General features: G+C 32.3%; 64 protein-coding genes, 4 long non-coding RNA genes and 1 other non-coding gene across 81 annotated transcripts in view; 30 read left to right on the top strand and 39 right to left on the bottom strand.

Moving 5' to 3' along the window:
- The window catches only part of LOC128396469 (mannose-1-phosphate guanyltransferase beta-like), a 1904-nt gene extending 1368 nt beyond the window's left edge, over positions 1-536 (top strand). The window contains 1 exon segment of the mRNA XM_053357062.1: positions 50-536. Within this exon segment, the coding sequence (XP_053213037.1) occupies positions 50-181 (132 nt within the window). The 3' untranslated portion in view covers positions 182-536.
- A 13108-nt stretch (positions 537-13644) lies between these two features.
- On the top strand, positions 13645-15745 carry LOC128396466 (SOX domain-containing protein dichaete-like). Its single transcript, XM_053357058.1, has one exon. It carries the CDS (start codon positions 13869-13871, stop codon positions 15234-15236), a length of 1368 nt encoding a protein of 455 aa, XP_053213033.1. The 5' UTR covers positions 13645-13868; the 3' UTR covers positions 15237-15745.
- Positions 15746-15774: 29 nt separating this feature from the next.
- Positions 15775-18841, bottom strand: LOC128396472 (clotting factor G beta subunit-like). Of its 2 annotated transcripts, none has more exons than XM_053357065.1 (5): positions 17714-18841; positions 17471-17600; positions 17312-17408; positions 16348-16760; positions 15775-16263 (listed from the first exon to the last, which is right to left on the bottom strand). In XM_053357065.1, exons 2-5 carry the CDS (start codon positions 17541-17543, stop codon positions 15932-15934), a joined length of 915 nt encoding a protein of 304 aa, XP_053213040.1. In that variant the 5' UTR covers positions 17544-17600; positions 17714-18841; the 3' UTR covers positions 15775-15931. The 2 variants fall into 2 exon arrangements, with proteins under 2 accessions (XP_053213040.1, XP_053213041.1); XM_053357066.1 differs by having other exon boundaries at positions 18570-18841.
- A 29924-nt stretch (positions 18842-48765) lies between these two features.
- Positions 48766-49624, bottom strand: LOC128396500 (uncharacterized). The gene is made up of 2 exons (XR_008326799.1): positions 49184-49624; positions 48766-49131 (listed from the first exon to the last, which is right to left on the bottom strand). It is a non-coding gene; the product is annotated as an uncharacterized LOC128396500 (long non-coding RNA).
- Positions 49625-49679: 55 nt separating this feature from the next.
- LOC128396459 (armadillo repeat-containing protein 8-like) lies at positions 49680-52420 on the top strand. Its single transcript, XM_053357051.1, has 5 exons — positions 49680-49836; positions 49962-50035; positions 50129-51485; positions 51545-51787; positions 51866-52420. The coding sequence occupies exons 1-5, from the start codon at positions 49801-49803 to the stop codon at positions 52262-52264; spliced, it is 2109 nt and encodes a 702-aa protein (XP_053213026.1). The 5' UTR covers positions 49680-49800; the 3' UTR covers positions 52265-52420.
- A 12676-nt stretch (positions 52421-65096) lies between these two features.
- Positions 65097-67684, bottom strand: LOC128396468 (neuropeptide Y receptor type 1-like). Its single transcript, XM_053357061.1, has 2 exons — positions 67249-67684; positions 65097-66653 (listed from the first exon to the last, which is right to left on the bottom strand). Exon 2 carries the CDS (start codon positions 66560-66562, stop codon positions 65396-65398), a length of 1167 nt encoding a protein of 388 aa, XP_053213036.1. The 5' UTR covers positions 66563-66653; positions 67249-67684; the 3' UTR covers positions 65097-65395.
- A 2753-nt stretch (positions 67685-70437) lies between these two features.
- On the top strand, positions 70438-71389 carry LOC128396483 (uncharacterized). The gene is made up of 2 exons (XM_053357078.1): positions 70438-70588; positions 70656-71389. Exons 1-2 carry the CDS (start codon positions 70549-70551, stop codon positions 71300-71302), a joined length of 687 nt encoding a protein of 228 aa, XP_053213053.1. The 5' UTR covers positions 70438-70548; the 3' UTR covers positions 71303-71389.
- Positions 71390-72207: 818 nt separating this feature from the next.
- On the top strand, positions 72208-73179 carry LOC128396481 (uncharacterized). Its single transcript, XM_053357075.1, has 2 exons — positions 72208-72365; positions 72435-73179. The coding sequence occupies exons 1-2, from the start codon at positions 72326-72328 to the stop codon at positions 73109-73111; spliced, it is 717 nt and encodes a 238-aa protein (XP_053213050.1). The 5' UTR covers positions 72208-72325; the 3' UTR covers positions 73112-73179.
- A 493-nt stretch (positions 73180-73672) lies between these two features.
- LOC128396495 (uncharacterized) lies at positions 73673-74287 on the bottom strand. Its single transcript, XM_053357088.1, has 2 exons — positions 74136-74287; positions 73673-74073 (listed from the first exon to the last, which is right to left on the bottom strand). The coding sequence occupies exons 1-2, from the start codon at positions 74173-74175 to the stop codon at positions 73691-73693; spliced, it is 423 nt and encodes a 140-aa protein (XP_053213063.1). The 5' UTR covers positions 74176-74287; the 3' UTR covers positions 73673-73690.
- A 315-nt stretch (positions 74288-74602) lies between these two features.
- LOC128396478 (uncharacterized) lies at positions 74603-75568 on the top strand. Its single transcript, XM_053357072.1, has 2 exons — positions 74603-74733; positions 74800-75568. The coding sequence occupies exons 1-2, from the start codon at positions 74694-74696 to the stop codon at positions 75504-75506; spliced, it is 747 nt and encodes a 248-aa protein (XP_053213047.1). The 5' UTR covers positions 74603-74693; the 3' UTR covers positions 75507-75568.
- A 268-nt stretch (positions 75569-75836) lies between these two features.
- Positions 75837-78113, bottom strand: LOC128396465 (carbohydrate sulfotransferase 1-like). The gene is made up of 2 exons (XM_053357057.1): positions 77468-78113; positions 75837-77352 (listed from the first exon to the last, which is right to left on the bottom strand). Exon 2 carries the CDS (start codon positions 77344-77346, stop codon positions 75907-75909), a length of 1440 nt encoding a protein of 479 aa, XP_053213032.1. The 5' UTR covers positions 77347-77352; positions 77468-78113; the 3' UTR covers positions 75837-75906.
- Positions 78098-79371, top strand: LOC128396563 (uncharacterized). Its single transcript, XM_053357165.1, has 2 exons — positions 78098-78769; positions 78851-79371. The coding sequence occupies exons 1-2, from the start codon at positions 78112-78114 to the stop codon at positions 79369-79371; spliced, it is 1179 nt and encodes a 392-aa protein (XP_053213140.1). The 5' UTR covers positions 78098-78111.
- Positions 79372-79473: 102 nt separating this feature from the next.
- LOC128396460 (signal peptide peptidase-like 2A) lies at positions 79474-84049 on the bottom strand. Its single transcript, XM_053357052.1, is given in 3 exon segments — positions 79474-81223; positions 81225-81585; positions 83324-84049. Coding segments are annotated over 3 exon segments (1980 nt in total). The 5' UTR covers positions 83856-84049; the 3' UTR covers positions 79474-80136.
- LOC128396494 (uncharacterized) lies at positions 81883-82823 on the top strand. The gene is made up of 2 exons (XM_053357087.1): positions 81883-82145; positions 82302-82823. Exons 1-2 carry the CDS (start codon positions 81886-81888, stop codon positions 82549-82551), a joined length of 510 nt encoding a protein of 169 aa, XP_053213062.1. The 5' UTR covers positions 81883-81885; the 3' UTR covers positions 82552-82823.
- Positions 84050-84415: 366 nt separating the features above from the next.
- Positions 84416-85392, bottom strand: LOC128396479 (uncharacterized). The gene is made up of 3 exons (XM_053357073.1): positions 85042-85392; positions 84696-84980; positions 84416-84639 (listed from the first exon to the last, which is right to left on the bottom strand). The coding sequence occupies exons 1-3, from the start codon at positions 85327-85329 to the stop codon at positions 84493-84495; spliced, it is 720 nt and encodes a 239-aa protein (XP_053213048.1). The 5' UTR covers positions 85330-85392; the 3' UTR covers positions 84416-84492.
- Positions 85393-85505: 113 nt separating this feature from the next.
- LOC128396461 (uncharacterized protein KIAA2013 homolog) lies at positions 85506-88807 on the bottom strand. Its single transcript, XM_053357054.1, has 6 exons — positions 88481-88807; positions 88259-88359; positions 87887-88159; positions 87663-87817; positions 86676-87594; positions 85506-86285 (listed from the first exon to the last, which is right to left on the bottom strand). The coding sequence occupies exons 1-6, from the start codon at positions 88543-88545 to the stop codon at positions 85882-85884; spliced, it is 1917 nt and encodes a 638-aa protein (XP_053213029.1). The 5' UTR covers positions 88546-88807; the 3' UTR covers positions 85506-85881.
- A 269-nt stretch (positions 88808-89076) lies between these two features.
- LOC128396491 (RNA-binding protein lark-like) lies at positions 89077-90746 on the bottom strand. Its single transcript, XM_053357085.1, has 4 exons — positions 90531-90746; positions 90300-90416; positions 89992-90203; positions 89077-89591 (listed from the first exon to the last, which is right to left on the bottom strand). The coding sequence occupies exons 1-4, from the start codon at positions 90546-90548 to the stop codon at positions 89315-89317; spliced, it is 624 nt and encodes a 207-aa protein (XP_053213060.1). The 5' UTR covers positions 90549-90746; the 3' UTR covers positions 89077-89314.
- A 742-nt stretch (positions 90747-91488) lies between these two features.
- LOC128396499 (uncharacterized) lies at positions 91489-92508 on the top strand. The gene is made up of 2 exons (XR_008326798.1): positions 91489-91700; positions 91778-92508. It is a non-coding gene; the product is annotated as an uncharacterized LOC128396499 (long non-coding RNA).
- A 21157-nt stretch (positions 92509-113665) lies between these two features.
- On the top strand, positions 113666-114646 carry LOC128396480 (uncharacterized). Its single transcript, XM_053357074.1, has 2 exons — positions 113666-113825; positions 113898-114646. Exons 1-2 carry the CDS (start codon positions 113786-113788, stop codon positions 114572-114574), a joined length of 717 nt encoding a protein of 238 aa, XP_053213049.1. The 5' UTR covers positions 113666-113785; the 3' UTR covers positions 114575-114646.
- A 444-nt stretch (positions 114647-115090) lies between these two features.
- Positions 115091-115756, bottom strand: LOC128396496 (uncharacterized). Its single transcript, XM_053357090.1, has 2 exons — positions 115607-115756; positions 115091-115544 (listed from the first exon to the last, which is right to left on the bottom strand). The coding sequence occupies exons 1-2, from the start codon at positions 115644-115646 to the stop codon at positions 115162-115164; spliced, it is 423 nt and encodes a 140-aa protein (XP_053213065.1). The 5' UTR covers positions 115647-115756; the 3' UTR covers positions 115091-115161.
- Positions 115757-116032: 276 nt separating this feature from the next.
- Positions 116033-117044, top strand: LOC128396477 (uncharacterized). The gene is made up of 2 exons (XM_053357070.1): positions 116033-116185; positions 116256-117044. The coding sequence occupies exons 1-2, from the start codon at positions 116146-116148 to the stop codon at positions 116984-116986; spliced, it is 771 nt and encodes a 256-aa protein (XP_053213045.1). The 5' UTR covers positions 116033-116145; the 3' UTR covers positions 116987-117044.
- Positions 117045-117185: 141 nt separating this feature from the next.
- LOC128396473 (store-operated calcium entry-associated regulatory factor-like) lies at positions 117186-118793 on the bottom strand. Its single transcript, XM_053357067.1, has 2 exons — positions 118621-118793; positions 117186-118423 (listed from the first exon to the last, which is right to left on the bottom strand). The coding sequence occupies exon 2, from the start codon at positions 118398-118400 to the stop codon at positions 117534-117536; it is 867 nt and encodes a 288-aa protein (XP_053213042.1). The 5' UTR covers positions 118401-118423; positions 118621-118793; the 3' UTR covers positions 117186-117533.
- A 616-nt stretch (positions 118794-119409) lies between these two features.
- On the top strand, positions 119410-121483 carry LOC128396462 (GPI mannosyltransferase 4-like). The gene is made up of 2 exons (XM_053357055.1): positions 119410-120278; positions 120352-121483. Exons 1-2 carry the CDS (start codon positions 119547-119549, stop codon positions 121273-121275), a joined length of 1656 nt encoding a protein of 551 aa, XP_053213030.1. The 5' UTR covers positions 119410-119546; the 3' UTR covers positions 121276-121483.
- An 81-nt stretch (positions 121484-121564) lies between these two features.
- On the top strand, positions 121565-124012 carry LOC128396467 (phosphatidylinositol glycan anchor biosynthesis class U protein-like). Its single transcript, XM_053357060.1, has 8 exons — positions 121565-121765; positions 121856-121991; positions 122083-122602; positions 122668-122814; positions 122913-123056; positions 123123-123247; positions 123311-123453; positions 123533-124012. The coding sequence occupies exons 1-8, from the start codon at positions 121748-121750 to the stop codon at positions 123647-123649; spliced, it is 1350 nt and encodes a 449-aa protein (XP_053213035.1). The 5' UTR covers positions 121565-121747; the 3' UTR covers positions 123650-124012.
- Positions 124013-126074: 2062 nt separating this feature from the next.
- Positions 126075-134103, bottom strand: LOC128396562 (uncharacterized). The gene is made up of 7 exons (XM_053357164.1): positions 133876-134103; positions 132940-133740; positions 131931-132172; positions 131324-131397; positions 130561-131194; positions 129261-129986; positions 126075-128803 (listed from the first exon to the last, which is right to left on the bottom strand). Exons 1-7 carry the CDS (start codon positions 133891-133893, stop codon positions 126982-126984), a joined length of 4317 nt encoding a protein of 1438 aa, XP_053213139.1. The 5' UTR covers positions 133894-134103; the 3' UTR covers positions 126075-126981.
- A 939-nt stretch (positions 134104-135042) lies between these two features.
- Positions 135043-135679, top strand: LOC128396497 (uncharacterized). Its single transcript, XM_053357091.1, has 2 exons — positions 135043-135169; positions 135232-135679. The coding sequence occupies exons 1-2, from the start codon at positions 135130-135132 to the stop codon at positions 135612-135614; spliced, it is 423 nt and encodes a 140-aa protein (XP_053213066.1). The 5' UTR covers positions 135043-135129; the 3' UTR covers positions 135615-135679.
- A 416-nt stretch (positions 135680-136095) lies between these two features.
- Positions 136096-137402, bottom strand: LOC128396485 (uncharacterized). The gene is made up of 2 exons (XM_053357079.1): positions 137096-137402; positions 136096-136993 (listed from the first exon to the last, which is right to left on the bottom strand). The coding sequence occupies exons 1-2, from the start codon at positions 137111-137113 to the stop codon at positions 136337-136339; spliced, it is 675 nt and encodes a 224-aa protein (XP_053213054.1). The 5' UTR covers positions 137114-137402; the 3' UTR covers positions 136096-136336.
- A 501-nt stretch (positions 137403-137903) lies between these two features.
- Positions 137904-141970, top strand: LOC128396458 (histone-lysine N-methyltransferase KMT5B-B-like). The gene is made up of 4 exons (XM_053357050.1): positions 137904-138127; positions 138228-138607; positions 138941-139168; positions 139252-141970. Exons 2-4 carry the CDS (start codon positions 138231-138233, stop codon positions 141101-141103), a joined length of 2457 nt encoding a protein of 818 aa, XP_053213025.1. The 5' UTR covers positions 137904-138127; positions 138228-138230; the 3' UTR covers positions 141104-141970.
- Positions 141971-142117: 147 nt separating this feature from the next.
- LOC128396455 (endosome/lysosome-associated apoptosis and autophagy regulator family member 2-like) lies at positions 142118-146342 on the top strand. The gene is given in 7 exon segments (XM_053357045.1): positions 142118-142359; positions 142425-142551; positions 142626-142706; positions 142780-142872; positions 143129-144925; positions 144928-145251; positions 145331-146342. Coding segments are annotated over 7 exon segments (3231 nt in total). The 5' UTR covers positions 142118-142248; the 3' UTR covers positions 146029-146342.
- A 96-nt stretch (positions 146343-146438) lies between these two features.
- Positions 146439-146979, bottom strand: LOC128396501 (uncharacterized). Its single transcript, XR_008326800.1, has 3 exons — positions 146843-146979; positions 146655-146742; positions 146439-146563 (listed from the first exon to the last, which is right to left on the bottom strand). It is a non-coding gene; the product is annotated as an uncharacterized LOC128396501 (long non-coding RNA).
- A 346-nt stretch (positions 146980-147325) lies between these two features.
- LOC128396453 (breakpoint cluster region protein-like) lies at positions 147326-163740 on the top strand. The gene is given in 21 exon segments (XM_053357044.1): positions 147326-147907; positions 148092-148368; positions 148371-149732; positions 149905-149966; positions 150122-150262; positions 150360-150713; positions 150867-150912; positions 150987-151159; positions 151320-151453; positions 151578-151645; positions 151733-151830; positions 152420-152476; positions 152576-152714; positions 153098-153162; positions 153228-153342; positions 153602-153861; positions 154177-154286; positions 161717-161856; positions 162433-162567; positions 162629-162734; positions 162990-163740. Coding segments are annotated over 21 exon segments (4404 nt in total). The 5' UTR covers positions 147326-147556; the 3' UTR covers positions 163201-163740.
- Positions 156403-160431, bottom strand: LOC128396456 (putative uncharacterized protein DDB_G0287457). 2 transcript variants are annotated; one of them, XM_053357047.1, is made up of 2 exons: positions 159414-160431; positions 156403-159260 (listed from the first exon to the last, which is right to left on the bottom strand). In XM_053357047.1, exons 1-2 carry the CDS (start codon positions 159778-159780, stop codon positions 156592-156594), a joined length of 3036 nt encoding a protein of 1011 aa, XP_053213022.1. In that variant the 5' UTR covers positions 159781-160431; the 3' UTR covers positions 156403-156591. The 2 variants fall into 2 exon arrangements, with proteins under 2 accessions (XP_053213022.1, XP_053213021.1); XM_053357046.1 differs by having other exon boundaries at positions 156403-160429.
- Positions 163741-163755: 15 nt separating the features above from the next.
- On the bottom strand, positions 163756-165502 carry LOC128396482 (post-GPI attachment to proteins factor 2-like). 2 transcript variants are annotated; one of them, XM_053357076.1, is made up of 3 exons: positions 165282-165502; positions 164395-165102; positions 163756-164243 (listed from the first exon to the last, which is right to left on the bottom strand). In XM_053357076.1, the coding sequence occupies exons 2-3, from the start codon at positions 164783-164785 to the stop codon at positions 163933-163935; spliced, it is 702 nt and encodes a 233-aa protein (XP_053213051.1). In that variant the 5' UTR covers positions 164786-165102; positions 165282-165502; the 3' UTR covers positions 163756-163932. The 2 variants fall into 2 exon arrangements, with proteins under 2 accessions (XP_053213051.1, XP_053213052.1); XM_053357077.1 differs by lacking the exon at positions 165282-165502 and having other exon boundaries at positions 164395-165251.
- A 1388-nt stretch (positions 165503-166890) lies between these two features.
- Positions 166891-168320, bottom strand: LOC128396498 (protein kinase C-like). Its single transcript, XM_053357092.1, has 4 exons — positions 168124-168320; positions 167707-167774; positions 167446-167587; positions 166891-167163 (listed from the first exon to the last, which is right to left on the bottom strand). Exons 1-4 carry the CDS (start codon positions 168248-168250, stop codon positions 167096-167098), a joined length of 405 nt encoding a protein of 134 aa, XP_053213067.1. The 5' UTR covers positions 168251-168320; the 3' UTR covers positions 166891-167095.
- A 228-nt stretch (positions 168321-168548) lies between these two features.
- LOC128396493 (uncharacterized) lies at positions 168549-169414 on the bottom strand. The gene is made up of 2 exons (XM_053357086.1): positions 169196-169414; positions 168549-169131 (listed from the first exon to the last, which is right to left on the bottom strand). The coding sequence occupies exons 1-2, from the start codon at positions 169284-169286 to the stop codon at positions 168650-168652; spliced, it is 573 nt and encodes a 190-aa protein (XP_053213061.1). The 5' UTR covers positions 169287-169414; the 3' UTR covers positions 168549-168649.
- A 269-nt stretch (positions 169415-169683) lies between these two features.
- On the bottom strand, positions 169684-170628 carry LOC128396490 (uncharacterized). Its single transcript, XM_053357084.1, has 2 exons — positions 170381-170628; positions 169684-170329 (listed from the first exon to the last, which is right to left on the bottom strand). Exons 1-2 carry the CDS (start codon positions 170517-170519, stop codon positions 169836-169838), a joined length of 633 nt encoding a protein of 210 aa, XP_053213059.1. The 5' UTR covers positions 170520-170628; the 3' UTR covers positions 169684-169835.
- On the bottom strand, positions 170381-171720 carry LOC128396489 (uncharacterized). The gene is made up of 2 exons (XM_053357083.1): positions 171389-171720; positions 170381-171291 (listed from the first exon to the last, which is right to left on the bottom strand). The coding sequence occupies exons 1-2, from the start codon at positions 171528-171530 to the stop codon at positions 170801-170803; spliced, it is 633 nt and encodes a 210-aa protein (XP_053213058.1). The 5' UTR covers positions 171531-171720; the 3' UTR covers positions 170381-170800.
- A 313-nt stretch (positions 171721-172033) lies between these two features.
- LOC128396487 (uncharacterized) lies at positions 172034-173084 on the bottom strand. Its single transcript, XM_053357081.1, has 2 exons — positions 172718-173084; positions 172034-172660 (listed from the first exon to the last, which is right to left on the bottom strand). Exons 1-2 carry the CDS (start codon positions 172875-172877, stop codon positions 172173-172175), a joined length of 648 nt encoding a protein of 215 aa, XP_053213056.1. The 5' UTR covers positions 172878-173084; the 3' UTR covers positions 172034-172172.
- Positions 173085-173235: 151 nt separating this feature from the next.
- LOC128396488 (uncharacterized) lies at positions 173236-174549 on the bottom strand. Its single transcript, XM_053357082.1, has 2 exons — positions 174092-174549; positions 173236-174031 (listed from the first exon to the last, which is right to left on the bottom strand). Exons 1-2 carry the CDS (start codon positions 174249-174251, stop codon positions 173547-173549), a joined length of 645 nt encoding a protein of 214 aa, XP_053213057.1. The 5' UTR covers positions 174252-174549; the 3' UTR covers positions 173236-173546.
- A 757-nt stretch (positions 174550-175306) lies between these two features.
- Positions 175307-176474, bottom strand: LOC128396450 (uncharacterized). Its single transcript, XM_053357039.1, has 2 exons — positions 176065-176474; positions 175307-176006 (listed from the first exon to the last, which is right to left on the bottom strand). The coding sequence occupies exons 1-2, from the start codon at positions 176222-176224 to the stop codon at positions 175510-175512; spliced, it is 657 nt and encodes a 218-aa protein (XP_053213014.1). The 5' UTR covers positions 176225-176474; the 3' UTR covers positions 175307-175509.
- Positions 176475-177010: 536 nt separating this feature from the next.
- LOC128396412 (guanine nucleotide-binding protein-like 1) lies at positions 177011-179706 on the top strand. Its single transcript, XM_053356989.1, has 3 exons — positions 177011-177278; positions 177356-178584; positions 178653-179706. Exons 2-3 carry the CDS (start codon positions 177504-177506, stop codon positions 179345-179347), a joined length of 1776 nt encoding a protein of 591 aa, XP_053212964.1. The 5' UTR covers positions 177011-177278; positions 177356-177503; the 3' UTR covers positions 179348-179706.
- A 1389-nt stretch (positions 179707-181095) lies between these two features.
- LOC128396411 (cationic amino acid transporter 4-like) lies at positions 181096-185865 on the top strand. Its single transcript, XM_053356988.1, is given in 5 exon segments — positions 181096-182266; positions 182346-183182; positions 183720-184035; positions 185136-185265; positions 185268-185865. Coding segments are annotated over 5 exon segments (1971 nt in total). The 5' UTR covers positions 181096-181838; the 3' UTR covers positions 185528-185865.
- An 82-nt stretch (positions 185866-185947) lies between these two features.
- Positions 185948-187128, bottom strand: LOC128396413 (elongation of very long chain fatty acids protein 6-like). Its single transcript, XM_053356990.1, has one exon. The coding sequence runs from the start codon at positions 186675-186677 to the stop codon at positions 186024-186026; it is 654 nt and encodes a 217-aa protein (XP_053212965.1). The 5' UTR covers positions 186678-187128; the 3' UTR covers positions 185948-186023.
- Positions 187129-188045: 917 nt separating this feature from the next.
- Positions 188046-191949, top strand: LOC128396554 (microsomal triglyceride transfer protein large subunit-like). 3 transcript variants are annotated; one of them, XM_053357154.1, is made up of 7 exons: positions 188046-188149; positions 188308-188341; positions 188479-189181; positions 189293-189516; positions 189592-190129; positions 190193-191544; positions 191612-191949. In XM_053357154.1, the coding sequence occupies exons 3-7, from the start codon at positions 188696-188698 to the stop codon at positions 191748-191750; spliced, it is 2739 nt and encodes a 912-aa protein (XP_053213129.1). In that variant the 5' UTR covers positions 188046-188149; positions 188308-188341; positions 188479-188695; the 3' UTR covers positions 191751-191949. The 3 variants fall into 3 exon arrangements, with proteins under 3 accessions (XP_053213129.1, XP_053213127.1, XP_053213128.1); XM_053357152.1 differs by having other exon boundaries at positions 188084-188341; XM_053357153.1 differs by having other exon boundaries at positions 188084-189181.
- A 547-nt stretch (positions 191950-192496) lies between these two features.
- Positions 192497-195679, top strand: LOC128396555 (guanine nucleotide-binding protein subunit alpha-13-like). Its single transcript, XM_053357155.1, is given in 3 exon segments — positions 192497-193236; positions 193350-194548; positions 194551-195679. Coding segments are annotated over 2 exon segments (1218 nt in total). The 5' UTR covers positions 192497-193236; positions 193350-193452; the 3' UTR covers positions 194673-195679.
- A 1351-nt stretch (positions 195680-197030) lies between these two features.
- LOC128396556 (uncharacterized) lies at positions 197031-199008 on the bottom strand. 2 transcript variants are annotated; one of them, XM_053357157.1, is made up of 3 exons: positions 198851-199008; positions 197867-198317; positions 197031-197511 (listed from the first exon to the last, which is right to left on the bottom strand). In XM_053357157.1, the coding sequence occupies exons 2-3, from the start codon at positions 198251-198253 to the stop codon at positions 197401-197403; spliced, it is 498 nt and encodes a 165-aa protein (XP_053213132.1). In that variant the 5' UTR covers positions 198254-198317; positions 198851-199008; the 3' UTR covers positions 197031-197400. The 2 variants fall into 2 exon arrangements, with proteins under 2 accessions (XP_053213132.1, XP_053213133.1); XM_053357158.1 differs by lacking the exon at positions 198851-199008 and adding an exon at positions 198476-198630.
- A 1861-nt stretch (positions 199009-200869) lies between these two features.
- Positions 200870-204948, top strand: LOC128396443 (protein white-like). 2 transcript variants are annotated; one of them, XM_053357032.1, is made up of 10 exons: positions 200870-201822; positions 201990-202157; positions 202345-202583; positions 202812-202880; positions 202936-203034; positions 203111-203452; positions 203534-203743; positions 203805-203936; positions 204012-204346; positions 204432-204948. In XM_053357032.1, the coding sequence occupies exons 1-10, from the start codon at positions 201555-201557 to the stop codon at positions 204787-204789; spliced, it is 2220 nt and encodes a 739-aa protein (XP_053213007.1). In that variant the 5' UTR covers positions 200870-201554; the 3' UTR covers positions 204790-204948. The 2 variants fall into 2 exon arrangements, with proteins under 2 accessions (XP_053213007.1, XP_053213008.1); XM_053357033.1 differs by having other exon boundaries at positions 200875-201777; positions 204432-204947.
- A 273-nt stretch (positions 204949-205221) lies between these two features.
- On the bottom strand, positions 205222-207894 carry LOC128396445 (uncharacterized). Its single transcript, XM_053357034.1, has 2 exons — positions 207278-207894; positions 205222-206446 (listed from the first exon to the last, which is right to left on the bottom strand). Exons 1-2 carry the CDS (start codon positions 207470-207472, stop codon positions 205475-205477), a joined length of 1167 nt encoding a protein of 388 aa, XP_053213009.1. The 5' UTR covers positions 207473-207894; the 3' UTR covers positions 205222-205474.
- A 1515-nt stretch (positions 207895-209409) lies between these two features.
- LOC128396545 (SH3 domain-binding protein 5 homolog) lies at positions 209410-211788 on the bottom strand. The gene is made up of 2 exons (XM_053357143.1): positions 210593-211788; positions 209410-209977 (listed from the first exon to the last, which is right to left on the bottom strand). Exons 1-2 carry the CDS (start codon positions 211261-211263, stop codon positions 209464-209466), a joined length of 1185 nt encoding a protein of 394 aa, XP_053213118.1. The 5' UTR covers positions 211264-211788; the 3' UTR covers positions 209410-209463.
- Positions 211789-211944: 156 nt separating this feature from the next.
- LOC128396549 (dynein light chain Tctex-type 1-like) lies at positions 211945-212750 on the top strand. The gene is made up of 2 exons (XM_053357148.1): positions 211945-212420; positions 212482-212750. Exons 1-2 carry the CDS (start codon positions 212249-212251, stop codon positions 212628-212630), a joined length of 321 nt encoding a protein of 106 aa, XP_053213123.1. The 5' UTR covers positions 211945-212248; the 3' UTR covers positions 212631-212750.
- Positions 212751-212907: 157 nt separating this feature from the next.
- On the bottom strand, positions 212908-213749 carry LOC128396547 (FAU ubiquitin-like and ribosomal protein S30). Its single transcript, XM_053357146.1, has 3 exons — positions 213536-213749; positions 213123-213459; positions 212908-213018 (listed from the first exon to the last, which is right to left on the bottom strand). Exons 1-2 carry the CDS (start codon positions 213599-213601, stop codon positions 213142-213144), a joined length of 384 nt encoding a protein of 127 aa, XP_053213121.1. The 5' UTR covers positions 213602-213749; the 3' UTR covers positions 212908-213018; positions 213123-213141.
- Positions 213750-213786: 37 nt separating this feature from the next.
- Positions 213787-214649, top strand: LOC128396548 (uncharacterized). The gene is made up of 3 exons (XM_053357147.1): positions 213787-213960; positions 214091-214202; positions 214303-214649. The coding sequence occupies exons 1-3, from the start codon at positions 213878-213880 to the stop codon at positions 214459-214461; spliced, it is 354 nt and encodes a 117-aa protein (XP_053213122.1). The 5' UTR covers positions 213787-213877; the 3' UTR covers positions 214462-214649.
- Positions 214650-215142: 493 nt separating this feature from the next.
- Positions 215143-219224, bottom strand: LOC128396541 (uncharacterized). 4 transcript variants are annotated; one of them, XR_008326807.1, is made up of 3 exons: positions 218079-218737; positions 216162-217976; positions 215143-215913 (listed from the first exon to the last, which is right to left on the bottom strand). XR_008326807.1 is itself a non-coding variant. In XM_053357137.1 (3 exons), exon 3 carries the CDS (start codon positions 217942-217944, stop codon positions 216652-216654), a length of 1293 nt encoding a protein of 430 aa, XP_053213112.1. In that variant the 5' UTR covers positions 217945-217976; positions 218079-218452; positions 218993-219222; the 3' UTR covers positions 215143-216651. The 4 variants fall into 4 exon arrangements, 3 of the variants coding, with proteins under 3 accessions (XP_053213112.1, XP_053213113.1, XP_053213111.1); XM_053357137.1 differs by adding an exon at positions 218993-219222 and having other exon boundaries at positions 215143-217976; positions 218079-218452; XM_053357138.1 differs by lacking the exon at positions 218079-218737 and adding an exon at positions 218993-219224 and having other exon boundaries at positions 215143-217976.
- A 914-nt stretch (positions 219225-220138) lies between these two features.
- LOC128396546 (ctenidin-3-like) lies at positions 220139-221657 on the bottom strand. Its single transcript, XM_053357145.1, has 3 exons — positions 221300-221657; positions 220656-221155; positions 220139-220586 (listed from the first exon to the last, which is right to left on the bottom strand). Exons 1-3 carry the CDS (start codon positions 221506-221508, stop codon positions 220561-220563), a joined length of 735 nt encoding a protein of 244 aa, XP_053213120.1. The 5' UTR covers positions 221509-221657; the 3' UTR covers positions 220139-220560.
- Positions 221658-225660: 4003 nt separating this feature from the next.
- LOC128396542 (uncharacterized) lies at positions 225661-229497 on the bottom strand. The gene is made up of 2 exons (XM_053357139.1): positions 226716-229497; positions 225661-226460 (listed from the first exon to the last, which is right to left on the bottom strand). The coding sequence occupies exon 1, from the start codon at positions 228578-228580 to the stop codon at positions 227291-227293; it is 1290 nt and encodes a 429-aa protein (XP_053213114.1). The 5' UTR covers positions 228581-229497; the 3' UTR covers positions 225661-226460; positions 226716-227290.
- Positions 229498-230368: 871 nt separating this feature from the next.
- Positions 230369-233988, bottom strand: LOC128396543 (glycine receptor subunit alpha-2-like). 3 transcript variants are annotated; one of them, XM_053357140.1, is made up of 6 exons: positions 233643-233988; positions 233471-233565; positions 232877-233180; positions 232083-232348; positions 231830-232018; positions 230369-231752 (listed from the first exon to the last, which is right to left on the bottom strand). In XM_053357140.1, exons 1-6 carry the CDS (start codon positions 233800-233802, stop codon positions 231495-231497), a joined length of 1272 nt encoding a protein of 423 aa, XP_053213115.1. In that variant the 5' UTR covers positions 233803-233988; the 3' UTR covers positions 230369-231494. The 3 variants fall into 3 exon arrangements, with proteins under 3 accessions (XP_053213115.1, XP_053213116.1, XP_053213117.1); XM_053357141.1 differs by having other exon boundaries at positions 230369-231731; positions 233643-233987; XM_053357142.1 differs by having other exon boundaries at positions 233498-233565; positions 233643-233986.
- An 841-nt stretch (positions 233989-234829) lies between these two features.
- LOC128396375 (uncharacterized) lies at positions 234830-237276 on the top strand. The gene is made up of 5 exons (XM_053356941.1): positions 234830-235257; positions 235315-235416; positions 235784-235988; positions 236057-236065; positions 236133-237276. Exons 1-5 carry the CDS (start codon positions 235149-235151, stop codon positions 236869-236871), a joined length of 1164 nt encoding a protein of 387 aa, XP_053212916.1. The 5' UTR covers positions 234830-235148; the 3' UTR covers positions 236872-237276.
- A 4195-nt stretch (positions 237277-241471) lies between these two features.
- LOC128396536 (N(6)-adenine-specific methyltransferase METTL4-like) lies at positions 241472-243118 on the top strand. Its single transcript, XM_053357130.1, has one exon. The coding sequence runs from the start codon at positions 241742-241744 to the stop codon at positions 242891-242893; it is 1152 nt and encodes a 383-aa protein (XP_053213105.1). The 5' UTR covers positions 241472-241741; the 3' UTR covers positions 242894-243118.
- A 105-nt stretch (positions 243119-243223) lies between these two features.
- LOC128396533 (lysosomal alpha-mannosidase-like) lies at positions 243224-250352 on the bottom strand. The gene is given in 8 exon segments (XM_053357128.1): positions 243224-243481; positions 243552-244781; positions 244860-244992; positions 245063-246156; positions 246159-246266; positions 246378-246527; positions 248117-248219; positions 248938-250352. Coding segments are annotated over 8 exon segments (3057 nt in total). The 5' UTR covers positions 249025-250352; the 3' UTR covers positions 243224-243329.
- A 150-nt stretch (positions 250353-250502) lies between these two features.
- Positions 250503-252167, bottom strand: LOC128396535 (DNA polymerase delta subunit 2-like). The gene has a single exon (XM_053357129.1). The coding sequence runs from the start codon at positions 252123-252125 to the stop codon at positions 250623-250625; it is 1503 nt and encodes a 500-aa protein (XP_053213104.1). The 5' UTR covers positions 252126-252167; the 3' UTR covers positions 250503-250622.
- A 903-nt stretch (positions 252168-253070) lies between these two features.
- LOC128396540 (protein TEX261-like) lies at positions 253071-256053 on the top strand. Its single transcript, XM_053357135.1, has 6 exons — positions 253071-253285; positions 253407-253486; positions 253588-253741; positions 255508-255575; positions 255641-255755; positions 255834-256053. The coding sequence occupies exons 1-6, from the start codon at positions 253216-253218 to the stop codon at positions 255950-255952; spliced, it is 606 nt and encodes a 201-aa protein (XP_053213110.1). The 5' UTR covers positions 253071-253215; the 3' UTR covers positions 255953-256053.
- Positions 254097-255482, bottom strand: LOC128396537 (BUD13 homolog). Its single transcript, XM_053357131.1, has one exon. It carries the CDS (start codon positions 255201-255203, stop codon positions 254154-254156), a length of 1050 nt encoding a protein of 349 aa, XP_053213106.1. The 5' UTR covers positions 255204-255482; the 3' UTR covers positions 254097-254153.
- Positions 256054-256166: 113 nt separating the features above from the next.
- LOC128396538 (uncharacterized) lies at positions 256167-257746 on the bottom strand. The gene has a single exon (XM_053357133.1). It carries the CDS (start codon positions 257618-257620, stop codon positions 256676-256678), a length of 945 nt encoding a protein of 314 aa, XP_053213108.1. The 5' UTR covers positions 257621-257746; the 3' UTR covers positions 256167-256675.
- A 483-nt stretch (positions 257747-258229) lies between these two features.
- On the bottom strand, positions 258230-260090 carry LOC128396539 (JNK1/MAPK8-associated membrane protein-like). Its single transcript, XM_053357134.1, has 4 exons — positions 259653-260090; positions 259306-259585; positions 258651-259227; positions 258230-258576 (listed from the first exon to the last, which is right to left on the bottom strand). The coding sequence occupies exons 2-4, from the start codon at positions 259375-259377 to the stop codon at positions 258284-258286; spliced, it is 942 nt and encodes a 313-aa protein (XP_053213109.1). The 5' UTR covers positions 259378-259585; positions 259653-260090; the 3' UTR covers positions 258230-258283.
- Positions 260091-260259: 169 nt separating this feature from the next.
- Trnam-cau (transfer RNA methionine (anticodon CAU)) lies at positions 260260-260331 on the bottom strand. The gene has a single exon. It is a non-coding gene; the product is annotated as a tRNA-Met (tRNA).
- A 703-nt stretch (positions 260332-261034) lies between these two features.
- LOC128396407 (uncharacterized) lies at positions 261035-263234 on the top strand. The gene is made up of 6 exons (XM_053356985.1): positions 261035-261505; positions 261592-261771; positions 261840-262112; positions 262192-262566; positions 262647-262799; positions 262860-263234. Exons 1-6 carry the CDS (start codon positions 261442-261444, stop codon positions 262991-262993), a joined length of 1179 nt encoding a protein of 392 aa, XP_053212960.1. The 5' UTR covers positions 261035-261441; the 3' UTR covers positions 262994-263234.
- Positions 263235-263366: 132 nt separating this feature from the next.
- On the top strand, positions 263367-265781 carry LOC128396405 (pseudouridylate synthase 7 homolog). Its single transcript, XM_053356982.1, has 2 exons — positions 263367-263516; positions 263616-265781. The coding sequence occupies exon 2, from the start codon at positions 263640-263642 to the stop codon at positions 265662-265664; it is 2025 nt and encodes a 674-aa protein (XP_053212957.1). The 5' UTR covers positions 263367-263516; positions 263616-263639; the 3' UTR covers positions 265665-265781.
- On the bottom strand, positions 265668-266694 carry LOC128396408 (uncharacterized). The gene is made up of 4 exons (XR_008326792.1): positions 266446-266694; positions 266279-266355; positions 266040-266100; positions 265668-265858 (listed from the first exon to the last, which is right to left on the bottom strand). It is a non-coding gene; the product is annotated as an uncharacterized LOC128396408 (long non-coding RNA).
- Positions 266695-266803: 109 nt separating this feature from the next.
- On the top strand, positions 266804-269962 carry LOC128396406 (rab proteins geranylgeranyltransferase component A-like). Its single transcript, XM_053356984.1, has 2 exons — positions 266804-267954; positions 268044-269962. Exons 1-2 carry the CDS (start codon positions 266906-266908, stop codon positions 268726-268728), a joined length of 1734 nt encoding a protein of 577 aa, XP_053212959.1. The 5' UTR covers positions 266804-266905; the 3' UTR covers positions 268729-269962.
- The last annotated feature ends 4686 nt before the right edge of the window (positions 269963-274648 follow it).

Here is a 274648-nt window from a genome sequence, read left to right as displayed (position 1 = left end):
TATTGATCGGTAGCATCAAAATTTATTAATTTTATATTAAATTTTACAGGTTCGAATGGAAAATACTTGTGTCCTCGGCGAGGATGTTCTTGTCAAAGATGAACTTTATCTGAATGGTGTTAAAGTTTTGCCAAACAAGTCAATCAATGAATCAGTTCCAGAACCAAATGTAATTCTATGATTTAACCATTTTGACATTCGATTACAATTAATCTAACAATTTATTTATAATAATTTCCTTTATATAACGTTTTTAATTGCAAATTATCAATAATATATAAAATTTTGTCTTAATTTTCACTTTTTTGGGAAATATTGTTACATATAATCTATTCTTGTATAAAATTGTTATTTAAATTACTAAACTTAATTGGAATTGCTTGTTTTATCAAACTGTTTGAAGTGACTTGATCGAGACATTGATTATCTAAAAAACTCAAAACTGATCGAAACTTTAAATTGTAATCAACTTTATTTAATATGATTCTTTTGGAAAAAGGGAATAAAATTGCTATTAATTAATTTCCTCACTTAAACCAGAACTTTGTTGGTTTTACTCTTGAGATGAAAACTTTGAATACGAATTTGGAATTGACTGTACAACGATCCACGAGATTGAACAGTCCGATTGACTTGACGATTCGGTAAATAAGAAGCAGAAATTAAAAATCTTTAAACTGTAAAGGTTAACGAAACAACTTAACCTTCTGAAAAGTAAAGGCTCTAATTGTTCAGTTCAATTGAAATGTTTCAGGTCGAGTTACTGTCGAAAATGTTGCAGATCAAATGCGTTAATTGTAACACTTTCTATTGTGTTGAATGTCCCTTTTGTCAACGAACCACTTGTCGAAAGGCCATCGGACCAATTTCGATCTTTTCTCGCCTTGTAACCCAAACTTTCAACCCATTATTCAGTTCCAATGATGAGCTATACAAATGACGAACACGAGGTGGAGACTCTTGTCTAATTTACTCGAGTTTAGGTTAATTAAACTGGAATTTGAAATTTCATCCAATCAATTTGAATCATGATTGGATTCGCTTCCGTTGTCGATGTTACTACATATGCGTACACCCTTTTGAAACAATAGTCAATTGTCATTAATGTTACGGTTCAATCGATGTCATGTTATCCTGTACAAGAGACGATTGACCTTGCACCGAATGACAATTAACCAAGTGAAACATTGAACGTGCCTTGTCAACAGCATGTTGATTAAGGATCATCTTTGATCAGTCTTGTGTGACTATTGATTAAGATTGAGGATTAAACATCTTGGAATCATCTGAATTTCAAAGAATCAACTGATGACAATTATTTAACTGTTGGAGCAATTAGCAAGTTGCTTCGCTTTTCCTTCCTCGAAACCATTTATTCAATTACTCAGCATGAGAACATGTAACATAGATATCAATGTATTCCAGTGTCATCGCTCTGGGAGACTCTTGCTAATTATTTTCTTTTAATCATTATTTTGGTGCTACTGTTATTTTCCTTTTTAATCAGGATGATTAAGATTACGACAAGATTACTATCATTATCTTTTTTCATTAATTTCCAGGCAACATTGTTGTTTATTGGGCGTTTTCATGAAAACACACTCATAATCTGTCTCTATATGTGGTTTATCCAATCAATTATCCTTTTTTATACTATTTATTTCATCAACTCTCTTACAGGATGGGTTGGGTTGGTCAATTTTATCAAGCAAATGTCATCATCATTATCATCACCACCATCATCATTAGTGCTCTATCATACTAATCAAGTCGCTTATACAACTTTCTTCCCTCTCGCTCTCCCATTTATCTGTGTGTCACTTTTTATCCTCTTATTTGACTTTTCTTCCTCCTCTTCTCTCTCTCTCTCTCTCTCTCTCTCTCTCTCTCTCTCTCTCTCTCTCTCTCTCTCTCTCTCTCTCTCTCTTCCATCGATTCCTTATGACCTGTAATTATGATCATTATCCCAACCACCACATCACCACCAATGATATCATGAATTATAAATTCATCTTGTTTTTTTTCTGTAACAATAAGTTGAAATGAACGATAAAGAGTTGAAACATTGAAATTGATTCATGAATTACCTGAATTTATAATCGGATGAGGTGTGGCCATCATTTGGAAATGATTGGAACTTTGTTCATTATTAATCAAGCATTTTATAGGTACCATCATGTTTCATGTCCTCGTTTATTTCATCTTCTTCTTGACTCTGACCTTAAGTTCACTGCAACTATTAGCACCAATAGAGTGATCGATAATTACAGGTATGATTGTTGTTGGATTAGTACTTTGATTGATCGATCGATAATAACTGATTCTAAATTTTCATTTTCTTTTTAATTTTGCAAATTGTTCTCTGTTTATCTAACATTACATGCAACATTTTCATTATCTTACGAAAGTTTTAATCCAATAATTTTTTTTCTTCTCTAATTGTTACGGAGATAACGATTAAGGTAATTAGATTATTTATTTACACCATTTAGTTATTGTTCTCTATCAAATGATATCAAATGGAATTAATAATAAATGGAGATGAGAAAGGAAAAGATTCACCAGAAGAAGATGTTGATCATGATGATATTTTATCCATGAAAAAATGTTATCAATTGAAGAGACATTTGAATGGGCTGTCAAGTGATGGTGACCTTGACCTGGAGCATGAATGGCCTTGTGAGGATATTTGACAGAAGAGAAATGGACGAAAAGTAAGATGAAAAAGACAGAATAAAGGGAATAGTGAAAGAAAGAAAGAAAAGAAAGTCAAAATGATGGCGAAACTTGTAATGAATAAGATGAAAGATGAAAATATTACACAAAAGATGAAAGAGAAGAAAAGAAAAACGGAAGAATGATGAGTGAAAGAAGACAATCGAATATGAAAAAGGATAAATATCCGAAGATAATAATGAACATGACGAAGGAAGAGAACAGTTAATTGTTTTATTCAATCCAATTAACTGATTTCTCTCGACTCTCCATCCAAATGATTAGTTAATTAATAGCAGTCGAAAATGAATCAACATAAAAACATTGGACTTCGATAAATCACTTTGACCATTAGAATCTGAATTTGTTCATCTTAATCAAAAATTTAATTGTACAGAATTAACCGTGAGAAAGGAAATGATATAAACCGGAAGCATAGAGATGGAGTGGGAGATTAAAAGAGAGAGAGAGACAGAGATTGAAAGGATCAAAAAAGGGGAACTGCTTCCTTTTCCTCTCTTCATATTTAATAGATATAAAAGTGGCATCGGGTGGATCGAAAGCTTGACTAATCCTGTGATCAGTAAACCACAAGAATCAAGTAGATTTTCATAGTCGCTTTATGGTCCAATGTTTTCACATCATCATTAGAACGAGAGAAGATGCAACTCGTGTAGAAATGCTCTAGTTGATGTAGAAGCGACGGAAATTCCGTTTTACATCAATTTCTTCCGATGAGCCGAATGTACATCATCGAGACCTGAGCATGAACCATTTCCCTTTTATCGTGTTTTTTATATATCATAGTTTTCCTTTGATTTTCCATTATGATCAATAGAAAAGTGTCTCAAGGATTTTACCTCAACGTGTGTCACAAAAAATAACATCTCTTGAAATACTCAATGGATTATAATTGATTCACTTGTGATGCTCCAATTGTTTAATACATTCAATTGAAATGCATCAATAATTTTATCTCATTGCAAAAGAAACTCTTCAAATCAAGTTGATTAACCTTTTCTTTGATTAATCATCATTCAACTTGCTGGCAAATTCTCATTTGTTTTCATCTTGTCTATCAACTGAATTTTGAATTTGCGCACAAATATCATGTCAGAACTCAGCCCACATTCAACGCTATTGGCTTCAGATTCCAATGGAATCAGAAGAAATGAAGAGACACCAAGAACAAGATGATTTTCTCTCTTCATCTTCTTTCATATGATCCAATAGAATTGATGGAATCTAATCTCTTTTCTCACTTTTGCTCCTTCATGTTCATCATCATTTTCATCATCAACACTAAATTCATCAAACTTTTATTTCTTTTCAATTAGAAATAAATATTGTTTCTCATTTAGCTGACAATTTAACTCTCAGCAGGTTTCGTTGATTGAGATTCATTTAAGAAAATCATTACCAATCAACATGTTCCAATCAATTTACTCTTGATCCATTTCATTATTCTTGTCATCAGCCAATATCAATCAAGATAAATGAAACTTTAATATCAAATTTTTCTAATTAAAGTTCACCTTTCCTGATAATCTCCCTCCCACTTTATCTTCTCACTAACTCACTTGTCTTTCTTTATGGTTGACATCTTCTTTTCTTTAGATAATAATTTTCTTTTTGTCTCTTTTTTCATTATCACAGATTCCATATCCCTGATGATCATGATGGAAATGATAATGTTGTTGATCCATCTCATCAACTTGCTAATGAGTCTTTCAGAATAATAATAATGATTAACTAATGCATAAGAGTAGCTCTGAATTTTTTATCAATCCCAGTGTGTTACCAGGTCAGAAAAGAGGCAAGTTAATAAGAAAGATGATAGAGAGATAATGATGATGATATTAATGAAGATTACGGAAGAGAAATGGTAAAGAAAAAAAAATTTTTTATCAACTTATCATGTTGTTCATCTTTTCATGACAATAAATGCAAACCAATTGATCAATTTTCATGTCTAACTTTACCTGTCAACTCTAACAAAGTAACAAGAATCACCCTGATAACCTTCTTTACAGGGTGATTCTAGTTAAATGGATAAGATGATAAAAAATCATCTTAAGAAATGATAGATTATCATTATCCGTTTTCATTCATTTGAATCTTTGTTATTTGTTTGATAATAAAAACTATTAGATTATCAGACTTGAGGCCTAATCGGTAATATTTTCACAATAATAATAATAATAATAATAATCTATTATAATAAATATCCAATCGATAATCATACTAATTAAAGATTAATTGAAATAATAATAATAATAATAATAATTTTAATATTTTCTTTATCAAGTCAAGATTCATGAATGACAATTGAACAAAAATGGAAAATTGTCTCCATTGATAAATATCATTTTCATCGTTGACTGAGTCACAATAACGATGATAATCTGAATGATTTGTAACATCAATTAGTAAATTAAAAGCATATTATGGTTACATTACTATGAGATTTTCACAATTTTCCTTATTCTTATTTGCAACTTACAGAAAGTGTCAAATAAAATGAGAAAGAAAAAGATGATAATGAAAATAATGGCGATGGTGTTGATTATGGAATTGATCATGAGGAGAAGAAGAAAAAGATTTTTTTTTCTTCTTCGAACTTTATTTCGCATCAAGTTGATGGTCTCTTTCTTTTCTTTCGAATTTCTTTCTTCTCTTTTGCAACTACTTTTTTCATCTCATTTCTTCATCTCAACTCTACTTCTCACTCAGATCAATGTTAATCTATAGTTTCCTTTTATAGGTTTTATTTCGAAATGTTCGATATAAAAAAAACAACTCGATCAGTTGAATGAGTGGAAAAATAAGGTTGACAAGAAGCGACAACAAAGAGATATGATAATTGGGCCAGAATTAAATTAATAAGTAAAAGATATGATTGTTAATAGTTATTAGTTTATTGATTGAATGGAATTAAGAAAAAAAAATCAACTTCTATTGGTGATCAACATGATAACAACAGTTAATTAACTTATTGTTTCATATCAGTTGTTAATCTGATTGGATTATGCCCAAAGTTGATAATCTGTTGATTATATAGCAAATTAAATTGTCTCTTAATAATAATAATAATAACAGTGTGACAATATCACGTTACAAGCAATTTAATTGACTAAATGCTGAATGATGATATTAATTTACCTCTTTAATAAACACTTGACTCTGATGCTCGAGCCATTGGCTTGGATTTCAGCTGTGACCACAATAAACATTATCTTCACATTGATTGACTTTCAATCAGTTTAGACTAAGATTATCATTTGATGACAATAAAATTGATAAACCATAATTGAATTTACATATCATATACTTGGTACAATATGTTACCTTATTTGAGCCGCAGATCTGTTGATATAAATACAAATTTAATAATGATTATGATGATAATGTTGTTATGGTTGAAAAGAGTGCAAAGTAGTGACAAGTTAAACTCAAATGAAATGGTCGTTTGATTGACAGTTAACATTCATCATGGAACAATCAAATTATTATGAAAATATTTGTTGTTGTAACAGAAAAACATTTGATTACCTGAAAATGTTGACACAACCAAACGAAATGAAATTATTATTATTTGCTGATGAGTCTCTCAATTGATTGGAATACCTATAGCACTAAAATTGTACCGAGTTATTCATTGATACTTTTTCTTGTTTTATCTTCATGTTCATCATCTTCTACTACAGGATTGAATTGGATGAAAAGTTCATCATGCAAGCCCATGGTCCATGGAATCAATTTAGGTTACTTCAATTCGGTTCAGTGAAAACACTGCTTTGGTTTTCTGTGCTCGCAGATAGGATGATGAACATGAAGATGATCATGAGGATGGAAATGAAGATTAAATGAAGATGGAGATGATAAAAGAAAAAAGATCAAGCAAAGGGAAAAGAAAATGAACTAAGATTACCCAAAGGAATTACATGGTGAATAAGCAGCATCTCCTTTTCATCTTTTCATCCTCTCATCTCATCATTTTTATCTTCATCATCTTGATAATCATGTTTTTCTTATAGGATTCAGATTCTTCAATGGCAATAATATCATGTTCGTTGGTATTTAGACTGAATAATCACATTTATTGATCAACTTCCTTTTCCATCATCACTCCATCTTACAGGGGGAAAATTTTCCATCGACTTTGATTATTTATTCGAGCCTCATGATGATCAGAATGAGACACTTACATTAATTTGTAATCCATGTCGGACAATCGAAAATCAATTTATTAAAACACCGAAAAGTAATTTGATCAACTAAATAAATTATAAACTAAAATAACCGATGCAATTGACGTGATGAAAACATTTCAACCGTCGAATAAGATAAATGAAATCGATTCCATTTAAATTCTACCATTAAATGAACACGCGTCCATTTGAAAGGCAATCACATTCAGTGTTCGAATGTTTTATTTCAAGTACATTGGGAATTGAGAAAATCCCAAAGAGATAAAAGATAAGATAAATTACTCATGAAAGTGATGAAATTGATAATTTGAATCAAGAACAGAGATTCAGTTGATAATATTTGAGGTAAATAATGAAATGCAAGACACGAAAATGACACCTTGAATCTGAATTTCGATCTGGAAACATCTGAAAATCGACTACAAAATTTTCACCCAAATTTTTCATTTCCATGTTGAGATTTACTTGTGTTATAACTTTTCTGTTTGTCGTTTATCCAGAAAAAAAAATCTATTCTTCTTCATCATGATCCGCATCACCTTTCCAAGGTCTATTCTTTCCTGTTCATTTTTATTCAGAGTTTCGGTGATGGAAATAGTTTTTGTCCTCAGAATAAAAAACTCTTTTCATAAACTCATCAACTTCCTTCCTGTTTACATTTGTCCTCAGTCACTTGGAAACCAAGTATTCATTTTCAACTGTAAATATACATTATAACTCTCATTACGAGCTAAATTCAGTCTCACACCGAATTCACCAAATTATTGGAAAAATTTCACCATTAGATTGTAATTTAATATGAAAATTAAGTAATTGAACAAAATTAGACAACAATGAGAACGAAAAAAAAACTGAATATCACTGATTCTTTTCCTGAGAAATGATGATCAACTTGAGAGCTTGAGAATCAACAGAAATGATGGATTTAATAATAAATTAACAATAAAAGTTACTATTGAGGAGCATAATTTTTTTTTGTTGTATTTCATTTCCTTTTCCTGTTCATTGGATTCATCCAAATATTAGATGTTATTAATAATTGAAACATAAATGAATGTTAACACAAGAGTAACATGGTAATGATGATAAACTGAAATAATTGATGTAAAAAATGATCCTTTTATTGATTTATCTTGTTTACAATTGGAAACTCAAGTTTATTTAGTTAACTTATTTTGTTAGCTAATAAAAAACGTGTCACCTTAATCATCTCAGTAAAATAAACACTCGAAGTTCAGTAAACAATTCATGATCTGGTTTCAAGTTTCAAGTACTACAGAAATGATTGTATTTACATGTTTCATCAACAACATATCAATTTAATAGAAACTAATCAATCCAATTATCATTTAGTTTAGTTACTTGTTTATCAAAATTTGATTCCTAAAAATGGTTCGTCCTCTTGATCAACAATATTTGTTCAATTTCAATCAATTCTGATGAGATGAAATGTTATTATCATCTGCCCAATGGAGACTCGTCCCTTATTCATTTATAGCAATCGATTATTTTGATGGTTGAACAATGATATTGATGCTCACCAATTACCTGATGATTAAGAAATAATGATAATCAAGGTATAATTTACTTTAAATTGTTGCTCATCATTGTGATCAACCCGAATCAGCGTCACTTTAATTTCGTTCAGTTTAGTTTGGGTTCAATAAATTTCAGATGAACCCATAATTTTGGGTGAAAAGCTTATTGTCAGTTAATCGCTTCAGTGGCTCAAATTACTTTATTCGCGTATCACTTGAAATGAGCTCGTCACTTGTGCTAACGTGCTCAAAGAAAAGGAGAAAATACTAAACGAACTAATTTTCCAGTTTTTTTCATCTTTTATATCGATAACAATGTAACTCTATTAGTTTTCCCCGTATTGTTATACAATATTCATTGTTGATTTTCAAATGATTACCATTAGTCTTTCAATTTGATTGGTTAACAGCTGATTACTAGAATGATCCATGTATTGTTGTGTATTTGTTGATATTACGAATACTTGTAATCAAGTGAATGCCGGATAACCGTTTCATCATATCAAATGAGTGAAATAAAAAAAAACTGGTGAAGTTGGTCAATCAATTCAACTCATCTGAAATTCTGGTGTAATTATAGGATGAAGACAAGAACGAAATGAATGAATGAATGAATATAGTTGAAGTTCAGTTGTTTAAACAATTCATTCATCAATCAAATGTTTGGGCGTTGAAGAGATGAACCGATGACAACAACAATCAATAAATGGAAAAATAAAGGAAAACTTTTTTAATTTGATTGTCCAGAATGAAAATATCAACATTCAGTTGTATTTACCAGGTCAGAAATACAAATCGTAACAATAATTATTAACCAACAGAAGCAAATTACAAGAGATGAAGTTTATTTAACTGTTTAATCATTGATACAATTTTATGTTCAATCTTTATTGTTGATCAGTATTTACATTATTATTAATATCAATATGGTTGATCATTTGCTGGACACGACAATTATATCATTATGATTAATTTTGATTGATTGTGTCCCAAAGTTTACCAGGAAATCCTCATGCATCTTGATGATATTCTTGAATGAATGGAGAGTAATTAAGAGAAAACACTTCCGACAGAAAAGAAGATCGGTAAATATCAACTAATTGTATCTAAATTCTCACTTGAGTTAATCGCCGATAACTCGAATCAATTTAAATTTAAACTTTTTAATTAATCATAAACCTTCCATGTTTATCTTTTTTCTCTTCATTCTTTTATCAATTCATCTTATCCTCCATTTTTTTTTCTTCTTCTTCTTCTTCTTCGTTTCAAGTTTTGCTTTTCAATTGAAACTAACATCACGCAGAGAAAATAAAGTTACCCATGGATGATGAGGATGATAATGATGATAGTAAAACCTAAACATCTTCTGGGATTGACAGTTGATTAGGATGAAGTGAAAGAGATTGACTGGGAGTGTGCCATTCTATTCTGAATAGCCTTCTCCATCACCTCATCTTCATCTTCATTATCATCTTCATCTCTCCCTCTCTTTTTCTCTCTCCTTATCTTCACATTTTCACTTAACCATCACAGATCATACACTCAATCAAAAGACATGGGACTCTATTAAAATATAACTGTTATTCTGATCCCATACAGTTTTTATTCATCCACATCCTCATCCTCATCCTCATCTTTATCTTTATCTTCATCTACTCATCTTATCCGCTCGAGAACATTATTTCATAATAAACTGACTTTTAATTAACTAATTAAAAATCAATATAAATAAATTTCTCTCTCTGTGTTTATACCACAATTGAAATTTACTTTAAGAAAACTTTTACCTTGATTATTGGTCAATCATTGATGAGCCAAAGGGACAGTAAGACAATTAGTTTGATAATTTAATTACAATTATTAATAAATGTAAATTGTCTCGTCAATCAATTTAAAATTGTAGAGTTAAGCTGAACAATCAATCAATGACAATTTGAAATAACAACAAGTCTCATTATAATCCAGTGATTCGCGATTCTTATGATAATTTCATCTATTTTGAATCTTAATTCTGTGACAATTTTATTCATTCATTGGTTGACACAAACACGATAACACACATTGACTTTATCAAATTTAATCCTAATCAATTTCATTAAAAGTTACTCTTAATCCCTTTTATCTTCTCTGCATTTTAATATGCTCCTTTCAATCGGATTATATTTACTTTAATCATCGACAGGGTGTCCAGTTAAGTAGCTTTATATTGAGCACCACAAAAGTTACTTTTTCACTTGGATGAGAAAAGTTAATTTATGTAACGAGAGAATCAATTTCCGATATTCTTATCATGGAATTTGATTCGAATGATTGAAATAATCATGTAATCGATCAGTTGTATTAGAAATTCATTAAACTCATACGAAGAGTCAAATAAGTTGATCGATATCATTTCTATCGGCTCAATTGTTAATTAGACAATTAATACATCGTTTTACTCAACAATTAAAATAAATAAGGATCATTGATATCAATTTAATATCAATTCATGTAAATGACAAATTATATTTAATAGATGACATCAAGCAACGGAAATTGAATCATTACCAAGGAGTAAATCACAATTAATTTTGTTTTTTATAATGATGATCATTAATGATGATATTCATTATTTCATTTCCGGGTTTCACTGAGACAGTTTTTTTTTCAGTTCTAAAAGTGATCTGATAAATTAACAAGATTCAAATTGATAATCATCATTGAGATAATACAGTTAATTGGCTGGTAATCATGATCAGGATTTTGATGAAGCAAATTATTGTCTTTGTATTAATACAAATAATGTTACAAATGATTAGGTTGTAATAAAAGGGCTTAATGACAATTCATTTGAATAAATTGCTCATTATTCAGTTAACGGTATTAAGAGTAACTAATAGATGATCTCAATGCAATTGTTACATTTTCATCTTCATTTGATTATGTTAATCAGCCCATTTAATGATGTCCTTCAATCAGTGGCTAATGTGATAATCAAATGATAATGTAAATAATTGTATCACTAAATTAACCTGTTAAAGTTACTCAAATCAATTTGGTATTGTTGTAAACAACTTTTTTAAATCAATTGTTGGAACTTTTTAATTCAATTAATCAAGTAACCATTTTGGTAACAAGTAGAAGATACAAAATAGAGATAAAAGTTTTTCAGTTTAATTTTATCCTCATCATCACGAAACATTTCAAAATTATCTGATAAAACCACAGAGACCAACGGAGAGAGAGAGAGAGAGCCATGAGCCATTTAGTGGGTGGGATAATAATGATGTTGAGAGTTTGAATCGCGTGTTCATTTAAATAGAAATCATGTTTAAAAAGATCAATTTAATGATAGATTATTAAATGTAACAAAACAAAATTATCATCATTTACAACTCAATTAGTAAATTAACAAATTTAATCAGTGATTAAACTGCTCAGAACAAAAATCTAATTACAACTGTTTCAATTTTCTGAAAATTGGTGATGAAAAACTTTGATATTTACTGATATTCTGTTGTTTTTGGGATATTTGGATAAGGATTAGAAGGATTAATCTGTATACAAGGATTAAGGGAAAGGAAGAAATAATTAATTGTAAATTAATTATACTCCTTGTTATTGGAATTTATTTAAATGTTGATCAATCAAAAGTGTTACTGGTAATTCAATAAATTAAAATCAGTTAACCGTTGAAAATTTCACTTGAAGGTTTTTAACGAAGGTTAATTGTGGAAAACTTGAAAAGTGATCAATAAAAGTAGATTATTAATAAATTGTATTCCGATTGATTTAAATTAATTTAACATGAGTTTTCAGACTCTCGTTGGTCCTTTTTGCTTAAGCTGCAATTTGTATTAATCACAAATCGCACACACGCAATCAAACAATTAACAGTCTGTAATTAATCAATCATTTTGCTTGATTATAATTCAGGTATTTCCATTGTTAATTTATAATAATGGTCACTGATGATCTATTTAAGGGCTTTGACAGATAATTGGAACAACAAAATCGATAAAAGGGGTTATGGTCATACCAATTATTCATCGATCATCTATCATAATAAATGACCAATACAACATATTCTCTCTATCAACTGATAGAGAATTTAAACTCTATCAACGGATACATAACAAATGAGAAGAAAAAGAAAATCTGATTATCGATTATAACACTTTTATCCCTTAACAATATCGAGCAAAAAAGTGAGCCAACTAATAAGAAAACGCCTTCGAGTGATTAACAACAAGATTCAATTCATTCGATGGTCAAACTGATCAAGTATTCGGATAAAATTAAAGTCTAACAGATCAACTTATTCCTCCCACTACTCTCCTTCTCCCTCCCTCTCTCTCTCTCCATCTCTCCTACGGGCTTATGATTGAAATGACCGTTATAATGAGACTCGGACCCTAAAGCTTTAAATGACTTAGCCGTTAACTAGATCGCAACTTTCCACTGTTGGACTGGTCAATTTGGTTCGAACGAGTTGAAACAAATCATTTTGTAACCTTGAAAATTTTTCTCTCTCCAAATAATTACATTGTTGTTTGCACGTTAAAAGTTATCACATTTGATTAAATGTCAGATAAATTGAGAACATGAGTTTGAATTAATTGCATGAAATGTCAATAAAAGTGAATTATTAACACCCAATAAAATGAAGATGGAAAGTTACACATCAATCTATCACAATTCAAGTTAAAGTCAACAATTTAAATCAAGTCAAGGCCAACAAATTACCTCAATTGTTGAAGCACAAACAGAATCATGTTAGACCAAAATGAGAGAGATGTGATTATATTTAATGATGAAGATTAAGAGGAAGCGCTAAAAAAGATTCAATAATCTATTGGCAAACCTTTCATTTGATTGTGTCAACAAATTGTGACCCTCATCATCAATCTAATCATCATCATCATGATCCACAAATGTAGACGCGTTCAGATTCACCATTTGCTCCCTTTAACTCCATCTAATCAATTGAATGTAATTCTGTTAATTTGCAAAATGATTTAGACGGAAATCGCTTTTAATTAACAAATTGTTCGTTAATTTTATCGAAACTTGAAAGTGTAACTTTGCCTCGCCTTCCAGGTGATTGTGCGCATGCGCGAGTCGCCAGACGCATGACCGAAAAGAAGTGAATGAGAAGCTCCTCCTCCGAATGGGAACAACAGTGATCACAATCAGATGAGCAAAACAATATCGAGCTAGAGTAACATCAACAACAAGACAAGTTAACGTTACAAAAGTAGTTACACAAAAAGATTGTTAATCAATTGAAAATCGTTAAATACGATTAGTTTTGTTTCTTTTCTCTTGTTTATTGTGTTTTTGTCTTTTAATTATCGAATAATTAATCACCATCAACGTGATCATTTACCTTTTTTTTTGTTAATCAACTATTGGATATGTGAATATGGCCGCTGTAGAAAGAGAGTACACTCCATTTACCTTGGCCGCCGTAGGGTCTTACAGTCCAATTGAACATGAATTGAAAGCGTTTTCCTCATCACACCATCACCACAGTGTTCATCCCTCTCACCACCCCGGTCATCATCATCCAAGCCTTGTATCACCTCATCATACCCACTATCATGCAATGGCCGTTGCAGCGCAACAACATCTCCAAGCAAATTCATCCTCATTGATGCCTCCAACACCAACATCAACACCTACTTCTCAAGGGTCCATTCACAATAGACCGAGTTCCGGTTCAGGGTCTCCGAATCCGACCAACGGTAGTAGTAATAGTTGTTCCAACGGTAGTGATAACAGTGTGAAAATGGAGTGTGGAAGTGGTAATAATAATAGTGGTAATGATAGAAACAGTGGAACCAATGGGTCGAATGGATCATCGGCAAATCACCACCACCATCATCATCATCATCCTCAACATCATCATTCGTCTAATAGTGACAACAATTCATCACATCATCAGAATTCCCTTCATCATCCTCTTCATCATTCCCACCAAACATCATTAGCGACTATTCATCATCATTCCTCGTCCAGTTCAACTTCATCTCACAATTCATCTAATATAATGAATACCAACTCTTCCTCAGCCGCTGCCGTTGTGTCCAATGCCGCTTCCCTTGCAGCTAAAAAAGAGTACGATAGAGTCAAGAGACCAATGAATGCTTTCATGGTTTGGTCAAGGGGTCAAAGGAGAAAAATGGCTCAAGAGAATCCGAAAATGCACAATTCAGAGATTTCAAAGAGACTCGGAGCTGAGTGGAAATTATTATCTGAAACAGATAAACGGCCTTTTATTGATGAAGCAAAGAGATTGAGAGCTGTTCACATGAAAGAACATCCCGATTATAAGTATCGTCCTCGGCGAAAAACTAAAACATTGATGAAAAAAGAGAAACCCTATGGACTCGGCCCTCTAACCCCCGACCCCTCTCGATCCTCAGCAAATGCCGCAACAGCAGCAGCATTAAGTGTACCTCGGGATGTTTACCAAATGAACGGAGTAATGCCCAACGGATATCCAACAATGTCCATGCATGATTATCAGCAACACGCGGCCGCTGTGGCAGGATACGCTTCGCCAGGAATGACAACACAAACTGGACTTTATGGTAGATATGATATACCACAAATTCATAATCAAATAACCTCAAATCCGATGAACATTTCATACATGAATGGCTCAGCGAGCTACTCACCGATGCCCATGACGCCTTACGCCTCAATGGGATCCTCAGCAAGTCCAATGTCCGCCAATGGACAAGGACTCAATCTAGAAAATTATTTAAGTGATCAAGCAAACAATTAACAGTTATAATAAATTGAACTATAATTATTATATATAAATATGTTTAATCTTTTTATTTCATCGAATCAACAATCGAAACATAAACATATTAATATTTCTTCCAACTATTTCTACTCGCATCTTCATCACTTTTCATCTCCATTCTCATTCTCATCATCATCCAAATCAACAACATCAAAATTTCATCACAAATGTTAATCACTGTAAACAATTTCCAAGCTTTCAACTGATTGTGACTTGAGAACATGAAATCATCACCATTATGAACATAATCCTAATCATTTTAAACATCCTCATCTTCATCTCATCCGCAACAATTTTTATGCTAATTTCTTGTGTTGTGTGTAAATTTAATTGACCCCTGACCCCGAAAACAATATTATAACATTTTCTTTCCTTTCTTTATTTCTCTTCCTCCTTTCATCCTTCCTTTTTTTCTGAATTTCTGGAGAAATTTAATCAACAAATCAATGTATTTCTCCCTTAAAATAAATTTGTTTATAAATTCATAGTGTTTATCTCAATCAATTCAAGTTTTATTTTCGCCAAAAGAATCGGACAATTTTCACCATTTCGTGACAAGATTTTCAGTCTTTGACACACTGGAAATCTCCATGGATGTGAATATAATCTGATGAAAGTTCAATTTCAATTAGAAAAGTAAATAATTTATTATTCTCTATTTATTTGGTCAATTAAATATCACAAAAAGTTGATTTCGGTGCAACTTTTTCAATAAAAGGTCGGAATTTGGCTATAGTTGTATAGAAACCTGGTGTTCTTGGGTCACCACATTCATCCATGGCACCAGAAACAATTCCCACAGCATAGTATCGTCCATCTTTACGATTTTGGTACATCAAAGGTCCACCAGAATCTCCTGAACAAGCATCGCCTCCGGTGAGTGTATCGACAGCACACAAATGACTTGAATGAACTTGCGGCATCTTGAACTTTTCTTGACGAGCTTCGATATCGGGGTTCATCCTTATAATAAAATCGCGCAACATTTGATTACAGGTTTTTCCTATTACAATTCAATCAAAAAATGGAAATGGATTAACAATTAACAACTAAAGTGACATTCGAAATGTTCATCGAGACCACTTACTGTCTATAAATTCAACATCGACTTTCATCAAGGATGTTGCTGGCTTACGATTGGGTCCGAGTCTCCCATAACCTGCCACTGTTAAAGTGAGAAAAGGTCGATTGAGTGACCCAGCTAAGCAAATCGGTGACACTTGATCTGTGAATGTGACCTTCTTAGTTAACCTCAGTATAGCGATGTCATTATAAAGTGAATCTTGATTGTAGTCATTTGGATAAAAATATTTGAATACTTTGTAAGGTTTATTGAGAGAAGTTAAATCTTTTACCCCAACGTAAACTTCAACACTGTCAATGGGCCGAAGGTTTTTGGAGGCATCATGAATACAATGAGCCGCTGTAACAATGTGCCGATCATCAATCAATGAACCACCACATAGTCCATATCGAGTGGTGTTTTTACCAATGAAAAATCTATTGGATTGTGAACAAACGAAAACAAATTAGAAATAAGAAACATGAACATTATCATGATGATCATTATTATTTTCATCATAATTTGGTCACTAATTTAAAATTACCAAAATAATGATAGTAAATAACAACAATACAAAAAAGATGAAAGAAAAAATAATGACGATAATAAGTCTGATGTAATGGAAATGCACAACAAAAGTTAACGAAGAGAGAGAGAGAGAGTGACCTGTATTGAAGTGACCATAAAACTGTAACCAAGATGATGAACAAATGAAGGAAAAAGCAAGCAAAAAGATAACTCCATTTTCTTGAGGATTATAAATGTTTGCGTGATGATAAACAAGGATCAAGGAAAATAGATTCAGTCTAAAGTCAGCGACCCACAGGTAACCAAAAATGTTTATGTTTACAAATGAATTTACACTCAATTCAAGGTTTCGACTATTGATAAATCCGATTGGTAAACACAGGATTGATTCTCACTTGTCATCATTTCATTTTCATCATTATTATTAAGCCACTTTCAATATGATAATAACTATTTTCACCTGAGATGAGCTATCCAAGGATATTCATCACTTTTAGCTTGAGTTCCTCCATAAACACGAGATATAATTGAATTCCAATCGGTTTCTGGATGACAATCTTCAAAAGATGATGAAAGACATGAAATTATAATCTTATTAAATCTAATCAGTAATATTTACCTGTCAAACTGGTTTTAATAATCAACCAGAATCCAATGATAGGAATTAAGTTTAGCCAAGGAAAGGTAACCATTGATCATTTAGATTTGTTAAGTTGATCCAGTGTTTCCTTCACACAATTAGTTTGATTCTAATGAAAATAGAAAATGAAATTACACAAATTAAGTTGATTAACTGATGAACATTTTACAATTTTAGATTTATCGATAATCAACAAGATCAATTATTGGAAACGAAATGTACCAAAACTTGAAACGAATCAAATGTTGACATGAGTAACCAGAAATCAAATGACATAAAACGTACAATCGATTTTGTCGAATTGTCAATCGTTGAAATGAAATGAACGACGAAAAAAATTAACTACTAAATCAATTGAACGATAACAAAACGATTCTTTTGATTGTTAGTGATTAAGTAATAATTAAGCAATTGTTAACTTGTGATACTTCATTATAGTTGATTAGATAAATTTAATTTTCCACTAAAATAAACATCAAGGTTGCAAAATCTTAACAACAATCAAGCAAATTTACTTTTTATTGTTAATTCTCAAAACTAACATGGTTCACAATTTAAATTACCTTTAATAACAATTAATTGATAATAAACTTGACCTGACCCAACACACAACATCTAATGACACGAAACTTGAATGAAACTTTTTTCTCGAAACTTTTTCTACTCTTTTTTTTCAATCGAGTTGATCTCGATTAGGTTGCATCATAATCTTGTATCATTTATCTCTTATTATCACAATATTTACTCTAACAATTGTATCATTAATTTAATGATAACATTAAATTGATTTAATGATAAACAATTAAATCATAATTTTATCAAACTTCCCGAATTCTTTTTTTTTTTCTTGTTCAATTATTTAATAATCATTGAGTTTAACAGTTTGAATTATTAATCGATAACTTGATCATGGTAACAATAATCAACGAAAAAAGGAAACGGAAAGTGTATTGAAAATTAGAAATGTTCATCAATCATATGGGATGATCAATAAAATGGGTTAATTTTTGGCAACGATTGAAAAGATGATTAATTTATAATTAAATGTTTTGATTGAGAGCAAACAAAATGAACTTACTGGACCAACGAACCGATGCCAAATCAGAATGAGTCTCAATTCAGTTTTCCTTCAAGTTTTTGGAAACAAAATATCATCATAATCATGTGTTGATCGAATGACCAAACCTCGAAAGGCGATTCTAAATGATAATATGACTTGGGAAAAGTTCATTTCTGGTTAAATTGAGAGAGGAACCTGAAAGTTTTCAAGATGTACATAAAAAGTACTCAAGTGACTGAGAACTGGTTTGACTATTTTCTTCAATGAGATAAATGAAAAAAAGGGAACAAGAAAATGAGTGAGACGATGGAGAGAGAGAGAGAGAGAGAGAGAGAGAGAGAGAGAGAAAAGAAGAGAAAAGAGTAGATTGTGAGTCTATAAAAAAATATAGATGAAGGAAGAGAGAAAGAGGATAAGATGTTCCAAGTTCCTTCATGTTGCCACTTTAAGATTGTGAACATTAAGAAGAAAAAGATGATGAGGATGATAGAGACTCGAATTGTCAAATCGATTGCGTATACATGCATTTGGAAGGTTTCGCTGAAGAGAATCGCTTAAAGGTCATAAGACCAAATTATTGTATCGAAACGAGTTTATTAGAGATCGAGAGGAGAAGTTTTTCTTTTCTTGAGCTTCAGTAGAATCCGATTTTTGATAAAACTCTATTGGAAAATTATAGAGATTTTCATATTCTTGTTTCATTGAAAACTCTGTATCCTCAAGTTCCCATGAAATAGGATGTAACCATAATTGATAGTCTCCGGTTATTTGTATTAGTGCAGACTCAATATGAGTTTTGTATTCTCACCTTATGAAAAAAGAAAGACACTGAATAGGAAATGATTGTTATGTCCATTATTTTTATTATCATGTCAATGATGATCATCATCTCAATTTATAACGAAATGATTATGAGTTTTATCTTCTCATCTTATTCACTTTACATTGTTCGTGGGCCAATAAAAAACTGAACAATATCGAGCTCAACTTTCCTCTGAGCTGCGAGTATTTTACATGGAAATGCGCTTCTAAGTGCCCACCATACACACATCGATATAGCTTCTTATTATCATCATTATCATCATTCCTACATTTATTATCGTCATTACTTTCAGTGAATCTATTTGCCAATCTTGTTCATTATCAAATGAAAATCTTTTCACCAATAATATTAAATCGATATGAAAATATAATGTAGATAATAATGATAAAACTAATGATGATAATAACAATTATTATATAGATGATAATGATTAGAAAGTGGTTAGACTAATCTATTGTGCTAATGATTAGGTTGTTATGGTTACGATTCATAGCGAGGCTTTAATGAAAGATGAGGATTGATTAAGTTCTGTAGCTAAATGCTTAAGGTGTTGTATTAATACCTCATCAAAAAAACATTTACGATTGTTATTAATTCAGCAATTTGTTTGATAAACTTTTTGCGTTTTAACAGTTTCTGCTTTTTAATTGAAGAAAAATAGTAATCATAATTAACTGAATGATTTACAAGTCAACATGGTCATTAATCTGGGTCAGACCTCAAATAGAATACAATTTATTTCTATATATCGTTTTAATTAATGTATTTTTTTTTATTATAAGATAGGAAAGAAACAGTTACTTCAATTAATCAAAATCAACGTTTTTATGATTATTTGATGAAACAATTTGTTAACTCGATTGATCTTCAATCAATTACACAATTATACTAATGGTAAACTTAAAATCAGTGAGTGTTATTTTCTGGTGGTAATTTGTAAGTGACAACAAGTATCAATATTGTAAATTCAATCAATATAATTAACCTGATTATTTTATTATGACAACTAAATGTAAACATAATTCAATTAATTCAATTAGTGGAACAGGTTACAGAGTCAATTCAATTATTTCAATATTAAACATCGACTCATATTTAACCATAATACTAACATTTTAACTGGTCCATTGACTTAAGGATGGGATAGGAACAGCATTAGAACAGTAATGAGGTAGAGTGGGAGGAAGAGAGAGAGAGAGAGAGAGAGAGAGAGAGAGAGAGAGAGAGAGAGAGAGAGAGAGAGAGAGAGAGAGAGAGAGAGAAGGAGGTAAAGTGGATAGAAAGAGAGAGAGAGAGAGAATGGAATGAGAAAGGAGGGTAATCATCATCATCATCATCATCGGTGATGCATGATGATCAAGTGAATAGAAAAGGAACCATTAGATGATGATAACCGTTCCTTTCTCCTTCCGGCTTATTTTTATTCAATATACGAACATGAAAATGAAAGAATGGTGATGAAAATGTAGATGAAGACGAAATAAAAAATATTATTTCATCAAGATTATCAATTGAATTGAAAGTAAATCATATTAAATTAACCGTTATAAGGAAACTTTCAGATGACCCCTGCTGTCAATAATATGCAACTTATTAGTCTTTGATCGGTGAAATGACAATTAGACCCATATAAATATTAATACCTCTTTATGTTGACCATCATTTCAATGATCATAAACATCATTAGATTTAACCAATAACTACAACATTTTCCTCATCTCTTTCTCTTGATTATTCTTGATTCAAGTTTTCTTTAATCTCGATCCACTTTCATCATCTTTTCCCTCTTCCTTCCTCATCACTCAGTCATCTCATCATCGCCATCATCTTCTTCCTCATTCTATCCTTATCTCAATTCAGATTTATTAACCACGAGAGAAAAGAACTGTTTTCATCTTCTTGTGAATATGAATTACCATACATGAGATGAACAGATGATCAGATTAGATGAGATAATGGAGATACAGTTGAAATTTATCTCAATTCAGCATCAGGTTCCCTCTTATTCCCATAGACTCATCTTTTCATGGCAAAGATAAGACACCGAGAGTCCAAAGCATTAATATGATTTGATTGTTTTCACGTGAAACCAATTTCACGTCGTCCACACCTTTAATCACACCTTTCTCATGATAATGGTTTCAGAATGACGATGATAATAAAACCGCAGATCATCAGGTCTAAACTGCCTGAGGCTATTTTTTAATCAACTTTTTTATTCTTATATAATTTTCTCAATCTTATCATGACTTTTTTTTTATACTTCACTACTGATTAATAATCATACTGATGCTACAAGGAAGGCGTGGAGATACATTTTTATTATCATCAACACTCTAATATAAATAATAATTAACCAATCATTTAATCAATTAATAACTTGCAATGTAATTTCAAAGCCAATCCCTTTGGTGGTTTGAGACCAATTAATAAACACTCACTTGACACTTATTGATAATGATGATTTTATATTCGTGTTGATTGATTTTCATCATGTAAATTAAATTAATGTTTAATGACTGTTTGCTTTCACTTGGATTTAATTATCTGTAATCAATTATTTACAGTAGACAAATAACTAATAGATTGATGGGATAAGAGTGATGATCCTTTAATCAAGTATCGATAATTATTTAAAATTGAAATGATAACTTGTCTAAACCAGTGGTGCATCAATTTTCACGTGATTTTCATGGTGATTTGCATAAGTGCCAACTCAGATCGGCATAATCATCAGGCAAGTTGAAAGCATTGAAGCAAAATGATGAAGGAAAAGTAAATGAAACATCATTTGGCAAGATAATAAGTTTTTCACCAAACAAAACAAAGAATTGGAACATTTTGTTCAGTTATTGAATCAATTGTAGCACGTAAGTGGGTGGAGATTGTTGTGGTTCTAAATTAGGCTTAAAACTCTACTTTTACTATCAAAATATTAATTATTTGAGAGAAATCAGTTAATATGTTTGATAATTTTGATGATTGCGTGTTGCTGATTGAATCCGTGCGATGTTATAATAACTCATGAAGATAATCAGCTTAACAAGTTGTACGCTAATTGAGGGATAATGATAGGGAAAAATTTGATAAACAATAAGAAAAATTGATCAACAATTTATATTATTTTGATTGACCATGAACATGGGCGTAGTTACCTTGTCATCAGGGAGATTGTGTTAAAATTAATAAATATATATATTGATGATAATGATACCTGAACATGTCGATCAAAAAAATGAAAATGATGATTGGTTGTGATGATTATCAATTGATGAGGTGAGAAAAGTGAGAAATGCAATCGATTAAATTACCAATGGACTCATGTTATTAATTAAACCAATTGCATGTTGATATCAACTCTTGGCTCATTTTCATGATAACTATTATTATCATCGTGATGATTTATCAAAGTACATGTAGCATCATTTTGGAGATGAAGCCGACACAATGAAGAGGTTCAGGTGAGAATTTGATTCCGATTCTGATGGATGAAAATGAGCAAAATATTAGATGAAAGATGAAGTGAAATTATAATTTTGCAAGAAAAAAAAGAGAGAGATTGAAATGAGAAAATTGTTAATCCGTAAAGATTAAGTTCTGTTGTCTTGAGTTACAAGATCAGAAATTTGATTCTTGTTTATAACCCTGAGTATTAGTAACTGAATACTCATCGTATTTCATTAATAAACTCAACAGAAACATTAACTTGACAATTGATGTGAATTTGATTGAATCAGTTGCTCATCATTTTAACACATGATCAGGAAATTGAATTGATACATTTTCCTTTATTTCAAATGATGAAAGTTTTGCATTTGATATTGAAAAGAAAACTTTTTTTACCAATGAATCTGCAACACGGATTATGAGTATTTAGAAATAATTCAATTAAAGCGTCGATATTATTAACTAATTAAGATTCGCTGGATGATATTAAAGTGTGAATATAAAAAGTCAATGAATGAAGAGAAAAAGGAAGCAGATGATGAGAGAGAAAGCAAAAGAAGATGAGAAAGAAGAGAAGAAGATAGAGAAAGAAGGAGGATGAAGGAAACGATATAAATGATGATTGATGTTTTTTGTAGGTGATTTTCAAATTAACTTTGAGGCTTTTGTTGGATCAGCAGGTTTAACCAAAATTAGGTGTTGGGCAAGTAATGATGATAATCATGTTCATCTTCACCACCACCACCATTACCATCATCATCATCATCGTCATTATCATCAACATAATCATCATCAAAGAATCAGAGATGTACAAACATGAAGAACCTTCAATTGCCTGGATCCTTTGTTTACTTTAATTTCTGTTTAACTTGTTCCTCTTACTCTTTGATACGTGAGAAAATTGAAGAAAAAAAAGTTTCTCAAATTAATTAGAAAGACTTAATTTCTTGTCTAAATTATACTAAATGGTTAATTGATTGGAATCACAATTTTACCAATACGATGAATCCAATTGATTCAGGTAACTTTTCCATCTTCCATTTAATCTGATGCATAAACAAACATCACAATGAACGAAAAGAGCCATTGAACTCTCTCTCTCTCTCTCTCTCTCTCTCTCTCTCTCTCTCTCTCTCTCTCTCTCTCTCTCTCTCTCTCTTTGTGAGAAGAAAAGAGAAGAGAATTTGTTTTCCTTTTTCTTTTTCATCTTGTGAAGAAAAAAAAACTAATCTTTGTTTCGTCAATGAAGTTTTCATAATAATTCAAGTCAAATTTGATTGATACAAAATTCTGTTCTGTTTGTAATATGCTCTCAAGGTTAATCAACACAAAAGATCAATTTGAAAGTGAAATTCAATTGATTAATTTGTTAATCAAATTAAAATTGTTACTTTTATATAGACTTGATTAGAGACTCATTAGGTGAGACAATGATAAATGGTCAAAACAAAGTAGATTATGTTTCAATAAAAATGTTAATTTATGGTAACAAGTTCACGGTCAGTTAATAATGATGATGATGATGATGATGATGATACATTGCAACAGAAATGAGAGCAGAATGAGAGAGTGAAAAGGTTAAAGGTTAAACTAATTGGATTTGAGAGGCTCAACTAACTGATTGTTGACAAGCGTATCAAAATCATCTCATTATTGGCGATCTGCATAATGTTACTCTTCTTGTTTCCTCCTTCATCTCATCATCATTTTCTTCATCTTCATCTTCATCTTCATCTTCCTCAGCATCACCATATTCTGATTCCTTTCCTCCATCTCCTCCTACAACATGATCATTATCATCATCCTTAAATGGACATCTACAGTATTGATCGATCCTCAGTATTTATTATTACCATCTAGATGTTCAATGTATGAATAAAGAGGAACAAGAACTTTTATCGATCGTGATGATCATCATGATCATGATTGAAATGAAGTAACAAGGCATCCGAAGGCCTATAACTAATAAATGAATATAAGAATTTCCCGAATTTGGATTATGCTTTTCATCACTTTATCAAAAGTATTTCAGTTCGATATCCTTTTCTCTCGGAATAAATTGAAAAATTATTAATATTCACATTTTAATCCTGCGAGTGTAAAAAATGAATCTTGGCCTTTCATTGAAAATCCATTAAATTTACGCTACTCATATGATGAGATGCACTTTAATGCATTTGCGTTGATTGATGAAAATTATTCACTCTACTTGATCGATGTAATTATCACCACTTTGATTGATAAAGCTCAATGAGCTCACCAAATTCTGTGCAAAGTAATTGCAAATAACTCGAAAGTAAACAATAATATTCATCAATTTGAGATATTGACAGAAAACGAAAGAGTTAATCTGGTCAATTTAGAGTGAAAAGAATGAGATAATTCAAGTTATTGACCTAAATGCGAAATAATTTCTTCTTCATTTCTGCAACAAAGAAAATCTGTACAAGATGAACAACAACAAAAGGTACTCATAATTGTCTACGTATTCACTAGATAAGAATCACAATGGACCATTGGAATCGTTGGAAACTTTTCTTTCTATTTACCTCGTTCGAATCATCTCACTCGTTCACTTGCTCACTCGCCTTCAGTTTACTCTTCTTTTTTACTTTTTTCTTCTTCTTCTTCCTTGACTGATTTTAGTGATTTCTGTTATTGAACAGGAAAAGAAAATGACTTCAGAAGATGAAGCAAGAGAGAGAGAGAGAGAGAGAGAGAGAGAGAGAGAGAGAGAGAGATCATTTTTCTTGAGGGTAATACTTGTCAAGGTTTTAGCGAACTTGGTAAGTTTGTTTACTCTGGAACGAATCGATGAATAACATCGATCACCGTAATGTGGATCATTGTAGCTCGTTGTCCGTTTCCTCGCCTTCTCACCAATGCATCTCAGCCGATTACCTGGCCTTGTTTCCACTTTCGAACTAGCCTACTAATCCCCTGGAGAGCATAAATATATTGATATGAATGCAAATTGATGATATTTTGCTTGGTGTGAAAAATAATATTGCTATTTTATTAATAAGACCATTTCTGGTCAACAATTGCTACTTGTAACATACTTATTATTGTTATTGTTTATTTCGTGTTGACAGCATCAACCTTTGACTCTTTACCTGTTCTCTGCTCCAATCGTTTAACCTTCAAGATTAACCTTTAGAAATAATCATTGACCAGCCCAACCTTAGATAGTTTAACATATTTTTATTTCGAGAAAAAATTTTCACGGTCAAAGAATTAACATTAAAGTTATAATGTCTTAGAGAAATTAGTGAATATCTCACTTAATCATTTCTTTTATTCGCTTATTTATCTCAAATTATTCTACCATTAAATTGCTTTTTCCATTGAGGGTGTGGATTAATGAACAGAATAATATGCAAAATGGATTTAATCATAATCGATAATGTAACAATGATCATCAATCGATGATGATGATAATGTTTACTCTTGGTATTAATCTTTGACAAAAGCAAACACAAAACTAACCCACAAATGTCAAACTCTCAGTGTTATCATTAAAGTGATGATGATGATGATCAGCATCATCATCATCATTACGATAGTTTCATCATGATTGTCATCATAAAGCTAGGAAATAGGAGTGAGATGGTTAGTGAGATAATGAGTGAACCTTTTCAATAGGGAGCTACATCAATTCCATTTTTTTTTTCTTCTTCCCACAATTTAATGTTCTCATTTTGGTTATCATTGGAATTCCTGGAATTGATAACATTCCATAGAACCTTCTATAAATATTAGTTCTAGATGAAATAGATTGAATCTTCAGTCCAATAGACCAACAGTTTGACTCATTCATGAGATTATTTCAATTATTTTGGAATCAACTTGAGCAGTAGATTAATCCACCCACAGAATCATCATCTCTGCATACCATTTGCTTATTCTACTGAGTCTTTAATAAAATATCTTCTATTAAAAAACATTTACCTTTACTATTTTTCACTTTTTCTTCATTATTATCAAGATGCAGATGATAATGATGTAGATTATGATGATCATTATTCATTAAAATTCAAATGTTAGTCTCAAGATAAGTAAAAGTGAGTAAGAAATATCCAAGAACCGATCATGGGTTTATGAACACATGGATAGCGTTTTTTTTCATTCATTTTCTCTGCCATTTCCCTTCATCGTATTACTATGTTAATAGTTTCATTGAGATTTAGACTCATTTTTTATTAGCATTTTTCGCAATCGAAACTCATTTTCATTGACAAACTTATAATGAATGAAAGTTTTGTATTAGCTTGCAACCCATGACAAATTATTACATAAGCTCAATTGAATAATAATAAGATATCTACATGTAAAGGTAAGAAAGTTGATCTGTAAATTAAGAGGCGTTGAAAGTTGATTAAAATAATTACTTGTATCATGGGCTTGGAGATTAAGATGAAGAAGGAGGAAGAAGCATAAATTCAGTTCTTTCAAATTATTTTCATCTCCTCCTATTAATGAATTTTGCTCTTCACAGATGATTATGATGATATATCCGTGATGCTGCGGTCAACCACAAAGAAGAAGATGATAACAAGTATGAGCATCAGTGAGTAGACTCATTTTCAGGTAAAATGTTTGCCTTACCGATCCCTTTTTGTCTTTGAGCAAACTCATGTTACGATCGATTCACAGTCATGATTTTCAACACTTACAACTAACCACGTGATATATGGTTCTTTTCCCGAGAGACTCATCAAAACAACAGGCAAGGTCGTTAATAGTTATTCCGAACTTTTTTTCCTATTACCTTTTCTTTAAGTTTTGCCCATAGGCATCAATATAAATGGTCTAAGGTGTGGTTGGTGCAATAAAAACTTTGCAAATGATCAACACTTAGAGTAAGAAAAGATTCATGTAACGTTGGAACATCTTATTATTTTCTCTCTCAATAAGATCCAATTGATTGACCCATATAAGAAACGATATAAAACAAATGCAAAGGATTCATCATCTTCTCTCGAAACCAATGATATCAATAATCTCATACAACTATGTATTCAACGTTTGAAGATAATTATTTTTCAAATGTTGAATGAAAAAAAGTATCAAAAATTTTCTGTAAAATAATATATCATTTCCTCTTCCAGCTAATTGTTACTATTGCCCATTTAATCAACTATATTATATACATTTTACCATTTCATTGAGTCTTAACTTTCAAGGTCTCTCCATTTTCATATTAAATATCAGATGAAAAGATAAGAGACAAATAATGAAGAGAGAGAGAGAGAGAGAGAGAGAGAGAGAGAGAGCAAGAGGATTAATGGTTTCTACTGTTATTTGTAAAGGTAGAGAGCAAAATGGGAGGGAAAAGGTATTTCTCTTAAAGTTTGTATGAAACGTGTTTCACGATCAAAACGTATCAACAAATTCACTCATCTTTTACTTTATTTCTGCAAGTTGTACACAAAAAGAACCAAGAAACTGTATGAATAATATTAACGTGATTATCATAAAGTAAAACATATTGTACATTGAAAGTTTTACACCCGCTATTGGCACCTCCTTGTTCATTTGGAAATGATTATAATCAAAAAACATTAGCATCGCCTTAACGATCATGTTGCATTCAACATGATATTTACAACTTTTCCAATGGAAAATAAAAGGTATATTAAAATTCATTGACAGTAATGATGTAGTCTGTAATTCTATCCGTATGAGATAAACGATTTTTTTTTTCTATTTTCATGAACATATTATTTGTCTCAATTTTCAATTGAATTGAAGGCACAAATTACAAGGTAATCATTTGCTTCGTTTCTTTCACATTAAACCAAAAGTAGAAAAAATCTCATCACTTCCTTATTCCAAGGCCAATGTTGTCCTGTGATTTTCATTCTTCCTTTTCCACCTTCGCTCTTCATTATCACCCATTCATGATATTAATACATTGCTTGCATACTTTGAATTTATCAAATTATCTGTTACCTTATCATGAAAATATCGATACATTATGAAAGAAGGCTAATTAACTTTGATGAACTAATGACCAGCATAAAGAGCTAATTCTGAATCAATTGTTTTTTATCATTGAATGCAAGTCGAAAATTTCAGAAATAAAATTCTGACGATCTCTTTTCGTTGACCTGAGGTTAATGTCAAGTGCATTTTGTTAACTTCAATCGGTTTGGTGACGATCTGTAAACAATTGGATTCGTTATTCATTTTTTAAGCTCAATTCAATTTGTTTTTTTTTAATGACGACAATCATGACATTATCGTTGTAACGATTGAGCCTTTTCAACACTTTTGGATTCATTATTTACATAACAATGAGTACAAATATTGAGCTTTTGTTTGTCACAATTGGATCACAATTGTAATCCAATTAATTTCAGCTGATCAACAATTTATTTTGTAGTTGCAGCTTTTGGCTCATTTTGAAAAGATGATGATTGATAAGCTACAACAAAAGACAATCTAAATTGCTCTGAGAAAACTATTTAAACATAAATCGATTAATTAAATGGAAAAAAACGAAACTAATTTATCAATAATATCAATCAACTTTTATTTATTTCAAGTTAATAGATTTAATTTATCAGACTGACCAATGAAGGACCAACAAGAAGATAGATTTTATTTTTTATTGCAAACAATGAACATTACGCTCATTAATCAATTGAAACTTTCAATTAAATCCATTTTTTTCCAATATTTTTCTAACTTTCTTTATTTTTCTCAGCCCCATGAAATTTATCATGGAAAATATTGTTTCTTTCTATCAACTTAATTCCCATTACCATGGTTACTATTCATTCATTTGAAATGATACTAGTCTATTGACCAGAACGATATACACTCAGCATAAGCTGAGAATATAAATAAAATGTATCCTTAGCATTGGAATATCATTTCTAGCGTGTGACCAATCGAGTTACAAGAATCTTTAAGATACAAAATCTAATATTTTAAATATAAGCTAGAATTCATTAAAATGTTCAATAAATCGATCCGTAATTGTGTTCTCGCTCCTGTTGATCAATTAGCTAACCAAATGAAAAATGAACTATAACAATTATCGATTCTTAAAGTCTCTCATGTGTGTGACATTTTCATCATCAACTTGATAAGTGATCGAGTTATATTTTATATAGAATAAGTGAAACTCGGACTTTCACCTTCATTTTTACTGAGAATTTGCTAGAAGATAATTTTTCACCGTTAATAGCTGAATAGTGGAAATACATCTTAGTTTCGTTATTTAAACAATTTTTGTAGAAAATGAAAATAGAACATTGAAAAGACGCTTTGGTCATAATGAGCTGGTGATGATTAATGGCGAATCTAATACAATGCTAATGATGCTAAAAGCGAGGTGAACATGAAAAACCAATCATAGTCAAGGTTGAATTGAATTGATCATGATGATGACACTACTTGGGAAAGGTTACAGGTAATGAGGATAAATGAATTACCCTGAGAAAATTGAATCTAAACAAAAGGTTATATTGTAACTGTTAAAACAACAAGAAAGACGATGATAAAGTTATGCTGGAATCTTTTCATTTTATCGTCATCATCATCATCATTAGAATTAGTCTTTTGTTGAATCATCTTGAGACCCAGTTGATTCATTCAATCATCTTTAGATATTAAATAGCCTTTGAGATTAGGAGAAATCATTTCAATTACCTGTTTCTCCCTGATGATGGACATTCACTCAATCAGTACTCATTTGGCAACCATGAGAATCAATTATTAGACTTGTGATTGTTTCTTTAACATCAATCTTTCAGAAGAAAATTTCATATTAATAATCTCAACTCTTCTTGTGTAGGATTAGTTTTTATTGTTAATGATGATGAAGAAAATTGAATATCATCTTCACATTGATCACTCTCTTTCTGAACAGAAAAAGTTATTCCGTGTGAATTGAGTGCCTGTTTAATAACATGTACACAATTTGATATGATAAATGATAGCAACCAATTGATTAAAGTTCATCATCCATCAAAATGATTATCTGAAAGGTGATGAGATACATTTCACTTGAGCATCAATTTTAATCACTCTAATCAACAGAAAACATTGAATCGCAAATTGATCAACATTTTTCACCAACAAATCTAATTACTCTTTTCAGCTCCTTATAAACATCAACCAGCACTTGAGTATTGGCGTAAAACTTGAAGCACCAAAGGCGATGGTTGACTTGATATGACGGAGGATCAACACAAATTGTGAGTCGACACCTTTGATAAATAAACAGATCAGCATCGAACCATGGAAAACATCAACAGATTCAGATGATGAATTTTCATCTTTTCCAGTTGGTTTTACCTTTTTCTTCATTCTTGCCAAGTTGCGCTTATTATGGCTCAGAATCTCAACACCAAACACATGCTTGGAAACACGCAAAATGAGCACAAGAGAAACTATAATTTGGAACAATTTCCAATAAAAGAATAGCAAAAAAAAACGACAACATTGAAAAGAAAATCTTTTGACAAGTAAAACTGTTTCTTTTCTGTTTGAAGTGAATAACATTCTAGGTGCCAAAAGGATCTGCAAACGGATGTAACAGAGTTTCATGCATATTGAACCTTCATGATAATCTCAGGTAAGTGGCACTTATATAAGATGAAATGGTGATGTTATAGAGTGAGAATCGATTTTATTGTAATATCTTCTTTCATTACTCGTTTTGTTGTACTTTCTGATCACCGCATCATTTTATTTTCTACATGAAACTGTTTTCCATTTCGTTGAGATTTTCAAGAGCTCATATTCTATGTGTATCTTGGCTTCACACTTAATCATAACAATGATATCATTACAACAATTGTGATACAAACTTATTGAAATTCAGGACAATACAACAACACTGAAGACCTTGATTAAGCTTCATCTTCAATTATCTTAACAGTTTAAACATAATCACAATTAGAGTGATGTAATAAGTAAACGATGACTTGATCAATGTAATAATAGCAAAAAATTACCATCAATTATCAAAATGTTTGGGTGACATTGAAGTGATAATTTGGCCAATTACTTAATTGTGTTGATCAATTTGATATTATATTGAATTATGTAAATGAGAAAATTGTAACATTAATTCATTCAATATGGAAAAGTTAATTGTAATCACTTATTTTGATTCTGATAAAGTTAATGTTATTTTATTTGATTTAACTGAGCAAATTGTAATCCAATTGAAAAGATATCATAAGATTCATTATTAATATAATAATAAGTCTATGGAAATATCTTATCAACGAATATCCTCTCAGCAGGAATAAAGTAAATACCTGTAATGGAAAAAAAAAGAATATTAGATTTTTCTCTCTCTCTCTTTCATCCCTTTATCATCTTGTTCAGAACTGAATGCATATAATATTATCCAATGAATAAGAAGATGAGGATGAGGATGAAAAGAATGAGAAGGAAGAGTAATAATAATACATCGAAGGAAACAGTTTGCTCTTTTTTGTTGATTATTGTTACAATTACTTTGATACTTGAGAATGGGCCCGAAATAGAATCGATATATCGATATGAAAATTTTCATCTTCTTTCGAGTTTCAGTTGATTTTCTAATGTCTATTCAATGTTTTACCTCCAAATGAAGGGGAATCATGATGATGATATTTATATCTACGCATACACATTGGATATTTGCTCTATACCCAAAACTCATCACCAACAGGATTCATGGTGAAATAATTCAGTGTATAGGGTCAATTCTGGTTTCCAATTTTTGCCTTTAATATGCTCACTCTTCATTGTCATCATTCAATGTTATTAAACTTTATTGATGAGATTTATCTGTATCTAATTAACTAGATAATATTAATGATAATGATCAATTTAAAATAGTATTGTCGCTAATTAGTAGCTCAACTCTTGTTATCCATTCTCTTATTTCTTAATCTTCATTCCAATGAGTATTTTTTATCAATGCGACAATTAAATTGTCATTTTCATGCTTCTTTTTTATTTTATAATCTAAACTATTTCCAACTCTTTCATTCACTTTATCTTCATCATTTCTTCTTCCTTCATCATCAGATTCTTTTCTCTCTCTTTCTCTCTTTCTATTCATCTCTTCTTTCCTTCCTGCTCTTCATCATCATCATCATCATCACATCATCATCACCATACCTCCTGCTAACTTTCTTCTGGTTTTTAACATCAGTTCTTTGTGTGATTTTCCTTTGCCTGAAGAAAAGATGAGGAGAAAAAAAAAGAGAAAAGAATATGATAAAAGAAAATGAAGAAAATATAAGTTACTTAGTGAGATTAAATAGTCCATCGGAATCACTTACTGAGTTGAGAAACTTAATTATATTGGTAATGATATGGTGGTAAAAAAGTGAATCAAGTTAATTTTGACAACCACAAATGATAAACACAAATTTGTTTCTATGATGAAAACGAAACATGAAACAGTTGGATTAATATGAACACGAGAAGAAAAAAAAACAGAAAACATGGAAAATACTGTTATGTATTTAGAGAGAGAGAGAGAGAGATAATTTCTTATTGATAATAATATGTTTCTCTATTGTGTGTCTAAGAAAAGACTCCCAGTTATCACCTAGAATACAATGAAAAGAGATAATCAAAATAGTTTTCTTTTTTTGTTCCAATCAAACAAAAGTTATTGTTGAACCGATATCCTGGTCACACGTTAATCGCAATAACAATCAATGTGTCTTGTTGTTATTTCGTGCAAACAATCACACTTTCAGTCAGGTGAATCTATTGGTAATTCAATCTGAAAACATTGTATGCAAATATCCAATCGTAAAGTTTAGATATATTTGTAATAAATTGCGTTTAATTTAACTTGCGATTGAAAGTGATTAAGTTAATGTTTCAATTTGACAAACAATTCATGTTCAAGTTGAATCGAGTAAACCAAAGGCAAAATGAGCTACTTTCAAATTGTGAACTTTTCTCGATTCTTGAGATAAATGTATTTGCGTGATAAGAATCATAATCACTATCGAGAGGTTTACTTTACTAGAATGGGATGGAAAAGGATCAACATGATGAACAGGGTGAAGAAAATGAAGTGAGTGGGAAGATGATGAGCATTAGAACCTCTCATTTCCTGTAACAACATAAAATTTGATTACGTCAACTCACCAAGTCTCTTGTAGTATTTTGTAACATTTCATTCATCTCCTAATTCTGTTTATCTAACCATTAGTAGTGATCTATTTAACTGTAACACTGAGGAGGGTATGATGATGTTGATTATGGTTAGAGGGCAAATTTAATGAACCAATAACAAGTCACATGAAGCAAAAACATGTTTACCCAAAATTAGGGTTGAGGTTCCTCATGTAACTGTAATTTCAACTCATAGAGCACATGAAATGTAATAATAATAATAATCATGATGCTAATGATGATTATTATTGAGTTTATTAAATTGAATAACAATCAAACTTTTTGACACTTTTCCTGTTGATTTACAATCACAATTATTGTTCTCATATTAACTGGATTAATATTCAATCGAAGCATTTGTCAAACTTGTTTTTATCTCGAATCTCAACTTGGCCACAAAAAAAAGTGTCGACATTTTTTTTATTACCCTTGGATAATCTGGATTCCCGATGGATTAGCATATTTGATTAGGGATTTAGTAAACAGCCACTCGAGATTTATTTTCAATTTATTATCAATCAATCAATTACCAGAGTATATAAAAGATGCGCTAAAATAAAAAAACTGCCTTCTAGTTATTACTCAATGATAACAACAATCGACTTTATTAACAAGGTTAAATAAGGTTGATAATTTGATTCTACTTTTGTTGATTGTTGACAAGTTAACTCAATTCGGCTTCGGAAATCTCGTTCATTGATTAGATTCAATTATTGACAATTGGCGATCAACTAACAACATCTTAACCAGAATAACAAGCGATTTGATTGTTACAATAATGTTGCGACAAAAAATAAGATATAAACTTTTTGTCCAAACCTAGAATTTAATTCTCGCTGTCAGTTTGTTTATTCAAGGAGTAGTAATTTTCATTTAGACAATTGAACATTACCTTTGTCTTTTCCGGTGGAAAATATCATGTCCAATAATAATAACAACAATTAACTTGGATACTTTTCCTTTCGTTAAATATTAGTAATATAATTTTAGTAAACAAAAAACCACAAACTCTTCATTATGTTACCTAAATAACTTTCATAACAATTTCTCGGGTCAAATTTTGGTTAGCCCGCCCTCTTCCTTTCTCTTGATAACTAAGTAGTTAAGGTAAGAAATATCATTTTATCATGAAAGGAACACACAAAGACAAGATGATGATGATGTTGGTAAAAAGAAAAAAAAAAGAAAATAGAAAAACAGTAAAGGTAGAAAATGTTTTTGTAAAAGATTTGGATTTAAAATGAAACGACAGTAAAACGAGTCGAGAGAGAGAAGAGAAAAGAAGAATAAGATGAGAATCATGAGGGTTTTACATTAGTGACCTAGGAAGTCTCAGGTCACAACGGTAAAGAGAAAGAAAACCATCGAATGTCACATAGTAAAAGAGTAAGAGAAATAAAGGTAAAGAGAGAGAGAGAGAGAGCGAGAGAGGTGAAGAAAATGACAGAGTGAGATGATATCCAACAGTGAGACCATCAGTCGTGAATGTTGCGTTGCTCCTTCACATCCAGGTGAGAGAGAAAGAGAAAGGGAGAACATGGACCTAAAGCGATTGAAAAGACATGACAAAAGAGAGACAGAAGGAACAAAATGTGAATTGAATAGCGTTGGTGTCCTTTACCGAAGCAGAAGCTTGGCCTTAATGGATATAACGTACATTGTGATCATCGAACCATCACATCGATCGATGTGAGTTTCTCAATGGAAAAGAATAATAAGAAAAATGCCGCAATCTCAGTTTCTTTTATATTCTTGTAATGGTGATTATACTACATCAATTCTCTCTCTCTCTCTCTCTCTCTCATTTTCTCTCGTTCCTTTTCCGTTTTAAATGAAAGAGAAAATAATAATTCTATGATAATCTTACCTTTGTCTCTTCCTCTGCGACTAAAATGATTATCATAACTAACAACTGATCATCTCTGTTGTTTCAATTGAGCTTCCATTTTGGTTAATCAATATCATTTTTAATCAACTTGTCATTGGAGTTGATTCTTGTCAATATTTTAATTTACTCTATCAAGTTGAATATGCTTCCAATGATAAACGAGACTTGATCATCATTTCCATTTAATCACTTGGCACTGCAGTGATAAGAATGATAATACATTGGAGATGAATATTGTTGTTGGGTATTAGGCTTAAGAACGACTTGTGTTCATCATTTTTTATATTATTGCAAACACTTTATCGGATTAAAAGGGATTTACGCAAGGTTTCCGTTTAAATCCGACTTATTCTTGGGAGATGAGGACACAAAGTTGAACAAGAGGGAGGAGGCAGGGTGGAGCTCAGCATTCTCTATACTACTTATCGCTTCAGGAATTTAATATAAGTCAATATCTTTCATGCATAGTTTTCATTTCCTTCCTATTCTTTTACTTTGCTCCTCTCGTTTCTCATCTTCATCATATCTGTTCATCTATTTCATCATCTTTCTTACTCCTTCTGCTTATCCATGATGCAGAAAGATGCTCTCAACGATATCGAAAATTTTCCTTTCGCAAAGTAACATTTCGATATCATCTTTTAACATTCGATTATCATAATGCAAGGTCACCTCAACTTTCACTTATTCACATGATAATAATCATCATTGTTCATCCATTTATCTTCATTTCATTCACTCTCCTTGATGACTGCTTATCATTTAGATTTAATTAATTGATAATCAACATTTAAAGTACACAGGCTTGGTTAGTATTATGCAACTCATACACAATACAATATATAATTATGTTATCAAAAATTAATTGACTTGGAGTTTTAATTAACTGTTAATCTAAGTTGGAGCTGTAATTCAATCAAAAATAATTCCTGAATTAGTCTTTAACTTTAACCACCAACAATTAACTGTTTGCCAACATCACGTTTTCTGCCGTTATCGTTAACATGAAGTTGCAGAATTGTAATAATTTCAAGTTAATAGAAACATTTTCATCTAAAAAATGCTCATGAAAATTTAAGATAAATGGTCAATATGAATTGATTGTCCAGGTTAATGTCTCCTAAGAGAAAGAGACAGACTTGATTAGCCTTTAACTGGAAAATGCGGACTCTCTATGGGGACTGAAGAGATGACCTGAGCCACTCGAAGAGCCTTCAATCAATATCTTGTTGATATGAATAAAAGATAATCCATATTTTGGGTAAACTCCTTTTGACAATTTTCTGTAAATTGGAAAACTTGAAGGAAAAATTAACCTGAACAGGTTAATTTCGTGATCTCAACGAAGATCCGGCTCTTAATCCAACAAATACTCTTGTCCTATTTTCCCATCATCACAAGCACATCATCTTCATCATCATCATCATCATTGTTACCTGTTTCTCTTTCGTCCGGTTTGACAAGTTACCTTGGCGGTTGAAACCATTTTGTTAAATCTTGTTGGTGTTACTGTTGTTGTCTTTACAAAAGATGGAGTAAAACCATTTTGTAGTATTAACTGTAATTAACTTATCTTTCAATGTATTTTCCATGCCACTAAATCCTCCGTTCATGGGATTAACTCATTGAAAAAGATAACTTTTTCTTTTTCTTTTCTTTTTCTCATTTTCTTTTTCTTTTTTTCTTTTCTTCTTTTATTGTTGCCACTGAATTACACACACACAGAAATAAACCTTTCCAATCAATCTATTGATAATAATCTTTATTTTTCTCTTTTTTTTCCCTCCAACATTTTTCTTCGTCTTTTCTTTTCCCATTCATCTCAATCTGTACTCATTTCTTAGCTACTTTCAAATGTATTTCTTTTCATCTCCATCAACAACAAACTTCACAGGTAACAAGTGACCTTGTGCAATATCAGAGTAAACAAGTTTTTCGGATAACCTGTTATTCAATGATAATGTTTACCTTGTGTTCCAATTGTTTTCCAAATAGATTTGGGAAACAATTTCGAGATGAAATTGAAGATGATCATGATTAGAGTTTCAATCTCAATCTATTACAAGCTACTGATTAAAGGCTATGTTGAAATGTCGATAATATTGATTAGATGATATGTAAGTACCAATAAGCTATTGAAAAGCACCAGGGGATAATCATGAAGAGATGATGAGTCAAGCAGAGAGAATGATGAAAGTGTTGATTGTTTCAATGATGTTAATGATGATAAAAGTATAGGATAAAAAAGTTACTATATAAAAGACACAATCTAAAATGTTATCATTAATGATGAAAATATTAACTATCAGCTATCACAATTTACTAGTTTATTGGTGAGTAAATTATATTTCAACATGAGATTTTTACATGAAAAACATTGACTGATCTGTGATAGTTACGATCAAATTTATTATTATGTTAATGATAAAGATGAGGATGAGGATGAGGATGAGGATGAGGATGATGACCATGTTGGTGATGAAATGATGGTTGTTGTCGTTATGATCATCTAAATGATAATGTTGACAGTTATCTAAGTTTGATATAGTCAAAGCAGAAATGATATAAAAAGTGAGGCGAAAGATATTTCTATTTCTTTGGTGATGATAATGATGATGCTGATGATGATAATGATACTTGGAAGGAGAAAACCACAGAGAAAGAAGAAGAAGAATCCAAGCGAAGATAAAATGGAGCAACATAAATATCAGTAAATCTTTTCCTCTCCTTCTCATTTTCTACATTTATCTTTTTTCCTGCTTCTACTTTCTCTCAATCATCATCACCATCAACCTCCCGTTCTTCACCCTCATCCTCATCCTTCTCTCCATCATCATCATCAACAGTCTCTCTCTCTCTCTCTCTCTCTGTAACATCGATCATTACCATTATCACCATGAAAACCACATCACTTTTATCTCTCCCTTTCATCTTCATGAGACTATTTGTTTCAACACTTGTTTTTACACCTTGTAAACAATATCATCTTAATCATTACGATCTTGTTGTCGCTGCTGTTGACGACTAAAGAGTATAACAGATGAAAGGGGATGCGGAGCGCGGGAAATGATAGTTAAGGGGGATGAGTACGAGAAACGTTGTAAACAAAGTGAGAAACATTGAAAGTATATCCAATGGGTTAATCGGGATAAAATCACACAGAAAGTTATCATTTTTTCAATTTTTTCTCGTACAAACTTGAATGATGAATTTGCACTTTAATCAAGTTGAGGTTATGATGTTAAAAGAGTAACTGGCAAAGTGAAACTGATATAAAAATGTAAAGAGGAAACTTCTTTATATACACTGGTCTATTGAAAGAAAAAAAAAGAGAAAAGAAAGGAATGAATGAAAGGAAGAAGAAAGAAGAAGAGAATAAAAAGAAAGAGGAGAATGAAAAAGAGGCTTGAGAATAGATTTACAAGGAATAGTATTGGAATTGTATGTTGTATATAAATAAAATGGCTTAATTATCAGGCCTCTTTTCATCTTCTTTTATAATCACAACAAGAAAGTCGCTCATTCCCTTTTTTTTTCATCATTTTCATCATCTTTTTCTCTCTTTAATCTTTTCTCTTGGTGTATTGTCCCTTTCTTTTATCGTATCTCTCTCCCTCTCCCACCCTCTTTCATCCATTCTTGTAGCCTCCTCCTTCTCCTTCCTCCTCCTTCCGCCTCCTTATGAAAGTCTATGGATTTTGGTGGTTAAAAGTGTGTCATTGTCATCATCCACTCACTCGTTTTTCTTATATTCTCTTCATCATGAATATAATGTAATATCCATTCAACTAAATTTAAAGTCAACATTTACTCTTCCTTTTCATCTTGAGAATCAAATGAATGCAGAAAATATGATATTCAATTTCGATCCGCAAACTAACATTTCTCTTGTTTACTGTCTATCAAAATCTCAAAGGTGAATACGAATCTCAATTCTTAACATTTTCTCTCTCGTGTAAAAGGTGAGAGCGATTCGCATGTTTCATTCAATTGACTGTTTACTATTGACTTTGCTCTTCTCTCGATAGTATCAACTTTTTTTTTCTACTTCCTTTTGGCTTTTTCTTTATTCATTCAGACAAATCGCATCTTGAAATTCATCTGGATCATCTTGTTCTCATTGCACAGTTTTGACTCGAACTCTCGACATTTGTTTAAACCACCATTCGAATTTACTCTGCGATAATATCAATTATTCTATTTTCTATCAGATTATTATTAGTAATAATACTTTTCGCTCACCAATTTTACCAATGAGTTGAGATGAACAACTCGGCTCACATTGGAATCTCTTATTTTGGATCAGTTGTTTCACTTTTCATCCCAAGTCTCATTTCCTTTTCTTGCGTTTCTTTTCCTGATTATCCAGTAAGATATTCAATGTCAAAGAAAATGAGCCTGCATCACTTTCGCCATCACTGGTTTATTCTCTTACATTCTCTTTTCTTCTCTACTCTTCACTCACCATCATCATCATTCTTTCTCCATTATTTTCTAGCTCTTCTTTCACTGCATCAACTTGGTTTCCTTTAGTAACTTTTATCAAAGGAGAAAATCTGACGAGAGCTGAAAAAGCTTCAATTGATAAAAGAGATTGGAGCTGATTCAATCAAAATCACTTTGCTTTTCATTCTCATCAACTTGATTAAGTGACATCATCTTTTTCATTATCATCATCATCATCATCATCATCATCATCTTCCTCTTTCTTTGGCTAAGCTTCCATCTTTCCGAGTATCACCTTGTTTAGCATTTCATAAGCACGAAGAACCATGAAAAGCAACCATAGCAACTTTTCATTAAAATTATCTTGTTATTTTAAGGTTTCTCGGACATTCGTTTAGTGTTCATTTCGCCAAATTAAATCAATTCATTTTCTACAAAAGTGTATCAATAATTAAATCGAATCTCCTTATTACATCTGATTAGACTTTCGTTACATGAACATGAAGCCAGAATAGAGAGCAACAGTAGATTCGTTACAATGAGAAATGTTACTAATTAGTCTGATCAATGGGTAGAAATATTGGAAATTGTCTTACAAATTGTAATTGTTCAATTGTCGTTGAGCTAATTATTTTCTAGTTCTATAATAAAGTGTATTGATATAACAAGTTATCTAAATTTTATGATCCCATTAACATGAATACTTATTTCCTTAACATAAGTGATTATTGTTATAAGCTGAAAATAAGGAACTAATAAAGTTAATGATTATGACTCGATCATCATCATTTGATTACTTTTATCAATAAAATAGGTATTACATTGTGTTATATGCAAATTAACTGTTATTTAGTATCAAATAAACTCATCAATGTAATTACATCCTAAATGTAATATTAAAAGTAACCATTTAGATTGCTCGAAAGATCCTGTTCTACAATTGTTCTAATAACAATTAGCATGAGATTCAATCAGAACAATTTCACTTGTGTATAAGTAACAATCTAATGGAGGCGATTAATTTTTCATTGAAAAATGAATTTAGTATATGCGCATAGACAGAACGTTACCATGTCAACTGTTGATGGAAAATCTGGTTCAAGTTATCATTGGGATGACACCCAATGTTTCATGTTATCGATCTCATTTCTGTCAACATTTGATAACTAATAATAAAAGTTTCAGCTTGACGATGAGCTATTAGGAAGCATTCACCTAGTAACAAGTCGCTATAACCTAAATAATAATTATCAAGTAAACGAAATGGAAAAAAATGAAACGAAATTTGAACTGAGGTAAAGATGAATATGCAGATGAGAAAGGGAGAGAAATGTTAGAAAAGCCGAAGGAGCTTATTGTATAGTCCAGGTAAATGAAAAGGCTTGATAAGTGAAATGCATTCAGGTAAAGGTAATCCAAGCATATGTCCAATTTCAATTCACCTTTTTCTTACCTCATTTCCTCTTGCAAGTAAAAAATACTATTTCATTTCTCTTGAAGAAAGAAAAGATTAAAATAAATGTATTCAAAAGTTGAAAAGAAAAAAAAAGTCTAATGTTATTCGTTGAGTTTTCTAGGTAAACAAGGTCGCCTTGAGGGGATATTTAGTATTCTCTCTCATCATCATCATCATCTTCGCATCATCATTACTATCACCAACTTCTCACTCACCTAATATCATCGAACTCACTTCGAGCCATCTGTCCACTCTTAATCAATCCTATATGCACAGGGAGGAGATCTGACTTACTCGATGTATTAACCTTGTCTTTTAGTGTAATAAGTAAATGGTTTTGTCAGAGCAAGATCAATATGAGAGAGTGAGAGAGAGAGAGAGAGAGAGAGAAAGAGAAATAAAGGAGAATGATGATCGGAATAAGAAAAGAAAGGTATTCTATCCTAGGTCACCTTACCTCTTAACATTTCCCACAGAATATTTCACTCAATCTATATTTTCTGTGTGACAAACAAAATATATCATCAGAAGAGAAAAATAAAGTTACCAAAATGTTTTATCTATCGAAATTTTACTCTCTCTCTCTCTCTCTCAAACTCACCTATATGTTGTTCAGGTAAAAACAAAACCAAATATTTTATGAGAATAATTCACTTGTATTAATCCAATTGAAATTGCGCAAAATCTTCGCAAACAAAAACATGAGAGTTTTTTATGAGAAAATATTTGTCATACTTTTGGTATTAAAATTATTCTTCTATTTAGATTCTCATTCATCTTCACTTTTTCATCTTTCTTTATTCTCTTTCCAATTTATCTTCTCCACTTGCTCTCTCTCTCTCTTTCTCTCTTCTTTCAAAATAGTTCCCAATTTGAGTTAATATCTTCTCTCTCTATCTCTCTCTCTCTCTCTCTCTCTCTCTCTCTCTCTCTGATCGTGATTACAATTCTTAAATAAATCACACCGATGTTATCAATGAGACCTAATTGAATACATTTCTCGATTTCGTTAGTTTATCAGATCAATTAAAGGACTGATGGAAATATAAATGTAAGAATCAATCAATCAAGAATTTTGTTTGTTAAAAATTATGGATTATCATCAGTTAGCGTAAAGCGAAAAATTCTTGAGATTTTGTGGCCAAAAATGAGAATCTATGTGATGCTATTAGAGACACAGCGATAGATAATTACTGAAATTGGTTTTCATGCGATTGCAATTTAATATTAAATTGTTAGATTATGATGATTGCCAATTGAAGTAAAAGATATTGGTTAAACAATTTAACCTCGATTAAACCGACTTTTTTTCCTCCCTCTTCTTCCAGCATTACGCTTACTCTGATTCTCATCTTTATCATCTTCTTAATCCTCATCCTTCAACATGATCGACAATTGTTGGTATATTGTTGTTGTTTTTTTCTCACTTGAAGCAACACACACAAAGTATAATAATCCTGCCAACCTCAGGCTCTTGGATCCCCCGTTGAGGGTGGCAGCAAATGAAGAAGATGCTGAAAAGACTTAAAATTGTGGATAAGCGCTTAATTAGGTGCTTATCTAGTTAAAGTAGTACCAATTTAATCTTCATCTTTCTAATTGTAACAAAACTTTTTACTTTTGTCTTGATTGAAGAAAAACCATCAACAAGGATTGACAAACAAACAACAGAAAATGTATCAACTTTTCCTGTTATATTCATTCAACAAGATCACTTGTTATCCCGGTTGATCTAATTATCGGACGATAATAATTCAATTTTATTGAGAAATCAGAGAGAGAGAGAGAGAGAGAAAAGTTGATAAAATTTGATTGGCGAAATCAACTCAAGGCCCCAAATTTGTTTCATATTAATCTACGTGAAACTCAATATCCTGGATGGAATCGCGTTTATCTCAATATGTTATTAAATCAAATGAAATAAATAAATGGGCAACAATTGACTTAAATTGTTAGGAAATTCAAACTGCCAATTAGTTGTTTTCTTTATTAAAAAAAACACTTTTCTTCATTTAATTTGATTCAATCAATCAAATGATAAACTCAATAAAATATCAATTTGATGTAATCAACATGATGGAGGATTTGATTTGCTATGAAATAATAATGATAAACATAATTGCTGAACAAGTGACAACATGCTGATATCAACAATTTGTTTTGTAAATAATTTAATTGTTATCAAGTTGTATTGTTTGATTGAACAATAATTAACAGAAAAAGATGAAAAGATCTAATTTAATTAAGAAAAAATTAGATTGTCAGTGAATTTGATCGATTGATTGACCTTCGTTCAAACAACATCACTTTTAATAGATCAAGTTGTTTATTAGTTGATTAACCCTTGAGGTGTTCAATCTTTCCTTGATTGTGATTGATCGTTAATCTAACCAACGATCATTTAACAAAATTGAAGACAAGATTCAATTACCTCATTTCATTTAAATCACCAATCGAATTGACTTTTGATTGAAAACTTTCAGTTTCTATGAAAAATAATGATAATCAATCCTCCATGGTCTCCATCATGTCTTAATGGATAACTAATTAGAGAATTAATCAATCGATAGTTTCAATTAGTTTTCCTCGATTCATTTAGATGATAAATAAATTCTCTCATATTTTATTATTCGAAAGTTAACAAAATGATTATCAATTCTTTGATTAGTTCCTCATTATTATTAATCTTGATTCCATCATTTGCAATGGTGATTTCTTTAAGTTTGTCTTTATTGTTATTCTTTCCTTTAATGACAATCGGATACTGACAATTAAGTGTCACCTTAACTCAAACCACCAACATAATGATCAATTGGATATATCTGAATATGAATTATCTCTGCAATAAAATGAATAGATAAGTTTGTTACTATTCTTACGCCCTTCCGGGGCGATCCACGTACCTGGACCATAAAAAGGCAACAGGTTAACGGTTTTTGCTTCTAATAATCTACCTGGTTCAATATTGTAGTTTCCATTTGTGTCAAAGTGAGAAAAACAATCTTTGTCAAAATTTGAAGCGTTTTCGTTATGCTTGAACTGTTTTTAGCTGAGATTACGTTTGTCAGCCAGCGAAAGCTGAGTAAACAAAATTTTAAGCACTAATTACTGAAAATTATGGCTTAGACCTTCATTATCTTCCGTTTATCTTGTTCACTTATAATCCTCAATTGGATAACGTTTCATAGTCGCCATCTATGGACAATTTACTTGGAACATTTTCTCATTGTTACTTTTTGGTTGTTTGTCAGAGCAGATTACTCATTACACGTGCTATTGGGGGAGGGGAGGAGAGGAGAGGAAGTTGAGTGATTAAGATTGACCATCAATACCTTGAAAGTAATACAACCAGTTTCATAGCGATACAAATCAAGACAAGTTAATGTGATCATGATGATAATAGATATGAATTTGATTTCATTGATAATATCTTAGCATCAATATCACTGAGGTAGTTTGATGAACGAAATGATGAGAATGAGAATGATGATAGTGAATGTTGATTGAGACTCGCCCACACTTTTGACCGCAACTGGACAAAAGAAAAGGTAAATTTTGAATAATAATGATCATGATGGAAAAAGATTAACTCAACATCTCAATTAAAGAGGAGGACTAAACGGTTATAGGAAGAGTTCCCGTGATACTAATCATTATTTAACATCTTCAGGAACATGGACAAGTAAAGAATCTTTTTAGAAGTAAGAAAAAAGATGATGAAGAAAATGATAAGTGTTTGGTATATGATGATAATGACGATGATGATGGTGGTGGTTCTCAGAGGGGGTGGTTCAAGTATTTTCGAGACTCGCCCTGCTAATAACAGTATAGCTGATACATTATATTACAATGAGAACTGAAAGCCACTATTAACCAAAACTCATAATTGTTTCCGAGTTTATCTACTGCATATTCACTTGATCATCTTTAAGATCTTTTCCATCACAAAATGTCCTCTTCTTTCCCTCCTCCCCATCACCATCATCATCATCATTAAAACATAAGTGTGTGTAATATGCTTCATGTTGATTATTTTGAGAAATAAAGTAACAACAAGATTCATGGAAACGAATGGCAAATGGAATTGGAAAGCGAGTCTATATCTTGAGGTGAACAGAAATCAGCGCGCTCAAAGTGTTTCAATTTCCAGCTTTTACCTGGTCTCTTATCGCTTTTATTCAGTATCTTTTTTGGCTTCATGATTTCAGTTTACCTTTTATTTTACTCCATCTATAACTTTATGTTATTCATTTCATCATGTTCTGGTGTTATTGTTGTTTGCTGCTGTTTCATTGTGTTTTTCTTCATTGTTATTTTACTATCCTGCGATTCTTTCACTCTTTTGTTTATAAGCATTTTCGTTGCAACGAACGTTTTTTTTTTACGTCAGATGAAATGAGCCAACATTTGCTCACCCGAATCGTGATCTAAACTAATGGATGAATTAACTTGGACGACGCCCGTCCGCTTTATCACGCAGTAATGAACATGAAAAAAGATACTCATGATTATTATTATGATGGCGGTGATGAGGATATCAAAAGTGATGAGAAATGATATGAGGTGTTATCAAAATGTTCATTATGATTATAATGAGCTTCCAATGATTCTGTTTGAGCTTTCAAAGTCTATTAGTATCATCATCATGACAAACTCAATTTATCGAAATTAATTGAGAAAATAACAAAAAGTTAAAGGTCTAATATCAAATCGATATTTCTTTTCTTCAACTCTTCCGAAATGCTAACCATGAACAAGCCTTGCACGTTGAGCCTGAGAATGATGCTGACAAATAGCAGTTCTAATTAAAAAGAGAACAGAAAAAAATCAAATTAATATTAATTCATTCACTTTCACGATTATCAGCTGATCATCGAATTGAGTTTTAAATTGGAAAACAAGACGGAGAAACTTTAGTAAAGATAATTAGTACCTAGAGATTGGATTGATTAAGAACAATTGTTAATTTTCTCATACGAAAAAACGAATGGTTGAGAATAATTTAAATTAATGATAGTAAATATTACTAATGAAAATGAATAGAGAATAAACAGTTTTGAGAAGTAGATTTTTTCTCTGATAGAAAAAAATTGAATTTTCGAAATTTTTGAAACTTCAGACAAGTTATACACATACGAATAATTATTTGTGCATCAATTTTGACAACAATTAAGCTACAATCAATTAGTTAAATGATGCAAATCAAAAAGTTGATAAAAAGTTGCTTCTAATAAATCATCTGATACGATTTTACATTTTCTTTCGCAATAATTGTAATGTTTCAAAATGAATTTGAGAAAAACTAATTTCAAGAAAATATTAATCTAAAAAATAAAAGGTAACATGATTGAGTTATCTCATGATTTTGAAAGGTTGAAGATGAAGATGAAGATGAAGATGGAGATGAGGTGATGGTGATGAAAGGTACAAACGATTGATTTTAAGTATGAGGGAGTCAAGGAGAGCAAAATATGAGTTAACTCTCGATTAGTGTCAAAATTAATTGTGGCTTAGAACAGACAATATGGTGAAAAGAAACAGGTTACTCTCTATTCTGATGCAACATCATTTTGACAGGTAACTGGGGCTTATTATATAATCAACGAGCTTTCAACTATTATTATCATCTTATGTTTCTATTTCATGGTTGCCCATAGTTAACTATTCATCTATCAGTATTCATGATCTTCCCTTCAATCTTTATGGTACAATGATTATCGCAGGGAACCAAGTTGGTCAATGTTCTGATTCAAGTCTAACTAGTTTCAGGTATTAATGGTAATAGATGACCACGTTCCTGGGATGACCTTTATCCCCCTGAGCATTTCAACTCATCAATCAAGTAAATCATGGTAACGATGGTGAATAAAAATGGATAATTAAATTGATTCTAGATTGTTGGGGATGGGAAGCCCTGAGTAAATAAGTTCCATTGACATGAAAAGTATTTAAAATAACAGTAAATTACAGACAATTATGTTGATTGTTTCATTTATCTTAACTCAATCTTTTACTTTTCTTTTCATTCTGTCTTAATAAGATCAATAATCATAATGACAATCAAGTTAACGACTTTGAATTACTGAGAAAATAAACCAAAGGGCTTTTGTCATTTTGTCACTCATTCATTGAATCTCTTTTCTTCATCATCTTCACACTCCCACTTATTATCTATCATTGAATCGCATTTTTCACGCCACTCATTCACTTTTTTTCCATTGAGACGTTTCTTACCTTATTCTCTCCTTTATTTACTATCATTCTCTCTCTAACACCATATAGCTTCATTTTGTATTGGAATGGAAAATTATAATAAATTAACATTAAACGTTGACTTGACCTCAAGTCCACAGGACGTAAGATGAAACATTTAAATGGCAGGACAAAGATTTGACCCGTTGGACATCGATCAGTGGGATATGAGTCCAGGTCAAGATAATTTATCAAGAATCAGTTTGTGTTAAATATAACAAAGAGTGGGAGGGGATCAAAATGATTAGAATTGAATCGAACACGTAAAATTGTAACGTCAACTGTTGCAACAAAAATACTTCTCAAGAAAAGGGAAGATCATTTTGAGGCCAATTTATCACCGCACCTTCTTGTCCATCTATGAATCTATCAAGTAGCTGAGATTTTACAACGATGTGTCTTGTTAGAGAAAGAGAGAGAGAGAGAGAATTGAGGATGAGGGATGAAAGAGAAGAAGAAAGAAAAAGAGTGAGTAAATCTTAGTCCCTTCGCTACAGGTCGTCACACTCTGTGGTGTCACTGTCAACCTTAAACTTTGCCCCAACCCCTTCAGGCATTAGCGTCAATTGACAGAATAGGTAAGGAAAGTAGCAGCAATTGAAGGTGTGAAAGGAAAGTGAGAGGGCTGGAAGGAGGTGGGAAGGGGGTCGATCGAGGAGGAAAAACTATTCTATGAAAAGAAAAGAAATCATTGCCTCAAGTCAATAGCAATTGTGAGAAGAAAATATAATAATAAGTAGAGAGAGAGAGAAAAAGAGAAAAAGAGAATCAAGTTGATTGTTTAATAAACAATTTTCATTAGATACCTGCAAGTAATTCGGTTAATCATTTCATAATCAGAATAATAAGATTGTATCTGGAAAATAAACACATAAAAGAATTGGTCAGTTAACAATTTTGAAAGTGTTTTCGACGGCCTTACAACAATCCTTTAATTGGTAACCTAAATCTTGCAAACCCGGGAGATCAGATGAAAAGCTGATTCTCCTTCCGTGATTGTTTAATAAATCAACCAGGTAGTTGATTTCATTCACTTGATTACGATATTTAGACTTGATTATTACATCTTGTCTCCATCTCGTGTCAATCAGTTCACTGAGAGTACTTTCTTTCATATCTGTAGAAATGTTGATATTAGCAAGATGTCCTTTTAATTGCTTTTCAATTACCTTGTATTCATCCACAATTAGTTGAGTGAAATGAGAGTCAACAGCAGCCTCATTAAGTGACGTTTCAATCAACAACATTTCCTCGTTCAAAGCTTTGTTATTTTTCGCAGTCTCAAGAAAGACACTCACGATCGCCAAACCAACTAATTTAAGTTCAGCCGAGTCCATGGCCTTGTCCAGGGAAGAGCCAATTCCGCAAGTCAAAGATTGGCCGATTGTCGAAATCAATTCAATTAACTGCGACTTGTTTACCCTCGAATCATCTCGGAGCAAAGACAAACCCGTGATGACATCTTGACACAGTTCCATTGGCTATTGGACGAAGAAAACTAAATTCACCGAATAAATTGACAGATAAAAATAGATGGAGAAAAACACAAGCGAAATTAATTATTCTTTTTCAATAAAAACACCCAATCAGCTGTTCCTCGAGGCGATAACCATTTGTTTCTCTGTGGAGTTTGTGGTGACACCTGTTGGCTCATTCGAGAACTTTTTGGACAATTTGTTCAATTTTTTTTTCTTTGCTCTTTGTTGTCATCTTATTTCCTACTTCCTTTTAAATTTGTTTAAATAATCATTTGGCTTTTTTGATTCTTTAATTAAAAGTGAAAATAATGGACACTGTTGATTATTTGAAAGAACTCTGCTTTGTAAGTAGCTGAAAGAAGGACCGAAAAGTGTTACTATCAATGAGTCTCTTCTTGTGAAAATCTTTGTCATTTTTAATTGTTTATATTCATTTGTTATATTTTTTTTTCTTTGTATTTCCGAGCAGGTGAGTGGGAAGAATTGGAACATGATTGACTCTATTTATTCATCTGACCCAGGAAAATGTATCAAATCAGTAATGTGAGTATCGTTTGATATCATTCGACTTTTCTAGCGACTGTTATTGTACTCAATGGATGTTTTCTTTTTTTCTAAATTCTACTTTTTCTCTAGGTTTATAAAGAACAATGTCATTGGAAGCAATAAGAATAAAGAAAACATCATTGAAAGAGGAATCGTTCCAAGACTTTTAAAATTGATTTTAGATGAAACAGTCAAGGAGCAACTTTGCCATGAATCTATCGCTATTATTTGTAGTTTGGCCAAAGGTACTTCGGATCACCTGAGAGTGATAATTGATGTTGGAACGGTTCCCGTGTTGATGCAAAAAATTTCAGATCCAAAAAGTAGCTCATCACTAGTTGAGATCAGTTTAAGAGCATTAAGATCCATCTTCACTTCATCATATGCTCCTATTGATCTTATTTACGATTCAAAACCTTACGGGGTATCTTTTGTGACTTTCCTATTGAAATTGGCCTTGTCATCTCGTAACTGGGTTATTCAGGAATGTATCGCCAATATTTTGGCTAATTCATGCCAAACCGTTGAACATCAAGCTGCACTGTGCAACTACGGTGCTATCCAAACAGTTGCTAACCTTACCCTTTCGCCAGCTTACAAGGTTAAAATACCAGCTCTTGAACTGTTGGCAGCGATTTGTCACCAAAATGAGGCTGCCTCTGAAATTGCTGTTTCAACTTCAATCAATGGTAAAAGACTTCCACAAATATTGACTGAGCTTATGAACCAGGAAAACACGCCAACAATTCAATTCAACGCAGCGAAATGCTTGACTTACATGTACCGTGCTGGAGCAATTTTGTCCAAAGACAATGAAATTGTTTTCAAAACTCTCCCTACATTGGCTCGTATGTGTGAAAAGGATAAAGAGCCCTGTATAAGAGCGGCATCGGCTCATATTCTTGCCTATTTAACTGAAGTAGATTCTGAACTTCAAAAAACTGCAGCTATTTGTAATCATATTATACCAACATTAGCCGATTTTTTCAAATATCAACCTTCATGTCAAGGACTTTCAGAGAAGCAAAATGCTGTTCCTTTTGAAAAAAGTTCATCACCACAAGACGAACCTGCATCAATGACTGAGGCTGATTTTGTCGAAAAAGTAAAGCTAACCATCGGTCAGGAGATGAAAGAAGCTGCTCTCAAGGCGTTTGCTTCTTTAGCTGCTAACGAAGAAGATACAAGAAAGAAGATAATAGAAACAGATATGCTGATGGAAAATATTATCAATGGTTTATCAGATCCCAATTTAAAGATCAGATTGGCAGCATTACGATGTCTTCACTCATTATCGAGATCAGTTCAACAATTAAGGACAACCTTTCAAGACCATCATGTTTGGATTCCATTGAAGAGTCTTTTAAATAATGCAACTGATGATGTTTTGATTGTTGTATCGAGCACCTTATGTAATCTTCTTCTTGAATTCTCACCAAGCAAAGAAGTAAGTAATTATCGATAATCTATCTACTCAATTAATAACTTGGAATTTTTCATCAACAGCATTTCTTGGATCGTAATGCGGTAGAGAGACTTTGCTCTTTAACTGAACGTTCAGAAACCGCTTTAAGATTGAACGGCGTATGGGCTCTCATGAATATGGCATTTCAAGCAGATCAAAATACGAAAAACCAAATCCTCACTTGTCTTGGAACTGCTCAAATTTTAAAGCTAATTTCAGATCCAGAGTCAACAATTGTAATAAAAACTCTTGGTCTCATTCGTAACTTATTATCCACTAAATATGTAAGCCCTTGTTGATTAAGTTAATGTTACATTGGTTAATCTGTTATTTTATTTTCTTATTTACATTAATTATTTCAGCACATAGATTCAATCATGTCATCTCATGGAAAACAATTGATGCAAGCGGTCAACATGGCTCTTGATGATGAACATCCAGCCGATATTAAAGAGCAAGCACTTTGTATTCTAGCGAATATCGCTAGTGGCAATGCTGCCAAAGAATTCATCATGTCCAATGAGGAAGTTCTCAAGAAGCTCTTGAACTACATGATCCACAGTAATGTCAAATTACAAATAGCGTCGGTCTTTTGTGTATCTAATTTACTTTGGAAAGAGGAAGATGGGGCAGCTAAACGCCAAGCTAAATTGAAAGACATGGGAGTTAAAAGTGCTTTGAAACAGCTTCTCCACACTCAAGATACAGCGTTATTTGATCGAGCTAAAACGGCATTAGATCAATTTTCCAATTTTCATTAGAACCATTTGAGATTAATTTGAAAATGGTAATTTTATACATTCTATTTCTCTCACAATTTGTATAATTTGTGATACAAGTCACAAATCTGATGAGTTGTTGTCAACCTAAACAAATCACTCGGTTGAATAAACCATCATCTTAACGTCAAATCAAAATTGTCTATTATTGTTTCACGACAAACTAACAAGAAAACAGCTTAATTGATAAAAAAAAAGCCTAAATTACTATACAAAGTACGAAAAAACTAATTATCTTTCGGGTTTCTTGATCAATAGACAGATAACGACTATAAGTATAAGTCAATATGAGGACCATGAGGTTAAATGTTAATCATTTCGTGTCTAATTAGCAGAAGCGAAAATACCAATTACAATAATCACGTGTTTGGACTGCTTATCGTTACCGATGCCTCGAATACTAAACGTGTCTTTCTCGAGTTGATATTAATCTTTTTTCATCAACTTTGATTAGACTTTTGAATTTTCTGTGAACATAAAATTTGTGTCAGGGAAAATTTTTTTGTATCTCTGATGTGCCATTCGTTATGGAGACGTAAGTTGATGGCATGTGAATGGTGTGGAAAGGTTGACGCTAATAACTTTTAGGCCACTTTGGCGATTTGCGAATTGTTTATTCAAATTTCTAGAGAAAATTTTTTATTCTTGAGAAGTTTTATTCGACGTAATTTTGAAAATATCAAATCACCATTGACCTCAAAAGATCAGAAAAGTCAATTGAATTGGTTGACAAAGTTAAACGTCTTTTCAATTTCTTGGACCTTTCAGCTTGAACTTTAGCTCGAGTTGCAGTCTAGAGATCATTTAAGTTTATCAAAGATTTTCCATTTATTCTTATAAGTCCGATTGATCATGGATTATGATTTTGAAATGACATTTAGTAAATTTCGAAAAGGTCTTTTCCAAAAAGTTGTCTAAAAGTCGATTGAAGAAAAAATCGTTTGATGCAATCGATTGAATAATCGATCAATTAGGTGAAAAATGTTCGAGTTACAAATAATCGGTAAACTATTTAATCGATCTCATTTTCGATAAAATCTTTAAACAACTTTAAACTCGAACCATAAATGAGCAATAAATAATATTAATACCTGAAGGGTTAATTGTTGACTCTCTTAACAATTGAGTCATTTAATTTCATTTATCATCAAAAGATGATTAACAATTTTCTTTATTTTCTAGAAATTTCTCATTTAAAACCCAAAGGATTGCAATTAGTTAACCTTCCCTAGAAATGTTGCTTTCCCTCATTTTCTTTTCTTTTCCTCCATTTTTCTATTTTTTTTTATAAATTTCGAAATTTCTGTTTATTCCCAAAAGAATTAATTATGTTTAATTGTTGGACTAACAATTTAGCTTTTTCCATATCAACTAAATTCTTTAGTTGTTTCCTTTTCCTCTTAAGTTGCTATAAAAAGCCAACATTAATTTTGAAAGTGTTAAGTCTTAATAGTCAAGTGTTACAATAAAATACATTTTGTTTCTATTATTCTTCACCTAGTACTGTTGAAGCTTCAAGCTAACTTTAATAAGTGCTAATTCTGAATAGTTCTCACTGTGTTTGTGTTGAATTGAATTTGTGCTTAATTTAATGGTAAAGGTTCAAACCTCTGAACTCACCTTCTCCCATTGTCTTGATTCTAATTCTGAATAGTTCTCACTGTATTTGTGTTGAATTGAATTAGTATCTGTTTCTCCTGAGGTTAGTATCTCTGAAATCACCTCAATCTTGATTCTATCTCTGAATAGTTCTCACTGTGTTTGTGTTGAATTGAGCTAGTATCTGTAATCACATTTGATTCTAATTCTGAATAGTTCTCACTGTGTTTGGTTTGAATTGAATTAGTATCTGTTTTCCTAAAGGTAAAGGTTCGAACCTCTGCAATCACCTTTATTCTTGTTTCTAATTCTGAATAGTTCAATATTGTGATTTATTGAATTGAGTTAGATTTTAATCTTTTCGTTATTAAATATATAAATTGGAAATTGTGTAAGTGGTAAAGGTCACGGGTAATCCAGCATACGAATCTTTAGGTAATTGTAAGACCTGAGAAAATCCTGAATTGGTTCAAACCTTCAATTTAACATTACAAAATGGCGCAGTCGACAGGATTGTCCGCTTCTCTTTCCTTCTGACGCGTTTCCTACTTATGTGTTTATGGCCGATGAACAAAGTCCAAAGGAAGCCTCAAAAATTTCTGGTCTCTCTTTCGACGAACAATCAACTTTATTAAAATCATGGGGCCTGGAAGTTCCAAATGAGGAATTGGCTAAGATTTTATTAAAAGAAGCCGCTGTTACTCAACTAATGATTGTTAACATCGATGTTTCTATTTCTAATATTGGAAAAATGAGTTCAAACTCGCTGAATGGTATCAATACTCCTGAATGGATTCTCAGATTGAGGAAGGAAGGAGTTAATGAAACCGAAATAAGAGAAATCATCTCTCATTTAGGTGTTAAACAAACAATGATGACTTTGGCTACTGAAGAATTGGTTAACCAATTAGCTATCAGTAAACCTGTTAAAATGTTAATCTGGTCAATCATCAAAAAGTGGAAACTTGGTGATGATGATGATGACCAACCTCGAGCAAGTACAGCAAGAAAAATGGTACATGCTGATACTCAAATTAGACGTGCGTTATTAGACTCTACTGGTAATGATGATGAAGATGTTCTTCATCAAGGAAGACAACAACAAATTGGTAATGATAATTTCCCCAAGAGTTCCAACTCCAGTTTCTGTAATAAATGTTCCTGTTCAGGAAAATGTTCAAGTTCCTATTCCTGTTTATGGTAATCAGTCAGTGCAACATTTCCCTTACCCAATGTTTGATAAAGACCCAGTTCTACCTCCCTTTAAGCCATCAATGGATGCATGGCAATGGCTTAAGAATGTCAAACGACAACTAAAGTATGAACGATGTTCCGATGAAACCCGATTACGTGTTCTAAAGAAAGCTCTAGCTTATGAATTTTTGAATGCAGCCGATTCATTAGATGAACAAGATCTCACCTACGATGGTTATGTTGAAGCTTTAGAAAACTACCTTAAAGGTCCAGCCGCTTTAGCTACAGCACAAGCTGAATTAAGCTCATTAATTTATAACTTTGATGAACATCCATCAATCTTTGTGGAAAAACTCAAGGATAGAGTGACAAAGGTAAAAGGTAAAATTGAAAAACAAGGTTTTATCTATGAAGTTTTAGAACACCTACCGAAAAATATACGAGATCATTTGGTCGAAGTACGTGCAAACGTTGATTTAGATTCATTACTTGGAGTATTGATTCATAAATATTATAACAACTTGGAACAAAAGAAAATGAAAGAGAAATCTTATCAAGAAAAGATTAAGATTAGAAACAATCAACAATTAACTGGAACTCCAACAATTAAAGATAATCGTTACAACAACAACCAGAAGAACCGGTAAGAAAAGTTCTTAAGTGTTGGAAGTGTCTTGAAACTGGACATACAGCTAATCATTGTCCCGTTAAAACACAATTACCACAATCAAATCAGCCGAGACCAACCTCTCAATCTGATTCAAGTAATCAATCAACATCTTCCAAAAGTTCAACTACCATTTCATCTAATCTAATAAGTGCAACAACTTCTAATGAGAGTCCAAACTCTTATCGATTTTGTTTTATGTCAAATGTAAAACATCAAATGATTACTCAAATCGACAATGAAAATGTTCCAAAGGTAACAATGCATTTGTGTTTACCTGATCGAACCCAATTTATTTCTGGTGATGTCTTAATTGACACCGGTGCTAATACTGCCTGCATTGATCGACAATTAGCCCACAGATTAAAAGCTTATGTTATGCCTTCAGATATAATAATCAAAGGTGTAGTTGCTAACAACTTTTTAAGTGTTCATGGTGCTGCTTATGCTTTAATGATGCATCGAGAAATGAAAACAGTGAAAGCTTTACGTTTTCAAATTTGTGATAATCTAGAACCAGTGATGGTTGTTGGAAATAAATTCTGTGATATTTTCTTCACTACAATTACAAATATTGGAGGTGAATATAAAGTGTCTCTTCAAGAGTATTTGGATACAGAACCTTTAGATTCCGAAATCTTCTTCCGATTCTGTACACCACAAGAATCAATTGAATTGAGTAAACAATCTGCCTCAACTCAAATTTATGCTCCAAGGTATGATGATGAACCTGAACCATCATATCCAAGTGAAAAAGTTAATCCTCACAAAGAACAAGAAATTAATTGTTTCATCAAATCAGTTGAAGAATCGGGTGAGTTAGAAAAAATCTCTATTCCCGTTACCGAATCGATTGAAACCCCAAATTTGGAGGAACGTTTAATGAAGCGAATGGATTCAAATTTATCTGAAGATAAAAAGTTCGAACTACTGAATCTATTAATGCAATTCTCTGACGTATTTTCGAAGAACCGATCTGATCTTGGATTTGTCCCCTGGCAGAAATGGCCTATTCGAATAGATATTGGCGATAATCAAGTCCCATATCAAAAACCCTACCCTTGTACGATAACAATAAGAAAAGCTTATCAAGAAATAATTAAGGATCTTTTAGCTAACGATATTATTGAACATTCTGATGCTCCTGGTGGATCTCCTGCGTTATTAATAAGTAAAACTGATGGATCTTATCGTTTACTAAATGATCTTCGAGCGGTCAACCGCATGACAAAATTAATTTACCACCCAATGCCCCGAGTGGATGATTGCTTGGAAGCAGTGAGAAATGGTAAATACTTCAACATGTTTGATTTGTATCAAGGATACTTTCAAATTGAAATTCCGCCTGATGAACGTTGTAAAACAGTATTTGTAACCCCTGATGGGAAATATCAATATAAAAGGTTACCAATGGGTTTATCATGTGCCCCCTTTGAATTTCAACGACTTATGAATAAAGTTCTGGAAGGACTGAATTATTCTGAGTGCATTGGATATTTCGATGATGTGCCTGTTATCGGAAAGTCGTGGCCTGATTTATTGGAAAATACTAAAAATGTATTGAGCCGTCTACGGCAATGGAATTTAAAAATTAAAACCGATAAATGTCGATTTGGTTGTCAAGAATTGGTATTGTTGGGACATTTAGTCAATGGTAATGGAATCCGACCTGATCCAAAGAAAGTCGAAGCTTTAAAAAGATTACCACGTCCAACTTCAGTAAGACAATTACAATCAATTCTTGGATGTTATAACTATTTTTCACGTTATATCCCAAATTTTACTCAACTTGCAATTCCACTTTATCGATTAGTCTCAAAAGAACGAAAGTTCAAAATGATTAAACAAGATTATGAAGCTTTGGATAAGCTAAAAACGCTCTCATTGATACAACTTTACTCTCTCATTTTGATCCAAATCTAAGAAGAAAATTAACTTCAGATGCTAGTGACTTAGCAATTGGAGGCATTCTAATGCAAGAGGATCCTAATCAACCAATTCCAAAAGATTATTCATCTTTATCGGAAGTTCCAATTGAGAAAATTGTTCAATGGTTGCCTATTTCCTTTTATTCACAAAAACTTGCAAATCATCAACAAAATTATTCTGTGAGTGAAAAGGAATTACTTGGAGTTCTAATTGGTATCAACAAATTCAGACACTATCTCGAAGGTGATGAATTTTGATCGAAACCGATCACCATGCCTTGTGCCAATTACAAAAGTCAACTTTAAAAATCAAAGGCTCCAACGATGGAGTATCATGATGGATTCCTACAAATACAAAGTAATTTATAAAGAAGGTAAAATTCATCCTGGTGATTGTTTCAGTCGCTATCAATCCGAATGGGATCACAGGAAGATTGATCCAGAGAAAGATTATTTAGAAAATCTCTTACTAATTCAAGATGAAATGAATTTTCCATCTTTACCTTATTATAATTTACCTACAACCGATGAAGAAAATCAACTCAATCAAATCTTTCAATTTGATAAAGTGATTAAATCTAATGTTGTTTATTATCTAAAAGTCAATTCAAATTGGAAAGAAGAGATAATAACAAATCAATTAAAAAATCCTGAATATGCAAATATAATCAACGATTTAAAAACCAATCCTCAATCAACTTATAATAAACGATATTCATTACGAAATGAAATGTTATATCGAAAACCAGTTTATGGACATGAAAATCAACGAATTGCAATAACTAGTGAAATGTTAAATAAGTTATTTGCTGAAGAACATGAATCGCCAATTGGAGGTCATTTCGGTACAGAGAAAACGTATCTTCAAATCTCCCGTCGATTCTGGATGCCACTTTTGTATGATGAAATCAATCGACTATGTCAAAATTGTCATACCTGTCAAGTTGCTAAGCCAAGTAATGTTACATATGCTGACCCATCGTTAAAACCTATTCCTGATTCTGTTTTTGATCGACTTGAAATGGATGCCCAAGGGCCATTAACTTATAACAAAGGTAAATCCAAAGTTATCTTAGTTCTAGTTGACACATTAACTCGATTTGTGTATGCTAAAAGTTATCCTAATCAAACCTCATTAACAGTCAAAGCCTTTCTAAAGGAATTTTTCTCAATTTTCGGAATACCCAAAGTTATCCAAACAGATAGAGGTCGAAATTTCGTCTCTGTAGAAATTGAAATTTTCTTAACCAAGAAAAGTATTAAACATGATGTTTCGAACGCATATCATCCTCAATCTCAGGGTGTAGTTGAAAGAACAAACCGAACAATCGGTGACAGACTTCGAACTTATATTATCGAAAATGGGTTAAACGAAGGTTTAGAAAAAGTTCTTCAATATGCAGTTTATTCAATAAACTCATCCATTCACAAAATTCATAAATTTTCTCCCTATTTTCTAATCTTTGGAAAAAATCCAAATAAGCCTTTGGATAATCAATTAGAAATTTCCTCATTTACCAATCAATCAATTGATTCAGCGAGAAAATTAACAAAAGCTCGTTTGATCGCTCAACAATATTATTATCAATCGATAATAAGAAAAGCTTCAAAGCCTAATCCTTATTTAGTTGGTGACTTTTGTCTGATTAAAAATTCAGCTCCTTCATTAGGAACCACCAAAAAGTTAACACCTAAATTTCATGGTCCATTTCTTGTATTAGGAATTAGATTCGGAAGTGTTTTATTACTTAATCCAATTAACTTTGAACATTTTACTGTTAATTTGAGTCTAACTAAACCCTATTACGATGAATTGTCCGAACAATTAAAACATTTGAGAGAAACCTATTTCGATATAAATTCAGATAATTGGTTAATTGAATCTCCTGATAGTTTAGAGAATGAACTTATCGATAAATTCAAACTCAAAGTGAATAATAACATCGACAAACAAGTTAATACAAATCAAATATCAATAGATTCCCCCACTAACAATCAAACTTTAAGCTCACAATCAGTTGTTGACAACTTTACTATTGATAATTTGGATGTCTATTCATTCAAACAAAGTGAAATTAATATTCAAATGAATGATAAGAATGGAAATCTGATTAAATATAAAACAAAAGCTGATGCTGAAAATCTGAGATCTCAAGATCAAGAGAAAAAGAAACGAAAACAGTATCAAACTGCTACAAGAGACATTATCGAAAATAATCAAATAATTGATGATGGAAAACTCTACTCATTAAGACAAAGAAAAAGATTAGTCTTTTTAATTAATGAGATTTTGATTTCGAAATCAACAAATGATAAAAAGATTAAAATTGCCGCTAATCAACTTAATCCAGAGGCGCAACAATCGATGGTCAAGTCAAAGACAAAGAAAATTGAACCCGCCATTAATTGTATTATCTCTGAAGAGAACGAGTTAATTGTGTTGATCAAATTAATTAACCAATTAATTTACTATTTAAGACTAATTGTTGATTCGAATCAAATTTATTTTGTTAAATCTTTCAAAGTGAAATCAAATCAAATCTTCTAATTAACAATCAATTGTTTAAAAGTGTTAAAGTAATAACTTGTGACTCATCAATGGCTTCTAAAAGCCCAACACCTTCAATCAATTGTGATTCTGATGTTGAATCAATCAAATCTTCAACTGATTCCATTCAAGTGAATGATGAAAATCTCGTTGAGAACAATCAATTAAATGATGGTGAAAATTCTGATGATTCTGGTTGGGAATTTCCATCTCGAGATGCCCCTGAAAGTGAAGATTTTAGTGTTATGTATTCCCGTTTAAAGCTAAAAGACCCACTACCAGTTTCAACTGCTGACTCAATTAGAAAAATACCCAAAAATTTGGTCGATGATACTCCTTATCCTCCACCATCTCGACTCTATGTGAAACAAAAACTGTTCCCAAATATAAAAAGTGAATTCAAATTCGCTGACTACCAAGAACCTGAAAGTTTCCATGCAGCTCAACAAAATCTAGACCGAGACTTGTCTCTTTATACGGAACAAAAAGATTGGTACACCGAATTCATTAAAGAAAAGGTCAAGTTTAATCTTATTGAAGATATAAAAATTATCAATTTTGAAAATTTACCTAAAGGTTTATCAAGAGCAAAAGTTATTCATTCAGAATTAACTTCAATTATTAATCAAATTATTTGTGCTTTTTGTGAACAAATTTCAATCGTTCCCTTGAATTGTTCAGATTGTAAGAAAATCTATTGTTCACCTTGTGTCAAATGGTTACGAGATCTCATCACTCAATCGAATTTGGAACCAACAAAGAATTCAAATGAATTTCTTTGTATTGATGAAAACTGTTTGGTAAAAAGTTCAACTCAACAAATCTATCGACAAGCTACTCAAGTAGAAAAACAATCAATCATTTCTTTTTACAATGAAGCCAAATTCTTATGTATTCATGATTGGTGTAAAATCTCGTTGGCAAATCATGTTTATTCCTATCACATTAAAACCTGTCGCCGTGGACCTGTTGATTATTTCTTTGATAAAGATTTAACTTTAAATTTTGTCTCTGGTCCAGTTAAACAAGAATTGGTTGAAAAACCTCGAAAATTGGCTAATCTCTTGCCTCAACATTTAAAGGTAAAAGAAATGGATAAACCTCATCGTGTAAATTGGCAAGAAAAAGCGAAAGTTTGTGCTTATATTTTAAAAGAAGCTCAAGGTGACTCAAGTCTAACTTCTACTGCATTACGAGCTCAAACTAATTTGTCACTTAATTGGTGGAATAATAAAGCCCAATTAAAAGATCCAACTATTCCTCTTAGTGAAGGTGAAGAATGGGTGAGAAAAATTGGTTTTCCATCCGTCTCAGCTAAACCTGAACCCTCTGCCTGTAATTGGCCTTATTCAAAAATGAATAAGATTCCCTATTACCTGTTACAATCATCGGTAAATTGGCAAAGATTTAAAGTCAATTGTTATGGTGATGATGATAATGAATCAATTGCCTCATCAACATCATCAATGGTCTTATATTCAACAAATATCGAAGATCCTGAAACACCGTTTACCCGAATTAATCCATTCGATCTATTGGACTCAGAACAATCTGAAAAAGCCTTGGAATTTTTAAAACAATTTCCCTCATCAATTAACAAGGAAAGATTTTACTTGACTCCCAAGTTATCATCTAATGAAAAATCAAATGAACGACGTGAAAGTCGACGAGCTCAATTAGCTGAAGCCTGGTCAAGTCGCCCTAAAGCTATTCTTCCCACTCTAGCTAATGAACAGTTAGAAGCAATTCAATTAACCTCTGAAGGTATTGAAAATAAATCAACCATTTTTTGTATCAATTCTGTTTGTTTACGAATATGGGAAAATGGTAAAGAAAAACCCCGTCCATGTTGGATTACAATTATCGATGGAAACATGAAAGTAATTTATGAAACTTTCGTTAAATATGCTGAATGTCATTGTATGGATTCAAAGTTCCATGGACTCAGAAAATTTCATCTTAAAAATGCTCGAAATCTTCGCATTGTTCGTGATCAAATAATAACCTTTCTTTCATGTGCTTCAAGAATCGTTGGTTCTGGACTCATTAATCAATTCAATAATATTGGTTTTACTGATTACGAAATTAAACTTTTACTTCCTAAGTGTCGAGAAGTCAATCAATTCTTCTCACCTTACTATCATTCAGCCATGAGCTTACATGTAATCGCCTTCTTGTGGTTTACTGGATACACAATTACCTCCGAACCTCATTCACCTGTGGTCGAAGCCATTACAGCAATGCGATTATATCTTCTACAAAATCATCAAATCGAACATGAAGCTGAAGCTCTTGGTGGAATTCACAATCAAAATGCTGAAATTACCTGTGGAAATTCAATTACCTCTGCCCTCTTGTATTTCATTGATTACGAAATCAAACAGAAACGAATGCAATGGCCTGAAGAATGGAAATTAAATCCGAGAGTAAGATCAACACCAACATTCAATGATGATAATTGTGTTTATCCTGATCAAGAATTACTCAAAGCTTTATTCCAACAACGATATGAAGATCTCAAGGAAGAGAAAGATAAAGAAAAGATATAAGGAGATCATCCTCAATTTTCCGCCGAGATGAAAAAGACAATTGGGATAAAAATCGACCTGTTCTAAGTTATCTTCCCGCTTTACTTAGAACCAATTCTGATATTAATCTAAGCCCTCGACTAAAGATAAAGAAAGTTTCATGGGAAACTGAATCTGAGGATAAAGATAATCCGAATTTACAAGAAGCAAATCCCGAGGAAAGCCCTGATTCCAATGAAATTGAAAATGAACAATTGTCAGGAGAGTGTCTTAGTCATAAACCGGGGGATGTGAAGGGTTAATTGTTGACTCTCTTAACAATTGAGTCATTTAATTTCATTTATCATCAAAAGATGATTAACAATTTTCTTTATTTTCTAGAAATTTCTCATTTAAAACCCAAAGGATTGCAATTAGTTAACCTTCCCTAGAAATGTTGCTTTCCCTCATTTTCTTTTCTTTTCCTCCATTTTTCTATTTTTTTTTATAAATTTCGAAATTTCTGTTTATTCCCAAAAGAATTAATTATGTTTAATTGTTGGACTAACAATTTAGCTTTTTCCATATCAACTAAATTCTTTAGTTGTTTCCTTTTCCTCTTAAGTTGCTATAAAAAGCCAACATTAATTTTGAAAGTGTTAAGTCTTAATAGTCAAGTGTTACAATAAAATACATTTTGTTTCTATTATTCTTCACCTAGTACTGTTGAAGCTTCGAAGCTAATCTCTTTTAATAAGTGCTAATTCTGAATAGTTCTCACTGTGTTTGTGTTGAATTGAATTCTGTGCTTAATTTAATGGTAAAAGGTTCAAACCTCTGAACTCACCTTCTCCCATTGTCTTGATTCTAATTCTGAATAGTTCTCACTGTATTTGTGTTGAATTGAATTAGTATCTGTTTCTCCTGAGGTTAGTATCTCTGAAATCACCTCAATCTTGATTCTATCTCTGAATAGTTCTCACTGTGTTTGTGTTGAATTGAGCTAGTATCTGTAATCACATTTGATTCTAATTCTGAATAGTTCTCACTGTGTTTGGTTTGAATTGAATTAGTATCTGTTTTCCTAAAGGTAAAGGTTCGAACCTCTGCAATCACCTTTATTCTTGTTTCTAATTCTGAATAGTTCAATATTGTGATTTATTGAATTGAGTTAGATTTTAATCTTTTCGTTATTAAATATATAATTGGAAATGTAAGTGGTAAAGGTCACGGGTAATCCCATACGAATCTTTAGGTAATTGTAAGACCTGAGAAAATCCCTGAATTGGTTCAAACCTTCAATTAATATTAATACCAAATCTATTATTTTATCAGAAATAAATCATTTGAAAATTAATTCTAATCCTGAATTAATCCAGTTTAGTCTACCGAAGTACTTTCGATTTCCGAATTCGGTTTTAAGTTTCATTTTAGAAATTTCTGAGCCATATGAATTACGATTTCGAAACAAATTAATCCTCGTGACGACTCGTGTAGTTTATTATATCGAATTAACCATTGCTGATGATTGTTCTCGAAGTTTTCTAACTCTTCTTTCAATAATCCTGAGTCTAAATATTTAATGTACAGTAAAACCTTTCAAAATGACCCATCATGTTGACAACGATTTGTAGAGCGGGTCATTCGAAAGGGTTGAAATTAATCAATTATTTAGATTAAAAAAATACTAAACACAAATAATTATGAATTATAATCCTCGTAACAATCTGAACTTGAAGTGAAATTATTAATTTTCATTTTTTTAGACCAAATTGATAAGATTTAATCCTAATTAAAACTTAAAAATCTTCCAAATTTAATGTTACCATAACGATGGGTCATTTTGAGAGGGCGTCATTTTGAAAGGCATTACTGTAATTCGATTCACATTCGAACTATTAAAATGTTCAATCCATAGTCGTGAAATTGAATTCTAGCTTTATGAACAAAGTATTATTATGATCTCAATTCACTATGAATTAAACATTTTCCATGATAATTTTAACGAATTAAAGTTCAATCAGTACTAAAGTGAATTATGAATATTATGATTATTTCAATTACAATATTGTAATAATTTAATTCTGGTGAGATTTGATTTCAATCAATGTTAAACAGATTGAAACCAGACAAGATTAATGAGTTTCCATGATAATTTTGTTTATCAAATTTTCACCATTTTAATCAATTTGTTGATGACTAGATGAAAGATTGATTGTTACTTTATATTAATTCATTATTATCATGGTGTAAAAATGAGCTTAATGATGAAAATTTAATGAGTTGATTAAAATCTTTCTCTCTGTTATTCTGATTTATTGAGTGAAAATAATAATTAGAAAATAATATTTTTTAATCCGCAGAATTAATCTATTAGATTTACAATTTATTAAGAATTGGTTAAGAAGTAATTAACTTTCAATGTTTTTCCAACAATTAAGGTGAACAAAAATAAACAGAAAGCAACAGCTTATGTAATTAAAGTTGTGTAATAACTCATATGATGATGATTGTTATCCTTAATCACAATTAATTATTTGGTTCGATAAGTATGAATCAATTATCAAACTAATTAAGTGGTAATTTTGCTGTTTAACAGAAAGTGATTAACTTAAATAAGACTTTTGTTCAAAGATTTACTTTAGATAATCAGTTAAGTGTAATTGTTGATCAGTAGAAACACTTACGAGCCATTAGTTTATCAAACCACCTCGACAACTCTTTCTGTATGTTTGTATTTAGATATCCATAGATGAAGGCATTTGTTGTGGCTGAAGTGGTGGCGATTACATGAAATATTATCGTTTGAAGTGTAATATCACTCGCTGTTAGTGAGGAATGAAAAAAATCCATGTAAAAGTTGAACAGACAGAGGGGAAGCCAAGAGATAACATAGATGAGAATTCCCATGAAAAGTATTATGGTGACTTTGGTATTACATGTAATCTCCTTCTGGAGAAAGTCAAATTTACGTATTAGGATTGAAACTTGATTCTCATTCATCCCTGAACTTGATAACAAATAAGTCTGACGTCGTTTTTCAATGCCATTATAATTAAGATATGATCTTATCCGAATATATGAAATACCGAGAGTCAGTGTTGGGACAAAGATGAAAAATCCATAGACAATAGAGTGATAGATTAATCTGAGTTTAGGATGGAATGAGATCTCATGGCAAATATCCAAAGAGAAATCAGCTACCTGGAGAACTGTTTCAAGTCGTTGGAAATAGAGCAAAGGTGAGGAAAGTGCCATCGAAAATAACCAAATCGATATTGACATTCGAAGTCCATATGAAGGGTGGAAAAAGCTGATTCGATGGACACGATAAGAGTTACACATTATTCGATACTGTCGGTCGATCGCAATAGCGGTGACAGTCCCTGCTGTTACGAAGGCGGTATTGGTCTGAATGAATGGAACTGCTTTACACAAAACTGTCCCCAAGGGCCACGAACGGTGCAATATGGTGGCCAATGTAAAGGGCATTGACAATAGACTGTAAGTTACATCGGCAATGAATAGATTACATAAAAGTAAAGTGTTGGGTGACTGTAAATTTCGTGAAAACATTATCACAATGATTAATATTGAATTCGAAATGAGGCCTGTGGTGATGAAAAATATCCATATGAAGGTTAACGTTTTCTCGAGTAATGGGTCCAATTTTTGGTTCGATGAAAGGTAATTAATCAACATCAATCGAGTTGTTTCATTTTGATCGACAAATCGAGCCAATAAACTATCCTCACGAACGTCGGCACTTTTCAACGCACTTGTCTTGTTATCAAATATCTTTGGATAGATCAACGATGGATTTACCTGTAAATCCATTGGGAAACTTGTCCTTGTCTGGGAACTGGAAACGATCAAGTTGAACAAATTAAATATTAACCAATTTAATAGAATACCTATTGAAGATTATCTGAAATCAGAGATGAGAAAATGTGAAACGATTTACAAATGAAATTCGTAAATATCAAGTGATTTCAAAGAAAACGAAAACAAAAGACTCGAATGAAATTAATCAATTTATCGAACTTGAACTTTTCCAAGCTAACAAAAGTTCACGTGTTTTCTTTTCAATTTTATTTTCGTCTTGTAATTGATTAACTTTGTTATCAAGTTTCAATTCTAATCAATATATCATGTCTATAGCTTATCGAATTATCTTGTTACAATAGTGAAGTAGAATTGGTTTCAACGAATGGAACTGGTTGATTACTTTCTAGTTTTAGAACTCAAGTAATTAATACCCTTTAAATTGATTTTTTTCACTTTCATTTTTTATCTCGAAAGATGATATTCTGCTTCATGAGAACCATGAAGGGCTTTCGTCAATCAAACAATAGGAATCAATCAGAATAGAAGGTCATGTTATAAGAGTTCTTAACTACAGAAATCATATAATAACATTGAAGTAACATGTTGACAAACGTGAAATAAAAATTCATCAAGTTCATTGAAGAAACAAAAAGAGTTGATTCACAAAATGGTTTAAGATAATAATGAATACTTACCCTGAGTTGGTTGATAACCAGGGAGTATGTTAACAGAATCCTAATAGAGATGAATTCAGGTACAGAATTACAATTTTGAAATATAATTTACATTGAACTTTTTGATTTGGTGTAATGATGTTCAATGAAACTTGGATTTCCAATGATATTGGTGATATATGTTGTAGACTCAGGTAAAGAGTAACTTGTCATCTGATTGATAATCCATGATGATGATGATGATCAACTTTCAATTTTAATGTAGAAAATTAGATTCAGACGAAATAAAATCTTACTAATTAATGAGAAGAAAATTTTGTTGATATTTTCATTTGACGATAATCAATGATGACAATCAACTAAATTTCTGCTCAACTCAAAATGTTTCTCCTTTGAAACTTTTTCAATTATAGAAACTCACAACTTCATTTATCTCTCCTGCTCATCCACAATTTATGTCATCAATCTGACCTTCCCCTTCATGTGATCATCAAAATTCTGGATAAAGTTTCAACATATCAAGTTGAATCCATTGGCATAAATTAAGAGAATTTGAAAAATGTATTAATACATTTCCATTTCGAATCAATATTTATCTCGATAATTCTTGACGATTCCAGGGGAGTTTAAATCTTTTCTGTTCTATTTTTTGTCTCTCAAAGTTTTCAACTTTTCCAAACTTTTTACTCTTAATTAATGATCTCAATTGGGTCCATTAAGTTAACCCAATTAAACTTTCCAAAGATTTACCTTTTTTGCTCCTAATCCTCAACATTAAATGTCAACTTCGATCACCCATCATCTTAGTAATGATTATTATTTAATCAGCTAAAGAGTAAAAGCAGAAATTTAATTACTCTAAACAAAAAGAGTCCATTGAATGATTAATAATTCGTAACTTGATGTGTGGAATGAAAAGAAACAAGTTTCACCTTAAATTCATCTCAACGAATACCCATGAGCTATCATGAAATGTCAAGACGATCTTTGTTGTTCTTAATGAGAAAAGGCAGAAAATGTCGTTTCCTTTCATGAGCTTATTCATATTCCATTTGAATCAACAAGTTGAAACTATTCACGTTGACACATGGTTAATACAACTGACAGCATACACACAGTGTACCTGTGAAATATTCAGTCTCAGGTACGATTTTGTATATTTAATTCAGTTGGTCTTGGAATCATCAATTTGAAACTGTCTATCAGAGCTTTTGATGAAAACGGAAATGAAATATTATAACTGAAACCAAAGTAACTCAACTATTCAATTTAGATGATTATTTTAATTGGAATTAGATTACATTCATGTTATATAATAAACTAACATGTTGTACACTTTTCATGCTATAATTTCATGATATCTAAAGCATGAATGAACTGAGCATCATTACAATGAATTATCTTCTAATGATAGAACAAAAAAAAAGTATTTCTGTTCATAAATTGTTCAAGAATGATGATGAAGATGAATAAATTGATTCTTTTTGATTAAATTATTAAAATTATTCTTCCATTGTTGATGATCAGATGATATGAATCTACTTCTTCCAGCATCTCCCTGGTGATATTAATAGACTCTTAAAATGTTAATATCCAACAACTTTAATCTCAGTTTGTTTTTCTCATTCAGAATCATTATTGTATCTTCATTACCAAAGGTCCTTTGAATTGATTAATATTTCATTTATTTACATCAAACTACAACTAAAATGAGTTGATGAATTTGCTTAGCTGATGAATACTCAGTGTATGAAAACTCAATGATAGTTACGGAACTTGAAATTGCATAAAAAAGAAGAGAAGGAAAAAAATCTTTGTTAATTCTGAATAATCAATGAATTTCCATTCATGAGAAATGCTGAGATTGATTACTTTATGTCTACTAACACGCTTAAAGTTTCAATTCTCAATAGAATTTAAAAAGTTATAAAGTTCTGTTCATAAAATTGAATTCACTTCCGTAAGTAAATTTCTGATTAAAAATGGCAAGGGAAATGCTATTGAGAAGCATCAACTTAGCATAGGTAAGTTTATGAAATAGTTAATTAATCTGATTTAGTTGTACCAATTATCGACTATCAATTAAGTCAATGGATCCATTGGCTCTTGGATCAGTTTTTATTAGACTGATAAAAACAAATATCATCTACGCATTGATCAATTGAAAGACTTAACGATTCAAAGTAATTAAACAAATTAATATTAATATTTAACGAATTTGCATTTCAAGTCTCCTTCTAATCTAAATTGATTGGAAATCGAGACCTAATTTAACGTTGTTTCAAGTGGATAGAATTGAAAGTTGCCATTTTTATCACTAAAGTTGAGATTTCAAATGTTCTTATTAATTACTAATTAGAGTGGTGGTTAATTGTGTTTTGAGGAATCAAAGAGACACACGCACATTACAATTAATGGTGTTAAAAGAGATGTAAAAAGAGGGTATTCATTTTGTTGACTGTAAATACAGCAAAGATCAAAAGTATAGAAGCGGTTGAAATGAGATAATTAGACTAATTACTTTTTCTAAGAGATGAAACAAAATTTTTCATCATTTACAAGTTTTAGAGTCAATGGAAAACAACAAATGTTTGAACTTGAATTAACACAAGGTGAGCACGTTGGTCTGTTTATATTAATAATTTAATTTACGAGACCTAATTGTTACCTTGGTTAGAGCCTTTTCTAATCTAATTGACCATCACAAGTCTCAGTAACACCATCGCGTAGATCAGCAACTAGGTCTCAACCAAATGCTTCAAGTGAGTCCATCAGATTCATGAATTATTAATATAGTAAAATAATAATAGAAAGGTTATCAATTTAATTGATAAATAAAATAATATAATATTGAGATAATAGCAGAATTAAATAGCTGATTATTTAAGATGATGATATTTTAGTTGAGTTTTGAATGAAGAACATATTTATTTCTATCATAATTAATCACAGTTAAAAGCGAAATGTTTTTATCAATTGAATATAACTAATGTAGTCGAGTAATTGTCATTTCAAATGAAAGAATTGTTTCAAAATGATCAAACATTCAATGAGCTCAATCAAATTCAAATCACATTGAACATATTGTGATACGAATCCTTATGTTTCCAACCACAATGAATTGATTACATAAGAATTTGCAATTGGTATCTCAATATGATTCTGATATTAACTAAAGATTAGTCTTATCATTTGTGGAAAATATAAAAATAAATCGCTAATTAACTCATTTGATTGCTGTTCATTTTCTCGGTAACTTGAATTGATCATAAATTTACTTTGTATTTCCTTAGATCAGTTTCACTAAATCATTTTATCGAAATGGATCTAAAAGTTTTAATTGTCTCTCTTTTCTGCTTGGGTAAGTTTAAATTAATAATATGTGATGAATTGCTAGATAAAGTAATTTAATTAATTCTAATCAATAGGAATCAATGTGATTTACTGTACAAATCCGATCGAAGATTCTGTTTGGCTTGAAGCGGCTGCTGACAAATATAATCCAGCCTTGGTGAAATCCTTGATCCGAAAACGAATTGACCACAAGATTGGACAAATAGAACTGGTCAAATCTTCTGTTGGAATCAATAAAAAACAAGTTGAGCTTTGTGACAATACAATCAAAAGCTTAAAAAGCGTCAAAACTGGTCTCCAGTTTATGGACCAAACTGAAAGTATCTATGGGGGCGAAAGTAGCGACCAAATACTTAAAGGTTACATTAGCCAATTCGCTAAATTGACAGAAACTTTTAATAAAGAGTTGGACTCACTTCGAATTCCTGATCTAACGAAAGACACTCCGTCGGCGATAATTGATCTTCTAGCAACCTCTTGCAATAGCTGCCAGAATAAAGCTTTGAACTCGATTAATATTTACAGAACTGATATCGAATCGAAAAGTTCAACTGCCGAAAATGATCTTCTTCGGACTTATGGAAACGCTGCTAAACGGCAACTATCTTCTCTTTACGATGTTATTAAAGTCGGAAATTCTGATCTGAAAGCAGAAATGTACCACTTGAAAGAAATATTATTCTCTTTCTACCGACAATATGAAATTCTAATTGCACAATAAATGTCACGTTAAAATAACCACTGGTCAATATGCTTTGTCTTATCAAATAAAAAGTATTAATATTAAAAATAATTTCATAAAACTGGACCCGAATGTTTTGTTTTTTCATAATAAATCTGAAATAATTGATCCTGATCAATGATAATTGATGAAAAGTTATAAAAGATCGTACTTTGTACTTGATTGTTACTGTGATTACTAAATTCGAGGTGAATTCCATCACCGATTTTCCTCAAAAGGAAAACAATTAAAACTAATCTTGTTTGTTGTTTTAAAACTAATCACCCCAATTGATTTGTTTTTGTTTCAATTTCTGTAGTGTGGGAGTTTATTTTATCAATTACCAATCATTAGCTATTATTTGATCTAATGGTTCAATTGAAGATTTATCATAAAGTTAATGTTTCAACCTTAAAAGAAACTCAGCTTATGCAACGGTGATTGCAATTCAGAGGATCAACTTTTAATTAATTATTATGAACGGTAAAGTTTAGCTTTGATCTGATATGATCAATCTAATTTTTTGATCTGATATTTTTTCAAGAGTTTTATTATCAACTGTTAACTTTTTCAGAGATAACTCAAGGAAAGTGTTCCAAACTTAAAATATTCAAGATTGGGGATTGGTCAAGAAACTTTTTGCCCACATTTTAGTTTATGATAACAAAGGCTGAAGCTAATTAGTTGTTAATTTAATTGTTATGTTCAACACATTAGTATTAATACATTAGAAGGTTAACAGAAATTAGATTAGCAATGCTATCAGGAATTCTGGTTAAATCTCTGATTAGATTAACAGATTGGGTTTATCATATTTAATCTTTTGGTACTCCAGTCATTGGTTTTATAACAATAACAATTAGAGTGATAAAGTTTTAATCATCATTGATAATTAACTTTGTTGAACAATTGATTGATTGTTATAAAAACAAATGAATAAATGAATTTAAACCACAATCCAAATTAGAGTTAATTACACATTCAACCTTTGTTTCAATAGTTACTAATTACTAATTGATTGAAATGTTCAACAAATCGTTAATTGCTCTTTGTTTTGTTTTAGGTAAGTTCTTGATTTATATTTCGTAATTAAATGACCATCATACTAATAATGTAACATGATTACTTTCAGGCTGTACCTTGATCGGTTCAAGTGCTGTTGAAGACATTGAATTCTTGACCACCATCTCAACCAAATACAGTCCAACTTTGGTCAAGCAATTGTTGGTCAGTCGACTTGATCATAAATTAAAAGAAATTAATGAGTTGAATTCAACAGTCGGAATCAACCAAGAACAACAATTCCTTTGTTCAGTTATTTTCCGAGCTGTTGACACTCTTCGTTCCGATGTTATTTCCATGGACGAGCAACAAGTTATCTGTGGCGATGAAACTTACACCAAGAATATCAAGTCATTCATCTCACAATTCAGTTTATTGATCACAATTTTGGACACTGAATTCGAGGCCCTGAAGACTCCGAACATCGGTGCTAAGTCTCCTGAAGATCTCATTCGTGAATTGACCTCAACGGTGACAGATATTTCCACTGTAGTTTCTGGAAAAGCTGTAACATCACTTAATGCTTATATTACTGAAATCAAGAAGATTGTTGATAATGAAAAGACTTCTTCTGAAATTAAGGTCCTCGGTCACGCTATTTTACAAGAGCTGAACAATATGATTACCACCATTAACTCATGGAAAACTCAATCACCTTCATCCCCGAAAGCAACTTTGTTAGATTTACTTGCAAGGTTCGAGGAAGCAATTGACATTTTCTACAGACAAATTGAATTGTCTAAATAATATCGACGAGCTAAATTGTAACTAACCAATTTAATCTTTTCGAATAAAAATTTTACTTTTGCAAATCACATATCATATCATCAACTGTCAATCATTACTGTTTATTTTTCTTGATCTCTTGTATCAAGTTATTTTTTATAAGTAATTAGTGACTATATATTAATAATATATCGTCCAGTGATACATCTTGAGTATTCAAAGAATAGTTATTCGGGTGGATTTTAATTATTCCATCTTCATATTGTTAATATAAAGAGAGATGATCGCAAGGGAACTAGTTCTGTTTATTTCCGAGCAATTTGATCCTGAAGTTTATTTTCAAATCGAGATTACCTCAAGTTGGCTGATCCATGAGTTGAACGATTCGAGTTCGTGTTCGTGTTTTCTTCCGAGCGACCTTATGACAATTGCATCATTCTTATCCACTTAATATAATAATATAATTTATTTTTTTTATGTTAAATACGACATGCGAAAAGAAACCATTAAGAAAATAATTCGAGCTTAATTTTTTGTTGCTTTAAAATCCATTTTATTCTTATTAATCTGTCAATATAATAATCGAATATGAATAATCATTTAATAAGAGAGAAAGTACTTTGCACGTCCAATCAAAGGAACGTACAATGATTTAGACTCTCGATTGAAAATATCAATCAACAGTTTATATCGACCAGTAAAATATTTCGATTTCCTGGAAAACTCCGAGTTACCACAAAGAACTGGACATTTCTCCCATCGTTTGATATCTTCCAGAAGAACATCGAATGTCGAAAGTATAACCGAGCAAAGAGTATGATGTTGATCACTTATTTCGCTGGAAGAATTGATTCTTTTGATTTCGGAAGATCGAAGTTGAATTCGCTCAACAAGCATCTCAGCGACCAAGGATGGACTGTATTCTCTTGTCATCTCATTGATAAAATCAATTTCATCCACTTTACATTGAGTCAAAGTGAATCCTAGGAGATTAAAAGAAACAACGAAAATTAATCAACTGTTGACATTTTGGTATCGAACTCACCTAGAATTAAGAGAGTGGCAACAATCAATTTGTTAATCATGTTTATTGTTTTGTTTCAATGTTTCAACTGAAAAAATAGAAATTAACTCAGTATTATTAACTGATTCTCCTTCAGTATTATCCAATAGCTAATACTTTAATAATTAGAAATAATCAGAGTTTTATCTGGGTTACTGCCAGTAATTTTAATTGTATTGTTCGGGTATCATAATAAAAGCAGTAAAATCAAAACATGGTAATCTAATTGCTTTAATTATTGTAATATCGAATGGGTGTTTTTTCAGCTTTTTGTTAAATATATTGATTGCAGGTAACTTTATTTTTCCATAATAATTAGTAATATTATGTCATAGGTATTGTTTTGATGAAGATGCTTCTCTTGATAAGGTGAAACAAAAAAACATTCAATTGATAATTTCAACAAAGAGATAATCTAATCAAACGAATATAAATATCAACGCAACTTTGCGAATTAACTCATTAAACTCAGTAGAATACAGTTGCTTTAATCCACATTAGTGATTAGTTAAAATCTCAATCGGTTGACAAACATCAAAAATGGTCTCAAAAGTTTTAATTGTCACTTTACTTTATCTGGGTAAGTGTTTTCTATTACTTTATTTCTGTTTATTGAATTCTAACTTTTTTTAATTGATATGAAAAGGAAGCGCTCAAGTTAATTGTGCTACCAAAAGTTCTTTCCTCGAAGAAGTTGCGAGTAAATACAGTCCTGAGTTGGTCAAATCGCTTCTCTTGAATAGAATCGAACACGAAACTGGACAAATTAAAGTCGTAAGTGAATCAGTTGGAATCAATGAGAAACAAGAGAATCTTTGTAAAGTGATGACCAAAAGCTTCGAAGTTCTTAAGTCTGATATCGAGCTGATGGACGAAACCCAAGTTATCTGTGGTGACGATACTTATGAAAGAACAATCAAAAGTTTCATAAGCCAATTCGCCATTTTGTACGAAACATTCAATCATGAATACGATTACCTGAGAGTTCCTGACATCACCAATAACACTTCATCAGCGATCATTGAAGGTATAAACAGCTCCAAACTCCCACTAGTTAGTGTTGTCACAAAATTAACTGACGGGGTTGGGGCCTTCAGAGACGACATACAAAATTTCACGAAGTCCGAAAATGGACAGATCCGAGTTCTTGCGAATTCCGTTGATCATCAACTTGCCACAGTTCTTGTTGATATAAAGGCCGTCACTTATGAAGCACAAGCGACTCCGATCGTTGAAAGATACGGAGAAATAGTGTCAATGTTTTATAGACAATTACAAATTATCACAACTCCACCAGAAATTACCACTACTCCATTACCAGTTGATATTACAACTCAACTTTCTGTTGAATGAAATTTTCCATTCATTCATCTTCTAACTTTAGAATAAAAAATAAAATTTTGCATCAAAAATTATTCGACTTTCTCAAAATTCTTTCAGAAAACTTTATCTCTTATTAACTACTTAGGACTCGATGAAAATTATCTTTGCTCAATTTTAGCTGTAAGTAAACATGATGAGCTATTGTAAGTCAATTGAGAAATCATCTGATTTATGGTGATAATTTGTGAATCTCTGCAAATAACAGAGATCTATTAGTGAAAATACATTTAATAACTGCCATTCAGTTGAGAGAGTCTGAAAATTTCAGCATGGAAACGATTGATTCTTACAAAAATTCAATGAAGATTTTGAATTAGGCGCTTTATTTGGAATAGCGATTAGTTTTCACATTTAATTGAATTTAATTTAATCATAAATGATTTGGTTGTGGGTAAGACATTTCGAAAATTTCATTCAAATCAATATCAGAACTTTGATTTATCTCAGATAACACGACAGATTTGTATCCTAATTGCTGGAAAACGAATCCACATGAATCTTGTATCGCGTCAACGATTGTTTCATTTAGATTATCGATCCACTTGGTGATTATTTGTTTCGAGTTTCTCAATGTCGAATATGGACTATTATTATCGACGTTATTTTCATTGGTGTGATTGTAAATATAATCTATAGTCTCCGATGTGTAAGGAAGATTAACACGGTTATAAAGAGCTTCACCTTTTTCAAATGGTTCGAGAGCAATATCTTCAAATCTTACCATCGTTATTTTATCTCCATAGTTTTCAACTAATCGAGGGTAAACTTCAAGGTCTGAGGTCAAATCTTCGCATAATTTTTCATAGTCTATGCATGAACTGGTCTTGCACCATCGAAAATGTTTCCTTGATTGATAGATTGCTCTTGGGTCTCGAACCAGGAAAACTATCTTGATGTTGGTCGTTGGAGGTAAACGTTGTAAGAGCTTCTCAATTGATGACAACGAAATTCGAGTTTCCTTAATTATTCGAGTTTTTGTTCGAGAACAAACACCGTCAACATAATTTGTGTCACAGCAATCAGATGGATCCGATTCACATGATTTCCAAAGGTGTTGATTTCTAGCAAAGTTCCAACCACCGTGAGTTTTTCCTCTGAAACAGACCCAATCAGAATATTCTTCTTCATGATTGAGCAAACAATGTAAAATATTCTGAAGAATTCTGAGAGCCTCTTCTTCATCTTCCGCATCAACTTTGTGATTGAAATCAAAAAATTTGAGAGGTTCGTATGTGTAAAACGTTGAATCAGTTTGTTGAAGTAAATCTCCGACGAAAGATGAACCGGACCTAAAATAAGAAACTAAAAAGATGTAATTGATATTTTGATCGTTCGCATCTATTGGAGTCTGAGTATCTTCATGATGCTCTTCATGATGTTCTTCATGGTGATGTTCTTTATGTTCATGTTCCATCGAGTTACCATCCGAGTTTTCTCCTGATTTGTCATCTATTGATTCGGCCTCATCATCAATTGTATCTTCTTCGGAGTTCGAACCAGCTGAATGGTCTACAGTTTTTGCTGGTCCATTAATAGCTATTTTCATTTCAATACCATTAGGCATTGGATTTATTGGAGCATTTGGCTGGTTGGGTTGAACTTCATTCGGCAGATTACTCGAAGGATTCAGAGGCTCGTTAGTAAACTGGTTTGATTGCAAATTATTTCTCGAGTTTACTGGTTGATTAGACGACGAAGAATTGCTTGAACTAGTCGATTCACTCCAACTTCGATTGAATCCATTTTGTGCCACGAAAACAACACTGAGACCAATCAGCAAGACCATTAACACGCTGACGTATTTCTCCATTTTTAGCTACCAAAAAAACAGATCAAATTAAATAAGATTAAACGAACGATTTTCTTAATACCAACGACGAAAATTATTCAGTTATACTTGAGTTATTCAGTTAAATCGACGTAAAACTTACACGTAGTCAAATTTTCTCTTTTCGACAATGACAAATAACTTTTCTTCTCATCTACAATTAGACTGACAAAGAAAAATCAACAATTTAAAGTCAATCAATTGATCAGCTTCAAAGTTCTTTGTTTTAAATTAGATTTACTCATTTTACAAACAAAGATGATCAAATAAATTGTAGAATTTGATTACTGACAAATTTCCTTTGAATTTCCTTCGGTGCTTTGGTTTGACTTTAGTTAGTACGATCCATAGAACGACAACAAAAGGGACGAAATGGCTTGACGAAGATTCTGGTTAATTAACATAATTCATTCTAGAACGTGATTAACGTTCAGATTACGAATTGTCCATTTGCACATGTTTAGATTTATTGTGTTTTCTTGTGGTAAAGAAAATCAATAGTTTAGGTAATTAATTAGTCCAGCTGATATCTGGAACCCTGATAATTGTTTCAATTTGATTACCTTGAATCTTTTCAATATTAATTAGCCCGCAGATTAAGATTAGTCTCAGTATGAATCTTTTGTTAATCGTTCGGAGAGTGAACTTGATATAATTTAATCACTCCTTTGATAACGCAATTGATGCCAATTGTATTTTCATCTCTTTCATTCATTTCATTCATTTCGATTTTCGTCTTTTTTTATCATGTTAATTTTTAAATTTCGACCTTTTAACTTTTTGTTAATTGCTTTTGGATTTTATCAATTGTTAGTTGTGAATGGAGATCCACTAATTAATGTCAACGCACTAGTGCCTTGTTTCAGAACCGTGTGTTACCACGAGATCGGGTGTATCACTCCTTTCATATCAGCCATGATCATTTTGCTTCCACCGCTTATAATGTGTCCCGACTCACCGAGTGAGGTTAATGTGACCTATCATGTGATGACACCGAAAGTAAAAAAAAGTCAATTCGGTACATTAAAGGACTTGAAGCCTCAAACTAATCTTGCGTTTTACGCTCATGGTTGTTTCGCTTCTTATGCAGACAAATTAACTCTTGCCGTTGGATTGGCCTTGTTTCACAAATATAAACAAGTTGTAATGGTCGATTGGACTCGAGGGGCTAATCCTCGACAGTTCGGTAAAATATCAATCCCGTTGATTAACATTTTTCTTTGTGCCGCTAATTCTGAGGTTGTGGGTCGTCTCACAGCGAACGCAATGAATTATGCAATTAAAGAGAAAAGAATTGACCCAAGTCAAATTTTTTTCGGTGGACACAGTGCAGGTTCACATGCTACCGCTTTCGCAGGTCAATATCTTAAAGAACGATATGGATTCACAATGGGTGAGACTGTTGGTAAGTTAAAGTATTAGCACATTTGTATAATCGACACCTGAATAGAATATACTAATTCTCGGATATTTTACTCAAATTTAGCCTTAGATTCATCTACAGCTCCATTCGCATTATCTAATAAAATAATGCCCGGAAAAGGAGATGCTTTGGTTGTCACAAGAGTTTTATCAACATTCAATTTCCCGATTCCAGTTCTAAGTGATCTCAGAGCGATTGCATTTCAATTAGGTTATCCTTTTCCAACAGCTGATACTGATATCTTTCTTAATGTACCGTATTATTTTCAAGATCAACTGATCTGCAATGGATTCCCGATGTGTAGTCACTTCTTTGCGACTTTGGCATTAGTCGGTTCATTGAGAAATTGTCTTTTCGAGGCTCAACCTTGTATCAGTAATCCATTGGCTCCAGCAACCACGAGTTTCACGGGAATTAGAAGTTCGGTTTTTGGTAGACGAGGAGCGATTTGCCTTCGAACTCCGCTCAACCCACTTAAAGGATGTGAATGTTGCTCAACTAAATCTCGTCTTAATTACGACAATGATAATAAAACGTCAGCTTGTCCAGGCCACGATCCAGAGTTCGCTAAATATTACAGATAATGTATTGAATTATAATTAGAATTAAATTAATAATTTCCATAATTTTTTGGATTAACTGATCAAAGTGAGAATTTAATTAATCGAAAAAATTAATCTCTAGGATTCACAGATAATCAGCAACTGATTTAACTTTTAATGAGGAAAAATCAAATGCTATTTGGATAAAGTTTTATACAGCACATTGATGATAAAGATGAGAACATGAAGATTATCTATTCTAATTGATTTGGAAAAAAGGTTAATACTTTTGTATTAAAAATTTTTCATTCGGATTTTGGATTATCTATGTTACACCATTTGCTTGTTTCTTTTAATTTGATGTTTGAGAGGATGAACAGGCACTTGATCAACAGATTATCGTTCAAATGAATTTGCGATGATAGAGATGCAAAGAGATCCGAAATGAAGTATTGCAAAGGAGATTGCAAATAGCTTGTCAGTTGACAATTGTTTAGATTTTCAATTGTAAAAGGCACTTGATATTTAAACCAAATTAATCCACTTGCGATGAAAGTTTTGCTGAAATTATTAGATGGGTAGATCGCTTTAATCAATAATCTTATCGCTGGAATGATTATTTTTGAATTAAGAGTAAGAGTAGATTTTATCAAGCTCCAAGTTTTGGAAAAGCTTTTGCCTTGAAAATGTTTCAACTTTTATCTGTGAAAATTGGAGAGTTGAAACGCTTTTGATAGAGAAAATGTATAAATAGAATCACCGGGATGATTGGTTGGTTAACAAGTATTTTATACGAAATTGTTTGCTTTAAGAACGTTGAATATTTTGCTGATTCGATGTATCAGCTGATTGGTCATTGACAAGAGATTCTTTTGGATTATTTGGTTGTGAAGGTTCACTTGGGTCAGTTGATACACTGTTAAGAGCAGGTCTCGTTTCTCCGTCATTTCCCTGGGATTGTTGTTGTCTTTTGAGAGCCTCAATAGCAGCAGGTTCAGGTCCATACCAAAGGATATGTATTTCATTGCGGAACCAGGCGATCACCAGTGGAGGGATCAGTGTACAAGGTACAAGGTAGAGGAGAGCGGGTTGAGCTTGCTTCATCAAATGAAGAGCAACGAATGTGATAATAAGCCCAATTCCATAAAAGATACATTCAACTACAAAGTACAATCGATAAGGTGTTTTTTGGAATAAATCTAAGGCATGACAATAGGATACCAAGAAACCAGGAACTAAAACATCACCAAAACCCAATTTCGATGTCCAGAAGACTCGACCTTGGTAACATTTATCGGTGAGAAGAGATGATGTCATTGAACGAGGCCATTGAAATACAACAGGTAGAGATTCGCTAACTGTTTTCGATCCAAAAGAGTAAGATGGTTCAGAACTTGTTCCACCAGTGGCAACTTTAACCATGATGGATTCACCATCGCTCGTCAAGAAAGGGGTAAGGAAAACAAAGAAAATGTCATAGACAAAAAGAAGAGATAGTAAGAGGCTGGTAATTCGGAAATTAGGAAATCTAAGCATTTGCAAAACGTGAATACAAAATATCATGGCCAATGCGTTTTGTAAACTCCAAGCTTGATTTGTTTTACGGATGGAATACCAAACAACTGGAGCAATCAACGAAACCAAAGTAACACCAATACGCCAACCATATAAAGCCCATTTGCCAACCAAACGAGGAGCAACATAATTAACAGTTAGGCCAGTGATGAGCGAGTAGATTGAAATGGTGCAGAAAACGACGAAGAAGATAATCATCATGAAGACAAGGTACGAATAAAAGAAATACAGAATCAACAGGACTACACACATGTAGATTACGAAAAAGACAACAGTTGTCGGGGTAACATCTAAACTCGAATCATCTAGTTTAGCTTTTCTTTCTTTGCTCATCATCTTCGCCTTCTCCAATAGCTTGTGCCAATTCTAGTTCCCCATCATGCAATTGACGATTCAAAAATAGTCCATATCTGAGGATTCCAGATGAAAATCCACCAATAGCAACAGTAAAAACAGCAATAAACCAAATACCCATCAAACTGGAATCAAAGATTCCTCTATCATCGGCGATATCATCGGATGGCGCATAAACCATGGCTTTAATTTGATCTCCGTATCTTGATAAGATTTCAGCAGTCGAATCTTCCCCAATCGTAGCGATGATAAATTTCGGATCGGTGACATTTCTTTGGACATACAAATTGTAAACATTGACATCATTGGGCAGAGAGATAATCAAACCTAAATAATAATAAAAAAGTGAGAAAAAAACCAATTAATGATTGAAGATGAAATAAAAAATAATCAAAAAGTAATATCCGGATTAGTTGTTGACCTGAAAGGTAAACAATTCCTTCAATCTAATTAAAAACTTGATTGCTTCGAACAGAAAAAATCATCAAGCTGATAATTGGCACCCATTGATACGGTCGATTGTCACAATTGTTGACAAGTTTTCATCTGAATTAGAATTTGTGATGTATTATAACAGATATTATTCAATTAGCACAATGAAAGATATAAAAATTGTTACTAAGCTTCATGAAGTGTTCAAATAAGGAAATGTTTCCAAGCCGTTTAAATCTAAGTGTGATTTTACTGATGATTATTATTGAAATAATTTCATGTGCTAATATAAACAATGTCACATCATCAAGACAGAGTCCAATTAATGATGAGATTCACAGAAAATTTGATAATTTATCAATGACCAAACACCGATACAGTGACACTGACGACGATGACAAAAGAGACAACGACGTCACTTCAGCTGATCAATATAATAGGATAACCTTATTTCAGTGAGTAGAATTTGGATAATTGTAATTTTTTGGCTAATTTTAAAGCTATAAATAATTCATGATAGAATAATGGAAATGAAAAGCGTGATGTCAATTGAATTAGCATGTTTGATTTAGAATTTGATTAAGTCATGTTATTAATTGTTTTCTATTTAGGTTTATTCGATCACCAGAACCTGATGCATACGAATCTGGTTATCGTCGAGGAAATGAAGCTCATCTGATTGAAAGAAATGACAAAAAGGTTGGAAATCGAGGAGAAGTTAAAGTTCACTGGAATGATAAATACGGTGGTCAAGGTCGACAGACTTGGAAATTTGGACTTAGGCCAAGGGGCGATAAAGAGATGAAGAAAATGATAAACTTGGTAAAATCTTACACTAATTCATTTAGAGTGTCAACTTGATGTTTGTAAATCACTAGAGACTAAATTGTTGAAAGTTGATAATAGACCAGTCAGATTATTAGTAAATTAACTTGTAAGTGATTGATTTCACCAGAAAACGTAAATTTTGATTCACTCTGATGAAAATCAGTCTTCTAGTCACTGACCGTAAATTAAACTTTTTACGGTGAAATTTACTCGATTCGCTTCAAATTATAACTTGTACAGGTAACATGATGAATTATTGACCCAACCCTAATCTTCAAGTTCTAAAAGAAAATATTTTGTCAATTAAAATGATCAACTGAATGAAAGCATAAACTGTTAATTAAGAAGACAGAGCGAATCAATAGGGAACCTAAAACTTATTGAATTCGTCAATTATTTAATCGCTAATCAATGAAACAATAATTTACTTCCTAGTTTATTAGAGAGCTAATCATAAATATCCTCCTAATTGTTTTCATCACTAAATGAACGAGCTCTCAGCAAATCATTGAAAAGGTTAAATCTTGATAGTGTCAATAACTTGACAATCATATTTGATATTTGCTGTCACTAAATTCACACAATAAGAAAACATTGAACAAACGATAACCCTTGATTGTAATATCTGAGTATCAAGAGCAGATTCAATGATGATGAGTAAGATGGATGATTTCATGGCATTGATATTGAACTTGTTGTTATTGATGAGAATTATGTTCAGTCAATCACCAGTCGATTGTTTCTATTAAACAATTAATAGAATGGGAGAAATTTTCGTTAACAATTTTCCGACTAAACAACTAACCTTTGCTTCTGGGAAAAAATGATGCAACGTTGAATGCTTGTTCAGCTAAAGGGCACTTGGTATTGTAGTTGATTAATATGTATGAACCGGGGTCATCACGGACAAACGGAGGTTTACTGGCTGATGCTGAACAGAAATTGATATTGTCCACCCTGACGAGACTGTAAAAGTTATCTGGTTTACTAGAAATTGTCCAATAATTAAAATGAGCCATACAATATGAAATAGCTGATGAATTTGCTGTTGTAACAAATAATCCAAATGATACTGGTAAACGATCTTGAGAATTTGTTTGATTTGAATTAGAGGCTAAAGATGACGATGATGATGATGGTGATGAGGGTGATCTTGGAGATCTCTTAATGATTGGATATTTATGAGAGGATGTCCGGTTAAATGAGTCATCATTTGAAGACGACAATGAATCCGAGAATGGGCTCGGTAAACACAATGATTGAGTAGAGAATAAAGCTAAAAGTAATCCAACAATATGGAGACAATTAGTTGGTAGAAATAAATTAACCAATTTCATGATTTTTCTTTACAATAATCTATTGGATAAGCCTAAGGGTTTAAAGATGATTGTGATTCCGAATGAGATGATGAACAAATATTGAAAGAATATAATAACAAATACCAAGAGATAAACAACCAAAGGTTAATGAATCACCATTTTAAATAACTAAGAACTATTCTTGTTGATTGATTGTTTAACAATTAAATAAAATGTAATTAGAAAAAATGAAAACAATGACAGAGATTAAAAATGAATGAAAATAAGAAAAATTTTTCTGTTTTCAGATGTACAAGAAAAAGAAAACCGAAAGGTGTCGCCACCTGATCTCTTTTTCTCTTTTTTTGTTAATTGTTTCAATGTGGAGAGACAATTAGACAGAATATTATTTAAATTAGAATAATTAACGATGATTTGATTTATTGGGAAATCGATGACGATATTAAAATAACATTTGATTAGAGAGAATATTGAGAAAAAATCAATTACAGTAACAAAAAGAGATGATCAAATTTGTATAAATCGTCACAATTAGATTAACAATTAAATCATCACCTAAATGAAAAATAAGCACCGAATTGTTAACCTTTAACTTTATTGTTCACTTTAAGAAGAATAATGATAAATGTGATAAAGAGATTAATTGATTAATTGATTAAAGATTTGGAGGAGGACAATTGATTGGTAGATAAGGTTTATCTCTTCTTAATCCGATTAATCCACAAGCAATTGGTTTACCGACATTACCGGTGATATTTGATTCCTTTCGTCCGAGGCCAAGGTCATCTGGCCACTCATGAATCTATCAAAGAGACAATTAAAAGTCAATTGCCCTCGAAAAAGTGTTGATTAACTTACCACAATTGACCGTCCAAGGATCGTGTTATTTGCGGCCATTAAAGTTACTTGACCATTGAATTGATTGATAAAAGCGATGCCATTTTGTTCAACCTTCAAGTTACCCAAATCTCCAGCGTGTCGATACTTATCCGTTGGTCCAGCGTGGTTCCAACGGTAAAGAGTGAAATGTGGACCAGCAGCATCACAACCGCCGTTGGCTGTCAAACCATAATGATGAATGTGGAATCCATGGTTACCTGGACGAAGGCCACAAACGATCCCGTGAATTCCAACTCCGTTCCACTGTCGAAGAAAAACTTTCATCGTTAGTGTTTATCATTGAATTTGGTTTCGATTTAATTACCGAATTGATAAAGTAAATTAGACCTCGGACACCGGGTGCTCCTCGAATCAAGGCCTCGCCATAAATTTGACGAATTGGCAAAAATCGAGAAGGTTCAACGTTATTTGCCGATGGGTCTGAACTGTTATTCTCTGATTCATTAGGCAAGACTTGAGGGACTGGAGGAGGCGGTGGGGTGGGTTGAATGTCTCTTTCGAAACCCTCCTCATCTGAATAAATCACTTCATCAGTTGTTTGAGTTAAGATTTTGGTGATTAACAAAATTAACAAAGAAAAACTAATTTTCATGGTTGATTCAATTGTCAGAGACAAATTGACAGAAAATATTGTAAATCAGAGTCTGAATCTTTTTCTCGAGCTGAAGTTAAATTGTGGTTGAAAAAGGGAAAAAGTTACTCTAACTAGAAGTCACAATTAAGACAAAATTTGACCAATTGCCAAGTTAATGAATCGATTTAGGAAAATTTTCAATTTAAAATTGATGTTTATTACCAACTTTGATGGTGCATTGATTTGCCACATCAAGTAACAAAAGTGAAGAAAAAAATTAATTTATTGATGATTTGATGGTTGATTGTTTCTTGAGAAATTGGTTGAGGAGATCAGGGAGGAACTGGAAAATTACCATGTTAATGTATATAAACGATAGAGGATAAATAGCAAGTCACAAATTAATTAATTGGGCTGAGATTGTTGCTCTCGATTAAGATGATTAGATTGACAATGACAATGGTTGATGAAAGATATACCCATGAAGGATGATCGATTTGTTGGTGATTAGGTTAATTGAATTGAAATAATTTCATCAATTGTGAGAAGAAAAAAACCAAAATTTTCTGACTATACGGCATAACGGACTCTTTCATAAGTGTAACCCGAGGATGAGGATGATGAAGATGATGAAGATGAGCCGACACAATACTCATTGTAAATAAGTTTAGCAAGAAAGAGGTGAAATATCACAATTAAAAATACAATTGAAAGCCAAAATATTGCAGGAAGTCCGCCAAGTTTATGACCATGTCGATGAAGAGCAATAATGTTATGTTCATGAGCCGGTGCTTCAACTATCTCCTTAACGTGAATTGTGTGTTTCAGCTCTTGAATATGCTCCAAATCAGGAGTAATATAAAGAATTGCAGTCAAGGGTTGAGTTAATTTTACTGGAAATTGAATTGGAATCGAAGATAATTTTATTGGTGCATCCATACAGCCTCCGTCACAAGCATAAAATTTATGATCACCTAGAAAATTAAAACATGGAAACAATAAGAAAAACATAATTAGAGCTTTAAAACAACAAATTGCAACATAAATGTAAGTTAATCCATAAATTATGAAATGTGAGAATATTTTATGGCGCTTACTACACAATCAGATTAACACCATAAAAATTAAATTACTAATTGTTATGATAGATAAATTTGGTACATGGAAAAAAACCATTAATCTCAAATACAGAGATGATTGTGAAAATACATTTTCACCAAGCTGATTGATCATATTAATATAATGGATTTGAATTTTCTTGAGACTCTCTTATGAAATTTATCAATGTTTTTCAATTGATTGTTTATTTTTATAAACTAATCATTGAAAACATTTCATAAACTCATTTGGAAAAGTTTATTCACCTTCATTTTTATCAATGGCAACATAAATCGACGCTTTATTATCTTCTCCCAAAGCGACCGTAATGTTCAATGAAGTGTTGTTGCCATAATTAAGACGACGAATGTAATAATCACGATGTAACTCTTGAGGGTGAGTATTGAATTCAATGTGATTTTTGGTGAATTTAAGAGCACTTAAACTTAATATGTAGGCTTGGAGTGTCCCCATTGCACCGGATTCAATTAAATTATGACAACCATGTTTCTCTAAAGTCATCAACCAAAGTGATACAATCCGATTGATGTCACTTATTGAATCCATTGGTGACCATAATGCCGATGCTTGTAAAGTTGGATGACCATTGTAACAACTGTCTGGTTTGTTGAGTAAACTGGATGATCTCATGGATATGAGGGCACTGGGAAGATCTTTGAACATGTAATCAGCATCAAAGGCATTCTTATGACTTAATAAATAGTAAAGAGTAGCATTAATTGCATCTCCATTCAGAACGTTTTGAGCTTTTGAGAGACTTATTCCGAAACCACTTTTCCATAATTCTGACCAAGCATTACGATGGAAGCTGAACAAATTCAATGATGAAATTTCAGCCACTCTTTTTACGGTTTCACGCAGAGAAATCCTAAGATCGGGCTCATAACGTGATATCTGATTCTTCAAAATAGGCTTGGTGTAATTTAAAAAGGTTCGAAATTCAATGGTCTTTCTTCCCCCATGAGGCACTTCAATTGTATTTGGAATTTCAGGAGCAATAACAGAGAATCCGATACTTTTACGATTATCATCTTTCCAATCAATTTGACTTTGAATTTGAAAATAATTTAATTTATCCACAGCATTTATTGGAACTACTTGACTTTTCACTTTGGGATCCCCTTTCCAACCAAGTCTTTTAAAGCTAAATATGAAAGGCGCATCCTGGAATCAAATTAAATGAGAATATCAATTTCTCGTAATTGAAACAAATTTAGATTATGTTCACTTACGGTATGGTTAATTATATCAATCTCTTGGACGAGAAGATTGTTGATTAATCTGTGAGCATAGATCGTCTCTTTGATAGACACATCTTTGGCGAAATAAGTGTAACAAGTCACCTTTAAGACATGGCCTTGGACATAACGAACGGATGTAGACCCTTCTGTTGATTATGAAAGAGAAAGTAAATGAATTTAGAGATGAGATGATTAGAGGTCATTTGTATTCTTACGCTTGAATCCATTCCTATTGGCGATTTCAATCTCAATCAATGGATGAAATGGTAGAGGTAAATCCAAAGCTCTTTTACTCAGAATATAAAAAGGTTTGTCCGAATAATTGTCCAGCGGCAAACCGATTTTACCATTTCCTACATAAGGTAAATAATGGTCAGAAGATTCAGTTACTGGGTTTAAATTATTCCACCGGTGGGCTTCGAATCTCTCTTCTTCTTGTAAGATTTTTAGATAAGCACCAACAGATCTAAAGCATGGCTCAGTTAAATCTGTTAAAAGAAATTAAATGAAAGAAATTTAATCATTTCAAGTTGAATGTATTGACACAATGTCCACATTTGAAATAGAAAATTTAAAACAAAAATTACCTTGAAATTTGGGTTTCTTTTGCCAAAATTTGAAAAAGAAAGGTCCTATGTAGACTAATATAATACAAATGGCTAACAATGTGATAAGTAAACGTTTACGGCTGTCGTGTGGATAAATTAATTAATCAAAATAATGATGACAAAAAAAAAAGAAAGTTAAAAGACATTAATAAACAAATGAAATAATTTACTTTACGACATTAATTTAAATTGTTAACATACGATTGATGTGAGTCATAGCGCTTCCATTTCCTCAGGTATAAATCCAAATAATCAAGAATTGCCATAATTAACTTTAATTAAATAAACATAATCAACTTGTCAACATGATTAAATCAGTTCCACCTGATCTCAAATCATCTGTTGTCTCAACTGAAGACACACAATAACCGACAAGTCGACAATTTGAGTAACCGAGTTAATCGATAATCAACTGATTGCTTTCCATTGATAGTCGAGTAATTTTTCTCTTTAACAATTCAAATAATCAATGAAATTAATTTTGATTCTGAATAAAGTTGATCAATTAAAAAATGTCAATTTCTTAAATTAATCTGAAACATTTTCTTTCAACCACAAAAAAGAATTAGTATCGTGCGAATCCAATAGATGTCACTAGCTATTCAAGTTTAATTCGATTGCATAATAACAATAACCGAACTCTGGACGGGGGAAACGCGGGTCTTTTCAAATTAACAATTAATTTCTTGATTGAAATTGATTGTTGTTTTCATCATTAATCCAATTAACTGAATATAACCTATCCTACTGTGAAAATTATGAATAATTCTGAGATTAAGATGAGATTTTAATCAAACTACTTAAGGGTTATTCATTTTATTAATTACAAAAAAGAAGGTCAAACAAAAGAGTAACTGAAAATAAGTTTCCGTTTAGTTGATTAGCGATTCCGAGATGATAATGAATAAATAAAGAGAGAAAAAGAGAAAAATGATCTGAAATCGGCACGAACACGAGAATTTTGTTTCAAGAGCGATGTAAATATATCACCGAATTAGATGAGTAAATGTAAAAATGAAGATCTTGTTGATTCTTTTACCGATCTGTGTTCGAAGGTGACCTTCTGTAAGAATATTCTTCGAGATAAGGTCTTCTATAATAGATTTCTTCGCGTGGTGGTAAAGGTGGTGGCGGTGGCCTCCTATCATAAAGATCCGGATAGGGGCGAGAATAAGCACGATCATAACCTCGATTTTCAGCCGGATAATTACGAACTGGACCGTATCTTCCTCCGTACCAACCAGCGGGGCCTGAAGGAGGCATTTGCTGTGGAGGAGGAGGAGGTTGAGAATGAGTGGGAAGAGGAGCACGACTAAAAAGACCGGACCGGGAGAAAGGTAAGTGAAAGTTATAATGTTAGTGAAAAAGTCAATTTCGATATTTTTTTACCAATCAAGAATATAAAAAGAAAAATAAACGAGTTAAATTAATAATATCTACACAGAGAAAGGTTGATTGCAATCGACTTAGAAAATAATTGGAATAACAATTAAGGTGTAAGACTGATCACAATTGGTTAAACAAAAATGGAAAATAATTTTGTACGATATTGATTAGTGTTTTCTTTTTCTCTTAGAAGCTGAGCTTCCAATCGGGAAAATTAACTAACCAAAAATGAACTGAAAAACAAATTTCTTTGCAAACATCGTTGTAGCTGTTTGATAGAAGAGAAGATTTTTGCTTCACAAATTTGTACATAAAGCTTTACACACCCGTTGTGATTATGACGATCAGAAGTATTTCGCGGACACTCTTTCGACCAATGACCACTTTTACCGCAGCGGTAACATTGACCTTTACCCCCCATTCCTGGCTTTGGTCTGACTTTACTACGAGAAGCTTCAACTGTAATCTTTACTCCCATGAACTCGGATCCATTCAGTGCATCGATAGCAGATCTGGCTTCAGTTTCATCACCCATGTGCTGGATTAAAGAGAAACAGAGGATAAAGGTGAAAAAACTAACTGTCAATAATCGAGAGAAACAATTTAATCAAATAAACAATAAAAAAATACTCACGACAAAACCAAAATTCTTAATAACATCACATTCCTCTACGTTCCCATATTTTTCAAAAGCAGCTCTTAAATCCTCAGTACTACAAGAATCAGGAAGACCACCAATATATATTTTAGTCTATTAGCATAAAAAGAAAATAGGAGTGTGATAAAACACGTGAAAATTAAACAACAATTAGAACAAATCATTAACTCAAATGGGACAATTAAAAAAAAGAAGGTAAAAACTCACCTTAGTTGAAGGATTCATTTGAAGGTAAAAAGAGTAAAGAAAAACAATTTTCACAGTAATTAGAATGAAAAATGATCTGAACTCGAAGTTGTCGATCGAAAGGATGATAGAAGTTCAGTTCAGATTAACAACGTCATTAAAAAGAGTTAATTAGTTAATCCATCAATCAAACAGTTGAATTAACTTCGCTTTTAATTAAATGAATGATTATCAACACAAATCTTTCCAATCTAAGCCTAACCCTCTCACTTTCACTGAAAATGGCGCCACTTTTGAATTGCAGCCAATTCGAAACAAAAGAAAATCAAATTTATCATTTTCATCTAATTTTAAGAGAAAAATTAAATTTAAAAGATTGATTGGTTGATGCATTTGGATTGGAATCTTTTTTAATCTGAGCTAATCAAATGCAATTAAATTAAACTTAGCTTATTTCCGTTGTGATGTAAAATCGCAGGGATTGATAATTTTTAAATGGATAACTTTATACATCGGAAAGATTAAGTTGAATTTAAATGAGAGATTCATTTAAAAATTAATTTTATACAATAAAAAGTAAAATAAGAGGCAATAAGCCAGAATTTCTGTTGTATCAAACGAGTTAACTGTTGTTGTCAATTGTAATTAATGGAGGATTAAAATTAGTGAAGTTCCGATCCAGTTTATAAATCGATCGCTATCGATTTCTGATGCAGAAAAATTGATCGAGATCGAACTTTGGGAGATCGTTTTCTAGAGCCGTGTGACTTTAGGTTAGTTAGGTTTGAACATTTAAGAGGTTCAATTGCTTGAAAATCGAGAAAATTGGCATAAAAGTCCGAAGAAGATCATTTTCGGCAGTTGAACTTTTCGATTCAATATCAGTTCTGTAAATATTAATCGAGTTCAAAGCTAAATTCTGGCAATAAACATGTTTCCCACCACAATGAATTGATTACATAAGAATTTGCAATTGGTATCTCAATATGATTTTGATATTAACTAAAGATTAGTCTTATCATTTGTGGAAAATATAAAAATAAATCGCTAATTAACTCATTTGATTGCTGTTCATTTTCTCGGTAACTTGAATTGATCATAATTTTACTTTGTATTTCCTTGGATCAGATTCACTAAATCATTTTATCGAAATGGATCTAAAAGTTTTAACTGTCGCTCTTTTCTACTTGGGTAAGTTTAAATTAATAATATGTGATGAATTGCTAGATAAAGTAATTTAATTAATTCTAATCAATTCTAATCAATAGGAATCAATGTGATTTACTGTACAAACCCGATCGAAGATTCTGTTTGGCTTGAAGCGGCTGCTGACAAATATAATCCAGCTGGTGAAATCCTTGATCCGAAAACGAATTGACCACAAGATTGGACAAATAGAACTGGTCAAATCTTCTGTTGGAATCAATAAAAAACAAGTTGAGCTTTGTGACAATACAATCAAAGGCTTAAAAAGCGTCAAAACTGGTCTTCAGTTTATGGACCAAACTGAAAGTATCTATGGGGGCGAAAGTAGCGACCAAATACTCAAAGGTTACATTAAGCAATTCGCTAAATTGACAGAAACTTTTAATAAAGAATTGGAATCACTTCGAATTCTGATCTAACGAAAGACACTCCGTCGGCGATTATTGATCTTCTAGCAACCTCTTGCAATAGCTGCCAGAATAAAGCTTTGAGCTCGATTAATATTTACAGAACTGATATCGAATCGAAAAGTTTAACTGCCGAAAATGATCTTCTTCGGACTTATGGAAACGCTGCTAAACGGCAACTATCTTCTCTTTACGATGTTATTAAAGTCGGAAATTCTGATCTGAAAGCAGAAATGTACCACTTGAAAGAAATATTATTCTCTTTCTACCGACAATATGAAATTCTAATTGCACAATAAATGTCACGTTAAAATAACCACTGGTCAATATGCTTTGTCTTATCAAATAAAAAGTATTAATATTAAAAATAATTTCATAAAACTGGACTCGAATGTTTCATTTTTTCATAATGAATCTGAAATAATTGATCCTGATCAATGATAATCGATGAAAAGTTAAAAAAGATCGTACTTTGTACTTAATTGTTACTGTGATTACTAAATTCGAGGAGGATTCCTTCACACATTTTCCTCAAAAGGAAAACAATTAAAAGTAATCTTGTTTGTTAAACTAATCACCTCAATTGATTTGTTTTTGTTTCAATTTCTGTAGTGTGGGAGTTTATTTTATCAATTACCATTCATTAGCTATTATTTGATCTAATGGTTCAATTGAAGAATTATCATAAAGTTAATGTTTCAATCTCAAAAGAAACTCAGCTTATGCAATGGTGATTGCAACTCAGTGGATCAACTTACTAGGGTATGAACGGCAAAGTTTTGTTTTGATCTGATATTTTTTCAAGAGTTTTATTGTGAACTGGCAGATTTTTCAGAGATAACTCAAGGAAAGTGTTCCAAACTTAAAAATATTCAAGAATTAGATTGATCAATAAACTTTTTGCCCACATTTTAGTTTATGATAACAAAGGCTGAAGCTAAGTTGAATTAATTGTTATATTCAATACATTAGTACATTGGAAGGTTAACAGAAATTAGATTAACAGGTTGGGTTTATCATATTTAATCTTTTGGTGTATGTGATGATGAAAATTTCATCATCTTTACCTTTCTCTTTCTCTCTCTCTCACCCAAATTCCTTCTTCTCTCTCTGTCTACCTAAATCTCTTCTCTTTCTCTTCCTCCGCCCACATTCCTTTCCTCTTTCTTCTTCCTGTCTATTTTTTTTCCATTTTCTCTATTTCCTTTTCCTCATTCTCACCTCAACAACAACAACTATCACAACAAGTGTTTTATATTCAAAAATTGTTATTGTTTATTGATATTTTCAGTTTTCTTTGCTACAATTGGCTAATTTTATATATACAAAATATATATATAAGAAAAGGTAAAAATTAAAACTTTACATGTTTCTTTTCCTTCCTTTCCCTATTTCCTTACCACAACGGGTGTCCGTTGTGGTGGAATTCCTCCTTAAAATTAGATAAATTGAATTTTCAATGATTCGGGTGCTCGAATCATTGAAAGATGTTATATAAAATTTAGATCAATCAATTGATTATCAGAAAGATCAATTATGAATAGACAGTAATTAATTTAATAGTTAATCAGAAAATTGATTTAGGAAACAACAACAATTAAAGTTACACCATTAATTATCGGAAATCAGTAATAGTTAACTCAGTAAATTACAGGAAATCAAATCAATTAACCAATTTAATAGTAATCAGTTAGTTAAGATTCACAGAGTAATTAAATAAATCAATTAGTATAAAGTTCCCATGAGAATCAATCTCATCGATTAGATCAAGAAAATTCGACATCAGTATAAAATCAAAAGTAAATCAATTAGAATCCTCAGAGTTAAATTTTCATTTGACTACTCAAGTTCACCTTATTAATTAATTAATCTTCTTTTCTTTTAATTTGTGTTCAGTTGATTTTCATCAATTCTTTTCTTTTTAATTTGTGTTCAATTGATTTTCATCAATTCTTTTCTTTTTAATTTGTGTTCAATTGATTTTCATCAATTGTTTTCTTTCTAATTTGTGTTCATTGATTTTCATCAATTTCTTTCTATTAATCCGTATTCTTATATTTTCTTCTTCTTTATTATATCTTAATCTCTTTATTGTTCACCCTCAATTATAAATCAATTATTAACTTGTGTACCCTTCTAAACATTTTATAAAATTATTACCATTAAACTTTAATTTGCCATATTTAAAACCGTCACAAAATCAAACGTGACAATTGGTGGCAGCGGTGGGATCCGCTTAGTGAAGTTATGGCAAATTCAAATCAACTTATCGAGATGTCAACTTTCCACAATAAAACCAGTGAAAACGATTCAACCCCCACTTATCGAGGTGCAACCAAACAATTCCTTCGCTTCTTTTCGGGTAGCCCGAAAGATCGAGAAGAACTCGATAGTTGGTTAGTTGAATATGATCGAAAAGCAACTCAACTTAAGTGGGATGATGAAGATAAATTCGCCGCTTTTGGATCGTTTCTTACTTGTTCCGCAAAAATTTGGTATGATGGCTACATGGCCCCAGGAATCGAAGGAGCTCCATCAACTTGGTCTGATTTGAAGAAAAAGTTTAAAGATAAGTTTGCTCTCCCCAATTTTCATAATTATATTTGGTCACAGGTTATTCATATGAAACAAAATTCAGATGAATCAGCTGAGTCTTACATAACAAAGAAAGATGCTCTCTGTCGAAAAATTGCCCTTAAAAACGAAGATAAATTTATGCTGATCGTGGATGGTTTACTTCCGAATTTACAATCGTCAGTTAAAAATGTGCTCATTTCTCGACCTGCTACAAATATCGAAGAATTATGTAAGATTATTGAGCTTTGTGAAGAAAGTTTACGCTCTCCACCCGTTATAGCTCATCAAACTGTTACATTCAGTACATCAACTATCGAAACCCCAATACAACCAGATGTTTCGACAATTTAGGAAGAATTGAATAAACTTCGAGAAGAAATAGCTAAATTGAAAAATACTTCTAACCAACCATTCGAACGAAGATCAAGTTTCAATCGAAATAATAATCGTAATTTTAATGGCCAAGTTAATTATAATAATGATAATAGGGATCGTACCGTTGTTGGTTGTCGTTATTGTAAAGAAAACTATCATGTTATTCAAGATTGTCCTAAATTAGCAAGACAGAGAGAACGTCAACAGTATGAACAACAACAACAATATCATTATCAACAACAACCAAGTCAACAACGAAACCAAAATCAACAACAAGATTTTAATTATCACCAGAATCAATCTCAAAATCAAAATTTTATTAACGTAATCGGTTTGTGCCAAATCAACCGGGTAGCCCGATTGATCGACCACAACCGAAAACACCTCCAAGATCTGTTTCACCTAAACCATCTACATCAGCTGCATTTACTTCTAATTGTATTCATCACCCGTCTCAATCATCTACACCCTTGAGTTGGCAAGTTGGTAAATTAATTGAAACAACTGTTTTAATGAATGGAAAACCAATTAAATCTGTTATTGATCCTGGTGCAATGATAACAATAATTGATAAAGAAACATTTAATAAATTAGACACACCTCTACAACCTTACGAAGGTCCAATCGTTTCAGCCGCTTCTTGTAACATCATGAAACATCTTGGTCAATGTGAAGTCACTATCACTTTTGAATCTGGTAGAAAACAATCAACTGTTACTATCCTTACCATGGTCGTCGAATCACTAGCTGGATCAATTTCCGCTCTAATTGGTCAAAACGCTAACACACTTGCTAAGGTATTAGTTGATACTTATCGTGGAATTATCCTTTTAGATAATTGTCCAGATACTATTCATGCCGCTGAAGATACAGTTGTCCCTGCTCGATCTCGTTGTTTCATTGCTGTTGTCCCTGGACGAAAGAAACGAGTTAAAAATGGAAATTATCTCATTCAAACTCCAGTTTCTTGGGATCGAAAAGACAAAACAGTCTTGGCTAGTGCAATTGTTAATTACAAAAATCAACCATGTTTAACCGAAATATGTAACTTCACTGAGAATGATGTCGAAGTCAAATTTGGTTCAATTCTTGGGACGTTTGAAACTGTTGATAAAAGTCCAATAATCGACATTAATGATGATCATCAAGGTATCCTCTCCAAACAAATCTTTGAGAAAGATGATGATCTTACTAATGACATTGATGTCTTTGGTTCTGATTTCGATAAGATCAAAATTGGAAGTAACCTTGATGAAAATCAAATCTACAAACTAAAGAAGCTGTTGGTACATTATAAAAAAGTATTTGCCCTAACTGCTGATGATATTGGTTTAACCAATAAATTTGTCCATTCTATTGACACTGGAAATGAACCTCCAATATCGGTCTCTCCATACCGACAATCTTCAGAAAAGCGAGAAATAACTAATAAATTAGTTAATGAACTTCAAGAAATCAACATCATCTCTCCGTCATCATCACCATGGGCTTCACCAATTGTTCTGGTTAAAAAGAAAACAGGAGATTGGAGATTTTGCGTTGATTACAGAAAACTAAATTCAGTTACTAAACGAGATCATTATCCTCTTCCAAATATTATCGATGCTTTAGATTATTTACAGGGTGCTCGTTACTTTTCAAGTTTAGATCTTAAATCAGGTTATTATCAAATCGGATTAGATCCAAATGATAAAGAAAAAAGTGCTTTCGTTACCACTGATGGTCTCTATGAGTTCAATGTCATGCCTTTCGGTTTATCTAATGCTCCAGCTACTTTCCAACGTTGTATGGATGTCGTTCTTTCAGGACTTAAATATAATTCATGTTTAGTTTATTTAGATGATATTTTAGTCTTCAGCTCAAACTTTGAACAACATTTAGTTCGATTAGAATTGATTTTCCAACGTTTAATCCAAGCTAACCTCAAATTAAACATGTCAAAAAGTCTCTTTGCTTTACCTGAAGTTACTTATTTAGGGTTCAAGATTACTAAAGAAGGTCAATTTCCTGAACAGAAAAAGTTGGATGCAGTTAGAGATTTTCCAACACCAACAAAATTAAAGGATGTTAGAGCATTTATTGCCTTCTGTTCTTATTATAGAAAGATTCATAAGAAACTTTGCCACTTTAGCTAAACCCTTAACTAGGTTAACAAAAAACGATGTAGGTTTTCAGTGGGGATCAGAAGAACAGAGAGCTTTCGACACTTTAAAATCAGCATTAATTAACCCACCAGTTTTAGCTCATTATAATTCTAAATTAGAAATAGAAATTCGAACTGATGCTTCTGGTCAAGGATTAGGCGCAGTTATTGTTCAGAAATATTCTGAAGGGTGGAAACCAATTGCTTATGCTTCACGTCAGCTTTCTAAATGTGAGAGTAATTATTCGATTTCAGAATTAGAATGTTGTGCCATAGTTTTCGCTCTCGAAAAATTTAAACCTTATGTAGATCACCAACACTTCACCGTAGTAACTGATCATTGTTCTCTGTGTTTCTTGAAAAATAAACGTAAACTCCCTCCTCGCCTGATGAGATGGACTTTGTTCTTAGAAGAGTTCGACTTCAAGATTATTTACAAAAGTGGTAAATGTCACCAAGATGCCGATTGTCTAAGCCGATATCCCGTCGAAGAACCTGATGATTGTGAAGACAAAATAGAACAAAGGATTAATGTTTTATCAGTCGCTTTAAATACATACAATTTCCAAGAGAAACAACAAAAAGATCGATTTTGTTCTTCGATAATTAATCAATTAAACAATTTCCTCAAGTTGAGTAAAAATCGACAAAGAAGATTGAGTAAATATAAAATCGTGGGAAATGTTCTCTATCGAATGGTCTGGTCTCCAGAAGGTGATGTCGACTTAATCGTTGTACCAAACCCATTGAGAAATGCAGTTTGTACTCTACATCATGACTCAGTCTTCGCCGGTCATCCTGGTGTTTCAAAAACTTATAATCGAATTAAAACTCATTATTTTTGGCCTGGAATGAATAAAGAGATAACGAACTATGTCAACAGTTGTATCAAATGTCAAACTCGGAAATCACCATTTATCAAAACTCCTGGTCTGATCAGTCCATTGCCCCTAACTGAAAAACCTTTCGACAGAGTGGGGATCGATGTGTTAGGTCCTTTTCCAAGAGCTCACGGTAAAGAATATATAATAGTTGCAATTGATTATTATTCAAAGTGGGTTGAAGCTCAAGCCGTTAGTAGTTATACTGCTGAAATCACGGCCAAGTTTCTTATAACTAATATCTTCTGCCGTCATGGATCTCCAAAAACTTTACTATCAGATCAAGGAACTAATTTCACAAGTAAACTACTTGAACAAGTTAACTACATCCTGGCCATCAAACATAATTTTACTACCGCTTATCATCCTCAATGTAATGGACAAGTTGAACGAGTCAATTCAATCATCGCCACCATGTTATCAATGTACGTCAATAAATACCACTCTGATTGGGATGAATATTTACCTTTCGTTATTTTCGCTTATAATACTAATCAACAAGCCAGTACCAAATTTACACCATTCAAAATCTTATATGGACGTGACCCTTTGTTACCAACAGAAGTTGAATTACCTCTTCTTTATCGTTATGATCAAGATGAAATTGTTGAGTGTGTTTAGCCTAAAATTCAAGAAATGGTGAAACAAATTTACAAGAAGCTCAAAGTAAATACGCTCAAAATTATAATAACAATAGAGTACCAGTTGAATATTCTGAAGGTGACAAAGTGTTGGTCCGTTTTCCCCATACTCTACCTGGCTTAGCAAATAAACTCCTTCATAAATCTCATGGTCCTTTCATCATCATCAAGAGAAAAACTCCATTAACATATCAAGTTCAAGGAACTGGAACAGATCGAAGGAGAATGACCGTTAATATCGAAAGGTTGAAACCTTTTATTGAAAGAAACGAAATGATCAATGATATTACTCCTAGTGGTGTCGGTGGTGTTGATGATCCAATGACTTCAGACAATAATCATGACAATACAACAACTCCTGATATCGATGAAAATGCTTCAACAATTCCTGACATCGATGAAAATGCCTCAACAATTCCCGATATCGACGAAAATGCTTCAACAACTCTCGATACCGACAATAACAATTCGAAAATCCCTATTGTCATAAGAGATAAATCGAACTCTTCTAATTTTGACCACAAATCTTCATCAACTATAGACGGTATTTCTATGTATCCTGTCTTGAAGAAAGTTAGTTTTAAAGAAGGTGAAGATATTGTCCCAATTGATGACTCATCATGGATTACGATTGATGATAATACAGAAGCAAAATCTTCTAAGTTTGTTCCGGGTGGCCCGAAACAATCAAAGAAGAAACCAAAAGACATAAACATAGATTTCGAAAAGTTGATTCAAGATTGGGAAAATAATGGACCGAGACAAAGTAGTCCAATTAATCACAATCCTCCATCACCTTCTTTGTTACCCAATCAACACTAAATCAACAATTAACTCCAAAAGAACCAAAAAAAACCAACTGGTCTTCATTATACTTATCCAAAAAAAGTAGAAAAGACACCACCAAGAAAGAAGAGTTGAGAATTTGTGATCTAAAAGACAAGTCGAGCATTCGTTTCGAAAAGTTAAATCACCAAAGAAAATCCAACAACCAATTTAATATCTTCATTAATTGTCATCTCTTCATTGATAATTCAATCTCATGCTAATTTCAATTTAGTAAAACCGATAGTTTGGAGACCATCAAATCGAGACATCACGTCAATGGAAGGTGAAATTTTGACACGATTATATTTGAATAATACTTGTTCCATCATCGCAGATAAACTCAATCTAACCGAGTTGAATAGAGTATCGTTTACCAATTGGTGTGATAATAGCTTCGAACGGAACATCATGCAACCAATAAAAGAAAATTGTAGACATAAAAACTCAATGGAAAAGAGAAATTATTATTTTCGCTTATAATACTAATCAACAAGCCAGTACCAAATTTACACCATTCAAAATCTTATATGGACGTGACCCTTTGTTACCAACAGAAGTTGAATTACCTCTTTATCGTTATGATCAAGATGAAATTGTTGAGTGTTTAGCCTAAAATCAAGAAATGGTGAAAACAAATTTACAAGAAGCTCAAAGTAAATACGCTCAAAATTATAATAACAGAGTACCAGTTGAATATTCTGAAGGTGACAAAGTGTTGGTCCGTTTTCCCCATACTCACCTGGCTTAAAAATAAACTCTTCATAAATCTCATGGTCCTTTCATCATCATCAAGAGAAAAACTCCATTAACATATCAAGTTCAAGGAACTGGAACAGATCGAAGGAGAATGACCGTTAACATCGAAAGGTTGAAACCTTTATTGAAAGAAACGAAATGATCAATGATATTACCCAGGTGTTGTGTTGATGATCCAATGACTTCAGACAATAATCATGACATTACAACAATTCCTGACATCGATGAAAATGCCTCAACAATTCCCGATATCGATGAAAATGCCTCAACAATTCCCGATATCGATGAAAATGCTTCAACAATTCTCGATACCGACAATAACAATTTGAAAATCCCTATTGTTATAAGAGATAAATCGAACTCTTCTAATTTTGACCACAAATCTTCATCAACTATAGACGGTATTTCTATGTATCCTGTCTTGAAGAAAGTTAGTTTTAAAGAAGGTGAAGATATTGTCCCAATTGATGACTCATCATGGATTACGATTGATGATAATACAGAAGCAAAATCTTCTAAGTTTGTTCCGGGTGGCCCGAAACAATCAAAGAAGAAACCAAAAGACATAAACATAGATTTCGAAAAGTTGATTCAAGATTGGGAAAATAATGTTGGACCGAGACAAAGTAGTCCAATTAATCACAATCCTCCATCACCTTCTTTTGTTACTCCCCAATCAACACTAAATCAACAATTAACTCCAAAAGAACCAACAAAAAAACCAACTGGTCTTCATTATACTTATCCAAAAGCAGTAGAAAAGACACCACCAAGTGAAAGAAGAGTTGAAAGAATTTGTGATCTAAAAAGACAAGTCGAAGCCATTCGTTTCGAAAAAGTTAAATCACCAAAGAAAAATCCAACAACAACCAATTTAATATCTTCATTAATTGTCATCTCTTCATTGATAATTCAATCTCATGCTAATTTCAATTTAGTAAAACCGATAGTTTGGAGACCATCAAATCGAGACATCACGTCAATGGAAGGTGAAATTTTGACACGATTATATTTGAATAATACTTGTTCCATCATCGCAGATAAACTCAATCTAACCGAGTTGAATAGAGTATCGTTTACCAATTGGTGTGATAATAGCTTCGAACGGAACATCATGCAACCAATAAAAGAAAATTGTGGACATAAAAACTTAATGGAAAAGAGAAAGAAAAGAGAAATCTTTACAATTTTAGCTATTAATGCTGCTCTTTTTGCTGGTATCGGTGCTCTTGGTTTATCCATTCACAATACAATACAGGATGGTAACCATAAGGAAATTATGTCTAAATTAACTACAAACCAGAATAAGGCCCAAGAAGCGATAAATAAATTGGAAGAACGTGTTAATTCATTAATCGATAAAGTTCATAATCAAACTAATCATTTAAGTAAATTTGAACGGACCTCTCTTCTCGTTTCTCTGACAACTGCAGATTTAGCAGCCCAGTATAGTATAAATCAACTCCAATTAATCGATGTTTTCGAAAATTGGAAAGATAAAACAATTAGTGCTCAATTATTTAGTCTTTTCAATCTCACTCAACATGATATTCAACTCTATCCAAGACGCTTAATGACTCCAATTAAATGCATTCTCAACCCTTATGAAAATTACATTGACCTATTAATCCATGGTCATAAATTAAATCCTGATTACCTTATCATGGAAGCAGATCCATTCATCCTCAAAAAATCAACTAACGATTGTCTATTTTATAAAGGTCCAAAAACAGTGTTGTATAACTTAAAATCAAATCACATTTGTGATACATATAGTTATGCTTATTCTGGTCCATTACAATTACGACACGATTTTGAATGTAAACAAAAAATGGTCCCGGAAAAAGATAAAAGTTTTTGGAAAACTTCACAATGTCCAAATCTCAATAATGGAGAAAGTTTACTTCAAGTTAAAATCTCTGAAGAAAAGAGATTTGTTTATTGTTTTGGACACGATATCAAACTAAATAATATCTCTCACAAATGTCCTACATGGGTTTTCAGTCATTCACTTAATTTACCTTTACAAATCGATAATTATACATTTCCTTACTTCACCCTAAAATATGTCAAATCAAACATCATTGACCCAAAACATTATGATTGGATTGATCAACAAATTTTTGCTGGAATTGACCATTCAGAATTATTGCCTAAACTTGAAATAACTAAATTTAACCCACTTCAAGAAGATAGTCATTCTAAGTGGATGATTTTCTCATTAATTTTAATTTCATTTATTTTAATCTATCTCTTGATTCGTCTTTTCAAGACAATTCAATTTCGTTTGCTATACACAAGACCTAGATTAACTCAACCAGATTTAATCAATGAAGAAATCGAAATGGAAGAAAAAGATTCTGAATTCCCTAAAACTAATGAAAATATAAAAGGAATATTAATCCCAAATTAACATTTTAACCAAAATTTATTAATCATTTTTAACTAACTAAATGCATAACTAATTTACCTTCATTCTCATCTACACCTTTATCATCCTCATCATCATCACCATCATCAACTCTAGTTATTCACTTTAACTATATTTTAATCATGATTTTATTTTTTTTCATTTATTGTTTAGAGATGAATCCTAAAAAACGATATAATTTATTTAAATACAAAATATTAAAATCGATGCCACAGAACCCAACTACAATCATTGAACGAATTGATTCTGGTTCTGAATCTCCCCTTGAAAATGAAACACCAGATAACCCTGATATCCAACTTGATACTTTCAATACCGTCCCTCAGATAATACCTTCAACATCAAAAATAGAAGAACCTTCTGATCAACCCAAGAATCAGTATTTAAAATAGATATTTCCCCTCAGCTATCAGAAATTTGTCAAAATGGATAAGATGATTGATGAGAAACAATAACCAACGAGATCGCTGGAATCAAATACCGTCAGCATCCCATCAACTTGATTTACGAAAAGATATAATTTCGTTGTTTACATTTTCAAAAACAATCAAAGTACATTCTAACTCAGACTTTTGGATGAAAATCTTCAATGAACATGGTGTCATGAGGTATGGACAACGAGTGAAACACAGTTTTGTAAATTCCCGATTCGAAATCTATTTAGGAAGAAAATCCTTATTTACTATAATCATCCTCCTTTCTAATGACCAAGAAGAGTACAACCGAGGATGTGAATTCTTAAAAATGATGGCCACTAGATCAGGATTCTACCAAGAATTACCATGTGATTACTGTGGAATTTGTTTCTCAATCGGCCATAGTACCAGAAATTGCCATTGTTGTACTTATTGTCATGAACGTTCTCATTACGTTTCTAAATGTCCAAAATATCAACAACAAAATACATCAACTTTGGCCTCTACGGTAGTTACAGACAACTCTAGACCGTATAATCCATCAAAATATACAAACAAAGCAACGCCAGTTACGAAAAGATCTATCAAAAAGTTAACATCGGAGCAGCTTTTAGACATGGGTGAAATCATGGTTGCAGGTATTTAAATCCAGATAATGTTATCCTTAAAGAAATCGGTGAACCTCAATGCAAACCGTTGCTTTAGATTGCGAAGGTTGTACTCGATTTGATGGAGAAAAAGAGGTAAATGTGGTTATTTGTGTGTTGCCGGCTATTTGACTCTACTATCAAGGTCAATAACATTTACTATACTTGTGTTAAACATCACAACTTAAGCAGGTATAATTTATGTTATGGTGGTGTTCCTCCTGAACTCAACAATGGTGAACCGTTAGGAACTGTTCAAAATAAGTTATTAAGAATTCTCACTGGTAAACGACTAATTCTACATCACGGAGAAATTGACCTCGAACTTTGTGGGTTAAAACGGAAGATTTAGAACAAAATTACAAATGTAAAATTGTAATGTTAAGTGATCTATTCAAAGATGGTAATGGTCAACATTTCAGCTTAAACAAACTTTATTCTTTCTTTCTCCAAACGCTCAAATGTTACAGCAATTTGGTGCTATGCCTGGTGGTAATCATAATCCTGAGAAAGACGCAAGAGCTACTTTGAAGTGTTACCTCAAATGGATTAACTACCCTAATCGTGACCTCCTTTCTTCTCATGGAGATAAAATGAGACTTAATCAATTCTGGTAAAATATTAACGATTTCAACAATGTTCACAGATGAAATGGAGAAAAGAAAACCTTGGGATGGAAAATGGAATTGGGAAGAAAAATCTTCTGAACACTCGTGGAAATGGTAAAGACTGAGGACAGTCTTTTTTCAGAAGACCCGGCAATTGTGATGATGAAAATTTCATCATCTTTACCTTTCTCTCGCTCACCCAAATTCCTTCTTCTCTTTCGCTCTCTCTGTCTACCTAAATCTCTTTCTCTTCTTTCTCTTCCCTCCGCCCACATTCCTTTTCCTCTTTCTTCTTTTCCTGTCTATTTTTTTTCTCCATTTTCTCTCTATTTCCTTTTCCCTCATTCTCACCTCAACAACAACAACTATCACAACAAGTGTTTTATATTCAAAAATTGTTATTGTTTATTGATATTTTCAATAGTTTTCTTTGCTACAATTGGCTAATTTTATATATACAAAATATATATATAAGAAAAAGGTAAAAAAATTAAAACTTTACATGTTTCTTTTCCCTTCCTTTCCCTATCATTTCCTTACCACAACGGGTGTCCGTTGTGGTGGAATTCCTCTCCTCCTTAAAATTAGATAAATTGAATTTTCAATGATTCGGGTGCTCGAATCATTGAAAGATGTTATATAAAATTTAGATCAATCAATTGATTATCAGAAAGATCAATTAACAGCCGAATCTCCACTTTGAAGCCGAATCTCAGTTAAGCCGAATCTCAGTTAAGCCGAATCTCAGTTAAGCCGAATTTCAGTTAAGCTGAATCTCAGTGTTGAACAAATTAAATTAACTATTGTTGATAATCTTGATGATTAACTGATTGATTTTAATCAAGAACAATTTTCTTTTTATACATAAAGATTGAAATTAATATCAACCTTAAGGTTGATATATAAATCTTATCATCACGATTAATTAAAATCTTAAAATCCAATTAACCATATTGATCAAATCGACCATATTAATTAACCATAAGGGTTAATTAATATCATGTAACACGTTCCCCTCGCAGGAAAGACCGGACCTGCGGGCTTCATTTCGAACCATGCGAACGAAGTACGAAACATCATGAATATCTATTAATTCATTAGTTAATAGACTTATATCCAATAATTTAGATCGATTTTCTTGCACTTTGATCATACGAATAATTGAATTTCTAGTATTTATTGCATCCACCATATTATCAGCATATCGAATCACCATGTTAAAGAGAGTTATCAATTTACCATTTTCATTTCGTCTATAAGGAGGTTGATTTCTTATTTGACGTTGAACGACGTATCTTTTCAAACGAACTTCTCTAGATAGATGACAATAATGACGATGCAAATTTCGAAAATTAACTGGAATAAAATAAAACAATATTAATAAGGATTACATATTTTTTGATTAAATAGCACAGAATATGTGACACAGAATAATTAACCATATCAATACTAAAATTCAAAGTTGTTGGTATTCGAATAACAGCATTTGGACATTTTCTGGTGATGTCATAAATTGTTATTTTATGACCAGGACAATAAACATAAAACATTTCATTAACACTTTTGATTTCAGGTCTCATTGTTGTTAGATTCTCCTTAAAACAATCAGTAATTTTCCATTTAACATTATTGATATTGGTTAAACAATTTGGTCCATGGTGAAGGATAATATTATTCATTGTAATATCTCGTTCTGGAATTTCACATATTTGAACTTCCATTTTCAATCATGATAAATTTGGGTCCAAAATAGTTGACTTGACAAACAGTATTATTTTTAATTTGATAAAGTTGAAATGGATCGGCTTTATGAATCTGTTTATTTTTTTCATAAAGGTTAATGAAGAAACTAAGTTTCATAATTCGAGTTGAATTAATAGAATGTAAACCACATTGAACTTGTCTGATTGATTTGAAATCAGAAGAATCTGATAAATTTAGATGTACATTGAGGCGTTCAAAAAAATTATCAGGTGATTTTCCATCTTTGATCATCATTTTTAGTTCTTTTATCACTTCACCTTGTCGGACGATTTGTTGCATGAAATCTGATGTTGAATACATCATATCAGGTAAAATTAATTGTAATTTATCCAAACGAGCGGAGGTCTTTGATAACCGTTTTGCAACTTTTTTGATGTTTTCATTTTGTTGATTCAAAACTTTAACATACTCTTTGTTCATCTTTAATTGATTTCCAATATTTTCATTTTTATCGATTGAGAAGTACATTTTCGTACCAAGGGCCAAAATTCCGGTGGTAACCAAAGTTGTAAGAATTTCACGTTTAACTTTAATTTTAGTTAAACACGTACTTTCTAAAGGTTCGAAAAATTTTTCTTTAGCGTGAATTGAACAAAGTTTCTGGCTTTGGATTAAATAATCACTGATCGAGAGAAAATAATCACATTTTCCATCTTCCAAAGTACAATTAGGTTTATCTTTTTTTTGAATTGTTAATTCACAAGCGGAAGAGGTAGGTTCAATGTTCTTTTTCTTAAACCATTCGTCCATTTTCGAAATTGTCCAATTACAGAATTTGGTATTTCTCAAAATCTGAACCGAAAGATACTCACCCCCACTAGGTAGACCTGAGCACGGATCAGGTATTGCAATATTCAAATTCACCTTCATCATTCCTTTCATCAATTTGTGGTCAGTTTTTCTCCAAACTAAAGATGATCCATAGTCAAAACATGAAATCGTCGAAATTAAAATAAACACAATAATCATTGTAATTAAATTGATTTGAGATGAGTCACGTGAACGATAAGGTTTGATTTGTGAACCATGAACTTGTTTCTCGTTTCCTCTATCGTCAGTAATTATATATGTTGTGTTTCCAATTTTCCTTTTAATTTCATAAGGACCATCGAATTTACTTTCTAATTTATACGGATTTCGTTCTTCAATTAGAATTTTATCTCCAAGATTAAACTCTCTAGTTTTGTGTTTATCATCATGTCGTTCTTTTTGTTTTGTTTTTGATGATTCATCATTGACTTGTGCAATTTCACGAATTTGTGGCCATTCATCTTCAATAAACTTTGAGTACTCAGACAATGTACTTGAGCCAGTTTCTGGGATGATTTTAAGATCGATTGGTAACGTAGGTAAACGGCCATAAAGTAAATAAAATGGACTGGCTTTAGTACTTTGATTCATACTTATAAGCGAAAGTGATCAACGGAAGAGCATCAACCCAACGAGTTCGATTTTGCCGTTGACAATAATGTCTCAACATAATACAAAGTGTTTGATTAACTCTCTCAGTCAACCCATTAGTTTGTGGATGATATGGAGTTGAAAATTGCCATTTGGTTCTCATCAAATTAGCGATTTCTCGTACCACTCTACTAATGAAGTTTCGGCCTTGATCACTTAAAATAGAGATGGGAGCACCGTGTTTACACATTATATTTTCGATGAGAAATTTTGCAGTTACTTTTGAACTTTTATTTCGGGTGGGTCTTGTTTCAACCCATCGGGTGAAATAATCTGTAGCAACAATTATATATTGATTACCATGTGATGCTGGGAGAGGACCAACCAAATCGATTCCCAATTTTTCAAAGGGTTTACCAACAATAATTGGGTTAAGTGGTGCTTCAAGTTTTCGCACTCCATTTTTATTTGTTTGACAAGAGTCACAAGTTAAGACAAATCGAGTAATTTGTTTTAACATTTTTGGCCAATAATATTTTTGATTAATACGATGATAAGTTTGTTGAACTCCCACATGTCCAGAAATCGGGTCGTTGTGATAAGCATTCATCACTTCTGATCGTTGATTTATAGGTAAAACAATTAATTTTGAATTACCGAAAGGTGTAGATTGTATTCGGTTGAGAATTCCATTTATCAGTTCATAACGTTGACAAATTTTAGGATCGTGTTGTTCAAGTTTATTTAAAATGATCATGATGTCAGGATCTGATCGTTGATCATTTATCAGATTATGTTCATCTTCAATATTCAAAGCTACCAACATATTGAAAGGATCATCTGATTCTTCATCATCAATCTTACCTTCATTCAATTCGATTTCAACTGGATATCTACTCAAGCAATCAGCGTCTGCATGAAGTTTTCCTGATCGATAGATAATATTGAACTCATAACTTTGAAGCATTAAAGAGTAACGAAGTAAACGAGCGGGTAATTGTTTTTTTGATTTTAGCCAACAAAGAGCACAATGATCTGTCACAATTTCAAAAACTAACCCTTCGAGATATTGTTTAAATTTTTCAACAGCGAAAACAATTGCTAAACATTCTTTGTCTGAGATTGAGTAAGATTTTTCTGCTCCTCTCAAAGCACGACTAGCATAAGCAACTGGATGCCATTTCTCATCTCTTTTTTGTAGAATTATTGCTCCTAACCCTTGATCAGATGCATCAGTTCGTAATTGAATGGGTAAAGTTGGATCATAATGCATGAGGACAGGGAATTGAATCATTTTTGATTTCAAAGTTTCAAATGCTTCCTCTTGCATTTTATCCCAAACAAATATCACATCTTTTTTTGTTAATTCGGTCAAAGGTTTCGCTATATTCGAAAAGTTTTGGATAAATTTACGATAATAAGAACACAAAGCGACAAAAGATTTAACATCTCTAACATTCTGAGGAATCGCAAAATTTTTTATCGCAACTATTTTGTTTGGATCAGGTTCTTGGCCTTTTGGTGTTATTATGTGACCAAGATACAAAATTCGAGTTTTCAGCCATTCACACTTACTTGGTTTCAAAGTCAATCCAGCTTGAATGAGTGAGAACACGTTCAATTTTATCACAATGTTCTTCTTGTTTTGGAGAATATGATAACATCGTCAATATAAACTAGACAAGTGTTAAACAAGAGTCCAGCTAATACTATGGTCATCATTCGACTGAAAGTTGCTGGAGCATTACAGAGTCCAAAGGGCATTACCTTGAATTGCCAAAGACCATCCATAGTTATGAAGGCGGATTTCTCAGCATCAATTGGATCAAGAGCGATCTGATAGTAACCGCTACGTAAATCAAGAAGAGAGAAGAATTGTGATCCACTCAGAGCATCCAATGAACATTGAATATTAGGCATTGGATAAACATCTCGTTTAGTTATTGAATTTAATTTACGATAATTGACACAAAATCTTTTTTCACCAGTTTTCTTGGGTACAATAACAATTGGAGATGACCATGGAGAACGAGATTCTTCGATAACACCTTGAGCTAATAAACCATCAACCATCTTAGCGCTAATTCTCTTCCAAGCTGATTGTCGATAAGGTGTTTGTGAAATGAGAGTCTCCAGTGTCAATTTTGTGAACAAACAAATTTGTTTGACCTAATTCAGAATCATCAAAAGCAAAGCTTTTCTATTCTTTTCAAGAATTGATATTAATCGCATTTTTATCTTCACTTATCTCTTCATTGATATTCCATTTGGGTGGTTGAGGATTATCTTTTTATCGTCTGTGTATAAATTTTCATCATCACTCTGATCACCATTTGATTCTCTTCAATGTCTGAAATCATCAGAACTTGATGGATCTCCATTTAAAAGGTGACTGATTTCTAATTGTTTAGTTGCACAGTTAATTGAAAACTTACCTTCACATAGAATATCTTGTCCAATGAGAAGTTCAATTTTAATCGGTAACTCTTTCACCACCATTAATAACGACTCAATCGTCACTTGAGAAAATCCATCTTTAAACGTTAATTTCAAACAAATTTGACCAATTGGATTTAAAGGTGAATTACCAGCAGTATACGTTTTTGGACCATAATACTCAGTATAATGTAAATTTAACCTTCTGACGGCATCGATCGTGATTATCGATATCTCTGAACCAGTATCAATTAACCCTCTGAACCTCTTGGGTACAATAACAATTGGAGATGACCATGGAGAACGAGATTCTTCGATAACACCTTGAGCTAATAAACCATCAACCATCTTAGCGGCTAATTCTCTTTTCCAAGCTGATTGTCGATAAGGTGTTTGTGAAATGGGGAGAGAGTCTCCAGTGTCAATTTTGTGAACAAACAAATTTGTTTGACCTAATTCAGAATCATCAAAAGCAAAAGCTTTTCTATTCTTTTCAAGAATTGATATTAATCGCATTTTTTTATCTTCACTTATCTCTTCATTGATATTCCATTTGGGTGGTTGAGGATTATCAATTTTTATCGTCTGTGTATAAATTTTTCATCATCACTCTGATCACCATTTGATTCTCTTTCAATGTCTGAGAAATCATCAGAACTTGATGGATCTCCATTTAAAAGGTGACTGATTTCTAATTGTTTAGTTGCACAGTTAATTGAAAACTTACCTTCACATAGAATATCTTGTCCAATGAGAAGTTCAATTTTAATCGGTAACTCTTTCACCACCATTAATAACGACTCAATCGTCACTTGAGAAAATCCATCTTTAAACGTTAATTTCAAACAAATTTGACCAATTGGATTTAAAGGTGAATTACCAGCAGTATACGTTTTTGGACCATAATACTCAGTATAATGTAAATTTAACCTTCTGACGGCATCGATCGTGATTATCGATATCTCTGAACCAGTATCAATTAACCCTCTGAACCTCTGTCCGTTGGTCAATATATCCGTGAAGATCAGGTCCTTTTCATTGCCAGAGTTCGAGTGATTGCAAATCAGAGTTGAAGAAATGGTTTTATTCTCACCTTCTTGATCATCAATTATATTCGAATTTACGACTTTTGGTTTATTCCAGCCTTTACTACCAGATGTAGCTGCTTTACCATTTTTTTCGTCATTCGCTTTTTTCCAACAATCAACAGCTTTATGGCCTTTTTTATTGCAATAATTACAATTACCATTGAATTTTCTTTTTTGATCGTTTTGTTGACTTTCATTACCTCTAGAAGTTACCCTTTCAATCTTCTCATGTAATGAACTTAACAAACTCTCAACAGTTCTCATTTCTTCATTTGGTTTTAAATTTTTATTGCGATTGACCGATTTCTCAGCAATTGTTGCTTTTTTTAGGAAATCTTTCATATTCACTGGAGTCAAAGATCTAAAGCTTCAGCTATTCTAGGTAATAAACCAGCATGAATATAACCTGGTTATCAAATCTGTCATATTTGGATCGATTCTTCGACAAATATCTATCATTTCATAGATATAAACTACACTTTGGTTTTCTTTCTGTTTGTAATTTGCAAGTTTGTGTGTTAAATAACTACGATAATTAGTGGGACAAAGGCCTTCAATAAGAGCTGCTTTTAACTCTTTGTAAGTTTTGGGAGCATCAGGTAAACTACTTTTTGCACAATTAGTAAACCATCTTCTAGCTGTTCCTTTCAGAAAGGCTGGCAATTTATTCATCTTCATCACATCATCCCAACCGTGAGCTTCGGAAATAGTCTCATAACAATCTAACCAATCTAAAAGATCTTCATCATCATCACAAGTCAAAGGTTGAAGTGGGAACAAAAATTTTTCGGAAGTTCTAACATTGGTTGAAATGGAAATTGGATTGGAGGATTCAGAAGCGTCAGCATTATCGCTCATGGTGTTTTAAAACTTTATTAAGAGCGGAATAAGCAATCAAAGCGACTAACTAATGCGAAAAAATCTTTACCTGGATTGTATTCCATTATGACAGAAAAGATGAGACCAAAGTTTAAGCCAAAAAGAAATCGAAATCAAAATCAAGATATAAAATCAGAATCAGAATCAGAATTGAACCAGAAATAAATTTGGAACCAGAATCAGAATCAGTGATGATAATAATAATAAAGTCAATTGTAAATGTTGAATGATAATCGAAAAGTTGAAAAATAAATCACAATTAACAGAAAAATAATCAATGAAATAATAAAAATTATCATTTAGATCAATTTAACTGATCACAATTAACTAATCACAATTAACTAATCACAATTAACTAATTAACTTATTTTTTAATTGTTATCAATAAATTAACTGCATTAATTTATGACCTGGCGAAGACACCAAAATTTGTTGAACAAATTAAATTAACTATTGTTGATAATCTTGATGATTAACTGATTGATTTTAATCAAGAACAATTTTCTTTTTATACATAAAGATTGAAATTAATATCAACCTTAAGGTTGATAGATAAATCTTATCATCACGATTAATTAAAATCTTAAAATCCAATTAACCATATTGATCAAATCGACCATATTAATTAACCATAAGGGTTAATTAATATCATGTAACACTCAGTTAAGTCAAAATTAAGTTAAGTCGAATTGCCGTCAAACTAAATTTCAACTAAACTAAAGTTCAACATTAAAAATAAAGTTAAACACCAGAATCTCATCACCAGAATCTCATCACCAGAATCTCATCACCAGAATATCATCACCAGAATCTCATCACCAGAATCATATCACCAGAATCTTATTACCTTAATTTCATTACTATAATCTTATTATTCTAATAGATAAGCCGGGTTGCCCGACTAATCTCTTTCCCTTTCTTTTTGTTTTCTTTAACTTCTTTTTTTTTGTAAAAGGTTACTTAATTAATAAGGTTACAATTCTCAGGTTAGAAAATCAATTATGAATAGACAGTAATTAATTTAATAGTTAATCAGAAAATTGATTTAGGAAACAACAACAATTAAAGTTACACCATTAATTATCGGAAATCAGTAATAGTTAACTCAGTAAATTACAGGAAATCAAATCAATTAACCAATTTAATAGTAATCAGTTAGTTAAGATTCACAGAGTAATTAAATAAATCAATTAGTATAAAGTTCCCATGAGAATCAATCTCATCGATTAGATCAAGAAAATTCGACATCAGTATAAAATTTTAATTTGTGTCAGTTATTTTCATCAATTCTTTTTTTTAATTTGTTTTTTAATTTGTGTTCAGTTGATTTTCATCAATTCTTTTCTTTTAATTTGTGTTCAATTGATTTTCATCAATTTTTTCTTTCTAATTTGTGTCATTGATTTTCATCAATTTTCTATTAATCCGTATTCTTATATTTTCTTCTTCTTTATTATATCTTAATCTCTTTATTGTTCACCCTCAATTATAAATCAATTATTAACTTGTGTACCCTTCTAAACATTTTATAAAATTATTACCATTAAACTTTAATTTGCCATATTTAAAACCGTCACAAAATCAAACGTGACATGTACTCCAGTCATTGGTTTTATAACAATAACAATTAGAGTGATAAAGTTTTAATCATCACTGATAATTAACTCTGTTGAACAATTGATTGATTGTTATAAAAACAAATGAATAAATGAATTTAAACCAGAATCCAAATTAGAGTTAATTACACATTCAACCTTTGTTTCAATAGTTACTAATTGCTAATTGATTAAAAATGTTCAACAAATCGTTAATTGCTCTTTGTTTTGTTTTAGGTAAGTTTTTGATTTATATTTCGTAACTAAATGACCATCATACTAATAATAATGTAATATGATTACTTTTAGGCTGTACCTTGATTGGTTCAAGTGCTGTTGAAGACATTGAATTCTTGACCACCATCTCAACCAAATATAGTCCAACTTTGGTCAAGCAATTATTGGTCAGTCGACTTGATCATAAATTAAAAGAAATTAATGAGTTGAACACAACAGTCGGAATCAACCAAGAACAGCAATTCCTCTGTTCAGTTATTTTCCGAGCTGTTGACACTCTTCGTTCCGATGTTATTTCCATGGACGAGCAACAAGTTATCTGTGGCGATGAAACTTACACCAAGAATATCAAGTCATTCATCTCACAATTCAGTTTATTGATCACAATTTTAGACACTGAATTCGAGGCCCTGAAGACTCCGAACATCGGTGCTAAGTCTCCTGAAGATCTCATTCGTGAATTGACCTCAACCATGACAGATATTTCCACTGTAGTTTCTGGAAAAGCTGTAACATCACTTAATGCTTATATTACTGAAATCAAGAAGATTGTTGATAATGAAAAGACTTCTTCTGAAATTAAGGTCCTTGGTCACGCTATTTTACAAGAGCTGAACAATATGATTACCACCATTAACTCATGGAAAACTCAATCACCTTCATCCCCGAAAGCAACTTTGTTAGATTTATTAGCAAGGTTCGAGGAAGCAATTGACATTTTCTACAGACAAATTGAATTGTCTAAATAATATCGATGAGCTAAATTGTAACTAACCAATTTAATCTTTCGAATAAAAATTTTACTTTTGCAAACCACATAATCAACTGTCAATTATTATTCTTTATTTTCCTTGATCTCTTACCTGTATCAAGTTATTTCTTTTTTATAACTAACCAGTGTGAGTTTACAATATCGTCCTGTGAATTCATGGTATTGATACATCTTGAGTGTTCCAGGAATAGTTGTTCGGATGGATTTGAATTATTTCTTCTATTAAAAGAGAGATGCACACAAGTTACACTGATTTCGAATCAGTATTCCAGAGAACTAAGTTTCTTACAAATCGATTTGATCCTTAACTTTATTTGCGAGTTGAGATTATCTCAAGTGGAGTTAACAATGCTGAAGTGCGTTGAACGATTCGAGTTCATGTCCGTGTTTTCTTCTGAGCATTGAATCATTCTTATCCACTAAATTAACTTCATTTTTTTATGTTAAATACGACATGCGAAAAGAAATCATTAAGAAAATAATTCGAGCTCAATTTTTTGTTGCTTTAAAATCCATTTTATTTTTATTAATCTGTCAATATAATAATCGAATATGAATAATCATTTAATAAGAGAGAAAGTACTTTGCACGTCCAATCAAAGGAACGTACAATGATTTAGACTCTCGATTGAAAATATCAATCAACAGTTTATATCGACCAGTAAAATATTTCGATTTCCTGGAAAACTCAGAGTTACCACAAAGAACTGGACATTTCTCCCATCGTTTGATATCTTCTAGAAGAACATCGAATGTCGAAAGTATAACCGAGCAAAGAGTATGATGTTGATCACTTATTTCGCTGGAAGAATTGATTCTTTTGATTTCGGAAGATCGAAGTTGAATTCGCTCAACAAGCATCTCAGCGACCAAGGATGGACTGTATTCTCTTGTCATCTCATTGATAAAATCAATTTCATCCACTTTACATTGAGTCAAAGTGAATCCTAGGAGATTAAAAGAAACAACGAAAATTAATCAACTGTTGACAATTTGGTATCGAACTCACCTAGAATTAAGAGAGTGGCAACAATCAATTTGTTAATCATGTTTATTGTTTTGTTTCAATGTTTCAACTGAAAAAATAGAAATTAACTCAGTACTATTAACTGATTCTCTTCTAATTAAATTGTTACTTTGATGATTAACAATAATCAGATTTTTATCTGGGTTACTGCCAATAATTTTAATCGTATTGTTCGGGTATCATAATAAGAGCAGTAAAATCTAAACATGGTAATCTGATTGCTAAATCAATGTATTAATGGGTGTTTTTTCAGCTTATTTGTTAATTATATTGATTGCAGGTAATTTTATTTTTCCACAATAATTAGTAATATTATGTCATAGGTATTGTTTTGATGAAGATGCTTCTCTGATAAGGTGAAACAAAAAAACATTCAATTGATAATTAAAAGATAATCTAAATAATCAGATATAAATATCAAATGTACTTTGCCAATTAACTCATTAAATTGAGTAAAATACAATCACTTCAATTCACATTAGTGATTAGTTTGAATTTCGATTGGTTGACAAACATCAAAAATGGTCTCAAAAGTTTTAATTGTCACTTTACTTTGCCTGGGTAAGTGTTTTCGATTACTTTATTTCTGTTTATTGAATTTTAATTTTCTTTTTTTAATTGATATGAGAAGGAAGCGCTCTAGTTAATTGTGCTGCCAAAAGTTCAAATTATGAGGTTGAAGATGCTTCTTTCCTCGAAGAAGCTGCGAGTAAATACAGTCCTGAGTTGGTCAAATCGCTTCTCTTGAATCGAATCGAACACAAAATTGGACAAATCAAAGTCGTAAGTGAATCAGTTGGAATCAATGAGAAACAAGAGAATCTTTGTAAAGTGATGACCAAAAGCTTCGAAGTTCTTAAGTCTGATATCGAGTTGATGGACGAAACCCAAGTTATCTGTGGTGACGATACTTATGAAAGAACAATCAAAAGTTTCATAAGCCAGTTCGCCATTTTGACCGAAACATTCAATCATGAATACGATTACCTGAGAGTTCCTGACATCACCAACAACACTTCATCAGCGATCATTGAAGGTATAAAAAGCTCCAAACTCCCACTAGTTAGTGTTGTCTCAAAATTAACTGACGGTGTTGGGACCTTCAGAGACGACATAAAAAATTTCACGAAGTCCGAAAATGGACAGATCCGAATTCTTGCGAATTCCGTTGATCATCAACTTGCCACAGTTCTTGTTGATATAAAGGTCGTCACTTATGAAGCACAAGCGACTCCGATCGTTGAAAGATACGGAGAAATAGTGTCAATGTTTTATAGACAATTACAAATTATCACTACTCCACCAGAAATTCCCACTACTCCATTGCCAGTTGATATTACAACTCAACTTTCTGTTGAATGAAATTTTCCATTCATCTTCTAACTTTAGAATAAAAAATAAAATTTTGCATCAAAAATTATTCGACTTTCTCAAAATTCATTGAGAGAACTTTATTTTTAGATACTTTTGATTCTATGACCTGTTCTCTATTTAAAAATGATAATAACTGGTAATACTCGAGATTATTAATATATTCTTCGGTCCAACTTTTTCACTCGTATCGTCTCATCTAAATGATTTATTTTTAATGGGTAATTTTACAAATCGCAAAGATTAAATTGATTTTAAGTGAGAGATTCATTTAAAAATTAATATCATACAATTAAAAATAAAATAAGAGGCAATAAGCCAGAATTTCTGTTGTATCAAACGAGTTAACTGTTGTTGTCAATTGTAATTGTTGGAGGATTAAAATGATTAATGTGATTTCTCTCGAACTTAATAATCATTAGGCGATTTAAGATGAAATGAAATACAGCATTTTTCAGTAACTCGACTAAACCTCTTGGTAACTTGGCGAAAGTTATTGAGAAATGCTGTAAATGATTTTGAGATTTTGATCGAAAAATTAACGGCGTTTTGTTGTTGCATAACCAGTTTTAGTTTCTGTTCCCGTCTCAGGAGGTATGAATGGTTCAGATGAAGTTCTTGAATACCCTGAGTTATGACTCGTATGAGATGATGAGTAATCACGAGTGTAATTAGGACCACTTGAATTCCTACCAAATAAATAACCAAGAAAACCTCCAGTTAAAAATCCCGTTCCAAATCCTGGTCCCTCTTCTTGAGATCTCGCTGAACCTCCCGATCCACATGATGGTCCACTCGTATAATCGTTGTAACCACTTCCAGTGAAATAATCTGGTCTAAAGCCTGGAGGTGGAGGAGGTGCTGAAGGTTCGTGAGCATTTGGAGGACTTCGGAAAAGATAAATGATGAAAATAAGAACACCAAACACAATGACTATAAAAAAGATCGATTGTGACCCAAGTTCTGAAGCTTCCGATGCTGATTTTCCAGGATATGGAGGAGGTTTGAATACTCTTTCCTGATAAGCTCCATTGGCGATGTTGAGTGAAAATTCAAGACCACAAGAACCTGCAAGAATATAAGAATCATCGGGGTGATCATAACCTTCACATGTGACCTCCAATTGTCCAAATGAATATTTCTTATCCATGTCAGCTTTACATTCCCAATTAACTGTTACTCCATCCCAACCACGATTGTAACATTGAACAGTTTCAGGAATGAATGAACATCGAGCTGATCCTCCAACACAAGCTAATTGAGGAACTCGATGTGATCTTCGAGCTTCAGTATATTTACCTTTTCTCAGAGTTAACACTTGGACATCTTTCAGTTTAATTCTATCTGATTTACCAAAAACATTTCCAACAAAAAAGAAAATCAAAACAGAGATCACGATTTTCATCTCGATTCTTTTACAATTCCAATCTAAAAAAACAAGCAAAGGTAAGAAAAGAAAATAACAGCCGATAAATTGAAATTCTACGAAAGAAATTGGTTAATTGGGATAAAAAATCAACTAATCAAAATATTAGAATTAAGAAATAGGCAATAAGATAACTTGAAATAACAATAGAAATTAAGACACGTCAACATAAGACACAAAATCCAAAACAGTTAATTACCTCGAGAAGAAGATGAATTATTGTTGAAGAAGATTAAAGTTACCAAACAATCAATTAAAACGGAGAACGAAAAATAATCAAATTGAATTGAACTGAATTAAAGATAATCAAAAATAATCACGAAGACAAACTAATGAAGAAAATTAATTTTCTTCAACAAAAACATTTAACTAAACAGCTGAAGAATCACGTGACTCAAATGTCAATTTCTTTGTGTAATCATAATAACCTAATCAAGGGATCATTTTGAATTCTTGTTAATTAAACAATAAGAAAATTGATTGACAAAACAATTAATGTTATTGATGCCAACATGTTTGATTAGAATAAGGTAAATAATTAGTAGATAAAAATAATGAATATATGATAAACTGTGAACGAGAAAAACAAAATCGTCAAAATTTTACTTTCTTTTAAATTGTTTGATTAATCTAACGAAATAATTTAAACTTGATGGAAATCAGCGTAACTTAAATTCCAGAATTATTAATTGTATAATGCCAGAATAATTAACTTCTCGAAATTAATTCGAACTTTAATTTTCTATTAAAAATGATAACTTTTTATCTTTACAGCAACGGACCTTCACTGATCGATACTAACGATAACTCACCTTGATTTGATTTGGACAATTACGATTACATGAACTTAAATCTCACCAAATAGTTGGGATGTTAAACGAAATCAATTAACACAATCAATGAAATTCGCATAAAATTGTCACTTTGTCGAATTGAATTTCGACCTGACTAGTGACATCTATCGGGTTTCGTTCGTTTTCGCTGATCAGCTGTCAGATTTTCAGAATTTTTTTCATTTGAATCAATTGAATTTCGATTGTTGTTTACAATCAGAGTTAATGTTGAATGTCTTTCTAATCTACGATTCTGAATAGATTCTATTATCTATCATATCATTAGAATAATATGACTTCTAATTCACCGATTCGTAATTTAATTGGTATCTCATGGATTTTACGTTTAGCTTTGACTTTATTTCCTCAACATGGTTACATTCAACCGGATGAATTTTTCCAATTCACTGAGCCGATAATTGGTGAAGCTCTCGGAACAAAATGGTTGAAAACATGGGAATTTAAAGGTGACCAGCCAATTCGAAGTATTTTATTGCCTCTCCTTCTCAATTCGCCGTTTTTTCTTCTCAAACAAAGTTGGTTAAACAGCTATTTCATTATGGTCTTACCTCGACTCATTTTCACTGGACTTTCATTCATTGCCGATTATTGTTTGTATAAAATTTCAAAACTGACCCTTGGTTGGCAATGGTCATTTCCCTGTTTGATTTTCTCCACCTCATACTTAACGCTGACCCATTTGAACCACACTTTCACCAATTCTCTTGAGACTATTTTTGTTTCTTTGGTGCTTTACATTGTCATCAGCAGTTTAGTCACTAAAAAGACTCGACACAACCGATGGCTTGGAATCATTTTAGCCTTAGGATTATTTAATCGTCCAACATTCCCGATTTTCACTTTCATTCCATTGATTTTCTATCTATCAATCGGTAAACATAAATTTCCCAATAGACAATTGAAAAATGGTTTAACCGTCCTGCCGAGTTTCAGTTTAGCAAGTTTGTTCAACGTTCTAGTTGACTCAGGTTATTATCGACGAGAAAATCTAGACCATTTTATTGTGAGTATTTCTTATTCTTGTGTCTTTCTGTCACCAATAATAACCAGTTCATTTTTCATCTGTCATCTTACAGGAATTTCTCTCTGGAGATTTGAACTTATCACAATTTCTGGATAAAAGCTCGGTGATATTCACACCTTGGAATTTCTTGAATTACAACAGAGATACTTCTAATCTTAAGAATCATGGTCTTCATGATCCTTATCATCATATGCTAGTCAATGTCCCTCTTTCATTTGGGTTACTTGGGCTTTTAGCTTATTTCGAAATCATCAAAATTTCCACGCGACCATTTCGATACAAGATGATTCCAGCTCGAAAAATTATGCTTCTCACATTCTGGGTATCACTTATTACTCTTTCATTTATTCCTCACCAAGAGCCGAGATTCCTGTTACCATGTCTTCTTTTCCTCTCTTACCTTTACGCTGAAAAATTCCGAGTAAGAAAATCTCTATTCTTCTGTTGGATTTTGTTCAATCTTTTCTTCACCTACATCTATGGATTCGTTCACCAATCAGGAGTAACTCAAGCACTTTTCAAGTTAAATCGTGATATAAACCAAGACGAATCATCAAGATTCGACATAATTTTTTCTCGAACTTACCTTCCACCCCAAACACTACTCAACATACCTGTTGACAGTGAAAGGATCAAGTTTCATGATCTTTCAATTATGGATTTTCCTGAAGCAATAAACAATAAATTGAATGAAGTGGCACTAGATTCAGATCGCGACAAAGTCCTTCTAATTCAGCCCAGTTCTTTATCTTGGTATTTAGACAAGTTAACCAACAATTGGCAGAATGTGACATTTAACCTTCAACATCGATTCTTCCCTCATTTTACTCATGAAGATCTGGAAGCATCTTTTCAACACCTTCTAGTTAATTCTGAGCGTGAAGATCGTTACGATCTCATAAAAGAAGCCTTTAGTTTGGATATTTATTCAGTCAATTATCCAAAGGGCCAAACAATCAATCCAAATTTCCCATAAACTTGAAATAACTTTCCAATCATAAAATTGATCTCAAAGTAATCAAATGATTTGATTCAATTTAACCACTGCCAAGTAAACAACCTAAACACTTTCATCACAAAATGCAAACCTTTCCAAATCAACTTTTAGTCTTGTAATAGATTAATTTAAAATGATCAACTAAATAAATACTAAGAATTTCTATTAAAAATGAAAATCATTTCGATTAACGAGTTTCATTTTTCAAAAATTGCGCCAAGAAAATTTGTAACCTCAAATCATTTGAATCTTTATCACATGTTAACTCATCTTGAAAGTTTATCTTTAATCAGATTTGATTTAATTCTTGATTAATTGGCCAGTGGAAGTTGATTATTCATTTAAAATCTATTCAAAGCTTAATTGACAACCTCATTCTGGAATTGGGCTGGTTTCTAATACTCCGGAACATCATTCTTGAGTAATTATTTACTCTTTTGCCTAACAAACAATGGGCTCTGTTGCTAATGTGAGTTTTAATTATTGCTTTTTGGTTGATTGTCTAAATTGCTTTTCACTCATTGATTTAATTGATTACTTGTTGTTTATTTTTGCTCAGGTTTTCCATTTAACGAAAGCAGCTTTTTTGCTTGTTTTTGGGTTTACCGTTCGGATGCTTTTGATGTCCAGTTCATATCAGAAAATGATAGCTGATAGAGTGGAAATTTCAACCCCTGTCAATTCTTGGAAAAGAGGTATAAACTAATAAACTAATTTCAATGTTAATCATGTCAAACTGAATTCATTCACCGAGACATTTATTCAATTCTTGATCTGTCTTTTCAGTTGTCGAAGGTGTCACACTGATGAAACATAACATATCACCATATGAAGGCGATACTTTCCATGAAGTTCCTCTGTTCCTTCAATTTTACAACTTTTTAATAGTCAATTGTGATCAATGGATTCCAGTTATATTTACTTTGGTTGATTTAGTTACCGCCATCTTTTTGAGTCTATCCAGTTACCTCCAGTTAAAGACCATCAGAAAGTGGGAAAAGATCAAGTTAAAGAAACTAAAGAAAACTGATTCTGAGGCTTTAGAAATACCAGAGAAAATTATTGGCGACATAAGTTTCAGAATCTTCACAATCTACTTACTTCTTCCTTATTCAATCTTACCCTGTGTTGCTAAATCTACTTCAGTATTTACAAATTTTCTCATGAGTCTAATTATGTTGACCGTAAGTTTAGGCTTCAGAAGTGCCGCGTGTTTGTTAGTAGCTTTGGTCGCCTATCATTCACTTTACCCGATCCTGTTGGTTTTCCCTGTTCTTATGGCTCTTGAAAAGACCAATTCTAATGGGTAAGCAAGAAAATCGCAAAATTGTAATAAGAATCATACTAACTCGATGTGCTCTTTTTTTATAGAAAATCGTTCTCATATTCGTCGAAAGGAACCATTTTTTCTCTGGCAGCTTGTTTCATTTCGACTCTTTTACTCATTTCAATTTTCGTCATGGTCTCTGAATCAATCGCTGGATCGTTCGCTTATTTATCGTCGTCATATTTATTTCTGTAAGTATTTAATTACAGAACAATAGTTAATCACTAATCACTTAGTCTGACTGTTTGGCTTTACTTTATTTATAATTTTTCTTTTCTTTTCCTAAAAGATTATCTGTTCCAGACTTCACACCGAACATCGGTCTTTTTTGGTACTTTTTTACCGAAATGTTTGACCAATTTCGTGATTTCTTTTTGTGGACATTCCAAATAAACACTTTCGTCTATTCTATTCCTTTATCTTTAACTCTAAAGTAAGAACAAAACCAAAAGGAACCTTGAAATGTCTAAAACCTAATTTGTTCTCTTTCAACTTTCAGAGAAAATCCAAACTTCTTTTTCCTTGTCACATTGATTCTTCTATCTCTCTTCAAACCTTATCCATCGATAAGTGATCTATCAATCTATTTGGCTTTACTACCTCAATGGACTCACCTTTTCACCTGTAAGTTGATCTTAAAATCTTTCCCAGTGACCAGTTCATATCAATCACTTTCTCTTTTCTTAGATATGAAACAAGGACTACTTGTTGCCTGTGTCTTCATTTCTTGTACTGTTCTTGCTCCTCTTATGTGGCAAATGTGGATAATTTTAGGAACAGCAAATTCTAATTTTTATTTCGGAGTAACATTGGCTTATAACGTTGGTCAAGTGAGTAACAATCAACTCGGACAAATCTAAACATCTCTTTTATTACTTCTACTAATGTTTTCCTTTTACTTTCTACCAGATATTCTTAATCACTGACTTATTGTTTGCCTATTTGAAACGTGATTTTTATCTGTCAAACGGGATCAAACTTGACGAGCAAAAAAAACCATTGAAACTTGAATTGTCCGCTGAATGAATTAAATAATTTCTCTTTGTTCGTATCTCTGTACACTGGAAGACATTTTATCAACAACTTGCAGTTATTTTGAAATTGATGGGCTTATAGGGTGTATGATTATTTCACGTTGACCATGAACAGTGAACCGACATTTTCCATGCTTATCTTGAGATAAAATTCATAAGTTTTAAGCATTTGAATAATCATAACTGAAATTTATGTTTCCAAATGATCTCAAGTCCTGATTACTTCAATTTCAACACGATCAAGGCTCTTGTTTTATCTACTTTTCCAATCAAATGGATCAATATTTTCACGTTCTTCAAAATTTCATGAGTCTCATTGATAAAAGCGTAATAAAGGGCAGCAATTTCATTCTGATTAACAAAGTAATCATTTAATTATTATGATTCACGGTTTTTGATGAAAACTTAGCAGAATCTGAAGCGCTAAGATATCAAAAATACCACTAGACAGCTTTTCAAAATAGGCACCAACAAAAAGGCCAAAGGTTATGTTTTGAAATTTTCTCTTTTTCTTTTTCTTTCAACAGCCTTTTAATAGCCCACAACTACTTTTTCGTTGTCATCACAATTAGAAGGTCGTCACGACTTCATTTACAGACCAGTCTTTCCATCTTCTAGTTTACTGTACATTCAGTACACATTAAAAGAGATTTTCGAAAATTTTGAGAAAAAAACTTGATCAATGGTAATCAATACTTTGGATCGATGGTCTTTCAGCCGCTTTTTTGTGTTGAAAAATAGTTGATAATTTAATTACTTTGGCACAATAAACTAATAGAATCAAATATACTTTTAATATGATGAACTGGATAAGATATTTAATCTCAGAGAATACATAAATGTATGTTAACGGGATGTAAATTAATCGGCAGAAGGAGAAACAAGACCAAAACACTGTTTAACTATGCACGTTTCGTTATTAAATATTGGCAAAAAAGGTCCACAAATGACCGGGGCGATCAACGAACCCACACCAAAGCACATCTGATACACTTAAAGCCAATTGGCACATATCTCTTTCCATGTAGATACTAAGATGTATTCACTAGAATTTGACAAAAAGTTTGAGTCATTTTTTTTCTTCTCTCTGATTGTTTACAATTAATTAAATTATATCAAATGAAAGTTCAGCTATTCATCTACATTCATGAAAAATTTCAAAAAATTCTAATGAAAGGTTTTTGAACAATTAAATTTTGAAAAAAAAATCGCGAAAATCAGAATTTTCACCATATTTTTCGAATTAATGGCTTTTTAACGAGAACCAAAGGTCACATTTGATTTTTGAAAACACCAAAAGATGCTCAGAGGCAATGATAAAAAACCGTAAAGGTTAAAGGTTACCATGAAATCGCATATTAAAAATATGCTAATTTAAAAATTCTGACCAAACGCATTTCTTGCTCTCCTTGTTAATTTCTCATAGAGAAATGAAAAATTTTCGAAAATTTGGGAACTTTTTTTCAAAATTTAATTGTTCAAAAACCTTTCATTAGAATTTTTTGAAATTTTTCATGAATGTAGATGAATAGCTGAACTTTCATTTGATATAATTTAATCAATTGTAAACAATCAGAGAGAAGAAAAAAAATGACTCAAACTTTTTGTCAAATTCTAGTGAACACATCTTAGAACTGTATTATTTAACAACTACAAAGACAATCAGACCAATTATCGAATTGATTGACAATCAGCATCTTTAATTGTACTTATTAATATCAACAATTCCATCTGCAACTTCAGCGATGAATATAAATAAAGCAACTAGTTTAAAATCGTTAAAAATTGGCGCAGCTCCGATGAAAATGCCAGAGATCAAACTATTAGCAAATAAAATAAACGAATGGCTAAAGTAACGACATCTTAATTGTAATCTACTGTGTAACAATTAATCGAGCTGATCTAATCTTGTTTTCTTGCTTAAAAAACATAATCAGTTCAATACAATGAAATACTAATATCGAGAAACCGAGAATGAAAAGTTCGAGGAAACAAACGCATCGATTATCACGAATTGGATTCAATACATTTTGAGTACTGAAGAATGACCTGGGGTTTGCACTTTCCGTTTCCAGGTAACTCAATTGATCGCTAAACTTTTGCGATCAATTGTTTCGAAGATTAGAAAATTGAATTTAATCACAGTTTAAGGATTGAATAAGTAAAAAGGTGTAATTGGGATTAATTAAATGTAAAGTTGATGCAATTCATTGAAAACGATTGATTAAAATCAGCAAATGGATAATGAATTTTGTTACTTACTCATTGATTCAATTTGTTTGATAATTGATGTGATAATCAATTGTGCGTCTAATTGGTTCACCAATGGATATTTTTATATTTTAAAAGTTGATAGTTAATTAACTCAATTTTATCAGCAATTGTATTGAGCATGCAATTGAATGTAAAGGTGACAATTTATAATAATCGTGACTTGTTACAATTTATTATCATTTTGACGCATATTTACAATAAAATAAAAATGGAAACCAGAAAAGATTGAGAAAAGGGATAGAGATTAAATTGTTTTGTCAATTAAGTTTTGCTATAACATAACTACGAGCCATTAAGGGCCATAGGTTAATGATTTACGTTATATAATCATTTATATATACTATTAATACGATCATTTTATCTGAACGTTTGTAAACATTTGAATGGAGAAAGTGAAGAAATCGAGTGCATCCTTTGTAACTTTGTTTGTTTCTCTTTGCTTATTCTGTTGTTTTCAGTTGTAAATGAGAAAATAAGGAAATGTTGTTGATCGCTGTTCATGGTGAGAGTACAGACTCAATTCCAAATGATGAGATACGTATGAAACTGAGAGAAGGATCAATTTAGTTTCGATTATTGAATAAATGAGTCAACATCTTTTCGCATCTCTAATCAATCTTTCATTTCCATGCTTAATCACCAATCATTTAATCTTCTAAATACATAATTCAACTGAAAACAAGTCAACAACCATAACAACTGACAGAATCGGGAACAAATTTACAAAGGTGATTCTTAATCTTTTTCCAGGTTCTTTGTCTTTGAATAAGTGAGTTCACATGTTATAAGGTTGAGAGCATTTACACAAAAAAATCAATTGTTGAGATTATAACTTGATAAGATTCGATGATGAAAAAATGCCAATAACAGGTTTGTTCCAGTAAAACTGATTGTTAATCACAATTACAAATTAACTTCAGAGATGAGCAATTGACACTGGATGATTGACATTTTTGATGAAAACAAGAAACATCAACGTGATTAAGGAGAGTCAAGTTCATAACCGGGTGGTTTTTAGTTTTCATTCAAGATCCATGGAAAATAATAAGTTTACACAATATCAGAATTTTCTAATATTTTATCGGGGATTTCACAAACAGTTTCTGTTTCGATATCAAGTGTCTGTGCGACTTCTGGTTCATCACCATCTTTGGTCAAAATTGTCATCTCTTTACTGGTATCGACAATACCATCAATCAGAACATCTTCAGCGACCGCTATTTTAGAACCAATAATAACGTCTTTTTGATCGAGGTCATCATCTTGCACACTCATATTAACCAAATCTTTTGGATCTTCAGGATAGGAAATCTCTGAACCGATATTCACACCTTCATCATCTCCTCTGGCTCCTTCGACTTCTTGATCTACTGATTCGATTTCTTTGGTACTCATTGAGGTTATTTGTTCCTGCTCTTCAAAACTAAGAATTTCTTCTTTGATTTCTTCGACAGCTTGTAATTCTTCAGGTATCAATGTCGAATCATCGCTCATAACAGGTAATCCTGGAAGTGATACATTGGTTGATTTTTTGATAAGTAGCTTGTCTTCTCGTTTAATTTTCCCTCGAATGGATTCGGTTTTTTGTTTGACATTTCGACAACTGCTGAGGATCGGAGGAGTGGTTGAATCATGTTCCATAGATTGTTCGGTGGATGACACTGATGACGATGAAAGAGAACGATGTTTGTGAGGTGAGTTAGATGAAGTTGTTTTAGTTTTCTTATCTAAATCAGATGAGTTGGATCTTTGGCGATGATTATTCTCATTGAGATGTTCATTTTTTACTCTTTTCCGATGATATCCAGCACCAAGATCAGATGAAAGATGATCTTCTGTTGATCCATCGAAATCAACTTTTCTCTTTGCTTTTTCAATCTTTTTACGGTGCTGTACCTGATTCTCTGAGTTTGGTTGTGGTATTGGATTATCACAGTTTCCTTTTTCTTTATAATATTGACGTAATCTCACATGCCAGGCAATGGAAGCAACCGATGTTACCGTTCTGAACTGATGAATTATGTTACGAGGTAAAAAATAAATATCATTATCATAAAGATGGAGTCGAGCATACTTGATGCCTTCCCTGCGTAACTGGTTCAATTTGGCATCTTCAATCCATTGAATACATTGTGATACTGGTGGTTCGTGTAGATCAAGTTGTAGTTTTTCAACCAATTCATCAAAATAAGCAGCATCAAAGGCAATAACATCTTTCACTATGCGATTAGATGTATGTGGCTCAGCATAATGAACTGCTTTCATAACTCCAACAGCGGCCGTTGTGTGTCGGTCAAAACCTTGACCGACTTGATCGGCATGACATCGAGTACGATCTTCAAACATGATTTCTCTTGGGTCTGTAGCTCTTCTTAATGTTAAACTTTTCAGTTCATTAAGACGCCCTCCTCTTCCTTTATTTGGTGTTTTGGATCCGAGATCAGCAGTAGGTATGAGTTGTTCACCAGGTCTTATCCAAAGAATAGGACCATCATTGCTTTCTTCTGGTGAATTCATCCTCAAATTACTCAAATGGCCCCATGGCATGATTAGTTTAAGAAAAGGATTTTTTTTCAAGATCGAGAGAAACTTAGGAAAATAACCTCCGACCTCTTCGTGCGCTGTTCCAACAAGACTCAATTGATGAAGAGGTCCCGCTCTGAAAGTACCATTACAGTAGTTTTTATGGACAGCTTCTCGATAAGCTGACATTGTAGTTGTCTCAATATCAGATTCAGAATGGCCAATGATACCAGTCTTGACAACGAGGTTCGGGTGATTATCAGAAAAATAATCCAAAAAGTCTGGTAAATGACAAGCCCCATTATGGACCACAGTTATTACATATTTGGCGATTCCAATAGGCTCCTCTCTGAAATGATTCAGTCCAACAAAAGAGATGAAAGGTTAAAAAATATCCACTTAAAAACAAGAAATTCTATAGAGTTTTTTTTTCTCCCATCAACAGAAGATCCAACAAAGAAAACAATTATACTAATGGTACAATAGCTGTTGGGTGATGTTAATCACAATGTTAATTCATTGCTTTGCAACAGACACAAAATATTCTAATTTTTTCACAATCTAAACATCAATTAACCATTAAATTTAAACGAACTTAATGAAAATTGACTATCGAGTATCATGATATACATAATCTTCATCCAAGCTTGTTTTAATAAATTGTTAATCTATTATGGTCAAAGTTAATTGCTGCAAGAGTAGTCAACTGTTGATGAATTTGAAAAAAATTGTTTGCTAAGAAAAAAAATATAGATGAGATGAAAGAAGAGTGGAAAGTGAGCAAGAATAAAGAGATTTATATTTACCTGAACGATTCTTTAAGAAATTCAAGAGCCAATTCAGTCTTTTCATTTGGCGGTAGATTAATTATTTCATCCCAATACAATTTTAATATCTTGCCACCTCCATTAGGATGTTCTTCGAGTCTTATGTATTTACCATACTTCAAATGTGACAATTCGTATGCAGGCAATGGAAGCCTTGCCATTCTCAATGATAAGCTTAATTCCTTCTTCATAGATGAAATTTTGGAGGCGAGATACTGATCCATTTTACATTGAATTCTGACATTACAGACTTGTTTCTTTTTACATCGAGCACACATTGTGGAAACAGACGATGAAGAGGAAGTGGTGACAATTGTTGGAGTAGTAGAGATGCATGTTGACGCAATTGTGGAGGTTGAGGTTGAAGTTACTGAGGTTGAAGATGAGGTTGATACTGATAATGCAGAGGATTTGTTGATGGTTGTAACTGGATTGGAGGATTGCGAATGATATATTGATTTTGATGGTAATGGGACACTGTTGTTGATGACAATTGGTGATCCTATTGGTGATGTTGTTACCTCTGAAGGTACTGGGTTGACTGATATTGTATTTAAATTGGTATTTAATGTTACATTGTTGTGGTTATTTACATTGGTACCACTTTCACTTAATGGTTCTTTCCGAAAGATAACCGGAGACACCAAACAGGTATCAACAACTGTTGCTGACTTTTCCATCACATTAAGCCTTTTGTTATCATCTTATTAATTCAATAAACAAACAAAAAAGAAAGAAACACTTTAATTAAACAATAATTAAATAATTCTTATTAAATAATACAATAAACAACATCGATAATAAAGAAAAAACCAGAAATGAACCAGGGGACCGACTCCTTATTACCAATTGAAAAATTCTAAACGCGGAACAATTAAAATTACGAATTAATTTTTCGCACATTTTCTGCTCTACAATCGATTTAATTTAATTGTTATACAATTGATATGGAGAATAGTATAGTTTTCCTAAAGATTGATCAAGTTTCACGATGAGTGTAATTCTCTTTGACCTTAGGCACTTTGGTTTATTCTAAGATCATGAATTGTAAATTTAATCTCGATAATCTAATCATAACAACGATTTTTAAAATCACCTATGCAGTAGCTGATTAATCGTAGGAACTGATTATTTTACTTTTATTACATAAAGTTTAGTTAAACTTCCGTTCAATAGGATTTCTGGTCAAAAGTAAGTTATTTAATTTTCATGAATTCTTAATTGTTACAATTAGAATCGAAAAGATTTTTATGTTCATTGCTCGAGTTTTCCAAATAACTGTTGTTGTAAATAGTAATGATTAGATGATGAGTAATCTCGAGTGTAATTAGGACCACTTGAATTCCTACCAAATAAATAACCAAGAAAACCTCCAGTTAAAAATCCCGTTCCAAATCCTGGTCCCTCTTCTTGAGATCTCGCTGAACCTCCCGATCCACATGATGGTCCACTCGTATAATCGTTGTAACCACTTCCAGTGAAATAATCTGGTCTAAAGCCTGGAGGTGGAGGAGGTGCTGAAGGTTCGTGAGCATTTGGAGGACTTCGGAAAAGATAAATGATGAAAATAAGAACACCAAACACAATGAGTATAAAAAAGATCGATTGTGACCCAAGTTCTGAAGCTTCCGATGCTGATTTTCCAGGATAAGGAGGAGGTTTGAATACTCTTTCCTGATAAGCTCCATTGGCGATATTGAGTGAAAATTCAAGACCACAAGAACCTGCGAGAATATAAGAATCATCGGGGTGATCATAACCTTCACATGTGACCTCCAATTGTCCAAATGAATATTTCTTATCCATGTCAGCTTTACATTCCCAATTAACTGTTACTCCATCCCAACCACGATTGTAACATTGAACAGTTTCAGGAATGAATGAACATCGAGCTGATCCTCCCGATTCACATGCTGGTGTATAAAACGAAAGCTCAAAATATTATGAAGACTTTAATTTTTCGCTCACGACTTTGATTTGTCCAATTTTGTGTTCGATTCGATTCAAGAGAAGCGATTGGACCAGTTCAGGACTGTATTTACTTGCAGCTTCTTCGAGGAAAGAAGCATCTTCAACCTCATAATTTGAACTTTTGGCAGCACAATTAACTAGAGCGCTTACTTTTCATATCAATTAAAAAAAGAAAGTTAAAACTCAATCAACGGCAATAAAGTAATCGAAAACACTTACTCAGATAAATTAAAGTGACAATTGAAACTTTTGAGACCATTTTTAATGTTTGTCAATCGATTGAGATTTTAACTAATCACTAATGTGAATTTAAGTGATTGTATTCTCATATCGGGAATGTGATGTCAAAGAGATGTGACAACTCATTTTCGAATTTACAATTTGACAATTTTATTATATTTTTTTCTCAATCAAAAGATAATTTGAGATACTAACAATCAGTTTGTAAAGGGGAAATTAAGATGAACGAGATTAGTATAAAAAGCATGAAAATAAGAAGAAAACAATTACAGTGATTCTTTGATATATGAACACAGACAGAGAAATAAAATCAGAATAAACTACGACAGTAAAATAGAGAGATTTTTTTAGCGCTTCGATATCGAATCTATTCATTTACTCAAATATTCTGTTGACAGTTATCGAAATTATTGGAATCAACGAAAAGGAATAAAAAACTATCTGTAAATTCTCTCCCCCTTGAGTCTTTCTTCATTTCTCTTTCTGTGAATTTCTCTTACAAATTTTCCTTTCTCTCCTTTTCTTTCCCTTTTCTTTTCTTTCTTTTTTCTCTTTTTTATCTCTCTGTCTAATTTGGGTTTTCTCTCTTTCTTTTTATGAGTCCACGAAGAGGCCGTTTCGTATTCACTGTACAAAGTGTCCAATTTTTTCTTCCCATAGTCACCATTTTGACGGCAAATCTGAATAATGAAAAGACACAAAAGGAAAAGTTATTCGAGTTGTTTAGATTTAGTCAGTTGAAGATGAAAATTTCATTAGTTTGGTTAACAATCAGAACAATTAGATTAGAAAACAACTATTATTTTCAATATCAATTCTATTACATGTTTAAATATCAACTAATAATTTCCAATCAAACCCATTGAAACTCCAATCAAGAAAATTCAGTTTGTTAACACACAATTGTGAGATAATTATGCTTCAAGTTACAGTATTTTACTTTTTTATAAACAATTAACGTTAATCAAAGTTTCTGAACGATATCAATTAAGGTAAATCTAACAATGAAAGTTATTGCCCTAGATCTTGGGATCGGGAACAAGATTGCTAATCAAAAGATTTACAATAACAATTGATGAATGAGAGAAGGTGTGAAGATCAATGAAATGATTTGAATGAATATTAATCCAGTTAGAGTTAACATGTAAACGAGGAAATTACCGAGGAAATTGATATTGAGAATCGAGATTATATACAATCAAGTTGCAATAATAACAAGAGTTTATTGTTGTTATATTATTGCATTTTTGTCTTATCATCATCATCATGATATGATTGTGACGGAAAAATTATGATTGATAATATTAAGACTATCTTATATTGAGTAGAAAAATAATAACTAGTAACAATTAAATAGATTGTTACTAGTTAATAAGATTGTATTGATCAATGTCATCATTCATTGGATGGTTAGTTAATTTATAATGTAAAAAGATAATATATTAACCTTGGTATCCCGAAAGGTTGATTGTCGAGCTTCAATAGATTGTGAGTTCATGCAGTCCGTTAATTTATCTTGTAAACTTTTCAGTTCAGTAATATGATCATCGTCAAGGGTCACATTAGTTTTTGTATTTTCCCATTTGTCAGACCAATTAAAGTAATTACCAAGGCCCACAGAGACACCAGCGGTTATAGCAAAACAGAGCATGAGATTCAATCGTAACTTCATTAGAAACTCTGCATTCCGTCTGGGAGATCGTTTCACTTTACTGAGATCCAAGATTCCGTTTTCCAGGGGAACACCGTTTCCATCTTCTTTGAAATGGACGACACTCAATTCTTCCATGTCGTCGTCATCAAGCTCATCATCAATTTCTTCATCAATATCATTTTCATTATCACTATTTTCTTTGGAAATTTGGGAATCGCAAATTTCTCCGTCAATAACATCCGATGATAAATTAACGGGTTCAATATCAGATTCACTTGCTAAATCTTTAAATTGATTCTCATCAATCTGATGTTCCTCTAATCGTTGGTTCACCTCATCTTTTTCCTTTTCTTCCTCTTCTCTTTCATCATCTTCTTTTTGTTCAGTATTAACACCATTGTTTTCATCTTCGTCTTCATCAGAATGAGGTTTATCTATTTGGTTTGAGCTTGAAGGAGTATTAGCATCTTCAGGTTGAGTTAGATTATTTATTAAATCATCTTTCACCGAATGGTCTTCGTTTTCATCAATTTCCTCGATATCACTTTGGTCATAATAAAGAACAACGAAATCTGTCTCTTCGGAACATCGTAACTAAGACATTAGAAAAAAGCCAAACAATTGAATCATAAGGCAAGAAAATGAACTCATGGACAGAGAAGAACATGAAACAGTTGAATAAAAAAATGTTAAATCAGCAGAACAATTAAAAGGAAAAGGTTAACTTACCTTGGCTGTTGAATCCATAATAAGAATAAGGTATAGGTTTTGAAGGAAAAGATATTCTCAGGATTTGGTTAACATAAATGATCCTTGAGAATAAGATCACTCAGAGTGAAAGAAATTAATTAAAAATAAATGGTTCCATAGAATAAGTAATAAGGTAAAAGTAAATTAACGCGATTAAAAGACTTCCCACCTTTGGAAGAAAATGTTTACAAAGAGATTGTTTTTCTCTCTCAAAACAAAGATTCGAATTTCGAAACATAGAAATCGATTCAATCGAACATTTTTCTTTATTCACTTAAATCGATTAATACACTTACAGATAATCGATCTTATTGATAATCATTACGATAAAATTAAAACACAAATCATCTGTCGGCCTTTTTTAGTCAATGAGTAACAATTAATTAGTAACTTCTTTAATTGGAAAGATAGATTTCAACAATTCCATCTTTTCTTTGTCCAGGTTTTGATCTCTCATCAGAATTCAGTTAATTGATTGATTTTTTGTTATTCTTTACAAATAAAAGGCCGCGATTTTTGAATAGAAATTTTAAGTTCGATGCTTTTTAATTGCCCCGAAAACTATTCCATTCTTATTTTTAATTGCTGATTTATTTCCTAGAGTTATAAACTATTCATTTGAATTAACTTGACTTAATTGACTTGACTTTGAAATAAAATGATTCCTTAATTAAGTTTCTAAAAACTTATCAATCGTTTCAAAAAATTCTGTTTCTATTGTGTTAATATCTCTTATGATTCTCAGGTGATTTAACACCGAATTCATTGAGTTTAATCAGAGCAAATTGAATTGTCATTCGGCTCTAGGAAATTTCGCTCGCAACTATAAGTTTGTTTATGTAACTAGAAGTAATCAAATGATCCTTTTAGTATTTTCATCTATTATTTCACATAACTCGCTCAATTTTCAGGAAAAATTTGAAAAGATTAATGTGTCCCGATCAACTAAAATGAACCGTTTCGAAAATTTGATTTCACTTTAACGAAATGAATGAATTTGTTTTATTAAACCCCATTGGAGGTAATGCATGAAGCATTTAGCACCAAAAAAGTGGCCCTTCGGGCATTGAGCAAAGCACTCAGTTTGGTACAGTGATTGTGTTTAAATTTTCCTTCTTTTTCTCAACGTATTATTAAGATGTGATATATTCTTTCTGATTGTTTATAATTAATTTAATTATACCAAATGAAAGTTTAGCTTTTCAGTTGAAACATTGAAACAAAACAATAAACATGATTAACAAATTGATTGTTGCCACTCTCTTAATTCTAGGTGAGTTCGATACCGAAGTGTCAACAGTTGATTAATTTTCGTTGTTTCTTTTAATCTCCTAGGATTCACTTTGACTCAATGTAAAGTGGATGAAATTGATTTTATCAATGAGATGACAAGAGAATACAGTCCATCCTTGGTCGCTGAGATGCTTGTTGAGCGAATTCAACTTCGATCTTCCGAAATCAAAAGAATCAATTCTTCCAGCGAAATAAGTGATCAACATCATACTCTTTGCTCGGTTATACTTTCGACATTCGATGTTCTTCTAGAAGATATCAAACGATGGGAGAAATGTCCAGTTCTTTGTGGTAACTCGGAGTTTTCCAGGAAATCGAAATATTTTACTGGTCGATATAAACTGTTGATTGATATTTTCAATCGAGAGTCTAAATCATTGTACGTTCATTTGATTGAACATGAAAAGTACTTTCTCTCTTATTAAATGATTATTCATATTCGATTATTATATTGACAGATTAATAAAAATAAAATTGATTTTAAAGCGACAGGAAATTAAGCTCGAATTATTAGCTAATAATAATTACTTTCCATGTCCATGAGAAATTAGTTAATGAAGTAAATAAACAGAATCAGGATCAAATTGCTCGAAAAGAAGCTAACGCACGAAATCAAATCGCTCGACTATTCGCACTTTAATCAAACTGAGTTCCCTTGGGATCAACTCGATTTACCAAATTTTTCTTAGTTCATTAAAACACTGATTTTTAATCAGAGCAACTTGTGAGCATCTCTCTTTATATTAATGGGATAATTCAAATTCATTCCATAGTCTATTCACAGAATATACGATATGTATTATTACGATGAATTCACAAGATATTGTCAACTTGAACTCTTTATACATAAATAATAAGATAACTTGATACAAGCAAGAAAAATAAAGAGCAATTATTGACAGTTAATTATGTGATTTGCAACAGTAAGATTTTTATCCGAAAAGATTAAATTGGTTAGTTACAATTTAACTCGTCGTCCAACTTGTTAATCAAATTTGAGATGATGATGTTGATCAATGTGTTAACTGTTGTTGTCAATTGTAATTAATGGAGAATTGAAATGATTAATGTGATTTTTCTCCAGCTTAGTAATAAAAATTGAGATGATGAAATAAACGTCAATGATTTTGAGGTTTTGATTGGGCAATTAACGGCGTTTGGTGATTGCATAGCCAGTTTTGATTTCTGTTACAGTTCCTGGAGGTATGAATGGATCAGATGAAGTTCTTGAATACTCTGAGTTATAATTCTTACGAGATGATGAGTAACCACAGAAATCAGAAAGCATAAATCCCGTTCGAAATCCTGGCCCCTCTCCTTGAGTTCTCATTGTGTTTCTCAGTCCACATGATGGTCCACTCGTATAATCGTTGTAACCACTTCCAGTGAGATAATCTGATATAAAGCCTGGAGGTGGAAAAGGTGCTGAAGGTTCGTGAGCATTTGGAGGACTTCGGAAAAGATAAATGATGAAAATAAGAACACCAAACACAATGACTATAAAAAAGATCGATTGTGACCCAAGTTCTGAAGCTTCCGATGCTGATTTTCCAGGATAAGGAGGAGGTTTGAATACTCTTTCCTGATAAGCTCCATTGGCGATGTTAAGTGGGATTTCATGACCTTCATCAGAATGAAGTTCATCTATTTGGTTTGAGCTTGAAGGAGTATTAGCATCTTCAGGTTGAGTTAGATTATTTATTAAATCATCTTTCACCGAATGGTCTTCGTTTTCATCAATTTCCTCGATATCACTTTGGTCATAATAAAGAACAACGAAATCTGTCTCTTCAGAACATCTTAACTAGACAATAGAAGAATTCGAAAAAATTGAATCACAAGGCAAGAACATGAAACAGTTGAACAAAAATGTTGGATAAGCATTTAAAAGGAAAAGGTAAATCACCTTATCTGTGGAATCCATAATGAGAATAGAGTAAAGGTTAAGACGGAAAAGATATTCTTACAATTTGGTAAACAATAAATATTAATAGTTTCATGGAATAAGTGATAAGACTAGGCAATCATTTTGCTAACGAAATTGGAACAGGACAACGAGTAAGAAACATTTGACAACAGAAAAACCAAAGAGTAGAAACAGCAAAGCGTTTTGGTGTCGCGAGATGAAGCCTCTAGTTACAAAGAGATTTGTTTCTTTTAAAGATAAATTTGCTACAGAGACTTTGACATCAATTGATGGAGAAAAGTTGATTAGGCTAAATCAACTAAATCTAGTGGTCATTTTGTAGCAAAATTATCATTTCTTGTTTATCTCTTACCAATTGTATTCATTCAATGTTTAACTATTTGTGCTCTTCATTCAGACACCATTTAATTTGCGAGAATTAATTAAGTTAACTGAGATGGACTAAGATGAGCGTAAATGGTTGGATGTGGGCCTAAAGTTTTTTAAACAATAAAGGGTTAGGAATCGTATACTAAGTGTCCAAACTAAACCTAACCGAAATGATCTAACTCCGTTCAAAAGTGACTTAACTGAACCAAACCGAATTGTACCCGATTTGATTAAATTTTCCTTCTTTTTCTCAACGTTAGATGGAGCGAGTATGAGAATGGATTCTCTCCAAGTGGATCTCTACTCTATCTGTTCCTTTAGATTTCGCCTTCACCTCCATTAGAATTGGATCAATACAATAGGACTCGATCCAATTTCGGGCTTTTTTGGATTAACTCACAATGAATCCTAAGGTGAGTTTTGCCTTCTCTTTAATTTTCCTATTTCAATTATTTATTTTCTTCTAATTGTTGTGCAATTTTCACGTGTTTAAATTAATTTTTTATTTTTTTTCTTCGACGAAAGACTGAAATTTACATCGGTGGTCTTCCTGATTCTTGTAGTACTGAGGATTTAAGAGTTGCTTTTGAAAAATATGGGAACTTAGAGGGATGTGATGTTTTTAAGAATTTTGGTTTTGTCGTGAGTAGTTTTCTTTTATTATTTTCTTTCATTGAATTGTTTATCTTGATTATTGACAGTTAGTTTCTTCACTTTTCTCCTATGTTTTTCTTTTCTCCAGCATATGGGCGATAAAACTGAAGCCAGATCTGCTATCGATGCACTGAATGGATCAGAGTTGATGGGAGTAAAAATAACAGTTGAAGCTTCTCGTAGTAAAGCCAGACCAAAGCCAGGAATGGGGGGTAAAGGTCAATGTTACCGTTGCGGTAAAAGTTGTCATTGGTCCAAAGAGTGTCCACGAAATTCTAAGGCAGGAGACAAGGGACATGGAGTCAATTGCTCAAATTATCCAACTCACACTTCTAATGCCACACACAAAAATATTAATTACTCCTCCATTGGATTAACTGCCACCGAGCTTTGTGAATTTGATGATCTTGCCATAGCTTTGATTATCGATCCTTATCTTGGATTTTGTTCACACAAAATGAACACAAGGTTAGTACTAGATGAAAGTTTCGCCGAGTCTCTTTGTCTCATTGATTAAATTTCTTCGATTGAGATTCTTTTTGGTATTTAATCCACCAGGCCTCCAATACACACATACACACATTCTCTCTCTCTTTCTCTCTCTCTAACTCCCTCACGGGAGCCATTTCAGCTAAACAGGTTGCCTTGTTTTGGGTTTTTTTGTTTCTTCACAATAGATAAATCTAATATGATCTAATTTTCAATTCAAATGAGCAGAATTATTCATCTCTTAATCCATAATCTTCTTTTTGTTTAACTTTTGCTGTTAATCTCTTTGTTTCTTTTTCTTCATCTTCATAGGTTTAAACCTCCAGCAGTATCCAAAGATTTTCTCAAGCAATTGGTTCTTGGGTTCAAAAAACACCAAAATTATGAGGCAGCCTTTGATAAATTGGTCTCTGGTGATTGGGCCGGTGGTTTATATCATTCTCGTAATGAGCGTCACAAAAAATTATTTAGAGATCATGTTTTCAGATTTTTACGAATTTTTGATAAAAACTCAGGTTTTGATATCAAACCTTGTTACAGGTAAAGTATTTAGTTCCAGTCTTACAAAATGTTCAATTGAACGGCTTCTAATATTATTTTGATCTTTTTTTTTAATATTTTAGGTATTCAGCGGAAGGAAACGTTGGCGCGAAACTAGTAGCCACACAGAAATGGTTTAAAAACGAAAAGATTGAAATGCTTGTGGGCTGTATTGCTGAGTTGACCGAAAAAGAAGAGGAAGAAATGTTAAAACCGGGTATCAATGATTTCTCTGTGATGTATTCTTGCCGTAAAAACTGCGCTCAACTTTGGCTCGGCCCTGGAGCATTCATAAACCATGATTGTCGAGCAAACTGTAAATTTGTATCTACTGGACGTGATACTGCTTGTATTAAGGTTTTAAGGAACATAGACATTGGCGAAGAAATTACATGTTTTTACGGGGAGGACTTTTTCGGTGACAATAATTGTTACTGTGAGTGTGAAACCTGCGAAAGGAGGAAAACCGGAGCTTTTGCCCAAATAAAACCAGAAAATCAGGAAGATATTAATCCTCAATGTTCATCAAAGATTTACAGCTTTAGGGAGACTGATAATCGGCTGAATCGGATGAAACAACAGGCTAAGAAAAAGGAAAGTAAAGAAGGAACCAAAGGAAGAGGAGCTACGGGAGCACAAGGTGGAATCAAGGACAATTCTAACCGAACTTCGAGTAGCAAAACAAAACTCGGCAACAGAAATGGTCTCGTTAAAACAAACTCAGCTCCACAAAATAAATGTAAAACATCAATTGTTGACCAAATGGACGAAGAAAGTCTAGATGGTAAAACAATATTTACAACTAGAAGTGGCCGAGTGAAAAGACCAATGGCCACCGAATCACGACAAACTAAAGTCGACGCGGACATTGTAAAGTCCGTTGATCGCACTCATCAAACTGAGATTTTAAAAAATACTGAGCTTAAAATGGATAAAAAAGCTGCCACTAATAACGAACCGTCAAACGGAAAATTAGGTAAAAATAATCTTATAGATAATTTTTCCTCCGAATTAAAAGCTTGTGATAAACCCGGCGAACTTGAGTGTTTGAAAAGTGATTTAAATCAATTGCACTTGAACGATTTCAAGGATCCATGTGATGAAAAGTTGATTTTCCCAATCGATAAAAAGCCGCCTTTAAGACGATCAACTAGACTTTCAAGCAGCAATTCTAATCCCGAATCAAACGAATCTCACCAAACAATACAGCCATCACTTCCTCCTCCTCCTCCTCTCTACCATTCATTTTCCTCCGGGAAGCAAATCTCCTCGAAAGATGTTTACGAGTTAAGCCAAAGAAATGATTCTAAAGATGAATGTTTGGATCATGAAAGTTCCAAAGCAAATGGTAAAAGAAGAATAGAACTTAAAATAAGACTCCGTCGAAAGACAAACATTAATAATGGAGCCACTGGATCAGATGATCGATCTATATCAGGGAGCAGTGATACCACAATCAACAACAGTTGGGAGAAAGTACCTTACGAAGAGTTACCTGGACTGACCAGTGACTGCAGTAACTCTCTATCATCAATGAAAGGAGCTCGACTGTCCAGTAGACAACCAGAAGTCCGTAAAAAGACTCGGAAAAAGAAACGGAAAAAAAGTTCCCGATCATCAGATGTTGATCTCAATAGACTAGAAGATGAGGAAGTTGATAATGATCCAAATAATAACCTGAACAATGAGAAACTTTCACAATCTAGAAATAATGATAATCTATTTAATAATTACGACCATAACATCAATTCCTATTTATCTAGTGATGAGATTGCCAATCAAGGTATTGCCAGCAAAAGAAAAATGACCACTCGAAGTTGCCATGTTCCACCAGTAATTGTCGAAGATGTTACAGTGAAACGGTTGAAACTTCGTCTTCGTGATGAAATAAGATGTATAGAATTACTAAAAACATCATCGTCTAAAGTATCATAGTAATTAACAATTTCCCCTAAATTAATTGTGCATCTCGATTGTAAATATTGTCGATTATACCTGTATATTTATAAGTGGTCGGTGGTCAAATCCATTCACTACCGATCAATTATCTCTCTTAAACCCGCCTTCTAATTAACCTCTCTCTCTCTCTCTCTCTCTCTCTTTTCCACTGGCATGGTTTTTCAATCAATCATTATCTCAAATTGACGAAACAATCAATTGATTTTCTTTCGTCTGATCCTCTTATCCATTTTTTGTCTTTGAATACTACACCAAAACTTATACAATACCTTAATTGTCTCAATTGTTTCTATTAATATCTCATCATACGAAAGTATTGTATTGATAATTGTACAAAAAGTTTGGGTTCTCTTTAATCAACTCAAGTGTAAACCAATTAAATTAAAAATCAACCATCAAAATGAAAATCAGCCAATATGGATTGAAAGAGATAATCAACAGAGAGCAAATTTTTTCTAATTGTTCTATTTAAAACTAATTGTTTAGAATTTCGTCTTTGATTGACTCTCATATTCTCAATTCTACAATCAACTAGACCAATCTAATTGTTTCTTGCCCCTCTGTAACAATTGTTATCCAAACAAATCACAATTAACCGACTCAATATTTTAACAGTTAAATGACAGAAAATTTTTCTCTTTTTCTACTGATTGACAACAATTTAAATCATCTGTCAATCGACAAATGTATAATTAAACCTGAAATCAATTCTGTTATAATCCAAAGTGATTCTGATCAACCCTTTTGTTAAGCCAAAATGTACTCGAAAATACAAGTAATCATCTAAATAGTGAATTAAAAGGATCGGATGAATTTGAGTTGATTCGATTCACGCTGATTTAATATTCAAATGCCCATGATCAATATAAGAGAGAAAAGAAAGAGAATCTCGAGGATGAAAAGAAAGAGGAAAAAGAAGATGAAAAAATTAATCTTCATTCCCTGTTGATAAAATCTTCATATGTTACCAACTCCATGACTGATTGGAGTTAATTATTAACAATTTGAGCGTTTTTTTTGGGTCAAACTGATTGTTTTCTTTGGTTCTTTCCTCTAATCAACAATTAATGTCCCTTAGTTAAAATTAATTGGAAACAAAACAAAACCTTTGAACGCCTTCAATGTTGATTTATAAATTATCCTCCTCACAATCATTTCTAATCAGTGTTACCATATTTTTCATTAAATTAACTATAATTGTTTCAAGTGATAATCTGCCTACATGTCAACCGGTAAGACGATTAAAATAATTAGTATTTCGCTCATTAAATTGATCAACTAATTGTTCCTCTTCTAGTCTGACTTTCAATATGCTTTCACTGAATGTGACAAATACCAAGGTCGATATCGAGTCTCCATCCCTGTTTCACCGGGTCGATGTGTTGGTGGAGCTCCGAATGCTCCAGTACGAGTTGATTCGTGTTGTATGTTAATTAATATAAACTGCGCGTCAATTACCACCAATTAACATCCATTATTATCTTTATCACAATTTCAGATACTTCATGTGGACATGGAACCTTTTTCAACTCTACAAGCCTTTCATGTGAACCATGTAAAGCTGGTTACTATTCATTAGGTAAGAATTATATTGATATGGCTCATCTAATCAATAGAAATTAATTAGATTGAATTTTTCGTTTCTTAATTAGGTGGTGGTATCAAATTCACTTCCTTTAACCAAGCAACTTTAAATAATTCTGGTTTTACAATATCAACATCCAAAGAGTTGAAAAATTGTACAGGTAAATAGACTGAAGATTATAACTATGGTTAACACTTTGATGATTGGTGATTAATCAAATTGATTTACTGATTGTCTATCATTTCCTCAATTCAAGATATTGATTTCTTCAAGACTATTTGAGTGTATGGTCGATGGTCAATTCAATGGAATCCATCAAATGTTAGATTTACATGCAATCATTAGATTTCTTTGATTAATCGACTTTTTCCTTGTTCGATTTTCTTAACATACGAATTTCTTTTCTTTGTCCAAAGGTTGGCATTTGAATAATGGTGTCATCGAGACTAAACCCGATTCACCTTATACAACGTGCTCTTCGGTGTTGACCTATTCGGTGAACATTGTGAAGACGGGAAAGATAAGGTTCAAATATCAGTTTATCGAACCGGAAGATCCCAATTTATATATTTTCTTTACATTTCAACATTACAATTTGAAGGATCCTCGTGATAATTACTATCGATGGAGTGATAAAAATGGCCGTGAATTCAGTGCAACTAAAGACAAATCAAAATGGAAAACGATTTCATTGGATCTAATCGAACCTGGTTCGTACTCTTTCCATTGGCGAACTATATTTTATGGGACAGGACAAAGTCGATTTGGACCTAGCATGTTTTTTCAAAAACGTTCTAATGATTTGGATTCGCAAAAACATAAACGCACTGGGCCGCGTTCGATGAAAGGGTCAATCATTGATGGACAATCAGTTTTAACTAATGAGCTTGGAATGGTAAAGATTAGGTCGATTGAAGTTTACGGCGTTTCTTATACATCAGAATGCTCTCCATGTGAACCAGGAACTTTCAATGATGAAACCGCCTCAGCCCATTGTTCATTCTGTCCTAAGGATACTTATACCGATCAATATGGTTCAAGTAAATGTAAATCGTGTGACACAAAATCAGAATTTGCTTTCGTAGGATCATCAAAATGTCTCCCAAGACCAGGCTGCACCGCTCATGATTATTTCGAAACCGTGAGTTCATGTGATCTAAGGACAAGAAAACGTCTTAATGAATATCATTGGATCGAACCAAAAATTTGCTCAGAAGCGGCAATGCGTCTTCCAGAAACTCGAAAAGAGGACTGTGATCCTTTGAGAGAAGCAATTGAACAGATTGAATGCAGTCCAGGAATGGAATTGATAAACGGGACCTGCACTCCTTGTGCCGAAAATCATTACAATAACGGGACAATGGCTCGTTGTGAACCTTGTCCTTATACGACTTTACCGATTTACTCATTCGTTCTGAATGTTTGGAAGCATCCGTTAGGCTTGTCCGAAGCGGGGCCACTTAGTCTTGACTACATGTGTATACCCAAGAATATCAATGAACAAGAATGCGCCGATGAAGAACCAGCATTCAAATTCATTCCTGGAACACCGAGTTACATTAGATCTTCAACAACGGCTTCTTCGTCTTCCCTTTTAGTTTTATCGTTAAATTCAGTTGGTTTCCGCTCTTCGGAAGGAGGTAGACTAACTTTTCGATTCCAAATGTTCTGCAAAGAAGGAGATGACTGTGCATTCGCTTTATTATGTATCAGGGATATAATCGATGACCAAAGGTTCGTGATCAAACAATGGGACTCGAACACCACTGGAATTCAACAACACACTTTGACCTTGAATGAGAATGTCACATTTTCGCTCAAATGGGTTTTCTCTCGTGAATCAACGGGAAGTCATGTTCGAATTTATCAAATAACATTAACTAATTTACTATTTTCTGGAGCGATTGAATGTAAACCATGTCCATTAGATGTTCAAACAGATTGTATGCCTTGTCCAGTGGGTTATTATATCAATGCTACCAATGAATTAGTCGAAGATAGAAATGTTCAAAAATCTTCACTTGATAGAGATAAACGCACATTATTATCGACCACAGGTAAATATCATAGACAATCAACAGTAAAATCTAATAAAATTAGTAAGAGTGAAACAAGTGAGCGAAATGATTCAGGTGAATCAAAATGTGTCCAATGTCCAGAAAATACGATTATCAACAAGTCACTTCAATTTCCCGTTGGAATGGACCAATCATGTGTCCTTGTGGCCCTGGACTGGTCTCTTCAGATGATCGATCCTTTTGTTACATTAATTGTAACCTTACACTTGGTTCGGAAGTTTTTAACTTATCAACAATCAACTCGACTTTAACCATGAAAGGAGCCACTTTATTTTCTGGTGAAGGTGCTGGTTACTTTCACTTGTTCAATATCAGCATTTGTGGCCTCGAAAAAGCGACTTGTATTAACAACATCGCTCAGTCAGACGATTTCGATATCAAAAACATTGTAGTTCGTTCTCGAGTTTGTAGGTCAACCATTTCTCCGAGTCATAATCTATCAACTCAATCAGTTCCATTGGGTAATTATTAATTTTATCGAAACTTTTGATCTATTAATGAAAGAGAGCAATCATTTAATTCGATATTTTGTTCTTTTAGGTGATGAAATTATCGCAGTGACACATGAGACGACCCATGACTTTATTTCGGTCCATCCAGAGTTTAACAACACTCGAAGTGACATTCACATTTATTTGGTCACTCGAATGACAACGTCAACGTGTACCAAAGGCCGATCAACTGTAGTTACACTTCGATGTGAACCAAACCTGGAAAGTGAATCAATCTTAATGTCCCCTCGATCTTGTCCTGATGGTACTTGCGACGGGTGTAACTTTCATTTTATGGTCAAAACTCGTACTTCGGCTGCTTGTCGACTATGTAAAGACGATGATTACGATACTGTGGTCACCGAATGTGTTGATGGTCATCAAGAGGTACATTACATTAACCCTCGTGGGTGCATTTTAACACCAACTGGAAACGACCTGATTAAGCATCGAACCTGCTCAATGATTCCTAAATCATTGAAAATGGCGATCATGGTAATCACCGTGATCGGCATAATTCTGGTTTCATTGGTTTTCCACTTTTGGAAAATGAATCGTAAATTGGAATACAAATACTCAAAGTTAGTCGAAAACAAGAACACAGCTGAATGTTGTGCTATGGACGACGAAGACGACGAACCGGAAGAAGTTCGAGTTCGATCTCGAAATCGAAAAGACAAGCACAATTCGTCATCTGATTACGAAACTATTCAATTAACTAAACACTCTCAAGATGATGTTCTATAAATTTTATTGGTTATCGACAAAATTATCAACATAATTAATTTTTCTTCACGTTTTCTTTTCTATCCACCAATTAATCACCTCCATAGACCTAATTTTATTGATGAAATTATATTATCATCATAATTATTTGATTTATAAATAATTGTCTTTATTGGCTGAGCTCATTCAAGTGATGATCTCATTTAAATCATAATGATTTATATTTTTTGTCTTCTTCAAATGATTTAACATTAATTCACAGTGAAAAGTGGAAGCTTTTGTTTTGCTTTTAATTGATTCCAATTAACTCACAGATTATCATCAAATCATTTTAAAATTAAATTCAAACGTATTTTCAATTAATCGATCATCCAAATGACTCCAATCAATCATTGAATAAGTTCCAAGAGAAGATGATCCATATTCCCCTGAAGTGATCAGTCTGATGTTCCCTTTTGTTTTACAGGCTTCGAACGAAATCTGATGGTCCAGTAGGCCCATATTTTTTTGATTCTTTACCGCCTTAAACGGAACTAGTTCGAACTTTTCATTGTATCTTAAAAAAATAAGAAAAAAAATCAAGACTCGAAGTTAAAAGAGAAATGAAATAGAAAACAAAGAAGCCAAAATCCAAATTTTCTACTTACGCTTTTATGGCTCTTGAATCGCGTCTTCGGGTCACTTTAAAGTTCGTTACGCTCGTCAAACGATGACCTGATTTGAATCAAAGTTTGGCTTTACCATCAAAGGAAAAGAAATGTTAGGTTAGTCTCGAATTTTATCGAATTCAGATTGATTTTATTTGATTCGTGTTCGGCTTTGAAAATACTTTTACCTCTTCCTCCATCTTTTATCTTGTTTTCAGTTGTTTCGTTCCCAATATCACGAACATTTTGCATTGAAAAACTAAATTAAACTCGCAAACGAAGAGATCAAAGAGCCAATAAGCTAATTTGTTAAATTGAAAAATTCTCTCTGTGTAATTAAGACAAGTTCACTTAAAACGATCACAATTTAGACGATGCAATATCGAATTTCTGATTCAACTTAAGTGGCGTGACGATAATAGCAAAGTCATTTTTCTGAATAAATGTGACAAAAATTAATGTATAAAAAAAGCCAAATCAATATTTGTTTTTTACTTTTAATAAGAAAAGAAAACTATTAATATCTTTTCACGATTGTCAAATAATCAATGGAATAAGAAAATAAGATTAATGATTTGTTATGATTTTAATTTTAATCGATTTGAAACTAATCGATTTTTTTTCTAATTCGAAATCGATTTCGCTTAGAGTAGATTCTGTTTGGAAATTTATTATGTGTTCTTCTGTCTGTAAAAGGCAACAACAAATGAAATTGTGATAATTTTTTGCTTTTGTTTTTATAGTATCTCAATCAGTGTAATGAAAGTTAATCAGTATTGAAACAATGTATTTTTAATCGTGATTCTGTCTCATGCTCGTTATATTTTTGATTGAATTTATGTGAAAATAACAAACAGGGGAAATCAAAGTGAAACCACCAAACAAAGGGTGTAGTCATTAAGATGCCATTGATTAGTGAGGTGATTAAAGAGTTAATCAATAACACAACAACTAGTGATCAGTTGGAGTTTACTGATATCAGCAGATTGTACACAGATTCAGTGTTGATCGCATCAAACATTGACAGTGGAAAATCAGTTGATCAATTGGTTAAATTGGGTATTAAAACCAAAACTTGGTGTTGGGTTCTTCAAGGAATAATAAAGAGATGGACAGTGAGAGAAGAGGAAATAAAGCTTTTGACACCGCAAGTGGAAACAATTCTGCAAGTAATTAAAAGGTTAACCGAAACTTTTAAGCCCAGTACTCTGGTTCTCAGTGTTAATATCTCTAAACCGGACGCTTCAGGTTTGGTGAGTATCTTGTTGGTTTGCCTGATTGTCTTCCTTAATTTGGATCAATCGGCTTTAATAACCCAATCAATTTTAACTTTTATATGTTAACTTGATCATCATTTTTTTTGCGATCTCATTTTGGTGAGAGTTGATTGTAAACCCGTATACTGATTGTTTGTTTTCTCTTTCTTTTATGTTTCAGCTTGGTACTACATCTACTATCACTAGTGTTTCCGGGTCATCGATGAATGAAGAGCAAGTAATACGGGAGGAAATTTGTGAGATGTCTTCTAGCAATAATAATAATGCTTCTCTAAACAATAATAATGATTCTACAACAACAGACGAAAGTAAAGTATTGCGAAAGAAAAGGCCTCCAACTCCGCCAAAGAAGCCTAAAATTAACCGAAATGCTTTACCGGGATATCCATTCCAAAGTGGATTTAACTCAAATTTACCTACTGGCACATCGACATCATCACAAGAGCACCTTTACCATTACCTGGTAGTGGAGTTGAGTTGAGACAAGAACCTGGTAGATCAGGAATAATTGAAAGAGCTCATAAGTTACAACATCAAAGTCGCTCCACGGACTCTTATGGCTCCATTAACAAGCCCTCTCTCATTGAAAGTATGAATGACATGAGAGTTTCTTCAAGTGACAAAATAAGTGAACCACTTTCTGATAATATTAGTGTCCGAAGTTTCCCATTCTCAAGTCGTGATTCCCTCAATCGTGTCGGTCGTTCCAGTCAAAATCAAAGCCCAACAGCGACGTATTCTAGGGGATTCTTTGGAACGACTAACAACTCGATTACCTCGAATAACGTCAACAGTGGCAATATTAGTGAATATCATCATAATCAATGTATAATTTCCAAACCAGGCCAAATCGTCCATATAAGTGATAAAGCCAACAGAGGAAGTAGAGAAGAGAATCTTTCCTCTCTTGGAACAAGCAATGATTCATTAGAGCATCATGATAGTGGAAGTGTCTCTGATTCAGGAGCTAAAAGTGAAGTGTTCAGTGGTGTTATTAGCTCTCGTGAGAGCAATGATCATATGGTAACAAGGAATATAACCGTTGGTGATAATTATGATGACAAGCAGAGTGTCGACAATACCGATGACGATGGTGTTGGTGAAACGGAAGATGAAGAGCCTGAAGAAGAGGAAGATGAAGATGAAGATGAAAACGGTTTTAATGGAGAAAATCATAGAATTAAATCAATGATCTTTGCTCATCATCATCAAGAAGTTGATGAAGATCTTTATGATGAGCCGCCAAAGTCTGATGGAAAACCTGAAGATAATTTCGAACATGATGAGGGACCAGGAGAGGAAGAAAAAGAAAGAGTTGAAGAGATAGATGATGATGAAGACGAAGAAGCGATTTATGATACTGTTGCTCCTGATGAAGCTTCGATTGATGATAATCATTCAAATGATGATGATTATGAAACAGCCGAATGTCCAACTCGCCCAGGCTACCATTTAGGTCGAGATTCATCCATGACCAACTTGAATAACCTAAAATCTTACGGTGAAGTTAATTCATTTGCAAATTATGTGAATATTGATTATTTCTTGAGAAGAGAGGAAACTTCATCTAAGAATGATTCAGATGACAATGAAACTCAAATGTCACACTCAATGTCCAGTGATCATGATCTTGATATCGACGATTCTCTCCCAAGTGTACCAATTGTTGGTGTTAGTGGAATGAGCAGTAGTGTCGGTGGTTCCATTAGTGCTCTAGAAGTGGACAGAACCTCGACCATGAGATCCAGTCAAACAACTTACGATGAAGTGTTTGAACCAACAACAACCGACAGCGAACCAGGTAAATATTTTTCTTTCTTTTTCTGGTTTGGGATCAATTTTATCGCATCTCATTCATGCCAATAAGTTTTGTCTCTTTTTTTACGCTACAACAAACAATCAGCTAATGATAAATGACAAAAGTAAATGACTTATACTTTTTTTCTCTTTTACGGTTTCATTTTCTTGTTTAGAAAACTATTACGGTATCAGTGATACAGAGCATAACAATACATTGGATTCACAAGAATCAGAGGTAATTCACTTTTTGGAAACAATTTTGATTTGTTTATCTTTTTTTTCTCTCATATTGTTTATCTATTCAACCAGTTTCTGTTTGTTAATGTTAACACAATCGATCCTTTAATCTTTATTCATTTTCTATTTGCATTTATTATCACGATTAATTAGAGCGGCCAACAGGATAGTTTGGATTATGACGAAGAGGAAATCAAAGCTGAAGCTGAACGATCTTCTATGTATAAATGCATTCTATTCAGTATAGTTGATAGTGAGACAGTTTATGTTGATTGTCTCAATACATTAATTCAGGTAAAGAAAAACATTATCAGGGTGATTAGTAATCACCCTGATACTCATAATTTGTTGTTGTTCTAATCAATTTAAATCTCTTCAATTGTTGTTACAGTATAAAAAAGCACTTAAATCGACGACAGAAAGTGCTCATCCACTTCTTTCTTCAAACGATTTGGACGCAATATTTCATAAGATCAATGATTTATATACAATTCACAGTAATTTTCTAGACGGTGTTAAAAAATTAGCTTCTCAATTGAAACAACAATTACAACAAGGACAACAATCACTGCAATCTCAACAATCACTTTCCCTGAGCTCAAATTTACCCACACTTGGTGATCTTTTCAAAGTACTGGCTAGTCGATTAGGAGCGTATAGCGCGTACCTGAAAAACTATTCGATGGCTTTGGAAACAGTTCAACGATGTACATCAGCTAATAATCAATTCGCCGAAATTACTCGGGTAAATCAACAGTCTAGACAAAATTCTCTATTATCTCGTTCGCTTTATTCATTTTACTCAATTTTTCTTCTTTTTATGTTCTTCTTTCCAACTTTCTTTTGGTGATTTTCTCTCTCTCTTTTAATTTTATTCCTTTTCTCTTGCTTCTTATAGGCAATAAAACTCAGTTCAATGAAAGGTCAATCAACAACTCTTGAAGGTAAACCTGATGAATCCTTGATTTCTTCCTGTACTTAACCAGACTCACTTTCTTATCTTCATCTTTTCCCTTAGAACTTCTTCACAAACCTGTGGCGCGAGTTCAAAAAAATGCACTAATACTTCATGATCTTTTGAAATATACACCAGAGAATAGCCAAGAATACAAATCCCTGAAGACAGCATTGAAAATGACTCAATGTTTCCTAAATGAGCTTAATATTGCTGCAACTGAGCAAATGTTTCCGGTAAATATCATTGTAAACATTATCTTTAACTATTTGTCAATTATTTACTATTGATTTTCCATGGTAATCAATGGTCTCATTTTCACACTTTTCAATTAATCATTTTTTCATTTTTCATCCATTCATTCATTAATTCAATCAATTATAATTGTCAATGCAGATTCAAGATAAAACTCAACGTCGTCTGGTCAAGGAAAGTTTCATTATCGAAGCGCCTGAAGGCAGAAGGAAACTTCGTCATTTATTCCTATTTAATGATACAATTGTATGCGCTAAGTACAAACCATCCACAAGGTAATTATGGGAACATTAAGACAATTAGACAATTAACTTAATAATTAAATGAAGAGTTACTTTGCCAACTAATTTCATCCTCATCATCATTAATCTAAAATAAATTTCTCTTACATTCCTCTAGACAAAAATTCACCTTCGATGTTAAATGGTACGCACTTCTTTGTGATATTACACTTCCGGATGCTGAAGGTTCGTCTTTGTTTTAATTGTAAAATTTATTAATTAGCTGCTTTGTCGACAAATAATTTTTAATTGTTTCTCTCTTTAATCTTTCAGATATAAACACAATTGGAATTAAAGAGAAAGAACTTAGTGCCGAGATAAGAAATTTACGATCCAAAGTTAGCAGTATTCGTGATGCTATCATTAAAGAGGTAATCATCATATTGATTAACGAAAATACAATTAGCTCAATGGATTAGCTCTTCTATGGTTGTCGATTCCAAATTAATCTTAATTGAACTATTCCAAACTCGATTCTCCTTCTGATCTGATTATCTTCATTATTGGAAAAACTAAAAGCTATCAAGGGAATTTAATTCTACGCTTTTCATTTATCATTTAATTTGATTCTCGTTTAAAGAGCATCTTTTTGGTTGGTTAATTTTCTGACCAGAGCAATACCTTAAATCGCTTCCATGATAAGGAGAGGTTTCTTTCAGCCTACAAACAATGATGACTATTTAGTTAATTGATCATTGAATCAAAATATTCTCGTGCACGTAACCGCCTCCTCATAGATTATGATATATCTCCCAAAATTTTGGCTTATCTACAGTCACTCAAGCTTTTGTTTTCACTTTTACCCAATAACATAAATCTTTTTAAGATGATAAATGATGAAAAATGATGAATCTTTCATCGCTCTCTCTCTCTCCCTAACCTTCGATGACCAACAAAGATTATTCTAAGATAATATCTCATGAATTTTATCTGTTTATCTTTTGTTTTTCTCATATACAGAAAAGTAGAAACAACAGTAAACTATTGGAGAAACTGAAAAAGAAACAAGCTGAACACGTAAGTTTCTTTTGATTGACTTTATTTTTCAAGTGATCAACCAATTACTCCAATTAATTTGTCTCTTTCTATTCTTATTATTTGATCGGATCAATTCAGGAAGGACAATTGGTCTTAATATTACCTCAGCTTCCATTTTTGATTACCCATAAAAGTGGAAAGAATTATACTTTTTACTTATCATCGGAGTTCGAGCGAACTCAATGGATAGAGTCGATAAGAGTTTTACAACAATCAGGTTTGTATCTTGATTCGGTCAACCGAAAGTTTGGCTATTAGAGATACAGAAAAAAAAGAAGAGCTAATCAAAGAAAATGATTGTGATTAACTTTAATTGAATGAAAGGTTAAACTTCTCTTCGTGATCCGTAAAGCCCATTTTCTATCAAATTTGTTGTAGAAAGAGTTGTAATCAAGGTGATAATGATCAGGATAACATCATTTGGACGAGTCTTAATCTAATCAACAAATATTAATCAAATAAACTGTTACATGAGACATTTTTGTTTACATTTTTCGATTCATGATGTTGAGTCCCTCATCTTCCGGTCAGCTCTTCTTTTCTTATGTTTACTTAAATTCATCTAATTTTTTTTCTTTTATTTATCTTATCTCTTTCTAGCCGGATCATCTCATGATACAGTTAACTTTAGTGAGCTTCAAGCTTGGATTGAAACATGTCGCAAAGTATAATCGCTTAATCGTTTCTCAGCTTAATCAATACTAATGCTCTTGTTTTTTTCTCTTTTCAGGGACTAAATCCAAGCCTAGGCTCGTTCTTGATGCGTTCAAGTAAAGATGAAGATCTACTTCATGGTGATCTTTATCTGACGATCGGAATTCTGCAAGGAATCCTTCAGACAACAGGTTCGATATTAGGAAGCATCTTACGAAAATTTAGTCTTCATGGATTTTTTATTAATCATTTTGTGCAATATCAGTTATCATCAATCAGAAACCAATTTGCTAGTCCTGATAGTTTTATTTTAATTTAGTTCATGCCTTTATCAAGTTGATTGTCTTATCATCTTTTTTTCGATGCTGATAAATTTTAATTGATTATTACTAAATTCATGAAATTCTTTCTTTAATAATTACTGGTTTTATCTCTATTTTTGTTCTACAGAATTGTTCATTATCATTGAGATCGACAATTATGGGCACTTCTTCCAAAAAGCAAATACCAAAGTTCTCAGAGGTTCTCATGAATTACATTTCAATCAGGATTTTACTCTCGATCTTGATGGCTCATCGACACTTCGCTGTATTCTATATGAAGAAATTCCAAGCCAAACAAAGCCCTTACTTAGAGGAAAAGTGACCCTTGAATTGGGCAGATCTTGGTTGAAAGATAGATACATTACCAAGGAATTAATATTTTCTGATGTATGGAACCACTTTCATGATTTTTACTTGAGTGAAGATCAACAGATCAGTTAAAATCCAATTAGATCATCATTTCTTTTATGATATTCTCTTAAAAGCAGAAAATGAAGAAAAGAAATCATTTTGATCTTCAATTTAGTTGCAATTTGCAGTAACACTTAGTTTCACAGCTTAATTCAGCCAATCAATATCATATACGAATATCATTAGAAAAGCATGATTACATTTTCTTTCATCTTCATTCAACTATTCTCACAGTTTAGTCTTAAAAACGAAAAATTCCAGAATTTAATGTATTCGATTTTCTCATTTCAGTGTAAATTGTCCATAAACTTAAAGTTCATCTCCTCAGAAGTGAGCACCATGAGATTCCCTGCCGGTAAAGTTTACGGAGCATTTGGTGTACCCATAAGCCAAGTAACAAAGTAAGTTAATCTCTTCTGAATAATCAGATGAAACTCCAGTTAATTGAGTTAACCTTCAAAGTTACTGGAATTATCTCTTAATTTCTTCCATTATCTCGTTCGAAGGGAAAAAACGATTTCTTTAACATTTAACTCGATGAGAAAATGTAACATCTTCTCATAACAAGAATTGATAACGATTTGAAATCCTTACTTTTCACTGAACCATGAATGTGGAGATTATCAGATTGAGATAATCTTTTCATGGAAACTTTTTCAACTATCGATACAATTAATATGCTCATTTCATCTCAATCGTTCAAATGACTTTTCTTTTTGTGTGAAATTTGCGTTCGTTTTCATAGACTATTCGAGTTGTTCGAGCTGATGAGATAATCGTCATTGTTGTTTTCTGTTCTTATTTCTTTTAAACAATAGTCTGTCTTCATGTTCAAAATTAATATTTCTGTTCGTTGATTATTTTAATTTATTTCCTGTTATGAAGATGAATAGCCTGAGTTAATTGTTGAGCAAATTGTTTCGTATCAAATATCACAATTAACTCGTGTTTAAGCTACTCTATCTCTTGGTTTTCTGTGATCATTTGTCTTTTGCAAAGTTATCGTCTAAATGACATTACAAATGCATAGAGACAATGGGAAATATATTGATTGACCAATTTCAATATTCCAATTCCGTCATATTGTGAATTGATTTTCTTGGAAAAATTTATATTCACATAGAAATACAACTAGATTTCTTAATTTTTATATTGATTCTTAATTGAGTCCATTGATTAACAAATTACATGGAAAGTTCAATTTCTATCAATAATCAGACCTTTTTGTACTAATGAACTAAACGATAAGTAATTGATCTAAATTCATTTTACTAATGAGCCGGAAATTGAATCTTGGATCAAATCAAGATTGATTCTGTTAATTGATTGAGATGAAAGATTATGATTAATTGTTATCTATACTTTATCCATTAATGTTATTTATCCTTTCCTTTTTATTTAATCATTTAATTAGTTTATCTCATCCAATGGATTATATTTGGTCTTAGTTTCATCTCCACCTAATTAGTTACTTCGTTTTAATTGTGTTACTACTCAATCGTTGACTTGGAAACAATCAGAATTGTGATTCATTCTCAATTATGATTAACATTTATCGATATCATGATTTAGTTAAGGCTATTGATCTAATTTTTTTGATTTTTCTCTTTGATTTTTGAGCAATCAAATATTAATCAAGATCGATCATCATCCTCACAACTACACAATTAAAGCGTTTATCAAATCAAACCATAAATGATTTAAATTGATTTAGTTTTAATAATAGCATAAAATTTATCTAATATTAAATTTCAATTATGATAAAACAATAATCAAAAAGTTGGTGTAACTTTAATTTGTTTTAATATCTCGCATTCTGATCAATCACGGGCACGATTTAATTAGCTCACAATCAACTAATTGTTACTTTACTAGGAATGTTTATTGTTTGGATTAACTATAATTTTTTTCGTATTTGAATTTAATTAGTGCATTGTTTACTATTTTTGGTCTTGTTTAGTTTAGCAATCAGATTGAAAATCATCTCATATGTTTACAATCAACTCAAATCTCTGTCTATTAGTTGATTGTTATTGATAATAATTATTAACCATGTTAAATATTTATGCCACTCAGCGGTTGTTAGTTACAATTAATGATAATAATTATAATTTATTATCATGTTGTTTTAATATATTTCCTAGATAATCAGTGATCTCACCTAACAGTAGATAACTCTGATCAATTGACAGTTAATGTTTATCATTACCATTAAATTTACACAATTTGTGTTGATTGTGGTCTAATTTTCCTCCTTTCCAGCATTTATCTAATTTGTCCAGTAGTTAATTTATTGATGAAAAATCAATTGCATCCGTAATCCAGGTTGATTAGTCTTTTTTTTCAAAACAAATCACATTAATCCAATAAACCACATGATATCAAATCATTTGTAATTAAACATTTGATTGTCTTCTTTTACTAAATAATATTTTTCACTTTCCTTAAGACTGATTGATCAAACAAGATGATTTTTACACTCTGTGTGTAGTTAATTTAATTAGAATCGCAATCCTGTTGATACCAAATTCAATTGTTTTAATCATTGCAATAATCTTTATGGCTGTTTAATTTGATCAACATGATATTTGAATATAATGAGATGATTACAGGAAATGTGGATGATTTGATTAGGTGAGAAGTAAATTTGAATGATAATCGTTATAATAATTAGATAATTTTAATTGTATTGCATATAATTGGTTTCTAAAGATCTTCAAAGTGCTTAATTCGTTGGCTGAAATTCAACGACGACATCCGTTGATAGGCCTGAATTTTACTTTCGGCTCGAGTTGTTTTTCTAACATCGCGTAGGGTCAAACTTTTTAACCTTTCCAGCAATTGGCTTTCATCTTGTTGATCTACAATATCATCTCCCTCTCCTTTGGTCAGTAAATGATCCTGATGACCACTGAATCCATTGTTATTATCATGAATTTCACTGACAATCTTATGATTGTTATTATTGTTGTTCGATGTTGACCAGGCAGTGATTGGTTGAACATTTCTTTTCACCATAACAGTGACCACATTATTTTCGCGATCTTGGTCAATATCTTGCGGCAGTTGATACTCGTTAATTTCATCTTCATCCAATCGATTATTTAATTGCGTTACCGACCGTTTTAAGGTTCTGCTTTTAGCATCCAAGGTGAGGTCACTCACGGAACTCGATCCTCTCATGACAATGTCACTTTTAACCGATAGATTTGAAATCGATCCACTGCCAGTATAAAGTTTATCCTTTTTACTTGAAAAAATGGATCCTCTGAATATCCTTTTCGTTAGACTTTTCTTCTTTGGTTTTCTCAAGGGAAGTGTTGCTACTTCATGGGTCTCTCGATGATCGTAAATTGCTTCCGTAGTTTCCTCGTCAATTGTATGATATTGAATTGTAGGGCTGATCGTTGAATTGCCATTACTTTCATTACCATCATTGTCTTCATTGACTTTGTAACTGTTGACATTTGATTGAAAAGGTTTTTTAATTTGATCCTCTTTCCTCATTTTTATCATTTCCATAGTTAATTGTGACTCGCTATCATCATAATTATCGGTTTTATCATTATTATTATCAGTAGTTATACTTGAAGAGCCTTTAATTTCATTATTGCTTGTAGATTCTGGTGTTGATGTTGTCATTGTCGTGGAGGGAGTTGTTGTTGTTGTGATTGTTGTGGGAGATGAAGATGATTTTTTAGGTGAATTTTGTTTACTATTTGTCTTCGATTTTCTGTTATATATTAATGGCACTGAATGTTCAAGTGATCGAGCGATTGTTATTGAGTCTCTAGTAACATCAGTATTTGAAAGATAAATAACATTGGACTGATTAGATCTCGGCACTAGTCCAGCGCGCTCATACCATCCGTATTGCGCTTCAGGAAGAACCAAGAGATGCAAACGATTTCCCGAAGCTTCAATTCTACCAGTTACCTGAGCATGATTCTCAATATTGATATTAACACCATTAACTTCAATCACTCGATCCCATTGAAGTAGACCAGCGGCCTCAGCTGAACTTCCTTGATCAATATCGGCGATTAACTTGATTCGTCCCTTTTCATAAGTATTCAAAGTAAATCCAAATATACCCTCAGGATCTTTCGTTATTGAACATAATCTTGGTCTTGGTGCATCATCAGGAACCTTAATTATTGTTTTTCCTCGATTAAATCTATCCACATCACTCAATGATCCATAAGACCAATCACTAATTTGTGATGATCGAGATTCTTGTTGTTTTTGCTGTTGATCTAATCCACTTGATCCTCTTGTGTCTGTTGACGTTGTAACTGTTGTTTCTATTGATTGTCTGGTTGTCACTTGATCATCACGCCCAATCGATTCATCATCAGACTTATTATTTGCATCAACACTATGGTGATTTCTTAATTCTATTGGAAGATGTTTGTCCTCATTCTTAGCATCAGATTCAATATCAACATCACTTGAGTTTCCAGCTGATCGATCATCTCCAATCGCTGACTGAGAAGATAATCCTCTTCTGTACAATTGGCTTCTTCTATTTTCCTCAACCATTGACACTGGTCTCTCGAAATTATATCCTGGCTCTCTTAATCCACGATGATCACAATAACGAATCAATGATCCACCTGTTCCATGGTGAATTCTGATATTTCGAGATTTAAACCATTTATATGCTTTATCATCAACAACTAATAGAGTAACTTCACAATCGGGTGATTTACGAATCATGGTAACTACAGTATCATGATCGGTGTATTCAACATTTACATTATTGACTTCAATGAGTCTATCATCTTGTTGAATACCACTCACACCAGCGGGACCAGTTGGTTCAATTGATCTTAGAAAATGACCACCACCCGACGGCAATGAATCCATTTTGAAACCATAATCCGATCTTTCAGAAGACTTTGAAATCTTGCAAAATCGAGCAAAAAATTCACCATCCAACAGAGTGATGGTTGTTATGTGATTATTATCATCTTTGTGTCCATTGTTATTGTTGTTTGTATTGTTATTATTGTCGTTGCTCGTATCACTGTTATTGTTGCAATTATTATCAGTCAAGTGAATATCGACTAAAACTTTTTCCTGATAACCCGAAATGGGTCTACTATTGTTACCATTTTCACTTCTTTTGTAAGTGGATTCGTCCTGATGATGAGAAAATATTGAAATTTCATTCTCATCTTGAACATTGGAATCTTCGTCTTCATCTTCTTGCTCCTCATCTACACGACTTGCCATCAACATTTCCAATGATTTATCTCTCCAATCAGCTATTTCCTTTTGTCTTTGTTCATCTAATGAACCAGCCAATTGTTCATCATCATTAGTTGATCTTCTCATGGTGATTGAATTTGTCCGTCCATTGGGTGATCTACCTGATGGTGCCCAATCAACAATATCATGATCAGACATTCCTGAAGGAATAGGTAATGAGTATCGATGGTAAACACTTGGTTCATCATCAGATTCATTTCGTTTACCAATAGTCAATCGATCGAGAGCACCGTTAATGAATGATCGCAATTTACCTTGATAAGGTGGAGTAATGTAGTGAACTAAATCGGGATGGGAACTAGTGATTGGCACTTGATTTCGTTTCCTCCATTTATCTGTTTCATTTGGTGCTAACAAAAGTTGAACTGATCCATTCTCTGATCCCTTGATTAACTTAATCACTTCAGCATGAGTAAACTTTTCAACATTTACACCGTTAACTTCAACTAACCAATCACCGGCTTCCAAATGAGTGGCCTCAGCAGGTCCGCCTTCATGTACCATTGAAATGTAATGACCTTCACCCGACTTTTTGGTCATCAAATCGAATCCGTAACCTTCAAAATGTGGTGACCATTTTGATAATATACATAATTTAGCTGGTCTATGAGTTAAATCCATTTCCAATTGATTTATTTTGCTGAAAACTGAAACAATAGACACAATTAACTTTTAATGTTGATAAATTGTTTTGCTTTTACCCAATTCCAATACTGATAATTGTCAATGTTACCACTTGAGTCGCAACTTTTAAATCATTAACTACAATGCAAACAACAATAATAAGTTAATTGGTTCGGAGACACTTTAATCAATGTAGGCTGATTATCGTTTCACAATCATTTGATTGGTGAAAATACTAATCACTTATTGAATATATGAAAATCTGTAAAAAAGGGTAATGGTTTTGGGGGAGTATTGATTTAGACAGAGGAAGGTGATGAAGATGAAGATCAGGATGGAATCAGGAATTATAATAGATTATGATTTAAATTATTTCTACAAGTTGATTAAATTGAAAAAACACAATTTCAAGATTATCGTTGGTTATCAGTTTGTTGTTGATCGTGTTCACAATAGTTAATTAGTAAATTGGTGTTAAATTAACAACGAAAATCAATTTTAATCTTTCTTCTGATCCGATCATCAATGTAACAACATCTAATTATCACGATTTGAAACCATCATCAATAGTTATACATTTCATATTTTCTGATAACTTTCCTGTTAGTCCATAATACTCACTTTACTCACTCACAAATCTACCTTGTGACTCCCTCTATTCACTTTAGTTTTGCTCACTTTTCTTATCTTCCTTCTCTATCTCTCTTACTGCCTCCCTCGATATTATAATCTCACTAATGTTATTTTATCGAAATGCTCTTTGTCACCATAAATATGAAACAATCATCATCATCCTAGTGAATGATGATCTGTATGAGATTTAATTAGAATCAAGGAATATGAGTAAAGCTTTTGCTCCTTCGTCGTTTAGTTTTTTGATTGTGTTTGATTTCTGATATTTAATTGTCATTTTATCAAATCACTTTGGTGGATTTTTCTATTCTTATTATAAAGATTACAATTTTTGAGTATTTTATATTATCAATCAACTTAATTACTATAATTAGCAATGTGGATCTTCTTAATCTACTGTGATCTTAATCACAATTAAGCCAAGGTTTTTATCAATATTTGCTCACAACTTCATCACTTGTCTTAATTTGTATCATGTTTTTAGTTTGTTGACTTGATTGTGTATTTTTTGATTAACCTTCGTAATTTTAAATTGATCTGATTTCCTTGATTATTATTATTGTGATCATGAAAATCAAATCCAATTTCAGTCTGACAATTTAGATTAAATTGATGGCAATTACTCATCTTGTTACACCAGTATGATTGATAATTGTTGATCTGTTGATTGTAACCACAATCAAATAAGTTATGCAAAATCTTTTCATCAAATTAATTCAAGTAATTAATTTTGTTTGTCTCAACTGGATTAAAAATTATTCTTGGATGTTGTATATGACTTGATTGTCTTATCTTCAATAATTTAGTTCATTAATCAAGAAATTTGCATAGATTTACTATCATTGAGTTGGTGATAATAATAATTGCTCATTCCTAGAATTGAAATGACAAAAATCAACAATAAACTATTATTTTCACCAAGTTACTGTGAGTTATCATTAACCATGGTAACTATTCACCATGATGACAACGCCTTTATTATTATTTCAATTATTACATCACAAAATTAAGTCTAATGATCAATTCAATCACTTCATGAATATTTACCTTGCAATCTAAAGACTTGTTGATCAAGTTTTACATATATGTATTAATAAACTACAAGTACGATCTGTAACAATCCTGATGATCATTAATCTCACATTAATTAGTGACGATTTATTCATTAAAAAGTTATAACAATAGCCGATCACCGAGTACAAATGTTTACATTCAAACTCGAAACTTCAGAAAAGACTCTGGAAACTTATGATTAACTCTACAGCTAATTAACAAATTGCAATCTATTTGATTTCCACAGGAAAGAAAAAAGCACAATTCCATTTTTAATCGTTGGCTGTGTAAAGGAAGTTGAAAGGCGAGGGGTCAAAGAGGTCGGAATATATCGAGTATCCGGTTTATCTTCGGACATTCAACGATTGAAACGAGCCTTTGAATCCAGTAAGTATTACGATGGTGCGATCGCCGAAATGATCATTTCATTATTAATTATATACTGCCAATGATTTCACCATGAAGATCATGAACAATTCATTAATTGAAACCTAAGAAATTCCCATTTGATTGAATCATTTCTCTCATTTGACTGATGAATCAAACGAAAGAGAAACAACTTTACCTGTAATGTTAATGATTTCAAGCACAGATCAAAAAGATGATCAACAGGTAACAATCAATTTAATTGTTATCGAAAAACTTTCGCTTTATTGTTACTCTCTCAAGTGATCGTTTTTTTCAGTCAAAAGTTTTTCCAGCTCATTATCATGACAAGAGTTTGATCTATCCTTGAATAGAAGATGAAGAAAATTGAGAGAACAAGAATTTTCTAATATTCAGTTAGAAGGTCACATAGTAAAAAAGTAAACATTTCATTGAGATGAAAAGATGAACACAATCAGATGATAATTGATTAGATTAATCTATCATTAAAAATATACTTGAAATAATCTTTTCATCTCTGAAAATCAAATTGTTCTAATTACATGAATTAACCTGAAATTCAATTTCTACCCACAGATCCATACGAAGCTGAACATTTACTGAAGGAAATTGATATAAACGCTATTACGGGTCTACTCAAAATGTACCTTCGAGAACTTCCAGAAGCTTTATTTACTAATAGTCTTTATAAGAAATTTTTCGACGCTTTCAGTAAGTAGTTATCGAGATGATTTATGAGCAATTAACTGATTTGATTGTTTTATTTCCACAGGTCTAACCAATAACGAAGAGAGGAGAAAACGTCTAACTGAACTTTTCATTCTATTACCTCCGGTCAATCAGAATACAATCAATTTCTTGATCGATCATTTTGTAAAGTATGTAAAGTGTTTAATCATTTAATTGACAATCACTTGGAAACCTCGTTTGATTATAACCATAATTTAGTTTCAATAGTAAACTTGTTGGCGTGAAAAGAAAACACCATTTTTGTTTAATTGCCAATTAGTTTTTTATGTTGTTATTAGCGGTTCATCTTGAATGTTATTAACACTTTTTTAATTGTAAACCAACACCCAAGATTTTATTTCTATCATGACAACTAATTGTATTGTTTCCTTGTTTCCATTTAGTGTCAACAAGTACGAAAATCTGAATAAGATGTCACTGCACAATTTAGCGACAGTTTTTGGACCGACATTAATCCGACCTGGATCAGCAACTCAAGGGACCAATAATACTGATACTTTCACCGCTGGGACGATTGATGTGATGGCTCAAGCGGGAATTTTATATTTCTTCCTGAAGAAACGAGTTACTGAATTTGATTCAGGAACATTGTAATTGTAGCCAAATAGTATTTAATCAACACAAACAAAGACAATTAGATTTGATTAGATTATCAAATCGTACTACAAATTCCTATTCTTAATATTAATAGACAAAAAAGACACAAACAATCACCTATTTTCACCTTTGCCATTGACAATTGATTCTTGTAACAATCATGTTTCTTCAATTGTTGTCATATTTTTAATTCAATCTTAATCACCTTAATTACGTTCCTTTGTTATCCTTTTCTTTACTTTTTCCATCATCATCATTGTCATCACTCCAAAGCTTTTTTGTGTCCATCGAACTCCTATTTTGTCAATCACTTTTTGTATTAGGATATTTTTGGATAAACGATCATAATTAAGGCATGACAATCGTTGCTCACGAAATTCATATCAAAATCTTTCAAAACTCATAAAAATTTTTGTCAATCCATTTGCGTACACAATCAATGGAAATCAAAGTCTAAATCATCATGAAATTGTAACCAGAATAAGTCAAGTGATTAAATTATATCAAATAAATGGAATAAATTTTTCTTTTTGCTAATCAGCGATTAATTATTTCTTCATTTAAATTATTAATTTATTATTGACTTTGTCTTTGGTAATATAAGATATATAAGTTTTGTTTACATCGAGATTAATTGCTTATTGTGTATAAATAGAAATTGATTCTTAATGAGACTCATAATAATTAGATTCTTGGTTTAAATATGTAAAATATTTGGTGTATAAAATATTAGGATTGAGCCAAAGATAATCGATTGACCAAAACGATGTCATAATCTTTGAAATCATAATAAGCCTGGAAATGGAAAACGATGTTCGTAATGACAACTATGTATTCGCTTAGAGCAAATAACGTGTACACACCGGGTTCACAGTACGAATTATGTTTGTAAAAGAAGAAGATTGCTAATCCGGTTGAGATCAGATTAATGTAAACCATGAGGGATTTAACTTTCTTTGAATTGAATGAAAAATCAGTGACCAGAGTCATTCCGATGAATCCAGTTATGATGAAAAGAGCGAAACTGGAAGCATGAAGAACTGTTTCAAGGGAAAATAAAAGTAAATTAGTTTGATTGGAATCAAATTATCCAGCCAATTGAAAGATTTCATTGAAAGTTCATCATTAACAATGAAAGTTCAGTGATAGTTTCGCATTTCTGAGCTTACAAAATGTTAACTTAAAGCTTACAGTTATTTTCAGTTGATGAAATGAATGTCAATCCAATTAGACTTGAAACTTCAACCAGATTAACAAGATAAATGATCAATGATCCATGTACGAGGTTATAATACATGTAAGCGATTAAATATCTTGGTGCTGAGTGTATCGCGATACAGAAACGCCAAACATATTTCTGAGGTGAATATGATCCAACCGCTGCACTAATTGATGGCAGATAATTGGAAACCTGACAATGGGTTGATGTCGATTCGTGAAAATTAAATATTAGAGACCAGAATACACAGAATAGGAAACCACCCAAAGGAAAAGCTGAAGTGAGAATGGCTAAATTGGTAAAACTACATAATAAATTGTTATCATGTTTGCGTAAAGGTTTATATCTCCTTGTTGCTTTCATCCAGATTAATCGATTGATGAAATAATCACCAAGAAAATTGGTTTGTCCAGTAGATTAACGAACTGATTATCCAAGTATCACAATGGACCAAGTTTTAGATTCATACATGTACATGAGATTCTTGAGAGATGGAAAAGGAAATGATTAACCAGTTACATTCTATTATGATAAACAAACACAGGTTCATGAATCACTAATGATTAAGTTCAATCACACAGGAAATAGATCATAGATTCAAAGTGAATGAAATTCAACTGGATGTGAGAGGAAAGTTTATCAACCGAGAATCAAATTGAACCAAATAAGGGAGGAAGAAACTACAAAAGAAAACAACAATTAATCACAAGATAAACATTTAGATTAGAATCCGAAGTCAGTTGAAGGAATATCAACAAAGACTTGATTGCCTTTCTAATCAACTAACCACTGCCTTCGGATTCTAGTTTAGATTTTTACTAAAAAGCAAAATAATTAATTTAACAGAAAAACAACAAACCTGAAGAGCACTTGATGTAATTTAAAAACGATGTGATGATTCAGGATAATATCATGAAGAAAACAGGTTACGTGTAATTAGGTTGATCTAAAACGAATCCAGCAATCAATGATAATAATATTGAATTCATTTCAAATGAATAATATAAACAGTAATTAGTGAGACAGATTGAGAATTAGATTGAGCTCATTCATGGAAACACAAAGTTTTCATCTCTCAATCAGCTGGAGGAATAAAAGTCAACAAACAATCGTCAGGTGGAGTTAGTGAGATGATTAGAAAAACTTTCTTTTCGATTTTGATTTATTTTTTGTTCTAACCTGAGAGGATTAATTAAGAGACTATTTGATGAAAACTTTATAGAATTAAAAGTATACTGAATTTTACCATTAAGTTTAAACTTCTGATAGTTAATATGTGTAACCCTTCACGAGAAAATGAACGATCATGATCATGATTTTCAAGAACTTGATGCAAGAGGTTAGAAACAAAAAGTCTCAAAATTTATCCCCACAGGTTAATTGTAATTGTTTGTTTCTAATTCAATTTTTACACAATATTAATATTATTTATTATATGTTAATGAAGATCAAAATAGTGGTGCCGAAAAAAAATCAGCTTAAAGTCACAGTGTTTGAGTTGACGGATATTTGTACCTGATTCACGAAAATTTTTCTTGAACCTTTTAATGTAAATTTGTTTATATTTCGATGAGACTTTTAAGAAAACGAATTGAATTTCTAATACCGATTTCTAATAAAATGTTTAAAAAATCGTTTTAATGACACAATAATTTTTCTTTCGTGCGTATTTTTATTTTTACTTTTGCAATTCAAGGTAAATCATATTTATGGAAATGATAAAATCGAACCTTTTAGATGAGCATTTCGTCAATAACCAATGAGTTTTTCACCTCGTTAACAAAATTTATCCCGCTATCTGAAAGTTAAAAGTAGGATATCAGTCAGTCATACATTTGCTCATATATCATAATACATCAATATATTTATATTGATGTAAATTATTGATCATGTGCTCAATTAATCATTTTTATCGAAACCCTTTTAATAAAACAGTAAGAATAAAAAAAGTTACTCTTTGTTTTAATGGAGATGATAAGACTAATGCTGAATAGAGCAATTGAAAAGCAATGCAATATCAATCAATCTATTAACCTTCAACCCGGATATAAACAGTGATAATTGGAATTATGATAAATTACCAATGACTAAAAAACAAAATTCAACTTATTTACCACTGAACTCATGATATTATTTGTTATTCTAAGATTATTTTCATAAATGTTTCATTCTATATTGATTTAACTCATAGTAATATGTAAACCAGATTTTTCAGAAAAATAATGAACTTTTAATTCAAGTTTATTCGAATGAAGATTCTGTGACTTTAAACATGAGATCTGGGAATTAAAATAAAATCAAAGCGTTCGAATGATTCCAAGTTTTTCTTTGATGACAATATTTACCTCGTCCGTCGTAGTAAATGATTAGTGGCTCGATATTTTGTCGGTATAGATCTCAAAAAGCCATCTTCGTAATGGTGTTTTCGTAAAAATACCATTACGAAAGTATCATGATACTTTCATAGCTTTCATGGTCTTTAATGTCTTTATTGACTGACAATTTTGAGTAACACATAATAAGCAGTTAATTGATCAAAAGAAACAAAGCAGAGTAGTTGAACAGTTAGAGAATTTTAAATTTTTAAGAATCAAAATCATTAATAATCAGCAAAAATCCGAGTAGATTTGGACTATTTTGGCAAATAATGACAATTGACATTCGTCGTTCTTTTTAAGATCGTTGATTACATCCATGGCTAATGAATTTGTCACACTTCTTGTGAACATTTATTCCGCAGTCTGAAAGTTAAAAAGAGAAAAAGAAAACAGTTAATCACATGAAATTAAACTTCATCCTTGAGAATTTACTGTTAAATGATGTTAATTTGGTGAGATTAACCTTAAGAATTAATTTTAATTTCTATTACGTAAAAGTTGCTAAGCAGTTATTTTCTATGAGAGTTTCATGTAAACAAAGGCTTGGCTCATGAAAGCTCCACCATTGAGCTTAGTGGCCCTGTTGCTCAACTGATTCCAATCAACTAGAAATTAGAGCAATTTGTTAAATGATATGATGATTACCTTTGCACTTTAATCCTTGATGAATTACTCCAGTCATCAAGGATCCACAATGATTACAAAAAGTAGGCTTGAAATAAGTGTGAGCCGCAAAGTTATGGGTCACTTGTCCATCTCGTTCATCGTTACTCTCAGAAGGTGAATCCTATTAGATAGTAAATATGAAAAAAAATATTAATCATTACCCAATTGATGAAAATATACCAGACAAACTAATAGAAAAATATAATAAAATAATAATAAATCTCCATCACCAGTATTTACCTTTTCCATTAGTTTGCATTGATTTTCGACCTCACTGTGACATCGCTTATGGACAACACGGTAAGATCCTAGTTAATGGTTGGAGGTGGAGCCAATGGTTATTCTACACACTTATCGATAGTGTCCGTCAGCTTAAATTGAAAAATTAAGTTGAATTTTAGGTTGCTTGTGTGCCCGTTTGATTGTCTCAGGCCCTCCGGGCCTTCCTATGTCGATTTTGACCCTTTTAATGAAGACCTAACCTAACCTAATTTAAACAAACAAAGGGATAAGTGTGACGAATAGCCGTTAGCTCCACCTCCAACCATTAACTAAGATCTTACCGACAACACAAATACATTCTGTTGATTAGAATCAAATAGAAATATCAATAGTTTAGATTGAGAAAGGAACCTGTTGACCCTACAAGAAATTCACCTTTACATTGGTAACCTTGTTTTCCAAATCCATAAATGAATCCATCACAATGGGAACAAAATGTCAGGCTGGTCAACAAAGTAGCTTGGAACTTGTGTCCAGCAACCAAATGAACTTTACAAGGCATAACAATACTTGATTTATATATTAACACTTGATCTTTAAAGATTCGTAACAATTTTAATAATGAATCAAGTTAATTAAACTTATCCTTTTATACTGATAACTAATTAAAAACCAGTTGTCATGGTTACTACCAGAAAGCCTTTCTTTTCATCCTCCAGGTTTCTCTCTCTACGAAATAGTTGTTTGCGACTCTTGATGAAATACAATTAGATTGATTAGTTTGTTTTGATCTTTGTTATCAAGCAATTAACATTTGCCACTCAATTAGACATCACAAGATTTTTCTACCGAATAGAGAATCGTAAATTAAATTAATTTAATGTTATCCGTTTACAAGAATTTAATAAAAGCTTATATTAGCTTTTGAATTCAATTCATTTCACTTTTTAAACTTTACAATTTAAGGAAAGATGATTGTTTGTAAACATAGAACTTCATAAGTTGGAGTTGTGAATTCTTTGCCCTCTTTAATTACTGATCCTTGTTTATCTCCTTTGATTATTTTACCTCCGAGAAAGTCTTTGGAATTTGCGTCTTTCCTGATTCTAATGATGTAGATTTTAACTCCATCACTTGTCACTCCGCCGATAACGGCACCGGTGGGAATGTTTCCTCTATTGGATTCAGCCCAGACGAGACGTTTTATTGGCCCAGAAAGATATTCGGTCGACATTGATGTGACGACTTGCCCCTTCCAAGTAGCTTGACAAAGGCCACTCGTAGCATTGACACTACCTGGAATTAGAGCTTCAGCAATCGCAATTCGACAAATAATTGGTTGATTTCGATCAAAATCACCGATATTAACTGCTGCAGTGTCCACTATTGGACCATTGCTTTCGATCCACTTTGGATAGTCAGTGTTTCGACGATTGTTTAGATCTATTTCAAGAAAATTCAGCAATTAGCTTATTATTATTCTCAAACTAATCAGTTGAACACTTACCGTCAACGATACTTGAATAGACACTTGTACTGACCAAAATTATCGACAATATTTGAAGTAATAAACTAACTGTGAATCTAAGTGAAGACATGATTTCACTTGAATTGGATTAATTTACACAAGAAAAAAAAGAACTACAATAATTACAACAAACAAACAGTCTAATTACCTGTACAATCAACTAATGTTTAAATTCAGTCATTGATCAATCAAACTGACTGATAATTCGGGGCGGATCATGGGTTGGATATTTACGATTGTTTTATTTAAATTATTTATTTGTAGGAGTTTAACGATTATCAGATCATCAACTAATTAAAAAAACCTTGAAAATATTAATAAAATAATTTGATGACACTTTTCGGGAGGATTTCAATTGTCGAATTAAATTTTAACAAAGTGAATCAGAAATTGATCACTTTAATCTTGATTTTGATTTTGATTTAGTAATTTGATTAGCTAATTTTGTGAGCCTCTTCACAAAGTAATCAAATTAAAACTCCAAGAGATTTATTGTTTATCACAGTTGAAAGACGCCCATTGTTTTAATTGAACTAAATAGTTATCATCATGTTGATAATGTGTCGAGATAATTATTTGGGTGTTTAATTGTTTTGATTAGATCGCAATTCACGTGTTATCACAATGAAATGTCCCGTAAACTCAGAATATGGTAATAAGGTTGAATAACTTGGGCTCCATCGAAAGTAGCATAAGCTTCGTGATCTCTTATTTGAACTCGACCGATCCAAGTTGTTCCTTTGTGATGCAATTTCGCAATTGGTACTTCATCATCTGTAACCGATATACCCGAAACAACTGAGCCAAGAGGTAATTCACCATTCGAGCATTGAATCCACATTAATGATGATTCATCTGCTACCGTTAGCACTTCAAATTTAGTATATTCGTAGGCACTTTGACCAGTAGAAATTGTACAAATTTTTCGTACTGGATCGAAAACGCCTGGAATAAGTTCAATATCAATCGAAAATACTTCGAATCCATGATTTGCTCGACAGATATAAATTGTCTCATTATCTGAATTGTTATCAGCTATGAAAGCATTTTTCATTTCTTCAGGGTTCTCATGATTAATCCATTTTGGAACCTTGAATTGGGATAAAATTTTCTCTGGAAATAAACATTAAACCTCATCTACTATTCTAAAGATTAATAACTCACCTTTTTCTATTAATGGTGAGGATTTTGAAGATGATTTTCCAAGTATCAGGACCAAAATGCAAAGAGAAAGTGATAATCCAACTAAAGAAAAAACACCGATTCCGATAGTCTTTTTAGACAATTTTCTTAAATCTATCATGTTAATCACTGATGGAATATGTAAAATGGACAATTAAGTTGATTCTCACATCAACAGGAATGAAAATATTCTATTCTCGAGTAAAACAGTAGCAATTAACGATCAATTGGATAAAGAAACACCTCAATCAACAAGACAATGTGATTTCTAGCAAGATTAAAGTTATCAACCCATTAGAAAAACTTTAATCAACTCAATGGTAAAAGATATTACATGTAATAAATATACAATAGAAAATCTCTAATTCTTGACTGAAAAACAGAAGAATTAAAATGAAATTTTTATATCGTAATCTCTTCCATGCAAAGTACATGGTAATAAGAACTTTCAGTTTCTGTTCCTTCGAAAGCAGCGAAAGCTAAACCATATCGATCATGAACGCTACCAATCAGTATTTGACCTTCTTTTTCAAATTTAGCTATTGGTAGTTCATCTTCTTTAGTTGTTTGACCTCCAATGACCACTCCTTCTGGTGCTATTCCATGAGATGTTTCCACCCAAATCAAAGATGACTGGTCTTCAGTAGTCAGCACTTGGAACTCTTTGTATTCGTAAGCAGAATAACCATAAGAAATGATACAAACGCCTTTCTTTGGATCAAAAAGTCCTGGAATTAGGTCAATATCTTCGTCGAACACATAAGAAGAATACACAGCTCGACAAATATAAATCGGCTGATGGTTTGCGTCAATATCAGCAACGAAAGCGTTTTCGATCGAAAAGGACGAAGTATAACGAGTCCATCTTGGAACAAAAAAATTCGAAAGTACTTCTAAAAACGAAGAGAGCAAATTATAATTAAAATCTAATTTTGGCTCAAGTTTCTTTTCAATGTTGATTTTCACGAGAGACTAAACGAGATTACGAACCTTTTTGTACGACTGAAATCGTTGGTGTTGATGGTGATTGTTGCAGATGAGGAACCAAAATAGAGATACAGATGACCAGTCCAACTAATAACGATGCAGCGATCAACATAATCGCTTTTCTCGATAAATCAATAAGAACCATTTTTGTCAATGAATATGAAATAAATACTCAACACAATTTAAGCTTTGTAAGAAATGGGTTAATTAGTCAATTAAGTAAAGTATTAAAATGCTACCGTTACACTAAGTAGTAATCAGTTAAATACCTTTATCAAGTAAAAAAAACCTCTTTGATTAATATTCTTATCCATGATTTTAATTGTTTTGAATCAACATTAGAAATTAGATCGTTGAGAAATTTCGATAAATATCTTTATTGATTAGTTTTTCTGGTTCCCGATAACGACATGTTATTTTAGTTTGATATCACGATCAGTAACCGTTTTGGGACATTAGGACCTAAAACCGGTGGCGAAATCAGATAAATTCTTATCGATTAAACGTAATCTACCCTTGTAATTATCTTAATAATAATAAAAATAGTCAACATGTAAATGGGAAAAATGAATTGGAAAAGTTTCAAACAATTAGATTACTTCGTGCTAATTAACGCCCTTGACTAAGAGCATCAACTTTGGTAAAGAGTAAAGTCTCATCTTTTAATCGTAAAATATTGAACCAGAAAAGTTTGACAACTAATGAAACTTAGATATTTGTTACAATAGTTATTAAGTATCAAAATCTAAATAAGTAAACATAATTTAAATTTTATTGAATAAGATTTTCAAAGAGCGAAATCCTTGAGACACAAAACATCATAATCGTGACTAGGATATTCGGTCTTTCCGTCTGGTACGTATGCTAATTTATATATATCATGAATTTTTCCAATCGAATAGTAAAAACCGTAAATGTCAACACGAGCGACCTTTAGCTCGTCTTTAGAATTAGCTAGACCCGCAGTAATCGCACCATTATAAACTTTTCCGTTTGAATTTTCCAACCAAATCAATGCACCCGAATCTTTGGTTGTTAATAGTTCAAATTCATCTTTTTCAATAGATTCTCCTCCATAAGTGAATTTGCACTTCTTGGTCTTAGGATAGTAAGTACCTGGTATAACTTCACTGATATAACCGTTATGAGTAGCTCTGCAAGCGTAAATTAAAGATGAATCTTCATCATTACCGCCGTCAAAAGCATTGGTCAAAGATACATTGTCGCTATTATATTTTACCCATTGAACCGCATGATCGATTTTCGCCAATTTTTCTGTAAAATTATCGAGTTACACTTAATCAAATCGAAAATAAAAAAATGTCAACTCACCTTTAAAGTGTTGAAATGACGGCGAAAGAGTTGAAGATGAACCACTACGACGAGTCACTAAAACTCCGACACAAATCGCAGTTGCTAATAAAAGAGTTACTCCAATTCCTATGAAATGAGTTTTTGTTAATCGTGAACATAAACTACTGATTCGATCCATGATACTTTCAATTAGTTTCGTTTCGAACAATTTACAATGAGCGAGCTTATTGTAACCCAAACGGTTTTGGTGTCACTCGAATACTAAACAAACAAAGATCAATCAAATTGTAGTGACTGATGAAAAGAACTGGTGGAGAGTAATTAAATTTGGTTAATTGTACAGAGTGTTGATCAATAGACACACAGAGACAAAACTATCTCTTCTGTAATCAAACAATTAAAAAGTATTCAAACTAGTGCGCAGAGAAAAACAACAAAATCCTAAGCGAGTGTTTTCCCTAACACCCTGTAAGATAAATGGATGATTAAATTTTCACACGGTTGATAATTTTTTTGATTGAGTCTAAATCCAGCAATTAATTTCTAATCGACCTTTTTATCAATTAAAACAATGAATCTTTTAATCGTAAAATATTGAAAGCGAATGTGCCGCTCATGAAGCTTAGATACTTGTTACAATAGTAATGATATCGATACACGGTGGTAAGAAAGCTCGTGTGAAAGTGTACAAGGGTATTAGATGTACGTTTAGTCGAATTTCGATTTTTGATTCGTTGAACGCATTTCAGCACCAGAATCTTTCAAACGAACTTTCTTATCACCCTGTACATATGTATCAAAATCTAAATAAGTAAACAAATCATTTACATTTTATCAAATAAGATTCTCAAAGAGCGAAATCCTTAAGACACAAGACATCATAATCGCGACTAGAATATTCGACCTTTCCATCTGGTACATATGCTAATTTATATATATCGTGAATTTTTCCAATTGAATAGTAAAAACCATTAATGTCAGCACGAGCGACGTAAAGCTCGTCTTTAGCACCGGTTAGACCCGCAGTAATGGCACCATTATGAACTTCACCGTTTGAATTTTCCAACCAAATTAACGCACTCGAATCTTTTGTAGTTAATAATTCGAATTCATCTCTCTCTATAGATTTTCCTCCATACGTAAATTTGCACGTCTTGGTCTTTGGATAATAAGTGCCCGGTAGAAGATCACTGATATATGGATCATTAGCTCTGCAAGCGTAAATTAAAGTTTGGTCACCATCTTTACCGCCGTCAAAAGCATTGGTCAAAGATACATTGTCGCTGTTATATTTTACCCATTGAACCGCATGATCGATTTTCGCCAATTTTTCTGTAAAATTATCGAGTTACACTTAATCAAATCGAAAATAAAAAAAAATTGTCAACTCACCTTTAAAGTGTTGAAATGACGGTGAAAGTGTTGAAGATGAATCACTACGACGAGTCACTAAAACTCCGACACAAATCGCAGTTGCTAGTAAAAGAGTTACTCCAATTCCTATGAAATGAGTTTTCGTTAATCGTGAACATAAACTACTGATTCGATCCATGGTACTTTCAATTAGATTCGCAGAAGTTTATTTCGGCACAAACGATTTATAATACAAATGAACCAACTTATTGTAATCCAAACTGTTTTGGCGTTGTTCGAATACTAAAATTGTATCGATCGATGAAAGGAATGGGTGGATAGTAATTAAATTGTGTTAACTACACAGAGTGTCGATTAATCAACACGCAGAACAAAACTATTACCTTTCTAATCAGAGAAAAACAACAAAATATCTAGTTGAGTACTTTCCTTAGCACCCTGTACGTTGAATCGGTGATTAAATGTTCACACGGTTGATAATTATCGTTGATTAAGTTCACACCACTCAATCCTTTTGTAATCATCTTTTTATCAATTAAAACAATTAAACACAATCAATAAGTAAAATGATTTATCTGGTGCAATTATTGTGATAATTAACGAGAGATACACTAGAACATCACAAGATATTTATGAATCTTAAGAACCTGAATAGATTTAAATTTCATTATTTCGCACGATTATTACTAATTAATTTCTAATTTTTAAACATCAACTTTTTATCAAACAATCGTTAAGGTTAATTCATTAATAGAGTCCATTGAAATTTAATAATCAAATGGCCTTTAGTGCTGAGAATTTTATATTTGGCATATGAATAGGCCATATTACCGAAAATAAATATACAAATTTCATAAATTTATCTCAACTCTCAAGAGAATTAGACCCAAAAGAAGATTCCTAAACTGAGCGAATGGGCTGTATTGATAAATTAATCTTAACGATTGTCTGATCAAGATCATTAAATGTTATTGATAAGCGCTAATTTTCACAAAGATCTTCTTATCGTTTAAATTGGTCTATTAATTAGTTTTTCTGGTTTTCAATAAAGACATGTTATTCTAATTTGATATTACGATCATTAACCGTTTTGGGACATTAGGACCTAAAACCGGTGGCGAAATCAGATAAATTCTGATCAATTAAAAGTAATCTACCCTTGCGATTATCTAAACAATAATAAAAATAGTCAACATGTAAATGGGAAAAACAAATTGGAAAAGTTTCAAACAATTAGATTACTTCGTGCTAATTAACGCCCTTGACTAAGAGCATCAACTTTGGTAAAGAGTGAGTAAAGTCTCATCTTTTAATCGTAAAATATTGAACCAGAAAAGTTTGACAACTAATGAAACTTAGATATTTGTTACAATAGTTATTAAGTATCAAAATCTAAATAAGTAAACAGATAATTTAAATTTTATTGAATAAGATTTTCAAAGAGCGAAATCCTTAAGACACAAAACATCATAATCGTGACTAGGATATTCGGTCTTTCCGTCTGGTACGTATGCTAATTTATATACATCGTGAATTTTTCCAATCGAATAGTAAAAACCGTAGATCTCAACGCGCGCGACAGTTAGCTCATCATGAGTAGTAGTTAGACCCGCAGTAATTGCACCATTATAAACTTCACCGTTTGAATTTTTCAACCAAATCAACGCACTCGAATCTTTGGTTGTTAATAATTCAAATTCATCTTTTTCTAAAGCTTTTCCTCCATAAGTGAATTTGCACTTCTGTGTCTTTGGATAATAAGTGCCCGGTATAACTTCACTTACAGTAGTGATAGAGCTCTTATGATGAGCTCTACAAGCGTAGATCAAAGACGAATCTTCATCGCTGCCGCCGTCAAAAGCATTGGTCAAAGTTACATTTTCGCTGTTATATTTTACCCATTGAACCGCATGATCGATTTTCGCCAATTTTTCTGTAAAATTATCGAGTTACACTTAATCGAATCGAAAATCAAAAAATTGTCAACTCACCTTTAAAGTGTTGAAATGACGGCGAAAGTGTTGAAGATGAACCACTACGACGAGTCACTAAAACTCCGACACAAATCGCAGTTGCTAATAAAAGAGTTACTCCAATTCCTATGAAATGAGTTTTCGTTAATCGTGAATATAAACTTGTGATTCGATCCATGGTACTTTCAATTAGTTTCGTTTCGAACAATTTACAATGAGCGAACTTATTGTAACCCAAACTGTTTTGGTGTCACTCGAATACTAAACAAACAAAGATCAATCAAATCGTAGCGATCGATGCAAAGAACTGGTGGAGAGTAATTAAATTCGGTTAATTGTACAGAGTGTTGATCAATAAACACACAGAGGGAAAACAATCTCTTTTGTAATCAGATAAGAACAACAAAATATTCAATTGAGTATCTTCCTTAGCACCCTGTACGTTGAATCGGTGATTAAATGTTCACACCACTCAATCCTTTTGTAATCATCTATTTTATCAATTAAAACAATTAAACACAATCAATAAGTAAAATGGTTTATCTGGTGTAATTATTGTGATAATTAACAAGAGATACACCTAAATATCACAAGATATTTAAGAATACGAACAGATTGAAATTTCATTATTTCTACTATTATTACTAATTAATTTCTAATTATCAACATTAACTTTTGATCATTCAATCAAATCTAATACTAATAAATTAATCTTAACTCTTAGCATTAACTTTTCTCTCGGGTTACCGCAAAAAAAAGATTCAAATGTCTGTTTAAAGTCATTAAAATCTTATTGATTAGCGTTAATTTTCACAACGATCTTCTAATGATTAAATTAATCAACAAATTGTTTCTCAGATCAAATTATCAAAAAAACTTTGAATTTCATTTGATTCACATTGTGAACATGAAGCGTCACTACTGTCCCTTTGTGTTGACATTTCTGTTTACATTTTTGTTTTATTTTCTTCTGCTTCTTGATTGATTTAATTAAAATATTTTCTTTAACGTGACAGTCATTTATTAATCTTATTAAAAGATTTTACAATTAATCTGTTTCCAATTTATTCCAATCAATTGATTGCAACAAAATCTCTTCAAATCAATCCCTTTATGGTTAAGACTTGATCTTTGTTTATCTTTGCATGTGTTTACTTTTTCCTCCTCCTTCATTCATTGAATTTAATTTTTATTCATCATATTAATTAAATGAGTGATTTAGTCTTTCGTTGGTAAGTAGATTAATTGAATCGACGTTTCATTAGTATATTGGAATAATATTTCTGTGATTTTGACTTGTATATTTTAGGCCTTTGTGATTGTATTGAATCAATTTGCTTCCTTTCATTTGTGGACCGGTTATTTGATTCTCTATTTGGAAAATATTTTATTCATAGAGAGTATATAAAAGAACCTGAATTTGCGGCCATTTTGTTGACCATCTCATTGATGACATCATGCCTCAAGTAGGACGGAAGAAGCCCTTTAGTGCCAAACAAAAGAAGCAACAATTAAAGGCTAAAAGGGAAAGGAAAAGACGTAAATCTGATTCAAGCGACAGTGATGATGAGACTTTTGCTAATCAAGGTGGAGATGAGAATTGTCAAGTTGAAGCTGGACAATTAAATTCTGAGGGGATCATGAGAATCAATTACCAGAAGAAAAGTAATCCATCTATTAATGCAAATCGATATGCTCTTACCTTTTATCGTGAAACTGATGCGGAAATAGAAGAGAGAAAGTCTCAATCAAGGTTACCCATCAAAATGGCCTCTCCCGACGAGCTTGAGATTGAAGAACAAGAAATTTTCTTATCCGATGATTTGGCCTTTCCCAAAAGGCCAGTTCGAGACTACAACCTGACCAAAGAAGAGTTGGACACAATTGAATTTGAATATTTTCGCAAATATTTGGAAAAACTGGAAACTCAATTTGGTTCCCTTTCCAAGTTGAGTTATTTCGAAATGAATTTGGAAACATGGAGACAATTGTGGCGAGTAATCGAGATGTCGGATGTCGTTCTAACCATTGCTGACATAAAACATCCAACTTATCATTTTCCACCTTCTCTGTACAATTATGTGGTTCATGAGCTGAACAAAGAGATGATTCTGGTTCTTAACAAGGTCGATCTGGTTGAAGCTCCTTTGGTTCTCGCTTGGTTACATTATTTTCAAGTCAAATTTCCAAAACTTCATGTTATTCCGTTCGCGTCTTATGCTGGAATGAAGGTGAAAGAACGGGGTAAACATAAAGGTCGTCGATATGGTAAATTCAAAATGGCCGCTGAAGGGTCAAGAAGATTACTTAAAGTTTTACAAGATATTGTTGGTGATAAAGTTGACCTGGCAAGTTGGTCAAACAAAATTGATGATGAGCTTCTAAGTGAAGAGAGACGAAACTCAGAACTGGATTCTGACGATGAAGCAGTCGAGGAAGAGTTGAGTGCTTTTCAAATCGCAACAAATGTCAATGTCGATCATTCAGATTATCGTTACTATGAATGGAAAAAATATGAATCTGGAGTACTAACCATCGGTATGTAGTCTGTCCTTGCACCGTTAAAATGGTTGTTTAATATTATCTTTCTGTTCAACTTGCAATAGGAATGGTTGGACATCCAAATGTCGGTAAAAGCTCCCTGATGAATGCAATTATGGGCAAAAAGGTGGTCAGTGTCTCACGAACTCCAGGACACACTAAACACTTTCAGACCATTTATCTTACCGATAATGTTAAACTGTGTGATTGTCCTGGTCTGGTTTTTCCAAGTCGAGCACCGAAACAAATGCAAGTGCTGATGGGGTGTTTTCCAGTATCACAATTGCGTGAACCTTATTCAGTCATTCAGTTTTTAGCTGCGAGAATCAATATCCCGATGATATTGAGATTGAAGAAAATTGACCCCGAATCGTCTGGTCAACACTGGACAGCCTTCGATATCTGTGAATCTTGGGCTGTACTTCGAGGCTATCAAACCGCTAAAACCGGTCGACCTGATGTCTATCGAGCTGCTAATCACTTGTTAAGATTAACCTTAGACGGTCGAACCTTGTGCCTGACCTTCTATCCACCCAATTATTTTAAAAATCGTGAAAATTTCGTTAAAGATGCCGACGTTAGTAGAATCCGGTTTATTCAATGTGAAACGAGTGGTGATGTTAATCAGAAAGGATCTGAAGGTGGAGATGAAAAAGGAACCAGTGATGAAGATTCTAGTGAAGAGACGGAAGATGGAGAAAGACGATCATCGCTCCTACGAACAACTAATCGATTCGCTCTTCTTAATGATGAAGATTGATAGTTAATTATACAATTTACTGAATGCAACGAACCAACGATTCATCAACCCAATGCATTTATCAAAATGCTTCTTCCAGTCTACATGTGTTCAAATTAGCCTTCGCTTAGCCATCGCTTAGCTTGTCTGGAATCTTTAAAACAACAATCATATGATAAAATTTATATTTAACCTTTGACCCAATTTCTAAACCAGTTAATTAATGAATCAACATGATAGTATTCAAATGAAATCTGAAGAGAAAAAGTCTAACATGTATAATGATCTCGTAAAAAGATTCACCTTTTGAGCCATGTAACCATTCATACGAATGTTAAACAAAGTATTTTATTGATAAAAATGTAACCTTTAAATCGTAACTTTTAAATTAGTTCAATCAAAATCACCCAATTTAAATTTTGTAACTTTTTCTGATATTCAAGTGATTTAAATTTCGTTTGGAAACCACTAGCAATTTAGTCGCAAGTCAATCGAAGGGCTCATTGTGTCAATAGATTATCAGATAATCATTCAATTAACTTTCTGTATTTTTTTATTAATTTTCTCATGCAAATATCATGATGAAAGTCAACAGATTCAGAGTGTTGAGTTTAATACTAAAGTTCAATTAGACTTACATGGTAAATGAAAAAATTTATATTCTAATTGCCTAAGAAATCAAATTTGATCCAAATCATGTGAAAGACAAAAGATTGAGACATTTTCGATTACATTAGAGAAGTTAGTTAACTGATTAGTTCGATGACTTCGATTGTTAAAAAGATTAAGCTATAATGAATCGAACTGAGATTTCGATCTGAAATTATTCTTAATGGACTGGTCATTCTGGTATATAAAAAATTGAAGAGATACTTGACCAACTATTTGGTGAACAGTCATGATTCCCATGAGGCAAAATTGAGATAATAAAAATATAAAAGTGAAATGTTACAATCAAGTTATAAGAGTTGATGAATGATAAATTTTGCCTCAGGGAATCAAATGAGTTGAGTGCTATTGTGATGCTGAATATAAAACAAACGCATGAGCAATTATCTGATTAAACTAAATGCAACACAAATACAATCAGATTGATCAATATCTATTATTTAATGACAGTAGATTTCATATTCATCAGAATTTTAGTATAACTGATTGATTGAATATCTACACATGACAATTTGAATCTGATTCATCTCTTACTTGGAGCTTTGGAAAATAAAATTAATAATAACTGGATGATATTAAAAAATTACGATAACTTATCAGTAGATTCAACAGATAATCTCTGAATAATGAGTTCAGAACCAGAATTTCATTGAGAAAAATTTGAACAATGTGAAACGATTCTCGCTAATGAACAGCAATAATCAAATTAGACTTTTAATTATGAAGAAATTACAACAATAAATCGTTAATTTCACAAGATATTTTCACAATTAATCTGCAGAACTAAAAGAATCTGAATAATAAAATGATTGGAATATTTGAACTTCTTAACATTGTTTCCATGGAATATTTTATCAACTAAAGACTCTAATATCTTGTGAATGATGCTCAACAGAATAAATTGAATGAAAAGAGAAAATATTTTCTTGTTCAACTCATGATAATAATCCTGGTAAAATATTGGAATTCATGGAGAAAGAAAGAAGAGATTATTCTGATGACTATACTCACCTTATTTCTAATTCATTTTATCAAGAATTTTCATTTTTCCATAAACCAAATCATTCAATATCTAATGTTAACCAGGCTACATTTTAGTTCAGTTTTTCTTACTCAGTTTATATCCATTAGTTTATCAGCATTTTCCCTGGTATTAAATACACTGAGCATGACGATTTAAGGACATGATATTGCTGAAACTAGTGCATGAGCGTGTACTGGATGAAGATGAAGATGATGATAGTGATAGTGGCTGAATAACAAGGAAAAAAACTCCAAATGAATTGGTTTCCATAGTGGTTGGTCTCATTTTCTTCTGCCTGTGTACACACATGACTATTATTGTTGTAACAATATAATGATGAAAAAATCAACAACATGATCACAATCAGAGGAGCAACAGCAACTCGAAATCAACTAGACAATCAAGTGAAGTATTAACGTGAAAATATAATTAGTTCTGGAACCCGATGAAATAAAGACAAATTAATCTACCATTTCAGTGATTATTGTTGTGATGATTGTGATCAAATCAACGGTATTGTTGGTTAATTAATCTTATAATCTGATTACATCATAATTAACCCAATAACTTATTTACATCCATTGTGCCGTATGGATGTTATCAATTTTCAATGAGTGATTTAGATTTGATCAGCATCATTTTTAATTAATTTACATGATAATCAGTGATTATATTATTTGAATAACATTTCATGAATTGTGATTATTCAGTGAGAATCAACAAATTAATAGGATACTAGTGATCTAGTGATGAGGTAAAAAAATCAACGAAGTCCGATATTACATCTCAATTAAAAGCTCGAATATTTTTGTCCTAATCATGGACGCAAGTGGATTAACTGGAATCACGATGAGCTCTAAAATTTGGTTTAAAGAAACTTGGTCCAAACTTCGTCGAACCAAACAAGTCAGTGGGTCATCAGATATGCTGGAGACTCAATTGAATCGATGTCTATCTACTTTTGATATAACCCTTCTGGGCATCGGTCATATGGTTGGTTCTGGTGTCTATGTACTAACTGCTCCAATAGCTAAAAAGGTCGTTGGACCAGCTATTGTTGTCGCTTATATTATCTCTGGATTTGCCTCTCTTCTTGCGGCTTTATGTTATGCTGAATTCAGTGTTCGTTTCCCAAGGGCCGGTTCAGCTTATTCTTACACTTATCTAGTCCTTGGTGAGTTCTGGGCATTTACAGTGGGCTGGAATATGGTCATGGAAAATTTGATCGGTGTTGCAGTTGTGAGTCGGTAAGAACAATTTTCAACCACTTTCGATTTACTCGATTCGCTATTTTCAATCAATTTTGTGATTTCTTTTCCTCCATAGAGCTTGTTCTGCATATATTGATTCCCTCCTCGGTGGAGTGATTCGTGAATATACACTATCCTTTATCTCTGGTACCATTGGTTTGAATTTGATCTCCCAACATATTGATCTGTTTGCGAGCGCAATCGTCACTGTGTTTGTTGTTTTTCTTACTTGCGGTGTGAGAGCCACTTCTTATATCAACAACCTCTTCTCGTTGATCAATATAATAATCATTTTGATCATAATCGTGGTTGGAAGTTATTTCGCTGATAGTACAAATTGGTCGATCCCTGATGCGGGTTTTATGCCTTTCGGATGGAAAGGTGTTTTCGCCGCTTCAGCTTCGTGTTTTTATGCTTTCATCGGTTTCGATTCGATCGCCACTTCAGGTGAAGAAGCTAAAGATCCCCAACGATCAATTCCAATCGCAACCATGATCTCAATGGCTTTTGCTACAATAGCATATGTTGGAGTTTCAGCTGTTCTCACATTAATGGTTCCCTTTTCTGAGATTAATGATGAATCTGGTTTACCTGATGCTCTTGGTAGAGTCGGTGCTGGTTGGGCCAAAACGCTGGTCATTATCGGTGCTTCTTGTGGTATGGTCACCGTTCTCATGGGGACCATGTATGCGCTCACACGAATCGTTTACTCGATGGCCGATGATGGACTATTGTTTTCATGGATGTCAAAGGTCAATGAAAAGACACAAATACCTTTGTATGCAATGTATTTCTTTGCATCAATCGGTGGACTTTTAGCTCTCTTTTTGGACATAAACACATTGGTCGAAATGATGTCCATTGGCACTTTACTGGCTTATCTTGTGGTCAGTGCATCGGTGATAATTGTCAGGTAATTACAAGTTAAAATGATCAAATTTTTGATGGAAGATTAATTAAGTGTAAACTACTTTAATGAATGCACATATAATTACTTAAACAATTAATACTTGATACGCAAATTTAATATCTTAATATAAGGAAAGGATTAAGATTATTAATGGTTCATTTATCTTAATTTAATTTGAATTAAGTTTAAAAAGTGATAAGTTAATTGAATCACATCAAGTTACCTAATGATAATTTAAATCAGTTGTGAACTTGATAATGAAGATTCTGACAATTAATTAGATTATTGACTTTTTATGATTATAATTAATGATTTTTTAAGTTATAACTTATCAAAGTTTATGTAATGATCAAGATGATTGATGATCGTCATTAATACTTTATAACTTCAATGTTACAATTTCTTTGTCTTTTCTCCCTCTGGATATTAACGATAATTGATAATATGAAAGGATTTTCCTTCAATAATGAACAAAAAAAAAGTTCTATTCTCTATTAATGATCGGATAAGATTAACGGAATTTCATTCCTTTCATGATAGATATCAGCCAATGGAACCAATTCATCAACAATTAACCTGTGATCTCGACGATCAACAAGAGCTCAATGAATTGTCCACTGAATCTCCTCGTCGATCAATCAATGATGATACCTTTTTGTCATCATCCATCTTCTCGAAAAGAGGTGATTCCATTAGTAGTTCAACAATCTCCTCTGGTTTACTTCAAATTATTCGAGGATATTTTTCACGACTTCGACTACTTCGATATGCTCCTCGATCGATGCCCACTATTTGTGTATTCATAATGGTCAAGGTTATATTTCTTCTTTGTGCTCTTGGTCCACTCCTGATAAAGGTGAGCAATCAATTAAATTAACTTTCTATTAGCAATAAGCAAATTTACAGACAAACAAATTCAAATAATAAAAGTAAACATGGTTAAGTTTCATTGGATGGAATTGATTAAGTAACAGAATCTTATTCCATTGGATCACTAGTGAAGTTTCATTCGATTGAATTGCTCAACGTAAATCAATCAATTGCTTTTCTATTCTAATCATTTATTAGATTAAATATTACATCATTTTCTTTTCTCTTTGATTATCATTCTAAATTCTAATGAAAATCAACCAGTTCATACTAATCATCTTCTTTTATTTTCCATTGAATTTCTTTATTCTTTCTGTAACCTTTTCCTTGTAATCGACACAATATAAAGAGATGAAAAGGAAGAGAGAAAAAATCGATCTTAGATCAATTCATCCCTGGAGAAAACTCACTTCTCATCATCTTCATCCTTTTTTACTCTGACATTTTCATCCAACTTGTTTGTTATTACATTAAATTTTCATGGTAAAAGAACAAAGAAAAAAAACTAATCTTGAACATTTTACATTAATGAAGATTCAATGTTCAGGGAAATATCGGTTTACATGTAAACTTGGTTTCCATGGCTTATGAACAACAGTAATCATAATGGCGAAATTAATTTTCGCAACATGAAATTTATTTCTGTTATTTTAGATTAGATATTTTCAATTTTTCTCATAATATTCATCTTATTGCTTACTGAAAAAATATTAATACGCAAGTAGATAAATTAGATTAAATTAGCCTGGGGAAAAATCTCATTCAACAAAGCTGAATTTAGATTTGTTTTGAATGTTTCAAATGAAATATCATTATATCAAAAATAATCTCTCGAGTGATAAAATTGGTGACAAGGTGATAGAAAAAAAAGTTCATCTTATTTGATTGAAATCAGATTATTTTCTATGAATTGATTTCAAAATTCTTGTTCAACTAAGTTATTATAATACCTTGGGATCTTATGAAGTTTGGAAGACTGTTGAAATCGATAATCTCAATTCGTAAATCGACTTGGACCTACGAAAATGTTAACACCAGAGTTTTGCAAATTCTGTAATAATTTTTCTTCTTATTCTCGACTGTTAGGCTTCCGAACACAATAAAATTTGGATTGGAGTTATCGCTTTATTGGCCATAATTTTGGCTCTTTCATTTGCTATAATCGCTCTCCATGAGCAGAACACTTCATCTCTTCGTTATAAAGTGCCCTTCGTTCCTTCGTGCCAACCCTTTCAATCGTCTTCAATGCGACCCTAATGACAAACCTTCAACCCTTAACTTGGCTTCGTTTAATTGTTTGGATGACCTTTGGTTTTATTATTTATTTTCTCTATGGGATTAAACACAGTTCCTTGGACCCAGAGTCAAATCGAGTTCATTCAAATGTAAGAAATTGGGGATCACTCGATGATCAGGACAATCTGACAGATAATCGAGCTCGAGGAGCCGATTCAATGTCGATTGGTTCAGCTTATTAATCTACTCAAATAATCAAATCATCAATTATGATCAATTATCCTCGAAATTTGGATTAACTTAAAAAACAAGACAAAAACAATTCATCAATCTAATCCATCCAATGACAAAAATGATTAATTTAAATGGAGAAATCAACACAAATCATAACAAAAAGATGGAGTTGAAATATTGAAATAAATAAAATCTTTGAATTTAAAAACATAAACCAATTTAATTCATGTGATTCGATCAGGATCAAAATCATGGCTCGACAGTTCCAATGATTTCTGATTCAGTTTGATTGATATAACACTGACATTTGGAAACTTTTACAATTAAATTAAAATTGTCAAATGAATGATTATGAATTCAGTTACTTTTTGATTTGAATAAAGTTGCTGAAAGTTAAATATTATAATTCAATTCGAATCACCTTAACCTTACAATCCGAATATTTTACATTTATTCCAATTATCAAGACATTTCCATTTCACCAGAGATAAAGTTACATGGGATTTACTCAATTTTCTCAGAGTTTGGCTTAGTTTTTTTGCTTTTTCTTAAATATTTAGATTGAAACATATGAATAAAAAGTATCGCATACGAAACATAAGTTAAAAAACAACCAATGTTATGAGGAGTTGAGCTGACGCACTGAATCCTCATAACCATGGTATAGATTACATAGGAACTTGTAACACAACCAATAATCATCTGAATTATCTGGGTCAATGTTATTATGATGGCAAAAGGTTTCGGTATTTTAACTCCATAGGCAGTAAGTGAAAAGTAAGTATACATTAAACTGTGGACAAAAAAGTTCATTGTGATGCACCAACGATTTATTGGTAAACCAGCGTGCCAAAAATAAAAGGCCACAAATGCCGTCAACGAATGATGATAAACATGAAGAAAAGTTAATGGTTTTTTGCGAAGTACAAGGAAAGCAGTGTCACCAAATTCTGCAAGTTTGGACCAAGTCCACAACCAGAACCAGAAATAAACCCAATTATTGGAAATATAACTATTGTTACAAACGGAATCGTAGAAACCTTTGGTCGATAAAACTTCTATCATCTCCGATCCAGTTACCCAAGTTCCAAGGATTGAAAAGAGAGCTAAACCAGCGTTCCAAAGAGCCAAAGGCTTTTCAGGTCGAAAGGTGAACATTTGGCCATGTGACTAGCGCCGATTCGCACAGACATAACGTAAATTATGACAGCTGTAACCGAGAGGATCCAATTCTTTTCATGCCATTCAGTCCAGAACTTTGGGTCCCATGGGATGAATGGACTTAGAATCGTGAAGACCATAATGTCACAACGATCAATTTCCTATCACAATTGAAAGTAGCACAAAACTGAATTTACAGCGAAGACGCAAAAACGATCAATGTAACAATTTCGTTTATCAAATCAAATTGACTTAAGCCTTTTCTAAATACAAGCTCACCAATAGTTTGAAAATTGAGAGATTGACAATTTAGTCCCTCAATTGATTTAACTAAGTTTTTCCTTGTTTGTTAAATGAGTTATTAAATTACCAACTATTGTGATTTAAAGAGGAAATAAATTATTTATTCCATTAGTTAATTTAAGCCAAGAGTATTTGATTCCTTGTGATGATAAGAAAGGAGGAAAAACCTCAAAATGTTCAGAAGCTCTGGTGATCTTGAATCATTGATCATTATTTTCAAATGAAAATTTCCGATAGCAAAACTGCCATCTAACGATTGGGATTCGTATTACAGAACTTTCATAGAGAAATTAGAAAATGAAGAATTGTGGTTAATAAGTTAATCAATTGCGAAATATAATTTTATGATGGTGAAGGAAAATATCGATGAATGAATGATTGTTATTGTCAATCGAATTTAGATTTTATTAGTTATAATATTAAATCAAAGATGATAATCTCTCTCTCTCTCTCTCTCTCTCTCTCTCTAAGTAAAAACCATTGAGAGATTTGAAAGAAGAGGAAATCAAGATAATTGATGTTGATTTAGTTTAGAAAATAAATTCTCTTCACTTGATAAGAAGAAGATGAAGAAAAAATGTCTTTGAACTTTGAAGAGAAAGAGAGAAGATGAAATTATCTCCAAAGTGAACAGGTCACTTTCTTTTTGCTAGAAGGTCAATGTCCGAATCTTAAATCCAAAGTAAATCATCATGTTCGCAATTGATTTCATTTCAAGTGACAATTATTGGGTCAATTCAATCAACCTTGAAAAAGATTCCAACGACTTGAACAACTCAATTCCATTGACAACATAATCTCAACAATAACATGAAAGGTAATCTTTTTTATTTTCTCTTCATTGTAACTTATCTTTGGCTTTCCTTCATCTTCTCTCTTTCTTACCTTTTTCTGCTTCTTCTCATCTTCTCTCAACTACTTTTTCACTTTCATTCTCTCCCCACCTTTAAACCTCTTCATCCATTTACCTGATCATCAGTTTTTTGCATCTTCACTCTTGTTGAACGACTTTGCTACGTACCTTGTCATCCCAGTCTCTCTCTCTCTCTCTCTCTACACCTTAGGCTTATTACTTTCTCTCTCTTTCTCATCATCTTCTCCATCATTTTTTCTTACTTCTTCTTCCTCATCATCTTTTTCACTTCTTGTTGGTTAACCTCTCAAATGTTAGTACCTCAAGTTATGGATACTTGGTGATTTCAATTTCTTTAATTGTTTCAACATTTTTTTAAATTATTCTTTCATTTTTGTATTTTTTTTTATTTATTCACATGTTTTAAATGAATCATTGCCAATTCTCACCTGTGCCAATACATCAATTCAGTGCAATTCAATTAAATTCATCTAATTGTATCAAAGTGAGTTAAAAGTTTCAACGACTTGATCAGATCAGCTAATCCTTTTTGTATCAAATAAAACCACCAAGTTTAAGGTTTTTCTTAACTGTTTGTGTTAATTAATTAATTTATACTTTTTTCTTAATCACCTATGAAAGGATTATCAAAGTTGCCATTGAAATCGACAAGCAATCATCACGAAATCACCAATCATCTTAATTTTTCCTCTCCGAAGTCAATTGATGCCAATTATTAGTTTTTATCCCAACAAAGGAAAGAACGATTTGTGACAATATAAAAATAATTTTCTACAATATTAAATTAACACCAAACAATTTAAACAGTCCAATTAATCGCAATCAAATCTAAATCAAAATGAATCACATAATAGTCATGATACTCAAAATCCTGTTGCTCAATTTGAGTTGTCTAATTAAATGTCATCCAGCTCCATCAATGGTTCTTTGCCATGGATTACAATTAAATGTCAAATACTCTTATGATTACTGGACAACGTTATTACTAAACAACGATGACCACACCGGCAAAGAGCCAGTGTCCTTTGGTTACAAGGGGTCATTTGTGGTTGAAAATATTTGGCAAGATAAAAGTAATTATGTGATTAAAGTTGATTTCTCTCCTGGATCAACTGGACATTACCTTGACCATGATGGTAAACCCGTTCGAGGGCCAGGATATGGATCAACTAATTATCAATCTTATCCATTAATTGCTCATATTGTTGATTCAAATGATAATCAGATTGTTAAATCTTTTTACCGCCATAACCAGGAATCAATTACAACTATTAACATAAAGAAAGCAATTGTTTTCTTACTACGAACCAAAAAATCAAATATTGTAGGTTTACAATTTAATTCTAGACTATTGATTCATTACAATTGTGGACCAATTTACTGATCGTTATTTTTCATTCATCTTTTTTTTTGTATCTTTGTGTCTTGCATCCAGAATGACAATGTTACGTTGGCAAAAAAGGGACAAGATATTGAGCTAAGTTACTCGTCTAAACACAATACAATTGAACCAATTATGACTCCACTGATTGTCGATGAATGGACAATATTAACTAATTTGGGTCGAGATCATACTTTGGTCACTGAATTGTCCGGTTGGCAAAATGTCTCATTAACTTCTCGCCTTTACAATACCGCTTACTCCAAATTACATTCAAGGTTTGTCATTCTACTAACTGCAAAATTAATTGTTCAAATTTAATTTCGATTGATTTTTCTCTTGTCTCTAATTAGATTCAATTTGAAACTAGACCATGAAGAGAAACAAGCAAAATCAAAACTGTCCACATCTCCAAATATCAACAGTGTTATTGATTCACTTGGTGATGGTTATGTTGAAGATCAACTATTATTTCAACGAGAACATCAAACTTGTCACAATTGTAAATCTCTTGCATCATTGGAAAAAGAGTACGAAGAGCATATGACCAACGAGGAAATGGCCTCGATTCCAGCGGCAATCGCTTACCTTAAACTGATGGATCGGGTGAGATCGGGTGGACCAGGGACAAGTAAACTCGATATCGTTAGATTGTTGAAAGAGAGACAAAACAAACGAGACATTTTATCATCTCTTTTGGACATCATGGCCGGAGCTCGAACTGACCAATCGATTGGAGCTTCACTCGAGTTTCTCGATTTATCTCAAAATGAAGATCTAGATGTTTGTGAACGATTCTTGTCCTCGCTTTCGGTTTCATGTCTCACTGCCGCTCAATCATCTAGTGATAATTCATTATCTAGTCTACAATTTATCATTAGTAATCTTAAAGTGAGTTAATTATCATTTTATGAAGAGAATCTCAACTTACCTAATTGTATTTTGATCTTTTAGGAAATCATTCATCTTGCAAATTGGAAATCACCCAAACTCAAATGGTCAACAATTATGACCCTTGGAACGGCTTTAAGAGCATATAACACACTTCAAATTAACTCTTATTTAGATAATAATAATCGTGATATAATTAAGCTGATGACAACAGAATTAAGTAATTGTGAAGATACTGATTGTCGGGTCTCTTTGTTACATGCTTTTGGGAACACAGGAAATTTACAATTATCTTTCAAAGTTCTGAGTGAATATGCCACCAACACGAAGGCCAAACGAGAATCAGTTTCTGCTCTCAAATCGTTAAAAGATTGTCTTGATTATCTTAAAGATAAATGTACAGTTAACGTAACTATTGATTCGTCAAAGTCATCGCATGATTTGTCTACTTGTATTCGAAAGCGTCTCAGTGACAGCGATTCACTGACGAAACTTCGAACATTAATCGCTCATATTATTTGGAATGAGAATCACGAGTCAACTGGTCGGATAATTGCCACTGAAATAGCCACGAATTATATTAAGGATGATGCCCTAGTCAATTTCATTCTGAAAGAAGTGGAAAATTTTGACAATTTTGAGATGACAACTTTAATGTGGACCAAGGCATTAAGAAGTCGCCGATCGGCTGATAATTGGGCACTTCACTCTCATCGCTTCAATGGTTCAAGTGCTTCTTTTCATCGGGTCATGGGTGGAACTGGAACAATGAACGCTTCCTATGGAATCACCATGGAACTACTGAATAAAGCTCGACTTTTAAAAGAAAGTGGGTTCACCTTTGAGCTTGAAAGTAATACAAGTAAACCTCAACACATTCTAACTGTTGGATTGATTGCTCGAGGTTTGGGCTCACTCGCTGGTGACGATAGTTCAACCGACGAAGAAGAATCAACATCGGCGGGTATGGCTCTTAAGATTCTCGGTGTTCAGCTGAGACCCTACACCTTTTTCACCGGAAAAGGTGAATTAATGGGCCACGTTTGGTCAGGAACGGCCAGTGAGCCAACTACTGCTTTCGATGGTAATTTATTGGTGTCTGATTATCAAAATGGACTTCGGTTAATCAACGGATTCACTTTGGAGCAACAAATGAGAGGAGTTCTGTCCCTTGAATTAACAGGAGAAATTCAAATATCTATATGGAATCGTAATTCACATTCCTTGGTAAAAGCTAAAGGCTCACTTCTTGTCCAAGGCTCACAATCAATTTTAACCAGCGATTTAACTACAATGATTTCACAGAAATTTGCTTTCGGAGGCTCATCGGCGATGGATCTTGTTACTGATGCTGAGTTTTACAAGTTACCTTTTAAACATTGTCTCCAAATGCATCAACCAGAACTGATATTCAGGTAAATTGTTACTAATCAGCATCTAATTGACACAATTAATGCTTACATTTCTTTATCAAATACACAGACACAATACTAGGAAATACGAACAGGTCGATTCGGACAAAGTTAACGCCAGAATACATCGTCGTAATTATTATATTCCTGCCAAATCATTTGCTTTCCATCAGGACAACAATCAAATGTGTGCCTTAATGAATAACTAATTGTTTAGGATGAAAACCAAATTATCACTTAATCATCACCACATTACGATCACAAATTTATTTTAATTGTTTCATAGTTTAAATTGTGAATTTTTTTTCCTTGTCTTTCAATAGCTGATTGGACAAACAATATAATCTTATTAATACTTCATCAAAACTAATATGATCTCCTCAATATATTAGATGATTTCAAATTTAATCACAATTAACCTTTTTTTCATTCAAACGAAACTCATTATATTATCTAATTGTTAATCTATCAGTCTAAGAGCTAATTAATTTTGCTGATGCATTTCATTTGGTAATCAAGTTTAATTGCTTGAATTGGTTTAAAACATACGTGTCTTAAACTAATTGGATTGATTAACTGTTGATCTTGATTAACTTACATTGATGAATAAGTATTAAAACAAGATTAGCACATAGAGACATTGATCAGTTGATTGTTGAGATTTTATTGATCTTGAACTTGTTTAACAATTTAAATGACATGCGTTGGACAATTAGCTCCATGAGAACAATTAATTTTATTCAATTGATACGATTAACACTCCTACTCATTTTTTTTTGTGAATTAAAAGTAAATATCAGCCAATTTGTCATGAAAGAGTCGAGTGATTAATGTTTAATACTTTTCGACTTCGGTTAATTATTGTAATTAGAAAGAAATATAATCAATTGAGACTCGTGGACTTGAAATGTATTCATTGGATGTAATCATGAAAACTTCAGAGCAGTTAAACCAAACTGAGTGTTGACACATTTCAAGTTGAATATCGATCAGAAAAAGTTAACAATTTCCAATAAATACTTAAATTGTGATTAAGCTGAACGATATGAAGATGCTAAGTATTGGATTGATTTAAGTTACAATCAATCAAAGTGATTAGATTTATGATTAACAAGGAGATGAAAGTAGCAACTGCTCAAGTCTCTGCTTTGGACAAGTGAAAAACCATCGCCAATGAGTTTTGTTTGTTAACAATAAGAATCTATTCTAAATGTGATTAATTGATTTCCATGATAACTGAACAACACTTTGAATACCTTTCGAAATATTCAAATTGTTTCGTCACAATTGTCACTCGATTTCATTTCTCCCTCTTTTCCTTCTTCTTTTCCCTCTTTTTCCCCTTTTTTCTTTTTTTCTCTTCCTTTCATTTCTCATAACAGCTGAGCCACTTTGGAGTTAATTGTTATCAAGAGCTTCTGTCACTTCTTTTAATTGTAAATTGTTAATAATTTAGTTCTTAATGTTCACAATTTGGAAAACATCAAAACTCAACATTTGAATCCACCACCGAGTCTTTTTTTGCCTTCACTTTGTTACATTGAACAAATTTGCTGGTCTATTGATACGCTAATCATTAATGGAGATGGTGATTGTCTTTGTTAACTAATCGCCATTTAATTTTAATTTAATTTAATTTATATGCTCTGATCACCAATGGCCAAGTTGTTTTCTATTTTAAATCCGAGAGAAAAGGTAATGTATTGAATAGATTCTAATGAAAACCCAACCCGGATTCTCAATGTTTACGTTTAGCTTAATTTCTCTCAATGATTCTAAATTTTCATTTTTTTCTTTTCTCATAATAGATTCTTTTTCTTTCTAATCTATAATTATGTTCTTACCTTAATGATGACTTTTATGATGTCATTAATTGATTCATTGATTGGTATAATCATTTGATTGTTGATAATGCCTGTTAAGTGGAGCCTTGATTGTTGCCGTTCAAAAAAAAGCTCAGAAGATGCTGAGGTAAATCAAAGGAGTAGAGAGATTGATAAGCAATTAGCCAAGGAAAAGGCAATCATGAGACGTGAAGTTAAATTGTTACTTCTTGGTGCTGGTGAAAGTGGTAAATCAACTTTCTTAAAGCAGATGAAAATTATTCATGGATTTGAATTTGATCGTAATCAATTGGAGGAATATCGGTCAATCATCTTCTCTAATGTTATCAAAGGAATGAAAGTGCTACTTGATGCCCGAATTAAGCTGCTTATCCCCTGGACATCAGAGATCAGTCAATCTTTAGCTGAATCTGTTTTCTTCATGGACGATAGCTTTTCTCTTGATCCTCAAAATTTTTGTTCAAATGCTCCATTGATCGAGAAACTTTGGTCCGAACCAGCCATTAAAACGGCATTTTCAAGACGATCCGAGTATCAGTTGAGCGATTCAGTGAGATATTTTTTTGATTGCCTACCGAAATTATCTAAACCTGATTACCTTCCATCAACCTTGGATATCCTTCATTGTCGTAGATCCACCAAAGGAATCGCTGAATACCGAGTAACAATTAACGATGTGCCCTTTAGATTTGTTGATGTTGGTGGTCAACGGTCACAGAGACAGAAATGGTTCCAATGTTTTGATTCTGTTACCTCAATTCTTTTCCTGATATCATCAAGTGAATATGATCAGGTACTTTTAGAGGATCGACAGACTAATAGAATCATAGAATCACTGATGATTTTTGGTACCATCGTTAATCACAAGGCCTTTTGGGATGTTTCTATTATCCTATTTCTCAACAAAACCGATTTACTCAAACAAAAATTGAATTCTCTTCAAGCAGCGATCAATGCCAATGAAAACAATTCAAGTAACAAAAGCTCATTGAAAGACTCAAAACACCAATTCCACCAAAATCATCATTCCAGTCAAAATAAAAGCCAATCTTCAATAAATCTGAAAACCTACAAAGATTATTTCCCTGATTTCGATGGAGATCCGTTTTCAAGTGAAAGTATCCAGAATCATATGTTAACCATGTTCAAAAATAAACGATTGGACATGAAAAGCCAATTTATCATCATTTCACCACAGCAATTGACACAGAAAATATAAAATATGTTTTTAATGACGTTAGGAATACGATATTACAGAAAAATATAACGGCTCTCATGTTAAATTAACTCAATTCTTCAGATTAAGAGGATTATCTAATTTACAATCAAGTGGAATTAACTGAAACTCAAAGTGAATTAACAGCAGTTGTTTTCGTTTATCGCCAATTAATCTGTTCACTGATTGTTATTATCGATACAATTTTCTTTAAAATTCAATTTAATTGATTCTACAATTTATTAATCACTCTTCCTACTGAGGATGTGGCCAATCAAGAAATTATAATCAAGGAAATTGGAATCTATTGATATAATTCTAAACCGATAATAGAATATTGACTTTCTTAACTACTTACGTTCCAGCAATCAAATTGTTACAATTTAATGATCTCTCCATTGACCTTTACAATTGCCAAACACCTTCAGCTATTCCTATAATAATCGTGATTAACTAATCAACACCAAGAGCCAAATCAAATAATTACAAAGATTTCATCTTGTTAATTAACCAATTGCCAAACTCTCCATCAAAATCAGATCATTTAATTGTTATTTTCTTCAATTACAATTTAAATTTACCATCGGTGCCCTGTTCTTAACCGATCGACACAAGTAAACACTCAAAACATGATGTTTTATTATTAATTACAATTAATGATTACAATTCCAAGCAATTTACCTTAAACCATTATCTTAATAATCCACAACTTTTGCAGTTATTTTATATTAACTCAATTAACTTTTGACATAATTGTTGGAAAAAATTTTCTACTTTCATTGAAAACCCTTTTAATTGTTAATCAAACAATCAAGTACAACAATTAACTCACAAAAATTCACAAACATTATAACCCTCACTTTGTAAATTATTGATTTTACCTTAAAGTTACATCCTTGATAATTTTACTTCCAAACAATCAACTAATCAATTATTATTTACATTCAAACTGTAATGTTGACTTACCTTTTTTGTTGTGTCGATTTTTTTTTCGCAAATCAAATTAACAAATTGCTCAAAATTATGAGAAACTATAAACATGACAAAAAAAAACTTGAAGTTCTAACAACAAATCAAATTAATTGAGTTTCGTTAATCAATCAAAAAAAAAACGCGTTAACCTAAATTGTCACAAAACAGCTTCATTAATAACTTGATTTAACAATCAAATGGAATCAATAACAATCAGAATCAAGTCGAACAATTGAATTAACTCAATTCAAGGTTAAACTGGACATTAACTCGATTCCCTGTTAAGAGCACTTGAACTTAAAGGGATAACTTGATATCAGATTGAAATGTAATCACAATTAAATAGCAATTTGGTTAATTGATAATCAATTTACGATAAAAAGAAACAATAAGAAACATTAATCGATTTTCCAATGAAAGATCAACAATTAACGATAATCATCAAGTGATTAACAATCAACTATTAATCTGAACCTTTAATATTAACCTTGAAAACAGAAAGACGAGTAAAAATTGATCAGATTTCAAATGTTGTAAATGAATTAATCGTCGTAATCATTTGAACAATAATGAATTAATATTAACAATCAACGTTTATCTAGGATTAGAAGGTCAAAGATTAATAATATTAATGGTTAACAATTTCATCATATTGTTTTTTCCGTTCTAATTTCATAATGGATTAGCCGTGATAAAGTCTCACTCAGAGAGAGATATAAACAGAGGGAGAGAGAGAGAGAGAAACAAAAACTCTGAACACGATTAAAATACATTATTAGAGTTACTCAGGCTCATGGTAATTATTTTTAGCATGAAAGGAAATCATGATAATATTTTATCATCATGGAAACCTATACATTGTATAAGATGGTTCATGTTCAGGTTTCAGAGAAAAAGTTTTCATCGATTAACATTCTTGTAATTCTGTTTACTTTCATGATAATTTCATATTTTCAACGAGATTTCAATGGTTCCGAGAACAGGATGAAGGATTGTTCGATTGGCCTTGTGAGTGTCAAGGCGGAAGATGAGGCTCATTTCATGTTGGTTCTCATCATCTTGACAATGAGGGTTCGAGCATTAATTTATTTTTCTCTTCTTTTGGTTCATCCTTTTATCCTTCACTGTATTTAAATGTCCTGCTGATTTGGAGACAATGAGATGATGATGTTTATCATGGAGATGTTGCTTTCTCTTTCAGGGTAATCTTTGGTTCTTTTTCAATAATATATCAAGTTCCATGTTTGTTTTAGCATAATTTGTTCGACTCAACTATTTGCATATTTGTTCTAAATTTGTGCAGTTAATGGACGTTTAGGTCACTTATAATTCACCTGAGCGTTTGATAAGTTTCTTGCTGAGAATTGGGTTATAAACTGATAGACGGACGGGATAGCGTTTTTATGGAAGGAGATTGGACGGAAAAGAGAATTGAAAGAAATGAAAAACATTGCAGGTTACAGAGCAAAAAGAAATTATAATGATAAATCAATAATGAACATAAGGGATTAGAAAAAGTTAGAGGATTCACATCATTACAGAAATTAACAGGAAGAGATTCAATGAGCTTTTCAGCAAACATCAAAAATTTTCAAGCTGAAAATTAATTAGCAAAAAGTTGCATCATTAAAGTAATGAGGATTTTGTTATTGAAACTAATCAGGAGGTAGATTAGATGGGAAGTGCTGATGAAAAAAAATGACAGGGGATAAAAACTTCATTTTTTGATAGAGGTGGGAGATGACAATAGATGATCGTGAAGGTTTTCAAAAATTTGTTGTTTGTTCATAATGATGGTAGTTGAGTTGTTCTTGATGATGTTGGAGTTTAACGACGACGAAGGCAACCAATGACGCAACTAGCGACGGAAATCACAGCCAAGATGATGGCGATAACTACGATGTAGTTAAGGTAGACAACAAACAGACATTTCGCACTCTGTGTGAAAAAATGGAGGCAGAAGAGTTAATTAGTAAGATTGTTGAGCAATAACAGTTGAGAAACAATTTAAATGTAAAAATGATAAGAAAACAAGAAGAGAAAACTTAAGATCAGGTTTTAACTAATGACTCTTGAGAGCTTTTGATTAACAAGACAAATATCTAGAATATTGAACAGTTTTTTTTGCATAATTCTGCTGACTAACAGGAGACTTTGTGATAAAATGAGTGATACATTTTCAAACAAAAGCAGCAAGAGATAATTAGTATTACTAATCACTCAACTTATCTTCTTTTCCTGTCAAATTGTAACAATAGAAATTCAATTAAAAAAGCTGCTTCTTTCAACTTACATAGTATTCATATTCTTCACATTTTGAATTGAGAACTTTGGCAACTGAACTGGCTCCAGAGGCAATCGCACTACTGATGTCTTTACCACATTTTCCTTCCGTTTTAGAATCCAAACAATGAGAGAATTCAGCAAAATAACAACAAGAGAACATTGTTTTGTCCACTTTATCCCCTGTTTGTTCACTGGCTTTATCAACCAAGTCAAGTCGATCTTGAAGTACTTGTTCACAAGTGCCCAAAGCTGAGGTGATCTTTTTGAAACATTCAACAGTTTGTGGAACATTAATACCAAAGATGCTTTGTTGAGATGATGTATTGATCAAGGAAGAGGCAACCAAGACAATGAAGAGAAAGCTGGAAGCTTCTAGGTTCATAAAGGACATCATGGTGATAACTCGGAGTATTTTTGATCAAATTTGTGAAAGTTTTGAAGATTTTGTTCGATCAATTCTATATAGATTAAAGGAAAAAAAGAGAACAATTTTGAGAAATTGAATTAACACAAGAGGAAAACAAAAGGTAAAATGAGTAAACAGATGAAAGAAGAGAAAATGAATTAAAAACGATAAGTGGTTATTCAATCAACCGAAGAATAGAAAGTTTTTTACATGTTTGAGAGAAAAATGAATCCAGGTAACAAAGAAAAAGAAAACAATGTAACACTTTCAGGTCACTATAACAGGTAAAAAGAGGTTTGAATAGAGAGAGAGAAAGAGAGTGAGTGAAACTGGCAGTAGAAATGGTGGAAAATGGAAGAGACAATGAAATAAATGACTAAGACGAACAGTTGAACAGGTCAAGATAATTAAAAAGAGAAAAATCTAAGGAGTGGCAAATTAGCTTTTAAAAGAAGCTCATGAAAATTAAGCTTTTTTACATAATAAAATGAAGGAGTTTATATGAGAAAAATTAATTGTGTCATTGAAATGAATAGAAAACCAGAGGTCGAGGCCCAACAAATAAATTAAGAATTAGATACTTACCTTAATTACTAATAACTTCAGTAAATTGTAAAGGTATCTTGATGGAGAGGAACAGAGAAAACAATTGAACTGAAACAGAAAAGAAAATGAAATGAAGGAAAAAGTGGTATTTCTGCAATACTGTTGTATCGATTTTCAACTTGGAATACTTATTGATACTTTTTTATTAGATACCAATAAAATCGAAAAAAATCTATTTTCAGATCGATTTTCTAAAAAAGATCGAACTTTTAATCGTTAAAATTGTGCGATAGCTCGGTAAAAATCGCGATTTTTGACGATGTTTTTGCATTAGTAATATTTTGATATTCTGTGTTACCATACTTTTTATATCGATAAATACTTTGGAGCAGCATTGCGAAACTCTAGGAAAAAGAGTAGTGATGGGCGATATTATCGATATCGAAATTTTGGCGTCGATTTTCATCGATACAAGAAAAAGAATATCGATTAATAGTTCTCTTACTTTTTCTTCTGTCTTTTTTTCTTTCGACCAAATATCAATCTCTCTTTTTTCCCTCTGTCTACTTGATCTTTTCTCTCTTGAATTTTTAGACGACTGGATTTCCGAAGTGCCTATCAACTGATGAAGTCAATGAAGAAAATAAAGAAATAACGAAAGAAAAAAACTTAAAACTTGGAAGGCGGGAGAAACGGAAATACAAATGAGATTATATGTACAAATAAGGCAGAACAGATTTGAATTACAATTCGATTGAATAAAATGTGACCGCTGGAGGAAAACACTTGAGGTTGCCCAGTCCCATTAACGACCGGAAAGGTCTTACGAATCAATAAAACTCTACTTTATCACCAAATCGACTCATCTAAGGTCCAACAACTCAAGTTTAATGTTTAAATCATCAAGTTTTCATTAAATTAACATGATTGTCTTCATTTCTGAAAATTTGAACTTTTAATTTCTACTCATACGAAAGCTATCATTAATAGATTACATTTTGATCAATTGCTAAACTTTATTGCACGCACTGTATCTTTGGTTCTATTTTTATTCAATTTTCACTGAGATTAAAACATGAAGTTTGTGGTAAAATAATCTCAAGGATACAGAAACTCAGTCAAGTCTTGATTGGAATTGAAAAACAATGAGAACAAAGTAACTTTATCATAACTTGTTGATTGCTGAAAATTTTGATTGATTGAAAGTTTAAATACAATTTATTGTGGTTTTGGCCGTTGGTGTTTTGGTTACAGTTTCATAGGAATTTTAATTTTGTTTTGTTTCATTTGAGGAAATTAAAAAGACGATTAATCTAAACTGTAAGTGATTACTGAGATCGATCCAATATATTATCAATGGTAATTGAAAACAATCAGAAATGATTTCAACTGATTAGCCAATAATTGGATTGTTTGGTGGGTCGCTTGATTGTGTTACTAAATTATTTGCATTTACAATGTGAAGTAGGACAGAAACCAGCGGCACAATTATCGGTACACCATTGATCCATTCCGGATAATTTTCGATAACGTCCATAAGAGACACACTGACAGCAGAGTAACAAGAAAAATAATAAACCGATCGATTATTTTTCTCAGGAAAATTATTAATAAAAAGTAAATCAATGATAATAATCTGTGAACTTTTAATTAAAAGTTTTTCTTTGAAAAACAAAATCAATATAAGACCAAGGTAAGAATCTGAATATGCCAGGAAAGCGGTAAAATAAAGCGATGATGATGATGGTCAATTTATTGACCATTAAAAGGGGATTTCAATTGTGGAAAACAAGAATTATATTAATAATAAATTGTTGATATTAATTTAATTGAACAATTACAGTTCTTTCACTGGAAATTGGTCAGTTTTTCACTCAGGTTATATTTATTTTCATTTCCTGAACTTTTGCATTCCATTGATCGGACTTTCGGCTCCGCCTCGAGTGTTGACCAGGAATATCCTAAATGAGATAACAAGATAATACTTATTAAGAAAACGAGTCCATCTTTCAACTAACTGGTTCTAAGACTTGATCTTCTCTCTCTCTCTCTTATCATCTTCATCTTCATCTTTCAGTGACAAGAGATGGAGAAAAGATCGTTCTAAAATATTGGTACCTGAGTACGATAACCTTGTTGCTCTCTCTCTCTCTCTCTCCCGTTATCATCTTCTCATCATCTTCATCCTTTTCTATTAAACTTCATTCCTTTTTCATTCTGAATCAATGTTGTATTAATATTATTTTTTTTCTCCTCATCTTATTCATAAAATCGTAATAGTGACCTCCATATATTTTTGTTGCTTCGTTATGCTTAAAATACAAATTGTTCAATTCCATTTGATTACAATAATCATTTTCATCTTCACCACGATCATGATTTCATTAAGAAAACATTGAATTTTCATCATCAATTTCGCCATTTTTATCATTATAATTTTCTGTTTACATCTAAACATAACAACAAGTCAGTCACCTAATTAAAGTGATTTACTGATAATTATACTAATTTACCATCGGATTGTGTGATAATTTAAACAATGTTAACTGTGATTGATTTGATTGAATTTGTGAAATCCAAAACCAGACACAATCAATAATCAATAATCTTCATTGAATTGGAATCAAGTTTTAACTTTTAAAATCTAACGGTAAAATCCTAATTCTTGAGTTAAGTGTTTTTATTAATGTCAATCAGCTAATTGTTGGAAAATTGTTAGTTAATTCATCGATAATTGATTAAGATGGGGAACAATAATGTTAAAAAGTCACCTGGACAATTCGTTAATCAACCTCATTCTGTGATGAGTGTTCGAACTGTTGATCGATATCCTCCCAAGGATCCGGAAATACTTTCTCGTTATTATCATTCAACAATACGACATCATGCTCACTATTTATCTTCACCATATCATCACCTTTATCAGTCATATCATCAGGATAGATTGTCCAACAATAAAGTACCAGGTAAAAATCAATCGCCTCATATCACTTTGTCAAGGTCACATTCAGGTACACTAATAGTCCGTCGAGCAACTGAAAAACGGGTTTAACCAGATTCATTAATATATCAGCAATTATATTGCATATTGATGATTGTTGGTATATTTAAACTTGATTGGTAACTTTTATTGCATTGATTGTCAATTAATTCACTCATTTGTTAATTATATAATTAGTTTTTCACCATGGATTCAACGGATTCAATGATAAACATCTAGAAAGTCAATCAACTTTTCAACCAGTTACGATTGAATGGCAAGAATTAAGTGTTTCGGTTCGACCAGGAAGAGGATTGTTCAAATCGACGGCATCGACCAATACATCAATTCCTATTATTAAAAATGGTAAGTTAATTGTCCTGGTCAACAATAGATTGATTCAGTTCGTGCTGATTTAGTTTGAAATTTAAAAAGTAAATTTGATTTGTAAGAGCACTGGGAAGAGAGAGAGAGACACTCAATATATTGGATTATAATAGAAGATTAAATTTGAATGAGTATTAATTGTTTGTTTTTCAATTCGATTGTAAAGTGACCGGTAGTGTGGAAAGTGGCCATCTCTTGGCGATCATGGGAGCCTCTGGAGCGGGTAAAACGACCTTTCTAAATGTTCTAACAGGTCGAAATCTACGAAATCTCGACGTGGGGGGTAAAGTACTTCTCAATGGTCAAATCGCGACTGCCGATAAAATGGCCGCTTGTTCGGCTTACGTTCAACAGGATGATATGTTTATCGGTGTGTTAACAGTCCGTGAACATCTCACATTCCAGGTAAACTATTGATTCTTTATTGAGAATCTTGAATCACCTTGATTAACACAATTAACTATATTCTACACATGATAACAAAAGAGAAGAGTAAAAAAAGATCACAATACAAACAACACTTTGAATCTTTCTAAAGATTCTTAATTGTTTGATTATCTCATGAAAAACTCAAGGATCTATCGTAACATGATGTCCTTTTCATGGTTCCATTCATTTCTTTTGATTTTTAAGGCTCATTTACGGACAAGCGATGGATCAGATCGAGAGATCAAAGCCAAGGTTGACAATGTTATTTTAGAGGTAAATTGAAGTGTTAATTATGACTCGAGATTAATTGTTGATTGTTAATTTAAAGCTCGGATTGAAAAAGATTGAAAATTTTCGTATCGGTTCACCGGGAATGGATAAGTCAATTTCTGGGGGAGAAATGAAAAGACTCGCATTCGCCTCGGAGGTGAGAATCACTTTCGCTATATCGAAGATGTGAAAACAAAAGTTTCGAGTTGATGTTGAACTTTTTTCTTTTTTAGATTCTAACTGATCCGTCGATACTTTTCTGTGATGAACCGACGTCTGGATTAGACTCTTTTATGGCTCAAAGTGTTGTCAGCGTTTTAAGGTCAATGGCAGCGACTCGACGAACCATATTAGCGACTATTCATCAACCTTCATCTCAAGTTTTTGAAATGTTCGATGAGATACTTTTACTTTCTCAGGGAAGAGTCGCTTTCATGGGAAGTTCAGCTGATGCTCTTATTTTTTTCTCTCGAATTGGACTTCGATGTCCATCCAATTATAATCCTGCCGATTTCTATGTCCAGCAACTCGCAATCATACCTGGAAAAGAAGATGAGTGCAAACGAAAAGTTTCCGTAAGTTAATATTTTCCAACCAAATGATAGAAATTTCATCTCTCGTTCAATCTTTCTGATATTATCAATTTGTCATCACAGAGAATTTGTTCTAAATTCTCGGAATCCGTTAGCATTTCACGCACGGCACAAGCGCAAAGACAAATAGACCAGAAAGGAGGCTACAAAAGACCGATTCGATTCTCGTACAAACGAGGCTTTTGTACGCAAATTAAATGGGTCGTTTGGAGATCATGGTTGACTAATCTTCGAGATCCTCTTTTAACCTTTTTCAGAGTGGCACAAACAATCGTAAGTCCCGATCAGGTCGAATAGAAAAGCGAATCGATAACTTTCTTTTCTCCTCTCATAGTTTGTTGCTCTTCTTCTCGGTGTCGTTTACTGGAAACAAGAATACAGCCAAGAAGGAATCATGAACATCAACGGAGCCTTGTTCATCTTATTAGCTAATGTCACATTTACGAATGTCTTTGCAGTCGTTAATGTAAGTTCACTTTGAACAGTTCGCTGTTTGTTTTTGTAAAAAGTTCGCAATTCATTTTCTCTAAAATTTTCTCAGACTTTCTGCTTGGAATTACCGATATTTATTCGTGAATATGGCAATGGACTTTATTCGATTGCCGTTTACTTTCTTTCGAAATTATTGGCCGAGTTACCGTATTTCGTTTTCTTACCCTTTGGTTTCGCTGCCATAACTTATTGGATGATCGGCTTGTACGACGAGATCCAAGTCTTTTATTTAACGGCCATGGTTTTGGTGCTAATTGCAAATGTCGCCTGTGGTTTTGGCTATTTCATCTCGTGCATCAGTAAAAGTGTCACCATGGGATTGTCGATAGCACCGCCGTTCATGATTCCACTCATGTTGTTTGGTGGACTTTTCTTGAATAATAAGTATGTTCATCCTGATTGGAATCGATTCTCGATTTCAAGTGTATTAATTGTTTCGGTTTCTTTTCCCGTTTATCCATTTCTTCAGGTCAATTCCCCATTATCTGGCATGGATTAAATATCTCAGCTGGTTTTACTATGGAAATGAGATTCTCGTAGTTAATCAATGGCGTAAAGTTACTAACATTTCCTGTGATATTCCAGATTCTGATCATTTAGGCTCGTTGGTCGGAGCTCTAGTGCCCAACATGACTGAAATTGAAGGTCTTCGAGACGCTTTGCCCCCAGGGCTTGGATGTATATTGGATGGGAAAGGAGTAATCGAAAGGCTACATTTCGACGAAAATAATGTCACATTTAATTTCATCGCTCTAGGAGTTCTTCTAGTCGCTTTTAGAGTTTTAGCTTTCATTGCAATTACAATCAGAGCTCAATTATTCAGATGATTAAACATGCAAATCATCAAACGAAAGGTTAAATTTTCATGTTCACACAATCAACTGCGGTCAATTTTGTTTCTCATTTCAATTTAAGTGTAAAAATGGTCAAGATACTTATTAAAAGTTAATCAAGCTACAAAAATCATCAAGTTTTCATTTAATTAACATGATTGTCTTCATTTCTGAAAATTTGAAGTTTTAATTTCTACTCATATTCTACTCATAGCTATCATCAATAGATTACATTTTGATCAATTGCTAAACTTTATTGCACGCACTGTATCTTTGGCTCTATTTTTATTCAATTTTCACTGAGATTAAAACATGAAGTTTGTGGTAAAATAATCTCAAGGATACAGAAACTCAGTCAAGTCTTGATTGAAATTGAAAAACAATGAGAACAAAGTAACTTTATCATAACTTGTTGATTGCTGAAAATTTTGATTGATTGAAAGTTTAAATACAATTTATTGTGGTTTTGGCCGTTGGTGTTTTGGTTACAGTTTCATAGGAATTTTAATTTTGTTTTGTTTCATTTGAGGAAATTAAAAAGACGATTAATCTAAACTGTAAGTGATTACTGAGATCGATCCAATATATTATCAATGGTAATTGAAAACAATCAGAAATGATTTCAACTGATTAGCCAATAATTGGATTGTTTGGTGGGTCGCTTGATTGTGTTACTAAATTATTTGCATTTACAATGTGAAGCAGGACAGAAACCAGCGGCACAATTATCGGTACACCATTGATCCATTCCGGATAATTTTCGATAACGTCCATAAGAGACACACTTCAATGTTTCTGATGATTGACTAGGTGATGGGGTTGTGGTTGTGGTTGTGGTGGTGGTTGTAGTGGTTGAAGGGGGCAATTTCCTAGTTGATCGAGGAGTGGTTGGTTCGGTTTCGCGGGTTGATGGCTTAGTTGAATAAACCCAAGGGAACGGTGTCCATGAAGCTCCCGTTCCTGGTCTGAGATCAACGAGCCACTTCCTTGTCGGTTCAACTGTTACCGACTCTCTTTCAATCTCATTTTTAGGATCGACCGTTGTGACTGAAGCTTTTGTAGTTGGTGTTTTTGTTGATTGTGCTTTAGGAGTGGATGAATCTAGATCGTTATCAGTCTCAGGTAGATCGATATCATCTGGTAGTTTATCATTTGGCTTAGAACCAGAACTGATACTGATATCTGCACAAGCTCTGAAAGTCTCCTGAGGACCACACCCGACAGCTGAAGTACCATTGTCACAAGGACCCCAATTGTTTCCTGCAGTGTAAGTCCATTGAAGTACACACCGTGAACAGGTCAGTCCATGAGGAAGAGCCAAAGATACTTCATAAACTCTTTGGGCATCATCCGGAACAGTGTATTGGTAACGTTGACCATCAACTGAATTTCGAACTTCAAGAATTTGATCGTCCAAACATTCCTGCGTCACCTCGACTCTCTCACCTGGTGCTGGACATAATCGAAATGTAAAGAAACCCCGATGATTCGCGGTCAATTGCACTGACGCCGTGATTGTTTCACTTTCAGAGTAATTGCCTGTGATAATCAAAGGTTTGGTATATTTTCCGTCAGGAAGTTCATTATATCTTACACCAGAATATGAATCACCACAGATACCACATTTACCGTTATTCAATTCCCATTGAACCTAAAAAACAGAAATCAAAGAAAACGGAAATGAGTCAGTTTTATGATGATCATAAAGACTTAAATTATTAATCCTTTATTTGGAAATATTAATAATCAGTATACCTGTGGTATAATAATAAAGGAAATACTTTATAGACAATTAGAATGATTAATTAACCTTGATACAAGTTAGATTATTCAATTCAAGCTGATGAACTATTTGATTTTATCATAAAAGCTCATAACCTTGTATTTCAATTGCAAACAACAATTAATTGAAATGATTCAATGATTTCATGATAATTATGATTAATACAATTGCCAAATAAACTGAGATCTGATTAGATTATTATTATAATTGATCTAGAGAACTTTTAATTTTACTATTGAAAACTCGTCGTCGGTTAAACTAACATGCTATTGAATAACATTCGACCTGAAATAACCTCTGAAATTGAGGGTGGGCCGAAATTGTGAAGAGAGAAAATATTATTTGAATTTAAAAGAAGAAAAGAAAATGAAAGTTTGGTAATTGTTCAGGTAATTTACCAACAATAATCAAGATTCATTGAACAATGAAATGATTAGAAAAAAGTTTTCTCATAATTGACAAAGTTCAATTTCGAGACAAAAATGGTTTATCATTCGAAACCATGTTAATCGTTTGATCGAAACTTTCTAAAAACTTCTAAGTGAAGGTATTTAAAACTTGAGAATTGAAAACGAAATTCGCAATTCAAAGTAGAAAATAATATATGCGATCGAGGAAATGATTAACATGATTTGGAGAAAAAAGTTCCATGATTAGACAAGAAAAGATAATTAATATTCGGGGAACAATTAAACTCACCGTAAATCCACCACAGAAAAGTTCATTATCATTATAATTAATTGTAGTTGGAAAACCGTATCGCCAAGCAGTTGATCGGCCAGGGGGACGAATTAATCTTCCATGAGATGAAACTTTGAATGTAAATTGAACCAGAAGTAAGATGATTATGGAAACACAATTAAATTGATTGTGATGAATCAAATGATTGAGCATATTGATGATGTTGCAATTTGTAAATGATTAAACAACGAGAGGAAAAGTAATCTTCTAACAATCAAGAAACAATGAAAATCTTTTGGTAATATTTTTTAAAGGTTGATTGTTGGCTAAAAAAGGATAAATTATGTGAATCAAATACAACAATTAAGATTTACAATTGAAGGGTCAAGGTTACAACACCAATGATTAAATAATTTCAGAGTAAATAACAGATTGAATTAAAAGTAAACTTGAATGCATATAAATTAGAAGAACAATTAAATTAAATTTGATTGTTTTCACAGGACAAACTTTCACAATTAACTGTAACCATTTGAAAACTTGAAGGTGCTTTTAATGTGCAAGTGGATATAAAGATGGCGAAGAGCTGAAATGATAAAATGAAATCCGGTCGCTGAGCAATCACTATAACAGAGCGGACAAAGTTAACACTGGGAGTTAAGGCCATTAGCTCACTCTCTTCCTCATCATCTCCCTCTCCCCTCTCTCTCTCTCTATCATTCCTTATCTTCCTGCTTTACTCACTCGATCTTTCAATTTTTGGGCTGAAACTCAAATAATAACAACTGAGATTAACATAATACGCTCATTGTGATTATCGTAATCATCAAGTTCACTAGCTTTTTGTTGAGTTTCCATCTTTCTTTTGTCATCTTTATCATCCTCATCATCCTCATCATCTCTTTGCATCCTTGTCATCCAACCTTTTTTCCTCTTTCATCCCAACCAATGAAATACCGTTAACCACAGATTAATATCTTGGAACAGGATTAGATTATGATAACCAAGAGTTTCAACTTAACAGTAACGCCAACGCTTCATGAGGATAAACTTTGATCATTTTCTTGGAACACATTTTGAGACAAGGAAAGAAAGTCAATGGTAAAGATGAAATTCCGATAATATCCTGAGCAACAGGGTAATAACATTCATGTGAAGTGAAAGAATTGAAAATAGTCTCAGATTTTCTTAGAAAAGTTCCAAGATCAATGATCTCTTTATTTGTAGTAATTTCAATTGACCTTAACATAGAAAAATTAATCTAATAATAATAGACGATAATTCTGATTACATGATAATTCAAGTTGATTGTAAAGGATTAACTTTGATCTAAAATTGTATTGATTTTCACAGAAGCAATCAATTCATTTCCTCATTAGCTAATTTATTAATCTCCGTTGATTGTTGACCATAAATATAAACAGTAAAGTTAAATGGTGTGTGTCTACTTGTTGTGGTCATCTTGAGGGTTCAAGTGATGAGGGAAGAAGCAAAATAACAAGAAAACTGACCAATAGATGAAAATAAAGATAAAGATGATAAGTAGCATACTAATTATCATCTGATCCGGAAAAATGGAGAAAAACTCTTGAACTTCATCTTCCTACGATAAACATTTGATATTAAGTCAAAAGGCCATTGACCGTGACCGTTAGGCGATTATCTCTGATCATGACTAACCCGATATGTTTATTTATAATCAGTTTGTTTACCATTCTCATCTTTGATTGATTGGTAAAATTCACTATTAATTCATCGTCAATTGTTTTCAATTTCAATAATGATTAACACGTTGGATTAACTGGATTAGCTCAGTTTTCTTATTGTAAATATTATCTTCTTATCGTCATTGACTTACATGAAGATCAGCATGAAGATGAGATTATTAGTGAAACGGGTTAACTGATTAACTATAATTGTTTGTAATGCTCTGTGTGTGTCAGTCAATCAATCAACCCACTGAACATTTCCAATCTAATCTTAATTGTGATTAGTTGTTCATGGTAACTTGTTTTCCTCTTTCTCTGAATTCATGAAATCGCAGGTCATTTCATCATCACATTGTACTTTTAACATTAATCCTCAAAGTGACTTTTTTCTTCACGATCATGTTACAATAGATTGAGAACTAGATTAATAATAGATTATGAATAAAATTCATTTATTGTCAATCGAATGGATAAATCGACGAGCCTAATTAGTCATTATTTAAGAACTAGATTGCAATAGATTGGACCGAAAGTGTCAGAATAATGGAGATGCCACTTTTGCGACACTTTCGCGAGGAAGTCGATATCTTGTTTTTCCATTGGAACTTTTTTCTCCATCGAGATGATAGAATTTGAATTTTTCTTTTTGAGATTATTACATGAACAGAAAAGATTCTTTTGACTAGTAACATCAATTCGAGATGTTGATGAATCTTTCAATCTTAAGGTGAGGTTTTTTTCTATTGAATCGCTTTGAGAATATTTAATATTTCGATTCTGAAGTTGTTGTTGATTCTCTTTATCGCTTTTATCCTCGGCTCCATCTCCTGGTTCTCGAGGTGAAGTTCGAGTCTGTCGAACTTCACCTCGAAATTTTCTCTTCATATGAATTTCCTCTGAGATTGATTCCAATTCCCTTAAGGTTGATGCATATCGTGATTTGGAACAATTAATTTGATTCACAGTTAATTCAATATCTTCTTTAATCAGTGCCAATTGGTGTTGGAATCTAAAGATAATTGTAAACAGAAAGAAATATGATCAACAATTAGTAAAATTTACGTCAATATTTGACTGGAGTTATTAATCATTTAGTAAACATGTTTATTTGATCAACATTGTGTTAATCATAATACACAAATTGACATTGAACTAACAATTAAAATCAGCAACTTAATAAAATAACAGTCGACTAATCAACAGTTTCAAGTTAATTGTTGAGGTAATTAACTATTGAGATTCTAGTAAAAGTAACTATTATTAAATTGAAAGTTCATTTGCTTTAGTGAATTAACATTTTGTGGGGAAAAAAATTACATAGAAATTGATTGGAAATCGGAAAAGTTTACACAATTAACTTAACACAGTCTGAACACAATTAGTTTTACATCAATAATTAACCTTCAACGATCAACAAATTCACTTGGTTGATTTTTAATAAACTAAAATTAATTTGATTGAGTTTTTGTTTTTGTTTTCAACTATTGATTGGAAATCAATTAAACGATAACTATGAGATATTAGTGATTCTTATAAAGTGAAAGGTGAAACAATCAGGAAATGATGATTAATAAAAAGAAAAACAATTAATCATCTGATCAGTTGTTCTATTGAATCAGCTTACCTTTTCTTTTCATCGAAATAGATTTTAGATCGTTGAAGGTTTCGTGCTAATTTACGTTCCAAATTGAGCACAATCATTTTCATCGATTGAAAATCTTTCATTGATTGCGAATGAACTTTTTCACTTTCCCTCTTCATTAATTCCGCTTCGATTAACTTGACATTAGCTTGATTGAGCTTCTCCTGCCAGGTAGTATCAAATTCACCATTGTAATCATGACAACAATGATTCTGATGATGATTATGATTATCGGGGTGACGAGGGCGATGATTTGAATTGTAATTGTTGTTATTTTGTTGATATTTAAATGAAAGGAACTTTTTTTCCGCTGATTTGATTCTCTCTTTGGCTTCCAAATATGATTCACATGCTTTTTCGTAGTTAATTGCTGCTCGTTGACACTTTGAGTGAATTTCAATCAGCTGATCGCGAGCTTCATAATAAGGACGAGATTTATTGATTGATTTACCTAATTTATTAGATAATTGTTTCAAACGATCAGTTGATTCACTTAGAATATTTCTAAATTGACCATTAGCTTGTTCGAAATGACCTTCCAATGTATTTATCTTTCCTGTCCATTTGTTGAGTTCTTCAAGTTTTATTTCAATTCGAGGATCTAAATAAGATTCATCGTCGTCGATATTTTCATTTGTACTTCTATCATTCATGTTTTCGAGAAGCAATTAAAAGTCACAAGAGGAAATCACAAGTTAATTGTTGAATTGAACATAAACACCGTTAATAGTGAAACGTCACTTTCATTGGGGAAATAAAATAAACTCATTGGATAATGAAAGTTAGCAACAATTAGTTAATCATGTTGACAGTTAGTAAGCAAGAAACTTGTTAAATGAATTGAAACTTATGTTGTTGTCTTAACATTTGATCAAACAATTGATTCTGGTTCAGGTTTCATCTCATCATCATCATTGTTAATTTTTCATTCACTAGAGGGACTCACATTATTTACTTAATTTACAACAATTAACTATTGTCTGTGATCATTAACAACAATTAATGAGAAAAATTAATAATTAACTTAAAGTTAATCTGGTTAAGTGTATTAAGAAAATTAAGATCAAGTTAAATGCGAAGTCCAAACTACTCCCTAAATGATTTAATCAATTTTAAGATTAGCATTTGATTTTTGATCTTCTCAACTTACAATTAAAATTAATCTTCCAAAAATAAAATCCAGTAATTAATAGATAATCAGATTTTAAAATTAGATTAAAAATTAATTTTAAAATTGACAAACAAGTAAATCTGTCAATCGGTTTCCTTGGTAACTAATAAAAACTCAGCTGATTGCCTGATGAGGCTCAATGAAAATTTGGTTCTGTCATTTTAATCTGATGTTTTAATCAAGTTTACTAATTGTGCTGATTAATTATATGAAATTAACTCTCAATCTTTATTGTATTTCTTCACAGTCATCATATGTGCTCAGAAGTAAACACATTTCATCCCAACAGTTTCATTTAAATCTCTTTTTATCAAGTTACTTTTTTACTCTTTTAACGTTTTCTTTTCTTAACTCTTCAATTGTTTAACCTTTCATTTTATCACTTTAAAGGTAATCCAATAATTAGTTTATTTCATTAATTTACTTGAAGGTCAAGCCAATCAAATTCTACTGATACAAACAACAAGATGGACAAAACATTTGATAAAAACTTGGTCAGTGAAATGACAAAAGACATAATTGAAAAGACCATTGGAAGTTCATCTTACCAACACAACAAAGTGGACCAATGGACCGCCGCCATTTGCGATGAGATCATTTCGAGTTTAGTTTCGCGTGAATGGCCATTCAAATTCATCGGTAAGGCTCAGTTTTAGAAAAGAATTGTAATTATTGATTCTCTTTTATTCTATTCTTTTAGCTTCATGTACAATTGTACAGAAAAATGGAGCTGGTTTTCAATCTTCAACGAGCTGCTATTGGGACCAAGCGAACGACGCCAATTGTACAGTTCGATGGGAAAATAAGTCCATGTTTTCGGTGACAAATATCTTTGCTGTTTCTCTTTAAATCAAATTTATTAATCATTTGGTCCGCGCTTTTCCAAACACCTGATGAACAATCTGATTGTTCGCAATTTGGGTTTGTAAATAAAGATCATTCAATGAAACGAAATGAAATGATTCTAAATTCACTGTCCATCTCTGTTTTCGAATTTTCATCAAATTCGGTGGAATCTGTTCATTTGGGTTAGATATTCTCTCATTTAATGTTATACCAGTAATAGTAGAGAAATAAATCGCGATCTGATTTCACGTGTAATCATTTGAATGAGACATTAAGTGGATTTTAGTGACAATTAAACGCTTTTATTTATACGTTCAATATAGAAATGAATAAGATTATATAACTTGTTGATGTTTTGTGTATGCGAATGCCAATGAACATGGAAGCCAATCTGTGAGTGCCAGTCAATAGTTCCAAAAATTGAAAAATTGAAAAAAACAAGTTAGTTTTTGAATTCACAAAGAAAGTCTTTGGAACAAATCAACTGATACGCACCTTAAACAATTAACAATCCTTATTGGTTGGCATTTGGTCCTCTCTTTTTACCAAATCCTTGTACAACATTTACGAATCTTTTATTGTACAACATTCGACGCTTGGCACGGCCAGTCTTTTTCTTCTTTTTCTCTTGTTTCTCTACTTTTGGTGTTTGACCTTTAACTTTACCAGCACGAGCAAGAGATCCATGTACTTTACCACCGAGAAGTCTACCAACAACTGTAATTTCATCACCATCAGCTACTTCACACCAATTGAAATCATCAATAATTCTACCATTACAATAGAGAATTTGATCCTCAATAGGTAAACCTTCAATCTCGGCAATGTGTTCCTAAAAGCGTAGAAAAGTAAGACAAGTGAAGAAAAATATAGAACATGTTTTCAAAAAGAGTAACCGGGCTGCTTACCTGTAAATCATCAATATTATTTCCTTCGAAGGCGAAGGTACTTTCTCCACGAATAAAGATTTGCATGGTCACCTAATTTCACTTTTAATTACAGTAAATTAAATTGATATAAACACAAAATCAAATTAAATTTAATTCAAATCAAGTTGAACGCAAAAAACTCAACATAAATTCAAGAGTAAAGGAAAAGGAAGTGAGTGAAATGAGGGATCGTTTCCTCAGTACGGCTCTGAGAACATCTGATGATCGACTCACTTTTCAACTCAATTTATTTGTTTTCATTTCTCTTTCTAAACAGATTAACATAAAGTAAATTGTTTAAACTTAATTAATCCGTTTAGAATGCGATTAACTGGCTCTTTATCTAAGTGGAAAGGAGCCTTTATTGGTTATATTCCGAAGTATCCTGGATCTTTGACCTCAGGGTAAGTGATTGTTGATAATTCGGAATTGAAATGATTCGTTTTATTTTCATATCTTTTCCTCTTGTTTTCCTTTTATGTTATTGAAAATTCAACACTAATTTAGTTTATTCTCGATTTAATTTATTCACAGGAAAACGCGATGGGTTCCGCCAGTTCGAACAGGTCATAAAGTTGATTTTTTCTATGAATTATCAGACACCCAAAGAGCAATGAATGTCTTAGCCAAACCTTACATAACAAAGGTAAGAATTGATTTCTATTTGAAATTCCAACATAAATGTTGTTATTAATACATTTGGTTTATTTGGTTCTAATTCCACCTTTTAAATTTTCTCTTCTTAGGACCAAGAAACGGCCTATTTGCAGCATGTCGGTAAAGCGAAACCTGATTATTGGGACGATTTCATGTGGAAAACACATGTAGTGCCACCGAAACATCGATATGCAGCTCATTTCATCGCTAGTTTGGATCGAACGGCTAAATTTGAAGATGAAGATTGATGATTAGAGTTAAATCAGTGAATCTGTTATTAGATAACAATCAACATCCCAGTGCGAGTTGATTATTATTATTGTTGTGATGAAAAAACTTCCGCTCATTCAAATTGTTTATTATTATTGATTTATATTAATGTTTAATTTATTAATTTAAATTGATTATCATAACAATTGATATTATCAAGTAACAATCAACAATATCATTCAATTTATTTATCTCTAAAGTTGATTATTAGTGATTTAGTTGATTAGTTTCACTTGATAGCCAAAATGTTTACAATTGATTAATCATTTTTCATCATTACCATCAAATCTACTTTTGCCCCAACTGATTAAGACAGAAAGGTAATCGATAATTTAAATTGTGACCTTGTCATTTATTGCCAAGGCTACCTTTAAAAATGTAAATTAAATCAATACAATCAACTGATTTTCTCATTGATTGTTTTTATTTCAATCCAATGACTTGAGTTAATGTTAAGATTCTCAATCTCAATTGATAAATTAGGATTGAAATGATTATATCGCTATAATCATCTCAATTTTGACGATCATATTTTAATCATGATCTTGATAACTTTGATGTCCTTTACTTGCCTATTGATTGTTTAATCAACAATCAAAATAATTTTTATCAATTGATTGTTGATAAACGTCCGATTGTTTTGAATAAATTGAATTGAATTTATTGCAATTTTTTTATATTTTATAAGTGTATTGGATTAGTGATTTTACTTGATAGTGTTTTCTAAGAGGATTATCCCGAAATATGTGGAGTACAGAAAAAGAGAGAATTGATTTACATAATTGTTTTAGTTTCTTGCTTATAAAAAACTGGACCAGAAAAAGCAAACACCAAAGGAGGAGAGCAAGAGATTAATTAATTCAAGTTATTGCTTAAATACACTAAAAAAGGTAAGAAAAATAATCAAAATAAGGTTTACACGTTCAGATGATTAATCCACAAGATTAATAAATATCCAAACTCTCACGGGCTTTAATTCAATTGACAAGACACAATGTAAATGTAATCGATTCATTTTCTCGTTTATTCCTTGCCAATTGAAACCATCATTTCTTTTCCATTGTTGCGACAAATTAATAAGGCGAATTGAGGTGATTTAAGGCAATTCTTTTTCGTTTCTTTGCTTTTCTTCGTTCATTTTCGTAAGGACACTTTTAAGGCCAATTATTGCTTTCGATGTTTTCACTTTGTTTCTTTGCTTTGCTTTGCTTTTCATTTTTCTCCTTTTTCTTTTTCTTTTTCTTTTTTTTCTTTGTTTTCTTTTTTCCATTTGATTACATTTGTTTCAAGCGTTCAATTGGTTTCATCAATTTCCACCTCCTTCTTTTACCTTCTCTCATTGTGATTATGATTCGTTGATATTATGAATCGATTGCGATGGAAATTACATTTCTCTCGATATTTTGTTTCTGCTGTTGTAATACTCGAAGCTGCAGTAGCAACGTGGTAGTGATGATAATGAGGATGATTAGGCAAATGATGAGGCAGATGATCAGGAATAAGCGTTGATTATAAAGTCGAGAAGAAGAGCAGAGAGAAAAGAGCGAGCGAGAGAGAGAGAAAAAGGAAAAAGAGTAGAATTGATGAAGATGAGGATAATAATGATGATGATGATGATGTTGGTGATGATGATGAGAGAAAAGGTCGAATTGGTGATGAAATGTAATTTATATCATACATGAAGAAATGAAGAAATGATGAAAAAAGTTCAATCTTCGTTTGAATAGTGAAAATGGTGACAATGTTTAGTATGAGATCTCCAATCAGGAATTAAGGCATTTCTTTTCTTCTTAATTGTGATGATGATGATTCAAGGTGGTTTTGCTTCGTCGTCTTTGTTTCATGAGTTAATTACTCATTTCAATTGTGTTTTTATAGTTTAGTTTAAATATTTATGAATATGTATAAAAAAGAGTAACTCTAATCAACCATTGGAAATAAAGTTAATTGAGTAAATCCGGAGAGATCATGAACATTACATGTATCTTGATTATTATATGTTTTTTTTGTAATATTAAATTAATTGGTTCATATTATTGTGACAATTTCCATGCGATGATCATTCAATCCGCCGCGATCCATCAATTGACTCGAGCTGTAGTAGCAAACCCATGGTGCTTATTTCCCTAATTCGAGATGAGACACAACATGTGCTTCAGATGCTAAAATTAACAAGATAATGGAGGAGGACCGGTGACAATTTTATTCTTCATTTTGTTTAAACAACGGCGTTTAATGCACCTCTGTTTCTTTATGAACGGCCCACCAAATTTGGGTCTATCCAAACAGTATATACATTTACCACAATCTTCCGCCATACAAGTTGCACATTTACCACAGGACCAAACCTTTTTACCGGTTAGTTTAACTTTCGGCGAAATTTGTTTTTCTGGTTTACGACCTTTGTGACCATTGCTGGACGAATTCGGGTTCATAATGTTGTTTTTCATCGTAATATTATCATTGGTAAGATCTTTATTCAAGACGGAGGAAGATAATTCTAATGACCCATTACCACGGGCGTTGTAAGTAATTATCATTGGCGCGTCTCCATTAGATGAATCGGCAGATCCTTCGGGCGTTGGTCCAGTGGACGCTGATTGTAGAGCGAGATCAGCCAGCGTTTCGGCTGTGAGGCTATGTGATCCATTTCCTGTTTCTTTTGGTCCTGGTTTACATCGAAACGGTCGAAACTCTTTTATGGTGAGTTGTTTCCGCAAGTCTATAGAAAAAACATCCAAACAAGCTTTAATCCAACACGCTCGACATCGGGTTCTTACATTGAGAGGACATTCACCCAAAGATGGACAAGAGTACTTTTTAGGCTTAACTGAAAATTCTCTAAAATATCTATAACATGTAACACAAGTGAGTTGGCCATATCGACGCTGGACACATGAATAGAAACGTGTGACACCACATACAGCACAATTAACATAACCACTCTTTCCTCCGACACCGTTGGGTGAACTCTCTCCATTGGTAGCTTCAAGACCTTCGGTCATAGTTACCAATGGTGAATAGGGATCATAATTATCTCCATCGTCGGGTGACAAACCTTCATCTCCCGAGTAGTTCTTGTAATATGGTCCGTTAACTTGTGGTACCAATGAATTGTGATGGTTGTGTCGACTGTTTTTACCATTTAAACTGTACTGGTTAATGTGATTGTGATTATGATTTAATCCACTTGTCGTGTTATTGTTGGCATCTTCTGTTTCCATAAACGATTCACAAGGTCTATCTGCGTCTCTTTCGTCGTCATCCATGTGAACTAAAGTATAATGTTGTCGAGCTTCGACCATAGTATCAGTGAGATAAAAGCAAATCATACATCGATAAACCATCTCAGCAATAATTATTCCGTTCGGATCGCATACCAATGATCTACAGTGATCGTCTTCCATTATCTTTGAAGATTTAATATCTTGTTTAGCACTTTTCGGTGTCATTGTCGGCATTTGAAATTTAGCTTTATCTATAAATCACCAATCTGTTCAAAGCAAATAAATAACAAGTATTAAAATGGATGAATAAAAAAACCTCATTGTTTCATGTTAGTTGGCGTAAAAGCAGATTAACGAAAAGTGATTACTTTAACATAGGGGTTTCCAAAAAGAATATGAATAAAAGTTCAAAAGGACGAAGTGATTTTACGATATAAGAAGCACTTGGAAAGGCACATGAGTTAATGTTGAGAAAATGAGATAACTTTATAACATTGAACGAGAGAAATCAAGTTAGGCCGATGACGATTGGATTAACACGTGAAGGCAACTCAGTAGCACGAACTATTAATATGTAGTTAACCAATAGGATTAATTAGAAAGTATTTCAATTGATTACATGCAAATGATGACACAAGGTAATTGAAAAGTGAAGAATAAAAAAACCCGATGATTTATGATGAAATTATCCAACTAAATGTAAGGGTCAAAAAAGAAAAGAAATGGACACTTGTTGCAGATTCTACGAGAAAATGAAACAAAAAAGGAAAAAAAAATAAGAGAATCAAGAAAGAAGACAAAGAAAAATCTGAGTAAACAGTCGATGAACAGATACTGTTGTTGATCAAGTGTATTAATTGTTATCGAAAGTTAATCGAGAACAACAATTAAGAGGAAAAAAATGAGAATCCAAATAGAGAATAAAATGAAGAATTAACTAGACTTTTAGTCGAGAAAATTACAGTGGATGTGAAGAGAAGGCAGAAAGCGAGAGATTGTAATAAGAGAGGAGAAGAAGAGGGAAATTGGAAAAGAGAAAAAGCAACACGAAAAAAAGAAAGACAAGAAAAGAAAGAGAAAGAAAGAGCAAGAGCAACGTGTGATTTTCCCAAGGTCTGAGAAGAGAAAAGGGAGAGCAAGAGAGAGAGAGAGAGAGATGAAGAGAATAGAAATTAATTGCAATAAATTAATAACTTAATCACAATGGAAATTAATTATATCAATTGGAAGAGGAAGTGGAGAGTAAATTGTTTGAAGAATAACAAATGGATCGGACACTTACTTTGGATTAGAAAACAAAGAAAAAGCGAAAATTGTCTAAAATATTTTCCAATGAAGTCGCAAGTTCACAGACCAACACGATCTCTTGAAAGTCCATTACAGAGGAACAACTCCCATCGGCTTCTCTTCGTGGGGTGGGTGGGAAAGAGAGAGAAAAGCGAGAGGAGGAAAAGTAAAACAAGTTGAGTGGTTTTTCTCGCAATTTTCTCTTACTTGTTTTTCGGTGGAAAAGAAGAAAAAAAAAAGTAAAACTTCAAATTCTCTTCCATCATGTCGACAAAGACGAAAGAAGAAAAAGAAAGAAAATCAAAGACTAAACATCATAGAACATTTTTCTCTCTCTCCAATTCGTCTCTGTTTTCACTTCTCTATTTCTTCTTGGATCAAGTTTTGATTCTTTCGCAATTGTTTTGGTCAATATTCGATATTTTCTTTCGCTTTCACTGGTCAGAATTTGTCCCGAGGGCTAATCGATCCTCTCCAACTGTGATTCCAATTGACATTAAATGTCGTCGACCTTTTAATTTTCATTGTTCACTATTAACCCTCATTACGATTGGATAATTAATCTAATCAAGACTAATCATCCCAATTAATATTAATCAACGAAAATACAATTGACACTCATTAAAATCAACTAAGTTCAAGATTTATTATACAATTAAATAAACATTTCCCTTAATCGCCTTAGATCAATGATATTTTTACAACGATTAAAACAATTTAAATAATAATCATTGTATTTGATTGTTGCCAGTTGATTAGTTTAAATTGTTTCGTCTATTTTAAGGCTTGAACCTTGGCCTTACCTTGATTGTTTGGATTGATTTTGATTGCAATCAATTAACATCGTGACTTTGTTGTTACTTTACAATTTGACAGTTAATCATCACTTGATTATAATCATTGAAAACTTTTGATTGTAGTAAATTGGTTTACTAAATTTTCACTAATTTGATTCTCACTATTAATCAACTAACATCCTGATTAATTATTATTATTGTTCAGGAAGTATTCAATTTATATTACAGGTGATTAAGTTAATTAGTTAGTAAACATATTCACCCATATTGAATTAAGTTTTTATCATTTAATTGTAAAATTAACTAATTGTTCACGATTTTCAATGAATGAAGCCAAGTAGCAATTAAGAAACATTGATTTTATTTAAAGACATGATTTGTTACTGAAGCTTAAACAATTAAAAAGTTAATTGGGATGATTTGAGCTTCGTTACAATTAGTTAATTGTGATTAACAGAAATTTGAGATTTCAGGTTTAATTTGTATCTGAATGGATGTTAATTGATTTGTAAATTATGATGACAATTATTAAGGGGAAACAATTAAGACGAAAGACACTAAGGGATGACAACAATTAAAAGGGAAAACAAAATTAGTTGATTGAGAATTTACATGAAAAAATGATGATCAATTGTGGAAAGGCAATCAGATTGTAATTAAATTTGATTACAATTTAGATTGATTGAAAAATGGCAGCATAAAAAAAGATGAAGTTAAATTGATTAACTGATCATCAACGAACCAGCGTTGTGATTAAATTTTACAATTAATCTCTTCCACCACCATATCCACCTAAATGAGTCGATAGAAAGATTAGATTGTGATTAGTTAATTTGACCGAAGTGGACATTTGATTCTTACCTGAACCCATTCCTCCTCCGTTCATTGATCCACCCCAACCACCTCCGGCTCCTGACCCACCGCCGTTATTACCTCCATAGCCTCCGGAACCACCGCCGTTTGAGGCTCCACCGTAGTTTCCACCTGAACCACCGGAATTACCTCCATATGAGTTTCCACCACCACCATAGGAAGAACCTCCACCCATTCCTCCTCCCATTCCACTCATTCCACCCCAACTGTCACCATCGTCCATCATCATTCCCATGTCGCCATACGAATCCATCATCGACATCATTTGCATCATCTCGTTCATGTTATTTCCTCCCCAACCTCCGCCGGAGCTCATTCCACCTCCCATTCCTCCCATGGACATACCACCGCCCATTCCGCCTCCCATTCCACCACCCATGTGGCCTCCACCACCTCCGCCACCTTTACCCATCATTCCCATCATCGAGTTCATCATCCCACTCATCATTGATTTTCCTCCAGCCTTTTTCATCAAATCAATCACAAGACTGTTAACAAAAGTAAACAATTAAAAGAAATCATGAGTTAATTAACTAATCAAATTTCACGATGGAAACAAAGAGATAAACTTTCACTTCACTAAGAAAACATGGTGATCATCGTCGAGACAAACAAGAACTTCAAATACTCACGGAATTGGAATTGGCAATGGAATCGGAAGTATTCCGAATTTAGGTTTTTTCGTCGATTTGAGAAGAAGGAGAAGAGCAGCTAATTTTTTTAATTTCTTTTTCTTTCCAGCGTCAACTTCTAACCCATAGAAAGTAACTAAGCACATTTGGATAACAATTAAGGAGAGAAAGAATAAGCTCAAAGTTTGAGCTCGACTTGCAAGACTCATGATGACGGAGACACAAAGTTAATCACTCGAAACAAGAATAGTCCAAAAAGTTTCCAATGGTAAATCGGTGAATCGATTGAGTAAACAATTGAATTGAGCAGAAATGAAGACACTCACAACGAAAGGATAAATTGTTATGTTGAAATTATCGCTCGATGGTCATCTTTATATATCAAGGCTTCTCTCTCACTGGAAGATAAGAATCGATTCAAGAGTGACCACTACTGAATCATAGTGACCAACAGGTAAAGTTATGCAATAGAAAGGAAGGTAAGAGAAAAAGAAAGAGAAGATACTTTCACTCTAAAGCCCATCTTCTCACCAAACTTCCCCTCCCACCTCCTCATCTTCACCCGCTCTCTGGCCTATTTTGAGACTGGTTATTAAGCCACAATATCTTCATCATCTTCATTCAGTTTCACTTTCATTCATCATCACCATCACCATCATCATCTTCATCTTCATCTCCATCTTCATCCTTTTTTAACTAATCACTTTCTATCCAAACTGATTATAAAATCAACGATTTAAAATCTTTTGTTTTGATGAATCGTTAATTAGGACACGATTTTTAATCAAACTTTTTCTTAATCATCTTTTTCCGTTTCTTTTTAATTATTATTAATGTTTGCACTTAAATGATTAAAACTATCAGATAATTAACATCTCAGCTAACTAATTAACCAATAATCATAATTATTTGATCTGATGGATTCATATTTAAGAGTAGTATCAGTATTAAGATCACTGATTAATCTAGCGATTATTATGTAATTAAAATACATTAGAGTTTATCACTTGTATTAGCAGATTAATTAACAATAAATTTTACTTGTAATTAGACACTAATGATTAACCTAAAAGTGTACTGAAATTGTACAATTGTAATTAATTAGGTGACCAGATTAATGCAAGTGAAAACTAACAAGTGACTTTTAAATTAATTGATTATCATTTACTATTTATTATTTAAGTGTTTTTCCTTCTGTTAAATTGTTTAATATTAATTGTAATGCTAATTAAGGTTGCAAATATTATACAACAATTAGTAAAACAGTTAATTCGGACATCGTATTGCCGGAGGGTCAGTTTATCCATAGATCGTGAGTTTCTGAGTGAAAAATATGGAAATAGAACGTCAAATGATCAAGATGATAATGAAGATGATGATGAGAGACTTTCTATCATTCGAGTGAGTTACTTGTGATGATGATGATGATGAAGAAAAGTTTCAACAGGTAGGAAAAGAAAGGTAGAAAATAGAAAGAAAAAAAAACAAAGAGTAAGAAAAGAAAGTGAGAATTAGTTAAGATGGACAGATAAGGAAGAGGAAGAAAAAAAAGTTCGTCTTATTATTACTTCGTAGTTCGGACATAATTAAGTTAATCGTGCAATCCAATGAAACATAAATTTCGTGATTAAATGAACCTACAATCAACTCCTTCCACCTCTTGACCATCACCACAACATTTTCCTCCGCCTCCACCACCACAATGACCACCTTCAATTGCCTTAACCATATATTTGGTTGTTTCCATTTAAAAATAAAGTTTCCTTTCTTCTTGGACTGACCAATCAACTGACCAATTCAATGAGGCACGTCGATGCTTAGATTTGTTCAAATTGAATAACAGCTTATCACTTCAATTGTATTAATTTAATTTAAACACGATGATGATGATTAAAGTTAAAAATCAGTGAATCTATTATTTAATAACAATCAACATCCCAGTGCGAGTTGATTATTATTATTGTTGTGATGAAAAAACTTCCGCTCATTCAAATTGTTTATTATTATTGATTTATATTAATGTTTAATTTATTAATTTAAATTGATTATCATAACAATTGATATTATCAAGTAACAATCAACAATATCATTCAATTTATTTATCCTTACAATTGATTGACCAATTGATGTTGTTGATTAGTTTCATTTGACAGTCAAAATGTTTACAATTGATTAATCATTTTTCATCATTATCATCAAATTTAACTCCTAATCTTATTGATTAACTGATTAAGACAGAAAGTTAATCGGTAATTTAAATTGTGACCTTGTCATTGATTGTCAATATCAATGTTGCATTTAACATTTTAATAGTGTCAATTTAATCAATACAATTAACTGATTTTCTCATTAATTGTTTTTATTTCAATCCAATGACTTGAGTTAATCTCAATCATCTAATCATCTTTCATCATATTTTAATTGTGATGTATTAATATTAATAATATCTTTATTATCCTTTTACTTGCCTATTAATTATTTGATCAACAATCAATTGATTAAAATAATTTGATTACCTTATGAAGTGATCAAAATGATTGAGACTTTACTTTAGAATCCGAATTAGTGCAATTTGAATCATTATCATTGATAATTTTGATTAATTTACTGATCATTATCACGATGAAAATGATGCAACAATCAATCAATTGTTAGCTATCCAAACAAATTGGATTAAAGTTAATGATATTGAGAAATATTAATTATTTTGTTGTCAAATTGCTTCCACAATAAGATTTTGGCTTAACTTTAATTATGATTTAATTGTTAAACAATTTTGTGAGAAACAGATTTAGATTGAAAGATAATTAAAGAAAATTACTTTAATTAAAATGAATCGAAAGTAAAATTTTAATCCAAATCACAATCACAATTACAATTAGTTGACCAACTCTCTGATTCTCACTTGGATCAAGCCTTAAATTGTTGCAATTTAATCTGATTAAGTTGATGAAAATTGAAACTGATCAAACTGATTAACCAATTTGACATTAATTCAATAAACTTTGATCTCTAATTGTAATGATTGTCAAAGTTAATGATTTAACAATCAATCTCTATGAAAAAGCAACTTAAACTACACAATTAAAACTGATCTGGTTGATTGTTTAAAATGAGATTATAATCAATGAATTAGTTGATTAATTTAATGTTAGATTTAAATTCAATCAACTCAATTGTCTTAATCAACGAATCACTTTTCAAATGATCCAAAAAAGTTTCAATTGGTTGTAGAAAGTTAAATAGTTGATTAACAATTAAACCCGATGAAAGTGAATTAAAAATTGTTCAAATGTTATATTTTCGGGCCTGGTTAAACATTAATAATATTTACCTAATCAACTATTCTAATTGTAATTGTTGCAGTTAAATTGATAATAATAATAAATGATTAAGTCAACAAAGGAATTAACTGATTGTGTAATGTTAATTGTTGTTTGTGTAGTGAATGAATTAAAATTTAAATATTATTATCTATTCTGTATTGTTACTTGATTTAGAAACCGGATTAAGTTTGAATTAATTTTTGCAAATTGATTAAGATTAAGAGTCTTCTTGATTATTAATGATAATCAATAACACTTACACTTTGATCACAATTAACATTGACTAAGATCAACTATCAGCGGGAAATAAATTGTTGTGATGATTATAATAACAATCAATTGCAACAATTGAGGTCAATTAAATAGTAAATTAGATTGATAAATAATACAAAACATAATCAATAAGATCTATTGGATTAATTTGTAAACAATTAGTACGAAAGGAAAAGTTTTAATTGTAAATTAAAATTGACATTAATCAACAACAATCAATTTCAAACGAAACCGCGTTGCCATTTCCATCTTCCAACTTAATTGTGATTAATTAAGACAATTAATCTACTATCAAGTTGCTATTATTATAATTGAAAAAATATATAAGGAACCATCAAGATTGTTGGTTAGTTAATTGTTGGGAGAAATATTGAAAATAAGAAACAATTTATTTCTGGTGCTTGTGGTTGATTGTTGTTTAATCAGTATGATTAGTAGTTTTAATCAATTTGATTGATGATCGTTATGATTACGATGTTGATCATGATTATGATTAATTGCCGATCAACTACAATTTGATTATTGATTTTTGATGGAAAAACATTAACTTTGAATTTCTCATTGCACTTTACGAAAAATGATCAGGAAGTTATTAGTTAATTTCTTTTCAAATTTTCATTCTTTCTATTAACTTAATTCTCGTTCGACACAATTAACTTCAATTGTTGATTGAGAAGAGATAATTAGTTTTAATTAGTCCATTTGGAAGAGACTCATTTTAATTGAGAGTTTGAATTAATGTGACAACTTTTTGGGCTCAAATTGTTGATAAACGTCCAATTTTGTTGATTAAATTGAATTTATTGCAATTTTTTTATATTTTATAAGTGTATTGGATTAGTGATTTTACTTGATAGTGTTTTCTAAGAGGATTATCCCGAAATATGTGGAGTACAGAAAAAGAGAGAATTGATTTACATAATTGTTTTAGTTTCTTGCTTATAAAAAACTGGACCAGAAAAAGCAAACACCAAAGGAGGAGAGCAAGAGATTAATTAATTCAAGTTATTGCTTAAATACACTAAAAAAGGTAAGAAAAATAATCAAAATAAGGTTTACACGTTCAGATGATTAATCCACAAGATTAATAAATATCCAAACTCTCACGGGCTTTAATTCAATTGACAAGACACAATGTAAATGTAATCGATTCATTTTCTCGTTAATTCCTTGCCAATTGAAACCATCATTTCTTTTCCATTGTTGCGACAAATTAATAAGGCGAATTGAGGTGATTTAAGGCAATTCTTTTTCGTTTCTTTGCTTTTCTTCGTTCATTTTCGTAAGGACACTTTTAAGGCCAATTATTGCTTTCGATGTTTTCACTTTGTTTCTTTGCTTTGCTTTGTTTTTCATTTTTCTCCTTTTTCTTTTTATTTTTTCTTTGTTTTCTTTTTTCCATTTGATTACATTTGTTCCAAGCGTTCAATTGGTTTCATCAATTTCCACCTCCTTCTTTTACCTTCTCTCATTGTGATTATGATTCGTTGATATTATGAATCGATTGCGATGGAAATTATATTTCTCTCGATATTTTGTTTCTGCTGTTGTAATACTCGAAGCTGCAGTAGCAACGTGGTAGTGAAGATAATGAGGATGATTAGGCAAATGATGAGGCAGATGATCAGGAATAAGCGTTGATTATAAAGTCGAGAAGAAGAGCAGAGAGGGAAGAGAGAGCGAGCGAGAGAGAGAGAGAGAGGAAAAAAGGAAAAAGAATAGAATTGATGAAGATGAGGATAATAATAATGATGATGATGATGATGATGATGATGAGAAAAGGTCGAATTGGTGATGAAATGTAATTTATATCATACATGAAGAAATGAAGAAATGAAGAAATGATGAAAAAAGTTCAATTTTCGTTTGAATAGTGAAAATGGTGACAATGTTTAGTATGAGATCTCCAATCAGGAATTAAGGCATTTCTTTTCTTCTTAATTGTGATGATGATGATTCAAGGTGGTTTTGCTTCGTCGTCTTTGTTTCATGAGTTAATTACTCATTTCAATTGTGTTTTTATAGTTTAGTTTAAATATTTATGTATAAAAAAAGAGTAACTCTAATCAACCATTGGAAATAAAGTTAATTGAGTAAATCCGGAGAGATCATGAACATTACATGTATCTTGATTATTATATGTTTTTTTTGTAATATTAAATTAATTGGTTCATATTATTGTGACAATTTCCATGCGATGATCATTCAATCCGCCGCGATCCATCAATTGACTCGAGTTTAGGTGAACTTAATTACAAATTGATTTTTATGTTTTGTGCTTATGATTATAGTTGATTTTCAATATGTTCATGCTTATATTCAGATGGTATTTCTAATACAATCCATGGATAAGAATCACAGTTTATTGATGTTAATTAATATGATTCAGCAATTAACATGTAACAGCATTACCATTGGCAATTTTATTCTTCACTTTGTTTAAACACCGGCGTTTAATGCACCTCTGTTTCTTTATGAACGGCCCACCAAATTTGGGTCTATCCAAACAGTATATACATTTACCACAATCTTCCGCCATACAAGTTGCACATTTACCACAGGACCAAACCTTTTTACCGGTAGTTAGTTTAACTTTGGGTGAGATTTGTTTTTCTGGTTTACGACCTCGGTGTCCATTAGTTGTGGTCGTGGTGGGGGTGTTATTGTTATTGTTCATTATGTTGTTTCCATTTCTGTTTAAAATGGAGGTGGAAAGATCCAATGATCCATCAACACTGGCGTTGTACGTGATTGACATTGTTGGTATCTCTCCACTGGATGATCCAGCGGATCCTTCGGGTGTTGGTCCAGTAGAAGCTGATCCCAAGTTGAGGTCAGCTAAAGCTTCGGCTGTTAGGGTCCCATTGGTTCCAGTTCCTTTGGTTCCTGGTTTAGCTCGGATTGGTCGAAACTCTTCAATCAAATGTTGTCTCCGCAAGTCTACAGAAAAAACATCGATACAGGCTTTAATCCAACAAGCTCGACATCGAGTTCTTACATTGAGAAGACATTCACCCAAAGATGGACAAGAGTACTTTTTAGGGTTAACTAAAAATGTTCTAAAATATCTATAACATGTAACACATGTAAATTGACCATATCGACGTTGGACACATGAATAGAAACGTGTGACACCACATACAGCACAATTAACATAACCACTCTTTCCTCCGACACCGTTGGGTGAACTCTCTCCATTGGTAGCTTCAAGACCTTCGGTCATAGTTACCAATGGTGAATAGGGATCATAATTATCTCCATCGTCGGGTGACAAACCTTCATCTCCCGAGTAGTTCTTGTAATATGGTCCGTTAACTTGTGGTACCAATGAATTGTGATGATTGTGTCGACTGTTTTTACCATTTAAACTGTACTGGTTAATGTGATTGTGATTATGATTTAATCCACTTGTCGTGTTATTGTTGGCATCTTCTGTTTCCACAAATGATTCTCCAGGTCTATCTGCGTCCCTCTCGTCGTCATCGTCCATGTGTTTCAATGTATAATGTTGTCGAGCCTCAATCATTGTATCAGATATATAAAAACAAACCATACAACGATAAACCATTTCAGCGACAATTATACCATTTGGATCGCAGACCAGTGATCTACACTGGTCATCCTCTCCGGTTTTTATAGTCGTCATAACCAAGTCCGAACCTTTATTCGTCATCGTCGGCATTATTTGTTTATGTTTAAACACAACCTTGTCAAAATAAATGGATTCCTTTTCTAGGTGTGTGAGTGTGTACAAAGCAATAGTGGTTTGTGTATATTAGCTTATGCGTATCTATTAGATTGTGCTAATAGATTACGAGAAAATGGTAATGTAATAGCTAAACCAGTAACAAAAATAAACATAAATTAGAGTTCAAAAGGTCAACGTTGTTGCACAAAATAAAGTTAATTTTAACGGGACACATGAGTTTACATCTAGTAGATGTATAAATTATCGTCTTTAAGGGTCAATCAATTGGTGGAAAAGGAAAAAGGCCAAAGACGAAGAAAATTGGGAATCCGAAAAGGCGAGTTTTTTACGCTTTTACATTAAGCAATTGCAGACTGACGACGAACTTGAAAATTGATCCAAGAATAAACCAGATGTTTGAATCACATAGAATTTGAATTAATTAAAGAAAACTGGAAGATTGACAATCAATGTAATTGGAAGAAAAATGGTGAATGTAAAGATGAGGGTATCAGAGAGAAAAAAAAGAGAAAATAAGCAAAAGAAAAATGGACACTTGTTGCTTGATGAACGAGAGAGAATAGGAAAAAAAAAGCAACACAGAGAAAATTAGAAAAGAAAAGCAAATGAATCACAAGAACAATTGAAAGAAAATGTCGTGATTGGTGATTAGTTTGCAATAAGAAAATTTCGCTGGAATTAAAAGAATTGCGATTATGAAGATCAAATCGCAAGAGTCGCAAAAATATAAACACAAGCAGAAAGAAGGGTAAAGTGATTGGTCGCACGAATGAAACTAAAATTACACTTGTATAACTACTGAGGCTCAGTGACTAAGGGGCAATGTAACCGAGAGAAGAAGAAGAGAGAAAGAGAGAGAGAGAAGATAAGGAGAGAAGAGAAAAGTAAGAGAGAGAGAGAGAGAGAAATCGGGGTGGGAAAAGAGAAAAAGAGAAAGAAGAGAAAGAGAAGCCGAGAGACTAATCATCTCTTGGAAAGAAAGAGAGAAGAAGAAGAAGAGATTTTCAATGGAAAGCGGGGCTTAAGTCGAAAGAGAGACGAAAGAGAAGAGAAAACCTTTGGAAATGTTGTTTCTCTTTCTCTAAATCAGGTTTTCTACTTGATTGTTGTTCTATCAAAAAAGGTAAATATAATGACGTTCAAATGAATTTGAGTCTTTGTTCAAAATATAAAATTACTTTGACTCTCTTTTCTGGTGATTCGGTTTCTGCCTCAGTTAAACAATTAACTTCTACTCGCGTTGTTACCTTTATATGTTCAGCTTACAAATTGAATAAACAATTAACTTTGGCCACAGTTAATCAACGAAAAACTAGCAACTAATTAAATCGTCAAGAAGAAATTTATTTTTTTTTGTTCATCAAGAGAAGAGGAAAAAAAGAAGGAGAAATTAAATGAGAAACATTTTAGAATTTGAACCAAAGAAATAACCAGATTTTTGGTCGAAATCAAGTTTATCCGATTGCAGAGAATTGGAGAGAGAAAAAAAGGTCGACGACATTTTCAAAGGTCGTCGCCATTTTGGATTGTTCGCTTTTCTCTTTTCTCTTCTCTTTCCACTTTCTCACAAAGAGATTATGTTCTAATCTAATCAAGGCCAATGAAGTTCAATTAAATGAAATAGTTATGGTGCTCAAATGATGAAAAGAAAAGAAATTCACTTAATTTGGAAAAACGAAAACCAGAAAATCCAAAGTTACCAGAAAATAACATTACGTTTGTTACGTTTCACTTGCTCTTCATCTTTGGCCACCTTATGGTTCATGGAAACCCAATGGAACCTCCCTAAAAGTGGCTCAGGTTGTTGCTTCACCTTTGGCCTTGGACATAATAACATAGAGAGAGCGAGAGAGGAACAATACTAATCCATTTTAATCGTGACAAGCTAATCTAATCTGTTATCCGAAAGAAACACCAACAAGACGAAAAGATAAACAAGTTGATCGCTAATCTTGAGATCATCTTGAACTTTAAATCAAGTAAATGATCACAATTAAGGATAATCTTTTCTTTCATCTCTCTTTTTCTCGTTTAAATTATTCGTTGATTGTTGATTGACAATTAACTAGTTTAATAATTTACTCGTTTTTTTGATAAGTAAATTGTTGTTAATGCCAATGACTTGAATAAACCAGAATTTTGCTTAATCATCATGCGATTCAGTGTTTATATCCGGAGATGATTATGAAACTTGATAGGAAGAGTAGATTTCTTTAATTAAAATCGAATTGGGATTTCTAATTGTTAACAATTAATCATGTAAACGTCATTGAACTCATATCAACTTTTTTTCCTTCTCCACATTAACTCATAATCCATAATCTTTACTCAGCTGATTCGTAGCAATTAAGCCTCGATTTAATGTTCATTTTTTCCACTTCTCTGATTTCGATTATCCGATTAATCTGATTATAAATATCTCTGATTGACTATTCAGTTAATTGTAAAGTTGAAGGTCTAATTGTATTTAAAATTCGAAAAAGCAACTAAACATAATTTAATGTTATTCTATTTTCAATTGGTCTCCCTTTTCTTTGTCATTAAATTGCTCGACTTTGAAGATGACTTGTGAAATTGTCAATGAAATAAACGACAGACAATTAACATTTAGTGATTGATTAAATGTCTCATCGTTTTATTGGCATTACCTGAATTTCAATCAATTGGAAACACATAATTGTCTAAATGTCCACTGATTTTAAATGAATCATCAGAATGATGGTGAGTTTAACTAAACGTGAGAATAAGAAAGAAAAATTTTACAATGAAAGTAATGAATCTGTGAACTTGCATGGGGAACATGAATTGAATTGTTGCTATTGGTTGAGTTCCATTGGAATGACAATGATGATGACGATTGTTTATGAACAGAGAAGAAGACAAATGATCACAGATACTTTGAAAACATCCAAGGAAACACGAATACTGATCCATAGACAATGAGGAAAAGTACGTATGCAAATGGGAAGATGATTCGAGCCGCGTAATCGACTTTATTACGATCCAATGGATTCTTATTCCAATCCACGTTACCATAGACTTTATTGAGAACAAGTTTAATTGCGTGGCTCATCTTATTCGAATCGGAAGTACATTGAAGACGATAAGTGGCTGATCGAAGGTACTGATTGACAGATGAAGAAAACTTTGATGAAATTAAGTTATGTCACCTCTTAGAATATTGGTTGATAAAAGAAATCGATCGATTATTGATCTACTTACCTCCTTTTTTTCTTCCACCAAGTGGACATAGACAATCGCGAAAACGTATTCGATTAGTGACATGAAGACGAAAAATATTTGTATCATCATCCAAATGTGAAGAGCGACGACGTAAGATACATTGATCTCCGCGTTTATTTGCATTTGCTGAGTGACCAAGGCCAAAAGTGGAGTTACACTGATTGCGACCTTAATTGTGAGACATAAGCAAAGGTCATTTCGAGCTCTATTAGTTTGATCAGAGAATACGAACCCTAGCAGGATATCCGACCGCTGGAATCCAAAATCCAACGAACGAAGTTAAGGTCAAGAGGAAACTTGGCCCATAGATTCGTAATATATAATAAGAGATTCGCCTGAAAAGTTCAAGTCGAACTCGTAAACATGGGAATTCAGGTCCTCGATAAAATGAACATTTCTCAATGAAATGATCAGTAATCTCGAACTTTGGAAAATCATCCATGTCGTCCATGGTAAATTTATTGAGGAAAAAGTTGACACTTCGATTGGACCAATCAACTAAAGTTCAAAAAGTGACCATAATTAATATCGAGATCGAAACGAAAGCGCGGGATGTATATAGAATTCAAAAGCTCGAACAATTCAAATTAATTCTGATATTTTGCATATTCCATTTCCGGTACTAAAATTACAATCAATCATCAAGTTAACCTTGATTAAAATAATCTAGAACGAATGATGATTTAGAATGGGTGTTAATCGTAACGATAATTTGCTGATTATGTAGCAAATGAGTAATGAGAATATGGAAAAGTTAATTGTCTTGTATTAATCAACTTTGATTTCGGAAAAGGTTTTCAAGTCATGGACACGATGAATTTAGGTGACCCTTTCAATTGACGTGCTAACTAGAATCAAATTTAATTTACTCAGCAATTGTAATAATATCCTTGAATCATCTGAAATGATGATGATTAAAAACAATTAAAACGATTTCTGCATAAACCTTGTTAACGGTTAATCATCAATTTTAGTTACACATCATCACACACAATTTAACTAATCAAGTAAACAATTTAATCTTACCACAAGCTAAATCGACATTGCAAATTTGTGTATCCTGAGGGAAATTAAATAGATCCATGTGACATGTTAACTTGACGATAACTCGAGTGGCCATTGAAAAATGGCTGCCGTTTGATAGTTCAATGAATAAAGGATTAGTAATCAAATCAACGGGTGTATTTGAAAGTGAATTAACAAAATGAAGATTCGGAATCCACAATTTGTTTTTCCATGATGAGTCCAATGTAATTGAATCAAAATCGTTTGGAAGTTTAATTCGTTGATCAATCCAACGTTGATAGAAAAATAAATCCATCGTAATCGACTGACACAATTGGGGCACAATTAGTTAATCATATTAATCAAATGAATATGAGAGGGAAAAAATAAACAGTACAAGAATTAATGATCAATATACAAAAAAAAGGGAATTAAAGTTTCTGAAAAATGCAAAGTTTAAAATTGAAATGCAATTATGCAAATGATTGTTGACATTAATTGTAAACAGAGTAATTAACATTACGATTGTTGATGAGCAGCAAAAATTAAGCTGTGAAAATAAGCATAATTTAATTGAGAGTAAATCACAATCAATTGGACTCATTTTTAACCAACCTTGATGAAATCATATTCAATGTTTACCTGTTCGGCTTCATTGGCAGCGATCAGCTGCTTTAGCACCAATGTGAGATTAACTTTAGCGGGTTCACCTGATGTTCAATTGATAGATTGTCACAATTAGGTTTTAATTGCTGTTGTGGTGGAACAATTTGATTACGATACTTACCATTGATTTTCGGGGGTCTCATGCGTTTGTAATTCTTAGGGATCAACTGATCGAATGACCAATCCTCTGAAACTGAAGAGATGATTTCCTCTGGTGAGATTAAGTTAATCAGGTTTATTATCGTGCAGATTATAAGATAACCATTTGAATTGATTAACATGATTTGTGAATCATTAGAGAGAAATGATTAAAGTTGATGCAGAAAAATGGATTTGGATTAACTTTTGTTGTGAAATATTAACATAAAGAACGAATTGAATTGAAGAAAACAATGAACGAAAGAAAAACTTTTCTCAATCGAATCGTTGATTCCAATGAATGAAAGTGATGATTTCTAATGAAATTGATTATTAGTATCGCTCTCACTTGATTCAATAGTTTCAATCATTTTAATTAGAACCTTCAATTCAGTGAATAGACTCAGTGCAAAGAATAATCATCATCATGTTGATCATGAAAGAGAAAAAGAAAGGAAAAATTAGATTGCTCAACATTAACCCGTTTCACTTTTCAACGAAAACAATTAACAATTTAATACAATTTTACACAATTTCAATTATGGACTAAATTTCATTGTAAATTGTTCATCACCAATCAATTAATTTCCAATTGCACAACAAATTTATCGATACCTTTGCATTGTAATGTATTTGTTAATTAGTGTTTATTGTTTACTAAAATTTTTCCAATTCTTTTCAGTAAATCACATTGACTGAACTAATTGGGAATTTAAAGTTTTATCAACTCTAATTCAGTACAATCAATTGAATCATGTGGAAACTCAATTGATTGAGACTTGAATATTAATCGTAATATTGGTTTGATTAATTTAATTTCGTTCTTTTCGTCAAATGTTCAAATTAATTTGGTTCAATGTCAAATTGTTGGTTCGAAAAGGTTGCAATTAATGAAGATCTTTTTTTCTGTTCTAATTAACTTTTACTCTTTTAATACTTGCGATGCAACGATTTAATTACAATTAAGGGCAAATTGCTGGCTAAGGAAGTGGTTAAGGTAAAATATAAGAGAAATCAATCTGCATAAAATGGTAAAATTAAAGTTAATTGTTGACGATCATCAGACCAACAACATCGCAAGATTTAGGATCATCCATGTAAAAGATGCTTCCTCTTATCGTCCTTTCTTATTAATCATAATTATTAATATAATAACTTGATTTCAATAGATTATAGAAACTGATTAAACAATCAAATTAGTTTAACGAAATTGTGTCAACTTATACTTTTCCTGATTTATCATCATTGTCATCATGTTTCCGTTCAATCGTTGGCAGAAAGTTCAGTCCAAGTTTAAGATTAATTTTGATCAGGCTTTCGATGGATTAACAATCTAATGGTTTCGATTTTATCAGTTTAATTTGTGTTAATTGTGATCAACTATCAACATCTAATCATCAGATTTGTGTTAAATCTGCTAATTTCTTTTAATTGTTTTATGTTCATCATGTTAAATTGTGTTAATTTAATTACTTCTGAATGATTTGAAATGATTGTTTCTCCAATTTTTATATTTCTTTTTGCTTTTTTCCCAATTGTATTTAACCCTTTGGATGCTAAGAAAAGCAAAGGTGGTAAACCAACAATCATCATGATTGGTAAGCAATTAGCTTAATTGTCAGGAGAATCTTAATTAAATCGTTTCTATTTCTCAGGTGGTGGCGGTGGTGGTGGCAAAGGTGAAGGTGGTGGAGGCGGATGGGGTCACCCACCGTCTGGAGGTGGTGGTGGTTGGGGTCCACCACCTTGTGGAGGAGGTGAGTTATTAATCCAGTTAATTGATTATTGACAATTGTTTAGTTAATTAATTAAAGTCTACTGATCATAATTAAATTGTCACAATGTTTGCTCTGCAACAATGGGCTCTTTTCTTATGTTTTGATCATTAACCTAATACTGATAAGCGACAAGATTATTATTGACCTGATATTTGATTTAACAATTAAATCGGAAATAGTGATTAGTCTGATCGTTTAGCTTAATTGTCTAGAATCTTAAATCATACAAACTTTTATTTAACTTTCACACTCTGTAACTTTCCAATTGTTATTATTTCGACGAAGTAAACATTTATGATATGATTAGTTTTAATTGTTTGATTTTGTACCTTGTCTGGGACAACAGGATGTGGGATGATGATGCCACCCAAGCCAACTTTTATTCCAGTTCCGGTTCCCTACATGGTACCTGATGAGGAGCCCAAACAAAAACAGGGAGGCCAAAAAAAGTGTTGTCCAGTTATGCAAGTTTATCGGAAGAAAGCACCAAAGATGATGATGATGCAATCACCTCCAGCATCGCCCCCACAAGTTCAAGTTATGATTCTTCCGTAAGTTTTACTAATTTTTGTTCGTTATTTCAATTGACTAATTAGATTTTCTTTTCTTTTTCTACCAGAGTTCCAAGGTAAGTTGAGTAATTAGCTATGGTTATTTTCTTAATTGATTCTGATTTCAATTATTTACTTCTGCAGTCCAACGCCCATTCATGTTCCTCATCCTTCACCCGTTCCTGTCCCGATGCCCATTCCGATTCCCTCCCCTCAGCCAATGCCCGCTCCTCATCCTATTCCAGTTCCCCAACCAATGCCAATGCCGATGCCAATTCCCATGCCAATGCTCCCACCGAGTTCATGGCCTGGCCCAGAACCCAAAAGCTGGTCAGCTCCAGCTCCAGCTCCAGCCCCAGCACCGGCTCCAGCTCCTGCGCCAAAACCCATGGTTTCAGGTTGGAGTTCACCCTCTCCGCCAGCTCCAATGTCAAGCTGGTCCCCTCCTCCTGCCCCTCCACCTCCACCTCCTCCCGCCCCTGCACCACCACCACCACAAATGGGATGGCCATCAGCTCCTGCTTCACCTCCAATAATGATGACAACCAGCTGGTCTCCTGCCCCCTCACCAGCACCAATGACTTCCAGTTGGACACAAATATCATCTCCAACTCCAATGATGGGATGGGTACAAACACCTTCACCACCTTCTTCAGTTGTAATCGAAGCGGGTTGGAATCCACCAGCACCTCCATCAGCTCCTTCATGGGGATCACCAAAACCAATGACCATTGCGATTCCAATGCCCCCAACATCCATTGGATGGGGAAGACCAGCCTCTCCACCTCCGCCTTCCGACGGGTGGGATACATCGGCGACCAACGCTTTGGCCTGGAAAGCAGCGAGTGTAGTTAGACCAATATTTCTCGACGAATGGTACTAAGTCCAATCCAATCATCGATTTTTAATCAAACAAAACTCCATCATAATATTTATCGCAATTCTAAAAACTGTACAAAAAATATTCCAATTCAAATGATCCAATCAAAGTAATCGTTTACAATATCTTGAAGATCACATGAATTTAATTGGAATTTTTCTCCTCGTTACTTGAAACTAATTAATCAAGTGAAATCGTTTTAATTGCTTGATAGTTGTAATCTTAATCACTAGTTAATCATATTTATCATTAGTCATTGCATATTGATTCAACTACGTTCAAGAGTATTTTTTTAATCTCAACATGATTACTTTGATATCGATATCAGAATCGTAGTTACAATTCAATATTTATTTACCAGGCTAATTGTGTAATCTTAATTTATAATTCAGATTAAATTGATTTTTGACCAAAAACAACAAAAACTTAATGTGAATCCGGTTGATGATTATGTTAATCATGAATAAATTAAGTCAAAAGCATTGATTGTAAACTTAATACCCTAACAATTTAGATTGATCTGAGCCTGAGGTGAATTAATGATTAGCAAATATAAATTATGATTTACTATTTAGATGAAGCAAAGTGACTGCTAATCAAATTAAATCCAAGCTGATAAATTGTAGATTGTGATTTATTTGATTGTAACATAACAATTTAGCCAAAGCTTAAACAGTGACAAAAACAATGACAATTGATTAAGTGTGATGATGATGAAGTTTAACAAGTCTCAATGTTACCTATTAATAAATTTGTTGATTACAAGTAATTAACGTAAACAACGTAAATTGTTGACAATCAAGGAAGGGAATAGGATCAAGACTCAGCTAAGATGTTGAACCGGTAAAGTGATTATGATGATGATGATAATCGCCCTTTTCTCACTTCTCTTCTTATTCTAAGGCCTCATCATCATCATCATCTTTCAATTGAACTTCTCTTTTCTCCTAATATTTACTTTGGAAAACGCCCTTTCCAATGTCCAGGAAACTGATAAATTGTCCTTCTAATATTTGTTTTATTGAAGGACGTTTCCGGTGTAACCAAGCGACCTGATGGAGTGATGATGATGATGATTATTGGTGTTTACTGTTGTTACTCGGGTCACCCTTTAGACTTGGCCAAGCTTCCTGGGAGTAATCGTTTCCATCATCATCATCATCATCATCATCATCATTCCTCTTTCAACAATAGTTCGACAAGCTTATCATTTGAATGATTAAAAGATGATGTTGATTAGAGACAGAGAGAAGGGCGAATGGAGGAAGATGACTAACATCTATTAATTAACAAGGATTCGATTATTAATTAATTGTGATGAGAAAATAAATCTAATGCGATTTGCTCATTTTAGAATTAAATTGTTGTTGATACTTTTTAAGACTTTCGGCAACTTGTTAAATAACAGTTTGCGAGAGCAATTAGTTAGATGGCAGATTTAGACTTTAATTGCTCTTTTCTCTTAATCTGTATTCTGGTTAATCTTTTTCTCTAATCAGCTCAAGGTGTGTTTTCATGTTCGCTTATCTGTAACAACCACCACCCTCTCTCTTTGGACATGAACACCCACCAATTTATTAACCAGAATTGGAAAAACATTTATCACCGAGAGAGAAGCTCAATGATGAAAGAAGCTTCATTCATGAAGATAATTTGTGAGAAAAGAAAATGAATTAATTTCTTTGTATTTGGACGTTGATTAGAAGATGAAACGATCTAAGCGATGACATGAATATTCATCAATTATTGGAAATAAATTTCGCAAGAAAAGAAGCATAAATTTCTCTTCGATATTCAAAGTAACACAAACAAAGACAATCTTTGAATGGAACCAATTAAACAGGCAAACGATTGATCTGTTGATTATCTTTCCATCATCTTGATTCCCATCAAGAAAATCTAACGATAAATTGATGGCCAGTAAAAGATAAAGTTCTGTGAGTGGCGTTAACAACAATTTAACTTAATTGTTAGACTTTCATGTCTTAGAATCCGAAAGAAGAAATTTTTTATTCTTCTATTTGCTTTTTTCTACTTCGTTGTTCATCTTCTTCGTTTATCTTGTTTCATGTTCCCTTTCAACTTGTTCTCTCTCTCTCTCTCTCTCTCTCACTCACTCATCTTCTTACTCAACTTCTTTCAATCGTCATCATCCTCATATTCGTGCAAAGAGAAAAAAGAACCAAAGAAGAAAAAACTTATCCATTGTTATAAAGGTTCTAACAAAATGTTGTAGAACTGGTTCTGATCAAAGGGAAGGTTGATGACACCACCGATTCGGTTTCATCACAATGATTTTCAGTCTCTCTTTTTATCTTCCATCCTCTTCTCTTTATCTTCATACTTTCTCTCTCTCTCTCTCTCTTTCTTTACTTCTCTCTTTCTCCACCTTCTCTTTATTCATCTTCTTCTCTTGAGACGAAAGTATTTCAAGTGAATCCCTTTGCAAGAACAACAAGAATCACCGTGAACTTGTCACCGTCCATTAATCTGACCAAGAATGAGAAAAGATCAAGTTTTAGTTTGAGAGAGAAAACGAATTGAAATGATGAGAAAAAAGGAATCGCCCTGAAAAGAGTTCAACTGAGTTTCACCATCGGCAGATTAGAATCAAATACGAAATCACGTGACTCATCATGAGTTTAGAGTCAATTTAATTCATTTGATGATCAAAAGAATGATGAAAATTCATTTCCATGATTCCATTTGCAATTTAAAAGAAAAATATTCGACCAACGATTCGTCTTCTTAATGTTCACTGTCATCATCTCATCTAATCTGATTTTCGTTGGTCTTCAAGATTAATCTATTAATCTATTAATCTACCAATAATTCATTCTTGAATTGATCCGAAAATCAGGTTATCTTTAAAAAGATTGTCAGGGTTAAGGTTTGAATGGCGAATCTCCTTTGGAGATTGGAATACATTTATCACCACAATTTATGATCTTTACTGTCGGTGGGTCAACAACTTGTTACCTTCCAAAAAATGACCGAATCAAAAGAGAAAGAGAATAATCTTCTTTTCGTTTTATTTTCTTCTCTTATCATCTTCTTCAAACGTTTTATCTTCTTTCGCCAGTCTCTCCACTTCCTCTCTTCCCTTTTCTTCACAATAAACATCCAATCGTCATCTAGTTTCGGGAAACCCCTGCTAACGTTTCCCTCCATGAGTACAGGTTATGCAAAATCGCTTTACCGGTCATCGACCGAGAGTCCGATTCGCCAGCAAGTTACCAAATTCATCTCTTGGCTCTAACTTGCCATTTTGATCATCATCATCATCTCTCTCTCTCTTCTTTTTCTTCTCATCTTCTTGGGAAGAAGTTCTTTTTTATCTTCTTTCTCTCTTTTTCCGTTCGATCAAAGATGAGAGGCTCTTCTTCATCTTCTCTCCTACAGCAAATGCCCTTTAGAAAACAAGATTTTCAAGGTCAAATAAATTCTCTTCTCTTTCCACCAATTTGAAGATTCATCTCGGTCTAAACAGGTTGACACATGATGGTTACATCGAAGTGCTTTTCTAAAATAAACATGAAGATGTTGATGACCTCCAAATTTATCATCAATCGTTTATCCCTCTACCAGAATCTAAATCATTATCATCATGTGAATATCTAGTTGATTATCTGGTTATCATCAAATGTTCATTTCGTTTTCAATTGATACCAAATTTTCTAGAATTGATCCAATCGATTCTGATGAAATTTCATCTCAAGTTTATCACAAGAAAAAAGTTTCAAAATATTTTCACTCTTCTCATTTTCTTACTAATGATGAAGAGACAAAATCTAAACTGATAACTTACACTTACGCATTTAGAAAAACTCATAACCATTACCATCGATCACTTGTTGATTATTACCTCATGTAAATTGTTGTTGTTGTTGTTGAAGCAATTGACTCGCAAAAATTGGGAAAAAACACTCGACATGTAAGATTATTAACCTAATCCAAAACCAGTGATCTGGCAAATGAATTCACAACGATTGTTGTTGTCATTGCGACTCTTTGGCACATTCATATACTTTGTCACCTTCTCAGGTAACTTGAACCAGAAATTTGACCCATCTCTTCAATAGTCACATTTTTCAGTTCATCTTTCCGATTGACTGAACAATCTTGATTAAAAGTGAAGGTAAAATCTTCAAATATCATCGACGAGCATAAGTTTACCTTTTCAAAGCGCAACTTTGCCTTCATCTTGATGGGATAAAGTTGTAAAAAACTGTCACAGGTTCAGTTTGATTGTAAAAACAATTAAATTCACAATCGTAACTTTTTTTACCTTCTTAAGTTGGCATATTGATCAACTTAATTGTTATGATCAAACGTGTCAATCATCATGTACTTTTTACCTTAAGATGGAAATGATTTTAAAGTTTCTAATGTTCAATAGTTAGACAATCAAAAGGATTGGTAATTAATTTTTTGTCTAAAATCTGATTAGATTTATATTAATTTGGTATTGTCATGATTATTTGCGATAACAATTTGAATTATTCATAAAAATTATTTTTTCCAATTATTGTATTGATGGAATTGAATTTTCCGCCAAATTGTTTTACTAATTTTTGTTTACATCTTCAATCAGCTGCTTCTTCAAATGTTTGCCAACAAAGAAACTTAATTGTTGACTTTTAATTTAATTTTATTCGTTTGAGTTAAATGACCATTAAAAGAGATGAAGTTATTAAGTAATTTAAATATCTGTTGGTCAACTAATTGAAATGTTTCTATGAAATATGTCAAGACAATTTTGTGTTTCTTGTTTATGGGTCAATTGATTTCTCGTTTTCTATGCTTTTAATTAATTGTAACTTTTTAAATTATCTTTGGGTTGATTTGTTTTTAGAAAAATCTCGCAGACAAAATGATTGTTTGGACTGTTGATTGGCGTTCAATTGGAATCAATGAAACTGGAACGGGACTCGCTGTCTTCTTGGATCATCGGACAGAATATTGGAAAGACTCAGGCCTCAAACTTGATCCGGTTCTGTTTCAAATCAATTTACCTTTTTATATGGAATCAGAACAATGGTGGAAATCACATGATAAAGATAACGACCTGTCGATTTCAAGTCGTCAGAGTTACGTTGCCAATCTATCGCTCAAGGAGAGAAATCTTTTCGCTTGGATCAGAAATCAAATCAATCCTCTAATAATCGAAACCAAAGAAGACAACTCGTTAGCGAAAAACAAAGCCAAGAAAATTCATCTTCGATCGTCTGGAATAAATAATTTAGCCGAAGAAAAGATTCTCTGTAATCTGGCAAATAATCCAATACTCGTGAACATCGCCTTCCAAGATTATCTAATCCCAAGACAAAGTTGTTTCGCCATTTGTGACGTTAATGCTGCTCTCAGCCTGTTTCTTAAAAATCTTATCAACATCAAAGGGATTATCACGGACGAAGAGAAATTTTTAATCATAATCGATCCTCCCTGGGAAAACAAATCAGTCAAAAGGAGGCGAAACTATGAAACTGCAGGATCGACGGAAATAATTCAAACCTTTCAACTTCTTAACAAAATCTGTTCGCTGTTAATAAATCGCCATCAACTGGACATTCGCATAGTTTTATGGACAACGGAGAAGCAAAAATCATTATGTCTCGAACAACTTTTGCCCATAATAGAAATGAAACTCGAAGCTTGTCTTCTCTGGCATAAGATCACAAATTCTTGGGAGAGCAGTAAAGTTCGTGGTGGTCGTGAATATCTACTGATCGCTTCACCCAATGGAGCCGAAAAGCCCCTCGATGGTGTTTTCGTCTCAAAGCCAAGTGCAATTCACTCACACAAACCACCGATCGGATTTGATTTTCCATGGTTACAACAATCTCAAAATAATTATCTCGAAGAACCCGAAAGATTAATAATCAATCGGCAACCGCTTTACGATGACAGATTCACTCAACTACGAGGAATTGAATTATACGCTCGATACTTGAGGCCAAATTTCCTTTCTATTGGCTTCGAATGTATTAAACTCCAAGCCTATGAATTATTTGCATTCGAATAGGCAAATCATCATCGGCTGAGTGACACTCATCTTCATCTGTGATCATATTTATTTAACAATTTTTCGTCAATTTTTAACAGCTTTTTTACTTAATCTCAATTTTATACTCGTATTTTGATTTTCATTGACAATTAAATTAAATGACTTTGTTTAAAATAACTGTTGATTTAATTGTAACTTGATTGTATTTTATTATCAATGGTAAATAAAAGTCTTGAAACAAGAACAAAGATAAATGATTGTGATGGTTGATGAATTGATTGAATTTTGTACATTGAGTTGAATACGAAATGATCATTGGCGATTAATTAAAGTCCCATAGTTGATTAAAATAATTAATTGGATTGATCTTTCATCTCTTTTATGTGGAAGGTATAAAATTAAATAAATTTACTCCAATCGATCAAGAGATTAAGACAATTTACACTGAGAGAGATTAACAATTAAAAGGATAATTTCTCGCTCTGTTCGAATAAGTTGAACCAAAACAAATTCTTTTCGCTTCAAAAGTAACTAAATAACTTTTTATATCCATTGGATAAAGAATCACCATCAACGATTCTTGTCCATCACCGTGATTACTTTGATCTGTGATTAGAATTTAAAATTAGGAAAGATAATTAGAAAAATGTTTGACAAATTGATACAATAAACTTACCGTTGGGATCAATTTGACTGAGCAAATTGGTGTAATTAAAGTAAGGGTCAAATCGCGATACGAATCGTAGTCTACGTTTTTCTGTCGCTCGTCGATCTTGGACAACGTTAAGTGCGACCTCTTGGGCCGATGTTATTCGTAAAGGTTCAAAAAGATCTCTCAGTGAGACTCGACGGGGTCGAGAGTATTTCATATCTTCATTAACTTCGAAAAAGTGTTCTAACCTAATGAGTAGCTTATTATCGTCCCATCTCTCAAAACTCAATAAGTGAATGTTGACTGGAAGTTTTCGGTGAAGTCCACTGAAGTCGAATCGTTCAGGTCGATCTAAATGGTTTATTCCTGGATCTGTGAGAGCTCTGAACATGGTCAGTGGAGGAAGAGCAAGTTGCTTGGACATTGTTCGCATTTTCTGAACGCTCGGACGAATATCAGATAATATAACATGATGTCGACCCTTGACAATCAAGCCTCGAGAATCACTTCCAGCTTCATCGAGAGCCTCTTCCATTCCGAATCCATCATCATAAAATAGCCTCCGATGAAGCATCAGCTCGAGTGAACCATCAATCAAACTCGATCCACCTTGTGGTCGATCAGGTAATACAGTTAATTGCAGATTACGCTCATAATCACGAATGAAAGTCCACGCAGAAATCGGATAATAATTGGCCGCTACATTTTCGCTTGTGACCAGATTCCATGTTGGTCGATGATCGCGTGTTCTTCTTATGGCTTCACGGCCATTAGAATCAGTCCACCAAGTACCGTTTGAGAGGAAGTCAGTTTCATATCGAGTAACAATCTCCTTCCCGAGGTCAGAATACCAATTGCCCTTTGGTATGGGTCCAATTATCCAGTCAAATTCAATTGAATCGCTATGTTGATGAAGCCGAATAGTTTGACTAATATATTCATTGAAAATTTGATGAACTTCTTGAACTAAATCTCCTTTAGTTACATGATAAGTGACCTGACTTGCTGCTGGGCTGGAGCCTTCTGGTGTTGGGTTGAAAGCATAAGCCCCGGAAGCTTTTTCACTATAACTTCCCGTTGAACCTCGATAAAGATGAAAATTCTGCTTGAAATCAAGTCGACGACCATCAGCAAGAATAATTTCCTTCAATAATCCTGTTGCCTGATTGAACTTTAAGGCCATTTTATTGTTTTCAATTGTAACTTCACCAGGATTCTCACTGGGTCCAGATAAACGTCTTGGAGGAGCAAGATCTAAACCAGGAAGAGAAATATAAACATAAATCAAATCGATTCAAAATAAACGTAACAATTTATCAATAATCAATTTACCAGGTCCATTTATTTTGCGAACCAGAAAAGTTGTATATCCAAGAGCGGGTAATGAAGCCCTGAAGATTAATTCGTACGGTGTATCGATAGACCGTAAAGGCAAAGCTCTTACGGCTTCAGGTAAATGAAGTAACTGTAAATGTGTAATAATCTGTTGGTTAATTCAAACGCAATTTAAACTTCTAGTCAGTTGATTGTTTTACCTGATAGTCAACATTAGTGCGATCGCTTGTGAAAACCTCATACGCTCCTTGATCAACAGGTAATTTGATATAATGTTTAACGGGACTGGCCAACGGGTTGAAAACGTGGACTAAAACATTATTAGCTGAAACACTGGACATCCTTTGAACGACCTCGCAATGTGAATGATTAAGTAAATGGCAGAAATGAATAGCCTCTGAATGGAGAGGACCTCGAGGGAAGAGAATTCGGTTCATTGAGGCCACAATTGATTCTTCAACGTGCTGAATTCCTTCATGTAATTGCTTAGCATAATCATCGGCAACCTTTTGTTTACAAGTTCCTGTAATAGCATCATGGTGGTGCAGAATTCCAAGAACTTTTTCCAATGGTGTGTGTAGTTTACTCTGTTCGGGTCCCAAAAGTGCGAGGACATTGAGTTGCTTCGCCGTGACCAACAATGACTCTGCATAGCGAATAAATTGTTTTAGCGTTGGCCTCGAACTGTAGTAACCCGTCCAGTAGGTGTTGTAAGCATCAGCATAAGGGAAGAAATCATCGGCTTTAACGGGCCAAGTAACCTGAGCATCGTAAAGAGATTTAAGGTAACAAGAAGGAGTCGAATAGAACATATTTACTCCCTCACGAACTCCAAGGGTATTTACTGCTTCGATAAGTTGGTCGAGGTTTGAGTACCAATTATAAGCATCACGGAAATAAAAGTCCATTCCCATCGTTATGATCGTATTGTTTGTTGCGTACATTTTGGCATAAGGTTTGACAACCTTATCAATGAATTCACGAGCTCGTCTCATTGCATTGTATTTCGTCACTGGTTCATCGTAACAATTATAATCGAAGCAAAAGTTTTTCGGAGGCCAATAGACATTAGGTAATATTCCTGTGAAAAGGTCAGACTTTTTACCAAGCGATGGACTTGATTTCCAAATGAATTCAAGGTTCCGATGAGAAGTTCGAACGTCTTTATCTTGATAATCAACTCGGCCCAAAAACAGTCCATCGAAGCCCATTTGTGATAAGATTGACGAAAACTCTCTTGAATGTCCAAACGGGTCAATTTGCCAACCGATTTTAGGTATACCACATTCACCAAAGTTTCGTTTAACCATTTATGACCTAAGGTCATTTGATTGATTATCCCTGAGTAAAGAGGACACGCTTCATCATTCATTGACCATCCGCCACTAATAAACTCCAATTGTCCTAAAAAAATAGTTAAATCATATTAGTAAACAACTGAAATTAAACAAATTAAGGTTGAAAGAAGCAAATAACAGTAAAATGGAATCACTATTAAAACAATCAGTTAATTACCGGAATCAACGAGCTTTCTGACATCTAATTTAGTCGATGGACCAAGTTCATTATACCAACGGGAAAAAAACGACGTTTCTACTGCGATGAATTTCCGATCTCGTGCCTTACGAAGTTCACTCAACACGGAATTATAAATCTCACGAACATCTAGAATTAGAATAAATTTAAATTATCTCAATTAAATTGACTAATGATAAAGGTCAGTTGGTCAAGGTTAATCGTACAAATAATGGGAAGATTCTTGATATTCACGATTAAAGAGTTTGGCAAACAATCACAATTAGCGTGACTAATGTAAATTGTTTAACTTAATTCCTCTTATGGTTTTAGTGTTAATTGTGACAATCAACGTTGTTTGATTTCATGTCGAGCCTTAAAATTATTACAACTTATTCTTAAGATGAATTCGTGATTAAATGATTGTAGCTTGTTAATTGTTTATTCACGTTGATTTTGGACATTATTGTCAACATTAAAAAGTTACTCCAAGTTGAACAATTTAAATTGATAAACTTGGTAAACTTAGCAATCAAAAAGAGTCATTTGATTTGATTGTGTAAACCTTATTACAACGGTAAATAAGTGCCAACGATGATTTATCAATAATAATTAAGGGAAAAGGTTTAATCATTCAAATTAAATTATTTCCTTGATTTAGTCATATGATTCAGTTGATTAAATTGAAGATGGGAAGAAAATAGGAAAAGGTAAGTTATTCAATTTACTTTCCCGCCTCATGATTATCGTCACAATTAAGAATCGACTCAATTTCAGCTTCTAGAGATTGACAATATTACCATAATCAGTTGATTTATTTTGGTATTTAATGTTCATCTTACTTGAGACAAGGCTGATCTTGATTGTAAACATGATTAACCAGGAAGAAGAGACAAACCTTGATTATAAATGATCATTAAATTATCTTGATTAAATAAGAATCAAGGATTCTCGGGATGAAATTGAATCTTTTAAGTATTCCCTTAATATCAACTAACATTAATTCATTGATTGTACATCACTATCATTATCCTTTGAACATAATCATAACTAGAGCAAGGCTAAAGAGGCTTTAATCACTTTAATCGTTCATTTAATTGACACACAATCAACGAAAATAATTGTTCATTAATTGAGTCAAACTATCAAATGGTTTCAATGGTCTACCTCATTTAAATCACTTCCATGTGCATTGATCACATATGTGGTTTTCCAGCCTCATGTTTAATTGTTAAATCTCCGAGATTCATTATCACCATGTTAATCATGATACATTAGTGACAATGAGCACTGATTGTTAGACTTATACAGTGATTAATTGTAGCTTTCTTTATATTATTATCACTAATTGTGTCAATTTCCTTTTTCCTTAATTGAAATTGTAAGTGTTGCTGGTTAACAATTGAATATTTAATTCCATCTAATTATAATCACTTTTTTACCACTTCAAAGTCAAGGTAATTTACTATAAGATTAATTGTTGCTATCAGATGAGAAACCTTTAATAATCTATACGTTTTTGATTCTCTTCTAATCATCAACGATTTAATTATGATTAGAAACCATTGCAATGCTATTAATAGTTTCGTCCAATTGTATTGAAACTTATCAGTTTGATTACCTTATATTGACTTAACCTTTTAGTTTATTTGATTGATTTAAAAATCGCAATTGATTATTTCGTTTACCAGGAGTAATTATTGGGAAAATCTAAACAATTAGTTGATTGTTGAACTTACATTTATGATAATATTCATCGAAAGTGATTACCCATCCAGTGTCCATATGACTATGACAGACAATATGAACGTTAATTGCTCCATCTTTAATTGGTGGACATGACTGATTAATGGAAGAATGGAAATTATTATTAGTTAATTGTTTAAATTTTCATTGTAAATTAATACAATGTAATTTGAAGAAAACTTAATTGTAAGTGAACCGATTAACAGACAATGTAATTTGCAAACTAGATTGAACTTCAATGGGGAAGTTTGAGTTTATTTATTTTCTCTATTAAATTGTTAACAATTAAAGATCATTTTTCAAATGATTGAATTTAACTTCCTATGTATTGAAAATACACATATGGTAAAGAAATAAGGAAAAGCTTCAAGTCTTTTTAATTGTCACAGTTACAATTGATTGTTGAACAACAGAATTACAATCAGTAAAGAGACAGCAATTTACTGTGAACGCAGAAGCTTTGATTTAATTGTTATAACAATACTTTCCTTTTCAATCAAATTGTGATTAAACTTTTACTATTACAACTAAATTAACGCCATAAACATCACTGGAAAGTATTCAATTCATTAAGGTACAATTAAGAAACCTAAATGATTTAAAACTGATCAGGAAACCACGAAGCTTACCAATTGAATTAATTGTTTGGATCTCGAATCAGAAATTGCAAATGCAATCAAAAAGTTATATCAATCAGTTTTTTTACTGATTCAGCAATCAGATAGAGCTAATCATAAACAATCAGTCGTTGAACAGACTGTAAAAGGGTTAAGGGTAATACGAGTCGTCAGTAACAATTAACTGATTAACTTACTTCGTATCCACAATTGGGTTGTTGATTTTGACCTGAAACTAAACAGATGAGCAAAGTTATGATCAAAGTTGTCCTTTGATAAGACATAATAATAGACGAGTTGATTAGTTGATTTGATTACGGTGAAATTGATTTAATTACGATGATTACAAAACTGATGAAGTAATGATTAGTTAATGATATTGATGAGGATGTTTACTTTTTTCGAGGAAAAAACTTTTTCTGATTGTGAGTAAAGTTAAATTGTTTATAATTCCTTTGATAATCAGGGACGATAATGTTACTGGTTCAATGATTGTTAACAATTAATAACTATTTAGATTTACAAACCAAGCGTTTCAATTCATTTTTTGTTATGATAAATTGCTATCAAATTAAAATGATTATTACCCAGAAGTAACCACAATTAGTTAATTGTGTTGCACATTTAAACGATGATGATGAAGTAATCAGATTAATTATTCTATCACCTAATTTCCATGTTGTCACTCTCGCTTTCACCGTAAAATTTAATTGTTTGCAATTAAAGATGACGAACAAACAAAATAGCAAATCAACTTATTGAAATTAACTATTGAATAATCAATTGCTTGAAGATGAAGTTAATTGTTGTTGTTTTGATGGTTTCTTTCAATGGAATTGTAAATAAACGTCACAAATGAAGAAATTTAATGAGACAATTAAAGTTGATGCTCGATCAATGTCATTGTGATAAAAGAAAGAGATGAAGAAACATGATATAAATAGGAAGCGAAAGATGATTAAGAAATAATCAAGATCTGATTAACTTTACCTTGTATTTGAACGAAGAAAAGAAAAGAAAAACTCTGCTGGACTAATGAGAGAAATGCATGAAAAATGAGCTTAGAACTTCAGAATTTTCAGTTTTCTCTCTCATGATGAATTCTCTCTCTCTCTCTCTCTCTCTCTCTCTCTCTCTCTCTCTCTTTCACCTCCTCCTCTTTCATCTTACATTTTGCTCTCCATCATCCTCATCATCCATCCAGTCTCATGGAGAGATACCAGCGCCACTGTTTCTTTATCTTCCAAGGGAGAATAGAAGATGATAAATGAGAGAGAAAAAGATTTAAAGTAGATCAGAAGTTTCTGTTATTCGTTATTATTAATAGTAATCCTTGTCATCTAATTGCGTGATTAACTATTTGGTTAAATTGTTATTTCGTTTATGCTTTCGGAAGATAAAAATATCTTCCATTTTTTCTTGACTTGTTTTCTCTGTCCATGGTTATCATGTTCCCGGAGGGTCTGGTCAGTAAACGGAAATGACCACAACTATTAACGTTCATGATGATTTTGAAGTTTAACAAAGTTATTGTAATTATAAGCTCGCTTTGGGCTAAATTGTTGACTAATTAGTTGTTTGTTGATGTTTTATAGGTGAGAGCAATTATGTTGATTGTTTCATTCAGCAGATAATTTTTAGTCTTCAAAGGTCCAACGAAGGTCAGTTTTGTACTTTTTTCACTTGTGATTCAATTTGTTTACGAATTTAATTGTTTACAATTGATCTTAGCCAAGAAAAGATGACCAATGACCAAAGGAAAGATGATTAATGCCGATGAATTTATTTGATAAATTGAATGTTTATATTCATTGAGAATAAGAATTTAAAATTTTCAAGTTAAAAGTAACAAATTTGAGATCTTTGATTAGAGAATTTTGTTTCAAGTAAAAGTGATTAGTTGACAGGAGAGATTTTTGAGATTCAATTGAACGGCAGAAAATGATTTTTCAAATTTAGGAACAGAAATAAAGCGAATTGGGTGATTTTCGTTGATCTTTTTGACTTTAGTAGAAAATTTCTCTTGATTTCCAGTGAAGTAAACATCAGGTAAATGAGTTAATACGAATGGATCATAATTCGGGTCCGAATAACCATGAAGTGTATCTGGAGCTGTCGGCGCCATGTGAGACCAATGAATAGTTTTCTCCATGATGTCAACTGAGTCTTTTAAATCACTGAATTGGCGAATATTGTCAATTGGTTGGCCAGAATTTCCAATAAAGAGACGAGAGTCAAATGAACCAACATAAGGATTGGTAACTGACCTTATTGCTGAAAGAACACTGCTTCGGGGCAAAATGGAAGGATGAATTGGCTGTTGGGGGAGAGATGAATTGGTAACATCAGTGTAACCAGGCATGATTTCAATTTCAATGCTTTTCCCTAATTCTACAAGATAATCATCAATTGTTGACATGATTTCCACAGTAAATGGTTTCGATTTTCTCAACCAAGGCTTTTTCAATGTCTCATCTTTGGCCTCTTCCTCAGCACGAACATTTTCTCCAATCAAATTACCAACAATAATAAGACGAATTATTCTAGCGGGCTTTCTATCATCTTCTTCAGGATCCAATAGACCAACCAAATAATCGGACAATAAATCAAGAGAAGATTTCAATTTGGAAGACAAATTACGACTGAAACCAAGCCCAGAAACAAGAAGAACGTATTTATCCTCGTTGGAATTGGGACATTTCGACCAAGGATCTGGTAACATAGGGTAACAATAATCTTCGACAGAGAATTCGTTGCCTTCATCGCTTGCGAATCCCATTAGTCCAATTACAACACCAGTTACATGAGAATCAACGGATAATTTTCCATGTAGTTTAACACATTCATTTTCGTCCTGAAGCATCAGGTAATCAGCATCGTCGATATAATTATCTTGTTGGGTCAAAGGTAAAGCGTCTTGGTTTTCCTCAGACGCGATTTCCTTCAAAATAGTTGGTTGCTTTGCCATATTCTTGAATAAGACTCCAGTTATGATCACCTTCTGATCAACGTGATCGACCAACTCGCTCATTTTAACGACCTTAACCCCATCGCCCCAAGTTGATTCAATAGACTTGAGAACCAAAGGTCTAATCGTCCTCAATCGGGCCAAATAGAATGGGAAATATTGAGACGAAAACTGTTTCACTTTAACTCTGAAAATATCACATAGATCCTGATACTCAACTCGACTTCTTTTCACATGAAGATCACTTTGATTCGAGTCATTAGTCATAATTATTAGAAAATAACACAATTCGATCACAAACAAAAACAACAACAATTGTGAAGAAGCAGATTTTTGTTTACCTTCATTTACCCGCTTTATGCTTTTGTACTTGAGGCGAACGAGAAAAGCATAAAGAGCACAAGCCAATGGGAACATTTCAAGCGAAAAGGCGTCTCATTTGTAAATTCAAATTCTACTGGTCAATGGACGAAATGATTTCGTGGTGGAGATTAAATTGAATTTTCTCGATTTTCACTGGATTTGCATGGAACACGAAGGAAAAAAAGGTAAGATGGAAAGTGATGTAAATTGTAAACATTTAAATTGATTAAAATGAGATTTCGTTTTTGTTTTTGCTTGGGTTTTGATTCTCGATTTTGTTCCCAGATTCGTCTCGATGATCTTATATGTTAGTAATCTCTTGACTAATTCATAGAAAATGTTAAATCGCAGTTAATGTTCAATTTCGCGATTCAAAGAATTGGCTCAGCCATTAGTCGTTAAAAGAACAGGTAAAAACAGGCTCAAATTAATTTTCCTCGTAATCTCTGGAGTAATTATTTGGATAACATTGGCCGGCGATGACACAATAGCCTTTCAATTCACCCAACAGGTATATGGATGGTCAGCATCTAAGTACACAAAGCTGTCGACCTTCCTGAACGCCATGCCCGCCGTGTTAACTGTAATCGCTCCTCAAATATTTAAAATGTTTAACCTTCACGATGCGACAATCGGGCTAATCGGTATACTCTCATTGCTCGTTAATTTTTATGGCGTTAATTTTTTCTGCCTTTGGATAATCAAACTAACCATCAGTCAATTAATCTAATTTGTAAATTTTTACTCTTTGATCTTCACCTAATTATTTTTAATCGAAACTTATTGTGATTTCCATTCCCTAATTCAAACTAAAAAATAATTACAACAGTTTAGAAGGTGAAAACTTCTAGATAATCTTGTCATGAAAATCTCTCAAAGTGCCCTCTCCTATGCGGTTTAATGTTCAATCATCGGCACTTAGGCGCACAAATGAATTTGGCTCAACATTTTTTCTATTCTAACGCCACCTAACGTGAATTAACTGCGAAGAGTAAAAGCTTCTTACTCTTTGGATTTGACCCACAATTTGTTGCGTTAATCAAGTTATGCTTTAGTCTAGAGATTACTGACAGTAATTTACTGTTATCATTTTCTTTTCAATGATATCTAATTAGTTGTAGGAAAATCTTAACCATAATTAGAAATGTGGTTCATGGCCATTCTCAGTTGGCTCGCCATAATTGTCCAAGTCTCTTTCATCATCATGTCTTTAGGTGAGTTGGAAGTTTTATTTTTTATCAACATTATAATTGTCATCGTGTGTGTTGATTGTTACCAATTGTCACTTGCTCATCGTTTAATTATCTTTTTATTCTAATTATGTCACTCTCTTAGCCGCTGGTCTTTACTATTTAACTGAACTGGTTGAGGAATATACTGTGATAGCCTCAAAGGTGATACGTGTTATAATATTTGTAAGTAATGACAACTCAGTCTTTTATTGTTGATTTAGAAATGTTTGATTGATTTGTCCATAGAATAATCTAATTAATCTTTTTATCTTTTCTGTCTTTAGATTACTATAGCTATTTATTTGTGCCTTATTATATTTGAAAACTTACCTTTGGGTTTACTTTTATCGGGGATCATCAGCCAACTAGTTCATCTTTGTATACTCAAAAATTTTCCTTTCTTCACCTTTACATCAGTTCCTTTCATCTCTGGAATTAGTAAGTAATTTAATTCTTTCTAATCTTCAATAATAATCGAATTGGCTGTTTGCCAAATTTAAATACAATGTCAATATCAAGTTCATCATATGTTCATGGGAAAATATTTTCACCTTTGAAAAAATTGCGCTACAATCAAAGTTTAAAACCCTAATCGTTTAATATCTGCAATTGTAAAGCTAAATTACTACAAATGAATGGGATGAAAATCAATCAACTGCATTTGAATATTCGTTAGAATTTTTTCGATATTTTATGATGAAATAGAAAATTATTGTACAGAGTTGATACTGATTCTATTATTGTTTTCAGGGCTCAAAATACTTCAAAACAAAATAAGAACTGCCGATGAGACTTGTGACAAAAGATGTTATATTTACGATGATTTTTTTACAATTTAAAAGGTCAATTTTTACATATCTTCGGTTGACCACCGATAGGCCTCTTCTTTTGTTGCTTCTTTTTCCGCTAAACGAGCGAAATATTTTTGTTCGTAACCATTACTACGATCGACACCATCCCAACGGTGTCCTGGCAGAATATTGAATCTATTTGGTGGAGCTTGAACGGATCCTCTCCATGGTATTTTCGCCTTTTTCTTATCGTCAGTTTCACTTTCTTTCTCTTTTGCTTTCTCTTTCTCTTTTTCATTCAAATAAGCTAACATTGGATCACCAGCAACACCTTGTTGAGCACAATATTCATCGAAATCAGCATCGTCTTCATATCGAGCCAATGGTTTTGCCATAACTTTTTCTTCTTCTTCTATTCTCTTTTTCTCTTCTTCCACTTGCTTTATACCAACGGTCATTTCTTTGAACTTTTGCCTCTCTTTTGCGGTCTTGGCTTCCAATTCTTCCTTTCTTGCTTTAGCATCGGCTTCTTCTTTCTCTAAATCTCGTATTCTTCCAGTTTTCTTATCACGATAAACAGATTTAGCTCCTTTACCAGAAATTTTCGGGTCCATAGATCTGAACATTTGAGCTTCTTGCTCTTTCAATTTTTTTCTCTCTTCTCTCATTTCAGCAGCTGATGTTATTCCATGTTTGACTTTATCTTTCTTCTTATCCTTTTTAGTAGATTTAGATGATCTCGAATCCTTAGTGAGTCTATTTTTATCCGTTGTCTCTTCATCATCAACAGATCCCACTGGTCTCCATTTCGACCCTTGTTTGTCTCGATTCTTAGCAGCTGTCGGTCTATCGTCAATTATATCTTGAATTACGGGTTTGTCTTCATCAACACCAAAGTAGATGTCCAAATCATCAGTTACCTTTTTACTTTTCACCTTTTGCATCTCAATATCATCATCATAGATTCTTAAATTAGTTCCTTTGCTAATTTCATCGATTCCTTTTTTTTTCTTTTTCTTCACCTTTCCACTTATATGATCACCATCACCATATTTAATCCGAAGATATTCTTTATGGTCAACTGGACGTATTAATGATTTAGAACTCATTTCAAAAACAACTATTCAATTCACATGAAAACACAATTAAAATCAATTAGAAGAAATAATTTAATAGACAAAAACAACCAAATTGTTTACAATTTCAGAAGGGACCACATACTAATAACAGACAATCTCAAGTTGAGGTTCTCAAATTTTTTAAATTATTTCAGTTAATTTTGATAATTAACGACAAGAATTGAAACAATTACGATAAAATTGACACAATAATCATGGATAAAAATGATTCTCTATTTTAAATGAAAATCTGATTATCCAAATTGAACAAATTTTCTTTTTTTTCTCTTTACAGTTTTACTATTTGTTAATCACTATTTAGCATTTACTTTCTTTGCCGATGGGATTTATCCATTATCACAGGTAATAAATGTCAAAAAGAATTAAAGAAATTTAATTGATTATTAATCGATTCATTTGTCCTTCAGGTCTTAGGATTTTTCACTCTCTGCCTTTGGATTGTTCCATTCGCCTTTTTCATCTCACTTTCAGCAAATGACAACATTTTACCGACTCTTGCCGAAACTCGGCCTCTGGTTTCAGGTCAGTTCTTTTAATGGCTTTAATGTCATTGATTTAAAACTCTTTGACTAATTTCGCGTTTTTCTCTTTGAAATTCAGATGATTCTGATGTAGTTTCTCACTATTTTTCACGGAAAACCAAAAAATATGGACTCTATTCATTTTTCAACTATTGTAAAGACAATTTCCTTGGATCTCGAGTCAAGAAATCGTTTTAAATTAATCGATCAATCTTTTGATTATGCTAATAAATGATCTTTTGTGATGCAACGAAAAACCTAATAAATAACAATTAAAGAAAAAGTTCAAACAATTGAAATCGATTCTATTCCATTAGAACAAATTATTCTTTTCATTTGTGTTTAGAACTCAGAAACTGATGAGAAATAATCGAAGTTACAATTAACCAAGGATTAACTTCGATTGAAAAGATTTGTATTTTTGGGATGAAAAAAGTCTCGGTTTATTTGTTTTCAAATCATTTTGAAACTCGCAAAAGACATGGATCAAATCATTAGTTAGAAAAAAATGATAAAAGGTGAGTGAGTAAGTGAATGAGAAGATGAAGTGAAAAGGGGAGATAAAAGAAAAAGGGAAAAGAGTTCATTGTAAAGTAGATATATGGATAATGGTGGATTATTTGGTTTCACACTCAAACACTTATAAGAGGACATTGATCAGCCTTTGTAGAGAGAAAAGGATACACCGGTGATAAGGAGCAAGAAATAGGGAATAAGAAACCAGACTGAGTTGCTCAGAGTTCCGCATCTTTATAAAGTGATGGTGAGAAAATCGCTGAAACCTGAGTTGAAATTTGAATAAAGGAATGACTTTTCCCCAAAATTGATTTGGTATGAATCGGTGAAAATTTTAAATGTTTTACGTTTTGAAGTATGGAAGGTTATTGACGGAAATTAAATATAGCTCATCAGACAGAGCCTTCAATTTTGACGATCTTCAAAATCCTTGCCATGTTCAATCAAGTAATTGGCTAAGTATCTAGTAGGATCTTCAGGCCTCGCCTTGGCGAGTGATGACAAGCCCTGAAGTAAGATGGGAACTACAGTTTGATCTAGGTATTGACGAGTTGGTAGGGTTGAATAATCAACTTTAGGTTTCTTGCTGCCTCCATTAGCTGCAGGGGTGGGTGACGATGCTTGGACAACTTTTCCTGGAGTAGTTGGACCAGAACCAGCAGAGACTGCGATTGATGGTTGAACGGAAGATGAGACAGCAGCGGCTGGAACTTCCTTTTCGATTTCTTCAACGGGTCCTCTCACCTCCATGGATTGATCGGAGCCATTTGTAATGTTGTTCTGAGCTTCAGCTTCATTTGAAACCGGAGTGGCATCAGATGAAACAGTTGATGTCTCAGCTTCATTGATTGGTGTGGCGTCCATCTTCTCACTGGTATCTATTTCTTTAACTACTTCCTCAGGTTTTTTGCTTTCATCGACAGAGGATCCAACAGAGTCAGCACTAACCTTTTCAGCTCCACCGGGAGGAACAATTTCAGATGTTACAGATGTTGAACCGGTAGAATCCATTTTTTCTTTGCTTGAATCAGATTCAGCAGCAGCAACTTCCGGAACATCACTAGAAGCTTCCATTACTTCAGTTTTCACTACAACATTTGAGTCCATTGGTTTAACGGATTCTTCTTGAGTAACTTTGTCAGATACAGTTGGTTCAGCTTCCATTGGTTGAGCTTCAGATTCACTAGGATTACTTGGATTAGACGATGAAGCACCAGAAGCAGAAGTGGTAGAAATTGTTTCACTAGAACCTTCAGCGGCTTCTCCGGATTTTACTTGTTCACTTGATTCTCCCTCTTTGGGTTCAATTGCTTCAGATGACTTGGCAGTTGATTCGGGATCTGAAAGCATTTTCTTGATAAACGAATAGATATTACAAGATTATTAATTAAATGGAAGAAAAGATACCACAAAAGATATTCGATAATTAAAGCAACACAATTAAACTGATTTCGCCTTTGTTTGATTCCCCAATGATTTTCCTTAGCAAATCTCAGCGAATCAAAAAGAGTTCGACTCTGTCTCCATCTATTACATTGAATTCTAACTTCAATTTTTTCTTTTCCAATAAAAATCAACTTGTTTTCTATTGGATGTTAGTTTAATCATTGGAACCTCATGATTAAATTGATTCATCTTAATTGGTGAAAGTAATACTTTCAAAGTCTACTTTCATCAAAGAGTAAAAACTTTTTACTCTCTGACTTTCATCTAATCTAGTGAAGGTCATCTAAACATCTTCACCTTAAAGTTTACTTCAATTAGTCAATTCTCTGTTTAAAGTGTGTTTTTAATCACCAATTGGGCAAAGAGTTAGAAAGTAAAATTAGTAATTTTAAATTACTACTCTTTAAATGTGGGGCAGTTAAATGAAAGTGAATGTAACTAACCCCAATCTGTATCATTTACTAATTAAGATTTTCCGGTTGAAATTTGGTAGTAAATTAGAGTGATGAGATGTTTGTCTTGTGTTTACCTATGAACAATTGTTTATTTGAAATACAAAGTGTCAATTCAATGAAGATGAAGTTTACTTGGATCACTAAATTTGGAAGTCAAAATGTAAAAAGCTGAAGGAAAGGGAACAAGAAGTAAAATGAGTGAATCCATAACGGGATTTTTAAATTTAGTCAATGAAACGATTCCATATGCATGTAACAACCAATGGCCAAAGAGGATAATCATGCTGCGAATATTTTCAAATGATTTTAGAAACAAGGCTTCCATACTTTGATCTAATCGATAAGCGAAATGAGCAGCGATGGAAATGGTTGAGCTAACAAGTGTCAGAAATGGAAACGAATAATCTGAAAGATATAATGAAAAAAAAAAGAGTAATAATTAGTAAGTTGATTAGAGATAAAATTTTGAATTGACTTACAAATGAGACCAGAAAAAAGAGCATGAGAAACGGTTAAAGCTGGTATAACGTAGAGAGTTAAGTAAATTGTGTTTGGTGCTCTAGAATCGGAGACCCAGCGAATTACCCAAGGTCGAATTGTAATTAAATGGGCTAGACAAAGAAAATAGAAAAGAAAAATCATCGAGTAAAGTGGATAAACAGCTTCCTGAGCACATCGAATTGTGTCTTTGAAATTAACACTCGGATTGAAGAAGAGGGTGTACCAATCGGCTATTCGATAAGCCCCACAGCATTTTAGATTTAATGAGCCGACGGGAGTTGAGAATGAGAGAAGAGTTAATAAAGCAGCAAGACTGATCTCGACAAGAGCACTTAGATGAACGATTAAAACCTCGAAGGGAAGATGACGGCGTCTAATTGAGTAATCGATTATGTACCATTCCATGATTAACAGAATGAGAGCCATGAATCCGAGATAAAACCAATCATGGGCTCCGAGAGTTTCTGAGCATTCGATACATTGTGATGGTACTTTAATCTCGGTCGATGGTGTGAAAGGGTAAGATGTTGAGCTTCGAGTTCCACTTGGACAAGACTATTGAGATGAAATGGAAAATGGAAAAATGAAAACTGTGACAATAAAAATAATAAAAGAAATCAATTGATTGCTTACCATACACTGAGAGATTGTCTCATTGTCAAATATTACTCGACCACAGTAAATACCGGGACACTTGTTAAACATTTAGTAGATGAAAGGTGACCAATTAGTGACCAATGAGTATAAAAAAGGTAATTAAAATAACAGATAATGAGAATTGAAGTAAACAGATGAGGACTTCAAATTTTTCCAAACATCATGTTCACTTGGAATTTTACTTAATTATTGATCCAGATGACTCGTTGATTACAATAAATTATGGTAAAGATGATGTTAATTAGTAATTAGAAACCTGGAATAATAAAAAAATACAAATTAATTAAATGAGAAGAGTAAAAAAAAGGTAAACAAACATTTACCATATGATTGAGGCTTTTGAATAGAAACTGGAAATTGATCCTGAAGAAAAACAAGAATTGGAGAATCCAGAATAATGGAACAATAATTAAGATGGTAAACTATTAAAACTATGATAAAAATTGAACAGAATAATAAAAAATTAAGATAAAATTAATATGAGAATTGAAATGAAATAGAATAAAAAATTAACTGAACAATAACAAAGCAAAAGTGATCAACAGATTCACTTTCATGTCTCAGCTTCATCTCTATAGCGACCAAGTTGGAATTACTATTGAACCGAATGGGCAATTAAGATCAACCGAGTTTTAATTGTTAAGGGATGGAAATATCATTTAATCAGTGATTCCCAAGAATTCAATGACCTTAACATTTAATATCTCGAACCTTGACCACAATATTTTTCACGAATTTCGTTGTTAACATTCATCAATACATTTTGATGAAAAGTTGCAAACAACAATAATAGAATATAGCAGATAATTGAAAGCAATTTGTTCATTTGAGTGTTGATTAGAGTATTTTCTCATCGATAAAAATTAATTGGAAAGAAAAAATTCTAATTAATAAAAGAATTACAAAGAAATTTAAGCAAAAAGGTTAAGTTAGCAGAGCGTGGTTTCGATCCACGGACCTCTGGGTTATGGGCCCAGCACGCTTCCGCTGCGCCACTCTGCTTCTTAGTTAGAAGTAGAGTTAATTAACAATTATAAATTTATTGTTTATTTTTCGTTGATTGTTTTGTTTTCAGCTTCGATTTAATTAAGTTAAGTTTGATTCGAAATAATTTTTTCCAATCAAGTTAACTGTATACAATAAATTGATCATTTGTTTTTCCCTCTAATTTCATTTGAATCAGATTTGAACATTTATCAACTCGATACTTTTGTTTGGCCTAATTGTTTATCATCATTAATCAGAAATAAATAATTTAATTAATCATGTTAACATAGATTATATATTTAATTGTGTTAATAATATCAATAGAATGTGTTAATTGTACTTTTAATGGACAAAAAAAATAACAATTAGTGGTCATTTATGGTCAAAGAAGGAAACAAAATTAATCCGAAGCGAGAATTAAACTAAATAAGTAACTAGGTTAATTATTAGATTGTTACAATTAATTTTCCAGCAAAAAGATTCACAATTAGTCTCGGGTAAGTTAATACACTAATTGTAACGGTAACAATTACGTGAGCCTAGTTCATCAAACCAAATCAGTAATAAAAATAACCCTCTATGCTTATTTAAATCATATCATCACCTTTTGTTAATCAGCTCATTGTTTAATCATGATAATAATGAAGATAATATTTCTGATTACAATTAAATCTTCCACTCTTTTCATCTGACAGTTACAATTGAAAATCAACGTTGGAAATTGTCATACCAATAATATCTTCCTCATCCTTACCTCATCATCAACACGATTAACAATAACAATCTAATCATTATCAACAATAAAGTGATGATTAACTTTTGGCCTTTTATGTCCTAATCCTTTTCTTTATCACCTCAAAGCACTTTGACAATCTAAATTGTAACAGGTCTCGGCACCTTAACACTATTCATAGATCACAACCAATTCATTCATCACCATTCACATCATCCTAATCTTCATCCTCATCACCTTCATATCCGCAATTGGTTTAGGCCGATAAGTAACAACATGATTAAGGCCTTGTAACTTTAAACCAACTACTTTAGTTAAACTTTACGATTGGATTTTGATCAATTGTTTTGATTCTGTTCATTGCTGCTAATCAATAATCAACTTGCTAAATTATGACCAATTCACAGTTAATTGGACTCAATATTTACACTCTCCTTTACTTGTTACTCAAAACTGGTATGGTTAACTTTTTTTTACAATCAATTCGTTTCCTGATCAATTGTGTCTTATTGGTTTAATTGTTTTCCCTTTCCAACAATTAGATTACTCGTTGTGTTTCATTGGATTCGCTGGACCAGCATGTACGGTCACTTCGCTGATTCCTGGTACTCCGAGTGCGACAACTTCTTCAATGATGGGCACTTGTTATTCATCAATTTCATGTCGCTCTCTTGGCGGAGTCGCGATTGGTAAATGTGGCGTTTCCAATGTTTGTTGTGTGTGTAAGTAAATTAATCAGATTCATTTAGTATCAGGTCAATTCATCCTTCTATTAATTTCGGATTTACAGTTCCACGAACTTGTGATGCCGTTTCTTCAATGAACAGTACCTATTTCACTAATCCTGCTTATCCATCACCTTACAATGGATCAACAATTTGTACCTTGACCATGAATCGAGCGGCTTCATTGTACAAAATTTGTCAATTGAGATTAGATTTTGTCGATTTTGAAATTAATCGTCCAATTGGTGGTAATTGCGATGTTGATAAGTTTATGGTCTCAGGACAAAATTCAAATTCACTTGTTCCCCCAATTTGTGGACGTAATTCAGGGACTCATGGTTAGTATCGATTCTATTATATTTTCGGTCGATTTAATGTTTTCACTGTCGTTGATTAATCGAATTTGATTAATTTCAGTTTACATGGATGTTGATGGGGCTCAAGGTCCGTTCACATTCAGAGTGATTACAAATGGACCTGGATATCGAAGGTGGAATATACAAATTACTCAGATCGAATGTACTAATCCATCGAAGGCTCCGTCCAACTGTTTACAATATTATACTGGACCGTCAGGGATGTTTTCGAGTTTCAATTACGAAACTTCACAGTTTCAAGATTTCTCCAGTACTAATCCTCAATCAGGCCAATCTGGTCAATTATTTCTCGATGCGACATATTTGAATGGAATGGATTATGCCATTTGCTTTAGAAAAGAAAACGGATTTTGTACTCAATCGTATAGCGTTAACAGTACCTTCACTCCTTTCGAAATCGTCAATTTCGGTCCAAGTAAGTGAAGAATCAAAGATCTGATATCTTGACCATTGATAAGAACAAATAATTTCATCTTTACCCTTTCAAATGTCCAGACAATTCACCAACATTTGACCAATCGGTTGCTGGAGCTGGACTGACCCGATGTGCTTACGATTATATCCAACTAAATGGAGTCCGATTTTGTGGAAGTCGCCTCAATATCCGAGGTGTCGATCAAAGTCCAAATCAAGATGCACCAGTAATCGGTGAGTAACTAACTTCAACTAATTAACTTTATCATATTAATTTCGTTATATTACAAATAGACACTGGAGCTGGACCTTTTATCGCTCGTTTTGTAAGTGACTCTCGAAATGTCGGCCGAGGATTCAAATTATCGTTCCAACAGAATCCATGTGGAATTAAATTTGATCAAATGTCCACACAACGAGGTGGATAAATCAAATTAACATTTTCTTTTAAATTTAAATCACCGAAATAATTTTTTTCCCACAAAAATGTATTCATATAAATCATTTGAAGCCAACTTTAATCACCATTGTTATAACATTCAGATCGTTTAAGTTAATCAAATAAGCAAATCAACTTGAAATATAAATAATTGTAAATAATTAAAAGGGAATCCAAAAAGACAGTACAATTGATGAAATTACATTAAAAGAATATAAAAAGCGATCCAATTGCTAAAAGAAATTTAAATTAATCGAAAAGAGAATCTTGTTTGGCGCCTTTCGCTTTTTGAATTTCATGACAACCACTTTGTTAGAAAAGATTTTGTTTTCATTTTTTGCTTTGCTTTTCTTTCTCTTTCTTAATTGTTAACAATTAATTTCCTCTTATTTTTTGTTCTCATTTTATTAATTGTTTTATTCAATTTTAATCGATCACCACTCGCACCGATTTATTTCTTTAATCTACATTTTAAATGACATGAACATTTCTATTTTCATCTCCATTAAGAGGTAAGGATGACCCATGATGAGTAAATGCTTGTTACTCTTATTCACTTTTGCTAATTGTTTTGATCAATTTTTTTGTTAATTTTTTTCTTTTTTTTCCAGTTTATTGATTAGTTGATTCTTTGGATGAGATTTCATCCTTTAGTTAAATTGTTTACGTCAAGATTGTTGATTAATCCAGTGTTTAATTCGTTAACTCGTGTTACCATGAGCTCTGGTTCTTCACCGACCAAAGGTGTTTACAAGCCATATGAATCTACCTCAACTGTTGGATATTCATCAGTACCAAGTGACCATGAATATGCTGCCAAAAGGATGAAATTGGACGATGACCATCAAGAGATTGATGATTATGACCCTGAATTTGGTGAAGATGAAGAAGAAATTGGAATTGATGAGAGTAGTGTTGAACGCGATGATTTAAAATCGGAAATGCGATCAGATCATTTGTATAAAACATACAAGGTATCGGAAAAAGAAGCCTTTATCAGTGAATATCTTGGTGACCATCGAGGTTTTACTGGAGAGATAAAACAACGTTACTCTGATTTTATTGTCCATGAGATTGACCAATCAGGTCAAATTGTGAAATTAACCGACACCAAGCAACCAATAGATGACAACAAACCTGTTGAAACCGCAACTGGCCCCACGATGTCCATAATAACCCCTGAGCTTCAACATAAACTATCAGAATTATCTATCGATAAAAATGCCGATAAGGTTGAGATTTCGGTTGATGGATTACAGAAAGATGAAAGAACTCAAATCCACAAATACATCAAAGAAAAATACACTGGTTTAGAATCTAATTACGCCGATAAAGATGGTGTTAAGGTAATTTTGGTCATGAGGAAAGGACAGAATGCTAGACAACGTTCCGTTGATTGGCCTGTTGGCAAACCTAATTTTGTCCATTTTGTGCTTTATCAAGAAAACCATGGGACTTTAGAAGCAATTGAAAAGATTTCTCGATTCACAGGAAGACCACCTAAAGCTTTCACTTACGCCGGTACAAAAGACAAGCGAAGTATATCAACGCAAAAGATTTCATCGTATCGACAGAATTTGGATAAACTATTTGATCTAAATAATATCTTGGGTAAAAACATATCAGCCATCATGATTGGAAATATTACTTTTGAACGAGAACCAATTCGATTGGGTCAAGCGACTGGTAATAGATTCGATCTTGTCATGAGAGATCTAATTTATAACCAAGAAGATGATATTCACCATGCATTTCAAAATGTTCGAGAAAAAGGATTCATAAACTACTTTGGAACCCAAAGATTCGGTATGAACAGTTCACCTTCACATTCCATTGGATTAGCTGTTCTCAAGGAAGATTGGTTAACTGTTTTAGATTTAATTCTATGTGAGAAAAAAGTGGACATTGAATCGAGTAGAAGTGGACAATTGGCAAGTTTCAATCAGTCGATGAAAATTTGGAAAGAAACGAGAAATCCCGAACTAGTCCTAAAGGAATTGAATTATCGTAACAGTCGAGAGGCACGAATCATGAAAGGGATCATTAAAAGTGGATCAAATAATAACTATTTCGCCGGATTTTGTCAAATTACTCGCAATCAAAGGATGTTGTACCTTCATGCTTATCAAAGTTTACTTTTCAATCAAATGGCCTCATTTAGGATTCAACGTTATGGTTTAAAGGTTGTGGCCGGAGACTTGCTAATCAGTGAGAAAGATAAACTCGACCAAACGGATAAACAAATTAAACCTCGAGTTGCCACGGAAAATGATGTCACCACCGCATCAATCGAAGACGTTGTGTTGCCCATTCTTGGAGTCTCGTCCATTTTACCCGAAAACGAGGTCACCACCAAACTGAATGAACTTTTGGAGGCCGATGGAATCACCGTGGAAACTTTTAATATCAAACAGAAAGATCTTCATCTCTCTGGAACTTATCGTAAACTCTTGTGTAGACCAACGGATATGGAAATGGAAATAGTTTCTTATGAAGACAATACTAAACCACTTTTCGCATCGGATCTCGATATTTTAAGGGAAAAACAATTAGAACCAACCCAAGGATCTAAAAAGGCTTTGAAATTATCAATTACATTACCCACCTCAGCTTATGCAACTGTTATGTTAAGGGAAATGATGAAAACTGATACCGTCTAAAAGTTTGACAATATAATCACTTTTATTAAATTTAGAGATTCAATTGATCAAAGTGTATTTCTCATTGCATATCAATTAAAACAGACATGGTACAAAGTGTATTTTCAAAAACAATAAGAGTAATTTAATCAAATTATCAACAATGAATCAGCAGACACTCAGAGGATAATCGTTTGTAGGAGTTTGAATTGGATCTGAAATAAAAATGAGAAAAATGGTTAAAATCTTCAAATTAAATAACTAAAGTGAGTAGATTTCAATTATTCAGAAATAAATCCTAAATACGATCATTTCGATCAGACAAGAGGTGCCTAGGTGATAATCATCATAATAGAAAGTAATCAAAAGTAATCAAAACTAAGATAATTTACTAACCTTAAAGTGAAATTGAATAAATGTTGAATCATAGATCAATCAGCATCAATGGTAATTGGAGCTATTTAGATGAAAAATCATAGTATTAGTAAGAGAGTAAAATAATCTAATTTCTTAAAGGATTGGGAATGATTCAGGAAAGCGGATCCGTTTCGTATCATCATAGAATACAGTCGATAGTCGGGGTTTTCATCATGTTGTCTGGAAGAATTTAAATGATTGAAAATTTGAGTAATTACCCTGATAGAGATTGAAACCATCGCAACGATTCATTGAACCATTTGAAGGCCGAAAGAGTCTTGGAACCTTCATCAAACTAGAAAAGAGACAAAGTGGAACAATTTAAAACAAAATTATCAACAAACAGATGAAAATGTGAACACAGAAAAATGAATAATTATCTTACCCTTATTGCCGATCATCAAGACCAAAACATAACAATCAAGATTTTCCATCTTGAAACCACATTGAGATCACATTTTCATGTAAAAGAGAAGGATGGAAATGTTGACAAGACAACAACTAAAACTAATTTACATATTTAACGATCATCTCCCATAGACAAGATCAGATAAATTGTGACAAAGTTCAACTTAGAAAATTAATTAAATTGTCATCAAGAAATCATTGAGTTTAAATAGAAAAAGAAAAGAAAAAATTAAGTTTCCATTTCCGTTCGGTTGCTATGGAAACAGAATTCGAATTTTGTTTTATCGATCACCTGATGTCGCCACTTTGGCTAAATTGTTTTGTTTCTATTCTCATGTGGTGTCACCTGTGATTACAATTAAATCTTTGATTATTTTTTGTCAAGTGTTTGTTATTTTTTTACCTTTTGTGAATTCGTGGATTAAATTGTTGATAAAATGGAAGCAAGATTTGAGGACGAATATGATTTAGTTGTAATTGGAACGGGTCTGTGTGAATCTATTGTGGCCACTGCTTGTTCAAGGATTGGGAAAAAAGTTCTCCATCTTGATCCAAACGATTACTATGGAGATCAATGGACTAGTTTTACTTTGTCACAATTAGCTGAATGGGCTCAGAGTCATCAGCAGGCTAAACCAATTGGAGTTGTAAATACTCTTGGAAATGGTGATCCACAACAAGAACAACAGTTACAACAAGAATTTTCTCAAGAACCTACTGATCAAATTAATCTAAACACTCGTAGATCCAACAATCATAACTCTAATCTTCGTCTTAGTTTAAGTAGAGTTAATCTAACAGCTGGTGAGATGATTTATCCATGGGAAGAAGGAACAAAGTTAATTTCTAATATGGAGGTTAATTCATATGTGTTGAATGAAGAACCAGCTCCTCAAGAGAAATCACCTGAAGAAATGGGCGAAGATGACGAAGAAGATGATGAAACCGAATTATGGACTTGGTCAAGGTTATCATCTGAAAGGAATTGGGGTATTGATTTGGTCCCAAGGTTACTTTATTCTCGTGGATCTATGGTTAATCTTCTTGTTTCGTCAAACATTTGTAGATATCTTTCATTTCGCTCTATTGAGCGGATTCTTTCATGTTTACCTGGAACTGATGAGTTAATGGATGTCCCATGTACTCGGCAAGATATTTTCAATGATAGTTATACCTCATTGATTGAGAAAAGAGTTCTCATGAGATTCATTACCCTTTGCTTGGAATTGGAACGTCGACCAGATCTAATTGAAGGATACGAAGGTTTTGAAGAACAACCTTTCATTGATTATCTTCGATCAAAAGGCTTCACTCCTCTTCTTCAACATCTTGTTCTTAATTCAGTGGCCATGGTTGATCCATCAACACCAACTCAAGAAGCTATGGAACATTTGAAAAAATTTGTCAGTTCATCTGGAAGATTTGGTAGCACTCCTTTTCTTTTCCCGTTCTATGGATGTGGAGAGATCCCACAAGCATTTTGTCGGTTAGTAAATTCCAAATCAATGTCATCAGAGATTTAAATCAATTCTCAATTTAAATGTCGATTTAATCGTTTCCTTTTCTTCTCTCTAGACTTTGTGCTGTATTCGGTGGGACATACTGTCTTAAGAAGTCAATTGACGGAGTTGTTGCTAAGGACGATGTCATTAGCAGTATAATTATCGGCTCTCAGCAAATTAAATGCCAAAATCTAGTCTGTAGTCTGTCAAACGTTCCCAAAAGTCTTCTTGTTCCTCACCAAGTAAACAGCGTTTCTCGTGCTATTTTCATCTCTGCTGGCTCGTTAAAGTATTCTCAAAGTGCCGAATCTTTACTTCGATTCCCTGGACCTTTTCCAATTTTGGTTGTTGAAGCTTCATGGGCCAGTTTCATAGCTCCAAAAGGACTATTCGTTATTTACGCGTGGTGTGATTCATATACAGGAAACGCGAAAGAAGATTTACTTCCAATTGCTCGTAAATTGTTTAACTTTGAAAGTGGTGACGAAAATAATGTTAAACCAAAGCTTCTTTGGTCATGTTATTACAATCAAGCTACAGCTGATTGTACTCATATTACAGATAAATATCAGAATCTCTATGTAACTTCACCTCCAGTTAATGAGCTTGATTATGATTCCGTGATTGAAGAAGCTAAATCAATCTTCGATACTCTCTTACCAGACGAAGAGTTTCTCCCACGAGCTCCAGATCATGACGAAATAGTGATTGAAGGTACACCCAATAAAAAGAACAAGGATGACGATGATCTGGATTAAACACGCATCCATCTCAATAAATGTAATTCCCTCAATTGTGATCACAATGGAAACAAACACTTTCCAAATTTATATCTACTCACACAAAACTTATTACTTTTTATCTCTTTGTGTTATTTAATCTTTTATTTATTTCCACAATCAAATCAAACAATATAAAAGTTGATTTGGTTTACTTTCCACTTATACACAAACCGATCATCTCCATTATAATCAAAGTCTTAATCAGAAGCTAAATTTTCTAGGACAATCAAAGGTTTTCCCCATACAAAAAGCCAACAACAAAAAGAACAAGGAATCCATTGTGTCAAATGTGAATTAACAATCAAGTAAATTGACCCAATAAGACGTAAAATTTTTCGAGATGAAAACGCATGATTATTATTAACGGATAAAATTCTGCGAGAATTTTTTCACAATCGACAATTTATCAAATGTTCAATGATTTTTATTCCATATTTTTCAATTATTAATAATTTTTTTTCTGTTCCATGGATATTGTTGAATCAATTTGGATACAATTTATCAAACAAGATAATTAACAATCAACCAATGAAATCCAGACGAAACCAATCAAAGCCAATGAACAAATCAACTTCAATTTCCTGATTACCATTGAGATGATGTTGCAACGACAGAAAATATTTTGTAATCAATACCATTTTCTCATCCAACTGCTATTTAATTATTAACAATTTATACGAGCCAATTAATCAACTGGATCTCAAAATCAGTGTCAGATTAACCTTCAAATCCCAATTAATCAATTAATCAACTTTTTTTGCCATTTGTAGAAACCAAAAAGGAACACAACAAACGAAATTGTAAGAATACAATCAAGATTAGTGAACAATCAAATATTTAAAAATTAGTTCCATGATCAGAATATGATTCAGTTCTGATTGTATTAATTTATAATTGAAATCTAAGGGAAGAGAAAACAAATAACAAAGTTAAAAGTTCACCAAATAATCTCAACTTTCATTTTCCCTGATCTATCGGAATACTCACATAGAAATACGAGTATTACACTGAAATTGAGAGGAAAATATTCTTAAAGATCACGGAATATCTTTGGAATCCAGGGAATTCACCTTAACCAAGAATTTTCTCTTATTCTTTTGCTTATTCTTATTCTTTTTCTTTTTTACCATGTTCTCATCTCTTATTCCTGATTCTATGATTTCTCATCACCATAATCATCGTCTTTTCCAGTTATAAAATTGTTTTTCTTCATGACTCTTGTGTTTTATGAATAATGATCAAATAAACAGCGAGAGAGAGAGAGAGAGAGAGAGAGAGAGAGAGAGAGAGAGAGAGAGAGAGAGAGATTTGTGAGTCCAGAATATGAATGTCAAGTTGAATCCTAAGTCAATATGAAGGAAAAAGAGACAAAAATCATGATTAGAGATGAAATAAAAATGAAGATAAATTTGTGACATCATCATCGTCATCACGATTATCATCACGATGAAATAAGAAGAAGCAAAAAGAAATGAAAATTGAATCAACTTAATCAGAATGAATCTCAACTGAATGAGAACAATTTCCAAACGAAATTGAGATAATCATTAACATTTATATCTCTCCATCTTGAGTCTCTCGTGGAATTGCGTGAGAATTGCTTTTGATAATAATTCTAATCATGATAATAATATCACAATAATATCTCAACAATAACAATAATCATGATAATCGAAGACAAAGACTGAGCATCGATAATAATTCTGATCCTTAATCATTTTCCTTATTAACTTCAAGTATCTTCTATTATTTCTGCTCATTCTTTTGCAATTTAATCTTCCTCTTTCTTCAATCATCATAATCATCATTGTTATTATTTTGATTATCTTGATTAGTCTGATTGTTATGGAAAAACTAAATTGTGTAACTGTTATGATTAAATAGAAGACAAATTAAAACATGTTACGTGATCAATTTACTTTGATAAAGCAAAGTAAATGTTTCCCATATTAAATGTTGATATCAAGTTTAGTGGATTAATAGTTTATCATGATTAAGATGATGATTAGTTGATTGATGATCAACAACATTAGGATAATAATCAGACTAACAGTAACCATCAGCATCACCATAATCATGATCACAATTAGTTAATTGTAATAAACAAGAGCCACGACAATGACGGTCCAATGTAATTTGATAGACAAACAACAAAGTTGATTAATTGTTTGTCAATCATGATGATTACTAATTTCATAGAAACCAAACTAATCAACTTATTAAATTGTCGTTATTGTTTTACCCCTTCTTATTGTTACAATGATTGAATAACCAGTTGAATGATGTGACAATTAATAAGTGAAAATGAAACTGAATTAAGTAGTTAATTATTTCATTTCTGTTCACATTGTGATTTAAATTAATTTCAATGGTTAAATGGATTCTCACTGATTGTCAAATATTATCAACTAATGAAAACAAATGATAGTTAATTACAAACATTAACTTCAAGATAACTGTTCAAATGATCAGTATTGTTGTTATATGATAATCATAAATAATTACAATTGAGTGAAAAACTGACAATCAACAATCAAGGTTCAACTTTGATCAAATAAATTGTTGGTTAAAATCCTCTTGATGGCCTTTAAGATGATTACTTTATGTTCATTGATTAAGAGTAAGATTTATTATTTAAGTAACATTGTGATTAACTTTCTTTACGTTAATCAATTAATCTCAACAATAATCATGATAATCGAAGACAAAGACTGAGCATCGATAATAATTCTGATCCTTAATCATTTTCCTTATTAACTTCAAGTATCTTCTATTATTTCTGCTCATTCTTTTGCAATTTAATCTTCCTCTTTCTTCAATCATCATAATCATCATTGTTATTATTTTGATTATCTTGATTAGTCTGATTGTTATGGAAAAACTAAATTGTGTAACTGTTATGATTAAATAGAAGACAAATTAAAACATGTTACGTGATCAATTTACTTTGATAAAGCAAAGTAAATGTTTCCCATATTAAATGTTGATATCAAGTTTAGTGGATTAATAGTTTATCATGATTAAGATGATGATTAGTTGATTGATGATCAACAACATTAGGATAATAATCAGACTAACAGTAACCATCAGCATCACCATAATCATGATCACAATTAGTTAATTGTAATAAACAAGAGCCACGACAATGACGGTCCAATGTAATTTGATAGACAAACAACAAAGTTGATTAATTGTTTGTCAATCATGATGATTACTAATTTCATAGAAACCAAACTAATCAACTTATTAAATTGTCGTTATTGTTTTCCCCCTTCTTATTGTTACAATGATTGAATAACCAGTTGAATGATGTGACAATTAATAAGTGAAAATGAAACTGAATTAAGTAGTTAATTATTTCATTTCTGTTCACATTGTGATTTAAATTAATTTCAATGGTTAAATGGATTCTCACTGATTGTCAAATATTATCAACTAATGAAAACAAATGATAGTTAATTACAAACATTAACTTCAAGATAACTGTTCAAATGATCAGTATTGTTGTTGTATGATAATCATAAATAATTACAATTGAGTGAAAAACTGACAATCAACAATCAAGGTTCAACTTTGATCAAATAAATTGTTGGTTAAAATCCTCTTGATGGCCTTTAAGATGATTACTTTATGTTCATTGATTAAGAGTAAGATTTATTATTTAAGTAACATTGTGATTAACTTTCTTTACGTTAATCAATTAATCTTATTACATTTATTTCAATCCTAATCTTGATTATCGGTCGTCAAGTACATCGGATAAAATATCTACCTTTAAATTGAATTTGATTTCAATTTGTTATCATTTTGTTTGTTGATCAAACAGTTAATTGATTAACTATCAGTTTCTTTATTGATGAATGGCGATGATGAACCTCTTTAAATTAGATTAAATTAACTTCACCTTGGACAAGAAAAGTTAACCGAATCAACTAATTGTTGTTCTTGTCAACTGTTAATACCATTACAATCTATTGATTAGGGAGGATTTTCAAGTTTCCATGGACATTGGAAAGTTTTCTTCAAAAATTGACCACCACAACTGACCACTGGCAGAATAACATTTTCGCCTTCATCATCATTAGTATCATTTTGATCATCAGTTAATGTTAGAATTCAATGTTAACTGTTGATGATGACTCTTGTTCTTGATCATTAGACCACAATATAAATTATATTTTACTCTCAATGGTCAAACAAACAACAGAAGATGAAGAAAAGGGAGAAAATCAAAATAAAATAACAATGAAATGACCAGTTAATGGACATGAACAGAAAATGATGATAATAATATATTTTGAGAAAACTTTTTTAGGTTAAAATTTTCTCTTTCTTTTTCTCAAGTCCAGAATTTGTTCATCATCTCCCTCACCCAATGAACTTCATGATAACATGATGGTAAATTTAGACTTTGGGTGTTGGTGGGGAAAGAAAATATTATATTTTCATCATGAGAGGATAAAAATGTTCAGTTGAAATGGAAGATGAGTTTTTCTAAATAAGTTTTCACTCACTTTCTATCAGATTCTGATACTTTTTCATTACCGTAGATTCATCATCATCTTTTTGAATCGGATGATGATCATGACGGTGAAGCAGAGAGAGAGAGAGAGAGAGAGAGAGAGAGAGAGAGAGAGAGAGAGAGAGAGAGAGAAGAAAAAAACTATCAGAAGAGAAAAAAACTTTTTTTTCGAAATTGAAACAGGAAATTCTGAATTCGATGATAATGGTAATGATGATGGAAACTTTTCCATCATAATCATCGTCTTCCGAATCCATTGCATCTCCTTTGATACGAGGTTTTTATTTGCTTTCCTTACGATTATTATTATTACGAATTGAATCTTTGCAAGTTGTTTGCAATTCAAATTACAATTTAATGGTAACCATGGTGTTGATAATAATTTTATCTCAAATTTTCAGGTAACTTTGAACCAAAATCCACTCCCATTGATGTAATTACAATTGTTTCCTCAACAATAATCAATGTTGCATTAAGAAATGTTTATAATAACATTTAATTGAAAAAGGTTTTAACATCTAATTGTTTCGTTGTTGAATAGGAATTATCATTAACGCAATCAGATTAAATTTAATTTCAATTATTCTAAAAAAATATCCAATTTAAAGAGTAGAGAACGAAAAGAAAAGTGTGAAAAAAAAGTTGGAAAAAATTAATGTTCTAACCGTTTGAATGGTTGAGTTTAATTATTAATAATAAGATCCAATCAAAGGCTTTAATTAATCAGATGTGAACATAGTTGAAAAGTATTTACACATTTTGACAGAGTAAAAAGTGATTATTAAGATGATGAATACACATTGGAATTTGTTGATGAAGATGGAGATGAAATTGTGATGATTGACAGAGAAATGCTTCAGGGTATTAGCTCAACACTCGCAATGTGTTTTATTTTTAATATCATCATTCGTGTTCATCAGAGTTTATTGTTCACCATCATGATCATCATGTTGTTTTTGTTTTTATCCTCAACTCGCCAAGAATGTTTTTACCTCTTCTCTCTCTCTCTCTCTCTCTCTCTCTCTCTCTCTCTCTCACCTACTCACTCTATCTGCCATCTAATAATAATGAGTAATAGTTAGTTTGCTAACGAGAAATTTAATTAGATGAGTTTTTCTGGTTGATTTTATTGTGACACTCAATTCCATGGGTAAGATGAAAATAATAATAACAGAGTCAAACTGAGTTTGGGTGAAGGCCTTTTGATATATGAACAAGTAATCAAGATAAATTGAGTCAACATTAAGATGAAAGAAGAGGGTGGAAGTGGAGGAGAGAGAGAGAGAGAGAGAGAGAGAGAGAGAGAGAGAGAGATGAGGATGGAGATGCTAGAGAGGAAGAAGGGAAAATCTTGAAGTGAATGAGACAAATAGA

Source organism: Panonychus citri, unplaced genomic scaffold (genome assembly GCF_014898815.1).
Source record: "Panonychus citri isolate SS breed McGregor unplaced genomic scaffold, ASM1489881v1 Contig00144, whole genome shotgun sequence".
Taxonomy (NCBI): Eukaryota; Metazoa; Arthropoda; class Arachnida; order Trombidiformes; family Tetranychidae; genus Panonychus; species Panonychus citri.
This window is presented reverse-complemented; position numbering and strand designations above follow the sequence as displayed.

Bases quoted from the DNA above. Each gene is read 5' to 3' on its own strand.
- LOC128396466 (XM_053357058.1), top strand. From the start codon at position 13,869: ATGGCCGCTGTAGAAAGAGAGTACACTCCATTTACCTTGGCCGCCGTA.
- LOC128396472 (XM_053357065.1), bottom strand. From the start codon at position 17,543: ATGGTTACCTTTCCTTGGCTAAACTTAATTCCTATCATTGGATTCTGG. The intron at 17,409-17,470 runs GTAAATATTACT...CATCTTTTGAAG, and splicing joins TATTAAAACCAGTTTGACAG to ATTGTCATCCAGAAACCGAT. The intron at 16,264-16,347 runs GTAAGTGGTCTC...GAATTGTAATAG, and splicing joins CGATGTTGAATTTATAGACA to GAAAAACCTGTAATCAAATG.
- LOC128396459 (XM_053357051.1), top strand. From the start codon at position 49,801: ATGGACACTGTTGATTATTTGAAAGAACTCTGCTTT. The intron at 49,837-49,961 runs GTAAGTAGCTGA...ATTTCCGAGCAG, and splicing joins ATTTGAAAGAACTCTGCTTT to GTGAGTGGGAAGAATTGGAA. The intron at 50,036-50,128 runs GTGAGTATCGTT...CTTTTTCTCTAG, and splicing joins AAATGTATCAAATCAGTAAT to GTTTATAAAGAACAATGTCA.
- LOC128396468 (XM_053357061.1), bottom strand. From the start codon at position 66,562: ATGGATTTACAGGTAAATCCATCGTTGATCTATCCAAAGATATTTGAT.
- LOC128396483 (XM_053357078.1), top strand. From the start codon at position 70,549: ATGGATCTAAAAGTTTTAATTGTCTCTCTTTTCTGCTTGG. The intron at 70,589-70,655 runs GTAAGTTTAAAT...TCTAATCAATAG, and splicing joins TGTCTCTCTTTTCTGCTTGG to GAATCAATGTGATTTACTGT.
- LOC128396481 (XM_053357075.1), top strand. From the start codon at position 72,326: ATGTTCAACAAATCGTTAATTGCTCTTTGTTTTGTTTTAG. The intron at 72,366-72,434 runs GTAAGTTCTTGA...GATTACTTTCAG, and splicing joins TGCTCTTTGTTTTGTTTTAG to GCTGTACCTTGATCGGTTCA.
- LOC128396495 (XM_053357088.1), bottom strand. From the start codon at position 74,175: ATGATTAACAAATTGATTGTTGCCACTCTCTTAATTCTAG. The intron at 74,074-74,135 runs GTGAGTTCGATA...TTAATCTCCTAG, and splicing joins TGCCACTCTCTTAATTCTAG to GATTCACTTTGACTCAATGT.
- LOC128396478 (XM_053357072.1), top strand. From the start codon at position 74,694: ATGGTCTCAAAAGTTTTAATTGTCACTTTACTTTATCTGG. The intron at 74,734-74,799 runs GTAAGTGTTTTC...TGATATGAAAAG, and splicing joins TGTCACTTTACTTTATCTGG to GAAGCGCTCAAGTTAATTGT.
- LOC128396465 (XM_053357057.1), bottom strand. From the start codon at position 77,346: ATGGAGAAATACGTCAGCGTGTTAATGGTCTTGCTGATTGGTCTCAGT.
- LOC128396563 (XM_053357165.1), top strand. From the start codon at position 78,112: ATGTTAATTTTTAAATTTCGACCTTTTAACTTTTTGTTAATTGCTTTT. The intron at 78,770-78,850 runs GTAAGTTAAAGT...ACTCAAATTTAG, and splicing joins CACAATGGGTGAGACTGTTG to CCTTAGATTCATCTACAGCT.
- LOC128396494 (XM_053357087.1), top strand. From the start codon at position 81,886: ATGAAGTGTTCAAATAAGGAAATGTTTCCAAGCCGTTTAAATCTAAGT. The intron at 82,146-82,301 runs GTGAGTAGAATT...TTTTCTATTTAG, and splicing joins AATAGGATAACCTTATTTCA to GTTTATTCGATCACCAGAAC.
- LOC128396479 (XM_053357073.1), bottom strand. From the start codon at position 85,329: ATGAAAATTAGTTTTTCTTTGTTAATTTTGTTAATCACCAAAATCTTA. The intron at 84,981-85,041 runs GTAATTAAATCG...TTTCTTCGACAG, and splicing joins TAATTTACTTTATCAATTCG to TGGAACGGAGTTGGAATTCA. The intron at 84,640-84,695 runs GTAAGTTAATCA...TCTCTTTGATAG, and splicing joins TCCTTGGACGGTCAATTGTG to ATTCATGAGTGGCCAGATGA.
- LOC128396461 (XM_053357054.1), bottom strand. From the start codon at position 88,545: ATGGCAATTCTTGATTATTTGGATTTATACCTGAGGAAATGGAAGCGC. The intron at 88,360-88,480 runs GTATGTTAACAA...TCCACACGACAG, and splicing joins CGCTATGACTCACATCAATC to CCGTAAACGTTTACTTATCA. The intron at 86,286-86,675 runs GTGAATAAACTT...TTAATTTTCTAG, and splicing joins TGCCATTGATAAAAATGAAG to GTGATCATAAATTTTATGCT.
- LOC128396491 (XM_053357085.1), bottom strand. The intron at 90,204-90,299 runs GTGAGTATTTTT...TCTTTAATCCAG, and splicing joins TTAAGAATTTTGGTTTTGTC to CACATGGGTGATGAAACTGA. The intron at 89,592-89,991 runs GTGTGTAAAGCT...CGGTCTTTTTAG, and splicing joins GATCGTCATAATCACAACGG to TCGTGCTCCTCTTCCCACTC.
- LOC128396480 (XM_053357074.1), top strand. From the start codon at position 113,786: ATGTTCAACAAATCGTTAATTGCTCTTTGTTTTGTTTTAG. The intron at 113,826-113,897 runs GTAAGTTTTTGA...GATTACTTTTAG, and splicing joins TGCTCTTTGTTTTGTTTTAG to GCTGTACCTTGATTGGTTCA.
- LOC128396496 (XM_053357090.1), bottom strand. From the start codon at position 115,646: ATGATTAACAAATTGATTGTTGCCACTCTCTTAATTCTAG. The intron at 115,545-115,606 runs GTGAGTTCGATA...TTAATCTCCTAG, and splicing joins TGCCACTCTCTTAATTCTAG to GATTCACTTTGACTCAATGT.
- LOC128396477 (XM_053357070.1), top strand. From the start codon at position 116,146: ATGGTCTCAAAAGTTTTAATTGTCACTTTACTTTGCCTGG. The intron at 116,186-116,255 runs GTAAGTGTTTTC...TGATATGAGAAG, and splicing joins TGTCACTTTACTTTGCCTGG to GAAGCGCTCTAGTTAATTGT.
- LOC128396473 (XM_053357067.1), bottom strand. From the start codon at position 118,400: ATGAAAATCGTGATCTCTGTTTTGATTTTCTTTTTTGTTGGAAATGTT.
- LOC128396462 (XM_053357055.1), top strand. From the start codon at position 119,547: ATGACTTCTAATTCACCGATTCGTAATTTAATTGGTATCTCATGGATT. The intron at 120,279-120,351 runs GTGAGTATTTCT...GTCATCTTACAG, and splicing joins AAAATCTAGACCATTTTATT to GAATTTCTCTCTGGAGATTT.
- LOC128396467 (XM_053357060.1), top strand. The intron at 123,248-123,310 runs GTAAGTTGATCT...CTCTTTTCTTAG, and splicing joins ATGGACTCACCTTTTCACCT to ATATGAAACAAGGACTACTT. The intron at 123,454-123,532 runs GTGAGTAACAAT...ACTTTCTACCAG, and splicing joins TGGCTTATAACGTTGGTCAA to ATATTCTTAATCACTGACTT.
- LOC128396562 (XM_053357164.1), bottom strand. The intron at 131,398-131,930 runs GTTTTTTATTCC...ATGAAAAGTAAG, and splicing joins GGGGAGAGAATTTACAGATA to CGCTCTAGTTAATTGTGCTG. The intron at 131,195-131,323 runs GTAAATACAGTC...TTTATACACCAG, and splicing joins TTTCCTCGAAGAAGCTGCAA to CATGTGAATCGGGAGGATCA.
- LOC128396497 (XM_053357091.1), top strand. From the start codon at position 135,130: ATGATTAACAAATTGATTGTTGCCACTCTCTTAATTCTAG. The intron at 135,170-135,231 runs GTGAGTTCGATA...TTAATCTCCTAG, and splicing joins TGCCACTCTCTTAATTCTAG to GATTCACTTTGACTCAATGT.
- LOC128396458 (XM_053357050.1), top strand. From the start codon at position 138,231: ATGGGCGATAAAACTGAAGCCAGATCTGCTATCGATGCACTGAATGGA. The intron at 138,608-138,940 runs GTTAGTACTAGA...TCATCTTCATAG, and splicing joins TCACACAAAATGAACACAAG to GTTTAAACCTCCAGCAGTAT. The intron at 139,169-139,251 runs GTAAAGTATTTA...TTAATATTTTAG, and splicing joins GATATCAAACCTTGTTACAG to GTATTCAGCGGAAGGAAACG.
- LOC128396456 (XM_053357046.1), bottom strand. From the start codon at position 159,780: ATGGATTTAACTCATAGACCAGCTAAATTATGTATATTATCAAAATGG.
- LOC128396482 (XM_053357076.1), bottom strand. From the start codon at position 164,785: ATGAAAGCAACAAGGAGATATAAACCTTTACGCAAACATGATAACAAT. The intron at 164,244-164,394 runs GTAAGCTTTAAG...CCCTTGAAACAG, and splicing joins TTCATCAACTGAAAATAACT to TTCTTCATGCTTCCAGTTTC.
- LOC128396498 (XM_053357092.1), bottom strand. From the start codon at position 168,250: ATGCCTTGTAAAGTTCATTTGGTTGCTGGACACAAGTTCCAAGCTACT. The intron at 167,588-167,706 runs GTAAATACTGGT...ACTATCTAATAG, and splicing joins AATGCAAACTAATGGAAAAG to GATTCACCTTCTGAGAGTAA. The intron at 167,164-167,445 runs GTAATCATCATA...TTTAACTTTCAG, and splicing joins TCAAGGATTAAAGTGCAAAG to ACTGCGGAATAAATGTTCAC.
- LOC128396493 (XM_053357086.1), bottom strand. From the start codon at position 169,286: ATGTCTTCACTTAGATTCACAGTTAGTTTATTACTTCAAATATTGTCG. The intron at 169,132-169,195 runs GTAAGTGTTCAA...TTCTTGAAATAG, and splicing joins CTATTCAAGTATCGTTGACG to ATCTAAACAATCGTCGAAAC.
- LOC128396490 (XM_053357084.1), bottom strand. From the start codon at position 170,519: ATGATAGATTTAAGAAAATTGTCTAAAAAGACTATCGGAATCGGTGTT. The intron at 170,330-170,380 runs GTGAGTTATTAA...GTTTATTTCCAG, and splicing joins CTCACCATTAATAGAAAAAG to AGAAAATTTTATCCCAATTC.
- LOC128396489 (XM_053357083.1), bottom strand. From the start codon at position 171,530: ATGGTTCTTATTGATTTATCGAGAAAAGCGATTATGTTGATCGCTGCA. The intron at 171,292-171,388 runs GTTCGTAATCTC...CTTCGTTTTTAG, and splicing joins GATTTCAGTCGTACAAAAAG to AAGTACTTTCGAATTTTTTT.
- LOC128396487 (XM_053357081.1), bottom strand. From the start codon at position 172,877: ATGGATCGAATCAGTAGTTTATGTTCACGATTAACAAAAACTCATTTC. The intron at 172,661-172,717 runs GTGAGTTGACAT...ATAATTTTACAG, and splicing joins GTCATTTCAACACTTTAAAG to AAAAATTGGCGAAAATCGAT.
- LOC128396488 (XM_053357082.1), bottom strand. From the start codon at position 174,251: ATGGATCGAATCAGTAGTTTATGTTCACGATTAACGAAAACTCATTTC. The intron at 174,032-174,091 runs GTGAGTTGACAA...ATAATTTTACAG, and splicing joins GTCATTTCAACACTTTAAAG to AAAAATTGGCGAAAATCGAT.
- LOC128396450 (XM_053357039.1), bottom strand. From the start codon at position 176,224: ATGGATCGAATCACAAGTTTATATTCACGATTAACGAAAACTCATTTC. The intron at 176,007-176,064 runs GTGAGTTGACAA...ATAATTTTACAG, and splicing joins GTCATTTCAACACTTTAAAG to AAAAATTGGCGAAAATCGAT.
- LOC128396412 (XM_053356989.1), top strand. From the start codon at position 177,504: ATGCCTCAAGTAGGACGGAAGAAGCCCTTTAGTGCCAAACAAAAGAAG. The intron at 178,585-178,652 runs GTATGTAGTCTG...AACTTGCAATAG, and splicing joins ATCTGGAGTACTAACCATCG to GAATGGTTGGACATCCAAAT.
- LOC128396413 (XM_053356990.1), bottom strand. From the start codon at position 186,677: ATGTTCACCTTTCGACCTGAAAAGCCTTTGGCTCTTTGGAACGCTGGT.
- LOC128396554 (XM_053357154.1), top strand. From the start codon at position 188,696: ATGAATCACATAATAGTCATGATACTCAAAATCCTGTTGCTCAATTTG. The intron at 189,182-189,292 runs GTAGGTTTACAA...TCTTGCATCCAG, and splicing joins GAACCAAAAAATCAAATATT to AATGACAATGTTACGTTGGC. The intron at 189,517-189,591 runs GTTTGTCATTCT...GTCTCTAATTAG, and splicing joins TACTCCAAATTACATTCAAG to ATTCAATTTGAAACTAGACC.
- LOC128396556 (XM_053357157.1), bottom strand. From the start codon at position 198,253: ATGATGTCCTTTATGAACCTAGAAGCTTCCAGCTTTCTCTTCATTGTC. The intron at 197,512-197,866 runs GTAAGTTGAAAG...TTTTTCACACAG, and splicing joins GTGAAGAATATGAATACTAT to AGTGCGAAATGTCTGTTTGT.
- LOC128396443 (XM_053357032.1), top strand. From the start codon at position 201,555: ATGGGGAACAATAATGTTAAAAAGTCACCTGGACAATTCGTTAATCAA. The intron at 203,035-203,110 runs GTGAGAATCACT...TTTCTTTTTTAG, and splicing joins GACTCGCATTCGCCTCGGAG to ATTCTAACTGATCCGTCGAT. The intron at 203,744-203,804 runs GTAAGTCCCGAT...CTCCTCTCATAG, and splicing joins TCAGAGTGGCACAAACAATC to TTTGTTGCTCTTCTTCTCGG.
- LOC128396445 (XM_053357034.1), bottom strand. From the start codon at position 207,472: ATGCTCAATCATTTGATTCATCACAATCAATTTAATTGTGTTTCCATA. The intron at 206,447-207,277 runs GTGAGTTTAATT...TCTGTTTTTTAG, and splicing joins TTTTCTGTGGTGGATTTACG to GTTCAATGGGAATTGAATAA.
- LOC128396545 (XM_053357143.1), bottom strand. From the start codon at position 211,263: ATGAATGATAGAAGTACAAATGAAAATATCGACGACGATGAATCTTAT. The intron at 209,978-210,592 runs GTAAGCTGATTC...AATTATCTTTAG, and splicing joins TATTTCGATGAAAAGAAAAG to ATTCCAACACCAATTGGCAC.
- LOC128396549 (XM_053357148.1), top strand. From the start codon at position 212,249: ATGGACAAAACATTTGATAAAAACTTGGTCAGTGAAATGACAAAAGAC. The intron at 212,421-212,481 runs GTAAGGCTCAGT...CTATTCTTTTAG, and splicing joins ATGGCCATTCAAATTCATCG to CTTCATGTACAATTGTACAG.
- LOC128396547 (XM_053357146.1), bottom strand. From the start codon at position 213,601: ATGCAAATCTTTATTCGTGGAGAAAGTACCTTCGCCTTCGAAGGAAAT. The intron at 213,460-213,535 runs GTAAGCAGCCCG...CTACGCTTTTAG, and splicing joins ATAATATTGATGATTTACAG to GAACACATTGCCGAGATTGA.
- LOC128396548 (XM_053357147.1), top strand. From the start codon at position 213,878: ATGCGATTAACTGGCTCTTTATCTAAGTGGAAAGGAGCCTTTATTGGT. The intron at 213,961-214,090 runs GTAAGTGATTGT...ATTTATTCACAG, and splicing joins CCTGGATCTTTGACCTCAGG to GAAAACGCGATGGGTTCCGC. The intron at 214,203-214,302 runs GTAAGAATTGAT...TTCTCTTCTTAG, and splicing joins CCAAACCTTACATAACAAAG to GACCAAGAAACGGCCTATTT.
- LOC128396541 (XM_053357138.1), bottom strand. From the start codon at position 217,944: ATGCCGACAATGACACCGAAAAGTGCTAAACAAGATATTAAATCTTCA.
- LOC128396546 (XM_053357145.1), bottom strand. From the start codon at position 221,508: ATGAGTCTTGCAAGTCGAGCTCAAACTTTGAGCTTATTCTTTCTCTCC. The intron at 221,156-221,299 runs GTGAGTATTTGA...TTTTGTTAACAG, and splicing joins CCATTGCCAATTCCAATTCC to TCTTGTGATTGATTTGATGA. The intron at 220,587-220,655 runs GTAAGAATCAAA...CGACTCATTTAG, and splicing joins CGGAGGAGGAATGGGTTCAG to GTGGATATGGTGGTGGAAGA.
- LOC128396542 (XM_053357139.1), bottom strand. From the start codon at position 228,580: ATGCCGACGATGACGAATAAAGGTTCGGACTTGGTTATGACGACTATA.
- LOC128396543 (XM_053357140.1), bottom strand. From the start codon at position 233,802: ATGTTAATCAATTCAAATGGTTATCTTATAATCTGCACGATAATAAAC. The intron at 233,566-233,642 runs GTAAGTATCGTA...ATTGAACATCAG, and splicing joins GAGACCCCCGAAAATCAATG to GTGAACCCGCTAAAGTTAAT. The intron at 232,349-232,876 runs GTAAGATTAAAT...TTTGAACTTTAG, and splicing joins CAATGTCGATTTAGCTTGTG to TTGATTGGTCCAATCGAAGT.
- LOC128396375 (XM_053356941.1), top strand. From the start codon at position 235,149: ATGATTGTTTCTCCAATTTTTATATTTCTTTTTGCTTTTTTCCCAATT. The intron at 235,258-235,314 runs GTAAGCAATTAG...TCTATTTCTCAG, and splicing joins ACCAACAATCATCATGATTG to GTGGTGGCGGTGGTGGTGGC. The intron at 235,417-235,783 runs GTGAGTTATTAA...CTGGGACAACAG, and splicing joins TCCACCACCTTGTGGAGGAG to GATGTGGGATGATGATGCCA.
- LOC128396536 (XM_053357130.1), top strand. From the start codon at position 241,742: ATGATTGTTTGGACTGTTGATTGGCGTTCAATTGGAATCAATGAAACT.
- LOC128396535 (XM_053357129.1), bottom strand. From the start codon at position 252,125: ATGTTCCCATTGGCTTGTGCTCTTTATGCTTTTCTCGTTCGCCTCAAG.
- LOC128396540 (XM_053357135.1), top strand. From the start codon at position 253,216: ATGTGGTTCATGGCCATTCTCAGTTGGCTCGCCATAATTGTCCAAGTC. The intron at 253,286-253,406 runs GTGAGTTGGAAG...TCACTCTCTTAG, and splicing joins TTTCATCATCATGTCTTTAG to CCGCTGGTCTTTACTATTTA. The intron at 253,487-253,587 runs GTAAGTAATGAC...TTCTGTCTTTAG, and splicing joins TGATACGTGTTATAATATTT to ATTACTATAGCTATTTATTT.
- LOC128396537 (XM_053357131.1), bottom strand. From the start codon at position 255,203: ATGAGTTCTAAATCATTAATACGTCCAGTTGACCATAAAGAATATCTT.
- LOC128396538 (XM_053357133.1), bottom strand. From the start codon at position 257,620: ATGCTTTCAGATCCCGAATCAACTGCCAAGTCATCTGAAGCAATTGAA.
- LOC128396539 (XM_053357134.1), bottom strand. From the start codon at position 259,377: ATGTTTAACAAGTGTCCCGGTATTTACTGTGGTCGAGTAATATTTGAC. The intron at 259,228-259,305 runs GTAAGCAATCAA...TCATCTCAATAG, and splicing joins AGACAATCTCTCAGTGTATG to TCTTGTCCAAGTGGAACTCG. The intron at 258,577-258,650 runs GTAAGTCAATTC...TATATCTTTCAG, and splicing joins TCTTTTTTCTGGTCTCATTT to ATTATTCGTTTCCATTTCTG.
- LOC128396407 (XM_053356985.1), top strand. From the start codon at position 261,442: ATGACCAATTCACAGTTAATTGGACTCAATATTTACACTCTCCTTTAC. The intron at 261,772-261,839 runs GTAAGTAAATTA...TCGGATTTACAG, and splicing joins TTCCAATGTTTGTTGTGTGT to TTCCACGAACTTGTGATGCC. The intron at 262,800-262,859 runs GTGAGTAACTAA...TATTACAAATAG, and splicing joins TCAAGATGCACCAGTAATCG to ACACTGGAGCTGGACCTTTT.
- LOC128396405 (XM_053356982.1), top strand. From the start codon at position 263,640: ATGAGATTTCATCCTTTAGTTAAATTGTTTACGTCAAGATTGTTGATT.
- LOC128396406 (XM_053356984.1), top strand. From the start codon at position 266,906: ATGGAAGCAAGATTTGAGGACGAATATGATTTAGTTGTAATTGGAACG. The intron at 267,955-268,043 runs GTTAGTAAATTC...TCTTCTCTCTAG, and splicing joins ATCCCACAAGCATTTTGTCG to ACTTTGTGCTGTATTCGGTG.